This window comes from Miniopterus natalensis, chromosome 11 (assembly GCF_054644295.1).
Source record: "Miniopterus natalensis isolate mMinNat1 chromosome 11, mMinNat1.hap1, whole genome shotgun sequence".
In the NCBI taxonomy this organism is placed as follows: domain Eukaryota; kingdom Metazoa; phylum Chordata; class Mammalia; order Chiroptera; family Miniopteridae; genus Miniopterus; species Miniopterus natalensis.
Genome location: NC_142091.1, coordinates 56665861 through 56954218, shown reverse-complemented (window position 1 = coordinate 56954218; position 288358 = coordinate 56665861). Strand labels below are relative to the sequence as shown.

The 288358-nt window shown below is 36.6% G+C and overlaps 2 protein-coding genes across 7 annotated transcripts; one reads left to right on the top strand and one right to left on the bottom strand.

The window, feature by feature from the left end:
• Positions 1–73899: 73899 nt before the first annotated feature.
• Positions 73900–208781, bottom strand: METTL15 (methyltransferase 15, mitochondrial 12S rRNA N4-cytidine). 3 transcript variants are annotated; one of them, XM_016206163.2, is made up of 6 exons: positions 208628–208781; positions 205418–205704; positions 149219–149355; positions 109254–109445; positions 104576–104754; positions 73900–75685 (listed from the first exon to the last, which is right to left on the bottom strand). In XM_016206163.2, the coding sequence occupies exons 2-6, from the start codon at positions 205685–205687 to the stop codon at positions 75240–75242; spliced, it is 1224 nt and encodes a 407-aa protein (XP_016061649.1). In that variant the 5' UTR covers positions 205688–205704; positions 208628–208781; the 3' UTR covers positions 73900–75239. The 3 variants fall into 3 exon arrangements, with proteins under 3 accessions (XP_016061649.1, XP_016061650.1, XP_016061652.2); XM_016206164.2 differs by lacking the exon at positions 208628–208781 and adding an exon at positions 208094–208182; XM_016206166.2 differs by having other exon boundaries at positions 75490–75685; positions 104576–104710; positions 208628–208711.
• Positions 208782–211050: 2269 nt separating this feature from the next.
• Positions 211051–281536, top strand: KIF18A (kinesin family member 18A). Of its 4 annotated transcripts, XM_016206161.2 has the most exons (18): positions 211051–211179; positions 211485–211777; positions 220263–220635; positions 222964–223121; positions 225969–226073; positions 226512–226622; positions 228065–228262; positions 230570–230746; positions 232118–232192; positions 232403–232515; positions 236220–236382; positions 242927–243091; positions 248775–248896; positions 250539–250771; positions 273406–273847; positions 274503–274610; positions 278639–278748; positions 280892–281536. In XM_016206161.2, the coding sequence occupies exons 3-18, from the start codon at positions 220311–220313 to the stop codon at positions 280972–280974; spliced, it is 2688 nt and encodes an 895-aa protein (XP_016061647.2). In that variant the 5' UTR covers positions 211051–211179; positions 211485–211777; positions 220263–220310; the 3' UTR covers positions 280975–281536. The 4 variants fall into 4 exon arrangements, with proteins under 4 accessions (XP_016061647.2, XP_016061645.2, XP_016061648.2 ...); XM_016206159.2 differs by lacking the exon at positions 211485–211777; XM_087821795.1 differs by lacking the exon at positions 211051–211179 and having other exon boundaries at positions 211286–211777.
• The last annotated feature ends 6822 nt before the right edge of the window (positions 281537–288358 follow it).

The following is a 288358-nucleotide window of genomic DNA, read 5'->3' as shown; positions in this document are numbered from 1 at the left end:
TCCTATGGGGCACTTATGGACTTTAAGTCCCATGCAGGCAGTGGCCATATCTGCCTTATTCACCCTGCTAACCTGATCACCTAGCATAGTCGTGACATATAGTAGCTATCAACAAGTATTTATTTAAATAATCAGTATTAAAACTAAGTGGAAACATGGCCCTTTCTTTTATTCTTAGTTCAAGTGATTATGGCTAAAATTTTGTAAAGATACTAGAAAAGCAAACACACACATACACACATGCACACCCATTCACATGTAAAGAAATAAGCAACATTTTAAAGAGTAGAGCTTACGAAGTACAAGTTTATATTCTTAGAGTAGGTAATAAGAACGCTTGCTAGGCGCAAGGCCTCTGTTTTGTTTTCCTGTCCTGTCTGAGCCTTAACTATGTCGACTCCCTTGGCGACAACCATATCATTTTCTGTCCCCTGGGAACTAATCTGATTTAAGTCTAAGACAAATCAAAACCCAAACTCTATTCTAAGCCAACCATGGCCTCTTGGGGTCTCCCCCAAAATGTGCAGCTCATTGTTAGGTAGCAATGATAACATACTGAATGTTCTTCAAGTTACCAGTTTCACTTAATTCTTCATGGTTTTTAAGTTCCTGGAAAAAAGAGACATGAATGAATGCCAGGTGACTACCACGAGCATCCAGGAGTAGAACATGCCAGAGAATGTCAGAGATCTTCCCAGGCATCCCACACATCAAACATCAAAGGCAGGGAAACCAAATCTGTTGGCAAATTTGGGGCATGAAAAAGTTGGAGACAAATACAAGAGCCTCTGGAGGTAGGAAGAACTAAAAGGCAATGAGCATAGACATAGAGACAGAAGCAAAGCAAGTGAGGCAGGATAGTGCCATGATTGAGGTCATAGACCAACTTAATATTCATTTTTTATTGGCTCTTGTTTGAATGATGTAATAGATTGTCTAATTTAAAGGCACAGTCATGGTTGACACAGACTCCCCCATCGCCATATCTGTGAGTAATCTTTAGATTTGTGTATAACCTTATTAATGATCAGAGTCTAAATTAAAATATATATAGTCAATATTTTTACCATGGCAAGAGGAAGGTAATTTCTTCAAGGATATCTCCTTAGACTTAATCAATGACTAGAGGTTTCAACTTCTTCCAAAAGTTATATTCTTCATCTAGGCAAAGTTTTAACATCATAGGTCCAGGTCTAAAGAATAAAATTATAAGTTTATAGCTGGGATATAGAGAGCTTGGTCAAGGTAATAAACAAAACTAAATAAATAAAATAAAACAACTTAGAAGAGAGAATTTAGGATTAGAAGGTAGAATGCACTCATTAGAGACCACCAGCATATATATAGGAGCCAGGCCTCCTTCATGTGGCTCATCACCTGAGTGCATTCTAAAATGGAAAATAAAGCTGAAGGATGAGAGCAGCTTGAGGTTGATCCTCAACAAATTCTGTAAAGGAAAGTTGAAATTCTTAAAAGCAATAGGAAGAAACTCTGAAGCAGAGCTTAAGGGTAATGGCTTGTTCAAGATGAATGTGGAAAATCACGGAGGGGCTAGGTTCTGAGGCAGTGGTCTTAAGGCCAACTCTCTAAAGTGATTAAAAATGGGATGGGCCTCTTTGTGATGTAGAACCCTCAATATTATAGGTTTTTAAGCAGAAAATGTACACATTTTTGCCAGGGATGCTATAGAAAATATTCTTATTTTGGATGAGGTGAGGAATGAAGGTTGTTATATTATTTTAGTGGCAAGACAGTTCTATGCAGGTGAACTCATGTTTGTTATCAGGATAACTGTGGCAATAAGGTAAAGAAAAAATTTCCAGATGTTAAAGAATAGAAATTGCAATGTGACCATACCTAAAGAAACTGAAACAAAAGGTTATTCTGTATTTGTTGAAGCTCTAGGGGCCTCGGCAGCACAAGTCTGGGGATTTTAGTCTTAGGTAGGTTGTCACTAATGCGGCTTAGCTCGGTTACCCTTTCTGTCTGTTTCTGTCTCTTGCTTCTCTTATTACTACCTGACTTCCTTTTCATTCCATTCTCTGCTTATCCATAGTTTCTGCTGCTTCATAGCTTTAACTTACTCATAACTTGGCTCACTCATGTCTCTCATGGTCCTTCTCTTTGCTCCCACTGCTCACAATATGATTTGTTCCATGGCACAGAAAAGCACAGAGAGGAAATTGATTCTCCCATAAAAGTCATTGTTTGCTGGAGCTTTTAGCACTAGGCTGTATCACTGACCGGCAGTTAGCATAAGATTTGCTTGACATTTGAGTCAGATCCTTACATCTGATCCCAGCCTCCGTGTCCAGAGTGGAATGAGGTCATGTGGTAAAGAACACAGCAGCGCAGAGCTGGCCACTCACCATGCTCCACAGGAACTAAAGCTTCTCCTAGGAAAGAATGGTGGGCATCCTGATGAACCCGCTTAGAGCAGTGGGCAGGAAGAAAATGGAACAAATAAGTCTCTAAGGTCTGCCTCAACTCTCAGTCTCTAATTCTGACAGCTGGGAGTCGGTGTGCAAGGAAAATGAACACAAACAGTCCACAGCCAAGCTCCAAAGGGAAACTTATAGACAACATCAAATAAGAATTCTGGTGGTCTCATTAGAGGCACCACCACTGCCTTACCTGCCATCTGGGTCGTTTTGATGGCAGCTAAACACTAAGAAAGTGAGGTTTTGACCAGAATGATAGAAAGCATTCTCTTTTCCCAGGGACCAAAATAAAAAGGCAATAATCAAAGCCAGCTGCCTGATATTTCTGTCTGGGTAGTATCTCAGACAGTTGAAGAGGGGGACAATGGACTGGTCCTGGCATACGCTCTCATGCCGAGACTGCAAGCCAGGAATACTTTTCCTAGAAAGCAACCCAGTGGGGAGCCTCTGTGAGAGAGCGAGATATAAATTATTCATTTTCTGGTCTTTGTCTCCTACCCCCAGCAAGCCTGGTTCAGCAGAGGCAAACAGAGCACCGAAGAAGGTATCTAAACAAGGCTCCTGAACTAGCCTCAGCTGGAGATCACTACTTGCCAACGACTGCATGCTCCAGAGGACTGCCGGAGCCTGGGTTGTAGCCCGAGGAGAGAACTGTCCCTGGTCTGACTGGCAGACGGACCCACAAATTTGTCATGGCACGGCCAGGTGTTAAATAGAGGCATTCATTCTGAGACCCAGGAAAGCCAATGATCAAATACTACCAATAATGTATAGGAGTTTAAAGTTGTATGGACACAACCAACCATTCACCCTCATGTGACATGTTCATGTAGAGTTCCCCCTTCATTACTTGGCCAAATCCTACATGTGGGGAATTTCTGAGTCAATAGCATTTTCAAACCAAAATGAACTTTTCTGACAAAAATGTGGTGCTTGCCTAAATGTTTGCATCATCTGCTCTTCTCTTGGCACAGTGCCTATTGGGCTACATCAATTCTTTGAATGCCTACAGATCAGACCACGGGCTTTGTTGTAGTTTCATCTTTGGTATCCTGCCGCCTACTTTAATACTGTCAGGCTGTTTGTGAGCATTCTCCCAGGAGAGGTGAGTTTGCTGCTTAGGGCACCTTCTGCTCTCCTTAGGAGCTTACTTTCTCACATACATGCATATACTCAGACTCGGGAATATCTATTTATTTCTACAACATTTTGAGGGGGCTTGGTCACATTTTTCAATTGTGGCCTTAGTGACTTGTTTTACAGAAGCCTTTGCAACATCTAATTCTCTTGCTGTTTTTCCTAGAAGTGCTTCTAACATGTACTTTTAGAAAAGAAATTAACTTCATAAACTTTTTTTTAAAGTCACATAAATTCATTCATTAAAACACCTCCAAATTAGTTGAATCATACTTGCTCTACTACCTAAAAGGAGCATTATAAATATGTCTTGTAAACTACAAAGTGGAATAAAATTTAATCTCTTGATATTTATTAAAGAAAGTAGAATTGTGATTGGAAACCTTAAATTAGCGAGTATCACAAGGGGGTAGGACAAGATGAGGTAAATGGAATTAAATATTTACAAATCTATCCCTAATAATTAGGGAAATACACAAAATTGTTAGTTATTCATTCGATAAAAACTAAATACATATGTGTCTGTGTGTATATATACACATATGTGTGTGCATCTCTGCATGTATGTCACAGTATCTTCCCTGGAGCTCACTTCCATTGGAGAGGACAGGTAAGGAAACAAGTGACTTACTAGAAGGTTCCTAGAATCGTCCATAGAAGTAGAGTGGAGGCATTGGAGAGAAGACTCAGTTCTACCCTGGAGTGTGGGAGTGGAGATAAGGAAAGGCGTGGTATTAAAACCTCAGAGAAGGTCGGGCAGAGAAGTTGAGTCTTGAACAAAACATTGGTTCTCACTAAGGAGACAGAGATGAAAGATATGCACCCTGCCAGGTTATAGTCTGTTCATCAGCATCAGACGAGTGGAAAGGTCACGTCAGGGAACAAGGTAAGCTTGAAGACGAAAAGGTGGAATTTCAAAAAAGTTTTAATGCCTTTTTTTTTTTTTGGTCTGTTGTAAAGCATCTTATATTCCATTCTTGGGAAACACCCTGAGTCACAACTCTGACTGACGCATAGTTTCAACTCCAAATGCCATGGTGAAAGGGACTCTGGGACCTCTGCTGAGTTCCGAGAGGAAAAGAGCTATGATTCCTCATGCCGCAAACACGTCCAAGTCAACCATGCATGCAGAAATGGAGCATATCAGTACATCTTCCAACTATGGGTCACTGCTGCTGAGACGGGTTAGACATGCAGCAAGTATGCCTTGTGACTTCACAGGGATTTCTTGTTCATTCTTCCTCTTTCAACCATGAAAACTTACTTTATTTTGTTGGCATTTGCCATGACTTTTGCTTTCTCTCTTATCTCCACAATACTTTTTTTGCCTTTGACCCTTGTTGTTGCATCTAGTCTCTCCTTGAGATTCTCACTCCAGCTAGTCCTCCAAGGGCCTTTCTCTATGTGATGATGGTGATGATGATGATGATGATGATGATTACAGGCCTGATATGGACAGATGTTAAAAACTTGACCTAAGATAGACACCTGGGAGGTCAAGGAACAGGAGTGGGCAGGATGGGGAATGGTACAATACTTTTAATATTTGGAGCAGCTTACAACATTATAGTCCCATGCCTTACTGAAGATTTTAGAGGTTAAACCCAACGTTCTAAAGAAGAGGAGGCACTACTGTGATAACCACATTTTTTAATTTCTGTATTTAATGCTTTAACAGCTTGGAGTCTTGCTAACTCTGGTGGGATTGCCCCTCCTTGGGTTAGCCAGTTCCTAGAGATAGTAAAAGACTGGTTTACAAGCATAGGTTCCATATGCAAACCAACCAATCCACTTTTATCAAGTTCTCATAATTAGGGCCACCATCCCCTTGCTCTAAACACCCTAGACTCAGGTAACAGACAACTAGACCCAGCTCCTAAAGTCCAGAGCCCACCAAAATTATTCAAACTAGCTAATCCTAAACCTGTTTACCCTGCCTTGCTCATTCCTTCCCACAAAAACCACTCTTAAGGGCTCTCACTCACATTTTCCCCTCATTCCTTCTGACTCCTGACCAACCCTGGTACTTCCCTATATGGTCCCCATGGCCTGGCATGCCCCCTTCTCTTGGGATCTGAATATACAGAATTATCTTTTCAACAGCAACCATCTCCTGAGTTTTGGACTTGCCATATCTGAATTATAATAAAGTCTACATTTTAAAACAAATGGTTCTTGAACTGAGCTGATTTCCTTAGACCTTTGTAATTGGGAATGACCCAGAGGTTGCTACAGTGCTTGGGCTTCTTCTAAAAGAAGGTCGGTCTTGGTTTGCCCTTTAAGAATGGGTTTTGTGGTGGCCGTGAGAATGTGCCTCTCAGATCTCCAAATGTAGGAAGTATGATGGACTGATGATGGTCCAGATGCTATGCTCTGAATCCCATCACTCTATTTGCATTAAGGTCATACTTCACATGAGCTACTTCCAGCAAATGACTCAGGACTGAGCTAGGCAGAGACATGAAGGCAGGCCCATTCCTAGGAGACAAGAGGCTCCCTCTGATGGGTTACTTTGCCTTGAGGACTCCCTGATTGACCTGCCTGACTTTCATCATGACTACATTGCAGTCTAAGATGCTCCCTGTTTTCCTACCTTCCCACTCTCCTGCACCGAGGATCAGATCTGCGTCATACTCTGCCAATTTAATCACCCTACCCATTTTCTCTCAGTTTTTCTTTCAATAAAATTCTTGCTTATTTAATTCTGTGTCTGCTTCTCAAAGGAATTGAAGTATACAAGTGTAGGACCAGTAAGAACTGAAATGATGCCAGAATAGTTCATCTTTGATCATCATGAGAAAATAAACTATGCAAAACAAATAATCAGTACCCCATTTAGAGAGTCAATCATTAGCCTGGTCAATAAAGCATTCAAAATTATTCTTTTTTGGTAGCATAGAAAGACCTCTGTGTCAAAGTCTATTCTCAATGATGAAAACTGTAGGAAAATGAAAAGAGAGAGATAAAGAATGGAGAAAAGAAGAAAGAAATACTAACTCTAACAAGGTAAAAAGGCATCATGCTCTCCAGGTGGTCCAAGGATCTAATTTCCGCTGTCAACACTATGTGATGAGCTCAGAACCTAATGACCCAATGATTAGGCTCTGACCCCATACATTTTTAATAATGGCAAGTGTCCTAGATATACCTTTATTTCCCCCTAGGCCAAATTCTTGTTGCCACCACCAGGACGGAAGCTCCCTGTTTAAGGTTATAGCAGCATGGGATTTATTCCTTGAGCAGGGATAGTGTACACGGGATAAACCAAACCACTAGCTTCCTTCTGGGTTTCCTACCTACTATTCCTACTGAGATCACCATTTTTATTTGTTGTTGTTGCTCTTGTTCCATTATTTTTAAGGCAGGAGGCAATGTGCATTACTATATCCAGCTCCACCTTGGTCACAGCTGATTGGACCAGGTTTTGCCAAGTTCAGCCAATTTGTAGGCCAACTGGAGGGTAATGAGATGGGCTTATTCAAGAGTTCTGCTCATCAGGATGAGCATGTAAAGTGAGATACTTGTCTAAGGCTGCTTGCTCCTTCCTGCCATGCTCGTCCCTCAGTTCAGTCTACAAATGTTTTCATTTTGTTCTTAGCATCATTGGACTAGATAACCTCTGATATCTCTGGGGTCCTGACTTTTGAATTACCCTGTGGAATCTCCTTTATACATACCCCAATTAATCTCCCTAGTCTCTTGATAGTATAATGAGACTAGGGACACCCCTGAAAATCCAACACCAATGTGGCCTGCTTGAGCCCCTGTAAGGTAGAGATTCAAAAACTGGGTAAATTATAGCTTTATTAACAGGTTGATGCCTACTTTATTATGTGCTTTAATAGCTATTAAGCCCCCAAACTGGTAGCAACAATGGCAAGCTCAGGCATGCTAAGGTTCTCTAGCTTCAAATATCTGAGTAAGTAAGAGAGCAAATGCTTATAACAAATCTATTATAAAGTTCTAGTCAATATCTCCACCTATTAATTGTGGGGACCATTTCTTTTATTCATTGTCTCCATTTAAATTGCTTTAATTTCCTTGCAGAACATGTTCTTTGAAAAGGCCATATTTTCTCAAAATCTCTATTGCCAGCCTGTGACTAGCAGGAATCCCAGCTGGACATTCAGTCTATTTCAACATCATAGTCTCTTTCACTGGATTGAATCTGCCTCTTCTGAGCTCAACCTTATGTGATTCAAAAAAAAAAAAAAAATCATTCAAATAGCTTTCCTCTCAGTGTTTCATTGAGAGCTTTTTCCCCCCACAGAGAATGAGGCCTGTTCTGATTAGCATAGAGTCCAGCCAGTTGTTTTTCTATGATCAAGGACAATTTTTTCCACTTGTACCAGGAGGTTTATATCTACCAGCTGGAAACATTTTCTCTAAAAACAATAATGTTAAAGTCTACAGGAATGAGGGTTGTAAAGAAATAGCTAGCACTTTCCTCAAAGAAGCTTATATTGTACCCAGAGCTTGATTCAGAATGTGTTGTGTTCTGTTCCAGAGATGACAAAAGCTTTAGCAGATAGGCAACCTTGCATGACAAGGGAGCTGGAAGGCTGTAACACCCACGTGAAGAGAGGGCTACAATTGGAAGCATGCAAATCACAGAAGTTCTTTCAATCACTTGTACGCCAACCTTGTCTCACAGCTCAAAGTAATGATCAGTTTTTCTATTGATTCAGACCACAAAGAGGAAGTTGACTTTTCCTCTGAGCATAAAAATGAAGAAGAAAAAATCATAGCAGCCAGTCTTTAAAGATGTCCCACAATGAACCACACCTTCCAGTGTTCATGCCCTTGTTCTCTCCCTTTCCCTTGAATTTAGGCTGGGACTCGGATTTTTCTGAAACAAATAAGATATAGTGCAAAGGATGCTGCATGTCTTCTGGGGCTGGGTCAGAAGAAGATTTGCAGGCTCTACTTTGGTCTCTGGCATGCTTACTTTGTAGACGCGAGCCTGGTGTGACAAGCCTGACTTGTGAGTGAAGAGCAGTCCTGGATGTCAGACCCCATTCTATGTGGGCCTTCTGATGCCTCAGCCTAGGAGACATTTGCCTGCCAATATGAGAGGAAACAAGCTCGAACTACCCAGCTGAGCTCATTGGACCCACAGAAACATGAGCAATAATAATGAATTGTTATTTTAAGGCATTAATATTGGGACAGGGGGAGATGTGGTTACACCATAGTAAATAATAAAAAACATTCTGAGAAGTTAAGACTCCAAAGAGTACATGGCATCGGCCTTGCATTATACAGGAATTTTTAGTTGCAGATAAAATTAAAATCCTTTTCTCTCTCTTTCTCTCTAGATGCATCCCACTTTGTGAATTTTGTGCTCACCAGTGCACATTATAATACTTCTCTAATAATATGTGTAATTAAAGAACTTTCCCAAGCTCAACCAACCAATAGTAGTGGAGCCACTATTCAGACCCATGCACACTAACTCCGAATGGAGTACATGCTTTTAAAATCACTGATAAAAAAATAGCCACTATGCCTCAAGAACAATAAGTAGTATTGTTTTGTGCAAGTCCTTTCTTTTATTACAATAAATGTGAACATTTGTAGTACAACAACTCTATGGAGAAATTTGTATATTTATGCTTATTGACATATATAGATCTAGTATATTCATTTTAACTGCTATGCGATATTCTACAATCATAACACAATTGTATATTACCTGGACTATTTTTTAAATGTTTTCAGAAAGTTGCTATCTGAGCCCAGCTGCACGTGGCTCAGCAGTTGACCATTGACCTGGGATCCAGGAGATCACAGTTCAATTCCCGGTCAGGGCACATGCCCGGGTTGCGGGTTCGATCCCCAATCTAGGGTGTGCAGGAGGCAGCCGATCAATGACAACTCTCTCATCATTGATGTTTCTGTCTCTCTCTCTCTCTCTCCCTTCCTCTCTCTGAAATCAATAAAGCTATATTTAAAAAAATAAAAGAATGTTGCTATCTGACAAGGTACTAATAGGTTAAATGAACATTGTTAGGTCTTTTAAAATAGGTTTAGTCTATGTAATATATCATTAAGCCATATGTGTTACTGAAAAATTTATTTCAAAATAAATAGAAGAAAAAGTATTTCCTGCTAGTGTCCAAAAAACCCCAACCATACTGACTGGGAAATATTATTTTTAAATGACTACCTTTCTTGGAATCTGTGACCAATACAAGACAGTGGCTTGTTTGTGGCCAAATCGAAAGTACTGAATCTTTTTTGGACAGTACTTATACACTCAGAATCCTCTTTTTGCACTTTCCTACATACCAGAAGAATATTTTATACGCTAAGAAGTGAACGAGACTACAACTAACTAATAACTATGCTGTTATTTTTATTGTAGTATCAGTATAATTTAGCAAATATTTATTAAGTATATATGCAATATGTTAGACCCTCTCCTAGTGATATTTAATAAACTCTGCTCCTAAAGTTAGTTGGGGGGGATGTCAAGAGCAAAGAAAAATTAATACAGAGAATAAAGGTGTCCCTGGGAATGTGCTTAATTCAAAGCAGTATTTCTCAAGGTATAACTGTAAAGAGCAAAATTTTCCAAAGTACCTTTCATTACATACTAAAAGGTTTTAAGGAAAGAAAAAGGAGGGAACGTGCTTCTTGATCAAATAACTTTGGGGAATCCTGGGACAAGCAAAGTTTAACAGATTTTCTTACTGCACAGATATAATAGTTTAAAATCTGAGAACTACTTTAAAGATTCAAAAGACTAAGGACCCCCTTTGCTCTTACGTAAGAAGGGGATTTAACAATTTTGAATTCAGGAATCTGGTGAGTCAAGGTCAGTAGTGAGACAAATTACCTTAAAAGCTGAAGACTCCGGAGTAAAAGTTAGGTATCAGAAACTGACTCAGCTGAGTGACATCTAAAATACGATTGCCCAAAATGTGTGCCGCATAACACCGGAATGACAAGATATCTCACACACACATACACATCCATGACTAAATAAATGACTAAACCCATGAACTGAATACATTTGGAAAATGATGTTTGCACTATCATTCTCTTAAAACCTTTAAAATTGCCCTGGAGCTTTCAAAAAGGTTACAGTATGTTTACACATTGGCAGAAAGTAAAATCAATTCTCGACCTGATTATCTATCTACACCCACCTCCCAATTGGCCTTGCCTGGGCCACGTAAAAAGAGCTCCAACCATGAGTGCCAGCTGGGATTCAATCTTTCATTCAACCAGGAAACACTCACCGATCAAACGACACCGATACATCACGATGGGTAAGTGAGGTGGAGCCCTGGAATGGCACGGAAATTGTGTACTAAGACTGCAGCCCACACGAATGCCCCTGTCCCAAAGCTCCCTTTGCTGACTGTGGGACTCAAGGACTTATCTGCAGAAGTCCACGGTGATCCTCTCTCACCCTCCAGGAAACCTACAATAGGGGCACTTAGAGGAATTTTTGCCTTCATATATTATTAAATAATACTATTTTGCACAGAAATAGAATTTCTTCACAGATTTTTAGACAACCCCTTGGTTTCTTAAAATGACATGCACTAGGCTAAAACAATAATATTATATCAATATTTACTTGATAAACCAGCCAAATTCGATGACCTGACATGCTTTGATGTCCCAAATTTGGCGTGCTTGTAGCTACTCTGAGGAACAAAACGTTTTGGTGGATGCACGGCAATGGCTTCATCTCACCTCTTCATTTCTCCTCTCATTGCATTTTATCCTGACTCCCTGATGCACATTCCCAGGAGTTTCCTTCAGTCCCATGATGGAATATCCCAATGATAGAATTTGTGACTGGGGGAAAAAATCAATAAAACAGGTAACTTAATCTCCTTATTTTATGGGCTAAGAAATTAAGATAAAGAAAGGTTTTTCTCCATTTCCAGAGCCAATTAAAGTCAGGGGTAGGCCTGGAAAGTAAGCCACTCAGGGTGTATCAGTATTTTTACACATGGGGACATTAGCAGCATTGGAATGAAAAGGCTAGGGAGTCATTTCGGTTTTACGCCGAGATTTTTAAGTTCCAGTATTTAAGGGGCTGTTCACGTACAATCTGCAAACTAGGAAATGCAAAAGCAACCGCTTCCTGGGGCTTGTTTTATTCAGAACATGAAGTGCAACAAGCAAGCATATATATTTTGAGAGAAAGGCTTGTATATCCAGTTCTTCTCCTTCAAGTCACAGTTACAATGTCACCCCTTCAGAGGACCCCCTCGCTACTCAACGACTCCCCATGGCTCTATATCATTTCACCCTCTCTGTTTCCTTCACAGTACCTGCTGCACCCAGAAAATTAATTAATTCACTCGCTTATTGTCTCCCCTGCACCCCTCATCGGAACATTCCATTCTTCCAGTCTCTCTTCTCCATGTGCGCCTGGTACCTAATATCGAATCTGGACCAGAGAAGACACTCGGACCCTGAGTGGCTGAAGCCCAGTTCAAGCAGGAAGGGAGGGGACAAGACAGCCACGGCCCCTCGGGGTGTGATTTATGCAGGTGAGTGATGCAAGAAGAGCACTGAGGAGGACTCCTGGACAACGGGGCCAAGACCTCGGAGAGCGAGAGCAGTTGGGAGAAGGTCAGACAGCAGGCGGCTGGGCTGCGCTCCAGGAGGATTAGACACTTGCAGGGTGAAGTGGGGGAGCCGGGAGCCTCTTGGTGGAGGCCTGGGAGCTGAGCGCTCCCTGAGTCAGCTGGGTAGGAGTTGCCTATGGAGGTGTTATGCAGCTCGATCTTTGTTTAGGCTGAGAATAGAAATGTTTCTGAGACACCAACGCCCTTTTCTGAAGTCTTTATATCACTACTACCCAGGCTGCCTCACCCCGCAACCTCCTACCGCCTGCCATTACCACACGAGCCCCCCACGTTCAGAGAAAGGAGTCTGGAGAGTTAACACGAGTCCAGCCATATTTCGACTTCTGCACAGTGCCTCCGCCATCAGATGCCCTCTCCATTAAACGGAGTGACCAAATGGTGCTGATGATCACCTAGAAGCGTTATCCAGGGAGATCCTGGAGGCAGCACGCCAGAGCCTGTGAGAGGGAAATTTCAGGTCAGGCCACCCGGGAAGAAATTCACATATACTTTCCCCAAAAAGGACTTAAATTTTTAAAAACCTTCCTAGGGCTGAAAGCACATCTGCTGCCCTAGCTTTCTGCACCCTGTCCTCCCCAGCAGGTTAAAGGCTCCCTGTGACTTGCCGAGACACAAGGCTATGCTCTGTCGGTATCCAGACCACTGAGCTCAGAAACTTCTGTCTTACACCTCCAACTGCAGGCAGCCTTCACACCAGCTCCTAAAAGGATGAACCAAACAGGTAGCAGAAGAGAGAGGCAACAATTTACAGGTAGCCAAAGGCAAGTGAGGCTTTGGAATTGTTACAAATATGTAGAAAAATCAGCACTGTACGAATGTATAGAGAGAACCACAGCACCTTAGCCAGATGGCAAGAGTGAGTGTGGGACTGAGACTGGCTTAGGAACACAAAATAACCTAGTTACTGGAAAGAGGGAGACAACCACCCTTTAAGGCTTTCTTTCCTATTCTGGGAATTGCATTAATATACCCCACACATTTTGAAGAAACATGCTAGGTAAAGTCAGGGCATAAAACAACCCCCAAATCATAGTGGTTTATGGCTGGAGCTCTGCTCCAAGTCTCCTCTGTCAGGGTCCCAGGCTAACGGAGCCTCTGACCACCCGGAGTTCGACAGTTGCCTTGAGAGATAGAAAGGGTGTGGCAAATCACACAATGGCTCTTAAGGGTTTCTGCCTAGATGTGGCCCAATACTCTGCTTGTTTCATGGGTCAAAACAAGTCACATGATCACAACATAGTTCACGATGCTGAGAAGGTGCAAACCAGCAACGACGTTTGCGAATGAAGGAGAAGGGAAGCATTTGCAAATGGCCTTAATAATACCCAGGGCCACCTCATGTAGCACTACAGGAACTTCTTTTACGAAGCAAAACTCTAGCCTAAAGCTCTGCATAAGATAGGAATTAACCAGGTACAGGATGGGACGGGGCGATTCTAGGCACTGCATGGAGAAAACTGGCGAGTCAGAGTCCAAAAGGGAGGTGGCAGGGGGAGTAGGCTGAGAGGCTGTCGGACCAGATGTGCAAGATCTGGCCCATCAATGCCATGAATATATTGACTCGATTTGCCTTTTAGAAGATGACCTGGTTGGGATATGTAGGATGGGTTAAGATGACGAGGCAGGAGATGGGAGACCAGTTAGGAGAATCTCGCTGTGACACAGGAGGAACCACAGGAGACTGGTGTGAGAAGAGAGAGGCTCTCGGACGGAAGGAGCATCTCAGTGGGGGCAGGGGTAACAGGGGCGCTCGCCAGGCTTTTCCAATCTGGAAACCAGTAGAAGGCACTACCACTCACTAAAGGGAAAACACGGGACAGAAGAAAAGACGAAGGGCTTTCGCCTTAGCGAGATTAAGCATGGGAGATTTCTAAGCTATCCATGTGGAGATGTCTCACAAGCAGTTAATTTAGAGCTGTGGAGCTCAGAAGAGAGGCCTGAGTAAGAAACATAGGTGTGGAGTCATCAGGCTGGGGAAGTTAACCAAAGGGACAGAGGTAATGATATGATTCTGGACGTAGGTGCAACACAGAAAGAGAAGGTACAGGAGCCCTTAAACAACATTGATGTTTAAAGGCCAAGAAAGAGAAGAGGGTCTCAGCAAGGAGACTGAGAAAGATGGCTGGGATGGGGGGGCAGGGACCACAGGAAAGCGTGGCCCCAAGGACGTGAAAGGAAGAGAATGTATCAGAAGGGAATCACCATCCATGTCAATGCTGCTGGAAGATCTTGATAAGAAACTACAGCAAATGGACAATTTTTGATAAGGAAATGCCATCTGGAAATTGGCAAGAAAGAGCTCCTTGGCAACGCTGTCAAGAGCAGCATAAGTGTAACAGTGAAGGAGGAGAGCGCCCGTGGGGCCAGATCTTCCCAGAAGCTTGGCTATGATTAGAAAGAAGATTGAAAGGTATCTATTTTGTGTAAGGTCATGAAATAAAATCCAGAACATTGTTCTTGCCTCTGAGGAACTTAAAATTCCAGCAGGAAATAGAGGAGATATCTACAGAGAAGGACAAGCAGGAGAAGAGACACTGAGCCCGACAGATTAGAGTTCAGCGAAGTTCTCGCTGGTGATCAAATCCTGAAGCAGAACTTGGTCTGGTCCCCAAAGAAGGAGTTACACTTAGAAGGAGAGGACATTCCTCAGAAGGGGTGGAATGTAGATTAAAAACGTGGGCGATAGCTTTTGAGGAATATAAAGTAGTCCAAGCTGGCTGGAGCATACTGATAAATTTAGAAAGGACCCATACTTCATCATTTCCAAGGGTGCCCTGGGGAGCCCTACCGTTTCCACAGAGAGGTCCACGTCCACAAGTAAATTTTCTAGACCACAGGATGGTAAACTATGGCTCGTGGGTCAAATCCAGCCTGCCAGTTACTTTTGTCAATTGCATTTTATTGGAACACACCCATTTGTTTACATATTATCTACAACTGCTCTCATGGGGCAAGGGCAGGAGGAAGTAGCTGAGACGGAGACTGTACAGTGTCCCACAAAGCTAAAAATATCTACTATCTGGCCCTTTTGAGAAAAAAACATTTGCTAACTCCTGTTCTAGGTAGAGAACATCTTTCCTTTTCATCACGATTGGTAGAAACCTTTGCAAAATACTTTAGATGATCTTGCACAGACAAATGATGATAGCATTACACGAACTGAGTCTCTCTACTCCTTTGCAGAAATGAAATGAAATGGTGACTTATATTCTCTTTTCTTCTAAAGAAAAATATAATCAAACATGATTGCACTTTGCTCAGATGACTCCAGCACTGTTGTAACTTCAATGATCACGTAGGTTATAGCACAGGAATGACTGCAGGAAATCTCTCTAGGCTCATTCAGATCTAGCTTTACTCTTCTCCTGGCACAAGGGAGGGAGGAATACACTCACCTGCCCCCTTTGCCTTTAGACAGGGTTATGTGTTTAGTTCTACCCAGTGGGAGATGTGTGCGTCTGTCACTTTCAGGCAAAGCAGTGTATGGCCAGGAGGGAGTCCCATCAAGGACAATGTTCCCCTGCCATGGCATTCAGGGATGAGTGTGTTCCGGGGGGGGGGGGGGGGGGGGAGCAGTGTGCAGTAGCCTAAATTAATGAGACACCACATGGACATTAGTAGCCTGGGAGAGCCACCCAGACCAGAAGTAGTCTTTCATCTACATCAAAAGAAGGAATCATCTTTTGTGGTGTTCAGCCCCCAAGTTTTCATAGTGTTTGTTACTAAAGTAGAACCTATCCTATAGTGACTAATATAATGGCTCATGGGTTGTTTCCCAGCATAGGAATGCTTTCTCCACGCTCTATAGTCTTAAATTCATATACCCCAGAGCATTTCAATATTTAAAACTTTGTATTTTCTCTTTTTTCAATATCAGGCTATCTATCAGTATGGCGCACATTCACATTCACTTATAATTTGCTATTCCTAATCTTTTAGAGACTAAGAAAGCAGATACTTATAATCATTATAATCATTTCTAATGTAAAATTAATTGTCTCTGAGAGACATCCTTATGGGAATTTCTTATGATTAAAATGTTTTAGTAGCATTGGCCCTATAACATTATTTTGACCGTTTAGAATTCTTTTATTATTATTATTATTATTATTTCCTTGTTTTGGATGGTTTTCTAGATCAGGAGAATCCAATTCATCCTTCATGTGTTAGCCTAAATGTGGAAGGAAATATTTCTACATCAAACCCTTCCCCAGCCCTAATAGGCAAATTTAAGTGTCCTTGTCTTTGTATCCATAGCAATTTATACATCATCCTTACAACAGAGTATCATAGCAAGTGATTCACATGCCCAACCCTCCCTGGAGATGCTGAAATCCTCAAGGACACAGGCGAAGTTCAACAAATATTTGTTGAATTGAATGGACTGACTCACATCTAAAGAGTTGGGTTTTTTTTGTTATTTTTTTTCAAAGGATGGCTCTCACTTTATTAATTTGTTTTTTGTTTATATTTTAAAATTTCTGATCCTGTTCTCTTTTGAAAATTGTCTTTGAAAAAATCCCATTAACACTTTATAGAGTTTCGTATTAATAACTGGTGAGATGTAGAAAGCAAAAATAGTTGTCCCACTTCTCTTCCCTCTGAGATTCTCTGCCTCTCTCTTTTCCACTGACACATCACATTTCAATGCCATTTTTTTGTTTTCTTCCAAGTTCCCTTGGCCTCTGTCTTTGCAGAGATATGCAACGACCCATTATGCAATGACTTACATTGTATAACAAACAGGATTTCCCTCTTTTCCTGAGACCATATGGGAGAAGGAGAGAAACACACACCATGAAATCCTTAATAAGGCTGCTAATGTGAGTGAAGGCCAAGGATGAGATCCCTTAGGGAATTCTGGAGATGGATACTGCTGGGCACCTCCTGCTGAATTATTTAATAAAAACAAAACCTAAAGAAAATGCCAGGGGTTCCTGTCTGCCTTGCCAAAAAGATTGATCCAAAGCTCCACTTTATAATTGTTCAGATGAATTAACTTCAATCAGAGAAGCTAAATGCTGATCAAACTGGGGTGGTGGGAGGGGGATAAATGGCATTGCTTTTCCCTTTGTATTATTTAATGGTGCCAGTACTATCTCACCCACTGCCCCTCCTGATTGACCAGAGTGTTAGTAAATATTTCTTTGGTATCCTATGTCCCCCTTCCTGAAAGAGAAAAGAAAATGATTTTTTCCCCTTGACCTCTCGAGCCTCTTCATTGAAATCCCTTTGCCTACAAAAAGAATTCTAAATTCCCGACCTTCGCACACAACGCTCTCAACCTACCCCCTCTTCCATTATCTCTACCATTCTACCCCAAAAGCCAGGGACTCCGAACTTTTCCAGGTTGTCTAAATATTCTTTTGGTATTGGTACTTTCAAGCCTGTGCACCCTTAAACTGGGAAACCTATTCCCCTTTATCTAGCAGGGAAACCTTCTCCGCCCTTGTTTCCTCATTTCACAGACTGAGCCCCGCCCTTCGAGTCCACACACTGCTGTAAACACTCTCCAGGTTCTGTGTAATTCGCATTCTGATCTATCTCTCCCTACCAGGCTCTGAGAGCTGGGAGACTACACCAGTCACAGTTCTTAATATATATCAGATACTCCACTATTTGTTGAATAAGTTAATGAGTACTCACATCCAAAATAAATCCATGGAAAGTTGTCGCTGAGAGAGAAGTAAATGTCCAGTTAATTATACACATACTAGCAAGGAGTTTAAACTGTGCTTATGTAAACCTTTCTTATCATGGGAAAATAAATTTGCCATTTCCAAGGCCTACTGAAAAATACTTCATGGCACATATAAAAGGGCTTCACAGAGCCAGAGAGAATTTCATTGGCCTTTGCTGTATCCGCTAGCAATCACGGTGTCTGGAAATTAACATCAACGGAAACCAAAGGAAATTTCTCTATACACACACAAGGGCATAAAGCAGCTAATCTGTAAAACCGTTAAGAACACCAACAATAAACAACAGGGCATAAGCATGTACTTATCTCCGACTGGCTCTGTTTAGGGGAAGGAAAAAAAATGAGGTCAATGACTTCACTCAAAAAGCTATTCCAGGTTAAGCCTTTCTAACATGAGCATAGATAGAAATTGGTTATTTCAGTCCAGATTTAAAGAGCTTTTCTCTTTAGAGGGTAACATTCATTTATGGGATCTCTCAATCTATACAATTTCTCCAAATCTGAAAATTGATCATAGGAGCAACTTGATTCCGAAAGAAGATAGAACTTCCATAATGGTGGTAGGGTAAGAAAAAAGGAATTACTACAAACTAGTTCACCGGCCCTGAACTCCAAAGCAATACGGCACTGTGGGAAACGCATAAGCTTTAGAGAGATGTGGGCTCTGGCCTTGGCTGTGTCTCTTCCTGGCTGTCACTTTCTACTTTTGGGGACTTGAGTAAGATTTTTAACTCCAAATGGACCGATGGTTACCAGATGAGAAGGGGTGGTTGTGAGGCTGGGTGAAAAGGTGAAGGAATCAAAAAGTACAAATTGGCAGTTACAAAATAGTCGTGGGAATGTAAAGTACAGCACAGGGAGTATTGCCAATAACATCGTAATAATCATGTACGGTGCCAAATGCGACTTATCAGGGGATCACTTTGTAAATTATATAAATATCTAACCACTGTGCTGTACACCGGAAACCAATATAATATTGAATGGCAACTGTAAATGAAGCATAAAAAATAAACACTTATTTGACCACGGGGGGGAAATATAGACTAATTACTTAATTAAAATTAATGTAATTCCCACTTTGGACTCCAAAAACCAAAGTTATGGCAGACATTTCCACTTTTAATAATGGTTAGTAAGGACAGAGTAGAAGAAAAAGTTAAGGCTGATGAGCCAAGATAAAGAACAAGACAGAAAGGAAACAGGTTGAGAATAAAAGTGGGAACATCTCTATTGCACTGAATCATGGGAAGGGGGGTTATAAACATGTCAGGTTGGCTACAGAAGAAAAGTTTTTTAATTTTGTATTTTTTCATTGTAAATAAGCCTCATGAGTACATAGACCATATTGTTTTAGTCACCATTGTTTCGTTGACACTTTATACAGTGCCTGAAACATGGTAGGTACTCAGTGTGTTAGAAATAAATGAATGAAAAGTATAAAACGTGGACTGTTTTCTGAATGAGGCAACTCAATAACTTGAGTCTAAATCAGCACAAAGCTAAAACTCTATTTGAACTTCCTCGTGGACTTGGCCCAGAGCCATCAGAGATATAATGAACTCTTGGTAAATGTTAGTGGAGGGACAGGTGGATAAATAGATGAATGAATAAACCTTCATTTCTAAAAAGTGAAACCCTTGGCCCGGCCGGGCGTGGCTCAGCGGTTGAGCGTCGACCTAGGATCCAGGCGATCGGGGTTCGATTCCCAGTCAGGGCACATGCCTGGGTTGCAGGCTGCAGTTGATCAATGACTCTCATCATTGATGTTTCTATCTCTCTCTCTCCCTCTCCTTTCCTCTCTCTGAAATCAATAAAGATATATAAAAAGTGAAACCCTGAATTTCAATAAAAAGTTTATTTTTTCCCTTATCTATTACTGCCCCAAACTTAGCAGCTGAAAACAACTGTTTTGTTTTTGTGGATCAGGAATTTGGGAAGGGCTCAGCTGGATGGTTAACTTCTAAGCCTCACGGCATCAGCTGGGGTGAACTGGGATGGAAGATCCATTTCCAAGCTGACTTCTTCACTCACTTGCTTGAGCCTTGGCAGGAACAGCTGACGACGGTCTCAGCTGGGATTCTCTCCCTCTCTGCTCAGTGTCAGAACCGCTCCACTTTGCCTCCCTAACAGGTGTCAGACTCCTTACACAGCAGCACAGGGCTCCAAGGTGAGGAAGCAAAGACTGCAGGCCACTTAAGCCTGGTGGCTAGAACCAAAGCAGCAGCATCTCCACTGTATTCTGTTGGTCAAAACAGTCACAGGCCTGTGGTTCAAGGGGTGGGGACAGAGATCTCAAAGAATGTGAAGCTACTGTTTATTTGCTACAGTTTCCTTAACCAAGACTGAGGCTCACAAACCTTAAACTATGCGCTTGCTCCTGTTGCCACCTTGATCAGACATTCCTCATGAAATGACTTTCATTTTCCCAAATATCGGTAAATAATTGTATAAAACCTCAGATTACAATTCAACGAAGCTTGGATGCATATCTGAATTAATTTCCATGCTTCAGTGAGCCTGTCTCAGGGGTAACGTAGAAATGTCTGTGTTCTAGTTATTTAAGGTAATTCAAACTTTCCCAAATCTGATGGGATCAAGCAGCCCAAAATATCATTACAGCTAAAAATTTACTCTACAGTAAAGTGTCATTACAAATCAACCCTGGGCTATCACCTCCTGGGCATGCAAAAATTCAGCGCTGCCACTTTCAGGATATTTTAGCATCTCAACAGGGAGTATGGCTAAGTGAGAGCTAAAATAGCACAACAAACCAGAAACCACATAGAAGAAAGGAAATACAAATAGCACAAACAAGCACAGGGCATCTTGGACAATCCCAAAGAGAATTCAAGTTTATTCTCAACACCAATTTCTAGAGGCTCCATATTTTCCAGAGGTTTACTTCTGATAGTTTTAGCCACCCCCACTCCCACAAATTCAAATTATTTCCACAGGCACAAAAATTATTTTTCTCATTGTGTCACGATCTTCATCTCTACCTGTCCTAAACATTTATATCACATTTATTTTCAATGACCCAGGGCTTCTTTGGTCTGTTAACTGATCAAAAAGGAACTGGTTGGTTTTATCAAATGCAAATGTGCACTTGGCTCATTTTGGCTCATAGGAACTCTCGATATAAGGGCTGAGTATATTGAGGAAGAACACATTTTATAAATACAAGACCTGACATAACTAAGGTAATTTTAGACCCAAATGTGGAAACCTTAAAATATAAGAGCAAAAGAGACCATAAAGGTGGGATTGGTGGAAGCTACAGGTGTTAGCCGAGTAGAACTGCTTGGGCTCTGATGAGGCACAGTCTTCCCAGCCCCAGCATCACAATCTCACTCTTAAAGCACCCACTATAATGCAAGGTTTCTGAGAAGCAAGATTTTGGTCTTTTTGCTCACTAATGTATCCTAGACATCTAGAACAACACCTGGCACATAATGAATGCTCAGTTTCAGTATTTGTTCATTTTTAACAAATGAGCTCATGAGGATTGGTGGAAAGGAATCCCGGAGGTGAGCTGAGTGTAGTTACTGGAGATCCGTTTGTGCCCCAGGAACTCTGTTTGCAGCCTAATAGAACAGAGCCAAGATAGTGGCCAACACTAGGGCAAGTCTTAGGGCTTTTGCCCAATGGACAGTGTATAAGGAAGGGCTCTTAAGTGTTCAAGAGCAACCAGCCAGAGCTAAGAAGAGGAAACCCAAACAGAAACCCTATTCTGTGATGAAAATGAAGAAACTGAGCAAAGGGGACAATTATGCGGTTGCTGCAATCTTACCATCACTTGGGCACTCAGCTGGTGATCAGAACTGGGCATGGGGCAGAGGGGAGTAGACACCACATGATCTAAGGTGTGATATGTGATATAATTCCAACATCCACCCTACCCAAAGGACAGAGTAATGTGAAGAACATCACTATTCACCCTCCATTTCTTTTGATTGACTCAGGAACTGGAGGCCAGGCCGGAGTCAACTTTAAGGGGTGGGCTGCATAGATACGGGAAAAAGCAGAGACCACACAACCCATTTTAACTCCTAAAGCAAAACATTCCACAGTCTCTCTCTCTTCCTGAGATATTCTGAATCTGAAGACTTTTTCAACAAGAAAGCACATACTATCCAGTCTCTAAACATTTTAGTACATCAAGAAGAACTAATTTGAAAACTATGCATGGAAAGTTTTGCATCAGAAGATTCACAATATAAAACTAGAAAAGAAAAAATTCCAAGTAAGCCACAAGTTAATGAGATATAGCCATTGGTTTCTGTGGCACAAAAATGAAAACTAAACTATGCAAAAAAAAAAGTCAAGGCCCATGCTCATCTCATTCAAAGCTTTATTACCAGAATGAGTCTGGCTTTGAGCATGCAAGACACTGTCTTAATGCTCTCAGAAGCCCTCTCACCACATGGGTTATGGGTAACAGATGCTCTATTCCCTTCTAAGAGATCTGCCACTCCCTGGAAATATCTCTGTTGGCCTGATCACTGGACACCTTGCCCACCTGCTGTCCTTTCCATGGTGCAACCTTGTCCCACTGCCTTTTGTAACCTAACCCCACATCCAGTTGGGCCCAAAATTAAGAAGAAAAACATTCAACAGCCTAAGATAGTGAAAGCTGGTGAAAGAAACTAACAACCTTAAAAAGGTGCATATATGTTAACACACATGCATAGAAAATAAAACTGACAAAATATCCAAATAATGAGAGAGACAAGTAGTGCAATTACAGGTGATTTAAAACTTTTTCTCCTTTAGGCTCTTTTTATATTTTCCATGAACAACACATTATTTTTTTATTAAGAAAATATCATCAAATTGAAATATATATGATCCCATTTTTATTTTTATAAAAAAGTGTGTGCGTGTACTTATAAATGTATAGAAAAAATCTGGAGCTCCAGACATCAAAACTATAAATAGTGGCTAAGTTTTGGGAATGTGATTGAAGGTAAGGAGGAAAAAAGGAGAGAAATTTTACCTCTTTTAAAAAATTCTTTTGTAATGTCTGAACTTGTATTTCATAATAAATGTATTATTTTATAATAAAAATAGAAAAATAGGTGGTTAGAAAACACACTTTAAAGTGTCCCCTTGATACTCAGGTCCTTGAAAAATAAATCCAAGGATAAAATTAAATGTGTTATTGCTATGATAAAAAAACTTAACCCATACAAATGTAAAGTGCAATACTTTTGAGTTAGACTAAAGAAAAGAAACCTGAGGGGCAGGTGATAAAATACAGCTCTCTAAACATAACGAAGGACTTATGACTTACCCATGAGTCCTTCCTGAAAACAGGATGAGAGGAAAAAGCTGCAGACCTGCTCCTGGAGGAGGTTAGCTGAGTTACAGGGAAGGCTTCACACAGCGAGTGTAAGTGGCCCCGTTGCGGGTTAGCAAGAAGGACGCACAGAATCACTTTCCCTGGACGACTGTAAAGATAGGCTGCGTGTCTGAGTGAGTGGAAATGTGTTTCTGCTGAAGGGCAAGCAGATGGGCCTAGTGACTCCTCAAGGTCCTGCTGGTCCTATGACTTGGGCTTACAACCCTTGGTCCTATGACTCAGGCACCAAGAGCTCCACCCCACCCCAACAGCCTCACCTGAGTTCATTGGCCGCTTCTCCTCCATGGGCTACAGCTGCCCCCCAGGACCTGCTACACCTAGAATCCGTAAGCCCAGCTCCCACTCGAATAGGGAGCCTAAGAGCCATCTCCAGCAAGAAGAGCATTGTCCAGGAGCAAATTCGAAACATGAAGTCTACAAAACCCAAACTGAAACACATGCTATAAAATAACTGGCTTGGAATCTTGAAAAATGCCAATGTCATGTAAAACAAAGTAAGGCCAAGACACAGTCCAGATTAAAGGATACTAAAGAGACATAGAAACAGAATGCAGTACATGAGCCTGGACTGGATCATATAATGGAAGAAAATACTAAAGAGGACATTATGGTGTGAATATATGAAGTTGGAATACATTGTATCAATGTTCATTTTCCTGAGTTTGATAACTATACTGTGGTTATGAAAGAGAAAATCTTTGGTCTTAGGAAATATACACTAAAGTATTAAGGAGTAAAGAGATTAGATAGATACACACAAATGATAAAGCTAATATGACAACATGTTCAAAATTGATGAGTCTGAAAAGGGGTCTACAGAAGTACTTTGTGCTAATCTAACAACTTTTCTATAAATAACAATTTTTTTTTCTCACAAAAATGTTTTTAAAAGCAGCCTTTAATGTTGGTACCATGACCAGGGGTTTCACTTCCAGTATTCCTGATTTCTCATCCGTTTTTAACCTCTAGGAACCACATCCATCTTGGCCAGCCTGGGATACCTACTTCCCACTTGCTCCTATTCTATGGGACAAACACTGTTCTGCCCCACAGCTTGTCTCCCCCATTCACCCCTTCACATCTCTAACCCCATCCCTTCAGGATCAGGACTCAGGCCAGTTCCTCAGTCCCTGGCCCCATATGGCAATCCCCACCTGAAACTGCTCACATCCTGATGTGACAGCTGCCTACCTTGCCCTGAGCAAAGTTCCAGCATTCCTGGCTTGTCCATTCCTGCAAATATATATACATGATAAACTCCCTTATAGTCATAGGAGTTTAGCATGCCACAGGAGAAATGCCTGGCTCACAGTTGAGTTCCATGTATGTATGCTAGGGCGGGAATCTTAACTTAGAAAAGATGATAGCTTTGGAAGGTAGGATAGGATAGGATATGAGTGTCACCCTCATGCTAAGTGATTTATGTCTATTATCTCATTTAAACTTTACAAGGCAGATTTTATTATACCTATTTTACAGATGAGAACATTGAGGCTCAAAGATGTTAAGCAACTTGTCCAAATGCATGGTTACTAAGTGATTAAGCCATTAATCAAACCCATGTGTTTATGTTTCCAAGGCTATCATCTGAATGATTTCACTACATGGCATCCCAATTCTGTGGGCGTATAGTTGAGCAGTACTATCTGCACTGGCTCATAATTAGTAATAGCAGATAAGCTCTGAACTGACTTACATAAGCTATTTTGTTAAACTCCAATAAATATAACTCACTTTATATTGATCTTTCATTTTATATCTCTTATAAAGTTGGTGATAAAATTCAACCTATGTAGAGAAAAAATCTTTAATACTACTGGTGGGAGTATACACTGGTTCATTATTTTTGAAAAGCAACCTGACAATATGTGGCTATAGCCTCAAAATATTTATGCCCTTTAACCTCACAATTCCTGGATATCTATTCAGTATTATAACTGGGGGGAATGGGTGACTTTATGTACCAGGATGTTCCTTGCTGTGTTGTTAACAATAGTTAAAATAACAGTCTAACTGTCCAATGATGAGGGGATAGGTAAGTAAATCATCATATATATCCCCATATAATAACAATGTAGTCATTGAAAATTGTGTTTATAAAGTGTTAATAACATGAAAAAAATCTGTATCATGCTATGGAGTGAAAAAAAGGCAAACCAAAATTAAATATGAAGAATGATTGCAGCTTGAGAGAAACTTTTTATATTTTAGAAGATTGTGTATATCTGCTATGTGAAGAATGGATTACAGGGCGATAGGTCAACCGCTTATGAAATTACTGCATTAGTAATTTCAATGATGGAGGTGCATGGGATTCAGGTGTTAGTGTGGGAAGTGGGAAGGATGGATCAGATTCTCTCATAGACTCTGAAGTAGAGTTGGCAGGGTTTCTTAAAGGATTTGCCATAAGGTATGAAAGAAAGACTAGAGTTAAGAATGCCCTCCAGCCTTTTGGCTCGAGCAACTGGAGTTGCCATTTTCTGAGGTGAAGACATTAAGGAGATTGGAAAGTGCTAATGAAAACTTAGATTTGGGGTATGTTACCTTCGAGAGGCTCATTAGAAATTCATGTTTGAGAATGTTTTAGGCTGTTGGATATAGGACTCAAGTTCGAGGGAAAGGTCAGAGTTGTGGAAATTTGGGGACTATCCACTTAGAAACAGCACTGAAAGCCATGAGATTTGATGAGACCATTAGGAAGAGTGTGCAGGTGAGGAACAGAAGAGAGCCAAGTGCTGATCCTGCTCAATCAGAGGTTAGGAAGGTGAGAACTGAGCAAAGGAGACACGCAAGTAGCAACCAGTTGGATGAGAGAAATAATACTCAAAATTCAAGCCAAGGTGGGGTATTACAAAGGAAATGATCAACAGTGTCAGAAGCTGCTGATGGGTTAAGAAGTGATTGTCAGTGAGCGGTGGGACTTGAGTTTTGTTTTGTTTTTAATTTTGCCTTCCTGATGGAAATCAGAACAGATGCCTGGGGTGGGGAAGGGAGTTCATGCAGATATAGATAGGAAAGCGATATCAGGGAGCTTCCTGGGTGATGTGTTTTACAGTTAGATTAGGGTGTGGGTCACACAAGTGTGACCACTTCAAAACTCATCAAACTGTACACTTAAGATGTGTGCATTTAACTATGTGCAAATGATACTTCAATAAAAAATAAAAATAAATTCTACTTTTCAGATTTCTGCATTTTCCAATATTACTATAATGAACATTCATTACTTTATAATAAAAAATAAACATTTAGAAATGAAGGTTGGATTACTGCATATGTCAAACTTCTTTGAATTGTAAAGGTAAGAATTAGCAGGATATTATTTTTCCCTCAACCAAAAACCAATGTAAATAATAATTGAATAGTGTACATAATGAAAACTTTGCCATGGATTTCCCAGAGGAAATATACCTCCTGCAAGTAAAAAAAAAAAAAAACACCAAAAAACCCCCCACTAATTCTTAGAGATAAACCAGGAAACAACTACTGTTTTACAAGTCAAGACTGGACAGTTCAGGTGATGGGTGATTTTTGCTTTTTACAAATGCAAAGGAATGGAAATTAATATAAAAATGTAGTTTTGTGTCCTTGAGTAAGCCAGCTAAATTCTGTGTCTAGGTTTTCTTCAAAATAGCAATAACCTTGTCTGCCATATATCAATCTCATAGTGTGGAGACCATTCCATGAGCTGATGATCATGAGAGCTATTTGGAAATGATAAAGAAGTCCACATACTCAAGGCCTAGGAAATTTAATCCTATCTGAGGCCATGGTTAGTCCCATTTATCTCAGTAACTTACAGGGAATGTGCCCTTTAGAGGTAGACCTCAAAACCTCTTTCTTTTCTGCAAAAATAGCCCATAACAAATGCCCAAATAACTGTGAACCTGAAGAGTCATCTTCCTGTAGTCAGTGCATTTTCACAGAACAATGAGAAGCTCATACCTTGAGAAACTGACAAATGGCACCCCCATTCTCTTCTAGACCTTCTCCCCTACCCCAATTCCCATTAGAATGAGAGGCTCTTCTTTTCTCATAAGTTAGTTGAAAAGGCAAGTTTAATTTATTTAAAGGGCATATCAACTTCTAATATCCAAAAATGAAATCTCTTCCTCCCCTCTCCCCACCAACCTGCAAAACCTACACCTTTTCCTGTGCACAAAGCACCTTCATGCATTTCTGCCATTCCTGGGAGCTGTGTTTGAAGGATAGAGAATAGTTAGGATTTTCTAGAATAGAAAGCTGGGACCACGAAATTAGAGCGAAGACCAAAATAATGCCAAACTAAATAGTACGGGTCATATAGGCAAATGGGTGCCAATGAAAGTTTTTAAAAAGAAACATAATTCTCAAAAAATAAATGATGTTTTAGCACATGAATCTGGATTTGGTAAGCAGAGTGAAAGGCGTCGAGTCCTGGAAACATCTCCAGGTGAGAGTCTATTGACGGGGTTCAGGCACGTGGAGGCGGAGTCCTGAGGGCGGTGAGGCTAGAACGAAGCAAAGTCCAAAACTGGATAAGGTCACAAGGAACGGGAAAACGTGGCTTAGGGCATGGTGAGTTTAAGGGGACAGTGGGACCCAGGCGGGAACGTCAGCCACATGTAACTGGAAGTCCAGGACCACGAAGCAGAAGAGCGGCTACAAACGCAAAGGGAGGAGTGTTCCATTCATTGCTGTCACAGGTCTGTATAGTCGCCTCTGCCAAAGAGTCCAAGGAGCTCATTTATTCAATAACATATGTAGCCTAATGTGTCATATTTTTTCAGCATGTAAACGGTATGAAAAATTCCTGAGATTTTTATGTTTTTTTATTCCATGCTCTTCAAAATCTATTTTCCATAGTCTTCAAAATGCAGTGTGGATTTTACACGGAGAGAACGCCTCAGGTTGGGTTAGCCATATCAAGTGTTCAAGGGCCTCCTGAGCCTGGGCAGTGACTGCCACACCAGGGAGGGCAACTCTAGAAGGGGCCTTCCTGCTCCTCACAGCTTAGCATTGATAGCAAAAGGCTGTAGGGGAAGAAGGAGCTCATTGCCAAGGCAGAAACTGTGAGAAAGTATATAAGAGTGTGCTTGCTTGTGTGCATACGTGAGTTTGTATTTGTCTGTGTACTTATAGTGACATTTATCGAGCTTTTATTATATACTAGGCAACGAATGTAGCATTTGAGATACATTAGTATTTTAAATACATGATACAACTCTGTGGAGTAAGTACTATGAATATTATTCCAATTTATAAATTAAAAAATAGTCTTCATAGGATTAAGTAAGTTTTTTTCAAAACTATGTAACACTTAAGAGACTTTGAAAAGGTTACCTAACTTCAAGCCAGACCAGTTTCATCCCAGATTCTGTGCTCTTAAATTATATTAAGATTTGTGGAAATTATTTTTATTGACTTTCTCCTCTGGCAAGAAATTAAATGGCAGATATATTATTACCTAATAATCCATTGTGAGTAATTTTTCATATTATAAAATAATATTCAAGATCATGATTGTAATGATTGTGCACTAGATGTCATATGCATATACAATTTACTTAATCATTTCTCCTTCTCTGGACCTTAGTTTTCTCCTCACAAGTGGGGTTTTGTATTTAGCAACACAAATAACTGGCTCAGGGGCTTGACTGGGTATGTAAAAAGATACAACGAAATAAATGTTGAGAACTAGAGTGATTATAATTCAACTACGGAATTAAAAAGCCAGGCCTGCTTTCCATGGGCAGGAGCAATAACACTCCATCGCATCCCACTCTAATTGCCACAGTCAGGGTCTTAGCCTGGCTATCTAAGAGGCTTGGCAAAGCCTCCACTTCTGCCCGAGAGGCTCAGTCGACAAATACAGAGCCCCAGGAGCAGCCCTGAAGACAGTTATGCCAACTATATGCCAAAAATGATGCCAAGTCAGAACGTTCTCTTGTATCTGTCAACTCCACAGGTGGGCAATGAACTGACATGCTCTGCTAACACGTGGCAGGTTTCCAAACCCAAGGCTTCTCTTCCAATTGAGAACCAATTAGGCTGAAAGTACTTAACGATTAAATCCCTCCCCTCGGTATGTCCACAGTCCTATAAAATTCCAACAGATAATTGCAGAGGAGTAAAAGAGATCAAACTTAACAGTGCTTATAAAGCATACGTCCAACAACCCAAGGCTATGGGATGTCAGTAGGATTATTAAGGACTCAACTGAGCGTGTTTTCTCCTCTCCCTCCCACCAGTCCCACCCACAGGGAGAATGAGGAAGACAGCTATGGAGCTCTCAGTGAAGCACTGCACCATCAAGTTCAAGTTGAGGCACATGAGTAGCTAGAATATCCTCATAGACAAAATCCAGTTATTCTAAATGCATTAACTGCTTGGCTTGGGAATGAGATGCCCTGAGATTTCATGGAGCAGATCAGTCCCACGTAACCCCATCATCTCCACCTCTCTGTCCACATTCTGGGTACGTGCCCAGCATAGTAAGCTTTTATTATTATTATTGTTTTCTTCCTAGAGGCAAGGTTACTGGGAGGATTCTCAGAAATACATAATGCTTGATGGGCACTCTCTTGGGATTTTCTAGGAAAGAAGCAGTTTTAACAAAAATGCCAAACTCCATGCATACCTTAGTGCTTTTAGGACTTCAATTGTTCCTTCCGTGGATCCTAAGAGTGTTACCCGTTATTGCAAGAGAGAAAATGCTCACCCAACCAGGACTCCGAATAAGGCAAGGGTCTAGACACTTCTAGTAAAGGCGACAACTTCCTCTTTTCTGCCTCTACTGGATCCTACGCAGACACCATCACAGCACCTAAGGCACTTTTTTTTTTCTATCTGCACACACATACACACACACACATTTCTACCCACACAATTAGTGTTTCTAAAAGTGTGGTCTACAGAGCACCAAGATCAGAATCATGGGAGTGGGGTGATTAATAAAATAGTTTTCTGGGACCAACTACAGACTAACTATATTAGAATGATTGGAAAGTAAAAAGTGAAGTTCAGTCAGACAAAGTCTGACATCCACTGCCTTGAACTCTAAGTCTCTCAAGTGTAAGGCTATGTTTCAGCAGGAGGAAAGGTTTGGGGGCCACAGGAAGGAGTTTGAGATCTGCCAGGTTACCCAGCCCAGGATTCAGGCACTGGTCCTGTCTGCCGGGAAGGACAAGATCAGTCCCACTTGGCCTGAAAAAGACTCCAACATCCTATGTGTCTTGTTAGAAATTCTGAAATATTTCACTTTGAACACGAAGCTCCTGGTGAGCACAGTGCCCGATTTCTCATTCTCACTGTCTGGAAAAAGGTATCTGAGCAAGAATGAAAACTGGGGTAATAATAGAATTTCAGCTCCTGGGCTGTTTTAAGGAATTACTATTAAAACCAGTCACAAAATAATTCCCTAATATAAGGTAGAGTGGAACTTCTTAAAACAGGAATAACAAATCTGGATTTTCTTATTTTCAAATCATTCATCAATTCATTAACTTATTCATCTTTCATTCAATAGAAATTTATGGAGTATCTACCATGTGATATAATGGCTGAAGGTAAGTAAGAATAGACACAGTTTTGGTCTTTGTGTGGTATAAATGTGGTTCATTCATTTGTTCATAAAAGTTACTGACCATGTTCTTTGGAAGAAACTAGGATGGATACTGCCAGGAATATTTACACAAATTTTGCACAGGCCATGTTTTTCAGTAACTTTCCTCTCGCTGGGGTGTCAGAGATCTAAATGGTTCATTCTACTGCTGGGAGAAATGAAGACTTAGTACATAGTAAAAGGAATGCTAGGTGCAAGAATGACACGACTTCTGACTAAAGCTGACCAAGGAGGAGGGTTTGAGGAAACCCGTAAATGGAAGCAAATTCTATCATGCAAATATGAGAACATTCATGTTTTGCAATAACAGGGTGAAAGGCAAATCTGCCTAGCTAGTGGCTGAGAAAAGGTGTAATAAGATGAGGGTTTTACAGGGTGGATTTTAAAAACTGAAAAGAAAAACACCTGAACAGGTTGAAGCATTCCTACCTAAAGATTCAGCCTATGCTGCATCCCCATATGAGCATCTTCTTTCCATTTATGTACTCAACTACTCTTTCGAAATATTCACTGACACCGAATATGCATCAGATGTCAGAGTAGGTGAATACGTGTAAATGAAATTTTATCTACACCCCTGAAGACCTCAGGGCCCACGACAGAATTGCGAGTACAGGGCACATGTGCCACCCCTATTCCTCCCCCACCACTGGAGTTATGGCTTAACACAGCACCCTTCCCTGATGACCCTATGTATAGCCCTTGGGTGCTCTGAAACATAATACTTCGTGCAGGCATTTCAAAAAAATCGAATTCAGTGTATGAGACATACAGAGAAGGGCTGAGATTTCCCAACTAAGGCCAGTCTGGATCACAGATATAAGTGCACAGATGCTTTCAGCTTAGCCCAGATCTGCAAACAGTTCATAAACTTGTGAAACATAATACATGATTGTTGTCTTTTTTATTGATTTATTGGGGTGACATTGGTTAATAAAAGTATAGATTTCAGGGGTACGATTCTATAATACATTATCTGTATGTTGTATTGTGTGTTCACCGCCCAAAGTCAAGTCTCCTTCCATCAGCATTTATCCCCCTGTACCCTCTCCTACCTCCCCGCACCCCCTTTCCCTCTGGTAGTTATCTCTGGCCACTAAGTTTTGGAGTGGTTTATGACACACAATAGCAAACTGACAAAGAATTTGGTACTGCACTTATGTTCTGTCATAACTGAAACATATTGTATGTGACTGGCTTTAAGTATATGATTGTCTATCCACTATGCTGTACACCTGAAACTAATATAGAATAATATTGAATCTAAACTGTAATTGGGGGAAAAAGTAAAAAAAAAGGAAGCAGCAGATGTTCTAAAGAAAAAACTCCAGCTAGATTATTAGCAGAACACAGGAAATATAGAGGGTTCATGATTTTCTGACAGGGAACATAAAACTGTTTTTCATCTCTAGCCTGTCTGGGGAGCAGAAAACCTCTCAAAATAAAATACAGCTTGAGGAACAAAAGATCAAATCACAGGTGTGGCTACAAGGCCTTTTGTAAATACCTGTGAAAGAATTGAGGTGAGGCTGGTAGAACTTCTCTGCTACACAAAAAGGTTTACACGGGTATTAAAGTGGTGGCTTTCAGCTCACAGGGTTCCTTCACATCATAGTCAAAGGAAATCCACAATATTTTAAATTCAGCCGGATTGGCAATGTTTTGTCAGAATGGACTAAAAGAAAGTGAGGTTAGAAAAAAATGTCTCTAAATTGTAGAAAGAGCTTTGTGGCCCCAATTCTCTATAGGCAGGAGGCAGGAATTTTTTTCCCAATACCCTCTTCAGAAGTGGCCAAGGAAGGTGGAAAAGAAAGGACAAGCCAGAGGGCTGAGCCAAGAGCCATGGAGAACAGTGGACTGGGAGCCATTCTCAGGGAGCAAAACTCAAGTCTAATCAAAGAACAGCCTCATCTCCAGAGTAGAGGAAACTGACAGCATCTGCCAAGAGGAGGTTCAGCATTGCTTATGGAACAGTGACTGCTATGTAGTTCCTATTCTGCTGCTTTCCAAATGGAAATATTTATACAGGCTATCCTATTCTCATTTCATCACCATACGGTAGGTATGTATAGGGCCAATGACTTTTTTTCTTAGTATATAACTTTCTGAATCAAGAGGAGCCTTATACAGACCTGATGTCGATCACAGCACACTAGGCTTCAAGCATGATTCCATGACTTGAGATTTGGGAGGGTCCTGGGATGAGAGTGAACATGTTTTGCATATGAAAGCATATTAATAATTGTGGCCAGAAAGCTTGAATCGTAGCCCTAGGTTTTCATGCCTCCCTCTATCCATGTTTTTTGGTCATGTTTTCTCACTCTAAGTCTGGGCTTAGTCATGTGACTTGTTTTGGCCAATGGGAAAAATATGACACCAGCAGAGACTTGAAAAAGTTCTTGTGCATTTCTGCCTTCTCTTTGTCGATCCCAGACACTCGCATTGGAGCACACCCGGCATAGCCTCCTGGAGGGAATGAGAGGCATGTAGAAGAGAACCAAGTTGTTCTGTAGATAGAACCATCCCGGTCAACATGCCAGCTGACCACATACCTGAGAGAACCCAGCCAAAATGAGCTGAACCTGGCACAGACCAGCAGGGTCACTTGGCCAACTTGTAGACTCATGAAAAATCATGGCCACTAAATTTAGGAGTATATTACACAGCAAGAACTAACTGATTCAGACAGTATGTGAGATGGAAGCTATTTGCCAGGTCAGTATTAAAAGTTCTCTTTGAAGAAGTTTAATTAAGGCAAATTTGAGTAATATTCCCTGGTTAACAGATTAATCATTTAATGATGTCCATAAAGTCTTTAAATTTACAAACAGATAAAAAGAATAGCAGAAAGACTTCTACCAACAGAAGAATTCTGCAAGTCCACGTCTAAGTCACTGAAAACAGCCACGGTCAGAGATGCGATTACTCCAGCACAGCACAGCTCAGCCTCCTCACTGTGGGGTGGTGCCAAGGAGACCATCCATTCCTTAGAAATCAGTCTAGTTTAATTATATTTGGCAATTAGAGAATATTTCAATAAAAACTTCACTTAGGATGGATTCTTAGTGGGATTAGAGAAGGAAGGAATAATTCATGAAGCATAATCAAAGGAGAAACTCACTAATTTCATGGTCTCGCTGTGGATGGGGAAGTGTGAGAAATAAAGCATCAGAGATCACACACAACCTAGTCACTAATCTGCTGAAAAATCTTGAGTGGCTCCTTGGGAACTTAAGCGATACTCCTACTGAAGTCTAACCTCCATGAAGAACTAGGTCACTAAAAATCCTCATCATCACCCTCACAAAGCTAACACCTATTGAGTGCTGATGCTTGTCATATGTCAGGCAGTGTACTAAGAACTCTACCTTCATTCATTGTCTTGTTTACTCTTTACAATAGCCCTGAAAAATAAGAACTGATATTGCCCCCATTTTATAGATGAGGAACTGAGGTCTAGAGAGCTTGAAGTGACCTGCCTAGTGTCAGCCAGCTAGGACACAGGTGGAGTTTGGGTTCAAATGCAGGTCTGTCTCTGACTTCAAAGCACTTCCTCTTAAACACTACCTTATTCTGTCTCTCTTATTGGGACACTTAGTAACTCTCTAATGACAACTCAGGTTTGGCACATGTAGTATATGATACATATTTAATGAGTGAATGAATGAGAAAAACAAATAAATAAAAGGATAAATGAATGAACAAAAGAGTAAGAGAATGACAGTACCAATGACAAAAAACTGAGAGGACCATAAGGAGGGGGAAGAACACTTTGGAGTTTATTGTGCTAGTAAGAAAATGACAATTCCTCCACGTGTTCAGGAAGAAATTAGCAGGATGGAATTTGAGAAAGAAATTTTTAAAAACTGAACATCGGTGTTAAGCATTGTCGGTATAGAGGCAACTTGGTTATTTACTCAGACATGAATGACCTTTGCATATCTGGAGGCAGAAGGCACAAAACAGAGGAGGAAAAAGAAGTTACCAAAATGAGCCAGGGGACAAGCTCTGGGAGCTGCTGCTGAGAAAGAATATTTCACCAACTCATGGTCAAGGATGGCCAGGCTGTAAGCATTCATCCGGAAAAGATGCACCTGCTTCCATGAGCACTGACCCTAATCAGCAAGAACAGCTTCGACTTCATTGCTTATGTCCCTACAAGTCCTATTCCCTGGCCTGAACCTTCATGGGCATCCCACAAGTTAATCCTCACGGCAGCACTCTGAGGTCAGTCTCATTCCTTCTACTTTATGGATGTGGTTCAGCGCGAGAAAGATCAACAAGTCAGAAAATGGGAGAGGAATTCAAACTTAGATTTAACACGAAAAACCTTTCCTGTTCTCTTCCATCATGAAAACAGAACTGCTAGACCACTTCCTAAGAGCGCATTTCCCCTTTGCCTTCAAGGGACAATGTTGAAGAAGAAACACTTTCTCCCCTCCAATGCTTTTCCAAGAAAAGAAAAGAATAATAAACATAAATGGTCATTAATTGTTGGCCCTCGTACTTCATTTCTTAAAAGAGATTTACTCGACTTTGATTAAACCACTAAGACATCGTGAAGATTATGTAACAGAGAAATAAAATGACAGCGAGTGCTCTTTTCTAGCTCGGTGTCTTTCTTCTTTTCCATCTTCAGTGGCTGCCCAAACCTCTTACTTTGTCCATGTCAGACTGCAGGGTTTGCCTAAGAATTTGGTCATCCCAATTATAATCCATTGGATGGCACAAAAGGACATTCTCCATAAAATGGGCGCCAAGTTTTGGAGTGGAAAGTTGGAATCTTTCCTGCACCCATAGCTACATGGTGTTAATGGAAGAATTTCTCCATCCCTAATAAGGGCTGGGAGAGAGTCAAGAATCCTACAATGGGCACCCTCTGGAGACACAGTTTGTCTGTTGTCCAATAAGTTGTTAGTCTGATTGTTTCCTGGAGTGTCGGTATAGAGACATAAATGTTCCCCGTTCCCCTGTTTGCTTTAAAGTATTTCTTATAAGCAGACAACTTGCACCAATGTTCCAAGGCACCTCTGGCTTTCAACCTTCTTCAACTGCCATTGAAGGACATGCATTATGTTCCCTAAGACACTCTAGTTTTTTGAGGGCAGGACTCTAAATGGGAGTTTGGTGGTGGCAAGAATTGAGAAGAGAGTTTCAGACAGAGGGACTTATTAGATAAAATAGGATAAGGTAAGCAACTGGAGGCAGACCCATCTATATTCCTGACGGGCCAGAAAAGGCAGGAATCATGCACACCAAGGGGGAAGGCAGTGTCAGAGGAGCTAAAAAGTCAGGCAGGTAGGCTGTGATATTGAGCATTCCAGACAAAGGTAATATGAATAGGTGGTCAGCATCAGAGAGATAGCATGGCCCAACAGGGCCTGGGCTTCAGAAATAGGACTCTAGTTATCAGGACAGGAGAAGGGGCCTGTTGGTGACAAAGGCAGGCCCCATTCTCAGAAGCATGAGTCCTGCAAAAAAGAAATAAAGACACAAGGGAACAAGACAGGAACACTAACAGTGACTTGACCTCAGGAATGGAAAGGAGCTGGGCTTGTTAAAAAGATCATGCAAAGCAGCATGGAGAATGCAGTCCTGAGCCTCTAGGCCAGATTTCTGTCAGATGTTTCTGCCAGACATCCCAGGATACCTCCCAGAATCTGTGTTGGTACTCAGCTTTGCCTTGTAGAGCATCTATAAGGTTTAGAGAAATTAAGCCAGTCCTTGTAGTGATTTTAGATTATACAACCTTGTATTCCACCACAGGATCAAGTCCAGAGCCTTAGTATGTAGAAGATACTAATTATAATCATATATAACTAAGTGTAATCTATGTGCTAGACACTAGTCTACATGTATGACATGTGGTACCTCATTTAACCACATCCTAAGAACTATATACTATTATTCCCATTTAACAATAAGAGACCCAAGGCACAGACCAATGGAGTAAATTGTCTGAAATCATACATTTCATAAATCATGATGCTGGAATACATATGCAAATAGCTTGACCCAAAAACCCAAGTCTTTAAACTATATTGTGAAATTTGGTCATACATTTTTATGCAACTATTTGCTAAATTCTTATTGTCAGATTCTATGCTAGGTATTATAGGACCATCTATGCCCTTAAGGAGCTTAGAATATAGTGGAAAGATAGATGCAATAAAGATAGTAACACTGCTGGGCTCTGGTGGGAGATTAGAGGGTGCTAGGAGAAAACTCAGTGCTGGGACCCAATAGTTGTCATGGATGCAAAGACTGGATAGAAAAAGAAAAGAAAAAAAAAAAAAAAAAAACTTGTTCAAAGAGCCAGTGGCAATAAAAAGCATGATTTCTTTCAAGTTACCGGAAGCTTGCGCAACAGGAGTGTACAGTCTGTAAAGAGATGGGAGGGGGGAAATGAGATATCACCAGAGAAGAATGCAGAGCCCCATTATGCAGGACCAGGGAGGCCACATTCAGGAGTCTGGACTTCACCCTGATGAAAAAGCCAGAAAAGGATTTAAGAGGAAAGACACATGACCGGAGGAGTCGACGGGTAACAGGATAGATGAATGGATGGACGGATGAATTGGTGGATGCAAAACCAACTTTTGCTCCCCCTACTCCATGAGACAGACCCAGTGGGTTTAACTGCTCCTGTAGCCCATCTGCTCCTCAGTCTTCCATTAGGGCCTAGAGCCCAGACAACAGCCCCAGAGGCCAAGTCTACCAGCAGGAATGCTGTCATGTGGAAATGCTGACTGGTTTTCATTTAATGGTGGTTTCTTTTCATGCTCCGCATGGCTGCTCATGCTCACGTCCCAGCCAGGCAGCCCTCACTGGTTTCTGAAACTCCATGCCCAGCTTTTATAGCTCTGACAAGTTGTCTATAACCCTCCACCGCTACTACGGAAAATGTAAACATATGTTTCTGCTCTCCCACATCCCTGCAGGGGAGCCACAGGTTGTTGCTCAATACAGAGAAGACATGGAAGAGGCCTGGAATGTCTGGGGTGATCCCAGCCACACAGAAGGTCTTGGCCTCATGTGATAAATCATACCTTCCACATCTGTCAGTGGAAGACTTGAAAGGGGCCCATCTCCTCTTCTGTATGTGGCCAAATCATTTTCTCCCAGCACTAAACAAGCCCGTTGGAGGCACAGGTTGGCAGGGGTCAATTCCTTCCCCATCACACACCTTTTAACAATCCAGGTGCTCATAGAATAAAAAGTTCTTTAACTGACAAGAAAGATGCAGTTTTCAAGAGCCTTTGCTAATGCTTTTCAGAGGGAATTGTGTCTAAAATGTTCTGACTGTTGCGTTGCTTTATGCCCCTTTGAATTCCTACTACTTTTCTGTCCTATGTATGTATCTTCCAGGTACTTTTACCCCATCTTGCCCTCCACGCAGAGAACCTCATGGGAGAGAGGGGCTATAAGACTGCCCACCTTTGGGTGCCTGTGGACAAAGCAAGAGGTGATGGTTTTAGGTCTTTTTCGCAAGGCCATGCAGCCTAGAACAAGGGAGTGCAAATGTTTAAAAAGAATAAACCAAGAAACAGGCTAGACATTTTTTACTTCTCTGTCAGATTAAGGCTAAGTTATTAGCAAGGTTAGTTTAAGACAACTTTATAGCCGCTATCACTACTAAACAATAAGGTACTGTCTTTATACCAAAATGACAGATGCAAATGCCGGTGAGGAGCACCTTCTGAACAGTATAGAGGGCTCTTAGAAATGAAAAGCATTATGGCTAGGTTTTCATTAACCCCACAGAGCCGTGACGTCCAACCTCTAGTCAATATTCTATTATCCATGTTCAAAGTGGACCTGATAGAAAGAAACACTTCACGTACATGAAACTCAGTAATGAAGGAGGGAGAGAAGGAGGGACGGAGGAAGGAAGAGAGGGAGGGAGGAAGGGAGGGAGGGAGGGAGGGAGGGAGGGAGGGAGGGAGGGAGGAAGGAAGGAAGGAAGGAAGGAAGGAAGGAAGGAAGGAAGGAAGGAAGGAAGGAAGGGCCACTGATCAGGCAAAGGTGATATCATAAAGCACACACACTTTATTCGAATATTCCTGGGGCTCACATTTTGAATCAATTTACTTATATTATTTTAGGCACAACTTTAATGAGCATGATTGTCTAGTGTACCCATTCAAGGGAGAAGGTCACGAGGGAGGCACACCAGCAGCATCAAAAAGAGACAGCTGGCAGCCTGAAAGTTGATGCAGACAGAAAACTCTGAAAAGTTGATACCAGAACTCCTACCTGGATCCCCCAGAGGTTCAAACACAGAGCCCTGCACTCAACAGGCTTCATTACAGCCCTTCAGAATAATTTATGATTGAGTCATCAGGACAAGATCAAATTAGAATGTTCTATTTAATAAAGCAGGGAAGTATATATACATCTTCAAAGATGTTCACCCAAAATAGTTTAAATGAACCTATTTTTATACATATGAACTTTGTAACCAGAACAGCACATTTCCTTAATGTTCTAGATAGATAGTTGACATTTTACTGTGCATTGGTTATGTCCCAGTTTTAACTCCAGCCGCCGGCCCCTCCTACCATCACTGACCAGGAAGTCACACTCAGGAAACACAAAGTCATTACAGTAATACCGCCCTAAGCTTAACAAAATTAGATAGAGAAATTTGCTTCTACCCCCCAAAATAAAATCACACAATCCTACCCCAGCCTCAAATATATGACTCCAGAGTTATCTATTCTCTGCCTGCTGCCAATCATATTAATATATGGTAGTGTATGTGCTGACCAAGTTCAAACATGATTTTAGCAGACCACTCAAGGAGACATCCTTCTAACAGTCTGAGTTCCTGTGATTTATCTTTGAATCCCTTGAACCAAATTCTCAAGAAAACAAATGACTGTGACCCAATACAACAGGACTCTTGAACCTAGAAGAGAAAAACAACAGATTGACTGGGACCTAGAAAATGGAGCAAGAACCTACCTGAGTGCTATTTTGCACGGTTATTTTCACAAATGTTAGCAATGGAAAAGATTGGGGTTGCCCAAAACAGAGCAAACTTGAGATAATAATTCTGCTGGTCAAGGTTTCTAGACCCTTTCAGCACTTGAAGTAAGAATAAAAAGGAATGAAAGAAGGCAAAGGGTAAGTGTTATAACGCCAGGAACCACCATTCACTTGGCGGTAGGATGCCAACACTTTTAGCAAAATGCCAAGGAGGAAATAACCCCTGGAAATAAGCTTTGCAAAGCCACTCATAAAAAGTCATGGTCAGAGCTAAAGGATGGATGAAAGGAGAATTATCAGCCAGGATAATGCTATACTGATGTCAAAGCTTAAAGCAGCGAAGGCCTCCTTCTCTCCTGCTGCAGGCCCGTTGCCGGCCAGCGGGGGCTCTGCTCCGTGTTGCTGGCTCTTCTCACGCCGAGGCCTAGGCTGGCAGGGCAGCTGCTGGCTGGTCACTGCGGGTCACAGAGACCGAAGGAAAGCGGAGTCAGCAAAGCCTGAGAGCCTGATTTTCCCACTGTTATCACGGCCTGCACTTGGCCACCGTCATTTCTGCTCACGTGGCATTGGCCAAAGTCCGTCACATGGTGAAGCCTGGCTTTCAAGGGGGTAGGAAGTATCACCCTCCTTCCGGGAGGGGCCTCAACGCCGGTCTGCGGCAAGGCAGTCACTGCGGGCCCGAAGACAGGAATGACGAGGCCCGGCCTTCTCAAAGGAGCACACAGAATCCTGCCGAGGGCTCACTTGAGCCCAGCTTTCTGGGCCCCACCTCAGTGGTCCTAAGTCAGTAGCCCCGGGCGGGACCCAAGGATATGCATTTCTAACAGGTGCCCAGGGAATGCTGATGGTCCCAGTCCACGGGCCACACTTTGAGTAGAGCTGATCTAGAGCTGTCGCAAGGAAGCAGCTGCCCAGACAGATATTCTATGTCTCACCCCTGCCCTCGCATCCAGGCGGGGCCAGGAGACTAGTTCTCACCAAGGAACATGAGCAGAAATGACGTGTGTCACTTGAATTCAAGCGATTACAAAGCAAGGGCCTTTCCTCCCACTTCCTTCTCCTGTAGGCTTTCTACACGTTGGTGCCCAGGGCAACACCGCAGCTCATGTCTGAAGTTCAAGTCTTCATGGGTCTGAGCCACCTTCCCTCACAGACAAGAAGCACCTGCATCAGGTAACTATGGGAAAGAGAACAAATTCTTACCACATTAAGCCACCGAAATTTGGGGGTTTGTTTGTTACAGCAGGTAGTATTACCTTAACTAACGTGGGAGAAAGTGGGAGAAGGTCAAGAGAGTCTTAACCCTCCGTTCAACATTTTATCATTCTTCTTTCCCTCAGTTAAATGAGAAACCTCAAAAAAAAATAAAAAATGAGAAACCTCTTTCATTTCTACCAATGTCACCTTTTTAATCCATCTTTATCATACCTATTTTCTTCCCTAACTCACAGTGGTAACAGGTAAAGTTAAATGGATTAGAATTACAAGGTAGAATAATTTTAATTACTGCCTAAGGTTGCAGCTATACTTCACCTATTTATAGTGTATTCATTCATTTAACAAAACTTTACTCAGTGACTACTTACATGTGTCTAAAATGCAGTCCTGCTTCCAAAAATGACATGGGCCTCATGACCCAGGTCCCTCCCATAACCATGGTATATATTGGAAATCAGGAAAAGTGCTTTTTTATCACCGAGTTCAGAATCCTTATAGCAGAGTGCCCCAAATAGTCATCACCAATAAATCCATAATGGTGGTTTTACCATTAAAAAGCAATATGCATTCAAGTTGCTTCTGTTTGTATCTCAATAAAAGGGTTTTTCCAGACACTGCATAGAGGTTTGGTCTCCAGTGGTCACTATTTCAATCTACTTCTAACATGTTTTCCTGAGTAATAAATGCTGTCAAGACTGCAGCTAAGTTTCCACACTGATTTTGGTTCCACTAGGCATATATACGTCCTCAAAACTTGGAATGCAGAAATCAGCATGTGAGATGGTAGCCTTATGTGTGGAGATGAGAACTCCAGGCAAGCAGGATTGCAGAAATGTTTGGTTCTCCTGAGGCAGCTATGAGGAAGGTGACAGGCCAGTACTTGGCATTAAAGGTACAGTAGAGGAGATGTCTGTGGCAGTCGGGTTTCCCTTAACAAGTCCCTTGGTGTGGTTGTGCAATTCATTGGCTGTGTTGTTCCCAGGCAACAGGGGCTCCTGTTCTGGGTCCAGCATTTTAGAGGCTCTTGCTTTGGCTTTCCTCAGTCCACGGAGTATGTGGGGCCAATGGAACATACTTAACTGGACCTCTAGTGCCAGACTGCACCTTAGGAACCATGGACCCAGACCCTTTACCCAAATAACCCTGAGCTTGCTTCCAGGGTCTATGGGGTTGTGCTCCTGGGGCATTCTCTTGATGGCTATGCCATCAGTGTGGATACCTTAGGTCTAAGGGTGACTACAGGGCAGATCCTTGCCAGGGGTCATGGATAGAGCTTGGATATGTGGGCTCTACTGTCCACACACATGCAGATGAGGGTAACAGGAGGCACAGAATGGAGCCAAAGAGGGGAAGAAAAGGGCTGGGAACCTGGGTTGGAGGTTGGGGTCAGGCTTTCCCCATGCCACTATGCTTTGGTGAGGAACCCAAAGGAGTCTGAGAATTTGAAAGATAATCTTGACCTTCCAGGTCATTTTGCTTGTACATTTCTCAAGGTGTGAACATAGTACATTTTTCACTTAACAGTTTGAAACTGCTTAACTTATTTAGACATATTATGTAGGTCTCTACTTGTACTCTTGTCCTAGACCTCACAAATTTTAGTAGCAGGACTACTGAGTCCTCTAGCCTCTGATACATTCTGTAAGCTAACTCAGGCTCTATAATAAACCCCTTTCTTCTCAGAGTGCATTTTTGTTCTCTCTAAAACCATGAACTCTGGCAGCTACAGTTTCCTAATGTTTAGTAAGGGATGGTATTTTCCCATTTTTGTAGATAAGTCTACACCAATTCCAAGAACATGGAACTCCTCCAGTATCAACCATAGCTTCTATTTGCTGTGGGTGACTCTTCCTGACCCCAAGGCTCTGTACTGTGGTGGAAAGAGTATTAAAGGTTGAATGAGAGCCTGGGTTGGAGATTCAGCTCTAACAATTAGAACAAGCAAATTTTTTTTTTTAATTCTCACCCAAGGATATTTTTTCCATTGTTTTTCAGAGAGAGTGGAAGGGAAAGAGAGAGACACAGAGAAACACTGATGTGAGAGAAACACACCAATTGGCTAGCTCCTGCACATGCCCCAACAGGGGCCGGGGATCTAGCTTGCAACCAAGGAATGTGCCCTTGGCTGGAATCGAACCCAGGACCCTTCAGTCCGAGGGACGACACTCTAACCACTGAGCCAAAGCAGTCAGGGCAGAACAAGCAATTTTTAGCCTCTCTGAATCCTGGTTTCTCACCTGAGGCGTTAATAAGATAATATGTGTACATATACTTCATTGACTAGCACTGTGCAGATGTAACATTGCCATTTTTAATGCTGGAACTAGAGAAGAGAGTTAAGAATAGCTGACTCCTTAGGCGTATTCCCTACAGCGTATTCTCAGATGCCTTTTCTTTCCTTTTCTTTGAAAACCTCTGCTCCAATCACTTCCCTCTGGAAAACCAATTCCACTGTCCTAATGTGTGACTCCATCAGGAAATATTTCTAGAAAGTCATTCAAATGTTTCCATTTGCCAATTCCATTCTGGCACTTCAAGCTCGAACTCCTAGTGCTGCAGGAAACCATTTTCTTCCCTGCTTGCTATTTAAACTCTTCAAGCACTTGTCTGGCATTATTATGTCATACTCACCCCACTCAGGGATTTAATCGCACACTCCATCCACTTCAGCACACATTCATTTTCTGGAGTAGTCAATGACATGATCCACAGCAGCAGAGGTAAGGATTCAAGCATGCAAGTTCCACTTGGGTTTTCTTGATTTTCTGAATCCTAAGGAATCTTTGAGACTTAGTCCTGTAGCGATGCAAGTTTCAAATAGCTTTCACGGCGTGATGTATTTTCTTTTCATTTTGTTTTTCAGATTAAGAACCTGCCACAGAAGTTCCCAGTTCTAGCAGGAAGACAAGCTTTCTGTAGCTCATAAACTTGGAAAAGGGAACATTTCCAAAGTCATATTATTGGCATATTTCCATCAAATGCCTAAAAAGCCACGATGATATGAGCAAGGGCTGCATTAGGTAATTTCTATTTTTAAAAGATTGTTCTAGTTTCCAGTGGTCTCTACCAGATGGCTCTATGAAGTTCACAAGAATAAAAAAGCAAATGATTAGGACTGTGGAACCATTAAGACATGGCATCAAATAGTTAAAACTACACAGAACCTTTGAGAAAATGCTTTAAATTTGGGAAACAATATACCTATCAGTGCTGGAAGCTTGGGCATGTTGGCTCCATTCCTTGTCCCTTGTGTTTCCCAAGTTTCTGCATCAACTGTCTTCTAGCTGAGTTTTCACAAAGTAAGACACTGGCAGGAGATTTAACAGGGTGGGAGAGAGAAGCCAGGGATTTCTCCCCCTGACTTTTTACCTTAGGCAGCTTCTCAGTGGTTGCTTCTCAACTGTAGCTCCAGATCCTTGGTTTCATTGTTTGACAGGGTTGTCTTAGTGCCAACGTCCTTCTGGTGATGTCCTGGGCAGTAACTCCACTGCATATTTCATCTTTCCAGCCTACAGATGGTAGTGTGTTTCCTGCTGTTTAATTTTGGATTACCTTACCACACCCTCTACAGGTCTCCGAAACTCCATAATAATTTCCTTGAATTAAATTCACTCTGTTGAAAAGCCATGAAGTGGTTTCTGCTTTCCTGGTGAGACTCTGGTCGATAACATACTGTACTGAGTTTTAAAACAATAAACATAACTATTGGTGCACCGATAGGAATGTTAAAGATCTGGGATACGTCACCTTATAAACGTCTCAGGACACTACATAAAATGAAACATAAATCATGGAAAAATTGTCCTAGCGAGAAAACTAAATTAGAGGGACGAATAGAATCTAGGGACTTGATTGCCCTTTTCTTTCTTTTTTCCAGGTGAAACTATATCTAGGTGAGCAATGAATGCAACAACAGTCGCCAACCCCTTTAAAATTCTGACCTTGGTCTGGCAGGGTTATTATCTAACACCGGCTGCATTGAGATGCTCATTAGAGCAGCTCAGGGAAACACCTAAAAACATTATGTCTGGCTTGTTAACAACAACAACAACAAATACCAAATATAGTACAAACCAACACATGGAAACATCTGCCTGCATTTGTTCATTCTTTTGTGTGCTTTCATTTACTCATTGGGTACCTACTCTGTGCCAGTACCTACTCGTCCTATAAATATGTCCCTTAAAAAGGAAGAAAAACTATCCCTTTCTTGCGTGGAGATTCTGGTCTGGAGGGGGTAGAGGTAGTATTTGGATCAGTATCAACCAAAGGTTGAAAACTCTCATAGGAAAAATAGTCAATTCACATTTAGGTTTTTTTTCTAAGTAACTTCTCTCACCTTAAGTGCTAAAAAAAATATCTTCTTACTTTCTAAAATGTCGTGGTATATAAGGGTGCTGGATTTGAAGTTTGGCAAGTTTCTATTTGAGTTCAGGTTTTATTACTCTTCTTATTGCTTAGATGATCACGTTTATCAAGAATCATTCATACAGGCTCCCTGAAGTGATTTTAAAAATAGAGAATTGTTTTGAGAACAGAGACAGGTAAGTTAGGAAAACTAAAATTAGTGAATCGCTCTGCCTCGTTTTCATTTTATTTTTGGTTTTCAGCAATTGACCATGATGTGCTTATGGATTTGTTGTTGTTGTTTTTACCAAGTTTGGGAAAGTTTAGGTCATTAATTTTTCAGATTTATTTTTCCGCCTTTTTCAATCTCTCTACTTCTGTGATTCTAATTACACTTTTATTAGACCAGTTGGTATGGTCCCATGGGTCACTAAGAATATATTATTTTTTAAAAAAATAGTTCTTCCTTCTCTTCTTCAGATTAATTTCTACTTTTTTATCTTGAAGTTCACTAACCTTTTTTCAGTTTCCAATCCAATATTAATACAACCTAATCAATTATTAAATTTCACAGCGTTAGTTCTAGAATTCCACTTGGCTCTTTTTATAGTTTCTATTTTTTCTGATGTGATTTCCCACTGTACATTTCCTATTTACATCTTTTCTTTTAACTTCTTTATTTTTTTTAAAGATAATTTCTTTTTTTTTTAATATATCTTTATTGATTTCAGAAAGAGGAAAGGAGAGGGAGAGAGAGAGAGAAACATCAATGATGAGAGAGTCATTGATCAAGCCCTGAACCTGGGCATGTGCCCTGACAGGGAATCGAACCCCGATCGCCTGGATCCTAGGTCGACGCTCAACCGCTGGGTCCAGCAATCCAGCAGTCATGAGTATTGGAATTTGAGATCCATTTATCCTTTTATTTCAAAGGTGCTTCGACGTGGAGGACCCACTGTACAGATTTGCATATATATTATTTTGTATTACCTATAAAATAATATCTTGCAACAACCTAGTATAAATTATTTTTAAGTATAGTCTTTCCAAAATCAGTTTATAGAAACATCTTAGATTAAAAGCTTAGTTTGCTGCACAGCAAAGGAAACCATCAACAAAATGAAAAGACAATTTACTGAATGGGAGAAGATATTTGCTGCTGATAAAGGATTAATATTCAAAATATATAATGAACTCATTCAGCTCGACACACAAAAACCCCCAAAACTATCCAATTATAAAAATGGGTAGGGAACATAAATCGACATTTCTCCAAGGACACACAGATGGCCAACAGGCTTGTGAAAAAATGCTCAACATCACTAACCATCAGGGAAACACAAATCAAAACCACAATGAGATATCACCTCACACCCATCAGAACGGCTGTCATAAAAAATCAACAAACATACCACTGACAGGACTGCAAATTGGTGCGGCCACTATGGAAAACAGTATTGAGATTCCTCAAAAAACTAAAACTGCTATACAACTCAGCAACTCCACTTTTGGCTATTTATCTGGAGAAAACAAAAACACTAATTTAAAAGAATTCATGCATCCCTATGTTGATGGCAGCGTTATTCACAGCAGCCAAGACATGGAGGCGACCCAGGAGCCCATCGATTGGTGACTGGACAAAGGAGATGCGGTGCATACATACAGTGGACGATTAATCTGCAATAAAAAGGAATGAAATCTTGCCATTTGTGGTAATATGGATGGGCCTAGAGGGTGCTATGCTAAGTGAAGGAAGTCAAGGAGGGAAAGACAAACACTGTACGATTTCACTTGTGTGTGGACTCTGATGAACAAAATAAACAAAGGAACGAGAAACACAAAACAGAATCAGACTCATGGGGACAGAGAATGAGCTGATGGTTGCCAAAGGGAATGGGGTAGGGAGATGGTGAAAAAATAAGTAAAAAGCTTAGCTTGAAAGAAGGCATTTTACCCAGTTTAGAGAAGGGGTAGTGTTGCTTTTATAGAGGATGAGATTAGAGGGATTGAGAACAGAATCTGAAAGTAAAGAAAACAAAGCTACTTGGTAACCGGCTTGGATGAGACAAATATGAATGGACTAAGAGAGCCCATATTTAAACAGGTGTCTTTTTCCTCCGTAGAGAAGGCACCATTTAAATGGATTCTTGAGCCATGAGTTGGAGGTAGCCAGGTGATGGGCAAGAAGAACGTTTTTAGGCAGAAGCAGCAGCAGGGTGCAAAGACCCAGAGGCAAGAGGCATATTTGGGAACTGCAAGTAACCCTCACCAGGTTTCCAGGTGGGGGTGGTAGCGGGAGAGGTGAGTGGAGGGGGGTACTTAGGGTGTAGACCCGGGAAGGTCACGAATGACATTTAAAGATTTAGACTTGATGCTGAAATCACAGGACCACTGGGGACTATAAATTGGGGAGAAGTGTGTGCATAATAGTATTTATATTTGAGTAGTATCTCTCTGGCTGCAGAGAAAAGAAGGAAGGAGAAGGAGCTGAGGCAGAATGACAGCGAGGGACCAGTTAAGGGGTTGATTCAGGCACCTATGCTGAGAAAAGGAAACGCACTGAAGAGCCAGTGAGGAGGCAGAATCCATGGATTGAACTGATCCGTTGCTGCTAATGAGGGAAAGGAAGGAGGCAGAATGAATGGTATTCCAGTTCTTGCTTAGGTAGCTATTAGGGAATGGTGGCATTCCCTAGAGTAGTGACCAGAGGAGTGGGGACAAGTCTGTCCACAGTTTTGTTGACCTAGAATCTAGCATACTCTGTAGAAGTTCTGGAGACTACCAAAGCAGTCTTGGGGAGGTTTTGGAAGGCTTCATGCAAACAAGTGGATGCCTGCCTTAGGTGACAGTCAGGCATCTTTGTTTCACATTCACTAACAAGGAAACAAATGAGTCAATAAACACAGCAATATGGAGCTTTACCTTATTTCCTTGCTTAAAATTATAATTTTTTTCAGAGACGCTGAATCATGCTGAAAGATAAGGTTGTTAGAACCGTGACGTCTCTGAGCTATCCTGGAAGTATCTTACAACAAGCGTTTATGAATTACAAGGGAGCAGGGTTTTTTAAATCTCTTTTAGCCAGCCAAGATGAGGATTGGGATCTTCATCAAAGCCACACAAGAGCCTCCCTTTAGGGTTTAGGAGGGTCAAGTGCAGGTCTGCGGACACTCGGAAAGCATTGAGCTATTTATACCCAACCGCGGCACTGGCTGCCTTGTGTGAGTTTCGCTGCTAATGCTGTTTACAATCCTCACTGCAGAGACAAAGACGAGAAAATGATGTTAAACACATGAGAAGGCCATCATCAGGACGATCACTTAATGAAAGAGCAGAGGCAAAAACAGTATGGTCAGCAAAAGGGGAAAAAACATATAAATGAGACAAAGCATGAGAGAAGGCCAGGCAGTTTTTTTCTCTAAATCTGGAAAAGTGAAAATGATAAAAAAAATTCTGAATGGTAGGTAATGAACTAAAAATATAGGTGAAGGTATTACCTTTTAAGGGAGGTCTATAGGCAAAGGCCTTCAAAAGGATCGCCCCAGGCAGATATTCTTGGGCAGAAAGCCACAGTCAGCTGCTGCTTCTTCCAGGCAAGAAATAATAATACCAATGAAAATAACTGATTCCCTGACTTAGGCTCTTCATTAAATTGAAACCACAAATATGGCAGCCTTACATCCACCTGAAGTCAGTAGACTTTTGTCAAAATTAAAATGACAGCACACACCACTGGGCATTGGTGGATGGGGTGGGGTTGGGAATTACATCAAATAAGAACCTATTGTTTGCTGTAATGAAAACGTGTTGGCTATTTTTTAAACAGAGATTGGGAATGACTTCCTCTTGACAGCTGTTCACACACACTAATTATTGCGCCCCCCCCACCCCCCGGCCCATCCAGTGGAAATCCTGCAGTTAAAAAGATTTCAAATAATTCACTGCTCTCCAGTGTTTTCAATTCTGTCCATTTCAATGGTGAGTGAAGCTGGTTAGGGGGGAAATACTTGTCTTTCCAAATTTAGCATCCCGAAAACACGTTGTTGTGGTTAGCGAGCATTACATGATCCATCCATATTTAGCAAACATTTTCCTTCCCTTGCCCAAGCCCACCCACAACAGTGGATGGGACTTAGACTTCATCCCCTCTCATCTGGGTAATGTAAACCCCCCGGGTTCTGCGGAGCCTGCTGAGCAAGAAGGCTGAATGCAGAAATGTCAGAAAAATATGTAACCTTTGGACCTCAAGGGGGGTGGGGGGGGGGGGGACTCAGATGCCACTGCCGATTTCATGGTGGTTTTTACACGGCTTCTCACCTTATCCGCATCAGATCTCCTTTGTTTGCCCAGAGAGCACCTGGAAAGATGCCTAATTAGGGGAAGGCAGCTTGCTGTTTATCTGAGGAGCTGGACCTCAGCACTCACCATGGCTCACCTCTGAGCTGAAGGGCAGCCTGAACCGTCGCAGCTCCCCCCCCCCCCTTGCTGATGACTTGAGTGCAGTCAGGCCTCCTTAAAGACTGAAAAACTGTAGGCCTAGAGCGGAGATTGGATTACTGAGGTGGGAGGAAAGCTGCCTTATATGGAATAGGACTGCTGCAGAGAAGAGGAGACCTGCTTCATACAAAGCTACACATAGTAGGTTAGCAATAAATAGTGGTTGAATAAATAAACTGTAGCCAACTCTAAACCAAAGGCCAAATCCTGAATCAAATCAGCACAGCAATTTTTCTCAAACTTTACCGCTGGCCTGCAGCGAAGAATGTGAGAAGGAAGGGAAAAAGTAATAATCTAAGATTAGGAAAACTAGCTCCTTGTAGGGATTTCTTTGAAGTCTCGTGTCCTATCGTAAAAGTTCATGCAAAGTTTACACTCTATAGTGCACTGTATAAATATTCACCTAATGGCTTCAGGTATCGCCTTGCCAAACCGTTTAAAAAACATGGCCTCTGTCGTTCTTTCTGATCATGCTCACCAAAAACAAGTTTAGAAAAAGCCTTTGGGAAAGACTTATACCTTCCTTGAGTTTATATACCCCAATGTTTGTACAAATCACATGTAAATTTTTTTAAATTTTGTTTTTGGCATTTCATTATCAATCAGTATATGAGTTTTGATGTTTCAAATGATTAGAAAGATTTTATGGCTTAATATATTGAATTCTGTAATAGGGAAGTAAAGTAAGCAACAAATAAAGTAGGTAACCTTGTATTAGCCCCTTGGTGTATATTTGTCACTATACAGTACAGAGTTAGATATTACAAAAAATAGCTAATATTTCCATATATGTGCTATTAAGATAAATGATTTTTAAAAACCTCTTGAAATATATACACACTGCTTTATTTAAAAGTTTTCTTCAGAGAGATGAAAATAGAGTTTCATTTTCCCTTTCTTATTGTAGCTGCTGCCGGTAAAAGATGATGACATTCTCTGAGTTCTAACGCATCGGAAACAATCCACACTTACACCCCAAGTACTGAGCTCTGAAAGAGTGCACCTTCAGTCAGACGCTTTACTTCTGAGTTTTAGGCAAGTGTGAGAAACACTAGAACAAGCGAACTTGACTTCTATCGTTCAGTTAGGTAATGCTTGTGCTACCCCAAATTCCTGACTTAAAGCGAGTTTCCTCCTGTATAATATATAAACTTTGAAATGAAGCATAGTATTGATACAATTTCCATGGGTTATCCCATAATAATACTCTAAGTACAGAGGTTTTTATAGGCCATGTTCACCAGGAAGCAGACAGTGACGTTTATTGGGGAGTGCTCTCAAGGTCAACACATATGAGGGAGTGAAGGAAGGAGAATGGGGCAGAGGGAGAAGTCAAACTGCAAAGCAGTCACAACAGAGGCCCAGCTGACCCTACTGTGAGCTCTGCAGCAGGCATGGCCTGAAGAGCTGTCTCAAATCAGGGCCAGGGGCAGACTTTTATACCTCTGCATTGACCAGGGGATATAACCTTAGGTGAGGTCTCTCTCTTCAAGATGAGGCCAGTTTCCTAAGGGGCCTCAACCATGAGCTATCAGTCACCAGCATGTAGCACACAGGGAATTAGTGCCTCAGTCCTAAAACAGGTGGCATGGGGAGTCAGGCCAACACGTGCAGTGGCCACTACAATGACCTCTGCTCAGTCTCCAAGCTTTCCCGAGGAATTCAGCTACTTTCTCTTAGAAGACAGGCACAGTTAATTAATGTGCTATCCCTGTGCCTTGACACAGTGTTTGACACCTAGGAAATGCTCAGTGAAAGTTTGCTGACTGTCATTTCCCTGAAGATCAAAGTCAGACTTGAGCTTCACCTGACGCTAACCTGAAAAGACAAGAAATCTTGGGCCCCCCGATTCTGAAGGCAGAATCAGGTCTCTTCTGAAACAGAAGGGAACTGTGGGCATGGGATAAATGCCAGATGATGCCCGAGAATGATACATATGCAATATACAAGTGGAAGACTGTTTTAAATTGATTTCTTTATATTTTATTGTAACTATGGCTATGAGTAAGGATCAGCTCACTATTTCTAGAGATTTCAATTAAGAGGTAGGGAGGAACCTGCCAAGGTGGAATCTTAAATAGGATTGTTTTGAATAAATGATTTAACTCACTCAGCCTATACTTAGGGTGTATATATTCTGCAGCACACAGCATGCTGTGTACATAAAGATAAATAACACAAGGCTCCTTTATAGCTCTGGGGAGAGACCAGCACAGGCTAATGATTATAGGGAATCAAGGTAAGAATTTTGTTGGGAAAGCCAAAGAAGCCACTTCCAGTACAGAGCAGCAATGGTGCCATTAAAAAGAGGAAGCAGCAGCCCGGCCAGCGTGGCTCAGCGGTTGGGCATCCACCTACGCTCCAGGAGATGGCGGTTCGATTCCCGGTCAGAGCACATGCCCGGGGTGTGGCTCAATCCCCAGCACGGGGCACACAGGACGCAGCCGATCAAGGACTCTCTCATCACTGATATCTCTCTCTCCCTCTCCCTTCCTCTCTCTGAAATCAGTAAAACCGTATTTTAAAAGAAGATGAAGCATCACTAATATCTTCATGTTTACAACTCTCTTTCAGTGGAGAATCTTGTTATAAGAAAAAACCTAATATCTCCAGTCCATGTGGACCTCCCAGCATTGGAATATTGGAACTGAAAGAACCCCTGAAACATTCTAGGAATTTTATTGTATTCAGAACTTTTGCCCTCTGCCATCTCCAAGACCACACGCCTTTTTATCATTTCCTCTCCCCAGTTTGTGAGCCAGAGTATGTCAGCGAAATATCAAAAAGAGGACAGAAGAGAAAATTAGAGCCAAATACGACGGAACATGATTGTCAGAGCTGTGCAAATAGGATAATGCCAGAGTTCACACACATTCCTTAACGTGCGTGTTGTGGTGGATGGAAGCTCTCCTAACTCTCCCTGCTCTTTCCCAGCTGCCCCTAAGAAGATATTTTTCTTTGTTAACCGTCTGCCAATTAACAGAAATGGAACTCTGATGTGTCACAGAGCCTTGTGAGAAGCAAATCTAATTGCTCACAATTTCTACTTCCTTCCTTTACCTCTGTCTTCTCCCCGCCCCCACTCGTTCATTAATCTCTGAGCAAAACAGGAGCTACGATGAATAAGGCAGATCCCTGTCCACAAAGCGCTCAGCCCAGTGGAAGGCAGGCACATAAACAGGTAATTATAACACAATGCATACATTTGAAAATGCGCACGTGTGCATTGTGTGTGTGCGTGCATACATATGCACACATATATTATGTATACATACATGATATATGCCAATATAGGTATATAATGTATATGTAGGCATATAATGCACATATGACACATGTACACACACACACAGGAGTAGAAGGAGCAGTTATATAATTTAGGAAAGAAATCGAAGGAAGTCTTCCCAGAGGAATGACAAAAGCGAGAATGATGTGGTGGCAGCCTCGCTTCAAGGTAGATCCCACGACGTCACCCTCTTTGTTACATCTCCCCCGCAGGGAACCAGGGCGGACCTGCATGGCCAAGAGCGTCCCGCAGGCATAATGGCCTGCGACTTCCCAGGCTAGGTCACAAAAGGCCTCACTGTCTCAGCCTGGGTCTCTTGGGTTACTTGGTCTGAGGGAACTCAGGCCTGTGCTGATGAAAGCAGCCGATCTGATCTCTGAACTGGCTTTGGGGTCCTTCCTCCACGGTCTTCGAGAATAGCCCCTGGCTTCTGTGGAGAGGGCTGGTCAATACATATTTCATTAAACTGCTGCTCGGTCACGCCTTTAGTGTTTCATTTTTGGCAATATGGATGGGCTGAGGATTTTCTAAATCTTTAAGTTGACTTCCTCTTTGCTTAACAACTCTGTCTTCTCATATTTTACTCTAAGCAGTCAGGAGGTGCCAAGCCACACCTCCAAAACTTTGCTTAAAAATAGCCTTAGCGCCCGGCCGGGCATGGCTCAGCGGTTGAGCGTCGACCTGGGATCCAGGCGATCAGGGTTCGATTCCCGGTCAGGGCACATGCCCCGGTTTCGGGCTTGATCAATGACTCTCTCATCATTGATGTTTCTATCTCTCTCTCTCTCTCCCTCGCCTTCCCTCTCTCTGAAATGAATAAAGGTACATTAAAAAAAAAATAGCCTTAGCTAAATATTCTAATTCATTGCTTAAATTAAGTTCTGCCTTCCACAAAGCACTAGTACAGGAACACAATCCAGCCAAGTGTTTGCCACTTTATAATAAGGATGACCTTTCCTCCAGTTCCAATAACATGTTCTTCACTTCCCTCTGAGACCTCATCAGAATGGCTATTACTGCCCATATTTCTACACACATCCTGTTCAGGCTAACTTAGGTATTCTCTAAAAAGACAAGGTTTCTGTAGAGCTCTCCCTTTTTCTTTCTGGGCTCTCACCAGAATCACCCTCACTGGTCTGTAGGCTTTTTCCAGCATGTACTTCCAAACTCTCCCAGCCTTTTCCCATCGCGCAGTTCCAAAGCTACTTCCACAGTTTCAGGTATTTGTTACAGCAGCATCCCACTGCTCTGCACCAATGTGTCAGTCTATCTGGGCTACCGTAACAGAATAGCATAGACTGCGTGGTTTATAAACAACAAAGGTTTCTTTCTCATCTTTCTGGAGGCTGGAAAGTCTAAGATCAAGGTGCCAGCAGGTTCAGGGTCTGGTGAAGGCCAGCTCCCTGGCTCGCGGACGGCTGTCTTCTCACTGTGTCCGCATAGGATGGAAGGGGAAAGGAAGCTCTCTAGGGTTTCTTCCGTAAGGGCATTAATCTTATGCAAAGGACTTCATCCTCATGACCTACGCATCTCCCCAAAGCCCCACCTCCAAATATCATCACATTGGGGACTGGGTTCAATATATGAATTTTTTTTTGTGGGGGGCACAAACATTCAATCTACAACAAGGCGTTTAATCCATTTTGAGTTAATTTTTATATATGGTATAAGGGTCCAACTTTATTATTTTGCATGTGCATATTTAGTATTCCCAACACCGTTTGTTGAAGAGACCATCCCCATTGTGGAGGCTTAGCACCCTTGCCGAAGATGACTTAACCATATACATTAGGGTATATTTCTGGGTTCTCTATTCCATTCCATTGGCCAGTATGTCTGTTTTTATGTCAGTAGCATACTGTTTTGGTTACTATAACTTTGTTATTTGTTTTGAAATCAGAAAGTATATGGCCTATGCCTTTGTTCTTTCTCAAGATTGCTTTGGCTATTTTGGGTCCTTAGAGATTCTGTATGAATTGTAGAACACATTTTTCTAATTCTGCAAAAAAAATAAATAATGCCATTAGTATTTTAAAAGGGATTGCACTGAATCTGTAGATCATTTGGGTGATATCCAAACAGTAGGTTCCCTGAGAGAACCAGTCCCTCAGGCAGCCTCTCTGGAAGCCACAACATTGGACAGACATTCCACATTTCTCTTTCCCTCCTTAGCGAGAAGGGGTGAGTTAGGCATTTTCCGCCAACTGCATTGGGCTGTGCCAGCTCGGGGAAAGGCCTCCATGGGTGAGATGCAATGGCTTTTCTTACCCATTTCAATGCTCGTGTTCTTGGCTTTGTACTTGCCTGGGGTACTGTGACTTCTTAATTGGAAGATCGATTTCTCATAAAGCCTTTGAACTGTATACTTTTGTTGAATCTAACTCAGCATCTCTGTGGATGAACTTGTCCAGGGCTTCCTCCTTCACCATTGTGCTCTGGCATAGTGGTTTTGGAAAATTTGTATTTGAATATAGATTGGCAGAACATGTAGCTCCAATTTAGCTCTACCCTCACTCCTCCTCCTATCTTACATAAACCCTGAATGATACAGAATTATTTTACAGGCTCCTCTAGATACTTTATATCCATATATTTTCCAATCTTTGAAACCCACTATCAAAATATCACTTGCAGGAAAACTCCCTACATGGGCTCCACTTTCTTCAGGCATAGAAGACTCACTGCCTCATGAATGAGCTCATACTGATGGGTAGTTCTAGGTTTCAGGAATTAAATTTTTCTTTCTTTTTTAACTAGTGTTTAAAAATCTATAATCTACTTCTACTCCTATAATCTACTTCTGTATTATTTCTATGCATTGTTCCTATTTCTACCCTCAGGAGAAAATAGAACCAATTGATCTGAGGTTTTGTTTTTTGCTTTTTCGTGTGTTTTTTTTAATCACATAGGACAGTCCTTTATTTAAAGATGGATATAATGACTCACTTGAGTCTGGTTCTGAATAAAAATCTCCAGACAATTTTGTCACATGGATCCAAGGCCTTCTCTCTATCCACAGAGTCCAATTTGCTTTGCCCTTTTACAAATTTTTCTTTAAAAGACACTAGAATTAAACACAAGATTCAGGATGGTGTCTGACCAGGGTAAAGCAAAGGAGAGCAATTACTGCCCACCCTGGACTCATTTTGCTCCTGACAATGAGGTCATTCTTGAAGTGTTGTTTTAAAGCACCTAGCTCAAATTAAATTTCTGCTTTTTAAAAAAAATTCTCCATATATATTTTTTACATAAAATGATGCCAATTCAAGTCTTCCATATTCTGCACTTGTAAAAGGAATCCCACAATGTCCAGACTCAGAGTCCTAAATGAGGAATATAATTAACTTAGAAAGCAAGAGGTTTCTTTGCCTCACCGAGACACAACATACTCTGATATTTAATCCTCCCAATCTGGCTTTTACTCAACTTTTTCCTTGTATTTTTCTTAATATCACAATTGTGATTCTTTTCTCAATTATTATTTGGTGGGCCCAATGCTTTGTGTAATTTATTTGTTTAATGCCATTTCTATTAGCCTCTGGTGAAGCTCCAGGAGAAAAGGTACTTTATCTTGTTCTCTGACATACCTGGTGTTTAGCATATTGCTTGACCACTGTTGACTGTCCAGACATTTATTGAATAGATGAAAATGCTCCATTTCTCTTTAAAGGCCATCATGTGGATCGGGTCTTCTGGGAAGCTGACATTGAGATAACATTAAGAGTGTAAGCAACTTGTTGGAGCACACCTATGAAAGATAACAGCAAGAGGAAAGAGTTGGGCAGAGAGAGCCTACAGCAGTCTTGTCCAAGCCAGTGAGGAACTCTAGAGCAAAGATGGTTCATTAGAGGAGTCCTGTGTTGGGAAGAAACAGCAAGGTGTTGGTATCCCAACCTCTTGGAAGCCAAGATTGTGGTATGGTCATCTTTTCTGGCATATAATAAGCATTAGGTCAATATATATTAGGCCTAGGATCCTCTTCCAAGCTCACCAGTTGTTGGCAAAATCCAGTTGCATTTGGTTGTAGGACTGATGTCCTCATTTCCCTGACACAGGGTCCCCTTTATCTTCAAGCCAACAACAGTACATAGAATCCTTCTCTAATGCTTTGAATATCTCAGATTTCCCCTTATGCTTTAAAGGGACCATGTAATCTCCCTATCTTAAGGTCCACTGGTTAGTAATCTTAATTATATCTGCGAAGTCCCTTTTGCCATGAAACATGATAAATCTCGTGTACCAGAGAGAGAGAAAAAGTCATGGGGCCAAAATGATGCCTACTAAACCTAACAAATGTACATTATTCCTCTCTCTTTGCTTGTTGATTTTTTAAGTTTTATTAAATTTATTGGGGGTGACATTGGTTAATAAAATTATATAGGTTTTAAGTGCACAATTCGATGATACATCATCTGTATATTGCATGTGTGTTGACCACCAAAGTCAAGTCTCCATCCATCACCATATATTTTACCCCCTTCACCCTCTTCTATCTCTCACTCCACCCCTCTTTTCCTCTGGCAACAACCATACTTCTGTCTGTGTCTATGAGTTTTTGTTTGTCTTGTCTGTTTGTTGCTTTCAGTTTTATATTTCACATATGAGTGAAATCACATGGTTCTTGACTTTTTATCTGACTTATTTTACTTAGCATGATAGCCTCAAGATTCATCCATGTTGTCACAAATGGCAGTATTTCATCTTGTCTTATGGCTGAGTAACTCCATTTCATTCATATACACACACACACACAAACACACCACCACCACCACCACCACCACCACCACCACCATCTTCTTTATCCAATCATCCAAAATGTGACTAGTGCCTTGGAGAGAGAATGTACTAAACTCAAAGGCAATGCTTAAAGAAGCGAAGATTTCTGTGCATTAGGTCAGATAGTCAAAGTCACTTAATCCTAATTTGTGGTTTGCTTCCATCCAAACTTCCCAGAACATTTAGGGTAGTCAGTAAAGGTAGAGGCTGATAACGGAACTGGTTGATATTTATTGAGTACTTACCATAAATCAAGCACATAAATTAATGTAATCTTCACAATGCTCCTATGAAGTAGGATTATTTGACAGATTAAAGCAACTGAAGAACAATTGGGCTTGCTCAATCTATAGAGCTAGGACAGGGAATCCTGGGGTGTGAACTCAAGATTATGTGGCTTGAGAGCCAAAGCTTCTGACCACCAATGCTATTTCTACTGGTAACGAGAGAAAGACTTTCCTTTATGTGTAAACTGAGTGGAAAAGAAAGAAGAGATGAAGGGAAGGGAATATTTATGTGTCAAACAGATTCACACACACGCTATCTGACAGAATTTTCATAATATTCTCTTTTCTTATGCCATCCCTATTTATTGAGGAGGAAACTGAAACTTGGTCAGGTTAAGTGATTTTGCCAAGACCTTAGAATCCGTAAGTGGTAAAGGCAGTGAACTACTGTGGTCCTTCAGTCTACCCTACCAAGGTTAAAATGAAAGTTCTTCCTACCGGGAGCAGGAAGTACAAAAGGAAGAAGTGTTTTGTGTACAGTAAGCTGGGATGTTATCAGCAACCATGAGGTTCTGGACATGTCCCTGGAACCAGGTCCACATGTGAAATTAAATGTGCCCAGTCTCCTTAAGAAATGAGCCCTGAGACAAGCACACCTGGGCCTGTGCCAGCCAAGAGCATGCCAGGTAATGCCTTTTTACCCAGGAGCACATCCTGGTTCATCCAGGATGCCACCTGGGTCTCTGGGTAATTTGAAGATGAATAATTATGGCTTGAAGGTGGGCTAGGTCTACAAACCAATGCTGGTATTAACCTGTGAAATCATTCCAGATTGCTCTACAAAATGGCATTTCTCACGTGAGGCTTTTGTTTCTAGGCCTTTCTTTGGTTTGGCATGGTTTACTTGGGCTGAAAAATGCTTTGTCAGATGAGAATTCATGCCACTGTTTTGACAGGAGCCATCGCCTTTAGGGTGGGATAATGGCAGGCCATTGTCTGTACTAGCCAGAGCTCTTGGCCTGACTTTCTTTCTAAACAAACCCTGGCATTTGGAACCATTCCTGTAGAGAAAACATTCCCTTGTCTCCTCTTTATGCCTATATATATACATATATATATATCCAAAAGAGTGGAACCTTTACCTTTTTTAAACTTTTTAATTATTTCAAAATGTTCACTCTAATCTTCCATAGACTGTCATATGCAAAGAACTCATATCATTCATGCAACAAAAACTTATTGAGTCTCTATTGCATGCCAGGCACTGGAGCTACCTTGGGCACTGCAGTAAACAAAATTGACAAGGTTTTTCTCAAAGATCTTGAAATACAGTGGGAAGGGACAGAAAATAATGAAGCAAATACATAAACAGACAAAATAATTACAGATTATAAAAAATGTTATGAGAGATATAAGCAAGGTTATAAGATACCAAATATCTTGCAAAGGTCACTTTAAATAGAAGGCAAGAAAAGACCTTACTGAGAACATGACATTTGAACTGGGATCTGAAAGGTGGGAGGGAGCAAAGAGCTGGAGGTATAAAATTACATGTAGTGAGAAGAACATGTGCAAAGGCCCTGAGTTGGGAAACAGCTTGGTGTTTGGAGGAAGGGAAAGACAGCTAATGTTCCACGAGGGTAGTGAGCAAAGGAAAAAGTGGTGTTAGGTAAAACTGAAAAGGTAAGAGAATCCAAATCATGGGGTGCCTGCAAGCCATGGTGTACCATCTTTCATTTGACCCTCTCACAAACCTATTACATGTTAATGTTTTTTAGCAATGAAGAAACTGAGGCTCAGGGAATTTAACCAGTTCAATGGTGGTTTTCCAACAAAGGCCAAGAAGGCCAGGTCTTGCAGAACAACTATTAACCTACAAAATAGTCCCAAATTGTTACATAAATGAAAGTCTTCAAACAGAATTTTTGTTTCCAGCCCCTGGATTACCAGGGCCTCCCAAATTCCAAAAATCTATCGAAAGGTAAGAATATTTGCAAAGTCTTTCAAGAGAACCACATTTAAAACAGTGAGCTATGGATGAAATTTTATGATTACTTTTATCTCACATTGATCACGGAAAACAGGTTCAGGGACGAGCAGACAAGGTCATCTCGACCATCTCTGTGCCCAGCCCCAGTATCCCAGCCCACTCCAGTTCCGTGTGTCCTGTTCCCTTACACAGTGGCTGTCAACACCTTTGTGTTGGGAGCATACTCTGACATGCTCAAAACCTACATGCAGGGATTATAAATTCAACAGTGACTGTAAAATAAGATTTGTAAAATTAAAAAAAAGATCCACCCAACAATAGCATCACTCACCAAGTTCCCTTAAGCTCTGTGTCACTGCGTGAGTAGCGATGTTTACTGCCCTGACCTTTCTTGCTTCTGCTAGCAGAAGGAGCTGAATGAAAGACACAGTAAAGTCAGTTTTACTTTTTATTTTCACTGCTGCCCTCAAACGGTTCTACCACATCTTTCTTCTCTGTCCTCTCAGGCCAATTCTATAGCTTTTCTGGCCATTTCTCGATAATAATAGAACAGTGCCATTTTCAAATATTAAAAATCAACCCAAAACAACATGCAATCTCTCATCCAACTTTAGGCTCCTCTAGTCCCTAGTACGGCACGACTCAGGCATTCTACAGATTAGCAGCGGGGCAAGGGGCATAGCGGCTTCTCCAAGACTCTAATCAATACCCCACTCTCCACCTACCCTCCCCGGCCCGCCCATGATGTTCCTATGGGAGCCCCAAAGTGAGAGGGCCATGTTGACTGATTCATGGGCCAACCCCTGAAATCTGGCCTGGACATATCCTCCTCCCAGCAGAAAGGCCAGGCAACGTTTCCCGCCTGTGAAGGTGTGCAGGCTAGGTCCTGGGACATCTCTAAACGAGTTCAGATTCTCAAGCTCAACCAGCAAAGAAAGGAAGCAGAGTTCATGGAGCCAGAATAACAAATTATATCACAGAGAATCACAATATCTGTAATTCTGCCTTACCCACTGCCTTGTAATTTTCATCTAAAGAGCCAGTTTCATCTTTCTACCCATGACAACCTTGTGAAGGGAATCAGGGTAAAGAGAGTAAGTGACTTGCTTCATGGCTCCAGGCAAAGGGAGCCTTCCAGCAGGGCTTTTAAAACGCAGCCCCTTTCAAGCCTTAGCTTCTGAGTCTCCCTAGCCATGAGCTTTCTTCCGTTAGGACCTCTCCATCCTGCCTGTGATGATTTTGCTCAGTTGTAAATTTCCTGTCAGGCCTCATTCGACCGTTATATATGACTGGTTAACATTAAACTGCCTCAAGTTTATACTTAACGATACTCAAGTGCAGGGAGGGACACGTGTGTTATACAACGGCTGAGGCAGCTAACTGTACAGACTTGTGAGGCGTGTGCTCCCTTACCCTTGGAGAGTACGCGACGCTTTACAAAACACTGTCCCACGTTATCTCCGTGACTCCCCAGTGAGGCAGATACGGCTGCAGATAAGTAGGGCGAAGAGCTAGAAAGAAGATTCTAGGGAGTCACATTGTTTATTGATTTGTGTTGGTGAGTGATTGCTTCTGAATTCATAGCTTTAAATAGTGTGTCTTGAATTTCATTAGGTTTTGCTAGTAAAGTAGGTCCTGCTGCTATTGCCCTGCTCTCTGTGACAGAGCTCACCCCGCCTTGCAGACTGGCTGAATTTCTCACACTCGGGTGGCGTATGAGGGTCAGTGATCTTTGTTAATACTAAAAGTTGTTTGGTAAGTAATGACCTAGTGTGAGTATATTTTAATAGTTACGGTTGAGAACGTTTATGTTGGAGTTAAGAATTACCACCTCTCAAAATCAAAAATTGAAGTGTAATTTATTTCCTAAATAGAGCACAAAATGCCTGGGGACAGTGTCCAGACGGTCAGGGAATAACCGTTGACTGGCTGCGAGCATCACCCTGTGTTCCATCTCGGTGCCTCTGTACAAAGCGCGAACTGCAGTACACACTGAATTCCCCACTTTTTGGTCAGTTGCTGGACAATAAAAAAGATATAAAGGCAAAAAAACAGTTCAGCCAAAGAAGGAATGTATTACTGTTTAGCTCAGCCCCAAATTTTCAACCCAAAGTAATTGTCTTCCTAGTGGATTTTACCGTGAGAGGAACAACTGTTTCCACACACTTGCATCGACACAGTGTTTAATATGTTTAAATTGTAGAGCGTGGGTGGCCCTTTTATATTGCTGATGCCAGATGTAATTTGGTAACAAAACAATTTTTATTTATTAAAAACCATATGCAAATTCTGAAAAAGGATGCCTACCCCCTTTGCTCTCCCTTTTTTCTCATGTGTTTCAAGTGCCTCTAAAATTGTCCTCTTGCAACTTAGATTTGTGAACATTGACCTTCATCCATAGGTAGCAACAAGACTTTGTGGTCAGGTTTGTAAACAATCCATCAGTGAGGTTAAGGCAATCACATCTGTTTTGGATACAGGCATTATTTCTTATTTTTCTACAGCCCCTGGAGCACACAGCACATACTAGGTATATACTAGATGCTTCGAAGGCGAGTGCCTATGGTAGGAGTCGAGAGGGAAAGCTGCAGCCTGTATCAATGGTTTGACGAATGTTAGTGGCCATCTCCATTGCAGCAACAGCAACGTTTCTCAGGGCAGGAGAGCAACTCTGCAAGATGTGCATGAAACAAACCACTGTGTCCAAACTCCCACCAGTTAGGCAACAACTTCAGCGCTAGTCTATACTCCTTACCTTCTCTTTACCATTTTTAATCTTATTTAATTTCTGATTAAGAATTTTCCCATAAAAATATTAACAAAGGAAGCAAAACCAATTCTGATATAAATCAGAAGGCTGGATTCCTATATGGGGTAGAGACTGACTGGGATTCTCTAGGAAGATGAAATGTTTCTATATCTCCATGTGGTACATATAGTTGTGAAAACTCATTGAATTGTATGCTAAACAACTGTGCTGGTTAAAGTATGTAACTTTTTCCTCCATAAAAATATATTTAAAGAAAAAATAGATCAGGTAACTTTAAACATATTCACAATTAAAGAGAGCGGTGTTATTAAATTCTAGATAGATATTTATCCCTATAGAAGGCTGGAAGCCTAAAGCCTACTCTTTTTTTAAAAACAAAGATTAATAAGTGTTTTAAAAATAGTATAAAGAATACTAGTAGCTATGTCTCTTTCTCTCCCCATTCTCCTTGTCTCTTTCCTTTCAGGAGTATTTATTAGCATCCTTTCTTCCACTGTCAAATAGCCATGAGCCAGACCTGACAGATGCTGCAGGCCTGTGCAGAGGAAGGGCCTCAGCCCAGGGCAGGTCCATTTGCAAAGAGGGTGGTGGCCCAACAATATCAGGAGATTGGTTACATCCAGGGAGATTGAGCAAATAAGTAAATATATCAATAACAATAAGAGTCGGGTTTCTCACTATCGGAAAGGGAGTTACAAACATGGAAAAAGATAAAGCTAGAATAAACCCAGCTGGCACCGGATTAGAATTGGATGTACCAGGATGAGTTAACGGTTTTGATTATAGATGCAAACAGATGTAAGTGTGTGTGTAGTTCCTAGCTCTCTAAGGGCCTGGAGCAGTAGCATCCCAGTAGTAATGAGCACTGAGTGCTCATATCTTGATTTCAAATCTAAAATGAACCAGCGCCCCTTGAAGAAATGACTGAATTCAGGGCTGGGGCTGGGAAAGAACATGATGAGCCTGGAACATCATGGGTAACAGAAAGGAACATAAGGAAATGCTCAGAGAAGGCTGAGGGTGTATCAGAAGAACATAGAAGTAAGCCGGAGGGGGTTCCAACTGGCCAAAGAAGGGGCAATTGAAGCATTAGAATAAATGATGTAACAAATTATAACTTCCTGAATAAACTAGTATTCCATTTATATAAATTAATAGGTGACTAAATAGATGGGGGAGAGAGAAAATTCTTCCTTATGATAGAAGGCCACCAATTAAATATAGAAGGAATAACTGTTACAGAAAAACACCATTTGGCAATAAGCATAGTAATAATTCTGGTGAGAAATCTCAATGGACACTAAAACTAGCAGGTGAAAGTGGGGTAAGGAAAGAGATTTTTACATAGTTTCAAATTACCTCCCCATAAGATATTTAATTACAAAGGGCACAAAAAGTAGAGAAACCTAGTAGACACCATGTTGATCAAGGGACCCAAATGAACAACTCTAGTAATGGGACAAACAGACAGTATGCACAAATGACAGGATTTAATAAAAAGAATATAGTGTGGTAGTCTGACCAAAAATACATAACCTAGGTATAATCATGAGGAAACATTAGACAAATCTAAATTAAAAGATATTCTAGAAAACAACTGGCTGATCTTCAAAAGTGCCAATGTCATAAAAGCTAAGTAAAGTATGAGTGCAAGAGGAGGACTCTAAATTCTACTTAGAGATGTCAGGGAAGACTTATGGAAAGGGATGATTAACATGTAGTCTCGTAAAATGAAGAACTCGTCTTATAACTAGAAGTCATTTTAGGGATAAAAGAAGGCATGTTCAAAGGTGTAGTCTCGGACGCTGTAGTGAGTCGGGTATACCTGGAGCATAGAGAGATGGTAGGTGCAGCCAGGGAGATGAGATGGTGCCTAATTATGAAGGGCCATTTCCTCTGCCTTCTTTTGCATTTGGAGGAATTGAAAAAGGGGTATGAATTGATGCATTAGTTCGTGCACTCAGAAGCAGATGCCAGGACAGGATTAAATGTGCCAGGAGTTTAAGAGAACTGCATCCATGAAATGAAGGAAGGAAGCTTAAGAAGTCTGGGAGAGCCATCAGGTTGTAATGTAAGTCTGACTCTGAGTGAAGGACAGAGGTAGGAAGGCTGGATAGAAGGTTCAACAGAGCCATCTATGAGCCCTTGAGCCAAAGGTGGCTGTCAAAGTACCCCTGTGTCTCCCAGAGACGGGTCCCAGTTAGTATTCGTACCTCACTCAATTATTGGTGGAAGCAGCTCATGGCAGGGATGCCTCGGTGCAAACACGGGAGGGGCGCCTTCAGAGCCCAGCAGCGGGGGCCCTTAGTCAATTTTGCTCCCTGTAGTAGGGCAGCATTCTCGTGGCCACCGCATTTGAGCTTTGGACCATGAGAAGGGTTTACATGGCAGGAGAGGTGAAGGACACCCAGGGAGAGATGTGAAGGGCCTTAAACTCAAGCATTTAGTACCTCTCCTTTTTTCTTCTTCTTTCATTTACAAAGGACTCAAGCATTTTTGAGCTGAGCTATGAGATTTATCAATCTGCAATCAATAAACATGGACACTTAATCCTGGAGAGCCCACCTTGCTTTGGCTTCTTAATGTGTTTAAGTTTTGTTTTCTGTCTTTGGTCCCTCTGTGGAGGCTAACTTCAATTTAACATAGCTGTCTTTTCTCTGAAATTTTATTGCTCCATGGTGGTAATACAAGTTGTTTTATGTTAACAAGAAGCTGGTTATTGTATATGTCTTTCACTAATAAAAGAGGAAAATAAATTTTCTTTATATTTGGTAGAAAAATACAGATTTTTAAAAATACTATGTTCATGTTGTGGGGTAAAGCTGGTAATGAGGCAATAAAATAATAGCAAAAGGGATCCTAGATTTTGAAAAGTCTGGAGACAACTGAGATCAACTGATCCTGTTGAGGTCCTGTTGAGTCGAAAGACTATGTATGAATCCATAGCACAATTTCAGGTTGCTTTAGCCTGTTCTTAGCTGCAAATTTCCTAAACTCTATTAAAGAAAGGAAATGGGCTTTTTCATTTTATCAGGTTTGGATTCCCCCTCACTCTTCATCAAGTGCCTGGAAAGTTCTCCAAACTGCGTGAGTACCAACTATAAAGTATGACTCATTGTGGAATGCAATTAACACTGTAATACTGTAGCCACAATTTTTAAAAATTCTTATTCACATTTGTTAACTGCTAGCATGGAGATTTTTTGACTCAGAAAAGATTCAAGATGCCCATAAAGAGTTTTTAACAAACTCCCTCAAAGAATGAGGTTCTGGCCCATCAAATGCTGCCATTTAAACACAACAGAGCACTTTCCTGGGTGAAAAAAAATCTGCCTAGGAGAATCTGGGGGGACTTTTTTCATAAATGGCAAGAAAATTGTTATTCCAAAAGTGAAATGCATGTAAGAAATAGCGTAACTGAAGAATCATGCTAAAGATGTGTCTGCAAAATAGCTGCTGCATATGAGTTATAGTTTTGGCTTTTGGTCAAGACTCTTCAGGTAAATGTTCTACAATACCCGCATAAGGCAGCACTAATTTTTTGTGTGCTGATGTGATGCAGAGGGAAGACTCCCCCCACCCATTACCATTTAAAAAATAATCACTTGCTTAAAATATCTTCCATTGTGTAATTCCTGGCTTCATACATGCTATGGTGACTTGTTCCTGGCTGGGAACCCACTGATGTGCCCAGAGTATACTCTCATTTTTAATGCTGACCTGAGGGGTCACCCTGCTATTGTGAACCTGAAGCAATTTTGAGAGAGGATGTTAGTGTGGGTTTGCATGATTTTGGATATGGGTGCAAAGATCTGTTTTGGTTATTTTATTTTTAAGGCTGTTCACAGCTGCACCAAAACCACTGGCCTTCAGAGAAGAGGAAAGAAAAGGTGCAGCCCCTTCGTGGTCAGGGTTGCTGCCCTGCTCCACTTCAGGGGAGCACGGCGTGGCTCTTCTTCCAAGTCCAGTGCAGCGCGATAGAAGATAAAAACTATTCATTTCTTCCCAGGGGCAGTTATTATGGGGGAGAGGATTTGAAAAGTGAAAAGCTGATCTTTGCTAAAACAGAGCCAGATATACAGAAAGATTCGTACCTATTCTGGGTTTAAAACTGTGCTGTCCAATATGATAACCAGAATATACCTGTAGCTATTGAGTTCTTGAAATGTCACTCGTCCAAATCGAAATGTGCTATAAGTATAAAATACACACCAGATTTCAAAGGGTACAAAAAAGAAATGTAAAATATCTGGTTATTTTTGGTATTGATTACATGTTGAAATACATTGGGTATTAGTTTTAATATACGTATTAAAATTAATTTCACCTGTTTTATTTTACCTTTCTCAATGTGGCTTCTCAAAATTGAAAATTATAGTGTGACTCAAACTGGTGGCTTGCCTTGTATTTCTATTGGACGGCCCTGGTCTGAAATATGTGATCTACTCAGGTCCTTAGAAACCATTTCCCCCCATCTGTTCTTTGTGCCTAAAACAAATGGCTATGGGGCCCAGGTTAGCCTTGTTGGGACAGTGACCAGGTTGGCTGATGCCAAGATTAGGATGCTCTAAAACAGTGTGTGAAGCTTGAACCACCCAGGAGTAAAGGAACTAGATGAGGTCAACAGGTAGAAATTGTCAGCCTGTGTCCTTGGGCATATCACAGGATCAAATTCGGGAATGGTGGCTTGAACTAAAATGTTTCTCTAGTGCAGAAGTCATTGAACTGGAGCCCATGTATGCTGATATTATACAAAATTAGTGTGTATGGGCTTTTTCCTTTAGAGAGGCTCTAATTTTAATTAGGTTCCCAAAGGAGATCATGGCTTCAAAAATATTAAGAATCCTAATTCTAGGATCAAATGGCTCATTCAGACAGGTTATCTCGCAATTACTGTTAGGTGGCCATCCATGTCTATGAACTTTAGTCTTAATGTGGACATGTGCCTATATACATCATGGAAATCAAAGTGTACGGAGCTCAGAGAACAAGAAAAAGTGTAAGAAAGGAAGACTATCGATGGCTTTACAAGGAAAGGTGTTGATTATATCCCAGGATATTAACCTGTTGATAATTCAGCACAAAATTCCTGTAGCTTTCACACTAAATGGCTAAGTTGTAAATCCAGTTCTGCTTGGAAGATCATTAATCTATTCATTCCTTTGTGCTTTTACAGTATTTACCCTCTATTATAAAACTTAACCTGCTGGAGTCTAACTTTTCAGAATTTACACGGCTGTCTCAGTTTATATTATAACACAGCTCTTCAAGAACAAGCTCTGGTAGCCCCAGAGCCCAGCAAATAGACACTCAATGGATGTTGTTGAGCAAAACAATGAATTCATGGCTGCCTGACTTCTACACAACTCGGAATAAGCAATAATCTATAAACAAATACAGCTTTAAAGATTCAAATTTAATGGAGGGCTAAATAATGTGTCATTTTAGCCAAATCGACCAGATTGAGCAAGTGACCCCGTTCAGTGTTCAAAGCGGTGGAACCTGCAGGAAGATTGTACACAGGCTACAGCTGCGATTCACTCCCAGGCCCGAGTGGTGCTGATTCATTCCCCACAGTTCCTCTGGAAACAAACTTCTGAGTTAGAGAAATATAAGCAGTCTTAGATCTGGGAGTCATCAGGAAATGTTTGATACTTTAAAGAACTGACTGCGAGCTAAACAGGTTAATGTGACATTTCAAAGGGATTTTGAAATTCAATAGCTCTCTCTCGCAGCTGATGTTTATTCTCTGGTTGTAAGGCGAATGTTGAAATTCTTCAAAGGCACAACAGTGGATTGTAGAAGAACGAGATGGGTTCAACATTCACGACAGGTTTTTTCCCTTCTCCCTGACCCCTCGCCACCCCATGAAAAAGCTATGCACGCAATAGGAAACGGGAAAGGCATCTGGCCGGCGCTTAAACGTGGTTTTCTTCATCATCAAAGGGGGTTCTGCGTGAAAACAACAGTTCTGTAGATTCAGAAGTATCATGGTCCACTAAAAAGAGGAAAGCGCAGTCATAAAGAATCCGTGTAAAGGAAGAAGATATAACTCTTTTCTCTTACCACATCAGCGCTGCGCAGGAATGCAAGATGTTTGCCATCACTCAAGTGAGTTGTGTTGAGCCGGACAGTCTCTTTCACATGCACGTTTTCAAACCCGGCGAGAAAAACTAATGACCAAGATGTGTCACACATGAGATAAGACAGAGGAGCCTATTTTATTGCTTCATAACTCAGATGTGAATTGTACAATTGTGCATGCAAAACAATTTCATAAAGGTTTATTAAGAGCACGAAAATCACGTTTAGGTGAATCAGTAAGTGAGGAAAGTTAGAGAACACACCTGAAGGAATGAACAAACATTCAGGTGAGAGAATTCTTAAAAGTTGTCTACTCTAAACCTGTGTTGGTTTAGTTGTAAGTAAAAGAAATCCAACCGGAAGTGATTTCATTTAAAAAAAGAAAAAGGGGAAACGGGAGGGAGGGAGGAAAGGAATTTAGCAGCTTATAGGGTCCAAGAAGGGGTTTCACACCCGCACCATGGAAAGGGGTGGACACAGCTGGGCCTCCAGACAGCTGGGGGCAGGAATGTGAATGCTCCCAGGAATGGTCTCCACCTCCCGTCTTTATTTTCTCTCTCCAAGATACGGTCACTCTTTTTTTAAATGGTGGGAATGAGCGCTCCTGAGTTCTTAAGGTTTACATCTTTTAGACAGTGAAGAGGGACCGAGAGTGTTCCTTTTTACATTAAGTCAAAAAATTTTAGAAAAGGAATGCATTGGTGTAGGTTGGATGAGTCACCAGTAGCCAGGATTAGCTGTTTGCATGAGAGTTCTCCCCTGGATTTATCAACTGTACCAGGAGTGGAGCAAGATGTTTGGAGAGGGGAGGCAGCCCTGGAATAACATGACATTTCAAAGTGGACATGTAGATGGGCTCTGGGAGGAGAGGAGGGGACACCAGAATGTCCAATAAAAACTCCATCACTTTACAGGTAAGTAAGCAAAGAGATGAGGTGATTTGTTTTAGCTTCTATGAACTAGTAAAACAGCCAGAACTCAATAAATAAAAACTCAGAAGAAGATACTGATTGCTTTCAGCATGAACTGTATTGTTTTATATACCTATTTATATACAACCACCCTGTAAAATAGTTACTAACATCCTCACTTCTCAGATGAACAGAGGTTCAGAGATGAAGTAAATTCTCTAAAGCTACATTGCTACTTAGTGTCAGAGCCAGGATTTATACATAGTTCTGTCCAATTCCAAGCCTGTGCTCCTTAAAAACAATAATACCAATAATAACTGGATTGTTTTTGGGAAATGAATATATGGTCATTATAAAGATTCACGTAACACAGAAAAACACTTCTGTTATGTTTAGCACAGAATGACTGAACACCCCAGATTACTCCAACTAGAATTAAACATCATGAACAAAGAATATCTTTTACATATCACTAAGAACAGAAGAATAAATAAGCACTTATTTTAATAAAAAGGGCACATCAGATAATGTATCTTATTTTAAAATAAAATCATATTTTATTTTACTTGATTTAACTGAAAAGAAATTAGAGTGAAGAACTGCTGAACCTAGATTTTTTATTTTACTACAAAAAGCTCCTTGATGTTACAAACTATTATGAAATGTAGAAAGACAATGGAATCATTTTTAAAAGAAACTATATGTTTCAAATGTTTGCAGCACTCCCCCTGCTCTAAAAAGAAAATGGCCCACTTATACTTTCCTACCTCCCGGCCTCTTAGCCTTGTCATTTTGGTGAGTTCTATTAATATTACATTTTCAAGACATGTTTGTATTCTGTCTGTAGCCGTAATCCACATGGTATACTCTCTATTTACGTGGATCCCATGCTTATCACAGTATCTTTTACCAAACTTTTCCCTTACTGATTTCCTTCTGGTTTTCATATCTTTGTTTGCTGGGTTTCATTCTCAAATAGTCCCTCTTTCCCCAAGGAAGATGTGATCCACATGCCTTGAGAACGCTCACTGCCCTTTGATTTTGGTTTCCAGGTTGTAAGAGCCGTTCCAAGGAAGTTTGGGGACTTCTTGAATCTGTAGCTTAATGTCTTTCATCAGTTTTTGAAAATTTTCAGCCATCTCTCTCCAAATGTAACTTCTCCATTTTTTAAATTTTCTCTAATTGGGATTCTAATTACACATGAATTAGACTTATTGTAACTCCTATGTCTCTTATATTTTTTTTTTTTGTGTGGTGTTTTCCATCTTTTTGTCTCTCCATGCTTTGTTCAGAATATTTCCTTCTAAAATGTCTTCTAATATACTATCTTTAGCTGTGTATAATCTGCTCTTAAATCAGTTCACGGAGTTCTTAAGCTTGGGCACTACATTTTTCAGTTCCAGAATTTTTGTTTTATTCTTTAGTTTTCAGGTTTTGTGCTTTTTTTTGTTTTTTAAATTTCCTTGACCACGTTTATAGCATTTGTCTAAATATTCCGTATTATTTTATTTTGTGTATTTTTTTTCATCTTTAAAAAGTTATGCTTAATCTTTTCATGACTGGTTATTTTCCGATTTATTTGAGTATATAGCAACCAGATGAGGAAAGTACCAATACTATCCCATTTTAAAGTGAAATAAAAAAAAATCCAGGAAATTAAAGAGCATGCCCAAGTTCTTATATTCAGTGCCTATACACAGACCTGGAATCCAAACTCCTTTTTTTCTGAGCCCCAAGCCAGCGGTGTTCCTCGCGTTCCTGTACAGCCGTCCTGTTCAACACCTGCGCGAGGGGAACGACCCCCCTCTGCTGCGGCAGGATGGGGGCCCCGCGCACCCTCGGGTCCTGCCGCAGCGGGAGGACGGTGCTCAGCGCACACCGGCACTGCTCACTGTCAAAGCAGGGCCCCTGCCCTCCCGTTTCACTTCGGTTCTGTACTCCAGGGTCTGGGCAGTGCCAGTTAATAGAGTACATGCTAACAGCAGAATTCGTTTTCAATATTTAAAGATACAGAATAACCTAAGGAGATGTGACATTATAAAAAAGACAACTTCCTACTTTGCATATTAGAACCCTAAATTTTATGTTTTTACTTTGCTGTCTCACAATTTTGATAGATTATGAGAAAAGAATGAGGTATCCAAAAATTCAGTGAAGAATTTTAAGGCCCACCTCAATGAGAGGCATAAAGAATTATCACCATTGCATCTTGCATAATTAGTTCAACTGAACTTTTAATGTTTTTGTAACCAAAATTTAAAAACGTAATTTATATTTAAACTTTCTCTTAGTATTCCTAAGAGATTGTGTTATGTGTTACCAAACATTAGTTGGAAATAGTAGGTATAAACAGATGAAATTTGAGAAAAATAATATAAAAATAGTTACACTTATTATACAATCTAGCCTCTTTAGAATATGAAGCTGATTTTTACAAACCATGCTTCATTCAACGTGGAACATATGGCATTGTGGTTCTGAGAAAAATATATCTCTGAGCAGGACTTCTATCATTAAATTTATATTCATCTAGCACCTTACAAATTCCTTTTACATTTTAATGCTAATGCATTTCTATTATAGAATGTTGCTTACAGAAGAATATGTATTAGAATACCGCAGCAATCACAAAAAAATCAATAGAAAAATATGTTAAAATAAATATTACAGAATTTTATCCAGAAGCAAGTTTTATTCCTCTCCACTACAAAGATTCTACCAGGTAGGGTGTAGTTTGCAAGAGAACTAATATTGCCTAATATTTCTTTGTCCAGAGTAAATCTGAAACATAAAGGAAGGTTACTTCAGTTGGCATAAGAAATTCACATACCAATGTGAACAGAGTAAGGGACAGTGAGGAGTAAAAAAAGGCGAGATAATATTTTTCATTTCTCCTAAATGGTCAGCTTTAATATATGCTTATTGAGTGAATAAATACATATATTTTACCAAATCAAAGTGTTGATACAAATTCTGTATTTGTTCTATATTTTGAATTTTAACATTAAGAACTGTATCATAATTTTTGGCCGAGTAATTTCAAATGAAATTAAAATTACTTGTTAGAAGTCCGCAGTATAGATTCATCATTATCTCTGCTTATTTTTAAAAACATAGAAAAAAGAATTTCATACACTTTTACTCTGCAAATACTAAAAAATATGATTTTCAAATAATATTTGCAATAAGTGACTTTTAAGAGGTAGCAGTTAACTTCAAAAACTAATTAGGCATACTATATTCTCTTACAAACTACTGGTTGTAACATAAATAGTTCAACATAAATGAATTTAAGCACAAATTATATGTTATATGTAATAGAAAAGATATGCAGATGTGATTAGTGTATCAAAAAGAAAACCCTAGAAACTTCAAAGAGATTATATAGTAACACATACAATTTTTAAAACAGAATGAATATACAAAATAAGGATATCAACTAAAAATTGTATGCAATTAAATTTCATTTCTTAATAAGCAACAAACTAAAACCTGTCGAGAATTGATGTGCTACACAATGACATGGATGCTATACTAACATGACTGGTAGAAGGCAGTTGATACAGAGATTCAGAAATGTAAAACAATAGCTTGTTTTATAGTTTTAATATTTTATTAGAAAAGGAATGCACATTCATATTTATAATCTGTTTTTATTTTCCATATGTATTGTTTGAATTTCCCAAAAACATTCTCCAGAGTTAGCCATTTAAAACTTATTCATGTTAAAAAATGGGCCGAGGACTTGAAGACATTTCTCCAGAGAAGATACGCAGATGGCCAAGAGACATGAGAAAAGAGGCTCAACACCACTAATCATCAGGGAAATGCAAATTAAAATCACAATGAGATATAACCTCACTCGTATCAGAAAGGCTATCATCAAAAAACCAACAAATAACAAGTGCTGTGAAGAAAAGGGAACCCTCACGTACTGTTGGTGGGATTACAAATTGGTGCAGCCACTACGGAAAACAGTATGGAGATTCCACACAAAAATAAAAATAGAGCTGCCATATGGTCCAGCAACAGTATTTCGGGTGTTTATCTGAAGAAAACAAAAACATTAATTTGAAAGATGTATGCTCCCTTAAGTCACTACAGCATGATTTAAAATAACAAAGATATGGAAGCAACTTAGGCGTGTCCATCAGTAAGTGAATAAAGAGGCAATCATATATTCAATGGGCTATTAATCAGCAAAACAAACCAAAAACCAACAAATAAAATCTGCTATTTGGGACAAAATGGATGGACCTAGAGGGCATTCTGCTATGTGAAATAAGTCAAACCACCCTTGGCTTGTAGATGCATCACTCCAATCTCTGTGTCCACCCTCATGTGGTGTTCTTCCCTGTGTCTCTGTCTCTCCCCTTCTTACAAGGACACCAGACATAGTGGATTGAGGGCCTGCCCTGACCCAGCATCACATCATCCTAAGGAATGACATCTGCAAATGGCCAAATTTCCAAATAAGACTACATTCTGAGGTTCTGTGAAGGACAAGAATTTTCGAAGGACACTATTTAACCCAGTGCAGTCAGTTTCATTAACATTAAAGAAAAATAATTCCCATATTATACACGTCTAAAAATAATTGATGAAATAGATGAAACACTGGTCAATATAAGAGTGTGATCTTTTATTTGTTAATCAGATACTTGGATGGGAACGTACCTTTGGAAATCTCTCTCATTCATAAATACAACTTCATGCAAAGAGAAACTTACAACATTCTTTAACAAAGGTCCAGGGGATTGATCTAGGTGCATTCATTTGTTTCTAATTTGAGCACATTGTTCCCCAGAATATTTTCTAACTCTGATTTCAATGAAGAATTGTTCAGATTTGAATAAAGCCTATAAAGTAAAAGCAGTAAACAAGCTTTAAAACTAAAGTTACATATTATAGAGGTACATAAAGTCAGTCTAAGGTAAACTCAAGTACTTAATCTTCTGTCCATATAGTTCTATTGATATTTTATTCACTTGGAATTGCCGATTTAGAATCTATCATCATAACTGATAAGATGAATCTTTCCTGTATAGTGCTAAAATAAACCCATTAATCCAGTTTTGAGATGCTGTTTCTTCTTGAGTTGAACTTTCTGTGTCATATTAATATTTCCTACATTTTCTTAGTGAGAAAAAATGCTAAATATCCTCAATCTCCACACTTATGTACTATCTATCTATATATTCCATAATTTCTGGTGTTAAGCCATTCAGGTGCGAAACTGTGAGGAAAAACTTGAAGGGTCAGACGATTCTGACTTTCTCATAATTTGATAGCTGCTCTAAGCTTGGCTGAGCGTCCTCTGGGGTTATCCTGCACATCCTGATCTTCCGGGGTAAGTACCTTCTTGTGTATCAATTCCCACATTAATGGGGCCCTTCCTATTGACACCCCTTCCTTGTGTTCATGACCTGAACCCAGTTGTGACGCTTGTGTCACCTTCTGTCTTACACTTAGGTTAAATCTTTCTGTCATGCTTATCCCAAGCAGGAATCGTTTGACAATGCGATCCTCTAGGGAATGGAAGGAGAGAGCAACAAGACGACCGCCAGGTCTCAGGAACTTCTGCGCTGTCTTCAGGCCTGTGTAAAGTTCATTCAGTTCATTGTTTACAAATATGCGAAAAGCTTGGAAAGTCTTGGTGGCAATATGGGTCGATCGTTGTAGCAAGTCTTTTCGTGCATAAATAGCAGAGGGAGGAAATGCACCTATAAACAGATTTTGTGAAAAATAGGAAAAGAGGACAGGTAACGTTAATATTTTCCACGGTAAATGTTCTGGGTTGTGTATATATTTAAAGAACTACATTTCCTTTGAAAATTGTAGCATTTCATCAGTCCTTCCCCATTTTATTTCCCAGCATTTTAACAAGGCTTAAAACTAATGTGTCAGAAACATCTTTCATAACTCATAAAAGAAACTGGAGTCAAATAGGAGCAGAAACGGAGAACTCGCAACTACAAGATGTTCAGTGTCACTCCCAAATAGTATAAATAAAGAAAATTGTGCCTAGCACATTATAATCAAACCCTTCTACAAGCAAAAGATGAGAAAATCTTCACTACAACACAGAAAAACAATACATCACAGAAAGGAGAACAAAAATATGATTAACAGCTAGTTTCTCATTAGGACAACAGAAGCTACAAGATACTGGAACTATATTTAAATTGTTGAGGAAAAAAACTGTCTTTTAATAAAAGACTATTCTAAAATTATTCTTCAAAATTAAAGCTTCAAAGACATTTTCAAATAAATTAAAAATGAGGGAATTCATTGCTAATTGGTCTGCATTCAATAAATGCTACAGAAATACTTCAAGCTGAAATAAAATGATACCAAGTGATAACTTGGATATACAGAAAGTAAAATATATACATATTCTCTTAATTTCTTTAAAAGACAGAACACTTTAAGTAAAATTATAACAATACTTTTGGGTTTATAATATAGATATAAATAAGTAATGTATATGGTAGCAATAGCACAAAGGATGAGAGTAGGTAAATGGAACAATGTTGCTGCGCGCTTCCTCTATTTTACTTAAAATTAAATTTGTATTATGGTCCCTGGAGCAGTCAATGAAAATAATGCAAAGAAAGCTAATAAGCCAATAGAGAATAAAAATAATCTACAAAAGTATTGTTTAACACAAAAAAAGGCAAAAGAGAAGAACAGGAAAACAAAAATGAGACAAAGGGAAGACAATTAGCAAAATGGTAGATGATAATTCCAAATACAAAAATATTTACATTCCATATAAATGCACTAAATAGTCCAATAAAAATGCAGAGATTGTCTGGCTGAAAGACAGTAAGACCTAACCATACATTGTCTACAGAAATGTACTTTAAATATAAAAACATAAATAAAAGTAAAAATACATAAAAGGCTGTGAAAAGATATACCATGTAGACAGTAAACATGAAAAACCTGGAGACACTGTATTAACACTAGACAAAATAAACTTTTAAAAGATAATTACTAGACCCATATAGGAACATTTCCTATCAAGAAAATGGTCAAGACAGCAGGAAATACATTATAGATCTTCATGGACCAAATAACAGTTCCAAAAATTTAGTCATCCCAGAAAAAGGCCTACATTTATAAAGGCAATTGGGTTGTGACCAAGCTGTCAAGTTAATTCAATGGAGAACAGATTTTCAATAAAAGTGAGTATCTTTAAGAATATGAACTTCAACCCCTACTGTAGTACACTAAACACAAAAATTAATTCTAAATAGATCATAAACACGAGAGTAAACACTAAAACCATAAAACATATATCTGACAAAACTCTCTTAGCTGAAATATATAGGAACTCTTACAACTTAATAAGTCAAATTACTCATTTGAAAAAAGGGCAAAATTTGAAAAGACATATTGCAAAAGATATAAAGTAGAAAATAAACATATATAAAGACATTCAAAATAATTATTAGTCATAGAAATGGAAATTTAAACCACAGTGAAATTCTACTACACACCCACTAGAATTGCTAAATCTTAGGAAGATACAAACTACTGAAACAGACTCAAGAAGAAATAGATAATATAAATAGACTTATTATGAGTGAAGGAATTTTGTCAGTAATCAAAGTCAACTTATAGAGAAGTCCAGGCCCAGATGGTTTCATTGCTGAATTCTGTGAAACACTCAAAGAATTAATAATAATACTTCACAAACTCTTCCAAAAAATTGAAGAGGAGAAAGCACTTCCCAGATTATTCCATGAGGCCAATTTGACCCTGAAACTAAAACCAAAGACATCATAAGAAAATGACAGACCAGTATTTCCTGTGAATATAGACATAACAATCCTCAACAAAATACTGGCAAACCGAATTTAGCAGCATATTAAAAGAATTATAGACCATGACCAAGTGGGAATTATTCTTGAGATGCAAGGATGGTTCAACACATAAAAACTGATTTATGTAATACATCACACTAACAGAATGAAGGGAAAATAACCACATAAGCATACAACTGATTCAATAAACACACTTGAAAAAATTCAACATCCCTTCATGATAAAAGCACCCAAAAACCTAGGAAGAGAAGAAAAGCACTCTACCATAGTAAGGGCCACATCACACTCTATGATGAATGGCAGAAAGCTTTTTCTCAGAGATCATGAATAACACAAGGATGTTCACTTTCACCATTTCTATTCAACATACAAAAACCACTTGTGTTTCTATACACTAACAATAAGCAATCCAAAAATAAAATTAAGAAAACAATTCCATTCAAAAATAGCTTCAATAAGAATTCAGTTAAAGTTAGCAAAAGTACAAAGCTTATGCTATGAAACCTATAAAAATTTTTGAAAGAAAATGTTTAAGATAGAAATATGCCCAAATATATCTAAGTTTCAATGCAATCTCTATCAGATCACAGCTGACTTTTTGGTACAAATTGACAAGCTAATTCTAAAATGCATATGGAATTATAAGACAGAAGAGCCAAAATTACCCTGAAATATATATAAATATATATTTTAGGAGGACTCACACAGATTTCAAAGCTTACTACAAATTAATAGTAATTGATATAGCTTGATACTGGCACAGCAATAGACATAGAAATCAATGGAAAAAGAATAGTCTTCTGAACAAATGGTACTGGGACAACCAGATGGTTCATAAAAAGGATGGAGTTGGACCCTTAAATCATACTCAGAAATTAACAAAACAAAGACCTAAATGTGAGAGTAATAACTACAAAAATCTTATAAGAAAGCACAGAGATAAATTTTCATGACTTAGAATTTGGTAAAAGTTCTTAATAAAAAACACCAAAATCACAAGCAACAAAGAAAAAATAGATCAATTAGACTTCATCAAAATTAAAAACATTTGTCCTTCAAAGGACACCATCAAGAAAGTAAAAAGACAACCCAAAGAAATTTGCAGTCACATATCTGATAATGGATTTGTATCTAGAATACGTAAAGGAAGAAAATTACAAAGTAAAGATGTATGATACTATTTATATAATATTTTAAGACATGCAGATCAAAAACAGTTACACTGCATCTAGTTTTCAAGATAAACACAGAAATGTTTATTTTTAAATGTCAATAAATATAATTTTTCTTAGACTTACCCCCATTGGCATACAAGTATGACACTAACACATAATGTTCAATGAATTTGTACAGGATTTTCTATTTGATTCAGGGGCCCATTCCTAGAGACTACTATCCCATAGAGAAATCTTTCCAGTCCAGCTTTCCTATGAATGAAGATCTAAAAGCACGACTGCAATCCTGGTACTTGAGTCTCTTTAATACGCTTCTTATAGCAAAGTAAATTATACAAGCTGGTAGCTTAGTTCACATTTTAGTGCTCCATAGTAAACCCAGTAGTAAAGTACATTAACACACAAGTGATTAATCTTCTTGGGGAACTGGATCAGAGAAGGGAAGAAATCATGGACCCAGGAGTTGAGAGCCTGGCTGTCTAAATTAAACCACATCAGGGTTATGGGTTCACTCTTTTCTCTACAAAAATGACTTTGCTGAAAGGCTAGAACATGTTAGACACTGGGGAAATGATCGTCCAACAACCAGGTCTCTCAGAAACAAAATGTCAAAGAGCTGAAGAGAGAAGTCAGCTTCTTGCCATTTGCTATTCATTTTCTCCATTTTCCAGAGAAAGATTTTGGTCACTGAGGAATATGTTTCAAAACATTCTAAGGAGTTGAACAAACATGCAACTCTTCACATTTTAGAGACTGAATTTAGAGGACACTTGAGGAAGGTTGCATTCCTGAAGACCTTGTATGATTCAATCCTTGCATAATTCAACACACATTTTCTCAAAGGAGAAATGTAATGTAAAATACATTTTAATGTGCATGGATCAAGTAAAATAGGAGGTAAACATTCATGAAGCACAAGGATCAACAAACACTGTAGGATATTTTTGCTTTAATTCTTTGTAAAAACTTTTTCTTAACACTATCTAGCATTTTGTAGAAATTAAAAGTATGGCTCATCATGGTAATTGCTTAGCTTCCTTTGCATTTTTTCGTATTTCAAACATATATAGGGGCAGGCAAAAGTAGGTTTGCCTTTGTGAGTACATGAAACACAGAGTGTATTCTTATATTATTATTTCTTAATTATTGTATTATTTTCCATGTGAACCTATGAACCTACTTTTGCGTACACCTGTGGTTTTTAACAGAGCACTGAATTAGCTATGCCTGGCTATGTGTTAACTAAATTGATGAAATAAAAGAAAGGCAGAGAGCTTAATAAATACTTCTCTGATATTATCATTAAATATATTTTTGAAAACTAATGAAAATAGGAAATGTTAAAAGAACAACATAATGTCTGAAATTACCAGAGAAGTTCTAATATAAACAACAGTGGTTCATTTGACATGACACAGTATGGTAGGCATTTCTGTTTACCAGCTAAAATGGCACCTTCCTGAGGCAGTATAAAATTATAGTTTATAATTCATTTAGCCAGCTAACAGTGAAACTATAAGACTCCCGATTAATTATTTTAATTGAGGGAATCTGTTTTTATTTCAAAGTATTCACATAAAGAGAGACTTTATTAATATTTTATTTAATGTAACTTCAAGCTTACATAATTCATATTCACACGTACATTCACACTATATATGAATCTAGAGCTGACAGATTACTACCACTGTGATCAGACAAGCTTTTCTTTATAAGGTCTAATTAGGTCTTGCCAATGCTATATCACCAAGAAAGAAAAGAAAAGCTTTCATTCACACTGAGAAATGGATGGCCCTGAAGATAATAGGATAGCTCCAAGCCAAGAAACTTCTTCTGGGCTTTCTTGCCTTTGTTCAGGGAATTCTAATCTAGACTACGTCCACTGGGTTTCCTGAAAAGAATTTCTAGGTGTGGAGCTGTCAACTTCCTCCAATCCCACCTTTAGGGACCAGGAGGTGACAAGGAACTGCAATGGGCAACATGCTTTGTTGACCTTTTTGTGCTGCTTTGGGGATCAAAGGCACAGATAGGTTTAATTTCCAGGGCTCCTGTTCCTTTATACTGGCACTTCTGTATCTGTAATTTATAGGAAGAAAGGTTCACAATGCAGATTTTGTAAAATGAAATAAAAAAGAAAGTGCCCATCAGTAGCTGAGTGAATAAAAAGCTGTGGGACATTTACACCATGGAATATTACACAGCTGTAAAGAAGAAGGACCTCATATCCTTTGGGACAGTATGGAAGGACCTGGAGAATATTATGCTAAGTGAAATAAGTCAGGCAGAGAAAGACAAACATCACATGATATCACTTATATGTGGAATCTAAAGAACTTAATAAACTGATGAACAGAACAGATTCAATGTCACGGAAGCATAGATGAGACTGACGAACGTCAGAGGGATGGAGGAGGGTGGGTGGGTGGAGGGGGAGACAGTAACCAAAGAATTTATATGTGTATATGCACAACCCAAGGACACGGACAATGGTGGGGAGAGGGACTAGGGATGGGATGGGACAGGGCGGAACAGGTCATTGGGACAAAACAGGGACATCTATAATATTTTAAACAAAAATAAAATTTAAAAATTAAAAAAAAAGAAACAAAAGAATAGAAAATAGTATATGATAATGGAAATTAAAGTAGTAAAAACAAAACTCCAACTGGCAAATGTACATTCAGGAAGACAAAAAAAACAGCCTACTATTACATATTAAGTAAGGTTCTTTGTTTAAATTAGAAAGTTTAAAGACAATCAGCAAATGACCTGCGTCTCTCAGGTAGCAAAATGGGTTTCCTGTGAAAGTCACTGGTCAGAGAGTAAGGGACAGAGTCTTCTCAGGTATACACAGAGTAGGTAGGGACATATGCCTACATGTAATCAGGAAAAAATAAATACTCCAGATCCAGTGCCTACCCATGTGCTGGACTCTGAATCAGGCCCTTGAAAGAAAATATGAATAAGGCCTGGCCCCAGCCCTTGAGGAGCTCACTGCTTTGCAATCCTTCGTCACCTCTTCCTCATCTCCCATATCCTGTTATCAAAAATAGAAACTGGTCTCTGCTTTTCAATTTCCTGAGTTTAATCACAGAATCTTGTATGGCTAATTCATCTGATTAAGGCATCGAGCTAGACAGAAAATATGGACTCACTCACCATTTAGGCCATTTGGCTTGGTCCGGAGACAAAGCCTTTTTGTGCTTTATAGCCTGTCAGTGGACTTAGTTACCATCGGGCCCATGTACATTAGTTCGAAGTGGGTGGAGGTGTGCCTACCCCTAGTCCAGCACTTACAACACTTTACCATAATTACTAGTCTGCTTGTCTGTCTCACTCACTTGACTCTGATCTCCTTGTGAACAGGAACTATGTCCTATTCAATCTTATATCCCTTGCGCTTAACAGAGAAGCTTATGATTCTTAACACTGACTGCACAACAGGGTCACCCATGGAGCTTTAAAAAAAATAAAGAAGCCTGGCCCTGGTCCAGACCTACTGAATTAATTTCAGGGGTTTATCACACAGGAATCACTGCTTTTAAAAAGCTTCACAGAGGATTTTGATTTGCAGCCAAGATTAAACTACTATAGTAAACACTTGGTAAAAGATTGTTGAAAAGATAATGAATAGATAATGAATGGGAAAAAAACACCTAAATGGATAAATGATTAACAATCCAGAACCATTACTACAAAGAGTTTCATTCACATCATTGGATAGATAGATATATGAAAAGTACAATATTTAGTCACATCAATGAGTGACTAAATGAAGGCATAATATTTTAGCCACAGAAAACATTATGAACAGATTGTAAAATTAATATCATAAAATAGGCCCCATCCTATATCCTACATTTTGGCCAAATGTGATTGTGGGTACAAAATTATAATTTTAATGGGGCAATTGAACTCCCAAATTTGCTAGTAATTTCATTGTCGCAATACAACTGTTTGCATGTATTTAATGATACTGATAGGGAATTTCCTCAATGAGTAAATCATTTGACATGCAATGGAGAACATGCAAATAATTTTAACCTGAGGAAATGCAAGCTTGCAAGTCCTTATTATCTGAAATGAGCAAATGGGCAAGGTGATCTTTATTTTTGCATATATCTTTTAAAGAATAAAATAAGACGTAAGAATATAATGGTAAAATTTAGAAAGCTATGTTTTTAAAAATTTCATAAATATCTTCAGTAACTTAAGTACATTTCCCCCCAAGATTAATGCACAGTATTGTTGAGATTTTATTATTATTTCACTTAATGCCTATAATATCCTAAACCACAATTTTTCTCAGTTCTTCAAAGTACCAGAATTGTTCTCCTACTGCTACTTTAAAATCGCAGGATTATGTCAGTAAAACTGATGACAAAAGGAAATTAAAAGCTAATATACATTTAATAGCAAGATGTTTTCAAGTTAAGTACAGTTTTTAAAAACGAACATTGAAAAGTAAATGTGCATTAAATCCACTATGGGGTACGTTCTCGTTTCAATACCATTTTGAGACATTACCTGGCACTTCACTCACACTAATGCTGGGAAAATTAATGACGTAAGAGACCCTAGCTATTCAAGAAAATTGTAAAACTGTTCTACCTCATTAGAGGTGCTCAATTCTCACATTCCAGATCAGCTTTACTGTTGTTGGTACTTTTTTAAGTTCTTGACAGTTTCATGCCCTTACTCTTTCTCTCATGCCCGAAAACCTGACAGCTCTGTATCTGGGACGTGTCCAGAATTTCACCACCTCTCACCAACTCTACTGCTATCACCATAGTCTGAGCCATTGCCATCTTTTCTACACAGACTCCAGAATGATACTCTTCAGACAAAAATTAGATCATGCCATTGCATTGTTTAACACCCCTAGTGCCTTCCTATCACACAACATAGAAACCCAAGTTCTTACCTTGGCCAAATGTCCCTATGTCCCATGGCCATATGCAGCCTGTGCTTACTACTGCCTCCATTTCTCTGACCTCATCTCCTGACCTTGAGCTCTGAGAGAGAAAGAAATATCCATGCAAGAGAGAAACACTGATCAGCCGCCTCCCATATGCCTCCTGACTGGGGATCGAACCTGCAACCTAGGTATGAGCCCTGACCAGGAATCGAGCCTGACACCTTTTGGTGTATGGGACGATGCTCCAGCCAACTGAGCCACCTGGCCAGGGCAAGATGTTTTTTCTTTTTTCCTATCACAAAAAACACTGTAGTAAACATGAGAATAGCACATTTTAAATTTCTGAATGGCAGAAAAACTTGACAAAGTAAAAAGTCACAATCTGTGAAAAATATCTGTTTAACTATACTTGAACATGTGATAGTAGAATTAGAGTTAGTTCAAGGGCCACTTATGCCCATTTAAATTTGGATCAATATTTCTAAATTGAATCTCTTTTTAAAGAGATTATACAATTTACTTCCATCAGTATATGAGAGAGTCCATTTCCCCATATCCTTGCTAGTACTAGAAACTATCACTTTTTAACCTGACTAGTCTAATAGTAGGCAAATGACAGCATTCAGAATCTGAGTTTCTTTGGCAATTAGCAGAATTGGGCATCTTTTGAAATCTAATGGCCACCTGATTTCAGCTATGAATTGTTTTAAAAAACCCTCTGTTCATATTCTTAATGTGATGTGGATTTTTCTTTATTGATTTGAAGGAGCTATTTATAAAATAAATATATTAACCCTGTCTCTCTCATATATAGATGCAAATATTTTTCCTGGATTGTGACTGTTCACTTTGTGTAGTTTTTCTGCCATATAGAAATTAAAATTTTCTATATAGATTTTTTTCAAGTTTTTTAGATTTTATCAAGTTTAGGAAGGCTTTCCCTACTCCAAGACTATAGATAATCAATTCTATGTTTTTCTGGTATATTTCTGGTTTCATTCCTTACATTTAAATATTTAATCAACAGGAAATTTACTTTTAGTGTGGTATGAGGTAGGGACCTAACTTCATTTTTTTTTTTAAACTACATAGCCAACTGTCCTATTTATTAAATAGTATGTTCTTTCCCTACTGATTTGAAGTGCCACTTTAATTACATACTATACACTTTTATATGCAAACAGATTTGCTTCTGAACTCTCAGTTGTGTTTCATTGATATATTTCTCAATTCTCCTGCCAATACCAGATGATTCTTTCTTTTGATTTTCCCAGGATATTTGGCTAAAAGGTAGGATAAATCCCTCTCCCGCCATTATCTTTCTTTTCAACTTTCCTTGGGTATCTCATATATTTATTATTCCAAATTAAAATTAGAAACAATAACATATATAATTGTAAACCTTTTGACTGGAATTGCAGTAAGTTTCTAAACTGATTTGGGTAGTTGACTTCACCTAAGTCATGGTCAGGCTTTTCTAAGTACTGTTTATAACATACAGATTTTAATATCCCTATGGAAAAGTGTAAGAAATGGCAATATTTATAGTAAGACAACATGGTGTAAAAGAAATGGCACTAAACTTTAGAAACACAAAACTAGGTTCATTGATCAGGTCTTTTACATTTTTATGGCTGTTTAATGTGGGGCAGTAACACTTTTGAGTTTGTTTCCCCACTGGAAGATAAAAAATTCTTCTCATAGGATGATCATGAAGATCAAATAAAGAAAATATATAGGAACACCTGGCATATACTTGACATAAAGTAGTCACTTTAAGAATGCCCTTCACGCCCAGCCGGGCATGGCTCAGAGGTTGAGCGTTGACCTAGGATCTAGGAGATTGAGGTTCGATTCCCGGTCAGGGCTCATGCCCGGGCTGCGGGCTCGATCCCCAACGACTCTCTCATCATGGGTGTTTCTGTCTGTCTCTACCTCTCCTTTCCTCTCTCTGAAATCAATAAAGATATATTTAAAAAAAAAAAAAAAATGCCTTTCACGCATTTATTTACTTACCATTTGCAGTTGTCAAATGGTACATGATGAGGGGATTGGATATGTTAATTTGACGGAAGGCCAAACTCATTATACTTTCATCCTGGACTAACCGAGTAGGAGGGATAGAGGGCCTCTGAAATCCCTGAGGCATCTGAGTCATTGATGCTTATGGAATGTAGGCATCAGACTAAAATACCTCAGCATCTAAAATGAAGCGCAACATTTTCCTTATGTACAAATTAGTGGTGAACTTCTAAGTTTACACCATAGTATTTAGGCCTTAGAAGTATGAAGATCTAGCATGGCATAGAAATGAGATTTTTTAGTTTGCCCTTGACTATTTAATAACTGATGGTAAAAATTGTAAGAACCATGATTTCATTAACCTAAATCTTCCAGATTGCATTCGCCCAGCCAGGCGATTATCTTCTACAATTAAACTTCCAGATTTCTGTTGCGCCTAGCTATACAACTTGTATTCTGGCGTTTTAATCACACATTTTTCTCTATTCAATATGGAGCACCTTTCTGCAGTTTTCTTTCATAAACAAAGTTCCACAAGGGTAAGTTGCATTTGTGAGTCATTTTAAACCATGCACTTTGTTTTCACAGCTCCAAAAACCCAGTATATTTAGTCCACTTATTACATAAAAGGATCTGAGGCTACTAGAAGTTGTTTAGATAAAAACTGACACCAACAATATTTGGTAAAATTTGGTAATTGCATCCTGAATACACAATTCCTTCATTTAGCCAGTACTTATTATACACAATGTACTAAACACTGGGGATTAAAACTTTTATGGAGATGTAGTGCTTGCCCAAGGAATTCAAACCCAATAAGAATGATAGGTAAATATCGAGGAAAGGGCTATAAAGAAGGATTGTACGCACTATTTAGGAAGCTAAAAGGAAAAAAGAGAGAGAACTTTGACCCCGTAAAGACAACATTTCCCAAACTCCTGTCTGGGGAACACTGGCCCTGTGAACTACAGCACCTTCCGCCACCACCGCAATGCGCCTGCTGTCGGGTGAGTTTGGGGAACGCAGCAGGCCCCACGCACCTTCCTGAGAGCTACAAGGCCCACGGCGGGGACACTCACTCCCGAGACAGCTGCTTAGGTTTGTTCACCTAGAAATCCTACACTTTTTGAAACAGAAGCTTTTCATTTTTAATAACCATTCCACAGAATTTGTTTTCTGGTTTAAATACTTGGAAAAATACTGAAAGTAGGTTTTGTGTTCGTTTTCCAGGCATCTTAATTACGTCATTAAATCCCTATAGCGGTTCTGAGAGGTAAGAAGTAAATATCCTCATTTCCATTTAAAGATGAAAAACTGAGGGGTTAAATGTCTCTTCACAACTTCTCAGGCGTCAAATGGAAACTCAGCTCTTTTTAACAAGAAGTCCACCCCTGTACCCCCTTTTTTTGTACTACAGAGTGAATCTACTTTCCCAGAAGAAAGGCATAACATTTCTGACTAGTTCATCCAGGATACACACCCTGGGAGCCCAGTTCTTTTAAAAACAAACAGACTTATTTTATCAGTTTGTAATTTTCCAGTTTCCTGAGGATGTTCTTGACTTTTCTTGTCTTTAAGTGTGCCCAAAACAAGGCACCAATTTTAAAATGGTATGTTCACCAAACCATATCGTCTCCTTTTTCCTGATTAGAATTTAAGGAAGTTAAGATGAAATCACATGGTTTAGAGTGATCTCCAGAAGCTCTGGTTCCATGTCTGGTGTTTTATGTAACAATCTCATTTTCTGGGAGAAAATGAGTGTGGAATCTTTACTCGAAGCCTGAATAGCCTTTTACTGAGAGATGCTGTAATGGAACCCAAATCACTTTGCATCAAGTTGCAGGAGTTTGGCTTTCTCTCCACGTTTCCCTTGGGGAGATGGGCATTGTCAGGCCTGGAGACTGCACATCTGGTGAAGGCGGCAGCTGCCCTGGTCTCTTACCCTGGGAACGGTAATGAATACCTGTGCCTTTTGTTCTTTTCATTCTATTGAAAATAACGTACTGTTAGCTTGGGTTATTAGACTGTGCATTTGTCTCTCTTTTTCATCAGTTTTCTTGATAGTGGATTTAAAAAAGAAACAGTTGCTTCTGGTGCCATTATCAAAAGACTTTTGGGCAAGTACTGATTACCATTTTTTGATTAAGACTTTAGACTCATCCAGTGAAGTATGTACTGGGCTTTTCCTGATGCACTTGCTAGGAAGGGGGCCCTTTACATATGCTTTTATGTTCTAAAAAAAATGAGTGCTTAATATTCTACAGCTAAACAAAATGAGGGACAAACTTGTGTACAATGAGGAATACGGGGCTCAGGGGGCTAAAATCTTGGGAAATTAAACCCAGCTCCTTTTATTTTCTTTGAAGCTTCTTGAGAAAAGTTGAGAGAAGACTAAAAGATTTTCCATACATTTGTTATTACACATTTCTTGTAAACACACAATTTTAGCAATGCCAGAGCAGTGCTCCCTGCTCTCATCCCCAGTCTAGAATGCTCTTCTCTCTCTACTTACGGTTTATGTACACTCTTCCCTAATACTCACTATGGTGCCATCTTCTCCACGAAGCTTTTGCAAAGAACTTTTTGTACATATTCCACTGAACTATTTACCACTCTACACTATTTGTCTATGAACCTCTACTAGGCTGTAAAAGTCCAAAAACCTTTTCTTATTTTTCCTTTATCCCTATTCCCAGGTCCAGGGCCTGGTGCACAGTAGCTGGCAAAGGAGAAAAATCTACTAAATAAGAGGTACTCTTCTAGTTTCAGACAAAGATCAAGATGTACCATAAACAGTATTGTGAAAGTGGAAATTCCCAAACTCCCTGAAAACTTTGTAAGATGCTGTGTGTATGTGCAGTCTTATGTGGAGATACTCAAAGGCTTCTATCAAATTCTCAAATACACCAGGGGATCTAGAGTAGGTGAACTCCTGGGGAAAACATCAAGTTCAGTGAGTTTTCAGCTTACAACATATGACCTTTAATGATACCACTGCATAAGCCTCTATTTCATTTGGTTATGTTATGTCTTGCAATCCTCACCTGCGGATATTTTTTCCATTGCTTTTCAGAGAAGAGTGGAAGGGAGGAAGAGAGAGAGGGAGGGGGGAGAGGGGGAGAGAGGGAGGGGGAGAGAGGGAGGGAGAGAGAGGGGGGAGAGAGAGAAAGAGAGAGAGAGAGAGACATCGATGTGAGAGAGACACATTGACTGGGGCCAGGGATCGAGCCTGCAACTGAGTTACAAGCCCTTGGCCAGAATTGAACCTGGGGCCCTTCAGTCTGCAGGCCGAAACTCTGACCACTGAGCAAAACCAGCCAGGGTCATTTAGCTATGTCTTGTCGTCCTTTTCTTTAACTCCAGGAGCACCATCACCACTCAGCACCATCAGAATATAGGCTGAGAACCCCCTTCATGCATGACAGCAGAAGTTGGAAACTATATCAGAGAGCACTGTTTTCCTCTGACTCACCAGGGATTTCATATTAAAAGTAAGAGAAAACCTTGCTTAGTAACAGTCTGCACAACATATAATAATAGAACACAATTTGTATGTGGAAATGGTAAGATAGATTTCATTCATAAAAAAACCACCATGCTTCTGGCTAGACGAATGACTGGAAGTCCCAGAGAGAAATTATCATTTTTAGTGCTGGGACACCCTTATGCTACTTACACTTTTTAAAATTTAATACATTCACATGTTCAAATGTATTGAGGTTTTTAAGCTTGTGAATGAAATTAGCAACGTGCTGTGGCTGTCAACGTGATGCACTGCAATTCCCCCCGAGTGGTAAGGTTTAAAAATTAATTCAGCTCTCACACCTGTTTGCCAGCATTCGTCTGCTGAATTTCCATCACATTTAATAAGTCTCTGTGACGCAACTTGTGTCCTTTGCCTGGGCTCCTTTAATATAGTGTTAAATTCTCACCTATCTGAAATTGAAGTAATATTACAAATTTCAAACTGTTAATTAAAACCTGTGAGCTTGAATCGTTCTGGATAAAATTGGCTTTACTCTGTGAGGTTCTTTTTAAACTTCTTCGGAGTCTCATCTAATCCCTAACTCCCACCAGGTTAAGTCTGATGACAACATGATCTCACTATGGGTGGTTGAGGCTTACAAATCCTCCTACATCAGGGAAAAAAATCAAGTTGTAGGCTTGAGCAGAAAAGGTAACAAGGAGCATTACCTGCTGAGATAAGAAACATGGCCCAGAATTAAAGGAAATAATTGATATTTTTCATACATTATTTTTCAATAAAATTAACTCTATACTACCTATCTGTTAAAATGCTAAGCACAGATGAGACAGCCTAAACTGAATCATGATTCCTGTTACCTGTTTAGTGGTCAATATTAAATTTAATTATGGAATCTTTAAGAAGGGATTGAGGCTTATTTGCTAGATTCTATGAACACAAAGCAGAATTATAAGTAAAAGTTCCAGCATATTTGTGACCCATAATAAAATGCTTTACTTGAACCGTTAAGAATAGTGTACAGGGAATGCAGGACTGCTCCCAGAGCTGGGCCATTTACACTTCCCAGAACTGGGAGATGGCAAAAGAAAAAGGTATTTAACAATGCTTCTCTTTTTTTTGTGAGGTCAGCAGACACTCATAATTAATCTTCATGTTCCAAAGTTGCCCACCTTTTTGTAGCAAAGTTAACCTATAGTGTTACACTCCTCAATTGTATTACAATGATTTAAAATACACACACACACACACACACACACACACACACACACACACACACATATATAAATAGAAGCTTCCAGAAGGCAGGGGATGGTGTATTACTTCCAGAAGGCAAAGACTGTATGTTACCATTTTTCTCATAACAGGCTTGTTGAAAGACTAATAGATTATCTAATTGAATTAAAGAATAAATGATCAGTTTCTCCAAGGGTCAACAGTATATAGATTTTAATTAAACTATAGATTATAAATATCTCCCTTTTTTCTACCGTATCCAGTTCTAATACTGAACTGGTAATTTGTGTTATTATTAATAATAACCCTCATTCTCTTTTTAAAGTCCAAGCCTACAGTTTATTGTGTGAGGGCTAACTTGTCACCAGCTAATGCTGATGCACCTTGAATGAGTTGGCTACCAGCCCATAGGATTCCTTAATGTGATGAAGAAAAACTATATTTTGTAAATATAACTATGGTAGAGTTTGGGCTGGAGGGAACTGGGAGAAACAGAAGGTATACAGTCCAGTTAGAAGACTGTAGTAATGATGGCAAAGATGATAAAGCACTGACAGCAAGACCAAATTATAAAAAATCCAGAGGGATTTAAGAGACAATTTGGAGTCAGATTTGAAAAGTCTTAGTGACGTACCTTTTCACTTCAACTCAAGGTTGACTTGAAGGTTTTGATTTGGGCTTTGTGTAAATGTGGTGAGGTGCATTGAAAACAAAATGAGGAAGGGTCAGCAACGCTAGGCAAGGTGAGATTTGGATTTGAAATACTGAACTTTATATGCTTGTGGGATAAACAGACTGGTATGTTCAAAAAGTTGTGGCAAATATTGGTCTAGAGTTCAGAAAAAAGACTTGAGCTGAAGATGGGCATAGAGATGATGTAAGATCTCTGGAGATATAGATGCCAACATATGTATAGTGAAAAAATAACCAAGGACTAAACCCCTAGGGGGGAAAAAAGGCACAAGCAGAGAAGAAAAAAAATAGTACTGAAAAAAGTACAATCAGAGAGGCCAGAATGAGAAAAAGGGAAATACATCATCATATATAATGGGAAAGGCAAAATACTCTGCCTCATTTTAGAATTACTGGCTTAGACGTCCAATATCCCACTAGAGGTTAGGCTTCTTAGGAACAGCTAACAGGAATATACAGTATATATCATATATAAATTTGTTACAGACATATACACACACACATACACATACACATATATATCTTTAAAAAATTTGATAAAAGACAAGAGAAGTAGAAAAAGGGAAGTCATCAAAAGTAAAGAATCAAAAAAATTTTAGAATCAAAAGAGCAGTGCTTGTCCTGGTTTATTAATATTTCAATGTTTTAGCCAAAAGGTTAGTCAACTACTAGAGTGGTATAGCTTAACAGACATACTACACTGATGCTAGCAACTCGCACAATTATGCTATAATACGTCACAGCAGAAATAGGGCAATGAGAAATAAACTTACTAATAGGGCACAAATCAGGACATGAAACATGAAATTATTTTTTTAAAGTGAGAATGAGTGAAATAATACCTAAGAGGTGAGAAGAAAATAAAATGTTGGTGATGAAATAAGATACTGAAGGGCCCCAGGGCCTATGTTTATTCTTTGTCTTGAAAACTCTTCTCCTAGACTTGTCACCTGGCTTCTTATCCTTAGTCTTTGCTTACACTTCTCCAGGGAGGCCTCCCCAAAATGCCAAACCAGGCTAGGTCCCCTACCATACTCTCATTTACCCTGTACTTTCTTCATAATGTTTATACAATTTATAATTATCTATTTATTTGAATGATTATTTGTTTAATGCCTCTTGCTCCCACAGAGGCACGAAGAGATTAACCAGCTTGCTAAAGTCATACAACCATTAAATAGCAAAAACAGGATTTGCATGCAGCTCTGCCTGACTCTAAAGCCTGTACTCTTCCTGCCATGCCTCACCACCATGGGGGAGATAAAAGATGGAAAAACTACTGTGGAGTTTAAATCAGAGATAATACCCTACTTGGAAGGTCAGGGAGGAAATCATAAAAGGTGTAAGTGGCATTTATGCTGGACCTGGAGGGTGGGGATGTTTCCAACTAGTGGCGATGAAAGGTGAGTCTTCATTTCCCAGGTAGGAGAGAGAGCACAGGCAAAGACACGAGCAGGGAGAGTGCGGGGTGTGCTTTGGGCAAAAGGATGGAAGAGCCAGGCAAGGGTACAGGAGAATGATGGCAGAGAAGGGTGACAAGGGTTCAGGCAGAGAATGGGCCCAAGAATACGGAGCCTGGGAGCCTGGACCATCCACATCAGTAACGGAGCCATCGCACACTTCTGAACAAGTAAATGATGTGCTTAGTAAGGCTGTGATGTCTTACAGGATTGGATGGATATTAAGAAACACAGCAGAAACCACTCAAAGTAACTTAAGATAACAGTTTACTTAAAGAGACATGAATTATAGGGCACATTATGTTTCCATAGACAGATGAATTTTTTAAAGAAAAAATAAACTTACCACTAGTTACTGCTAATTTCAAGAATTACTTCTTCTTTGAAGCATTAAATAATTGCAACCCTAAGGAGGCTCTTTCAAACAAGTGGGACTGTCCTAGACAGTTCCTTAAGCTTTGGTCACCATGCTGTCACCATGTAAATCTCTATGAGCCAACGGCAGTCATTTAAAATGGAGCAAGTGTGAAACTCTGCCAAACAAGGAAAACCGAAGGATAACTATAGCACTAATTAGGTCCTTCATCTTAGGAAGCTTGAAACCCAGGCTGAGAGAGAAAGAGAGACAGAGAGAGATAGATAGGGGGGTGGTGAGAAAGGAGGGAGTGAGACAGAAGCAATTGACAAAAAAAAAAAGCAGAAACTAAAAAAGTAAAAGCATATAGAAGTAGATGCCATGAGACAGTAAAAACAATAAATACGAGATCTGAGTAAGCAGTAACTAGTAACCCTAGAAAAAAGTTAATTGTAGAAGCTAGAGACAGAGAGTAGCCAGACCAAAATAATGGTAATTTACTAAAGCAGAGAGCCAGCCATGCTTCCTGCAACATGATAGTTTATTGGGGAAGTTCCTGAGGAACCCGAGTTGCCTTCCAGTCTCTCAGTGACCTGGCTGTGCAGCTTAAGTAACCGTCTTTCTATTAACATGAATAGCTTTATAATAATTCCTTCTTATTATCATGTATAGCTAATAATAACCTTTTATTACTTAAGTTTACCTAAATGGGTCTTTGACTTCTGCAACCTACAAGTGCCTAACATGACACCTTTCGCTGGGCTGGCAGATGGTTAGGTAGGAAAGAGGAAGGGACGAAAGGCAGGAGCAAGCATTAAACGGCATGGAGGTTTTCAAAAGGGGATGTGTGTGCAAAACCCCCTGAAGATGGGCTCGCTACATACATTTGTGCGTGTGTGCTTGTATAAAATCAGCAGATGAAACAAACAGGAAGAACTGGAGATAACAGAATAAATGAGCACAAATACAAAACTATATTTGCTACATTTAAAATAAATGTAAAATAATTAGTAGAGATATAATAAAAGAGTAAGAAAAAGTGTATTTAAAAAACAATAGAATTTTTAGGAATGACTGGTGAATTTAGAAACTCAACAAATGGATTAAACAGATTAGATATATCTTAAGAGAGGCTTAGTGAACGAGCCAAGGGTCGTACCTGGATTGTAACAGACATACAAAGACACAGGAAATGAGAACACGGTGAATATAAGACTCGAGAATGGGGGAAAGGGGAAAGTAAATATAGAAAGAACTAACTTCTGGTGTTTCCAGGAATGAAGAAATACTAAACATGTTCATTCTGTTTCATTATTGACCAATGAAAGAGTCACAACCAGGCACATCACAATTAAGCACCAATGATAGAAAAATCTTAACAATACTAGAGAAAGAAAAAGACCAACTATGAAACAATGATCTTTAGACTTTGCATCAACCAAGAGACAATGAAATAATATTTTCAAACGTCTGAGTGAAAATAATCGAAACCTCTTGACTCTATATCCGACTAAATTACCATTCAAAAGTTAGGTCAAAATAAAGAATGTATCACTTATGGAGCCTTGTTGAAAATATCTCAAAATATGTACTTGGGTAAGAAGGAGAATGATCCAAGAAAGAAGTGGGAATTTTAAGTTAAGAAAGGAAAAAAAAGTAAACATGCTGATATATGCAAAAAAGCACCAACTGTTGAAGACTACTAACTAGTAAAGAACTCTTTTTTGATAATTCTGAGATGATGAAAGCTTTGTCTTAATCACTTATGTGCTTCATTAGTGCCTGGCACAAAGTGGACTTGGTAAATACTTGATGACTAAATGAATATGTAATATGTAGATGAAATAGGTGTGAAACAGGTGTCTCATCTCATTGGTGGGTCAAATTCCCTGCTTTGCTAATGAGGAAACTGAAAATTCAGAAGATTGATCTAGTATTGTATGACATAGTAAACCTGATTTACCCTCTAGAGAACAGGAAAGATATTCAAGTGACAGGAAAATTAGTTTCCCTTATTATTGTAGGTCTGAGGCTACCTAACAATAGGAAGTGCCTGTACGTTGAAGAAATTAGTTGGTTACGAGACTTCTCTATTAGTTATCTCTAGCCTCCAGCATTTTCTAAACATCACAAAGTTATGAAGAAGTAGACATTCACTTATTCATTCAAGAAATAACTAACTGAACATCTTTTATAAGACACATTCTGTATCGGGTCTTAAGGATGTAGCAATGAAAAAGATATATCTAATCCTTGCTTTCAGAGAGTTTATAGTCTAGCAGATAAGAAAGTAACTAAATAAGTAATTATACATTAGCAAAATGCAGAAAGTCAGCAAATATATCCTATTGCTTAATGTGTCCTATATGCTACTACATGAAACACATGTAAGGGAAGATTACTGTCCACTTTATAGTATGGTAGAAGTGATACCAGGTGATTAAAAATATGTGAGGCAATATATAGTGACATAAAAATTACAGGGATAAAAGAAATTAAAACGGTTGGGAAATAGTAAAACTGCTAATACTCTTGACAAAAATAGAGAAGGGAAAGATAAGGCATATAAAAAGTTAATACAGATGCCTCTATTTTAAATTCTGAGGACTTTATTTTCCAGATATTCTATCATTTTAAACTCAGAGCAAAGCAAATGATGATAGAAAATAATTTGGAAATATTATTCTTAATTTTTAGTTATGATTAAAGTTTGGACATCAAAACTACTCTTTCATTCATTATTCCCCCTCCCAGCCCTAGAAATATAATATTTAATCTTTGACAACCTAGTAACATTTGTGGTTCTCTTTCTTTGACATTCTTTTGGCATGATTTGAACATTTTATACTTTGAAAATGAAAACAGATGCTTTTTTCAAAGAACATTCCCAACATACAAAAATAATAGTCAGTGTCTGAAACGACTCCTTTTAGGAATAGTGCTGCACACTGTTGATCCTCTCAGTACTTTTTTGGGTGAAGCAAACCCATGTCATTATACCTACCATTCAGACAAGATCTGAATCACGTCAATCTAAAAAACAAGATGGCAGTACAATTAATATGTAAGACCACTTGATCTTGATTCTCAAATGAGCTCATGCAAATATCTACCACCAAATCCTTAAAACTTCTGAATAACTAGTTACAGGAACAAATAATCTTTCTTCTTCTTTTTCAAATCAATACAGAGAACAAACTGACCAGGCTATTTAGACACATCTTTACAAAATTAATACCATGTGAAAACTGCTAATGTGCAGAACATGCAATGCCAGATGACTTTAATTTTCACTTGCAGATGCACACAAAGTATAAAGTAATAAGAAGTGGAGTAAAGAGGTAAAGGGATGCATTTCCCTTCTTTTATTCCACAGGTGAGTTTGAAATGCAGCTGGAGTTAGGAAGACCTAGAGGACAGGCTTATGCTGAACTACTAACTATATTAGGAATCTGATCCAACTAAAGGTCACATTTAGGACAGAGGATCCCAAGATAATGGAGTTCCAGGCACTGAGAAATGTATTGGTCCTGGGATTGGACCCTGAGTTGTCTGTCTTCTATTCTCCTCAGCTCACTGATATCCTATCTGCTTATATATTTTTGCTTATTCATCTTTTCATTTCTGCATTCACTTCTCCCCCTAAAAGGCCCTGCTCGAAAGGTCTCCATGTCTGTAACTTCTACCCAATCTCTCTTTTGCCACAGCAAAATCCACTGTTCCCTCCTTTGGGTTCTCATACTTTTTTGTTCATGACTCTGTTATAGATAGCACTTATCACAGGACAATGGAGTGATGGAGTGAATTGCTTGTACGGCTGTCTCCCACATGAGTATGTGAGATCCTGGAAGACAGAGCTGTCAGCATTTTCCAGCAACAGTTCATGCTATATCTTAATCCTAAGAAAGGGATCTAGAGACGGGTCGCAAATAGGAGCACAGGGTCTAGAGTGAGGCTACTAGCTGTCGATTCCAGCTCCACTTGACAGGAGACAAGGTACCCAGCCTCTCTGTGCTTGTTTCCTCATCTGTAAAATAGGGATAAAAACAGTACCTGCCTCATGGGCTGTTGTGCTTATTAAGTGAGTTAGTACATGAAAATAATTTAGGAGAGTGCCTAGGATTCACTCAGTAAGTATAAGCTAACATTACTTGTTATTATATTACTATTACGATTATTAAATTAGGCTTGAGCCAGAGTCATTTGGGATTGAAACACTCCCAGATCCCCACTTGGTACTTCGAACTAAGAATAGTCAGATTTTGTTTAGGAAGCAGAAAGGTTTTCTTGTGGTTTTTTTTTTCCACATTTCATTTCTCTTCTGAGTTGGACTTCTTATACAGAATGTCTCTTGGAAAGATTACTTATTAAAGAAATACGCTTACTGATGAAACATCATTTGATAATTTAGTTGGAATGAAGTTGCCATGCTAGCACACACTGAGTATAACAGACTGAACTCAAGAGAGTTCAAATGGCAGAAGAGTAAGGGCATTATCACGGGCAGTGGCCATGGCAAACGTGAAGCACTGGCCAGCCATCTGAACTCAACAGCAGGTGTGACCATACCATTTCCACCAGGGTGATAATCTTCACCTCTTTCTTAATCATGGCAATGTTAATATAAAGAGTGCTTTATGGAGGAGACGGAGGCAATATCGAGTAGATTACTGAAACAATAAAGGGATGGCAACCTAGTCTGATTAACTTCATCAGGAAAGAGTTCATGCCTCACTAAAATGGGATAGCAATGACCATTGATGAATGTTTCATTTTATTTTTTATTTTGAAGGTTGCTCTCCAGATTAAGGAAACTTTGCTGGAAAAAAGGCAGTGGTTTCAGCCCCACGTTGAGGCGCGAGCCTCCAGTGCTGTGAAAAGGCAGGCCTCACATGTACCGATGCAGGAAAGGATTCCTGCTCCCCTTCCTGAAAGTCACTAACTCCTAAGGAAGGACAGCTTGGAACGAGGTGTCAGCCTATCACAGGTCACCCAGGCCGCGGACAGGGACCCCTGGGCAGAGCACCACACTAGAGCTGACTGCCGCACCTGTTTGCTCTCGGAAGCCCCAGTCCTGGAGGGAGAGAACAGAATGTGTACAAGTGTATTTGCACTTTAAAATTCACAAGGAACTTTCCCATACATGGTCGTAGCTAGAATTAGCTAGTCCTATTTTCCAAATGAGTAAAGGAGGATCAGAGAAGATAAGTGATTTACTCAAGTTCACAGAGAAAATGAACGGTGGAACCAGAAATAGAATGTGAAGATTTTTAATTCCATGCCTTGGGGAATCTCACTTATTCCTCAAGCAATTTTAGTTTATCCTGAGGACTTTGGTGCTTAGGTTTCCACCCCTCTTCAGAGTGAAGGGCAGAGTACAACTGATTCTCAGTAACACGTAACAACTTATACATTTCCCCCCATTTCTTTCATTTTAGTTTGGCTGGGAATGTAGACATCTTTTTATTGATTTATTTGTTCAACAAGCATTCATTAAGCTCTAGCCATGTATCCAGTTCATGAGTCAGAATAAAGGTTACAGAAAAGTTTCAGTCAGGGAATAATAAGTCTATACATTTAATCAACAAGAATCAAATATATCTAAGAGGCTTCCCCCATCTCCTTTCTCCCCCATTCAGAAACTGATATTATAAGCCTGCCATTTTTTTATTATCAATGGATTGATTATCTATTTTGTGAATTTGAATCTAAATCCCAATGATTCAAAAAGTGAATGGCATACTTCTTTGATTTTGGCATGAGGTTGGAAACTGCAAGTGAATTTCAATATTAGTTTAAGCAAAAAAATAATTAGTAGCATTATGTTTGCTAAATAAAAATAACAATGACCATAATCATAAATATTATTTATTCCATTTCAAGATGAGAAAGATGAGGGTCTGTTCAAGTTTACACAGAATATAAGTTGTAGAACCAAGACTTAAACTAATGTCTTTTTATTAAACTAGATTTAATTTAACAATGAAAATTAAATGGTGATTTCCTTGATGTATTGACAGAATGGAAAGAGCAATTGAATATAGATTAGTTCTTACATAGAATATGGACAGCTTGTTGAGAAAAATAAATCAGACTTCTTACTCAAAGAGATATTTAGAAACAATCCTGATTTTAAGGCTACACAAATCAAATGTACATTAATTTCCCAGAGTCTAGACCACAGCCATTTTTTTCAAAATTAAGTGCATAAATCTTTTCATGAAGAGCGTGAGAGTTTTTATATATATTGTTTCCCATTGCTAAAGGTTTTTAATTAATAAAAATATTTTATCAGAGTTTTAGTTTTCTTCACAGCATCCCTAAAGAATAAGGGAGGAATAGATATAATTTCACCTTAAAGATAAATAAACTAAAGTACTGGGAGGACATTGTATTTTTCTAATTTACTTTAGTGTTAGTATTAGGCCATACTGGTATGGGAGAGTCATGGTTTATGAGACTGAACATCAATTTTTTACTGACATTGATGTTATTTCACTGAAGCAAACTTTATAAAAGCAGAAGCTTGCTGATCTATGTGCATTTTATTTATTTCATGCATTAACCTTGAAAAAGTAGTTACCAAATGCATTCCCAGGGAGGAAACTATGATGAGCACCGTGGTTACAGTCGTGAGTAAGAAAGTGACAGCAGTGACCTCACAGTGCTTATCATCTGGAGCAGTGCATCCAGTAAAACTATGATCCACATGCTATTTTCTATAGCAACATTGAAAAAGCAAAAAGAAATAGGTATAGTTAATTTTAATACTGTATTTAACTCAAAAATATTGAAAATATTACCATTTCAACATGTAATGCATATGCAAATTTTTTAGATATATTCAATTCTTTTCTCAAACTAAGTCTCAAAATCTGATGTGTATTATACATATATGGGATTTTTCCATTTGGAGCAGGCACATTTTAAGAGCTCCACAGATAGATGTGGCTAATGACAACTGTATCAGGCAGTAAGTCTCGGGGAAAGTTAAATAGTAAGCAAGCAATAAAAACAGCATAAGTTCTACAACAGGAGAAGGCAGTGCTATGGAGAACACAGAAGAGTATCTCAACTCACCTGTGTAGGGCTGAAAAAAATTTCCTGGAGGAAGCAATGTTAAACCAAGCTCAAAAGGATGGGCTGGCATTAGCCCCAGGAAAGGGCAGGGGTAGGGCACTTTATGTTAATGTTGCTGTTGAAGGCTTGTGAGGGAGAGTGACTACTGTGAGCTGGAAAGACTACAAAACTTTAGTGTGGCTGGAACAGATTATTCTGGGGGCCAAGAGATAAGAAAATGAAAAGGCAGGTAGAAGCCAGTTCATGATGAGCTTTGCAGACCTTATAAAGATATTTGGACTTTATTCTAAGGAATTCATCCTTCCTAAAGTCTTTAGGCCTGTATTTATGGAACTAGCAATTTCAGGCAAAAATGTGCTCCTCTTCACTGCAATACAATGGGGAGTAAGAGAGATGGTGATGAACAGGCTAAGGCTAGATGACCATTTATTAGAGGCAATGAAGAGTCTAGTTCTGGATTAAATGAGTCCCTCAGGCCACTGTCAACTCAGATTCCATGAATCTAACTCTTCAGCTGTTAGCAATATTAGAAATAGTTGCTAACAACTGTATTAGAATATAAATTATGGTTACGAAAATGTAATGTTATTTATAAATTACTTTTGTAGGGAACACGATAAGTAACACTATATATGTGTTAGATATTTATATTAAAGTTTCTGGCTAGTAGTTCTGAATAGTGTGTATAAACAGTGAAGTCATAGATTGTTTTGAAATTATTTTATAAATTATTGATTTGGCAATTGACAAAATGATTCATGGTAGTTTTAAGTGTCTGTTCTAACTTGGGCCCTCAAACCTGTCTTCTAGAGTTGTCATGACATGGAACAGTAGTTATTTATACAAGCAAAAGGCACCAGGTTTTAGGTTTTACAAATTACAGCTTAATCACCAGAATTACTATATAATTCCATTAAGTATATTGTGATTACAAGTATGGTGGTCTTCCTTGTCTTAATGGATTATTAGCTTTTTAAAAGCAAAGGAAGTGACTTCTGTTTTCATCAGTATACAGGTACACTATGTGTCAGGAACTGTGGCACATTTCCCAGAGTGCTTGATAATCTTGAGCATATTTAGTATGAGAAAAGTCATTCAAATATAGTCACTGCATATTATAGCCTGCCAAAATACATGTTTGTTAAATAAAGGTACTGCTTATGAACTGCACTGGGCTGAATAGTATCCTCTGAAGTTCATGTCTATTAGGAACCTGTGAATGTTTACTTTATTTAAAAATAGGGTCTTTGCAGATATACTCAAATTAGGTTCAGGATATACTGGATTTTGGTGGGTTCCAAAGCCAGTATGACTGGTGTCCTTATAGTAAGAGGGAAATTTGGACACAACGACTGATACACAGGGAGAACGGCCATATGACAAAGGAGGCAGAGACTTAGTGATGCATCTACAAGCCAAGAAACATCAAGAATTGTTGGCAACCACCAATACCAGAAATAATCAAGAAAGCATTCTTTCCTAGAGCCCTGCCGACACCGTGATCTTGGATATCTTAGCCTTCAGAACTCTGTTGTTTTAAGCCATCATGTGTGTAGTTCTTAGTTATGGCAGAACTAGGAAACTAACACAGGAACTTTCTTGGGTTTTCCGTTGCTTCCCTTATTTCCTTTGTGAAGTAGCTCTCTCATGAGACTTCTATTTAATGGACTTGACAGATTAACCCCTTTCTCTGTTAAACAAAATACCTCTGGATAGTATTCTACTCTCTAGCATTCTATACAGTTCTGTTCCCACCACAAGGCTGTACACTTAGAGCCCAGAACACTTACTATTGCCATTACATGATTTAATCAAATATTATATAACCGGTGAAATATGCGTACAAAAGGAAAGACAGCCACTGTTTCCATGAAAACTAGGTTGGAGATTTTGAAAATCTTGATAATGGTGAGTCACATAAAAAACACAATCAAATTGGATGTTGGTGAGGTAATTATAAAAGGCTGCAAAATAATAAAAATCTAGAAAATATGCTCATTCAGATTGCTTTGTAAGTACCTTTAAATTCTTACTTCATTTGAATAAAAATAAAAATCAGAGCTCGTAAAAAATATACCATGGGTGTGGTTTATGTAAGAATGGAATTTGTGGAACTACAATTAGGACCCAAGCACGTTCACACACACACACACACACACACACACACACTCTCTATATATGTGTGTATATATATATATAGATTCTATAATTCTACACTTGCATCAACTTTTTCTATTAGCCACACAGTCATAACTACAGACTATAATAAATAAGGTTTCCACTACAAATACAGGCTATTACCCCATGTTGTTACTCAGTCATCTATTAGTCTACAAGCTTCGTGATCACAGAGGCTCTATCTGATTCACTGCCCATTCTATCCTTAGCATTCAGTATAATGCCTGGCATACAGCAGCCTCTCCTGAATTATTTTTTTAAATAACGAGAACAAAACGTAATTCCATTGCTTCTATTTTCCCTTTTCCAAAGAATTATATCATCATCAATAAAGTGTAATTATTATAGGCTGATATGAGCCATAAAAATGGACTCATTATAGAGAATTCAATCTTTTAGTGACATTTACTAAAATGGGATTTTACATACACACATTTGAATATTATCACTTTTACTATATCATTTGTCATAATAGCCCCAATACGTTTTTCACATCATATCTTTCTGAAGACACTTAAATTGTTCCTATTCTACATCTTTATGTAATTTCTACCTAATGCGATAGTGTTATTTCCCTAAGCTTGCAGATTAGGAAAAGTTAATTTCTTAAAGGCAGATTCCCAATTATGCCTCAAATTCATGAGCTTCCAAATTCTAGAATAGTACTGATGTTGCCATTCATTAGGCTGTACCATTGATGAAACTGTTGACATTCTGAGTCTCAGTTTCTTCAGTTACCAGATGAGGTTTTTTGTTTTTTTGTTTTTTACTGATGATCTCTAGAGTACCCTCTCGGCCCAAGTCCTCATTTTCAGCAGCAGAAAATTCTGGACTTTCTTGTGAATAAAAAAATGTGACTTCTCACTGCTCTTCTTTCCAATATGGGAGACAGAGAACAATGCACAGGGCTAGTTAAAGAATGACAGGAAGGGTAAGATGCAAACGTGTGAGTGAGTATGAAGTGGGAAGGAAAAAGGGACACAAGGCAGAGGGTGGATTTAATGTTAGCCCACTAGTATAAACTCTTTTGGGGGGAAAAATACCGTGAACTATTTTATGCTCACATAACTCATGAGAATTTTGCAATTACTCGCCTGAAGTAAGTTGCTCAAGGGCCTTGAGGTATGCCGCTTAAAAGATTGAAGACTTAGTCAACTTTCTACATTTTATTACCCTAACTAAGTAGAATATATTTTTATGAAGCTGTCATACAACAACTGCTATATGATCTCTAAACCTTGATCTGAATAAATTTGTAATTAAGTTTTATTCCTTAAACTATGGATAATATGAAGATAGAGGCAAACAATATTAGGTTCTTTCTACCAGCTTTTTCCTTTATCTTTGGCTACTTAACTAACTTAACAGGAACCATTGAAAAGAAATCTTAATACATTTGGTAAATAAAAATGATGTAGGGCTTCAGAGGGTCCAACAACAAGACATAGGATTTACCACTGGAACTCTGTTAAGTAACTGCAGAAACTGTATTTTTGTCTGGAAAACTTTCAGCATGGAATACAGCTGTGCAACAACTTGGGCTTCAAACAGGAAGGCTATAATAAAGCACCTCCTAGCTAGACTTGGGTTCAAGAGGCTTATGGTGGCAAATAGCAGAAAAGATGAAACGTCTCAATAAGCCCCTCGGGCTGATCTAGTTAGCATTCACAAAGTGGAATAGCCTATACATCACATACCCTTTGTTAGCTGGTTGTTTAGAATAGATGCATGAGTCACTGGATTTTATTTTAGCAGTTGGGCAATGCAATTCTCCTTTTGCCCAAAATATTAAAATGCAGAAATGTGAAACTGAAAGGTAATGTCAGATCTTATACAGGAAGCTTATCAAGCACTGTGACGAATCAAGAAATTCTTCTGTTCTTGTCATTCCACGTTTCACCTTGGTAGGCACAAATGATAAATTACCTCATGTAAAAAAAAAAAATCTATTATTAAACTAATCAGCAAACTACAGTATATTTTGAAATTGTGTGTGGGGGAAAGGTGTTGGGAAGGGGGAAGCTTGCACAACCAAAGAGAAGTAGCATAAGAGAAGGATAGGCAAGATTCTGTCCTATATGATTTTAAGTACAAATGAATCCCTCTGGGAGTTTGGGGGATTAATATATATATTTTCTTTTTTCCCCCTCTCAGACATTGTTCAGAATTAACAAGGGTACCTGCAACGATGCTGGCAAGCTGCTGGGTTCTGGTGATGGGGTAGATGCTGCGTGCCTGAACGATGGCCGAAGCGATTTTCCTGGCATGCCTCTCCTCCCCGTATGTTCTCAGGATGGATGCAAGTGCCTGTTGATCTAAAGCGTTCACAACATCAGCTGCAGTGGGCATGTCAGGGTACCTACGCACAAGGAGAACCAATTAGTTCACTGACGTCAGTTTCATTGACAAGAGGTGAAACTTCAGAACACCGAGACACAAAGTCAGGCATACACATTGTCTAAGAGAGCTTCTGAGGTTTTTAAAGTCAGAGGCTAAAATCTTATAGGAATGAAATAGGTTTTCCATTTCAAATACCCTTCCTTATGGCAAGTGGGGGCTGTGTGTGTAACATTCATCAAGGTCAAGGGCAGCAGGAAGTTAAAATATTTTACTGACCTCTAATTCACAAAGAAAGTTATTGCTCATGCAGCTTGCCCCTAAATTACAATAATGGAAATGTTTGGATTAAGTTTGTTCAAAACTTACACTGCTGCTAGAATTTTTTTTCTGTATAGAAGATAAAAGGCTTACTGACTGATATTTAAATGAGCCTAAATCTCAGGAACTTATATAAATCTGAGACTGTCCAGTAACCAACTACTTATATTACTGGAGCACAAACTAAAGTTAGAAAATCATCACAGGAGTCCTGCCTTATTCCAGGACTACACTCTAAGATGACTCCTAGCAGACACTTGACACCGTGACAGTACCGAGCCCTATATGTATTATGTTTTTCCTATGCATACATGCATTCACTCTATGGCTCCTCTTTGGACTACAGGAATTACCAATATCACTACCTTCAGCTTGGCCACTATTAAGTCAAATAAAGATTACTTAAACACAAGCACTACGATACCTCTACGGTTGATCTGATAACCCACACGGCTGTTAAGCAACTAATGAGAGGGTACCAACACAGCATCGATACGCTGGACAAAGGGATGATTCACATCCCAGGCAGTACAGAGTGGGACACCATGAGATTTCGTCTTGACACTCAGTATGGCACACAATTTAAAGCTTATGAATTGTTTATTCCTGGAATTTCCCATTTAATAGTTTCAGGCCAGGGTTGACCCCAGGTAACTGCAACTGTACAAAATGAAAGCAGGGATAAGGGGTACTACTTACAAGAAGATAATGCTGATCAGTTTCCTCACAAAAACTAGAACAATCTGAATGATAATAATGTATATTATTTCAAATGTTTCATACTGGTTTCTACCTCCATGACAAAAGACACCATGGGCTAAAACCTGGCAATCAACGAACAGTAGTAAACAAGCCTAGATGGTAATTTCAGGTGAAGAAGACAAAGAAATACCAAGCTCTGACCAAATAAAGTAAATCACAGTAGCAGGAAATGGCATTCACTCTGAGAGGCCATGCTAGTTCACCTTACTTTAGAGAAATGGGTCAAGGAATTCTAAGTGCTGAGTTAACTTAGACCTTCCTTATTAGAAAGATAGCTTTGCTAATAGTACAGATACTACTCTTGTAGTTATTATGTTGGGTTGATTGTTGGTACCACATTGTGAGAACTTGGTAGCTTTAAGACCTGAGGATCAAATCAGAGTGAGGTTGCCAAGAAACACCCAAATCATTCCTTAAATATACTACACCGCACCTTGTTAGCATGTCTAGGTCCTCCAGGAGAAAATTGTATTTTGTCCTTGGCTTGTGCCCTATTTTGCTATAACCTCCATCTCTCCTTCTCCCTCTCTCTCTCTCAAACCTTGTTTTCCAGATCATGGGATTCTTGGTTTTTTTTCTGGCTGCCATGGCACCCGCAGACCAATGAACATCCTATAAGGTAGCCTGGCTTCTATATCAAGAGGCGTTGTTCCTTCAATAACAGCTTTAAGTATAAAGATTTGGTCTTTAGAGTCAAATTGACCTAGATTAGCATCCTGGCTTTGCTACTTACATTGGGTAAGCTTGTTCATATTGTGGAGCCTCAATTTCTAACCAGTGAATGAAAATAACAAAGCCTACCTCACAGAATTGTTGAGAGAATGAAGGGTGCATATAACCATAAAACAAATGGTATAATACCTAGCCCACAGGGAAGCTCAATTCATGTCAACATCCTTTAGATTTTCCTATTCCTAGATTTGTCAATTGTCATTTTTGGCCTAATCGACAAAATCCCTGATAGATCTTACCTAGCTGTGAATTCAACTGCCCAAACCACTGAGAGTTAGAATGAACCTCGTGAACGATGATAAATTCAGACTCCATAGGACAGCGTTCAGCTCAAACAGGACAATTCTAAAATTAGTATGGATGTACTTAGCAATTTTTTATAATACCTTTCTACTTTTAAGAAAGAAAATTAAAACAGCATTTTGCTCAAATATAGTTCAGTGGATAATCAGCATAATTTGATTTTACTCTAATTTTAACACTGAACAGCAGCATAGAAGTTTCCATAGTGCTACAAGGCAAAAGGGGGACATTCTGAAAGTCAACAGGAGTTGACGGCTAGGAGGCTTCAGAATAGTCATTCATACAGTAAAGAAGTCAAGATACAAAATCTGACCCCTCACCATAAGGTTAACAGGTTAAGGGATCTTGGTCCTCCAGAGAGCACAGATTTACAATGACTACACTCACGAGAGAAAGAAACTATTAACCTAAGTGGGAATTTGTTTATTGCCTTCTAGTGAAGAATCCAACTGACAACAGGGATATACCCACTCTCAAGTCCTTGAAGCTGTGAACTTCTTTCTGCTACATGAGAACATTATTGTGATCTTAAAGTTGTTGTTGAAATTGGGAGAGCACAAATTACGCTATAAGATTCCAGTGTTAAATGGCAAGAGGTTAAGAAAGCCTGTTGCACCCACATTCAAGATGGATGTATCAGCCTCCATGAGGTGACTGGCCACATTTCGTCTCCCGTAAAATACCACTTGGATTAGCATCGCTCTTATTTACATCTGACTCTCCTTTCTCTATAAATTCATGTGAACCAACTCCCCCTTTCTGAATGCCACACACTGTTTCCAGATCTGTTAATATCTGTGGCTAAGTAACAGTCTAAGTTAACTCAATGGAAGCCAACCTGCTTTTTAAGATATATTTTCTCAACTCTAATCTCAACCATCATGTCTTGATTATGAGTTTAATTTTCAAGGGCAATCTTATTTTCAAGTTCTTAGAGAAGAGTCTCAGGAACCCTGATTCTTAAACTAAAATTTGCTGATAGACTTTTACATTAATATGAGGATTTACTATTATTAACTAGAAGCTTTGTTCATTGTATTTGGGAAGGCATCCTCCTTAGCAAGACATCAGGACAGCAGAAATTTGCTTGCCATTTTATTACCTCTGCACAACAACCTCAATCTCCAAACATAAGAAGATATTTGACCTTTACTATTAGTCACTGTTTTTTAAAAGATTTTTATTATTTTCTTTTATAATCATATTCTTCATTCTATGAATGCCGACTTGTGCAAAAGAAGGTGTAAGGCTTAGAACAAAATGATTCCGACAAGTATGGGTCACAATCTTGGCTCAAAGGTCACAGTTAAGCACAGGGAAAAGACTATATGAGAATATTTACCATGGAATAGAGCAGTTTGTGGGAAACAAGCTAAAGTCAACTCAATATTAATTTGTTGACAAACTGAACATTAAATTTCTTATATCCAGGTCCTCCTAAATTGGAAGAAATTTTGGAAAACCTGTTTGTTCCAGTAGAAATATTTAGGCAGGTCTAGAAGTGCAGATTAGCAACAGTAACTGAAGAGCTTGCTTACTTAGCAATAGGAAAGCCCAATGTTATTCCCAGGTGAGCTTCACAAGGCAGGGGCCATGATAGATAATTTGTTGGCAGTGGTGGCGGGGACATGGAATGAGGGAGGAAGGCCTGGGTAAGCTGTGACAGCACAGGCTGGCCAGTTCCTGAGCAAGTGTTGGGCATACAGACATGTGCAAATATAAGCTTTCAAAACTAATTTAGATTTGAAAGAAATTATCCTATACTTTCCTGAAATGTGACCTTCTTTGTGTTATTTAATACACATGTATCTGTTTGACTAATGAATGAATGCTAGTCCTCCCGGGGTGGTAAGGAATGAAGAGTATAAACTCTCCTATGCACAGTACTGTGTTTGACATAGTGCCATACATTATAGTTTCTCTGAAGAAGGTGGAACCAAAGTGACTGTGTAAGATACGACAAACATACATTTGCTGACCTCTAGAATCTTGGCTTTAATGAGATATTTAAAACAACATACATTAAATAGAGTTCCTTTTACCTCTCACAAGAGACATGGTTGGGCCAGTGTAAACGTGGAACCCTTGTTTTGGTACCACATTTATCAACATTGTGAGTAGTCTAAAAGCTCACAGTGTATCCATAAGAAAGATAGCCAGTATAAAAGTTCTCCTCCTCACTAGTTTGTGTAAAGACAGTGATGGTTTTTCTTTCAGAATCCCAAATCTAGAGAAACACTAAAAGCTATAATGAGTAGCAAACAAAACTGATTTATAATATATGGATAGTGTTGGGTGTGGGCGTGTAATGGGAATTCGGCAGTCTTAAAAGGAAATTAAATTCAGAGTGCTTTTGAGAAATTGATTTCTTGCTGTGTGGAGAAATGCTTTATCGATACTCACCTGCCACCATCCATTCTCATGTCCAAAGGGCCGTCCTTCCGAAGGGAAAAACCTCTTTCAGGAGCATCAAGTTGCATGGAGGAACATCCAAGATCCAAAAGAACTCCATCCAAAGTCCCTGGCTGCACTCCAGCTTTCATTAATAAGCCTTCGGCCTGGCTAAACTGGCCTAGCATAGCTCGCATCTGTTTGCTGTGAACACATGCAGAAGATGGAGAAAACGCTGCTGTTACATGAAAGTCTTTCTTAAGGTCTATGATCAATGGAAGGAGCACATCCTATTATTAAATGACTTAACCAATACATATTTACTGTCAACCACAAGCTCAGTACTATAAAAAGACATATGGATATGGAAACTCTACATCTTTGATTTCAACACTAGAGGTGATTTAATGTAATTTTATTATTGCTAATGAACACAGTTTATTTTATACTTTTGTGAAGGTATAAAATAAGCTGATGGATTTAAAGAATTCCTTTATCAGACCAGGTATTTCACGTTTTCTTTTAAAAAATATTAAATCTATACATTGGGAAAAGAACCATATACAAATCTATAAAAAAAATAAATTTAGAGAGAACAAATGCTGGCAAGATGTGGAAAAAAGAGAACGAACCCCTGTGCACTGTTGGTAGGAGTGTAAATTAATATAGCCAGTAGGGAAAAGAGTATAGAAGTTCCTCAAAAAATTAAAAATAGAACTACCATGTGATCCAGCAATTCCACGTCTAAGAATATATCCAAAGGAAATGAAAAAATACTGTGAAGAGTCACCTGCACACCCATGTTCATCAAAGCATTGTTTACAATAGCACGACATGAAACCAACTAAGTGTCCATTAAGTGAATGAATGGATAAAGAAGTTGTGAATTAGTATTCTGCCATAAATACTAAGAAAATCGTGCCATTTGCGACAATGTGGGTGAGATAATAATGCTAAGTAGAATAATTTTAAAAAAAGACAAATTCTGTATGATCGCCCTTATATGTGGAACCTAGAAAAAAAATGAAACAGAGAAACTCAAATACATAGAAGAAGAGATCAGATTCATGGTTACCAGAGGCGAGGGATGGGAAAAGGGGAATTGGATGAAGGCAGTCAAAAGGTACAAACTTCCAGATAAATAAGTACTAGGGATGTAATGTATAACTGGTTACTAGTTAACAATGATGTATGGTATGTATGAAAGTTGTCAGGAAGTAATTCCTGCCCTGGCCGGTGTGGCTCAGTTGGTTGGAGCGTCATCCTGTGCACCTAAAGGTCTCAGGCTCAGTTTCTGGTCAGGGTATATACCTAGGTTGTGGGTTCAATTCCCACCCCAGTTGGGGCACAAGCAGGAAGCAGCCAATGGATGTTGTTTCTCTCTCTCCCTTCCCCTCTCCCTAGAAATAAAAAATAAAAAATCAATGAATGTGTCCTTGGGTGAGGATTAAAAAAAAAAAAGGAAGGGACTCCTAAGATTTTCAGCACAAGGAACAATATATAAGGGTCACATCATCATGCCGTACACCTTACACACTGCTGTCTGTCAATTATCATCTCAAAAATTTAATGAGTTAGACAATTTAAATATAATATGTAAAAAAAACAGAAATCAGCAAAAAAGATACATCAAACATCTTCAAGGCAACCATGTTAGCTTTCTCCATATTCTCCCCATAATTTACAATTGCGGAGCTGTGAAACTGCACATCTGAAGAATGAAACTATACATAAAATAAATGCCTCCTTGCAGAAGCAATGTTTCAGCTCTCAGCGGGGATTCTGAAGTGAATGGAGCATTCAAAATCAACAGAACGGCAAGAAGTTGGGATCTCCTTGCAGCTATACTAATTCTCCTTCCTACACAAAGTGAGATGCTGCCTTCAGGGCTCTTCAGAAGCCTTAGGGCAACTGGCATGCATTTTGGAAAGGGAAAGAAAAAAGAAAAATTGGGCAACATTCCCAAGACCTCTTTCCCTCCATCTACAGGTGGGTGGGGTGAGTGTGGATTTCAACAGTGCTGGGAAATTCATGTTTATGATTATGATTTTTTACTTATTTATGTTGTTGTTTAAGGAGAAATTCACAAATCATTGGTAATCTTTTCTCACATTTTGATGAAGACAGTCATTTTCAGATTCACTCACCAAATATTCATCGAATATCTGCTATATGTCCAGCATATGCTACATAAAGGTTAATACAATGATTAATAAAGCATGGCTTTCTAAGCTTTGAGCTGATAGGAAGAAATGTATAAATAAATAGTTTGCATAACAAACTCATAGGTGCTAACACTGGACAGATAAACAGATTGCCATGTCTGTATAGAAATCCTCATTTTATTGCATCTTGCTTTATTGCACTTTGCAGATACTGTGGGGTTTTTTTTACAAGTTGAAGTTTTCTGGGAACCCTACGTCCGGCAAGCCTATCCGGTGCCATTTTTCCAACATCATTTGCTGACTTCGTGTCTCTGTGTCACATTTTGATAATTCTTGTAATGAACTTTTTCATTATTATATTGTATTTGTTACAGTAACCTGTGATCGTAATGTTTGATGTTACTATTGTAATTGTTTTGGGGTGCCACAAAGCACACCAATATAAGATGGTGAACTTTATTGACAAATGTTGTGTGTGTTCTGACTGCTCCACTGACCAGCCATTCTCCCATCTCACACTCTCTCCTTGGACCTCCCTATTCCCTGCGACACAACAATATTGAAGTTAGAAAGCCAATTAATAACCCTACAATGGCCTCTGACTGTTCAAATGAAAGGAAGAATTTTACATCTCTCACTTTAAATCAAAAGCTAGAAATGATTAAGCTTAGTGGGGAAGGAATGCCAATAGCTGAAACAGTCTGAAAGGTATATCTCTTGCACCAAACAGTTAGCCAAGTTGTGAATTCAAAGGAAAAGTTCTTGAAAAAACTGAGAGTGCTACTCCAGGAGAACACACAAATGGTAAGAAAGTACAATAGCCTTATTGCTAATATGGAGAAAGTTTTAGTGGTCTAGATAGATCAAACCAGCCACAACATTCCCTTATGCCAAAGCCTAATCCAGAGCAAGGCCCTAACTTAATTCAATTCTGTGAAGGCTGAGAGAGGTGAGGAAGTTGCAAAAGAAAATTTTGAGGCTACCAGAGGTTGATTCATGAAGTTTATGGAAAGAAGCCATCTCCATAACACAAAAGTACAAGATGAAGCAGCAAATTATCCAGAAGATCTTGCCAAGATATTAATGAAGGTGGCTACACTAACAACAGATTTGCAAGGTAGAGGATGGTACCTTGGACTTGAACAGCTAGAGGAGAGAAGACAATGCCTGGCTTCAAAGCTTCAAAGGACAGGCTGACTCTCTTGCTAGGGGCTAATGCAGCTGGTGACTTGGAGATGAAGCCAATATTCACTTACCATTCCCTAACTACTATGGCCCTTAAGAATTATGATAAGTCTATTCTGCTGCGCTCTAGAAATAAAACAAAGCCTGGATAACAGCACATCTGTTTACAACATGGTTCACTGAATATTTTAAACTCACTGTGAGACGAACTGCTCAGAAAAAAGATTCCTTTGAAAATATTAGTGCTCACTGAAAATTCACCCGGTCACCCAAGAGCTCTGATGGAAATGTACAAGGAGATTAATGATGTTTTCATGCCTGCTAATACAACATCCATTCTACAGTCCATGGATCAAGGAGTAATTCTGAATTTCAAGTTTTATTAAGAAATATATTTTGTAAAGCTATAGCTGCCATAGATAGTGATTCCTCTGATGATCTGTGCAAAGTAAATTGAAAACATTCTGGAAAGTATTCACCATTCTAGATGTCATTGAAAACACTTGTGATTCACAGGAAAAGGTCAAAATATCATTAACAGGAGTTTGGAAAAAGTTGATTCCAACCTTCATGGATGACTTTCAGGGGTTTAAGACTTCAGCTGAGGAAGTAACTGCAGATGTTATGGAAAAGCAAGAGAACCAGAATGAGAAGTAGAGCCTGAAAATGGGACTGAATTGCTGCAATGTCATCATAAAACTTTAACAGATGAGGAGCTGCTTCTCTTAGATGAGCAAACAAAGTGGTTTGTTGAGATGGAATCTACTCCTGGTGAAGATGTTGTGAATACTGTTGAAATGACTGTTGTGAAGACTGTTAAAATGACAATACAGGATTTAAAATATTACATAAACTTAGTTGATAAAACAGCAGCAGGGTTTGGTAGGATTGACTCCAATTTTGAAAGTTCTATTGTGGGTAAAATGCTACCAACAGCATTGCATACTACAAATAATTGTTTGTGAAAGGAAGAATCTATCGATGTATCAAAGTCCACTGTAGTCTTATTTTAAGAAAATGCCAAAGCCACCCCAACCTTTATCAAACATCACCCTGATCACACCAGTTAGCAGACATCAATAATGATACAATACCTTCCACCAGTAAAAAGATCACGATTCACTGAAGACTCATATGATAGTTAGCTTTTTTATTTTTTTAGCAAAAACGTATATTTAAATTACGGTACGTAGATTATTTTAGACATAATACTGTTGCACACTTAATAGACTACAGTATAAGCAGAACATTAGGTACTGGGGAACCAAAAAATTAATGACTCACTTGAAATATCTGCTTTATTGCAGTGGTCTGGAAGTGAACCTGCAATATTTCCAAGGTATGCCTGCATTTGGAAAATACAGAATGAATGCTAATTCTAGCACTAGAAATAGAAACAACAGAATTTTGGGATTAGAGGGCAATTCACAAATCATTCATTTAACTGATGTTGAATCTTTTCCCTCGCCACCTTTGCTGCTGGTTGAGGAGGAGAACAGCAATTGTTTTAATCACCTCCCACTCACCTCATTGGTGAAGAAGGGATTCCCATTCTAGGATTACGGAAATGGCCAAACACACGACACCTGACACTGCACAGATGAGATGGGCAGGAGTCTATTAATCTCATATACTCTCTGTCCAGGGGAGGAAGATATCGCATGCTATACATGGCTAAATGGGGGTTGCATTCAGGAACAGAGTGGACAGCCAGAGGCTGTGGGAAACAGGATTTTTAGAATCAAGAGGGTGGGGTCCCCTTGGTTCCCATGAGAGAATGTGATTGGCTTGATTGAATAATTCCCTGGCTGACAAGCTACTGAAATGTGCCGCTCAGAGATAAGTAGATACTCTGCCTGATCCCTTTGATAAGGAGGGTTATTTGGCTAAGAAACTTTGTCCGTGGGAGCAGAGTGGGAAGCAGAACTTATGACTAGGCTATTTGAGGGTCTCTCAGTTTCCCCCAGATCAAGAATACATAATATTGGGCTTTAATTTTAGGCCTTATACCACAGTAATCTAGCTCATGTTTGAACACCCAGTAATAGGAATTCACTTTTTTTTTTTTTAAAAAGCCAGTTCTCAGTTAAGTTGATAGCTGTTTCCTGACTATTTTTCGTCTCTGGTATCAGCCCATGTAAAACAACGGAAAGTCTGTAACTTAAGGCAGCCTTTCACATATCTACTGTTAGCTTTTGTAAGGGATATTTGTTACATGCCTCTTAGGTGCCAATCTTTCTGTTCCACCTGGACCTCAAAACTTCAGCCATGTATTTTGGGAGAGGCTAATCATATCTATGATTATTTATGTCCACTTGGATAGGCTATAGTACCCAATAACTTAATCAAACACTCATCTAAATGATCCTGTCAGGTATTTTGTAGATATGGTTAATATTACAATCAGTTCACTCTAACTGAAAGACATTCTCTTCCATGATGTGGGTGTGCCTCATCCAATTAGCTGAAAGAACTTGGAGCAAAAGCTGAGGTTTCTGAGAAGAGGGCATTCTCCCTCACCACTGCAGTATCAGACGTGTCAGTTTCCAGCCTGCTGCCTGCCCTACCAACTTCAGACTTGCCAGTCCCCACAACTGTGTGAGCCAAATCCTTGAAATAAATCTCGTTATGTATGTATATATATGCACACACACATGTCTGTGTGTATATGTATATATGTATATCTTACTGATTCTGTTTCTCTTGAGAATCCTGATGATATAGTATCTCAGGTCAAGAGGTAAATTTCTGATAAGCTAAGCTAATTTGCACACACTGTCCCCAGGGCCTCTGTAATTTGTTCAGAGACTGGTATGTGTCACAACTCTGGCTGATGAGATACAAGAGATATTTCCTAGGAAATGAAGGGAAAAGTTCTTTTTTCCAATGAGTTAATGGAAGAAAAAGGTTTTTCAGAATCTCACTTGCTATGAAAGTAGCACATAGTTTTGATTATTACTAGCAGATAGCTTGACCCAAAGAAGAGAAAGGATGGCAGAAGTTTTAGCCAAACTAGAAGACAAAGTAGAAAGAAAGTCCAGGCCATGAGACTGAGCCCCACCTAAAATCCAATTTGTCTCTGAACCTGAGAGTTATCTGAGCCCATAAATTACCGTGGTTATCAAACCAGCTTGAGTTTTTTCTTTTACTCACAATGAAAAACATCATAGTATAGCTTTATGGTCCTCAAGTCTTCTTTTCTCTAAATAAAACAACTAGTTTCTTCTGCTGTTCTCCATACTAGTTCCCCTTTTCTGAATGTGTTCCCATTTGCTGATGTCCCTAGATCTAAATTCCATAATGATCAGCATAGAATAAAGTAAATTCTTGTCTCTCTTGTTCTAGCTATTGTATTAATACAGGTCAAAATCAAAATAGTTTTAGAATTGACTTCACAACGTTTACTTACACTGTCTAACACCCTTGATTCTTTCCCATGTATACTGCGGCTAAGCCTGTTTCCTCCATAACTGTACTAGTGCAGTTTTGTTTTGTTAATTATTTCAGATCTAAGTACAATTTCTGCCCTACACATTTTCTACAGTCCTTTTAGAATCCAGGTATTACCTTAACTATAGAAATCTTTACACTTCACCAAAAGCCTCAAACGAATCACTATGGCCCAGTCTTTATTCTTCAGCCATCACAGCTGATATACTTGTAAAACAAAAATAATCTCTTATAGGAGATGTTTGCATTCTTGAGTGCCCTCAAACGTAACTGTTTAATACACAATATTCATAGCTTTTTGCCTCACTGTGAGTAAAAGAAAAAATGTAATCCTTGTGGTACAAAACTCAACATAATGATATACAAGTATGAGACTATCATATGGGGAAAAAGTAACATGAGGCAACACCATAAAGTAAACCATGTGTTTAAGGCAGAGCTTTCTGATGCTACATCAGTTATATGTTTCTAGAATTACTAGACTGTTCTCAGAGTAAAGAAACCATCCACAAAGTTTACTGACCAAGCTGTTAAAAACTTAGCTTTAACTTCAGACCTTGGGGCATTATTTCATACATGTAATTCTGTTGTGGCTAATTTTCCTCAACAGGCAGATTCTGCCTCTCTTCCTTCTCTCCTTTCTCTCCTTTCCTGTCTCAGGTCCTCTCTCTTCATTCCTTTCTTCCCACCCTCCCTCCTTCTTTCTTTCAAATTCTAATTTTCAATATTCTTGCATATGCATTTTACAAGCGTTATAAAACAAGTAACAGAAAAGTGTGAATTGGTCAGGAAGGATCATGGTGGTCACAAAAATAGAGTGAAACCAGGACATTTAGCCATAACTACAAAGGCACAATTTGTTCAAATCACTGTCATCATTTGTCACTACCCTAGCCTCCCGAGACTATAAGCAGAATGCTGCTTGTGGCTCAGAGCACATGCTACAAGAAAATGGTTCTGCAACCCAATCTGAAGAAAAGTCAAGGGGCCTAGCAGTAGACTGCCAATAACACCTTAGTTGTTATAAGCCATTTTTGAGGTTCTCTGACTATGGTAAGTATTGTTAATCTTGACTCTGACAAGTCATTTGCACTTGGAGTACCAGTTAGAGGTCTAGTTTATCATAAAAGATTAAGGTGCTCTAGTATATACTGAGGCTAGTGATGTAAGAGCAGCTACTGCTCACTGTGCATCTGAACACGGAACTTCATCATTCTTCTAGCTGCACACGGTCTAATGATAGGGGTTAGGGATTAATTACCCCACAGATTATAGAAGTGGATCCAACTCACAGGGCTGAACATCTTGTAGTTAATGAGAGTACTTATCCATCTTAGCCTCAGGAACGCCAAATTCCCATGGCTTACAAAATGCCTGAAATAAAAAGGCACTTTTTGCTGCCCAGGGATAAATAATTTTCAGTTTCATGGAGAGGAGAGTTATTTGTGTAGAATCAGATTTAAAAAAAAACTGGGATGTTGAATAAATCAATTTTTTAAATGTAAAGTATGAACAGAAATTTTCACAAAAAACTTTGCATTTGGAGACTCTTTCTAAGACAAACTAGGAGAGAAAAACATCACAATTATTTTTATTATCCTAAGATTTAGCACTCTTCTATCTTAACCCCAAATATTAAATAAATGCTTTAAGTGATGATATACCTCTAATCCCAAGTACAGTAATTTACCTGACCATGACACACAACAGATAAAAACATAAAAATGATCCACAGAATGACTAATAATGATGGTCTTGACTCTCTCTGAATCATTTGACTTCTTCTGTGTAACAAACCACCCCAACTCTTAATAGCTTAAAACAATAGCTTATTAGCTCATATCCTGTCGGTTGGCAGTTTTGGTTGATTCCTTTGACAGCTGGTGATTCCTTAACAGTGAGTTGATTAACGCTCACTCACATACTGGAAAGCTGGCGAAGGGAAAGATGGTAACTGGGCCACGTGTCTCTAGCAATAAGTCAGCTAGCCCAGGTTTCCCCAGAGTGGTCTGGAGTACAAAGTAGCAACGCAGGACACCCCCAACACACAAGCACTTTTTAAGTTTCTGAGTATGCCCCATTTTCTAATATCCCATTAGCCAAGCAAGTCCATATCTCAGTTCATACTCCAAGACCATAAAAACAGTTTGGCACATGATAGAAAGAGGACAGAGGACGAGAGGGCACATACAGAGGAGAGAGAAACTGTAGTGGCCAGTTTTGCACATAATATACCACACTCTTTGTATTTAGGAGTGACATTAAAAGTAGCAAGGAGAGCCGGTGTGGGGCAGCGGTTGAACATCAACCTATCATCCAGGAGATCAAGGTTCGATTTCCGGTCAGGGCACATGCCCGGGTTGAGGGCTCGATTCCCAGTTGGGGGCGTGCAGGAGGCGGCCGATCAATGACTCTCTCATCCTTGATGTTTCTCTCTCTCCCCCTCTCTTTTCCTTTCTCTGAAATCAATAAAGATCTATTTTTTTTTAAAAAAATTAGCTGCCAGGAACAGTAGCCAGATCCTTAGTTTGTTTCATTGAACTTAACTGAATCCAGGGTTCACTTCATCATAAAACAAGTCATTCATTTTGTGTGTGCATTTGGGGAATGCCTAGGTGATAGCATTCCATGAGAGGATATAAGAAGAGCAAAATCCAAATCATTTTGGGGGGAAAGTTCTGCTTACTGTGTGGATCCAAATGTTCCTCACATCAGTATCAGCATGAATCCATGAAAATCCGTGTGCTACCTATTTTCCAGTCATTAAGTTTTATTGGTCTGTAGGCACAAATCAGGGGCCACTGCTGCTTTCACCGCTTCATTAGGCCTCCTGAGCAAGCAATTCAGAGGGAGCCAAAACAGTGGATGAAGCGTGACACTCATATTTAAGCAACAGTAAGAGCAAATGCTTGGAGAGTTCTTTCTGTGTGCCAGACCCTAAGGTAAGTGCTTTATACTTAGTTTCATCCTCATGATAACCCTATGAGGTAGGTGACATGGTAACCCACATTCTACAGATGAAGAAACAAGTAGAGAGGAAAGTCACTTACCCAAGTCAACTACTAAGACTTAGAATGCAAACTCAGTCCAGTCTGGCCCCATAGTTCATGTTCTTAACCACTACACTGTAATACCTCGCAAGTTTCTATTTATTTAGCACCATTTCAGAACTCTAACTCTTCACTGTTATGACCTTGTCGTGATCCACAAATCTGTCTGGTTTGTCTGATTTTTTTATTAAAATGCTTTAATTGTTTCCAATGTCTGCCATCTCTTCATACCTATAGGTCTGCAGATTCAGAGCTCAGCAAATTTTTGCTAAATAAAGATTATCTACCAGGTGCTGGGCACAGGAATATGAAAATGAACAAGAGCACACAATATAAAAAGGTATATGTACAAATGCATATAAATCACGGAGCAAATGTTTCATTTCTTCCTAAAATAACAGTGGTAGAGTGGAAAGGGGAAATGGCATCATAAGGCTTACCTTTAAATCTTGACTCTGCTACTTATTACCCCCGTGGATTTGGACAAGTTATTTAATTTCCCTCAGTTTCAGTTCCCTATATCTCGTGGTGTTTAACTTTTTCCCCTCTGAGGCAGCCTGGTATGGAAGAAATATCTCAACAAGTTCTGGAGTCAGACTGAATCAGACTATTAACTTTCTAATTATTTATTCCCCAAAGACTCAGAATCCTCATTTGTACTATGCAGAAAACAGAGCAATTTCAACCTCACAGAGCTTTTGTGAAGAGAATATTAATTAGTGTACATGAGAATGAATACCTACTAAGATGCCTAGGCATAGGAAGGTCCTCAATGAATGTTACCCTTCTCCCTTTGCTCCAAGCTATTTTTCTTCCCTTAGGTGGGTGGTTATAATTTGGTCATAGCCAATTGGGAGCTGGAAGCAACGGCAAGGATTTGTTCGAGAACATCAAATGCAGGGCATACTGGTTGTGACCTTTTGACGACAAGGGATTTTTCTCCAACCTCTTATGTGCCCCTAATGGGCTGTATTTCTCCTTCCGCTTCATCATGCCTCTGTGGTAGTTTGAGAACTGTTCACTTTTTGATATGCTAATGTTTACCATACACATGGAGCTCTTTGAAGACATACTTACATATATCCATGATATTTAAATTTTCATACTAATTTTGATCACTTTTAAATATCACTAAAAGACATCTTTGCTCAGAAACTTTAATAGAATTATCTTTACTGACCATTTTCTTTCCCTTCAGGAAATACTTTTTAAAAATTGATTTAGCCATTCATTCACAACTCTCATACATCGAATTGAATAAAGTACATTTCAGAAATGATAAAATGCAATTATATTTCTATCTCTCAGTAACCCTTTCAAAATTTATTCAGTGATGTAACCTTCCCTTGTTCTGGAATAACAGTTTAGCAAGCCCCATAACTTTTCCACTCACTAATATGTAATAGATGGTCCTATGGCTACTGTGAGTTGTAAAAATAGCTCAGAAATTAGTGTCTAGTGCTCAGCTACAAAGACAAACAACAGATGAATACTTACTGAGCAACTACTAAATGCCAGGCACTGTTCTAGACACCTGTGATATAAATAAATAAAACAGATAAAATCCCAATGTTTACAGAACTGACATTCCAGGGGATAATCAAAATCAATATATTCCAAGACTTCCAATTCTGTCTACAGTAGTTTGGCTTGGTCAGACCAACCCTCCTACTGAAAAACCTAGAAAAGCTGGGTAAGATCATAAAAATCATTCCTATTTGAAGGAATCAGAGAGCTATAAAAGCAGTGTCCATCCCTCTGGGGCAGTACTTTCTAAAACTTACATCTTCTGAAAGTAGTTTAGATGAATTCTATCACAACTTCAACATTCATTGTTTTGAATGCTTGGCACTGTAGATGCAGAGTACTTGGATGACTGCCTTCATCCAGATTTAATCTAGAGGTATCTAATTGAGAGTGACTATCACAATCATCTGGAATTATGGGTGTTTAATTACTGACTTAAAAAAAGTCAACATTAAGAGAATTATGCTTTATTTTGGGGATTCTCTCCGAGGGGTTCTCATTCATAGTCCTTTCTAAGGAGCAATGGTTAGATACAGAAAAAAAGAAAAGAGGTTGAGTCATATCTATCCAGACCATGAGGAATGATACATTCTCGAGACTGATGACAGTTTTTATAAACTAAGTATGCACAGCAAGCATGAAGTAAATGAGTAAGAAAAATTAAACGCTTACTATTATGGTAAAGGGTAACGGTTGCACATAAGTCTAAGGCGAGGATGACAGCTACTAGGAACACTGAGGCTTGGGAAGTAGGTGTGTGTGTCACTCCCTCCCAGAGGGAAGGAAGAAATTCCAGGAGTCAGGTCACCAGCACAAAGGAAGTGGTCTGGGGGCACTAACCTGTCGTCACACAGGAACTGGCCTAGTGTGTACGTCTACAATTACCAATTCACCCTAGTATCTTTGACAGATAAAATTGGCAATTTAAATTCAGTTTTAAATAGAGAAATAAAAACCACTAAACACAACCAAGTATTTAAAAATAAAGAGAAAATGTATAATGGAAGTCTGTGGTGTTTTTAAATAAAGAGAACAATCATTAGCTCAAAATTCATAAGTCTGATGTTTGAATTTTTAAATTAATGTGCATTTATTTTATCTATGATACATCTGTATTTATCTTAATACAAAATAAGATGTTTAATTTTAAAACAATGTTCACTTTAACCAGTCAAACCAGTGCCCTGAGAAGACATACCACATTTTCCAGCAGTACTGAGTGCTCACTGGTAACGCTGCCGACTATGAGCATATTAAAGTGGTGCAACCAGAGAGGAAAAGGCATGTGGACCTTTCTCCTGTGGGTGGTTCTCATTAGCTTCAAAACTCAGTGTGGTTATTATATAATACGACAAGGAGATTATGGCAAACAGCTAATGGTTTTAGTCAAAGGAAAAGAAAATATGGCCTTTCTGACCTCTTGAAAAATGTTCATTAAAACTTAAAATTGATAGTGTGAGATTTTAGTGGATTTTCATTGCTTTTTTTTTAAAGTTCAGCAGGAGTAAGAAAAATTCATTCCTTCTGTAAATTGCAAATTAGCTGGATGTGTGTCAGAAGGAAATTTCTTTCAGCCGTGCTATTTTCCAGTCTCTGAAAGGGTTCTTCTGTCCTTCTCAGTTGCTGAGCTGTGTGCCTTTGACCACTGTGTATCAATTCTCATTGTAAAGAAAGTTGGGAGATAATCTCCCAAACCAAGCATGAATTTAGTTTATGTGTATCTTGAGTGCTGTTATTTTTCAAAAGGGTGATTAGGTTCAAAGCTGGAAATACAATGTAAAAATAATCTCTAGGATCTGATTTTTTTTTCTGGGTCAGGTTAATGTTGCTTAATACTGATACTTTCTGGTCCACAAGATTTCACTTCTTACATTATTAACTTAAAATACACTACATGAAAGATTTTTAGATGTGGTCACGTGCTGAAGTTTGCATTTCTAATCCATTTAATAACATTAAAAAATATAAGCCATCTTTATTACAACATCAATTTTTAAGCTTTTAAAACTTCAGTGTCTACAACTATAAAATGTATCTTTCTCTTACAGTCCTCACCAATGCCCCCCAATCTTCTGGGTTTTGGCGGAAGCAAATTATTCAGTTTCTTTGACTCATATATAAAATAAGAGCAACTAGGATCTGCGTAAGGGCTCTAGGGCTTCACCTATGATTTATCTATGATTAACTCCCACACATTTTACTACTTGACATTTGTGATACACTGGCTGACCTCAGATCAGTTCCACATTCTTCAGAATTTTACCCGTCCCTCTGGAAAACTGAACTTGCAAGATAAATTCATTTTGTATTAAATAAGATGTTACTCTCTGAAAAAACAACCACCATACACTGTCCAAATAATTAGAAAGATTTTAAGGAGTTAAGTACTATCCCAGTTCGATTTTGTTATTCGAAGATTATTATTAAGTTCAGGTAAAAAATATATATTCAGCTCCTAAATATATTTATATATGACATTAAATTAAATTATTTTAAAACCCAGAGGCTAACTGTGGCCCTAGCTCCATAAAAAGAATACCAGTTCTTGGCCATAATAGATTTAATCAATTTTATAATTTCTCTTAATTTAAATCCTACATTACACTGCAGAAAGCAGGGCCTCCTGATAACACTGCAAATATAAATATGACTTTGTCTAAGATCACATTTTTCCCCCCAGGTAATTTCATAGGAATGTTCCACATAATTCTGAGTATATGTGGACTCCAGTTAGAAATTAAAAACAATAAATCACCTATATTTTTAAGTTTAAATTTTGAAATGTTAATATTCTATGCATAGATAGATGCTTCTGAAATTTTTAAGAAAATGAGTCTGTTATAGCCCTTTTCTGAACACTTCTGTGTGTCAGGTACTATGTTAAATACTAGGGCAAGGAAAGTAACACGTGGCCCCTGCTCTCAAAGAGCTCACAGTAAATAATAGTGCACAACTTTACGATTCACAGAATGTTTTACCTTAAGTGATCATAGTCTGACCTTCATCAGAGTCCTATAAATTATATAATGTAAACACTTTTATCCTCAGTATATAATTATTGAAACTTGGAGAGTATTTTTCTCATACATCTTTCTATATGATTATCTAGCACATTAACAGAGGATAGAATGGGTGCTCAATAAATATTTGATAATGAGTCAATTGCTCAAGGTCACACAGCTACTGGTGGTAAAGCTAAGAATTAAACTCAGGTCAACTCCAAGACCAAGATGTCAAAGTATTACTATAGATAGCTTCGAGAGGTTGAGTCAGGGCATCTGTTTGCACATCTCTCTGATGAAACTGATTCAACAACTTCTTAATATAGTAATCCTTGAGCTATGTATACACTTTTTAAAAAAGTAGAATGGCATGCCAGGAAAAAAAGACTATTCAATGCTCTGGTTTTAGCATCCACCCTTGAGGGGGAGGAGGCAGTAAAGAAATGGAATTAGAAAGATCTATGTCACCAATGTGAATGGTTAGGTCACTGCTGGTATCATGAGACTGAGAGTATCTGCCTGATAAAAAACTTACTGTATGCCTGAGAACAGGAACAATCCAAATATTAATTTTGAATCTTAATTACCTCAAACCAGGACAACTCGGTTTCACAGAGGGATTATATACCTCCACTTAAAAAAAAAGAAATCCAACAACAAAATCTGAAATATTTTTTTGCAATAAGTACTAAAATGAATTCATTCAGATTTTGGTGTCAATTGTTTGGGTTAAATGAGCTTTACAATAAATATTTAGTGAAAAGCTACTGGCAGGATCACTGGGCTAGGTACCAAAATGTCCAGAAATGCTGTGTATCTTCAGGCAAGTCATTTCTAGCTGGGCCTGTTTAATCATTATAAAATGTCAGGGCTGGACTTAAAATACCTCTAAAATACTAGGAAGCTCAGATTCAGCAATTTTTGCATAATACTAACTAACATTTATTGAACCCATACTATGTGTCCGGCACTATTCTGAGCACTCTCCTTATATTAAAGTATATAAACAAACACACCTGAGATAGGCACTATTATATTCCCTCACTTTACACATGGGGAAACTGAGGCAGTACAGCTAAGATTAAAGGTCACCTAGCTCACAAGTAGTAGAGCTGGGACTCTAGCCCAGGTCCAACGTGCAGGTTCTGGAGCCTGCGCTCTTAGGCACTAGGCCATACTGCCCATGTAGACAAGGGCCACCAAGTCCAAGGGAGCAAATGAGAGTCACTATTTATGTAGTTACACTATGTGCCAGACACTGATTATGGGCTTTAGGGTTGTTACTTCATTAATCTTTACAAAACAATAAACTCTGAGGAAGTTATTACTGTATCTATTTTATAGGTCAGTAAACTGACTGAGAATTTTGAAAAAAATCTATTCATTGTCAGACATAATGGCAATCTGAGATTCTAACCCTGTTTGCTTTGTTTCCACCTCAGCTTTAACCAATGTGTAATATTATAATACTCTGTAAGAAATACAGTAATTTTAGAATTGGAACTCATCCTATACATTTTGCATCTCCAAAGAGTCTGTGTGTATATATAATATAAATATGCTTTATATTCCTAAGATGTGTAATAGATATTTAAATATGAATTTCGTATATGTATATACTAACATTATCCATATAAGCCTTTTAAAGTTTCAAAAGCCAAATATTACGATTTTATTTTTCTTAATTTCAGGGAAAAAGAGTTACCAATATGGAGCTCTCCTATTAGATTTACATATAAGTGTTTGAATTTACAAGGGAAAACAATCATATGTGAGGATTAATATGTGAGGATTAATAAGTAGATAATACATTAAAATAATTGTAATAATTATTGTTGAATTTAAGATCTCACACTGAAGTTCAAGAGAATTAACTTTCCTCAGACTAAATGCAGGCATATCCTTAACTGGCACAAGTGAGTTATTTCACAAACACATCTGGCATTGTTTTATAAAGGGTTTCAAGAACACGTAGGTCACTACATAAAAAATATTTTCCTCTTCTTAAGTCCAAATGATGGTCCCATCAGATCCCATTTGAAACACACTGGAAGAGCTCAGCATGTGAGCTGGCGCCTGGCTGGCTCAAGAGCCAAGGGACTTGAACTCCATGCACTGATGGACAGTGCATATTTTAGTACCTTCAGAAAAAAAGTCAAAGTTGAGAATGAGAAAAATCTGACTGCAACTGATTATATTACATTTGTACAAAATGATATTGCCCCATCACTCCCAAAGAATCTACTGTTGGTAGAAAGCAACTGAAATGCTAAGGAGTCCTCTTAAAATAAGAGGGACAGCAATAATGCCAACAAGCATGGTAGAACTATGCAGCCAATCAGTATCCACAGCTAGAGTAATAAACAACAGTAGTAATATGCAGCTAAGCCCCTTCCATAAGATAGCAGCAAGGCTTGAAATTAAGGAAAATAAAACCATAATACTTGGCTTTTGATTAGAAACTTTAAAAGGCTTTATATGGATTATGTTAGTATAAACATATATAAGAAATCATATTTAAATATGTATTACACATCTTAGGAATATAAAGCATATTTATATTATATATACACACGCATATATATTTGTGTATTATATATAATTTCTTAGTTCTAAGAGGGAAAGAAATCTAATTGGTCAAAATCAGTCATAAAATTTTAACCATGTTTCTGCAAAAAACAGCAGTGCCAAAGGGTAATGCATCGCTAATGGCTTCCAGTGGAATAAATAGCTACTCTGACGTCAAAACTTTGTTACACTCCAATAACTGGCTCACTTGGGGTTTCAGGTACAGCAAGTTACATGTCAGTTTTAAATAAAGTTATAAAAATAGAATGCCTGGTGAACCATATTGTCGCTATGCAACCTGATACGTTATGATTTATATCCAATAAGATGTTAACAAAGGTGATAGATTATACCAAAATAGTATCTGGTGGTTAGGATGCCCTGCTCCTTAAATTTCAGATTTTAAAATGCTATATTTTACTTGGTCTTGTCCTACAGTGGTAGACAAATGAGTTATCCACTGTTTGCACAAGTGTCAGATTAGAAATAGTTATATATCTCAAAGACAAAGTGATTTATACACTATCAAGATGTATCTCCCTTGATAGATATAATAATATTCTAACTAATAAGGAATAGTATGTTTTCAGAATACAAAAAATGCACTATTATGTTAGGAATATTAGTCATTTTTCAGAAAGGATATTTCTCAAAAAACATAGGAATTTACAATCAAAATAGAGTAATTGTATTGCCTCACCCTAGAACTAGACTTGAAACTGTAAGGTAAAAAACCCTGAAAGATGCTCCAATTGTGTATTACAGTAAATAAGGAAAAGATGCTAATTGCCAGAGTCAATTTCATTTTAAAGTGAATGCAAATAAAACCTTATAAGGCTTGAAAAGTCCATCAAACAAATGTATATCACGATGACAATGATTTTCTATACTAGTGCCTTGCTATACATAGACTGCATAAAGGACATATCTGTGATGAGGAGAGAGGAAAACAAAATTCCTGTTTCAGCGACAATATTTACTGAAGACAAATTTATGTGTAAGAAAATATCTAAATTCTAATATTATATAATTATTATTTCTATATTAAAATAGAAATGTTCTATTCTTATATTTAGACATTTATATAAAAGTGTTTTAACCATGAAATATAGAAATCTATCCATATATACGTATTTATTCTATTCCCTTGTTTTGCCTACTTTGCTGTAAGAAGCAGGAGATTTAGACGGACAAATCTCAGCTCCACTATTTACCAGATACTGACTTCAGCTAAGTTACGAAAGCTCTATGAGTCTTCCTTCTTCATCTGTAGATGCAGAAGTGATAAGTAAATGAAATAATGTACGTAATGTCTCTAGAACAGTGCCCCTCACACATCATGTTCTGGGTATTGTTTTAGGCTACAGAGAATGATCAGCACAAAGAATTCTGTCCCATGGAGCTGATATTCTAGTAGGCGTGGGGGATTATAAATGTTTTAAATAAGTAAATTATATAGTTTAATAGGTGATCTGTGATATCAAAAATACAAAATAAAGTGGAGAAGAGTAAGGTCAGAAGTGCTGGGGTTGTGATTTTAATAAAGTGGTTAGGTAGACGTCATCGAAAAGGTGATGTTTGAGCGAATGCTTAAAAAAATTCAAAAGGAGAGGGAAGAACATTCCTGGCAGAGAAAATAGCTAGTGCAATGGCCTGAATGCAAGGCATGCCTCAGATTTTTGAGGAACAGCAAGGAAGCCAGAGTGACCAGAGCAAAGTGATGGGGGGACAGAGAGGTAATGAGGAGGGCCAGACACTGCAGGGCTTTGAAAGCTACTGTTAGTTCTTCATTTTCTGTAAAATAGTTACCCTGCAGAGTTTTCAGCAAAGGGATGGCAAAACCTGACTTATGCTTTAAGGGAAGATTAATGGCTGCTGTATTGAGACTACATTGAGGAGGCAGGAAGGTTGGGTAAGAGATTATTACCAGTGAACCAAGTAAAAGATGGTAGTTAGAAGTAGGGTATTAGCAGGGGACATGGTGCAATCTAGGTATTCATAATGTATTTTAAAGTTATGGCAATAGGATTTCTGATAGACTGGATGTAGGGTGAGAGAGGGAGAGAGAAGTCAGGGATGGCTATGAGGATTTGGGCCAGAGCAACTGGAAGGATGGGGAAAGCTATAAGTAAAGCGTATTTTGGGTAAAGATCAGGTGTTCAACTTTAGTTACACGAAACTTGAGATCTCTTTATATATCCAAGTGGAGATGTCAATAAGGTATTTTGGTATACAAGTTTAGAGTTCCAGACAGATTAGCACGAAGCTAGTATTTTAAAGCATTAAACTTGATGAAGTTACCGAGAGTGTGAATCTAGACAGAAGAGAACCAAGGAACCAGATTAATACTGAGGAAAGAATGCTGAGGAAATTATGATTTACATTAAAAATACATATTTTAAGTATTTATTAATTGCAATAATAATAATATTCATTAAGATGCTTACCTGGTCCTATATTTGGGGCCTTCACACATGTGTGTTTAAATTCCAGGTAGAAGAGAGTAAAGAGAAAGCCTACGGAAATGACAGTTTCATTTACTCACCAACTCTTTCATGTTTGTCTCAAAAAAGTTCTTTCTCTCCAGCCTTCCTATGATGGTACAGTGCGCTTCTGCCCTAGCAGGGGACAGCCTGCACCGTCACATTCCACAAGCTACTCCACTGGCGAGATAACTCAGACCGTGTAAATTTAGGGGAGGGCAGGGGGGTATGAAGGCAATGAGCACCACACCTGTCTATGACTCATTAAATAGGGCTTGAGCCAAGCTTACATTTATAAACCTTAAAATGTCTGTTTTGTTTTGCCACTGTTTTCTGTTGCATCAGCCATCTTTGGAAATCTGCATTTATCACCCATCACACCACAGAAGCCACTTCATAAAGTTGCTGATTGACTCATTCCATATTTTACAATTGCCTTGATTACCATCAATCACAGAGGCTTGCACATTAGGTGATTAATATAGTATAGCTGTTATTATTGACATAAAGCAATGCTACAGGTAAATTCTCAGATGAGTAAGAAAGATTCTTTTCCTCCACATACAGCCCTGACACATGGTCATATCGTTCTGTAGTCAGTATCTACAACTTCAATGTTACACAAAATCTTTGACATCAGATAGCCTAAGCCTAACAGAGCCCTCAATGTGCAGAAAAGGAAATTCAGAGGAGGACAGGAATTTGTCCAAGTCCAAATGGTTAACTGGTGGAAGAACCAAGTGTACTCAGAATTGAGGTCCACTGCAGGAGACTGTGAATAGTGTACAAAAATGAACATGTTAAGGAAACTCTATTCGAGGGCACTCAAATTTTTTTTCACCTTTATCCCTTAATATCCAGAGCAAAATCTTGGTACACACGATTTTTCTTGGTTCCTACATCACAGGATTGTTGTATCATAACTGATCCTCAAACTGATTGATAACTAGGTGACATGTAAGCACAGGATATGGAAAGACAGCAGAACGAGGTTCTTCACAGGGTAACATATTCTAAAGCAGGGTCCTCAGTCTACACTGATTTCTGAGTAGTTGTGAGGGGGAAAAAGCAACACAAAAACCAACAGATGACCACTAATTGTATCTCATGCTGAAGTGATATATATAAGTTTAATAATGGTAACCTATGTGATAAGTTTGTTGTGAAGATTAAATAATAACTGTAAAGTGTTAAGAACATTGACTAACACAGAGTACAGTCGGTAAACAGCCATCGTCATCATCACCATCCTAAGCATCATTGTTATTACTATTATTCTGATGTCAGTGTCTCCAGTGCAGAGGAGAAATAAGAGTACACTCTTGCCCAACGATGCAGGGGGTGGCTACCTGAATGTCTAATCAGTGACTTGTGAAGGTCTTTCGGAAGAGTCATAATTGATCTATTTTCCAGTGCATGTTTTACACATACACAAACACAGATAGAAAACATATCTATCTCTATACCTATCTATATATCTATCTATCTATCTATATCTATCTATCTATCTATCTATCTATCATCTATCTATCATCTATCTATCATCTATCTATCTATCTATCTATCTCTATCTATCTATCATCTATCATCTATCTATCATCTATCTATCAATCTATCTATCTATCTATCTATCTATCTATCTATCTATCTATCTATCTATCTATCTATCTATCTATCATCTATCTATCATCTATCTATCTAGTCTCTATCCACCCAGCCAGCCATCCTGCCGTCTGTACACCCATCCATCCTCATAAGGCCACATTCTCTGGATAGAAAAGGGAGTAACAAGTTTCGAAACAATCTAGTAAAAGATCACTGTACTCGTTTCTGATGGCTTTACAAATGTAATACTTCTAGAAAGTTCAATTGAAAGTTATGAAAGATTTAGAATTTGGGTATATTAATTGTTGGTCTGGTATTTATTTCTGTAGACTAAGTTGGTATCTACTACTATTCCCAAAGATGAGACTTATACTCACGGGAGGTTCTAGGAAGTAACAGATAAAATAATATAGAGATAGGGTCTAAGGCTTTTAGTTAAGGTAGGACACAATTCTTGAAGCCGAATAACTAGAATATTTCTGGTGAAAGGTGGTGGCATTCTTAAATTGGCCAGGTTTGGGAAGAAATAATCAAATTATAGTGATCAAACATTTTTTACTCCTTCCTCTAGAAGACCTATAAGAAATATTAAGATATTCAGGCAATGCTCTCTCTTTAAAAGTGGAGTAGTTCTTTTAGTTAGATGTAGGGCCCAGTTAAGGCAGACAGAAAAGTGAGAAGTCCTTCTCAGTAGGCCAGGCTAGCGATGGTGAGAAGTGGCTGAATTAAGGATATATTTTGGAGTAGCCAAGAAGTATTAGAGAGGGATAGAAATCACAGATGACTTCTTGGTGTGTGTGTGTGTGTGGGGGGGGGTCCCCCAGAGCAACTGGGTGCCAATTACTGAGACAAGAAACAGAGAAAAATTTTGGTGGGAAGGAAAACATATTTCATTTTTGGCCATGTTAACTGGCAATTTTAAGTGGCTAATTAGACTAAACATTAGTTGAGTTTAGGGGATAGGTCAGGGCTGGACATAGAAATTATAGAGCCACCAGTGTAGAGATGGCCTTCAGAAGCTACTGGATCAATCTCTGAAAGAATGTAGATAGAAAAGAAGGCCAAGACAAAGGCCAGAGGCACTCAAAAAATTAAAAGTCTGTTAGAGGAAAACGAGACGAAGAAGTGAACCTGATGAGAAAAACCAGTGACTTTGTGGTCATGGAAACCTAGAAAAAAGCCATTATATCAAGAAGGAAGAAGTGGTTATTTCAGTAAAGCAGTGAGGGTGAGAGCTCAGTTGGAGTGGTTTAAAGAATGAATATGGACGACTTTTCAAGGAGTTTGTCATAAGGGGAAGAGAAAAGTGAAGCAAAGCCATAAGGAATTTGGAGTTGAGATATGATTTTTAAAACTGTAATATTAAAAATGTTTATTTGCTGACAAGGATGCTCCCATGGAGAGGGAAAAATTGATCTTGCAGGAAAGGGAAAATTTCCAGAGCAAATTCCTTGAGAAAGAAAAGAATGGGGTTCAGTGATTAAGTGGGGATGCTTACTTTAGAAAAGAAGTACTTCTCCACTATAACTAAAGGGAATACACAGATGCAGGCAAGATGGTGAAGCTGATGGAAGAAATATGACATTATTCATATTTTATTGTGCCTCTTTTATCTATAGGTGGCAAAGTCACTGGCTGAGAGAGGAAGAGGGGAACTACGGATTAAAGAAGAGTGGAGCTTTGAATAGTTTCTGGGAGAAGGGGAATTTACTGGCAGTGATAAATGTCTGAACTTGTGATGCCTTCTTTGTTGGCTAACATTGCAACCCTTCCCCTTTCCTCTCATCAGCACTCCCTATCCCATTTCCCTCCTATATATTCTTCTTAGCACCTGTTGATAATTCAACATATATTTTACCAGAATGTATGCTCTATGAAGGATGGGTTTTTGTGTATTTTGTGAGCGAATAGACCCCCAGCACTTGGACCATGCCTCACACAGAGTTGGTGTCCGATTAGTATCAGTTGATTAAATGAATTTGTGGTAATAAATTTGAAATTAGTCCAGTGAGTATAATTATATACTTTTTTCCTAGCAACGTCCAGCTACAGGTGTGGAATAAGCAATTAGTTGGGTTTAAAAAATTTGAGAGGTTACATGACGGAGGAGGTAAGGGGGAAAGTGAGTTACATAACAGAGGTGCTGGATATAAAAAATAATTATTGTCCCTGGACATGGACTAGAGGTTGGAGGACACCAAAGGGCTGAAGGACAGACAGAGTATTTGTGTAGGGGATCTAGAAGGACAGGAAGTCATTATTAGAGAATGGAATGTTTGAAACGGGAATTTTAGAGATCTAGGGAATGATCACATGAGTGAATGGCAGAGATGGTAAAGAAGAAAAATTCATGAGAGTTAAGGAAGCAAGGAACTGAGAGATCAGGTTGTTGAATGGAATTGAGATGTGAAGACTGGTTAGCAGCATATTTCTAATGTTGATTTCTGGAGCACCAGGTGCCTAGTATCTATGATGCATCTAAGGCTTTGTGAGTTATTACAAGGAAAGTCCATTATACCATTATATTACTTCTAGACAGCATGGGAAATCTCAGAGCCCTGGAGTAATGACTCATTCATACAAAAAAAAATGATGACCTAGTAAGAATAAAACTGATAAACAATTTCTTGAGAGAGACATTTATGACTCTGGAGTTAGTTAAAAGGCTTGTTCTCCGTAAAACTAGAAGTCTTATTAGTTATAAAATTTACTGTTGAAGGTTATATATGAAGAACAAAGCAAAATTCTGACCAAAACATGAAGTTTCTAATTTAGCAACAGTGGGCTGGGCCAAAGAATGACCTTTTTTTCCCCACCCCTTTGGTAGAGAATAGTAAATCCAGTGTGGTGGGAACATAGCAAGAGAAGTAAAGGGAGTAATTTTGCCATCTCTTTGAATTTGCTTCAAATATTTCTCTCGTTAGTAGAGCCACTCTCCCGAGAAGCCAATGGAAGGTTAGAAAGTCGCAGAGCATTTGAGAACAAGATATACTTCAGATGTGTCTGAGGGAAGGCTTTATTCAAAAGGATGAAAGAAAATTCCAGATCTGCTAGTTTTCACTCAAGAATCACCCTTTCCCCAAAATATCTGCAGAAATCCCTGAAACTCCTCTCTTATACCCCAACCACAAACAATGCAAGTGGAATAGGAAAGTGAAGAGCTAAAGTTGACAAGGTGGTTGACCTGATATATTTTATTAGTGATGCAGAAATAACAATGTTTTGAATGCTACTGGCAAGTCAAAGGTCACTGATAACAAGAGAGACGGTGCTTTTTCTGGCAGGTGAGAAATAGAATTGAAGGTGATTTCCTAGACAAGGAACCAACTAAGAGAAGGTTGCTTTGGCCTTTGAATCCATAATTAATTTTGCTGAATCAGCCATGCATACTGCCCAGAGTCACAGTTAGGCTCCTGTGCCCCGACATTTACGCACAAGAAGCAAATGATGTGCCAGCAGCAAATTATGTATGAGAAACATCATTTTTTAAAGAAAACAAGTTATAAAATGTCTCCTTAGTGTACTACCAAATTAGCAAAACATCACATAATAGCATCATTTGTTTAATAGGGCAAGGAAGCTAAATTATACAACATAATAACGTGCATAACGGATGAGCATTACCTGTTTAATGATGTAAAGAAATGACCTGCCCGTTCATGAACACCTACTGAACCCCTCACAAAACGAAAGGCAACAACACCAAGGTTTAAGAAGCATAAATTCTCCCCTTACCGAAAAATAAAACCTACTTTGGAAAATGATATATTTACATGTTATAATATAGCATTAGGTGAAGTACCAGAGGGGTATTTCAATTTTTAGCTAAGTACCTAATGACACGAGGTAGAAATAGCAATTCTAATTTTTATTCACCTAATAACAGACTTTCAAAATACATGAAGCAAAAACTGATAGAACTGAAAAAAGAAAAAGACAAATTCACAATTATAATCAGAGATCTTAACATCCAACAAACAAAAAAACAAACAACTACTGGCAGGAAAGAATATCCACAAACCTATAGACTTTATATTACGGTGACTGTGAGTGAATTTTTTTATACTTTTTTACTTCAAATGTTTTCTATAGAGCTTATAGTACTTTTTACGATAGAAAAAAATAAACCTTAATTAGAAAGTTATATATGCCCGGCCGGGCATGGCTCAGCCGTTGAGCATCAACCTAGGATCCAGGCGATCGGGGTTCGATTCCCGGTCAGGGCACATGCCCGGGTTGCAGGTTCGATCAATGACTCTCTCATCATTGATGTTTCTATCTGTCTCTCCCTCCCCTTTCCTCTCTCTGAAATCAATAAAGATATTTAAAAAAAAAAAAAAAAAAAGAAAGAAAGTTATATAATGTTAGCTAGTTTCTCTGGGTAAAAAGTATCATGCTTTGAATTTAAAACCATGTGCAGTTATTCCATTCCAAAGTGAAATGTCTTATCCCCAATTTATTCACTGTCACACATCTATTAGATCCTTTTACACCACTGTTTTAAACAAAGAAGATTTTTTTAAAAATCTTATGTCAAGATATTCACATGTAGTAGAAGAGAAACAGGTAAGGGCTCTATGATACAATAAATTCTCTGATAGAGATAAGGCGTAGATGTTAAGGAACACAGAGAAGATCCCTGCCCGGGACTTGGGAAGGCAAGAAAAGCTTGCTAGAGCAGTAGGAGTATGCTAGGTGAAGGAGCAGGGAAGGTGGTGTAGACTCAATGCACAGAAGGGACTGCAGATTGGAATCAAAGGATAGGCGACAGGGGCGGGGTGGTAGACAGGGACCATTGCATAAAAGGCTTTCAACCTCTAACAAAAGGACTGTGAACTTCATCCTTAAAAGGTGAGAAACCACTGAAGGTTTTTAAACCAGTGAGTACACTGATGAGATCTATAAAATAAACCAATAGTGTTCTCTTTCAAATACTCATTGCTATCTTCAACTAAATATAAATTACCAAGAATGTGATAGAAGCTATTGTCAAACTCAAAAATACTATTCTGAATAAGTTTAAAAATTTTGAAATTAATATTATAATTACCCTATTTTAATTTATTTTAACTAGCCATTTTTGGTTAAAATAAGCTGCTTAACAGCTTTCCTTTGATTATTTTTCTGGTTGCTTTCAACCCCTTGGATGACTTGTTAGTAAATGATGTAAAAATAAAAAGTGACGCAAAAGCCTTATTAACTGTTAACTCACTTTACCTTTAAGCCACCTTGCTGTACCTCTAAAAGTTGATTATGGGACAAAGACGTCAGCAACACAATAAGGAAAGAATAAGTTTTTGGTTCTGGATTTATAGCAAAGTATTTTCTTTCCCCCCAGGAAGCTCTGCTCCAATTACCAATCAATCTGAAAATGTTCTCAGGTTCTGCCTTACATAAGCCTTGATTTGTGGGTCAAATTATAAAAGATACTAACACTGATGTTTATAGCATAAAAGTATGAGCCAATTCACTTCATAAAACAGTGAAAGGGGTACATAAATAAACACTTTTTTTTTTGAAAAGTTCCTTTTCTTGAACAAATTTAATGTCCTATGAAATTAAGAAAGCCAGTCACAGAACAAAATTAAAAACTGTATTAGAAATTACACAATTGTGGCAATATTTACCACAATTCAAATATGTATTTTTAATTCACATATTACATTTTCAATAGTTTTCTCTCCTGAGAAATTACAGGCATGTATAAAGTTATATGGATAAATATGTCCACCATGGACCTCTTAATAAATATAAAAATCAATAATGAGATCTTTTATATTCTCTTTTTCTATACTTTGAAATCCAGCACATTTATAGAACATCTCAATTTAAATGCCAAGATTTCTTCAGAAATACTGATCTGTCCAATATGGTAGCCACAAGCCACATGTGACAGCTCACTGAGCACTTACGATGTGACTCATATGACTGAGGAACTGATCTTTTTTTTTTTTTAAATATATCTTTATTGATTTCAGAGAGAGGAAGGGAGAGGGAGAGAGAGATAGAAACATCAGTGATGACAGAGTCATTGATCGGCCGCCTCCTACACGCCCCCGACCGGGGATCGAACCCACAACCTGGGCATGTGCCCTGACCGGGAATCCAACCCCGATCGCCTGGATCCTAGGTCGACGCTCAACCGCTGAGCCACGCCCAGCCAGGCTCAAAGTTTTAGTCTTCATCTAATTATTACTATCTATATTATTTAATGTAAGGCAATTACTTTTTGTCCTAATCTAAAATAGTCAAACACAGAAGCAGAAAACAGAATGGTGGTTGCCAGGTGCTAGGGGGTGAGGGGTATTATTCAAAGGGTACAAAGTTTCAGTTACACAAGATGAGTAAGTCCTAGAGATTCCCTGTACAACATGGAGCCTACAGCTAACAATACTGTATACTTTAAAATTTGCTAAGAGGACAGACTTTACATTGTGTTCTTACCACACACACAAAAATAATAAATAAAGAGGGTAGGAGTAAGCTTTTGGAGGTACTATATATGGCATAGACTGTGGTGATGGTTCATGGATGCATAGTCATCTCCAAATTCGCCAAGTTTTATACATTAAATATGTATAGCTCTTTGTATGTCAATCATCCTCAACAAAGTGGTTTATAAAAAACAATACCTTATGTCCTCAAAATGAGGTACAAAGAAGTATTCTTGATTTATAATATGCTCCGTTTTTGGTATTTACATTCACTACATTTGATGACACAAATATAAAATTTACGCCACTCAAGATAAAATTATATTTACAATATCAGATATGATTTCCCTTATGTGAGAAATTTAGATTATTATTAGGGGTAGGATAAAAACTAAAGATTAATTTTGGTCCCCACTTCAGCTCCCTGCATACAGGTAGATAACTTCTGGATTCCGAGCTTAGGCCAGCTCTTGTTCTATTTTTCCTCATGATGCATATGCTGCTACCTTAATAAGGGAAAAATGGGTCAAGCCCTGTTAGATATTCAGAGTGTGGGTGGAAGTCCTTTGACGAGCTTTCTGGGGATGCCTCTAACATGGGAATTGCTGTTGAGATTCCAGGAGAAAAAGATAAAATTCTGTCAGTAGCAATCTCTCTTACAAATAAACCCTTTCACACCCACTAAAAAGAAGGTTAGAAAGGTGCCTGAAATCTAGCAATTAACCAACATCATTGCGAAGTTTTAGTGCAGAAAACCCTACGCTAAGCCTACACAGTGCACACAATGTTTCCTTTTAATACACTTGCTGATATGAAAAACAATTCTTCAAGATACAAAACAAGATGCTAATATAAAAAGTACTTTCTAAATTATGCTATGTATCCTGATATCTTTCATTATTACATGATAATTTAATGTAATACAGAATTGACATTTTTTTCTTTAAAAGAAATTATTCATTTTACCTGTAGGAGCTGATATGCTAAACATGCACTTTTCAGTTTCAGTGAAAGAAAACAGAGGAGCATTATTGGAGAATGGAATGTAGTTTCTTATAATATATGGTATCTATATACCTTTTTGTAATGAGAATAGTATATTCCCATATAGGTTCCCTCGATGTGCAGGACCTCAAGGGGAAACAAGTGCTAACTGGTCTCTCTATAGTAAAAGCTAGTTATTAGGATGTAGTGCTTATTGGAAGGCATAGTATTTTCTAATCAGAGTTTGTCTCCTAATTTCTTTAAAATAAATATTTAGTGAGGAGTTAAATCTGAAGTTAGTCCTTTAATTCTCTTTAGAACTCAGATCTAGACAAATGACATTATTTCAAACTGTGGTTTAGAGATTTTGAAGGGTTTACTTACATTGTGAAATGAAAAGCAAAGTAAACTTAGCAAATTACATCTCATTTCTTCTCCTTCTATATATTTGATGCAGAAAATGGAAGGTCATCATCCATTCATTTATCTATCTATTCATATGACATTAATCAAGTTTCTACTGTAGAATTTTGAGCATATAAAGTTAGGTAAGACACAGTCATACTTTAAGGAGCATATACTATATGGAAATAAAGCAACAGAATGGTGTGTTAGGAGCTTGGATAAGGTTGGGCAGGGTGCACAAGGGAGCACAGAAGGGATATTAAATCAGACTGGGAATCCTGGAAGGTATAGGGGTGAGTAACATTCCAGGTAACTTAACAACATGGAGGCACTGAGTGGCATGACACTACATGATGCGATCATGTAAAAGTAGTTTAGTATTTAATCGGGGGTACGAGGAGGCTGGTGTGGAGTCACAGGGAATGAATCTAGAGAAAAAGACAGGGGTGAAACCCTCAACAGTCTCCTGTGGTAAGCTGAAAATTTCACTTTATCTGGAAATCCATGCTTCATCAATGAAAAAGTGTAAGAATTTTATCATGGCATAAAGCTTGCTGTAAGAAGCATTACTTGAACAGCTTACTTAACATGATCAGTTATATCCTGTTATTATATTTCACTTGTCCTATGAAATGTCCATAAAGTGTCCTATGTAACGAGTACTCTTCCTTTCCATAAATATTTATAGCAATGGTATTTTTATTTAAATAACATACAGTTAGCTCCTCCATGCTATAAAAACTTATTTCCATAATATCCAATGCTTTTGGGTCCTGACACTCATATTGTCTATTGTAAATACCTGCTTAATACATGTCTTTCCTCATGAAGTAGGAAGGAATTATAGTGCTCTTTTTATCCAGCTATATTCCAAAATTGTGGTTTAATATCTGCAACAAAATAGAGCTCCTTGAATTGAATTAAATGACTAATGAACAACACTAACAGGGAAAATACAAATAAATGTTCCAAAAATAATTTATTTGGGGTTTAGAATACATTCAGTATTTTCCCTTCCAGGAGATTTACCTACCTGGTGTCCTTAGTGGTTTACTTGTCTATGTATTAGATAATGAGCTCTCTGTTGTGGTACAGAGACCTTACCTTGAGCTTCTGAGCACTCCCCATGCCAAACCTAATTCCCTATACACAACAGGCAGTAAAACAAATGCTGAATTGTGCATTAAATTTAGCTTGTATTCTCTCAGGAAACCAGAATAAAACACTAAAGTAGATAATCCAATACAGCAGCTGTTTATCTCAGTTTTACTTTAAATATCCGACAAAAGTGAGGGTGTAGAGAACAGGAGGATTATACATGTAATTATAGCACTTACTTTGACTTAGTTTATGATGTTAGAGAAAATACAACTATTGTTTTCATTCTTTTAATAACTCAGAAGCCCAAACATAAAGGGTTTTACTAAAATTTTCTCTTATATAATAAAATATGTCTCTAAATATACATTGTTTACCTAAGATAAAATAAAAGGAAATCTTTCTAGGAATGGTCATTCTTGTGCTGAATAAGCTGCTATCCTAGTACTATGTGGATATGTTCAGACGTTGTAGGCAATAAACATGGATTCTCTTAAGTTCATGAAGAGGAAATTCATTTTCTCATAGTTATCATGAGATATCATTTGAATTCCAAATATACATGTTGACTTCCATGAATCAGTTTTTTTAAACTTTTAAGAAATAAATCTATAACACCACTTGGGAATAGGTGTAGAGGTGTTAATTATATAGGTCTATAGTTAAACTTGTATTGTCAGAAAATAAAAACCGAAGTTTATTTTAAATAATCACTAGAGGACTCTGTCTCCTCACGTCAGTAACGAGATAATTAATAAGAACTTGAATCCATAGATAATGAACAAAACTCAGGAGTCAGCCTCCCAGAATTTTCAGGTTTCAGAACAAGAAGGGGCTAAAAATTAAACCTTGGAAAACTTTCAACCTTCTTTGATGAGGAAAACGTAGCTTCCGGAAAGCAGAATATAAATTTAAAGGAGAGAGCCAAAGAACAGGAGACACATAGGAAAGCTCTTCTGTTTGGTTTCTGACATTCAAAAAAAATATATCATTTTGGATTGCAGCCAAGAACTGATGGAGAAATCACAACAGTGAAAAAGTCACTCTGGAGGCAAAAGGACTTGGGATCATGGCAGGATTGGATTTATTTACTGACTCCTTGTCTCCTTCCCTATATTGGCCACGTCAGAAAAGTGGAAATTCTTGAAGGGTCTCAATTTTAAATTCTTTAATGTCACAATATTAATTTCAATTTTACCTGTAAACACGCAACATACTTTTACCTTGAAATGAACTATTTTATTCTTTTTGAATCTCATTAAAATTGGAAGCCAGGGACAATTAAAGCAAAGTATAACTTCTAATATGATGATCGGGAAAGAAAAATCTTCGAGGTCTAACCGCCACGAGCTTTCACATAGGGTGGCAATTTCTAGCCTTCTACTGATCTAACCGAATCCTTTCCAATTTTAGCTTCCTAATTTGTTAGAAATGTAAAAGATCATGTCAGTTTCCTATTTCCAACAGTTTGGTGCCTTCTCACTCTCCTTAAGATGAAATCCAAAATCCTGAGCAAGGTCCTACCCGCCTGCCCTAGCTTGCCCCTTCGCCGTTCCTCTTCTCTCCCATCCCCTCGCACTGCTCACTGTGCGGGTCTTCAGTACGACATCTCCTTCCTGCTGAAGATCTCGGTCCCCACTGCTACAGAGCTCTCCCTCATGCTCCGTCGGCTCCTCCTCTTCACCTACCTAACAGTCAGCAGTACTTCAGGCCCTGGTTTGAATTCACATACTCGGGTAGTTGTTCCAGTTGTTCTAGACTAGATTGGAACATACTGTACTCATACTGCTTTTAAGACATATTGTGCTCATTCTTAGCCATAATCACAATCGCAATTAAATAATTAACTGAAATTATCTGATTCCTCTCCACTTTCCGCTTACATCACAAGCTCTATGAAGGCATGGACTGTATGTCCTAATCCCCTTGGAACCTCTAGACCTGTGAGACTGCCTGAAAACTACTTAGGTCAATGAATGTTTTCTCATGCCTTGGAACTAAATGTTTAATAAACCAGAGAGTACTTTTACCTCCTGAAATACTTTTATCTTGCAAAACTGATATCCCTTGGGCAAAGGTTATATATAATAGTATGTTGAAGCAAAAATACAACATCCCGTTTTAGTTATATTTGTGTTACCAAAAATAGTGAAAAGGTGATAGACCATCATCAACAGTTCAAAATGGTCTGGTTAGTTTTTCCAAGTTGCCTTTTTTCATGCTTGTTTATATTTATAAAAATTCTTTCACTTTGACGGTGCATAGCAGAACTGACATCCTATGGTAAGATTAGTAACAGCTGTGTCTCATATCTTATCCTGGCAGCCTAAGTTTTACGTAGATAGGGCTGTTTAAGATAGTGTATTCCTATACGTGATTTTTACACTGGCCCTGGAGATAAAATGCCTGGGTTTAAGTCCTGGCTCAGTTAGGGAATGTAACTAAATTGCTTCTACTCTAATATTGTAGTGTGTTAGGAAGAACACAAGCAGCAAGCCTGAAGCCATGAGATCTAGGCTTGCCTTTGCCCTGGTTTTCTGCATGAATTTCACCAAAAATTTAAAAATGGTGGCTTAAAAGGAAGAGAAGTTAAATGGTAACCTTCAGGTGCTAGAGAAGAGACTACACAACTTAGAATAGATCATATGGGTAATTTTAAAGAGATATACCATAGAGGTAAATATGCTTGTCTCTCTCCAATGTAATGACCACAGAACAAATTTTAATACAAAAGATGGAGGCCAGCTACTGATACCTATTTAATCTTCCCTGAAAACAAACAAAACAATGGAAATTCAAATAGTTTCAATAACTAAAAATGCTCCTCAAGGATGTGGCGGGATACTGGAAAAATATATATTTTACCAAAGGTAAGACTCAAGTTGGTGCGCATGTAGGAACGCACGAGAAACACAGTTTCAGGTAGACAAAGGCAGACATATTTCCCTTTGGTATATTTATACCAAAACTTATTAAAGATGTAATCAATCTACTGAAACATGAGCCCACATAAAAAACTCAAAATGGGACTTACAGTATTATAAAAAGGCTAGTAGGGTGCATTGAAATTCATTACATGGATTTAAGTATAAGTAATTATATTAGATATAACTGCCAAACAATGCAACTGTTAACTAAAAATTATAATAGCAGATATTAATTTATAAAATCAAAAATATTCTAAAAGCCAAGAAGTGGGATGAAAAAAAAGGTAAATAAAAATGAGTGTTAATCTCTTACCTTACATGCGGTGATTAATGAAAAATACTATTTTATTCTACATACTTAACAATAAATGTTTAAATACTTTCATCTTTAAAAATGCTAACATTAGCCAGTATTTATTAAAAAATAAAAGGTAGATTATCAAAAGTGTTAGAGAAAAGGGAAAACCAAATAGAGATACATGTGTAATAGACAACATTTTTTAAAGCCAAAGAAAATTTCAATAAAACACTAAAATAGAAAATACGAAACAAGGTGACATAGACAGAGCAAGCATATCCAGATTTACAGAAAACACTCAGACTTGTTTATCCAAGGTACATCTGGAATTTGTTGTTTACAGGAAGTACATCTAAAATAATACAGCATAGAAAAATTTAAAACAGAGTAATATGAACACAGATAAAACTGTATTAGAATTAGAATTCTAATAGGTTTGTAATTACATAATGGAAATACTCTACAACCAATAAAATTATTCTTTAATGTAATTTAATATGAATGTGCTGATAATGTATATGTAGAATTAACTTTTGAAAAATATATATGTTTGCATATATGAATGCATACACATATATAACTAAAATGATTAGAATAAAATATATACCAAACTGTTAATATTGGTGGTGTGATAATGAATTATTTTAATTTTTTTCTCAGAACTTTTCTGTATTTTATCATTTCAATTAAAAAATATTGATAAAAAACACACAACACTGTAATAAATGAAAAGACATACATGCTTCTGGATTGGGATGCAGAATAAAGATGTCATTTCTTTCTAAATTAATTATGTGTTTAATACAATTGATCAAAATGGTTTCTTAGAGCTGGTCCAATATGTTCTAACATTTTAGAAATATAAAAAGCAAAACTAGCCGAGAAAGTTGAAACAAGAAATAATACATACAATATAATAAAATATTAACAATTAAGAAGACAGAATGAAATACACAAAATCATTACTACTGATTAAAGTGATGGAATTATGTGTTCAATTTTTTTCTTTATATTTTTCTATATATTATAAATTTACCCCAATGAGCACATCTACTTTTATAAACTACTGAAAATAATAGCTCATCACATTTTTATAATCTGCTTAAAATTAGCCAAATGATGGAGCCAATTATGACTTTTTTTTTCTTTATAGGTGGCTATAGTCTCTAAACTCAGTCTATGGAGCACATATTTCTCAATTTCAGGGAAAAACTGTTGTCTTAAAATTGTCTTCTAACATCTGTCTTCCACAGTGGTAAAAGTCAGACAACACCCCACTGCTCCAATTTAAACGTGTGTCCTCTTGTACAGTCTTCAGAGGCAGTGGGGAAAAGTTTCAGTTTTTAAACAACAGGTGATCTGACATGTCATCTTTTCTGAAAGAGCTAAAATGGGTTAGCCTAAAATTCAGCCTTCCTATGAATTGCTTAGTTTTCTGTGAAAATGTTAGTTTCTATTTTTGACTTAGTTTTGACAGAGTAAAGAACATAAGGTTTTCCAGGAGAAGAATAAGTTCCTCTTTGACAACAGCAAAATAAAGGAAAGAAAGAAAGAAATTACTATATTTCCTCAAAAGTTGTTCACACTGAAATGACACAATATTTCCTTCATTGTGAACTTTACTACAAGTTGTAATTACATGTGTATCTTTAAGAAGACAGTCAATCTATCTATATCTAATCTACCATCCTTCCAACCAACAGACCACCTATCCATCCATTATCCCCAGAAATTATCCCTGTCCCAAATTTGTGTTTTTCTTTCTCATGCATAGTTTTATATCATAACTACAGATATAGGTATTCATCAATAATATATAGCATTGCTTGGCATTTTCTACATACATATCAAAGATTTGATCATACAATATCTGAGTTGATTTTTTTAACCATTGTTTTCCTCTTCACGCTTCACCCACCAGCAATTCCTTCTTTCTTAACTTCTCCATGATTATATACACAAACAGTGCATATACAAAGTCTGTAATATTGATACTTTTATTTAGATGGAATAGATTCTAAGCAGGTTATGTATTTTTTTAATTTTAAAATGTCCATGAAAAATGGATAAGCACCCTTTCCCCATATCCTCACTTTCGAAATTATGTCCTTCCAGTCAGAGAAGTATATTTATACCATTATTTTTTATTTCATTTCCCTCATCATTGCTACTGATGTGAAGAATCTTTTATACCTCATCTTCTTTGAATGACCATTCTATATCTTTTGTCCATTTTTCAAATTGAATTTTGTTGTCTTACCAATTTCGAAAGAATCCTTCTTATATAGTATCAATGGGGTTCAGGACACACTTCCTCAAAATATTGCACTTTGGCATATTAAATATATTAAACTGAAGGAATTTGGAAACAGCACATGCAGGAAGAATTTCTGACCTTTCCCTGAAATATTTCAGTTAACACCCGCTAGGCCCTCCATGTTGCAAACGGTAAGATTTCATTCTTTTTTATCAGTGAGTAATATTCAATTGTATATATATTACAGCTTTTTCATCCACTCGCCTACTGATGGGCATTTAGTTATTGTAAATAATGCTACACTTAACATAGAGGTGCATATATCTTTTTGAGTTAGTGTACTGTGTTTCTTCCATTATACACCCAGAAGTGGAATTGCTGGGTCATAAGGCAGTTCTATTTTTAAATTTTTGAGGAACCTCCATACTGTTTTCCATAGTAACTGTACCAATTTGCATTCCCACCAACAGTGCATGAGAGCTCCCTTTTCTCCACACCCTCGCCAACACTTCCTGTTTGTTGATAAATTGATAATAGCCATTCTGACAGGTGTGAGGTGATACCTCATTGTGGTTTTAATTTGCATTTCTCTGATGATTAGTGACTTTCCTCTCCTTTTCATGTTTATTGACCATCTGTATATCCTCTTTGGAGAAGTGTTTTTCAGGGCCCCTGCCCAATTTTTAATTAGTTTTCTGTTTTGTTTTGTTTTGATTTTGGGGTTTTTTGTTTTGTTTTTTTTGGTGTTGAGTTGTATGAGTTCTTTATAAATTGTGGATATTAACCCCTTATCAGATATATCATCAGCCACTACCTTGTCCCATTTAGTAGACTGTCTTCATTTTGTTGATGGTTTCCTTTCCTGTGCAAAAACTTTTAGTTTGATGTAGTCCCATTTGTTTACTTTTTCTTTTGTTTCTCTTGTGAGGAGACATATCGAAAAAATATTGCTACAAGAAATATCCGAGATTTTCCTGCCTATGTATTCTTCTAGGATTTTTATGGTTTAAAGTCTTACATTTAAGTTGGAAATTACTTTTTATTTTGATTTAAAACAGGAATCCATTTTATTTTGTTCAAGTATGATAGGCATTGTACCAACACATTTACTTAATAATGCACTATCTTCTCAATGAATTAAAATATACTTGTCTACTTTTAAATTATTTTATATAGTGGAATCTATACCTGGATTCTCTCCTCTACTAATCTATTTGCCTATTCTTATGCCAATATCATACTGATTTCATCACAGTGATTTTATAGTATGATCTGACATCTGATAAGGCAAGTTCCCTCTTAATCTTTTTCCCCCTGAAAGATCTTGTCACTCCCTTCTCCGCTCCATACATGCTTAAGATAATATCATCCAAATTAAAAAAAACAACAACATACATCAGTTAGGTAAAATCAATTAAGAGACTTCCTGGAAGTACATTAAATGCATACATGAATTTTGGGAGAACTTACTTTTTTAAATATTAATTTGTCCTTCAGTAAAATTATACAGTTGTTTTTTAATTTGGAATTGTACCTTTCTGCCTAAATTTATTACTAAATATTACATAGAGTTATAGGTACTTTTTAAAAATATATATATATATATATATATTATTGATTTCAGAGAGAAGAAGGGAGAGGGAGAGAGAGAAAGATTGATGAGACAGAAACATTGATCGGCTGCCTTCTACATGACCCTTACTGGGAATTGAGCCAGCAACCCGGGCATGTGCCCTGACCAGGAATTGAACCTGAGACCTTTTGGTGCATGGGAGGCCACTCAACCAACTGAGCCACACTGGCTGGGTAGGTATCGGTGCTTTTGAGAATGAAATAGTTTTCCCCTATTTCCCTTTCTAAGTATTTACTACTTTAGTAGATTTTAAATTTTTTATCTAGCCATCTTATTAATTTTACAAGTCTTGAGTTTTTAAGTATTCAGTCAAATGGTTATGAGTATTTTAACCTTTCTTAAGTTTCTTAGTTATATCAGCCAGACCTTCCAAAAATACTGATTAAAATATTTATACAAGTTAATCCATATTTAGAACCTGATTTGACTTAAATTGTTACAGTATTTCATCTTTTGAAAAAATAGTTTGTCTTTTGTTAATAGGATATTTTATATTTAAGTAGTTTACTTACATTCCCGTTTAACTTAGAAACTTTAATAAGAATAGCTAGTTGATCACTGTCACATTTATCAATCCTTCATGGATTGACTGTCTGATATGGACCCATGTCTATATTCCTGAAATACACCCTATTAGGCCATAGGTATAATTCTTTTAATTAAATGATGTGTGAATTAAATACACTAGTATTTCCTTTTGAATTTTGCATTTATATACTTCAGTGATGTTGGATCTTTTTTTTCTTTTTGTTTTCTCTTTTTTCTTTTATTCTACCTCTAGCAGGATTAGGCATTAAAACTATGCTGGATTCAAGGTAAGGAGTTTTACATATTTATGGTCAGGAGTAGTGCAAAAGGCAATGATCTTTCCTATTTTTTAACAGCTAGGTAACAATTACAAATCTGGTCATGGAGCACTTTTCTATGTACCTTAGTTACCTTTCTAATTGCTTTTACGGCAATGACCTATTCAAAGTTTTGTAATCACTGAGTAAATTTGAATCATTTGTATTTTGCTAGGACATCATTCGTTTCCTCTAGATTTCCCATTTCCACAGGACTGCAGGTGAATTAGCCTGTGACCGAACGGCCTGTGCCTGCGGCTGATCTCTCTCTAACCCTGCACCTTTGCTCCTCTCTCCCTCAACAATGAAGCTGTAGAGGGCTTCGCTATTTTCAGAGAATCACTACCGGGTGATGCGTCCTTTTTCTGTTTGTTTGTTTGCTTGTTCGTTTTCAGTTCTTTGATTCTGGCTTTTATCTGTATCAATTCCTTCTTCTTGATTTATTTTATTATTCTTTAATTTATTATGTTTGAAAAAGGAGTTATTTTGTTGATGAAATAAAAAAAGTCTCAACAAGATTTGAGCCAAAGTAGTATAATCTAATAAAATGAAATTATTAGGTGGCAGGTCTAGCTCTATTAAGTCACATATGGCCTTTAGTAAACCATTTAATCTGTCTAGCTAATAGTTTCCACACCTGTAAAATGAAGAGAGACTACAGAACCTCAAGATTCCTGCTGGGTAAAATATTACACCTGATAAAACTGATAAACATGATGGAAGGGATAAGAGACACTAGATTGACTGGACTAGGGATCACTGCCTTTAGAAACAAGAAAACCTAAGAAAATTCAGTTTATCTACAATAGGGAATACAATGGAGAGCTACACTCAGCCTATGAATGTTCAGGTCATAATCAAGTGAACTCCCAAGATATTCCACAAACATGAACGCTCTACTACAAGATGTTATTAGAGAAAGTACATCTAAGTTACACTGAAGAAGGACAATGAAAGATTTTTAAAAAATAAAAGTACTGTGTTAGCAAACCATATCCTCATATATTTCTTAGAAGGAAATAACCTGGGATTAAAATAACCTGATACTCCATAAACTTTGTGATCTTGCAAACAAAAATTTATATATATATATTTTACATACTTATTGGGAAAATAAATCACACTTACAGATTTGCAAAGAGTTTGAGACCTAAAAGAGGTTGAAAAGACCATTCTAAAATAGTAATCCAATTTTTTACCCTTGGTCTGTGATTAAGCTTTTCCATGGTCTTACTTTTGCTCTTTCACCAAAGAGACCTTTTCTTTGTCAGAGAGCTACAACTAGTAAAAACTCTAGTTTACATAAAGTCAAAACTTACCTTTGATATTCTCATCAATTTTCTTGATTTCAGTCTCCGGATCATGAGAAAATAGGACAATTCCCCATTCCTGAAAATATGCCTTTACATAGTATTTGGGGATAGTTATCTTAACTCCAAGATAGTTGTGTTTTTGAGGTTGACGGCCTTTAAAGAACATAGCATATGGACATAACACTAATTCTAAATTTTCTTCTAAAGGAAGATGGTTTCATCATTTATGAAGACAACATTTTATATTTTTAAAAATTTCTATAATGAAAACACTAATTCTGACAGAGGAACAGAGAGCTCTAAATTGAATTTCAAAATGCACTCAGAGAAAACAACTGCATTAAGTTAATGTATGTAAACTCATGCATTCTGCAGAATTCTTACACACATATTTACTCCACTAAATTCTTGGATATTGTAACACATAAAATTATTTTTTAAATTATTTTTTAAACTATGGATTATGTGTCAAAATATTATTCATGGGTGGATTTTAACATATCTTCAAATTTAGCCAAAAGTCAGTTTTGTATTCTTATTAATTCAGAAATAATAAATGCACAATATCATCACTTTAAGTGGTACTAAAAACACCATTTAGATTAATTCTTTGGGGAAATAAAGGGCAGGGAATACTTAGTGGAATGAAGTATAACATCATAACAGGGAGAACAAATTCCAAGATGGTAAACCAAGCTCTGTAAAACTCAGCACTCAAATTTAATAATTATACAAGAGTAATACTTACGGATACAATTCTGAAAGTCTTTCAGCTATTGCATAAGCTACCGGGTCTCTGTCCAAAGCATACAGAGTAATATCTGACTCTTTCTGCAGGATGGCTCTTGTGTGTCCTCCTGAACCAAATGTCATATCTAGAAAAATCTAGCCAACACAGAAAAAGAAAATTATCACTTAGTTTGAACAAAACTTATTCTTGCTAACTACCTTAATTTCTAGAAGCACATAATGATTTAATGATTTTCAGAGCTGATAGCAAATAAAAAAACAATTCTAATTTTTTGCCCAGAGTTCAATTTGTTATACAAGAGATCTGAATCAATTACGAGTGATCAATCCAAAAGAACTGGTCAGAGGATCAGTAAAATGATAATCTCTGGCAGAGGCTGGCCAATTCATGGCAAATTTACACTTCACTCCATAAGGTCAAACTGGCCACAGTGTTGCATGCTGCCAGCTTTATAATGCATCCCAACACCTGGCTGGTAATGATATTTCCAACAATTTCTCATCATTTGGAGATTCCCAGAATTAGTGTCACTCACTTCATCTCAATTTCCCTAAATGCCTTATACTAAGCATAAAGATATTCAAGAATACAGTAAGAGTGAGAGAATATGGCTAATAATAAATGGTCACAGGACAAATGTTTAAAAATCTAACCTGTAAAATTGACAAATTAACAAATCTGACTTGGATTAAATCCAAACACCTGGGGTAAATTCTAGCTTTGCCACTAAGCAGCTATATATCTTCGGGCAGTCACTTAAAATTCCAGTGCCTTATATTTCTCCAGGACTTAGAAAGAAAAAGAAGGTCTAGACAAAAGATATCACCAGTATCTACCTAACTGGTAAGGTGACATATAATTTCTCTTCTAAACCAAGACACTTTTGAGAGTGAAAGACATGCCAGTAATAATTTTCCCAGGACAACAGGACACAATGTATGGAGTGCATACCTTTAAATGCTAGGATCATTCTAGTTACACAATGAAGTTAATCGGATCTGAATCTACTCCTTGGCTATTTTACTTGGCCACACTATAAAGAAAATAGGTCACAGGTGGGCAAAAAACAAACCTGGGCCATAAGAAACACAAGAATGAACTAGTTGATTGTGGCTGCTCTGGAAGTAAAGACGTGCTCTGCACATCCCCCCAAAGTTATGCTCTTAGTTTAATGTGCCTTTTCAATAAGCTTTACTGATACCGTGAAAATAAAAACAATTATGCCAATAATAATATTGAATACCATGACAAATACAGACGCTATAAATCAGACCATAAAAATGTTTTAAAACATTTTAAAAGCCCAAAGAGGAATGCCTGTAATGGATCTGAATATTTCCCTGCCCTGAGGCCATGACTTATTTCAGGGAGAGTGGTCAGAAGCAAGGAACAATTATGCTTTGATTTTTGTTTTCTACCAGCTACCATGCTGAGTCGCAGCCTCTGATGAAATCCTCAGGAAAGTTAGCCCACTATTTGAAGAATAATATGGATGAAATCTTCTGATCAAAATTGAGAAGAGGAGGGATGTAAAATATAAGAGATTAATGTGGTAAAAATGTACAAGCACTGCCTTTTAACATAAACGTGTTAGTATAACAACTGGGCCCTTCTATCACTGTCAGAAGGCAAGGGGACACACATTTTCAGCATTTCAAACAGTAACTTTAAAACAATACTTAGAATCTTATTATTTGTATGGTTGTTAGAATTACACACTTAAATCTCAGGATCAAATAATTTCCCTTCCTATTCTGTAAACTTATTTTATGCATCTACCTGTAGGTAAAAATCTTCCACCACTACCCTACCTGTAAAATTGCTAGTGGTTTAGCATAATTTCAACAAATAACTTTTCCCAGGCAAAACCATAAACCACTTTCTTGCTATGGCCCAATATCAAGCCTTGCTACAACTCTGGATTTAAACTAAGAGTATATCAAATAAAATAATTTGCATATGATTACTTTATCTCAAGCCAGGAAAGTCCCAATCAATATTTAAAAGGAAAAATCCTCGTCATTAAAAATATTCTGGAAAATGTAAGATGATGATTATAATTTACATGATTATTTTTTAATATATCATGATTATGCCCTTGGAGATGTACTGACAATCAAGAACGTTTCCATAGGAAAAAAATAATCCATTATTACCAGTCAAGTGTAACACAAAACAAAAAGTGGGAGACAAATGGGGATTTATGAAACTACAAGTGAACCCCACCACATGCCTTGGGTTAATAGGTGAATGGAGCCATCAACTTTCATTTTTAAAATTATAATATACATTGCTCATCAAATATAATAGTGAATCATCCAGCACCACAACTGAAAATGGAGGCAATTAGTTTTTCCCCTCTCTTGGGTCATTAACTTGACATAAGACCACTTTTTAATTTGTACAAGTTGATAATAAAATAAGAAGACTGGTCAAAATTTGTGCATAACAAATGTACAAGAACAAATAAATCTGAATGTTTTAAAATAATCCTCTCTGTGTCTCATCTATACATATATTCAAATGTATATCTTATGCTCCAAACATATATGAAACACTTTCTTTGAAATTACCTGATACAGTTTATCTAAAAGACAAACCCATATTTGATAACAAGAGTTTCCTCTGGTAATTTCACTTATCACTTTATAACCCTGGACAAATCACTTTAACTCTCTGAGGTTCAACGGCTTCATATAAGAAATGGGAATAAAATGTGCCCGTTTAAGCAGCTAGCTGGATGATGAACTGAGGAAGGATGGGCCCTCAACCACAGCGCTCCCAGTACTCCCAGAGACTTCCATGACCCTCTTTGGTGCCAGAGGATCTGCACAGGCATCTTAGGGAAAACTAAGCATGGTAATCGGGGAGTGATAAGGGACAGGAAGGCCTCTGCACAGCTCTGGATGGTGGGTGGGTGGGTGGGTGGGTGCGTGGGTGCGTGTGTGTGTGTGTGTGTGTGTGTGTGTGTGTGTGTGTGTGTGGTGTGTGTGTGTGTGTCTGGGAGGGGGAAAATAAATGAGATTGAGATTGACAGCTTCTCAAGACAGGTAGTTGGGGCTCAAAATCAAAATGGTGATTTAAAGAAAAAACAGACTAGCACTTCAGAGAGGATTCATAACTAAAATTCCCTAACTTTGCCACCAATTTAATACAGTAGCTTCAGTGTACAATAGTAGGTGCTTAGTATATATTTAGTGATGTTATATGAAAAACAAGACCAGCCTTCACAGTAATTATAACAAAGATAGCAACACTGATTTGTGCTTATGAATTCAGAAATATTCTTCAAGACCTAAGACTCATTACCACAGAACCATGTCAAACAGTCGCAATATGTCCAACTTTTGAGTCATTTAACATCAATGTATTCCTAATATTACAAATTAATTCAATAACAGAACTTTTCCAGAACACTAATACTGATCTATAATTAACAGTACCATGTAACTCACTAGCACCATGTTTTTATTTGCTGATCAGCTCTCCTTTACATTTGAAATAAGAAAATGAACATTTATTTTAGGTTAGCTCTTTTGATCAAATACAAATAAAAGATATTTTATCCCCCATGGTCTTCTAAATATTATAGAAATGATTGGGTTCTACCTTTCACCAGGATGAGTCACCCTTGAACAGCTGAGCTATAGCTGTGGATTTGATATGGACAAGGTGCAGATGGAGAATTCCTGAGCTCAGGAAGATACAGCAGACTATTCATTCCACCCCCTCATTATACTTAAGAGGAGACAAGGCCCAAAGAGGGCAGCCGATAGCTGGCTGAGAGCAAAGCTAATACTAAAGCCCAGCTCCCATGCTCCTCCCACTTCATCTCATAATACTCTCCCACTGAAATTATATAATTGCACTGAAGTCAAAACAACTGTTCTCTGAAAGGTATTTTTTCTTAGTATGAAGACAGATAGATAGATGTGGGAAATGTGTGTCTCTTCTTAAACTTATTTTTCAATTATAGTTGACAAACATTGTATTAGTTTCAGGTGTACAACACAGTGATCAGACATTTATATACCTTAAGAACTGATGACCCCATAGAAAAAAATCCTAGTTTAATTCCATTATTATATATCACTCTTTCTACAATGTACCTAGTGCTACACTTTCGTACCTTTCAAGTGTGACAGACTAAGACTTAGCTAAGGATGTTCACCATAAGGGAAAACTGACAGAAATCAAGTGATTTGTCCAAGATCATCCTGCACAGACTAGATAATTAGATGATTATTTTTCCCAATCCAACAGTTCTGATCATTGATATTTTCACACTGGAACAACACTGTTAAAATTGGACATGAAAACATTTTTAGCCATGAACAGCATGAGGGCAGGTCTTCAAATTTCATTTTCCTAATGTTGATTAGTCATTTCCAATCTGTGCAAGATTTTTAATAGTAAGTTCTCATCTGAATTTGGAAACAATATGGCCTGATTTCACTTTAAAATTTCTTCCTATGAATATTTTCTTTTCTGGCAATCACTAATTTTGAATTATTTAGAATTAAAGTACTTTTGAAAATTTAAAACCACCTATTTGCAAATACTAGTCTCAGCTAAAATGTCTCCACTATACACTTAACTTCTTGGTCTTTCTATGGATGTGATTAAATTAAAACATATGCATTAATTAATAATCTATATATTTACTGACCATTCATTATACACTAGGCCATGGAGGTAATACAAAGATATTACATTATGGGCCTTCCAGTTTGATGAGGAAATTTAGACATACACACAAATAACTACTAGTAAAAAGTCAGCAATATAAGAAAGGCATATATGACATTTTAAAAGGAGTAAAAAATATATATATTTATTTTAATGGGTAGAGGGATGAATGAAATTGAAACAGGTTATAATTCAGCTGGGCCTTGAAGGCTGGGCAGAACTCAGGGCTCAATCTTTCTTTTCACTCTCCCATATGCTCCAAATCCAATTAGTTACCAAGTGCTGCTGGTTTTACCATATAAATATGTCTTAAATCTTTCCAATCCCATTTTAATTCAGGTCCCCACATTCTTTGCTTTACTGCTGCAATAGGCTCATAGCTCATGTCCATGCCTGTAATCTCACTTCTAATTCTTGCTACACTGCTAACAGGCTATCCTTTTGAAAATAAAATCATAGCATGTAACCATCCTGTTTAATCCCCCCTCACAGGTTCTTCAAAGCTATGCTATAATCCAAACTTCTAGGCATAATGGATAATATTCCTCATATTCCGGCAGCTTCATTTCTTTCCAAACATCCCCTCTCACAACTCTCAGACATGAATTTTACAATATTTTCTCTAGCCACACAGAAATAAGTGCAATTATCAAACATGTCAAATTGCCTGGTGCCTCTCTCTCTGTTTGCCTCATTCCATCTTCCTCAAACTTTATTCTCAAGCAATTAGGAGACTCCTACTATGTCCATAGCTCTATTCTAAAAGTTGGAAGTAAGTCAATAGTAAGTCAAAATAGACATGACCCCTACTTTCATTTCAGCCTGGAGGTCTTAGTATCTTTAATACACAGTTCTTTCTACAATACGCCTCTAGAAGATGCCCTAAACATCTGCCAAATAATACATGACACATAAATATAATCAACAAATATCTGCTGAATAAATAAAAACAATTAAATCTCAGCAAAGACATAGGCACAGGAAAGGATATATCACAAATATGGAGAGCCAGTTGGACTGAAATGCAGGATTTATTTTTAAAAAGACAGTGGAAAGGCGAAATGAGAAACAGGGAGAAATTAGCAACTTTCTATGTGCCAGATATTGTGTCATTTCTTGCGATATGTTCCCCATTTTTATCCTCATAGTAGCCCTGCGAAAGACAAAGTAGGAAATAATGCTGGAACGATAGTGTAGTCAAATTTTAGCAGCCCTAAAAGGCCAGGTAAGTAATTTGAATCATGTTTGCTAGGTAATAAACAGTTCTAGAACTTCTTAAGTACAAAAGCATAATGTAACTGCCCCAGTATCAGAGAGATGGTAGGGTGTGAGAACACGGTGGTGACCTGCTGTAGAGCACTCAGGTAAGAGGACACAAAGGCCTGAACTGGCAACCTGAATAGACAGTAACATCAACAATAACAGTATATGGTGCATTTACTGAATGCTTATTTCATGTCAAACATAATGCTAAACATTTTATCTGCACTGGTCGTTCATTTTATACATAGCCATAAGCACACACATATGCACATACAGTTAACTGAATGTGATTCTCAAAATCACACTTTGAGGCAAGTCAAAAGGAGGAAGGGAGGAAGAAGAAATGCTTATTTTATTACTACATCACAGAGGAGAAAGGGCAGGTTTAGAGAGGGTTAGGTAAATGATCTGAAGTACAGCTCATAAATGGTCGAGGCAGATTTTAAAAACAATTCTGTTTCCTGAAACTGTACTACTTTGCTTTTTTTTATAGAGGTAGAATAGACTACTTAGATGTGATGAGTGGAGAAGTGAGAGAAATAAAAAATAATCACAAAGCATGCTATCTGGGTGACTAAGAAGACACTATTAATTGTGCAATTATTATGTGCCAGCATATATACTTCTTATAATAGCCTGTATGATAGATAAAATAATCCCATTTTACAGATGAGTATATTAAAGCCATTGGCTTAGGAAAATGTGAATTGGTGGTATGATTAGAGGTAATAAAATAAGCATTTCTTCTTCCTCCCTTCCACTCTGCCCCGCCATCCTCCACGACCTCCAAATTAGTGTTAGAAAGGATAAGAAACAACTTCTTACTTCAGAAGGAAGAAAAACAGAAGTATGAGAAGATACAGGCAGTGTGATAGGGAGAACAAAGAGGTTTAAATGTTCACTCGGGACTAGAATAACTCTTTGTAATAAACTTGAAACAGTGAAGTGAGGGACACTACTGAAGAAAAAAATGAAATCCACAAATGTGATAGCATTAATCCCTAGTGGGAGCAATAAGTCTGGTTTCCAAAAATGCTTAAAGAACATTAAATTCTAATTTTATGTTTAAAATCTCATCCTAATAAAAAACAATGATATATAAAAAACACTAAGATAAACAATATTCATTACATATGCACATTATATTATGCAGCGTTTGGGAATATTGTCCCCCAAATACTGTGTACCAGGTACACATTTACCAACGGAGGGGCAGGGTGGCTTTGACGTAATTACTGAGACAAATGTTAACAGAAATGAGCTAGTTACTCAAATATGATATATGATATGCTATGATTATGATATAATGGATATTTGGACAATAAACTTACTAGAGTTGTCTGTTTTATAATCACTGAAATGTTTACAATGCTAAGGCAAGCTGTTGTTCTTCCATTGTGTACGGAATCACTCAAGACTATATCACTGACTTATCTTAAGCTTTACTTATCTTTTCTGTCTAATCTACTGACAAGCAGACATTTGTCACACTGATGCATTTGTAGACCTGAAATAAATTAGAACATATAACTGAACATAGAAGGCCATCAACCTTATAGTCAGCTAACATCCTGAACAAATATTTTTCCTACCAAACCCCTTGATTTATTACTGCCTTGTCAAGTTCTGCTGAGTATCTGTCTGCTATGTGCTTATTTTGTTTAATTTGTAACTATTACATGGGCTTGTGTAAAAGGAAAAAAATCTCAAAAGAGCATAAAAGTTATTTCACAAACAAAACAATCAATGCACTGCAATAGATTTATCTTTTCCCATTTTATCAAGAGTATGATGTTACTGTGACTCATTCTGCCTGAATTCTGCAAACATTTCATCTTGTAGCTTAAATTCTATCCTATTTACAAAAGAAATCTTTACTTGTCATAACAAAACTCATTTTTAATCTTCTTTATAAAATATGTCCTTCAATTACATTGAATTAAATGATTGAAATATTCATCCTTGCCGATGATTAGCCTTTACTTTTATCTCTACCACAGGATGAATTTCAATCACAGGTGGACTGACACTTGATCAGCTTACAGATGCAATGGACGAATTAACACAAATAGCTAAAAATTATATGGCATGGCTGGTCTCAACAAGCTTAATTTCACAGAGATCTCTTGTGAGACAATGCCAATCTGTCAACATCTTTTTAAATAAGAAAATTAGTTTTATCTACACCATCAAGAAATGCATACAACATATTCTGGACACACTTTCCCATAAACACATTATATAACTACTGAGAATACTAAACATGTATTTTCTTTTAAGAATTATTAAATATATAGTTTATAGTAGTTGGAAAAATAATGTGAAAATAATGCAATACTGAGCTCTTTAATCAATGTGTTCAGCAAATGTTCTTTTCAATTTTTCTTTTTTTGGGGGAGTGCAGCACAAATCATTTTACTGATGTCAGTTTCAACAAGGTTCTAATACTAAATTCTTATCAGCATTAAAATAAAACCAATGATGGCAAATTTTTCTATTACTTGGCCTTCAAATAATATCATTTTTATACAAATCACAGCAGACCAATATATACATAAGCATTAGTGTCCAATCCATTATGTGTATATGTGTGTATGTGTGCACATATGCGGGCACATGTGTATGTACATGAATACTGTGTGTATAAGGGCAGGTGAGTAAGAACTTCCATATTCTTTACCTTGTTTGAACATGTAATTCAAGTTTGGACAAGTTTCAGGCTCAGAATAGGAAAACACTACTCCACCATAAAACTTTTGTGTAGAAATGTTAGAAAGTAAAATTTAAGAAGTGAGAAAGGGTTCCATAGGCAAGTAAGAGGGAAAATAACCAAGAAAATATCTTTCAAATACTTCAAAATAATTAGAAGAGGCAGGTTCAATGAAATAACTAAATACTTTTAGAACAAACTGGTTTTTGACTTTCAAGTACTATGTAGAGTAAAAGACAAGATATAAATGGGGCAGCAGGGTGTAAAAGAAAGAGACTGGGGGTCCCAATCTCTGGCTTCCAGTCCAGAATTTATTATTTAATTGCCATAAAAGTTGAGTGCGTAGTACCTAAGTTCTCTGAACCTCAATTTCCTCATGTGTAAATCGAGATTAAATACACCAGTCTAGTCCAAATCACCAGGTTACTGGGACATGCAAAATAAGACACTATGCATTAAGAAATGTGAAAATGGTACAGTGCTATAGAAATATTACCAACAAAACACATTTAAAATAAGAAATTAATTATTCACAAAAGGCCAACATTTCATAATAATCTATACTAAACAAAAGTATTAATCATATATAAAAATTTCATAACTTATGAACTTGAAGAAACACTAACAAAACCTTCAGTTGGTTTTTAAAAAGAGCCTCTCAATAATGTAACACTTCTAGAGGGAGAAATTTCACAGGATTTTAAATGCAATAAAGATCTCCAATGCTACATTTGAAATAAGATAATTCCAAATTAGTCTGACTTTGCTATGTCTTAAAACTATAAAAAAAAAAATCTTTGGATTATCTTTTAATTAAGCCCAAATTGAAAAAATAACAACTTATGACATGCTCTTTTAAATACTCTTTAAAGACATATTTTAGAAATGTAAATAGTATTACTTTTCTTTTTCCAATAGTAATAGCTTTAAAGATTTTGATTAGTGCCCTTTAAAATTTTATCACACTGCTAATCATGTTTTGAAGTATGTAAACAACTCCGTGTAGGAGCAATGACATGGACAGTGGGACTAACTTAACTACATTGGTATTCTGACATATTACTAGGAACAAAGCATCCGTAATTTCACAATTTTTAACTGAGTAGGAAGACTTAATACAAAACTTTCAAAGTGGCTAGATGACTCAAAGGAAGAAATATTCATACTAAAATCAATTAGCTAGTTATCTTGATAGTAACGTAAAAATTAGGCACTTATTGTATAAATTCTGTACGGAGAACACAGAATTTTGGAATATAAATTTTGTATAAAAGTACAAGTAAAAAAATATACTTAGTTTCCTATTGGAAACTTGGAAAGTCTACTGGGACAGGCCAAACATACATCTACAAAATAATTAAATAACAAAAAAGAAAATTCCAGACACGCCAAATGGCAGTGTTAACAATGAGTAAACTATGTTTTATGGAAGGAAATAATATTGGATGCGGCTATAGTATGAAAAGTCTCCTTTATCAAAGAAGACAGTGCCAAGTCAAATCTGGATTATAACTAGCTAAGTACAACAGAGGAAAAAAATCTAAAACAAAGGCAAAGAAAGGTTATTCTGAAATCATTAACTGATTTAATTGTATGCAATACAAGATTTGTAATAAGAAGTAAACCAGGTTGAATATTAGGTTGTTTGACCTTTCTGAGTCTGCTCTTAGTTATAAAAATATTGACCTTCTAGGGTTATAATCAGGATTAAATGAATTTGTGGTACAAAGTGCTTAGAACACTTTCTGGCATGTAATGAGTATAAGACATAAACCTCTTAATATAAATGTATATAACCTATGGATTATGTGTTTCTGGAGAACCCTGACTGTTACAAATACTGCCTAAATGACTGAAACAATTAGTAGTGCAAAACAGAAACTCCAGATGGAGACTTCTAGCAATGCTATGCCCATAAGAGGTGATAAACATTTGTTAAGTATGCTGAACAAAGATATGGCTTATTTACAGAAAAGGAAGAGAGGAAATCTATAAAATCCTTAAAAAAAAAAAAAAAAAAGTCAGGAAAAGCTGTTTCAATAAACTTTAGATCGGTATTAAATGAGGATCTTATTTATTTTGTATAGTGTTATCAAATTCATTGAAAATAACTGAATCAGTGTTAATAATTTTACTTGATTTGGATCTTATATTCAATACTGGCTGATTTTAGGTGTTCTTTACAATGGGAATTGGCATGAGGTACAAATTCCCACACAACTAATTCAGTGTTGTTAAAGCACATGGGTACACTCAAGAACACTGAAAATGGAGTTGTCAGCAAAGGGGTTCATATAAAAAAGGATCTCTACATGACCTTGGAAAGTCATTTAAAAGGTGAGTCAATACTGTTGTGTGGAATAAAGAGATAATTCATATGAAAATAGCTTGTACACTGTAGATAACTACACAAATATTATTTTGCCATTAAATATTTATGGTGATAATAATGGCATGACCTCTAATTTTATCTCAAATGTGTTGAGAAATATTGTCTTTCTAAACACCAGAGATAAAAAACCAGAAAATTAAGTCAGTCAAAAGTATTTATTACCTATGAAAATAATTTAAAACCTTCAAAGTCTCATAATAACAGATCTAATACCTGTTGAGTTTGACTGCACTGAGAATCTCAAAAGTCTAGATCATGGTCCTGGGTCTTGAACAGTTCATGAAACCTATGTTGTGTGTCTCCTGTTCTTACCCTAATTATAACACCCTACCCCTGACTTCAAAAAGTATGGCTGGAGCACTTGAAGCAATAACTGAAAGTAACATGAGTATTTCAGAGTGGCAATGGTATTTAAACACCAAATAGGTGCATTATTGCAGAAACCATTTCAGTTTCTAAACAGTAAGTGTAACATGTAAACTACTATAAATATATTTTTAAGCACCAGGACTATATTATATTAGGATACAAAGGGAATGACTTCTTAAAACAAAGCCAAAAAGTATAAATTGCTATAACAAAGAGAAGCTAGTCTTCCCTATAAACCTGCTTTCTTCTTTTGAAGTAGTTCTTCTGAGTTATTTCTATTTATTAAAAAAAAAAAACAAAAAAGCCCAATATTTTCAATTCATTCTAAATTAAATCATCTTAAATCATTCCTTCTGGATTTAAGGAGGAAACATTATTAGTCAAATTTTCCTAATCATTCTTTCAACCCTCACCTAAAATTAAACTCCTACCCTCAATTTTCTATCTCCATTTCTAGATGTATGTGTTAATAAACATGACTCCAATTAAGTTGATAATCACTTAAATCCTAAAAATCTTTTAATTAGGCCAAGTTGTATATTCCAGAAGGTGCTGCCACTTATTGTCAGTCAGTATCATTTCTGTGTTTATAGTGTAAAGTGCCAAGCCTATTTACTTGATCTAGTGTAAGAGAAGATAACACAAGATAGATAAGATATAATCTTTGAATAAATACCTGACCTTGAAAAGACAGATAAGCAAACTTTAGTTGCCTTATCTACGTTTTAAGTAAAACATAATACCCGAAATAACTTCAGATGATCTGGTTAATCATTATGAAAAAGGCCTTAAATATATAAACACTGACATACCAAACAGGTCAGGAGCAGGCTAATGAAAAATAATAAATATCGAAATATTAGCCCAGCTCAAGAAAACTCTCACTCTTGCTGGAACAATCAGCACTTTCTGTCAATTAGTAAAGATATTTTACTGTCAGAACACAATGCTAAGCTTTATTTCTGACTCTTAGTTTTCACAATAGGCTTAAAAATAAATCAACCTTGACTTTCAGGAGTTTATCTAATTTCAGACATGCAATTGTTGTTACTTCTTAAAATATGTCCGTGTCAAAAGAACTCTTCTATAATGCATCACCACTTACTTCTTTATACTTGGAGTTCATAATTAAACAGTAGAATACTACCCACAAAACCTGAAATACAGCACAGATTTAAAAGGTTTTTTAAGTTCTAAAAAAGACTACTATTGACTAATTGTTCTAGTAAAAGTACTTTTTTTATAAAAAGATACAGTACTTGAAAGATAAAATTTATGTTAATATAAAGCATAAATAAAATTTAATCTTTTTACCTCTTTAAACCTCTACTGCAGGTTTTTTCTGTCTCCCAATTTTAGCTCATTATTGAATTCTCAAGAATATCCCACAAAGTACAAAAAAAAAAAACTAACAAAAAGGTTAAAAAAAGCAATATGAATTACCCTGATACTCAAACCAGACAAAGACATTATAAGAAAACACCCAAATTTTATCAACTTATGTAAGACTAAATGTTTGCTTTAAAATTTCAGATGAAACTTTAAAAGCACTATCACCAATTTTAAATTCTTCAAGCAAGTGTGACAACATTCATGCTGGTTCAGCTCCACAAAACAATTTATAACTTCAGGGATAACTTCAAAACATAAACTTTATTATGATAATAATATAAAAGAAGCATCAGTTGCCTTCTGGGAGATATACAGCATCTGTCTGCTGTCGAGCAAAGTTATTCTTAGCAAGACCAATATTATAATTTCATTATATAGTATAAAATAAATAAAACCTAGGATAACGCTCATTAGAGCCAATTTACATCAATTACTTTGGTTGAACAAGTTGTAACTAAAGCAAATGAGCTAAGTATAGCAAATATTGCCTTAGTCCATCATTACAAATGTTAAAAGTTCACTTAATTTTGTTAATAAATGTTTTTATTTGTATTGATTCACACTGTAAGACTGCCTAATGTAAACACTAATTCTGCCTCTTCTGTCATGATCTTTATCCAGATATCAAAACACATGTTATTCAATAGATAATTACTAAACACTTCCTGTCTAAGCATCAAGCTAAACTATTTACATAAAAATGTAGCTACATGATGACTCCAGGCAAGTCACGTTACCTCTCCAGGCCTTAATTTTCTCAAGGATAAAACAAGGAAATTAAAAAAAATCTCTTCAAGCTCAAATATTCTGTAATTCTAAAATAAATAGGATCTAAAAATAATTGACTATAAATTAAAAGAAATCTTTGAATTTTTAATAAGGTGAATAGACTAGAAATAATTCTATTATAACAACATCATGTGACGTGAGCTTAAAATTTAAATCCAAAGAGTAAGTAATCAAAAGATTGACAGGTGTTTGAAATGATGATTTTCCTACAATTTCAGAAAATAGCTGATCTTTCATCATCGTTTATGAAAATATAAATTATCTTGGTTACTGTTAGCCATGGGGAAAGAAAAAGGTTCATGTGAGAAAGGAATTTTATCCCTGTTCTGCGATAAATGCAAAAAGAGGCTATCAACTTTCCTTCTCTAAATAAACGGTTACTGTCACAGGTAAGAGGAGAACTATTAAGGGAAATTAGAAGCCAGAGGTTTCTCTTTATGAGAAGTAATCTTAAAATCATCAGTAATAAACAACACTCAATCAATTTTTGAATAACTATTGATCAAAAAAATTAAAGCAGTCAATAAAGTATAATCAACATTTAAGAGCAGATCAATTGCATTAACTCAAAATACAGAGCACGATCGTGGGCTCCAGTAGGAGCCTTGAAAAGAAAAATTATAAATCAATAGCATTGCAAATACATATAAAATCTGTTTCAAAGAACTCTGTAGTAATGGCTATGTAACTAAGTGCTATTGCAATGAAAACAGCTGCTTGCGATCAATTTGGGAGTCTTTCATTTTATTGAAATTTCTATTACAATGTTATTTGAACAAAGCATAAAATACTCTTATATGGCATCCTAGTGATAATTTATAAAATGTGAGCTTTATTGTACTGGCCAGCTAATCGCCACAGGGCATCACCAAATGAAAATGATTCACAGATGGAAGTTTTCTTCTATACATGTTCACCAGTTGTATACTTTAACTGGTCTCTTTCACTTACTACCACTTGCTCTATGGTGTATTGAGACTTTAATAAATGGATCCATATTTGTTTTTCAAAATAAGGAATCAAGGAAGAACATAAGGAGTTTATAAACAATACTAAAGAATTCAAACTAGAGCTTTATGAAAAATCCTTGGAGTTATTTCATAGTATTTTTCTCCATAAATAATATTTGATATTGACTTTAGACATAATCCTATTTTTCTCTATTATGAAATTCTCTTGGCTTTGTTTCTTGCTTTGGAACTTATAAAATGAAAAGACACAGGATATAATGCTATTAAATTAAACACAAAAATCTCATTTGGTAGTTCAAGTTATTAGTGACTTTGCAACAAGGTTTTTATATCCCCATATTTCAAAATAGTATGTTAAAGAAAGAAATTAAACGTGGAATTAATGAATTGATACTAAATTATTTAACAATTTTTGTGGGCTTCTGAGGGAAATAAAAATTCAACAATATATTTACTAGCACATTATTTCAGACAGTTTATATCATCACCTATGTGCTACATTTTATTACAAGTTCAAATGTGCTCTAGGAAGTAAAACAATAAAATAAGCTATGCACCTAAATTACACATTGAACAGAATATGGTAAATAATATTTCATGAATGTAAACATTAAAAATAAACTAAGACAGCCTGGCCAAGTGTGGCTTAGCGGTTGAGCGTCGACCTAGGATCCAGGCGATCGGGGTTTGATTCCCGGTCAGGGCACATGCCCGGGTTGCAGGCTTGATCCCCAGTCAGAGGTGTGCAGGAGGCAGCTGATCAATGACTCTCTCATCATTGATGTTTCTATTGCTCTCTCCATCTCCCTTCCTCTCTCTGAAATCAATAAAGATATATTTAAAAAATAAAAATTAAAAAATAGATAAATGAGTTACTAAGAAACAAGTTTACATATTTTTATACTATCATTTTTGTGAACAGTTTCCACTTTAGCAAATAAACAATATTATTTTAAAACAAAATAAGTTAGTGATGACATTTCCCAATATAAAAAGAGAAAGTAACAGAGAATAGGTATCTATAATTATATTATTTATATTCAGGGAAATTACAATAATAACCATGCTTCTAAAGGCATTCTAAAAGGTATGGGGGGGTAGTGAGGGGTGGAGGGAAGTCACTAGGGATAAAGGGGTACATCTCTAATACTTTCAACAATAAAGATAAATTTAAAAATAAAATAAAAATAAAAGTTATGGCTCAGCCAAAAAAGTATATAAGCAGCAGCATTACTCTGAAACTAGGCAGCTGAATATAATATGGCAGGTAAGCCCTACCATCAACTTTGTCACTGATTATTATGTATCACCCTTAGAAAAACACTTCATAGCTTTCTGTTTCTTCTGTACTTCCATTCAACAATTATTTATTGTTATAAATATCATAAACTAAGAAGTTAACATATAGGCATGAATCAATTTTTTTAAACAGTTGCTTAATATCATTACACCATTAACTTTTAATTCATAGTAAATAAATTCCAGTAAATGAACATGACTTGATTTTTTCATCCCTAAATAGAATAAAATATCAAATTTATTTAATAAATTTTATTGTTAAAAAATCACAATAAATTAAATATCCCTTGGTTTAAGACTTTGTCAGAATATTAAAATATCTTTCCAATGATATGTTTGAACTTATGTTCAAATAACTTATGTGATTCATTTATTGTCTGGTGAAACATATGCCAGAAATAGGCTGAGTCAACTATGACATGTCCCAAAATGTCTTCCCATTTAAAAAGTTAATTGGATAAAATTTTGTGATATGGTACTATTATTTTCAAATGCCATGATAGTGAAACAAATGAAGATACGTGATTGATAAAGTGGTTTATTTCCAAAAATACAGAATTAAAGATTAATCAACATGCTTTGTCTCCACAGGTTCCAGCGCTCTAACGTATCTGAGGAATCTCCTGGCTTTTGATAAGTGTGTGTGTGTGTGTGTGTGTGTGTGTGCGCGTGTGTGTGTGTGTCTGTGTGTCCTTTTCCAAAAATAATTTTTAAATGATATATTACTGTGGTGATGGGTAAAATTAGGACACTAAAGGCAATTATTAAAGATAAATATGTACACTATATTTTTAAAAAATTATATGTAGAATTATTATCCAACTAAACATTGCCAAGCTTAAAAGATTAATAATTTTTCACATTGTAGCCCATGCCATTTTCACCCACTGTACAGGTATCACCGCACATAAAGAAAAATGAGACGATCATGGTTATTTATAATGAAGAAGGCTTCTTAAACAACATGCTTTCATCTCATAAAATCCAAATTGATAAAATTACCCTTCCCAAAAATCAATCAGTAATAACACTGAAAAGATTAAGATGTATATAAAGAAAAATAAATCTTAAACAAATAAACATTAACAAATCATTTATTTTTTGTTGACTGTAATATATTTTACAATTGTTGAGAGTAATACAGAATTTTGTGATAAAGGTTACCTACACTTGCTGTCCCTATAGCAATCTTTCTTCAACCCACTCCAATCAGGTTTTTAATCCCAACCACTTCACTGAAGCATCTCCTCACAAAATTGCCAATGACCCTCCATCTACACAAAACTCAGTTCTTACTTGACCACAGCATTTCACATGGTAGATGATTAATTCCTTGAGCTACTGTCTTCCCTGGTCATGGCTTTAAGTACCTACTATGGACTTTTTATTCATTGATAGACCCAAAAGCCCAAATGCCATATTTGTCATTTCTACTTGGATTTCTACTATGCATCTAAAATTTAATGTGGCTAAATAAAAACTCTTGATTCTACTATATTTTTAAATATATATATGTGTATACATAGATATATTATATGTTACATGCAAATACGTATATATTACACATAAATGTGCATATATTTATATATTTCTTTAATAATGTACTAATTATGTCTCCCCTAGTAGGTCATAAACTCCATGAAAACTAGGATGTGTTCTGTTAACTGTTATATACTCAGGGTTGTGAACAGTATCTGAAATACAGCTAGAACTCTATAAATATTTATTAAGTGAATGAATAAATAACATACAAAATTAGAATAAATGATTCTTCACTTTGCTTTTGCCTTAGGCTTTAAAATAACATGTAAAACAGTTTTAAACCAAAAACTATTAGAGGGTAATAACTGATAAGTTATTTTATTTCTAAGTGCACTGAAGAACAATGGACTTTTTTTATTTCACAGGAGAGCCAAGTTGATCCTGAACTATCAAAAATAGAAATGATGATGTTGATGATAGCTATGTCAATGGCTATTATGTGCTACTCACATTTCAAGATGCTTTGTATATATTTAATCCTAATAACAATTCTAAAAGATAGGTGCCATGTCCTCTCCCAACCATGTTGTCTGACAAAATCCAGGCGCGGAGAGGAAGTTTCAAGGAAGGCGTCTTCTGAGGAGAGGACGTGGCATGTGGGTGGGAGTAACTGGCTTAATGGGAATATCCCCTCTCCTCCTTGGAGGGGGATTTTGGGTCGTAAAATCAATAACTAACCTGGGAATGGTAAACAATGTTCTCACTTCTGAAGAAATCCTGATTTCCCCAAGTCCAGTCACTATCACATGTGCCGGATGCTTTAACAAATTGCTATTAGAAGAAGCTAGGAAAACTCCCCCTGGCGCCCCCAGTAAGGAATTTACGGAGGAACTAGGGAAAGCTGAGCTCACGCAGCCACCTATCCTCAAGTGCCTCCGCCTATGAATGCAAGATTAGTCGAGGACAGGAAAAAGGCCATCGCCCCTTGCCTACTGCACAAGGACCACCCTGGGTAGCATACAGAATAAATGGCAGATTGTGGCATCCCCTGAAGGGGCTAACAGTATGGAAAGGCTACCAGACCCTCCTCAGCCTCATGCAGGTGCTTACAATGAAAACAGTATCAAAATAGTTAATGTAAATGGAAGGCATGTTCAGTATGAAAACTTGCCCTTCATGAAACGCTTGGCAAGGCAGCGGCCACGCTGGTGCTCGTTCCCAAAGAAACAAAAGAAAAGCATTCTTAAGCAGTTAATCAATAGCTATGGCAAAAGGCACTCTTTTCTTAGAAGAAAATGGCAAGAAGAATATAATAGCTTATGAATAGGTCCATAGTTAAAATATAACCATAAGAAGTAGTAACCACAGGCAAATACTATATAAAATTTCTGTCTCACAAACTAATATATTACTGCTGCAAACAAAGCCAAATCTATCACTCTATAGGTCACTGATTTTTCCTTTCTCCTCTATTCTAAAAAATAAGTCAAAATTGTTCCGTTCTGATGAAATCGAAACTTGTATTGTTTAACCTGTGAATAATATTTCTTGCTTGCTAACCGAAAAAATGTAATCATAGCCAAAAAAGAAAGTATAAAAGATTATGTTGATTCTCAATAAAGTGGAACAGTGTCACACCACCTCCGAGTCGTGTAGTCTGCTGTCTCCCAGCGCCAACGCCTTGCCCACCTCCGGCACCCCTGACTCCCGCTGCGGCTGGACTGTGGCAGAGAGGTATTATCAGCCTCGCATATGCAAATAATAAGGACAGATAGAAACTAAGGCTCAGGATTAAGCAATCTGCCCAGGCTTCTGAAAGATGGAGTTGGGATTTGAGACCAAATCAGTCTGAATCAAAACTCAGTGCTTTTAAAAGAAATCTGTACTCTAGCTGCTTTAAAAAAATTTTTCTAGTGTTTACCTATTTCAAATAGGACTCAATTTAATCAAAAGAAATATCAGTCAATGGCAACAATGTCTAACACACTGCAGGACAGTAAACAAATATAGAAAAATATAATCTCTGCTCCTATGGAGCTTATTATATATAATTTAAGGAACCACTATAGATAGATTTCAAATTGAAAAATAATATATAAAAATCAGTTATTTTATGTTTTCAAAAACGCAATCTTCTCTTTTATTATAACACCTACTTTAACTTTAAACACATTAAATAAAATGTGGATTAAGTAGGACCGATCATTAAAAATAAACTTGCAATATATCTCCTTTACCCAGGGACTATCTATCAGAGCACTCACAACACTTTTTCTCTGGGTCACATTAAATAAAAGATGGTCTTCACAGGTTACTCAGACTCCTAGTTGCCTACTCTGTAGGAAAGATAGAATAGACTATTAGTTTGATTCCCAACTAGTACGATTATTAACCCTTTCTCCCCTTATAAGAACAGATATGGGCATATTTGTAAATTATTAAGTGACATATTACCCAACATTGATTTCAATCAGCTATAATATTAAAAACTTAAAAGTAAAATATTGCAAAAGTTTGTTAGCAATGAGACAGTGCTAATTGAGAATCAGAGGCCAACCAATGTCCTACGTACTTAAACATATTATTTTTAAATATTATTAGTAACAAATTACTTACAACTAATTATGACTCATCAGTGTCTCTCTATACATATGTTTGAGACCATATCTTTATATAACTGATTAGTCATTGATGCTTCTGGACATGAATATTTCTGTATCACTTATCTTGTCTTTTGGCCATTTTCTAACTCCACAAGACAAACAGGAAAAAAGGGAAAATAAAGTTACATCAATCATATTACCTCCAGTAGCTATTGTCAGACCTGAGAGGAAGGAAACTAAACCTAGTAAAAAATATGAAAGATTTATTGTATGTGTGTAAATTTCAATTATTCATGCTTTTACTTTTTTACCAACAATAACTAAGGAAAAACTGGTAACAAACGCTTAATAGCAATTATTAGAATTCATTTTTCTTCTTCCTTCAGTCTTACAAACCACCAGTAGAAGAACTAAAATTTTTAAATAAAGTACCAAGGAACTGGAGAAAGTGATATTCAAAATATGTTGTTCTTTTCATTTGTATTGCTTATAAAAATCATCTTGTTCCTACCTTGCTTTTTAAAAAAAAAATATTACTGAATGTATTGGGATGACAATGGTTAATAAAACCAAATAGGTTTAAAGTGTGCAATTCTACAGTACCTCATCCATATATTGTACTGTGTGCTCACCACTCAAAATCAAGTCTCCTCCCATCACCATTTATCCACCTTTACTCTCTTCTACCTCCTCCCACCCCACTTTCCTTCTGGTAATCACCACACTGTTGTATCTATGAGTTTTCCTCGGTGTTTTTTTGCTTAATTCCTTCACTTTTTCACGCAGCCCCCCAACCCTCCTCCCCTCACAGCTGTCAGTCTGTTCTCTGTATCTGAGTCTGTTTCTATTTTGTTCATTAGATTCCACATATAAGTGAAATCATATGGTGTTGTCTTTCTCTGCTGGCTTATTTCACTTAGCATAATACTCTCCAGGTCCATCCATGCTGCCACAAAGGGTAAGATTTCCTTCTTTTACTACCTTGCTTTCTGTCAGCCTCAGAAGACTGTTAGAAAATTGCATGCTAATTCTCTAGTAGGAAGGGGACATACAAAGAGAGGATTGCCATACTCATGTTACTATGTCTTTAATAAACACTAGCATCCTTAAATGGCAGAGGTCCCAGGCCCTTCTTAGTCTTAAAAAACACCCCCACTGATTGGGCCAAACTAGTAAAAAAGAAAACAGAAAGCAGAAAACTAATTATAGTTTCAGATTACTTTTTATTAGACTATTTTTTAGAGCAGTTTTAGGTTTACAAAAAAATTTGCCAGGTTACTTTTAAGTTAGTTTTGCTAAGTTCAGGATCATGGAAAGATTAATGCAACAGCAGTGATATCAGAAAAGAAACAAGATGCCAAAAAAAAAAAAAAAAGTTTGATATACAATTGTCAATACACATCAGGGATTCAAGGAGTCAAGGATTCATTTGCTCATTTACTTATTGAACAATAAAGATATAATTTGTACCCTCATAGCATTATAATCTACCATAGTACAAGACATCACAAGCTCCTAGTTTAAACAATGGAGTAAGGATTATGTTCCTGGTAGCTAAAAAATGGAAGGCAATACAAAGATATGAGGTAATGAGATAAAGACTTGATTTTGGACTATTTGAGTTTGTCCAGAATGCCTAAGTTCATTATTCATCAAAGAAATACAAAATGAGATCAATGAGATACCATTACACACATATCCAAAAAAGCTAAAATTAAAAACACTGACAATACCACGTAGCACTGAGTATGCCGAAGCAACTGAAACTCTCATACACTGCTCACAGAAGTGTAAAGAGATTAAACAACTTCCTAACACTGTTTAGCTATACCTACTAAATATTAAATATATGCTTATCCTATGACACTGTTAGTTATATACTCCAGGAAAAATGAATGCCTATGACTACGCAAAGTTATGTGCAAAAATGATCACATCTGCTTAATTCATAACAGGCAAATCTGGTAACAAACCAAAAACCCATTAATAGGAGAATGGACAAATACATTGCTATATAGTCATAGAATAGAATATTATACTGCAATTTAAAAAAAGAATGAACTACTAATCCTATCAAAATATACAGTACTATCACTAACATGTTGAATACAAAATTACAGCCATAAATTAGTATATACTATATAGTATAATTTAAATGAAATTCAAAATCCAGAAAGAGGAGATGATAAAATGAGAATATTGGTTACCTTTGAGGTAGACTTCTAGGGTGCAGAAATGTTCTATATCTTCATCTACATAGTAACTATAAGTGTATATTCATTTATAAAAATTCATAAAACTTACACTTAAAATGTCTGTATTTTCATGCATGCTTACTGGACTTCGCTTAATAAAAAGTATTATAGGAAAAAAATCATCAGAAAAGTAACAAGAAAAAATGAAATAATATATATTTAAGCCACCCAAACCAAAAAAAACTAAGATTATAGATTTATACCACATCTATCAGTGATCATAAATATAAATGCAAATAAACTAAATATTCCAGTTAAAATATTTCTAGATTGGATTTTAAATACATATATACAAATCTGTACAAAAGGGTTTTCTTTTATCATACACTGGGTAAAAATAAATTGCAGTTACTTTGTAAAATTAGTATTAACAAATGAAACATTTAAGGAACAAGAAGAAAATTTGAGTATCATTGTAGACCTAGAATGCGGAAGGTCTATCCTAGCGTTAAAAAAAAATGGGCCCAGCTGGGCATGGCTCCGCAGTTGAGCATTGACCTAGGATCCAGAAGATCCCGGTTCGATTCCTAGTCAGGGTACATGCCCCAGTTCCGGGCTCGATCCCCAGTTGGGGGCGTGCAGGAGGCAGTCGATCAATGACTCTCTCATCACTGATGTTTCTATGTCTCTCTCCCTCTCCCTTCCTCCCTCTGAAATCAATAAAGATATATTTTTAAAAAATGGCACAAAATATTGTCAAATGAATAAAAAACATTGTTTCATAAAAATAAAAATTTCTGAGACACACACACAAGAAACCTATAAAAATAATTTACATATAAATTTTAATGGGGTAAATATTTACAATGAATATGATTTGAAAGTATTAATGTCAATAATACTGGTTTTTGACTGAAACAATAAAAAAATAACATGCAAATTGTTTTTAAATGAGCACATTAAAAGTAGAGCATATAGATAGATGATTAAGCGCTCAACTTCACATTTAATATTTACATCAAAATAGATATAAAATTCTCTTGACAAACCCCCCTCCCCCACAAAAATAGTAATATTTGGTTTTGTAGAAAAGGGGCACCAATAATCATGCTGGTAGAATTTCAATTGGTAGATATTTTCTGGAGGGTATTTTGGAAATATGTATCAAACACCATAAAATGTATATGACCTTTGGTCTATGTCAAGTAATTAACACCAATAATAACAAAACTGGAAACAAACTGAATTTCCAGCAGCAGTGAATTGTTTAAATATTTGTGGAATATTTTACAGCAGAATAGTATACAGTAAATATACTGTATTTATGTTTGCTAGTATGAAAAATGTTAATGATAAATTGGGCCAGGTAAAAATGCTGAGCTAAGAGCAGTGAATATGTACATGTCTATGGGTTTTCACAATGGCATAGTCCTAAATAAGCAACCATGCTGCCAGCAAAGGCTTCTCGTAGTAGAATGTCTGGGCAGGCAAATGACAGAAGCAAATCAGGCGGTCAAGCATCAAATCACCTCCACCTTTATGGAAAGTGAAAAGCAAGTAACTTGGTTAAGTATTTTATCTCCTAAAATCAAAAGGCTGAAGTCCCAAATCAATGTAATAATATAGTAAAAGTTATAGTCTTAAATTGTAGTAATGTCTTGAATTTTGTCCCATATGCGTAAAATAAACCCATGAAGGATTGTTCAACGTCTTAAAAAAATTGATCTATCCATTCACCCATCCAAGCAATTGAAGCTAAAACCTCTCTTCAGTCTTTCATGTTCCTTCTTGGGACATAAAGGAGTTCTAGGAGATCTAAATTCCAATAGACTCCATCACTTTTTCTCACACCAAACAAGGAAACCTATGCCAAGAAAAATCATGAAAATTAATAAATCAAAGAAAGCTTTCAACTTCAAATGCTCTCCTAATTGATCTCATCATGTGATTAATATAATTTTGCAGTTCCCAGGGTTCTGATTTTCACTTTTTCATGCCTAATCAATACAACCCAAATGTTGTGCCTACGTTGCCATATTTCATATACCATTTTCTAAATGCATAGAAAACATTTTAGTTTGGAGTCTTCACACAACCGAAAACACTTGTCTCAAATAAAACATCTGCTTTGCCAGCAAATGTTTCAAATTTGAAAACATTTGTTTCAAACATCTTTCTAGAAATCAGCATTTTTCTTGATTTGAGGCCAAGTGACTTAAAAAAAAATTAACTGAACTGTGTATTTTCAATGGAGAACCCTATTCAATGGTAGAAATCTGCACAATAAAATGTTAGGTGTTAATCTATTGCAAAAAATACATTTTATTTTACTATTTCAGCAAAAGTTTATATAAATTATTTTTAAAGTTTTATACATTTTTTTAGATATTATCAAAATGTTTTATTTCTAAAATAAGATACCAAATATCTTAAATTAACAATGCAGGAGTTTAAGAAATAACTACAATGTGAATCAGCTTTTACTTAGAGAATTTTTCTCCTACTATGTCCAGCTAAGAATTATATTTATGAATAAAAAGAAAATAAATTTATCAAACTCATGACTCCTAAATTTAAAAAAAACATTATTTAAAAACGTAAAACTTTTGATGCCTTTTATGCAGCTATTCTACTTTAACATTTATTAAGTATATATCTGTGCCCGGCAGTTTTCTGTGTTGGTGTTTTATACGAATGCTTTGGTTTATTTCTAACAAAAATCCTACACAGTAGTATCATAACCAGGTAACAAATCAGGTAACAGTCTCACAGAGATAAGGTCAATGGTTCAAGGTCACACAGATAGTAATAACTGGCAGCACTAGCCAGGCCCACTTGGCTACAAAGGCTACACACTAATACTATCTCCTAAGATTCGACAGCATGATGCAATACTATAAGAGTCAATATAAATTAATAGTGTAGAAGAAGACTAGATGATAATAATAATAGCAAACATTTGTTTAGAACTTACTAGGTACAAGGCAGTAGTCTAAACATTTTCCGTTATTAGCTGATTTAACCCTTATTATATATCCCTATACTAATTTTATAGATGAGGAAACTGATGCACAGAGGAGGGGAATAACCTACCCAAGGACACAGCTAGTAAAATGTATGGCCAGGATTCTGACCCAGATAACTAGGGCTTTCATAATGACTACATTATAGAAAAAGATATTTAAATCTTTAGCTAAGCATGAAAAGTATAAATAGTGTGATTCCAATTCTATAAGAAAAGAAAAATCATGTAAACACAGCAAGTTGGGAAAGATATATGCAAATAGTATTGACAGCAATTATCCTCAATTACAAGGGCTATTTTTGGTTGCATTCAAAGTTATACGTATTTTTTAATTTTTCTATAATTAATATATATTTCTTTGGAAATATCAAAGTACAACAAACTTTTTTTTTAATTTTTAAAAATCTGTGACTCCCTTTCATCACTATCATTATTCTGACCTTCATTGCCTTTTATCTATTAACTAATTTCCTCATGTCCAGTCTTCTTTCCTCTCTTAGTTCAAGGGTCAACTGCACATATTTTCAGTTTCAAGCAGTTAATTGTTTGAAATATGAAGTCCCAACCTAGGATTTTATAGCCAATTAAAATTAAATTTTTTAAAAAATCAAAGTTGAATCCTGAACTAGAACCTTAAGTCGCCAGAGTTGAAGACTTAAGCGATACAACATAGCTCATAATATCAGAAATGGGGGTGCTAATCAAGAAGCTATAAAGAAAAGAAATAGGGTTAGGAATGTATATTCTGTACTTCTTCCCACTTTTACTTAGGTATTTCCTGTGTACTTACATTGTTTTCCACACTAACCAATTTAAATTACAAACTCACATTATCATTGAGAATACAGAAACTAACCTTACATCATTATCCAAGATCACTCCCGGCAGAGAATGAGACAATAAGCATGTATCAATGGGGGGGAAAAAGAGGACATCTGTAATACTTTCAATAATAAAGATAAATTTTTTAAAAATAGTAGTATTTGCACAATGGGGGATAAAGGAAATACAAGTTAGTTATGTATACCACTAGACTTAAAAAACACTAAGTTATAAACTAGTTTTTCAAAGTGAAAGAAAATCGTATGTTTCCCTTTGGGCAGGGGGACAACTATAAACTATGGTACAATGTCTGTTTATGCTCTTTTAAACAGAGCACACATTTTCTTTCTAGATAAAGACATCCTAGAGTACCAATACTAGAATTAAAATGGTGGTCACCAGGCAATCACAGACAATGGGAATGAGGACAATGGTGCAGTCTTTCTTGTTTTATGAGTCCAGGAGAGTGATCAATCATGATAACATCACCATCCAATATGCCTTTTAGTTCAAGTAATCATTCTGTTCCACAGGTAAGTTTGTAAAATGCTTGTTTTGTTTTAGACCAGTAAAAGCAGATACAATAGTGAGGCAGTGTGTGTGAAATAAATATCAAAATAAATAACCAAGGAAATCGTGACTTCCTTTTTCCAATGATTAATACCCAAGGGTAATTACTGTGGTTTTTTTAAATTTTTTAATTAAATTTATTAGGGTGGCATTAGTCAGTAAAATTACTTAAGTTTCAAGTGTACAATTCTATAATACATCATCTTTTTATTACACTGTGTTCACCACCCAAAGTCAAATCTCCTTCCATCACCATATATTTGAGCCCCTTTAAACTTTCCTACCTCCTTCACCTTCAGACCCTTTCCCTCTGGCCTACAAAGGGTTTTGTTTGTTTGTTTGCTTGTTTTTAATAAGAGAAAGTTTTTTTAGAACTAACCAGGTGAGCCAGCTGGGCTGTGTGGGCTCAGGAAATAAGTTACAGAGGCAAAAGAAGGCCCCTTGGCACATAGGAGAGAGAAAGGAAAGGTAATGCACCTGGGGGGAAGAGGAAGGCCTAGGCATGCTCCAAAGAGAGGGACCATGCTGGGAAAGAAGGGGTGAAGGCGTGGGCGTGCTCCAGAGAGGAAGAGTGTACCATGTCTAGGAGTGTTTGTTTGTCTTGTTTGTTCATTTGTTGCTTTCAGTCTTATATCCCACATGAGTAAAATCATATGGTGGTTGACTTTCTCCACCTGACTTATTTTGCTTAGCATATTCTCAAAATCAATCCATATTGTCACAAATGGCAGCATTTCACCTCTGCTAACGGCTGAGTAGTAGTCCACTGTATATCTGTACCACATCTTCTTTATCCAATTACCTATCAAAGGACACATCAGTTGTTTCTATGTCTTGGCCATGGTGAATAATGCTGCAGTGAACATAGGGTACATATATCTTTATGAATGAACGCTTTCAAATTTTTCAGGTAGATACCCAGGTAAGGGACTTGCAGGGTCACATGGTAACTCTATTAACATACTGAGGAACCTCCAGACTGCTTTCCATAGTGGCTGTACCAGTTTACATTCCAGGAGCAGAGAATGAGGGTCTTTTTTCTTCACAACCTCTCCAATACCTGTTATTACCTGTCTTGTTGATAACAGCCATTCTAACAGCTGCGAGGTGGCATCTCATTGTAGTTTTCATTTGCATTTCCCTAATAGCCAGTGAAGTTAAGCATCTTTTCATATACCTGTTGGCCATTTGTATGTCTTCTTAGGAAAAGTACCTATTCATATCCTCTGCCCATTTTTTATTTTTTATTGATTTTTGTTGTTGAGTTGTATGAGTTCTTCATATATTTTAGACATTAACCATTTATAGGAGATGTTTGTAAACATCTTTTCCCATTCAGTTAGTTGCCTTTTTGTTTTGTTGATGGTTTCTTTTGCTGTGCAAACTTTTTAGTTTAATAGAGTCCCATTCATTTGTATTTGCTTTTACTTCCTTTGCTTTTGAGGTCAAATTTATAAAATCCTAAGACCAAGGTACATAAATTTAGTACCTATGTTTAATTCTATGTAATTTACTGTTTCAGGTCTTATAATTTAGGTATTTGATCTATTTTTAGTTAATTTTTGTGTAGTTGACAACCAGTCATTTCATTCTCTTGCATGTGGCTTTCCAATTTTCCCAGCACCATTTATTGAAGAGGTTTTTTTTCTCTCCATTGTATGTTTTTGGTTCCTTTGTCAAAAATCATTTGCCCATATACTTTTGAGTTTATTTCTGGGCATTCAATTCTGTTCCATTGGTCTATGTGTCTGTTTTTCTGTTTGTATTTTATTCAGACTTTACAATTATCTGTAAAATTCATACTTAATTTTTAAAATAAGTTTAAGCCCACAAGAAAAAATTTGTCTTGGTTCTTTAAAACAAACAAAAAGAGCCTCTCCTAAAGAGATAGGTTATAATTTGGAAAATGTAATAAGTTTATTCTTTCTAATAAAATAAAGGATAAAGGATATATGTCAGTTATGGCAAGTTTTCAAATTGAGGTTCCTACTTGAATTGAAAAGGAAAAGGCTTCTTAGACAACAGAAAGAAATAAACAGTGAATAATTAACAACAGCACACTAAGTTTTAAATGTAACTAAATTCCCAGGGAATAAACCATTTTGGGTCAGATGACTCTGAGAAAAAATTACATAAACAAAAATTATTTTATCTAAGTCATGAACGGTGAGGAAATGTATTTGATTGTGTATGATATGTATGTACTTTATGTATAGTTTTGTCCATAGTTATATAAGAAAGAACATCCTATTAAAAGTAGATAACCACATGCAGAGAGAGTTATGAGAAGAAAATTCTGGAACAGGTTTCAAAAGAAAGCAAAAGAAGTGCTGCTGTGGAAAGAAAGAAGTTCTGGCAACAGGTGCAGAAAGATAGGCACATGGGAAGGCAGCCATGAAGCCTGACAGAATTCTGGGAATAAAGTAATATTTAGAATTTATGCCATACTTTTTCTTCAAGCATTTTACACACATCAACTAATTAATCATCAAAACACCCACATGAATATTTCCCTCCTTATCATCACACCCAAGAATAATGAGCTGCTTCTTCTTGACTACATAGTACAAACCAAACTTAGAATTCTTCACTTTTCACACTAAACTGTCCTACAATATTTGCCTTTTCATCTAGAACTAATTTAATCATTGCTTTTGGTATTTTCAACAGATTCTATTGCCCCCAACAAATCCAAAATTAGATTGCTTATTTCTGATACATTTCCTTTGAGAATGACATTGGGATTTATTAAAAGAATGGCTACACCACAGATACCAAGGCTCAAATTCAATCTGGACCAAGTTCAGAATAAGTACTGGATAAATAAATAGAATATTAAAAATTTCCAGAAAGTCTGAAGAAAACATGTTTGGGTAATTTTCTTGGGCTTTATAACATTACTGAATGAGTACTTCCCAAGTACTTAATAATCACCAAATCCAGTGGCCTTTCCTAAAATGCTCTGAATCCTGTGATATTCGTTACCATACTTCTGTCCTTGGCTTTCCATGACAATGTACACTTTAATTCATGCACTTCACTAACTGCTATTTCTTTCTTGTTACTGTTTCCTCTGAAATGAATGAGCTCCTTAAGCATCTTTCATTGGAAGTGGTTCTACAGCCAGACTGCCTGAGTTTATATTCAAACTCTGCCACTTACTAGCTATGTGAACTAAGGCAACCTCTCTGTGTGTTAGTCATTTAATCTGCACAAAGGAGATACTGGTATTAACAGTTTCTTATAAGGTTTTAATGAAAAATATGTGAGAAAATATGTGTCAAATAGATGTACAGTGCATGGCACATAAAGACATGAATATATGTTAGCAGTGATGATGATGGCGTTAATTTCTATTATAACTATTATCCTCTTTATTTGTAGTATAATCTGATTTTATGGCTTCAATAATACCTGCTTTGTAAATGAAATTCAAAACTAATTCTTGTTGATGCAACCTTTTCCTAGAAGCAACCTTCTGGAACTCTAACTCTCATTTTCAACTACTTGCTGAATATCTCCATTATAGAGCACTGAGAACAGCACAAATTCAGTAAACCCCAAACTGAACTCATCACCACTCCAAAATTACTGCTTCTCTTGTGCTCTTTTTTTCTAGATGTAGTAGAATTTCAAAATACAAGTCATATTTTCTATTTCATTACTATACCACCTTATGTCACAGCCTAGATAATTATTTTAATATTACATTTAAAATAAGGCCCAACTCATTTTCTCCTATTTAATAGTCTATAATTTGTCTAACATTTTGGTGAAAGTTATTACCCTTTTGGTTAAATCAACTAGTAAATGTGGTGTGTATTACTTATCCCAACATCACACTTTTGATTCAAGTGTCTATCTGTACATCAGCCCTATCAATTCCCTATATATTTATACGGAATGATGTGTGATCTCCTACATCTCGTAACTCGAAACATTCACTGTATTATTGTTTTCTAGCATTTACATATTGTAATACTTAATATTTACTATGATTTACTTCACTTTAATTTCTTTAAATTACAGTTAGTACATTACATTCATTTTTTAATTGTGTATATTTGGCTATATGTTCAGGATAAGGGATGCTACAAAATATTTATAATAAAAAGGAGATGGGAGATGTTAGTTCTGATAGGATTGAAAATCAGTGTACTAAATGAAGCGCTCTATCACGAAGTTCTTTTGCCTTGCTAGGCTTATCAAAGGGAAGAATATGTTGCTATTGGTTTAACTTAATATTACGGACATTTAGTACAATTTATATACAAGGAACAGGACAATGATAATCATTACCATTATCATACCATTTTACAAAGGCCTATAGTATATAATGATTTAAAAATCTCACTCATCATATTGATTTCATATACACAAATTCTATGTCAGAATTAAGTATATCAACTCCAACATTTTAAAAAGTTTTTTAAAATAACAAGGGCTACCTTTAAGAAACCAGGGTCACACTAAGAATAAACTCAGCAGTATATAACCATATATTTGTATTTATAAAAGACGTCAAGGAAACCACTTGAACAGATTAAATTATACACAAATCCTAAATCTAAAAATTAAGCCAGGTCATTAATTGTAGACTCCTATTGTCTAACACATGCAATTTTGAAAGCAGTATAACAACCTGATATTAGAGAAAGATGTCATCACTTCCTCCTGATCACTTCCCAACAGCATACACCTGTAGGTAAGAATCATTAGACCTTCCATGAAATGAGAAAACGAGCGTTTATAATTCCAGGAACAAGTGCTAAATATCATTTTTTATATCTACCATAGATTAAATGATCGTGTTTTCAGAAACAATTTAAAATGTCAGCTTTTGAAAAGTTTTGATGTCAAGAATATTTTGTGTTTGGAGGCCACCGTCTTCTGTATGGAGCCATCTAATTTGCTGGTTAAAATTACCAGAGAATAAAACGACTGTCTATACTATCATTTGTAAGTTTTTCTGTGAATATACATAACTTTATAATACAGGAAGGGAAACAAATTTGTCTACAAACAAGTTTGACAACTCATAAAAATTATTTTTTTGGAATGTTATTTTTAAAAGTGGCCTTGTACAAATGTTTGTTGGTTGTATTATCCCCTTCCCCCTCACTGGGATTCAAGTACTGGCAAATGTTAGCACTTCAGAAGAAAAATAAGAGTGACTTAAAACATCTACAAAGTGATGACATAAATGTTTATGAGCCAAGATGTTTATCTTTGAAAAGGTCACTTTTAAAGGCTTCAAAGATTCTGTAGTAATGAATACACAAGGCTAGGAAGAATTACAGCATTTTAAACTGAAGATTCATTTTTCTAACATATTGAGATCTGTTAATGTTAAATCTCAAAAACATGAAATCCACTGATGACATGAAGAGAAAGATGAATTTCTAACAATTCTCGCTATTTTAAAGATAATGTTTCTAAGAAATATCAATAGAAGTTCCAGATCTTCACCTCCTCCTTTTTCACCTGGGTACCTTTTCAGGATCATGTCTTCTGTTAAGTACATGGGATGACTGAGATTTTTTCTCTGTGTCCTTTCCAAATCTAATTTCCTATCCTAGGGAACACTTTAAACCCCAGAGAGTATGAGTAATAACACATTCAACACACATGGGAACATACCAAATTTTCCAAGCAAAATTAACATTCTTAAAAAGGACACGTTTACATATACCTGCACACAGTCTTCAGCTTCAGGCATACCAGTTTCTAGTAATTCACATTTATCGCAAAAATGAATTCCATGCTATTAATTACTACACTTATTCTCAAATGGCATACAAATGAACTGACATAGATTAGTCAATCTGCATCCTGATATAATCCTGATAATATTCTTAATAAAACCTTTAAAATAATAATTGTTAATAGTAGCAAGCATTTATTTAATGCTTATCAAGCATTGTCTTAAGATCATTACCAAACATATAATCTAATTAATACAGTCCTATGAGTGTTATACTCCTCATTAAACTAGAGAAAATTGGGGCACAGAAAGAAGACAGGATTTGAATTCAGAGTGTCTTTGTCAAAGTCCCACCTTCTTAACCTCTTCTCCGTTTTGCCCTTCCTTCCTTGGCCTTTCCTAAAATCTCTAGCGCCTAGATTTAATATGGTCTCCTTACCCCTCCATCTCACTCATTGCTGCTAAGAGGATCTATAGGCTATTAATTCAAGCAGAGTCACTCCAGAAACCTGGCAGAGGAGGAATGGAAAAGACAGAGTGAAGGTAAATAATAAAGTTAAAAGATAGGAGAGGATGGATCCATTACTCACACTGTAAAGTAGTAAGACCAGTGTTTTTGATAGATCGTGAATTGGCTCTAAAGGCAATTTTGTTGGAAAAAAGGTAGCACTCCCTAAAACTGGTTACTTTGCACTGCACAGGACGATAGATTTAGGTTAAAATCAGGAACCATAACATTTTAGAGTTAGAAGACATTTAAATCATCTAGTCCAATCTCCTTCTCTGTCCCCTTCTCTCCATTCCCAAAAAGAGGCTGAAGCTTAGAAAAGTTAGGTGGTTTTTTTTCAAGGCTTAAAAGCTAGAAGCAAAACCCACTAAAGAACCAATGTCGTATTCTTATTGGAAAGCAATATATTCTACAAGTTCTTATTATTGTGAAATTACTGAATACAGTATAGGACGAGGCAAGGAAAGACTTCAACAAAATGGAATTAGAAAGGGAGGAGACGGGACTGATTTTTCCTATAAAATACTTCATTAATACTGCAGACAACTAGAGATCGACTTTTCCCCATTCTGCTTTCTCAGTTCTCTTTCCCCTGTGTTTTCAATTCTGATTCTGCCAGAATAAAGGGCACTAGGAGGTGCTTATTTATTTTGCAGCTTCTTAATTTTCAACTACCTTAATATGGCTCTCCCTTCCACAAAGAACTAGATGAAACTTGCCTAGCCTTGACTCACAAATTCACTGGCAACCCACAAATTCACGTAAGTCATATGCTAAAATCAACCCATATTGAGACTGACACAAATTCAAATACACAAATTAAAATGAGCTTCCTTTCAGAGAGAGAACTGAGAGTAGAGACCGTATATATAAGAGGGAGTTAAAGGCAGTGGCATTTTTTAATATTTACTACATATCAGGCATTATAATTGGCATTTTACACATTATTTCATAAAATGAGCATACCACCACTATGAGATAGCTCTTACTAACCTCTTTTATACATACTACTGAAGCTTAAAGAAACTAACTTGTCCAAAGTAACAAAACTAAGTCACAGACCACTGAGATCAGAAACCTGTTTTATTCAAATAATTAATATCAATATCTATATACTTTTCATATACTCATCCAATAAACTGTTAATTCCTATTTCATTCTATTAAAATTAATTTTAGAGCCAAAAGGGAACCTGGATTTTATTTAGCTCCTCATACAAAATAAAATAAAGCCCAAGGATATATAAAGTAACTTACCTAAGATTACATAATAAGTTAATGGCAGGACAAAACCTGCAAAGTGTTAATATTTATAGTGAACTTACCACCCTCTTATGTAGGCATTATTACCATTCAAATTTTAGAAATGAGAAAACTGAAGCAAAGGGAAGGTAAGTGGCTTGTCCAAGATCATAAAGCAAGTAACAAGCAAGAGGAGGAATAGAGATCTGTCTTCAAACAGGTTGGCTCCACAGCCTGTGTTCTTAACCACTATGCTCAAATCTGCCTTTCAAGTTGGATCTCTTCATTCCCTTTCCAGCTCCCTTCACTGGAGATGCAATAAATAAAAATGCCTGCCTGAAAATAAGATAAACTTTGCACTTATGAGTTGCACATAAAAGAATCAACAGACACATCAGATAAAAACCCTACTTTAAAAATTCAAAGTTCCATTATTTCAATTGATATTAGATATTTACATTTTTATACAATGTGTCAATTTGTGAAGATTAACAGAGGCTCAAATTTTAAACCAGAACTTTCCCCAGCACTACTAATTTCTGCACTTAGCTCATGCTTCCAACTCTACCACATGGATGTTTGTTAAATGAGCTGAACGATTAGAGCCTCTGTCCAGAATCATTCTAAATTGGAACCTTAATTGTTTCTGTTTCATGAGTCAGTGGGTGTAATATTTTATCTGTTGGTTTTTCTAAATGCCAGTTCCATCATGTTCTGAGCACACTCTTTTGCCCACTCAATAGACTAGGTCACCAAGACAAAACTTTGGGATAACAGAAAAATGAAGTTTCCTAATTCTTTAATTCTTCTATGAGCAACCAACAGGCAGATATTTTCAGGGGCTCATCTCTCTCTCCCTCTCTCTTTCTCTTTCTCTCTTCTCCAAACCCCATTTAACCAAACCCAGCTGTATAAATCACACATTTGAATATTTCTTTTTTTTAATTATTTTCAAAAATATAAAGTCCCCCAGAGTTGTGAATTTAAATAAAAAGTTGACAAAGTTTTTCCCCTTTTGCTCTCTATGAACTGTCAAATTATGAAAAGAACATGGTATTTGTCTTTCTCTGCCTGGCTTATGATCTCACTTTTATGTAGAAACTAATGAACAAAATAAACTGACAAACAAAACAGACCCAGAGACATTGAAGCATGCAACAGGCTGACGTGTAGCAGAGGGAAAGGGGGTGAGGGGGCGGGAAGAGATTAACCAAAGAATTTATATGCATATGCATACACCATAAACATAGAGGACAGTATGGTGAAAGCCCAGGGAGGCAGGCGAAGGGCGGAGGGGGTCAATGGGGGGAGAAAAGGGGACGTCTGTAAAACTTTCAACAATAAAGATAAATTTTAAAAAATAGAAAATAAAAATTAAAAAATAAAGAGCCGGGCCGGGCGTGGCTCTGCGGTTGAGCGTCGACCTAGGATCCAGGCGATCGGGGTTCGATTCCTGGTCAGGGCACATGCCCGGGTTGTGGGCTCGATCAATGACTCTCTCATCATTGATGTTTCTATCTCTCTCTCTTTCCTTTCCTCTCTCTGAAATCAATAAAGATATATTTTAAATAAATAAAGAGAATGTGGTGATCACCATATGGCTATCACTAAATATACAAACAAATCTCTTTCTCTAAAATTGACTGAAAAGAAAAATGTTTATCCAAACCCCACTTTCCTCCTGCAATGCAGTTGGAAATGAGAAATGAATTCAAGAGAAGTAAGATTACAAGACGGTTTTAGAGGACAGCTTAGCTTAGGAATAGAGCTTATGAACCAGAATACAACCAGTAGGGTGGTGCAGCAAAAAAACAAAACACACAGAAAAAAACACACACATAGGCTTTGAGGCCACATACCACTAATTCTATCACTTCTTTGCTCTGTGATGTTGGGCAACTCCCTTCTCTAAATCTAACTTCAGTTGTCTAGAATATGCACAAAGTAGTTTGTGTGGCCAGGGCAATAGAAGGAAAGTCTGAAAGTCTTGGGAAATAAAAGCAGAAATACAGTCACACTAAACAATGTTATATAGTATGAATAAGGCAGACATGTATGCCAGGGGCTTACCCTCTCTATTTCAGAGACAAATAATTATGCCCGTTATTGAAATCTGAAGGAAGAAGGTGGAACCAATAATAGCATGGGTAAAAATTCAAAATTAAAGATTTATTTCAGGGGAAATCTCAAGAAATATGAGTCTTAAAAAACAACCATAAGCTTACTTGAGATTCTAAACTTTATTTAGTAGAGACACAGAAATTCATAAGATGCAGAAGGAAGGGTAATAATTCAACAAACAGTTATTGAATGAGGCACTGAGCTAAATGTTGAGAAAATATAGAGTAGGCATGATCCCTTCACAGCTTAAAGAGGAAACAGGTAAATTAACAGACAATTACAAACAGTGTAATAAACGCCATCCAAATAGTTCATTAAATGTCATCACAGAAAAAAGAACAGAAGCATATGCACAATAACAGAGACCTGAACGAACATCATAGGTCTGAGGTGGGTGGCAAGTAGGGCATGTGGCAGAAGAGAAGGTTGAAGAGATAGAATGAAGCTGGTGGTAAAGGGACTTTTACATTTGCCAGGAATTTATAGACCATTAAATTGAAAAGTGACATGATCAGATATAAAGTGAGATCCCTTTAATAGCAAAGAGGAAGATCTATTGAAAGTAAGTGACCAATTCAGAGGCTCTTGCAGTCATGCTGGTAAGAGGTGAGTAGGTGGCGATATGATGTTTTAAAGTACAAGAGAGGTGAGATATTAAGCAATCAAGAATATCTACTGGGTTCTGAATTCAAGTACCAATCAAGACAAGTAAGTAATATAGTATAATATTTAGAGTTTGCTATAATTTTGCTTTTAATTCAGGTCCAAATACTTGTTTTGAACATAAGGCCCAAATACTTGCCATGTAAAAGCAAACAACCCCTTCCAATGAAAAGCTTATATCCACAAAAAGCACATCTCAAACAGGGAAATCTTTTCTTATTACCTATTTTCTGATCACTGTTCTTTTGTGTGAACAGATGGGAAATTCTTCCTCTTTATCCAAGTGAGGGCAGAAACTTCAAATGGTAAGAACTTTCTGGCATGGATTTACAAACAGTGCTGAAATCTATTCCAACAACACAATGTGGGAGTATTTCAGCACAGGTTGGAACAGTTTCAGGTTCATCATTACCTCCTGAGAATACCTTTGATAAATAAAATCTTATAAGTAAGTAAGGCTAAAGTCTCAATTCTCTTGAATAAACAGCAATTATTCTGTTTTGTTTTTAACAGCCTAATCCTTATGGGCACGATTCCCACACTGCTGATAACTATAAGTGATAGCAACATATCCCATTCTTTAGAATAAAATTATATAAATATTACGGCTTTTTGTTTAGTTTTACCCTCCCTCGGGGGGGGGGGGGTATGTATGTGTAGGGAGAGAAGCTTTCATTTTTTAAAATCATCTCCACCTAGTTCAGCTATTCCTAAATCCCTTTCCCAATTCAATACCTACTTTCTCTCCTTTTATTATTCTTCTTGCTGCTTCCTCCTTTACATCCAAAGTATTATATATTAGTTTGTGTGTCTGCTTGGAAGACGTTAGTGAGAACATAGTGGTCCAATTCCTTGTCTCACACAAATCCACCCCAATGCCATGACCTAAAGAGAAGTTTAAAAAAAAAAAAAAAGGCAATAACAGGAAAGGAAGGGAAGGCAAAAGAACCAACAATAAAACCCGGATCAATATAAATAAAGATCAGTCCTATACTGCTGCAGTATAGTTACCAAACTGGAAGGTATCTTAAAATCTTCTGGTCCAACTATTTTGTTAACAATTTCACACAGAGAGCACTGTAGGAGATGGGAGGGTGTGGGGAGAAGAGGGACTGTTTAAGCCTTTCCAACCTAATCTGGTTAGGAATTTAGGACTGCTTGCCCAAGAGATTTAGATTTTTTGTAATACTGACAGGCCTGTAGTCTGTATACCTAAAATTTGAAGAGGCAACACTGGCCCTAGGTGTAGAAGAAGTGTAGAAGTATCAGATAGTACCTAACTTCTTTTTCTAAATTCCTCAGTTGTCTCACAGAGTGGTTTCCAATGGCAAGGATATCTTCTTGCCTCAGAATGTTATTTATTGACCCTCAATCTGAAAAATGCAAATGTATTTTAAATGCACTTTAAGCACTATTTTGCTATAGTGCCTTTTTGCATAGGGCCTTTTTGCAGTAAAAATAAGTTTTCTATTGGAAGCAGATGAATCCTGAATAATCAGTCATTTACCAGTTTGCTTTGGGTAATCCATCAAAAATAGTGCAATGAAATAAAAGAGATGGCCCTACTCTCATATTCTCCTTGAGCCATCCTCAATCACTATTTGTCTTACCATCCTCCCTCCCCAAAAAAGAGAAATCATGTATTTAAATAAGGAATCATGCCTTTTAATAATTACCTAATCCAAATAAATTATCTATAAAGGTACAGTGGCCTAGAAGGGAAGGTGATCTGCAGAGTCACAGAGTTAGGGTCAGAAGCCAGGCCTCCACATTTCCAGTCTAGAAAAAGCAAGCTACAACAATGGCCATGGAGTGGTAAGTCTGCTACCTGGCTAGGCTTGCTGGACTAGAACAGGCTGGGTAGTTTCACTGCCCTCTCCCACTCTCACCTCCCACATACATCTCAGCTACATCCATATTTCAGTACTTTTTGTCATCAGATTATTGTCATCTCCATATGTAGCAAGCAAGCACTGTTTGTTAAAAGCTTTATGAACAACATCTAATTTAATCATCAGAAGCTCCTATGACATAGGTTCTTCAAAGTAGAAAAGGCTAAAAAAATCAGGAAAGAGACCAGAGCCAAGAAGATGTGCTGGTAATAAAGCATCAAGCTACTTGAAACAAATTCAAGATTTTAGGCTAAATACATAGAATAGGAAAAATGAAGCACATTATTGCCTTGCTCAAGAGCTGTCTTAGCCTAGCAATGTCTTAGCCTGGCAATCAAATCTCAAAACAATTAAGCACCAATTCACATTTCTAATCTCATTTCCTTTAATGCTGTATTACATTTCTTTGGGTTTCCTTTTATATGCTGTGAATGTAGTAAATTATGAATTAATGGTCTTTTCCTCACTCGAGAGTACAGGGTGCTTAAAAGCATAGAATACGTAAACTTCCTGATGACCACTACAGTTCTAGAAACATAACACAAACTCAAGAATACATGCTGACAAGAATGACAACCACAAGCATAACTATAAGTACCATAGATAAGAAAGGGAAAATTGGAAAAGTCTGCAATAAAGTCAGTATTCCTGAATGTCTTGGTGACTAAAGAAACTTGATGACCCATTGGCCAAGAGCAAGGCTGACAAGAAGAATCTAGTTTATAGCTCAGGTATAAAAAGCCAAAGCTCTTTTGTACAGAACTGGTAAGAGAAGGGATCCAAAGCAACATTATTAAAATGAAGAATATAATTGAGAATAAGAGTCACCAAATATTACATGATTTCAGTCAGATACTAGAGAGAGGGTGAAGGGAAGCTGTCAGGGGAAAGGGGGGAGGGGTAGGAAGTAAAGAGATAAACAAGAAAAATAGCAGGGAACAGAGATTTACTCAAATGGAAAAATGTCATAGCTTTGAAGAGATCAGCATAAGATATGGTAATGAAGCTCAAATAACCTACTGACCTTTAGACCAAATGGATTTTTTTTCCTGTTAAATTTATACATTTCTCAGAATTCTATGGCTGTTTAGAATCCTCAATAAAACTCCAAATACCCAGCTAATAAGTTTCAAATTAAAACACACGCACACACACACACACAAGGAAATGGTAATGTGGTGTGGCCAATCCATGAACAAAAATAAAAACAAAATGGGGTTGAGTAAGAAGGCTGAAAAAGAACAATCTGTTGATCCTGAGAAAGGTTCTGGTGATACTCCTAGACAAGAGAGTATGTAATCCAGCATTTCCCAAAGCATTAAATTCTTCAAGCACATTCACAAGGTTCTTGGCAAAACACAAAAGGGGGGGGGAAGCAGGATGGGAGTGGGGGGAATTCTTCGGTCAAATAAGTTTGTGCAACAATGAGTTAAACAAAGTTAAAAACATTTTGCTTTTTTGCTAGAATTCTTACATCTCGGTGTTCAATGAGACTCTCCAAGAGGATAGGCTATGCTGTTTCTAAAACTTAAGTTGGCATAGGATTTTTTAAAACACCATTAAGCAGACTTAAGGAAAAATGAGTGAAAACCAAAAGATCAGATGATTGCCTCTGTATTTTAAACTTTTGTAAGGAATGAGAAGAACAAAGACTACCTACTGTATTCCAACAAATCTAAAACCATACTCAGTATAAGCATAAATCTTATGTTCCCTGAAAAAAAGATCCTACCAATTAAGTTTTGACATGTCATCATTTGTAAAAGGTGTCCCAATTTCAATCAAATAACTTCAAAAGGAATATTTAAGAGGAATGATTAAAAGCTGTAGCATCCATTAATTGTCATCTAGCTCATCTATCGTAGAACTAGATCAAATACTTTTCCTACATTTTTCTTTGGCATAATGCCTAAATCTGGCACACTAAAGTGCTGCCATAGATTGCCTAATATGTTTGGTATACAGATAGTGTTGAGGGTTTTGAATGTTATTAACTTGCTGGGCTTCATATTCCACTTTTGATTATGGGTAAATAATTCCCATCTCACAGAGATGCTGAGTGGATTTAGAGAAATGATACATGTAAACTGCCTGGAAACAAGGAGGTGCTTAATATGTAAATTCTCTCCTCTTTCTTTCTTTCCTCAGTAATTCACCCTGACATTTTATGTCCTTGCCAGATATTTGATCTCTTCAGCCAAAATATCTTCCTTGTCTTGATTTCTCCTTTAATCTTCTGGAACGTGAAGAACACCCAATCAATCCCCCCTTGCAAAATCCTTCATACAAACGAAAGTGCTTCAAACAAATATGAGCAAAATGAAGAAACAGAATCTTTCAAAAACTCTTCATTTTTAATGAATAAATTAAGGTGAAATTAATGCAATGTAAAGGAATCTAAGCATGACAATTTGTTTTTATTAAATAAAATACAGAGTATTTAGCTGGAGAATGGCTCTTACTTGAAAAATCAATATACTATTATTATATGAACTAGTTTCTGTGGAGCATAAGAGACTTCTCTCATGCACTGCTAAATTAGCAAGCTAAAAAGAAAATTGTGTTAAATAATTTTTAAGAGGAAAAAAGGCATCGAGAAAGAGAGAAATTAAACACAAATGACACAGGGTTCATGAAAGGGCTTTTAAAAAATCAACATGGTAACTATAGGTCTATTCAACAGATTTAAAAAAACCTTAAAGCAAAACAAAAACCTAAATACCAAAGAACAATTAAGCAAGTTGCCAAAGACAAAATACTTTGGTGGGATGTCAATCAGTAACACTGAGCTGACAACTGTGCCTTAATTAATTTTAAAACTGTTTCCAATTAATTAGTATAGAACACTAGAGGCTTCATGCTGCCTGTGACTCAGTGCACTGACTCATCCACCAAAACTTTTCTTACAGAAGAAATATCCAAGCACCCGCCAGGATGCAAGATCAAAAGGAAAGAAGGTTCACCAACCTTCTTAGTTAAAGGCCTGTGATAAATTTAGATGACCGGAAGGATATGGAACAACTTTTCAGAAAGGCTTAATAGTCAGAAATAGCTTGAAAAGTTTGATTTGTTAACAATGAAAATGTATTACTTTAAAATCAGTTTTGCAAGTATATCTATGGAGAATGTTAGTTTTTTAAAACTATATATGATACAAATAATATAACCAATATTAGTGTTGAATTAAATTCACCTATTCATCATATGTAAATATCCCATATTTCCTAACTCCTTAAAATAGCAGTTAAACAAAATTTAGACATAAACAAAAACCTAAAATCATGATATACATTTAGCCCATAGAAAATTTCTTATATTTTTTTCAGATTTAGTTTATCCTTAGTGTGACCCAAGTTGACCTTTCTAGAATATAAATGCCTTAAATGGTTCTTAAAAAAACAAAACTATAAAATATGATATAAAAAAGAAGGTAATTAGCTTTCTTTGCTTTTATTATAAAATTGAATTCTACCTAACTAAACATTTTATTAAATCATAGAGTTGTAATATAGGCAACTATTTTTTTAATAGTTTAGAAATGCTTTTGGGTTGGGAGAGTGGGCAAAGGACCGGAGAAAAGAAAAATGAAAAAGTACTCCCTGCAGGGAAAACAAAGACCCTTTATTCAGGAAATAGAATCTAGAAAAGGGGGTGCTTCATAGGCCACAGCCAGCCTCAATATCCTGAAGAGCCTACCAGGATCTGATGATAAAAGATAAATTTAATACCAAGTCAGTTCCCAAACAAATTGCCAATAAGGGATCCATTATGATGTAGCTATCTACATGTAAATTTTTAATACCCTATGATTCAAAGAAAATTGAGATGACTTACAAAGATAATTTAGAAAGTAAAAAAGCAAAAAAAATGGAGACAAACAATTTAAAAAGTATAATTAAAGTAAATAGTAAGACTATTACTCAAAACATAGGATATAAAATGTTTATGTCCTTTAATAAGGGCAGGCCACAATATCTATCTGAGTTTCCTAGAAGCCACTGCAAAGAGAGAAACATGCAGTTATATCATTTTCCATATCCACAAAAATATTAAACACAAACACACACAACCTAGTCCTTCAAAAGTACCTTGAAAAAATAATTTCCTATCAGTCCTCATGAAGAAATCACAGTAAACTACCTCCTCCTCCATCCTAGAGTGAACACATGTTTCAAAGTTGTTACTTTTAATATTCCTCAACAGAAGCTATGAAATAAAAGGGAAGCATGATTCAGTAAATCCAATTCTAAGAATGTGAAAATGATGTGGTCCAAGTACACTGCAATCCCTCATAAAATTTTCTTCCTCAAATTTTTTACAGGTAAGCTGTGACAGAGAGTTCAAAGTCATAATCTAAGACGACAACCTAAAGTATGGCTATTTTATGTTGTTTGCTAAAGAGTAGGTCTACATATTCTGACAGTAAGCCAAACAGGAAATGTGATAAACATATATGAAATCTAATGAGTCTAATGAGAATACCTGCCTGAATTAAAGAAGGACTTCATGAGTCTCATTCCATAAAAGATAGGTGGTACTTATTGGGGATACGATGGTGAACTTGTCCCATCCTCCCAATGGTTATAGTACTGAGGACCACATGTAATTAAATAAATAACTACAGGAATGGTAAGAATAATAGGATTGAGTGCCCACGGAGAAGAACCTACCCTGAAAATGAAATCAGTAAAGGCTTTCCAAAGAAACCACTATCTACACCCAGACCTGAAGCAGGAGTTAGCTCAGAGGTTCCAGTTCACAGTGATCATAGGTCCCAATCAGTCCTCCTGTAAGCTTATCTTCCCTACTCCAACCACTAAATGATGGAGCTAGTTAAAGATTAGGACACTCTTTCAGTTTTTACTAACATGCTGAAAACTCGATGACATGACAAAAATCACTAACATGTAACTATTCGGAAGTGTTTCCTGACTTTCCTCTCCCTAAGCCATTAAAAAAAACATCTGGCTTTGTGCTCCCAGTTCCATTCATAGTTTTGAGAAATGCATAACGAACTTGCACTATTTTGAAATAATTGTTGTTTTAATGGACTGTGTTCTTTTGACCACAATAGTCTTCAAGGACTGTATCACACGGGTTATGACTTCATAAAAAATAAATATGACAAATTTTTGTCTCATGCTCAGACCTCTCCTCAAAGCTCCAGAACAATATATCTAACTAACTCTTGAAATTCTATTTTGGCCATCTTAAAAGCATCTAAAAACATGTCTATAACAAAATATAAGATCTTCTTCTCCAAAAAAAATGAGTTTTTATCTATCCAATGACAAGATCAAACACCTACCTTAATAGCTCCCTCTCTCTTCACCTCATATCTAACTCCTCAGCCCATTCTGTCTATTTTAAATAAAAACCTCTCAAATCTGCCCAGCCCTCTCCATCTAAACTGCCACCACTCTAGTCCAAACTATCAACACCTCTTTAGATAAATTCAATTGCTTTCTCACTGGTCTCCTTCCATGCACCATGTACAACCCATTCCCAGCCTACCATCTGTAATCTAGTCTCCACAAGACAATCTAAATGTTCTTTATAAAATATTTATGTAATCTCGTTACCCCTCCCCATCCCCTGCTGAAAACTTCTCAATGGATTCCCATTGCTATTAAGCTAAAAAACAAAATCCTTAGTATGGACTCAGGCCCAGCATTTTCTGATCTCTCTACCTTAATCTCTTTCCATCTCTTCGTTGCTTTCTACACTTATCCACACTAGTCTTCTTTAGGTTTCTCAAAAGTACCCTGTTTTCTTACACAACAGCATTTCATATGCTGTTTCCTGTCAGAAATGTTCTTACCCATTCTTTAGATCTAAGCTGATAAGCCTTTCCCAAACCCCTACACTAAATCAGAAGTCTGTTAACCATTCTCAGCAGTGAAAACCTCTCCTTTATGGCAGTTATCACAATTGAAACTCTGTTTTTATTTGTGTATATTACCTCTCTGCACTACATAATAAATAATCCTAAATTTAGAGGCTTAAAACAATACACATTTATTAATGTCACAGTTTCTACAGGTCAGAAATACAAAAGCAGTTTAAGCAGGTGGTTCTGGTTTGGGGTGTCTCATAAGGGTGTAGTCAGTGTCAGCCAGGGCTGCATTCATCTGAGGCTTGTTTAAGCTAGAAGATCTGCTTCCAAGATGGCTCACTCACCTGGTGCTGGGTTTTGGCAGCAGGATTCAGTTCCACCCTATGTAGGTAGATCTTTTCATGCACTGATTAAGCATCCTAATGCCATAGCAATGGCCTTCTAGAGCAAGCAATCTAAGAGATAGCAAGAAAGAAGCCACAGTTTCTTTCCTGACCTAGCCTCAGAACTCATACACCATCATTTCTGCAACATCTTATTGGTTACACTGGTTAACCCAATTGTTGTGGAAGGAACTACAAAAGATAAAGAATACAGGAAGCCATCCTGTAGATTATCATAGGTGTTAACTGATCTTTTTAAAATCTTCCCTAATGCATTAAACTCCAGGACCTAGACTGAAATGACTATAGTAAGCCTGACACTACCTTGAAGTCTTATGATTAATCTTAGTCACAACTCCCATACCCAAGACACCCTATTTCCTGCCGTACACCAAAAAAATCCTCCTTAAAGCACTTACACCTTCCTCCTACCCTTCAACCAGTATTTCTAGCCCAATTACTCCAAAAGACATTTTAAAGGTGATTTTTCTAAAGAAAAACTTACAAAACCCTCAAAATTTACATACCCTAAGATCCACCTTTGTCTTTTCCTTACATCATATTACTCTCAAATAATACTCCCAGAACAAAAAGGATTTTGTTCTTTATGACTTATTTTAACAGGTATCACATAAAATTTTCTATTTTGTAAGATTTAGAAGCTGCAATTAATTCCTTATGCATCATTATTCCAGTAGGTCTATGGACTTCCAAATCTGAGGAGATGAAAATGTAAAGTTTTAAAATACACCTTCCCTTTAATCATATCAAACTTGAATTGATTTTTGGAATAAAAATTAGGCCAATACTTTATTCAAATAAAACAGTAAAATTATAATATAATGCAGTGGGGAAATAAGAGAAGTTTTTGAAATTTGATTTTCACAAAACTTTTCAGGAACCTGCCTGTGGTGACAAAGACAAACAAGTAAAAAAATAAAATTAAAAAATACATTGTATTGTGTATCAAAGATGAAGATATAATTCTCAAATAATGTACCACATGCCACACCAAAGTGTTTTTTCAAAGGACAGATAACTGAAAAACTCACATTAGGGTAAATATAAACTCAATTATAGTTTATGAAAATCTCATGGGGGAACCCCCACAGCGTGAACTTAAAAGCAGCTGAAATTAATTTGTTAATTGATTTAATGAATTCATTTTTAAGATTATTAAAGGCTCACGATAAAATAAGAAAAAGAGATTGAGAACAAGTTATTTTCTACCAGTTTAAAACATAATCTAAGTAACACATTAATAAGAAATTGGATTTTATGAAATATCTAATTTTTTCTCATATGAAAGTGATATATATTTTAATATAGAAGAAATGTAACTTAATAGGAGATACCACCCATGCATACAGTTGTGATATATCACACAGTGCCACTTAAGTCAGCTGTGACCATTACAATGCACCATACCAAGACCACATCTGTTACTATGAGGCAAACAAAAAGATACCATTTTTTACAACTCAGACTTCTCTACAGAGATACCCAAGAAATATAATAATTAATACTAATCACAATGACTTCAATGGAATGGGCATTTCTCCCAGGAAAGACTGAAAGTAAAAATATATTTCACAAAGCACATATACTTCAGGAACCACTTCTAATGTTTACTATCAAGGATGGGGTTTTACTTTATAAATAAAGCTGAAAGCCTCATCAAATCTCATGTAATTCCTTGGATAACCATTTTTTTATCATTCTAAATTTCTATTTAAAATTAAAAATACTGTTCCATATTACAAATGTCACCTAGTTTAAAATAAACAGAGTATCAAAACAGCACTTCACTAGGCTTTAAGTTAATGTTTTAAAAGCAATACTTCTGATTGATTAGGATCACCAGAAATAAACTGCTGCAAATATGATGATTCTTCCAAATAACAAAAACTGTTAACATTAAACAATGCTGACTCCATGAAAACTTTACTTTGAACAAAAGATGAAACCGCAATGATTCCACTATATTTAGTGCATTTGGATATGTTTTAAGAAAATATATAGGACCAATTATTACATTTGTATTCAACACACTCACTGATGGCAAGAAAAAACAGAGAGAAATAAACATTTTAATGGGAAGGGTTAGGCTTTTGTACTGATCTTTATATGGAAAAGGAATGCTAGGAAGTACAGTAGAAAAGAAGGAAAATGCTTATGTAGCTAAAAGAGAAACTGTGCTGAAATTATACTCTTCACCAAATCCAGTCAAGAATTATTACTGTGCCAGGCCACCAAGTGTTAACATAACCTGGCTACCAGCTACATCAGCGTTAGGGGTAGAATGGGAGAAGAGTTAATAGGAACAGGAGCTGAGATGGTAAAAATAAACACACAAACAAAAACTTCACTATCCTGCACCAGGATTCTACCTGAAATTTTGTTGCCAGGTAATTGCCTTCCTAATATCTCCAGGGTTTTAGGTCACTGTGTGGGTCTAATTAATCCACACCCCGCCCTGTGACTTCTCCCCCTAACCCAGTGGCGCTCAGTGGGGGCATCTGAAACCATGTTTAGGCTCTCACAAAGAACTGGAAGGCTGCTAGCAATTAATGGATGAGGTACAAGAATGCTGGACGACCTTCCACAATGCACAGCAGAGTGCTGCGAAATAACCCAAATGCACACGGCATCCAGTTCATCAAGGGGAAAGGAGAGGAGGACAGTCACCTAAGCCTGGAACCAAACTTTATGTTACACATCACACAGTACTCTACACAAGGACTGAATTTTATACTGAATTTTCTAGGAACACAACTACTGTGTACACTGAGAAAAACCTCACCAAGAACAGCTTTGCATTTCAGAAAATCAAATCACATTAACAATGCCATTTGTCGTATACAAGTGGTCAGTCCAACACCCCTTTGTCAGTCTGCATGTGCAGATGTTGCATTCAGTCACTACGTTTATAAGTGCAAACCTCTGATCCGCTGACAACATATCCATCTCAAATCCAGTGACCTTCATCTCTCAGTCAGTTGCTGGACCTTTTATCAGCTCAACATATTCTAACTGAAATTTTAAACTCAAATACTCTAACCACCACTACTCTAGTTCTTGCATGTGCACATATACTTAATGTTCTTTTTCTCTCTCACTCCTCCAAATAAACTACTTGTTCACTGTTTTATCCCTCATGTTCCAATATAAAAATAATAACCCAAACTATAATTGATAAAGTGTTTACTATGTGCCAGATTCACCTTACATGTAAACATTTATTAACGCTCACAATATTCCAATGAGGTAGGACTATATATGTCCCCATTTTTAGATAAAAATTTAGGCACGGGAAAAGAGTGTAACTTGCCTGTGATCACACAGCTGATCAGCAGCAGAGTTCCAGAGCCCAAGCTCTAAACTACTACACCACACTGACTCATTTTCCCATGACTGTTCCCCAACGTTAAACCATCTGAGTAGCCTACATAAAAAACAGAAATTTAGCCAGGTTACTCCTTATCTTAAGATTCCCCACTGCCCCGAGAAAAAACTCCATGCGTATTGGTCCAATTAGCCTAATGGCATTCTCTGCCTGGAAGATGGCTTAAATAAAATTGTTGAGCTCTGACTAATTACTGAGGAAAGGGGGGCATATACACATGCATACATACACACATCTCTAAAAATAAGCTAACAATCCAATTGTAACTGCTGACAATTCACATTAGCCAGAGAACTTAACATGTGGTCCCTTCCAGAATGTTTTTCATTTTATAGGGACTCTTGATGACACTTAATATAACCCCAAAGCAATATATATATATATATATATATATATATATATATATATACACTATATCTTTATAATAGAACTTTTTATTTCTGAGATCTCTTCTACAGCAGGTTGTTTCTTTTTTGTATCTCCAGTACCTAGCCCAGTGTCTGACATAGGATGTTTAATAAATGTCTGCTCTGTCTTGTGCTTTTTACCTCCAAAATAGCTTTCAAATCTGTCAATTCCTCTCCAACTGCCCAACTATCACCACTCATTGTCTGGACAAGGGCCTCATGATTGTTGGACCAATCCATGCTCAATAGTGTAGCCAAAACCCCTTTTCTAAAGGCAAACCTAATCATCTCTGACCTGCACCTCCCTCTCCAGCTTCATCTTTCACCACCTTCCCTTTTCATTTTCAGCTCACTCAGTAGCTTGCTTCCAATCCTTCATTCTTATCATGTTCCAGACCAATATCAAAACTTTACACATGTTCTCTTCTCTCTGAAGTGTTCTTTGCTCTACCTATTAATTCTTGAGATTCTTGGTTCATGGCTACTTCCCCCACAGGCAAGCCTCACCAGCCTGCCTCAACCAGCTTAAATACTCCTGTTTAGTGATCTCATAGCACCATACATTCTCTTTAACAGCCGTGAAATTTTACTTCGGTGATTATTTGATAAATGCCTGTTGCCCCCACTAAACTGTAAGATAATCATACATTCAGCATAATGGAACCAGAATGGTGTAAACCTACATATAGAAGACGTTACAGGAAATGGAGAATTTGACACTAACACCTCTTCTCAGCCCTGGCTTTCAGAAGGCCTATTCACATTAAGCAAAAATGATTGACTGTCTTTGATATGAGTTTCTCAAATAATTTATAATACTTACTTTGAATAAATCCTGAAATAATTTGTTTTCATTTTGTATGTTATCAATCATGCTTTTAAGCTAATGACTCTTCAAGGGGAAACTTAGCTGTAGAAAAATCTGGGCAGTTTCTATTACCAACATGATGTTACAAAAATAAATATTAAAACAAGAAAACATTATAAAGCATTTCTCTCTCATAGTCATCTCCATTCTCTCTTCTGAAAAAAAATCTCACTTTGTATTTAAATTATAAAATAGTCCCTAGGAAGAGAAGTTGGTTTCATGTTCGTTCATTCATTAAGGTAGTTCGCTATTTTGATAATTTTAAATGGAGCAAAATCAAGGCTTTCTATTTAAAAATGTTGGTTTCACATATTTTGCTCAAAGAAGAAATCATCCGGGTGACAATACCCCGTACTAGTGGAAAAGTTAGTCTTCACAGGACCATTACGAAGGTCATTTGAAAAGGAGGAGGGTGATTATATTTGTTTTGATTCCTTCATGATTTCTGCTACAAAGGAAAAGTAACAAAGTCATAGAGAACAGACATGTGGTAGCGAGGGCTGGAGAAAGACAGGAAACAGACAAAGATGGAAATTCATGAAGTTTGTTTCCCTTTATAGTATTAACATTGTTCCTTCAAAGCATCATCTTACAGTTTCCTTCCCTTGACACCACCCTTTCCCTTTATCTTCATTTCTAAGCCTCGGTCACTTAATGGCTCTCCTCAATTTATCCTATACTTTACTTTGAGCAATTTATCTCCCTCTCCTGCCATCATAACTATGAGATCTTCTTGCCAGAGTGAAAGATCAATCTGGGAACAAACTGAAAAACCCAGTGAGCTGACCGAGATGGGTCAGGACTCCCCTGCAGTGCTGTGAGGGCCCAAGCAGCGTAATGTGCTCGGAATGACCGAGCACTGAAACAGTCCCTAGTGAGCTGTGCAGGCCAGTGATCTGTTCTCTAAGGACAAAGCCAAACTGGCTAACCTATGGAATTAAGGGGCCTCATACAGGTTCTGAAGATCTTGTGGGCCAACCACTAGACACATAAGAACTAATACTAATAATCTAGCACACTGAGTAATCTGATTATTAGCTAGAAGCAGTCAATTCCAACCAATATCACTTATTGCTACATGGTTCCATTAGAACAGAAGCACTGGAAATATTTACTCTCCTTTCTATAGGTAACATAACATCAGTACTAATGAAAAGCATAGACAATGATATATGAAAGTGCTTTGCAAACAGTAAACTCTTATACAACTCTATATTATTATGGATAATATTCTTTCCAGCATACACTATGGAAAATCCTCCATCTTTATGAATATATTCAATATCCAGAGTTAATTTCTTTCGCTTTCCAGAAAGAAAAAAAATTAGACAACAAAAGAAAAAGTTAGGTTCTATATGGAAATTTAACTGTAAATACAGAAAAATATACTATATACCACAAAGAGAAAATAAATATAAGGAAAAATATGTTTAAATTAGGATATATAGTGATATAACATCTCATATATCAAAGACTCAAACCAACCAAGTAAAAAAGTTAGTAATTAACAAGAAAGAGGAAATGTTGCTACAAAAAATGGACATACTTTCTAAGACAACATTCACCAAAGTAAATAAAATCTTTAAATGTGCATAACCTCCTGGTAAATGGTATTTGTTTCACCCAAAGGAGACAAAAAGGAGCACACACAAAGGAAAAATAAGAGAAAGGGAGAGTTCACAGAACATTACAAGATGAGTCACCATAAGCTTTGCAACTTGGTTTATTGTAAAGTAACATTTTAAGCATGCTACTTACAGCTCAGCAGTTTGTTATATGAGGAGAAGGTAGGGGAAGAAGAATAAAATAAAACACTATGAGAACTCACAGGGTCAAGGTACCCTTACTACCTCTCTTAACAAAAATAGTGAGGGACTTAGAAAAACACAAGGAAAATCCAGAACGACTAGACCTCTCCTCCTGCAGTAACTACGATGAGACTATTGATCAGGGACTAGTGCGGACCTAAATAAAGAGTAACCAGTACCCAGGATGACTCATACGAATGTGCTTTGTGAACAAAGAGCCTCACTTGTATGAGCTTCCCTGGAAAAATGGACCTGCTTTCTTCCTGGGTCTCTATTTACTGAACAAAAAAAACAAAAAAATGGTTCTTAAATAAATTTAAAATTCAATATTTTTATTGAATATGCCTGACTCTTAGATATAGAAGAACATCATTTTTCACAACCAAGGAACCACATTTATTTGAGGTTTTATTTAGGCCAGTGATTTTTAAAACTATAATTTCTAATTTAAGTTAAATTTTAAACAAAACTAAAAAGAAAATTAAAAAATCCTTATATTTTCACAGCAAAAATGAAGTAAAGATTCAGCTTCAGGATGACAAAATTACCAAGCAATAAGACAATTTAAAGACACTGGACAGTCAAAAGAATCGAGTAAGTTATTCATCTTATTTATCCATGTCCTCTGGTTATAATTTGCTTCTAAACTCTGATGAAGAGAATTATATACAGTTTTAAAAACACATTCATTTCCTGGCAGAAAGGCAAGGATATTCTCATGGATGCTAAACTCACTGGAAGTGGTGGGTATACATTCAAGAAATACACTATAATTATTTAAAAATTCAATATAATAATATAAGCATACATATTTCTTTACATGAGTGTGTACAAATATATATATGTAAAATAAATACTTTAATTGTACTATATCATTATGAAAAAATAAGTATGCACATGTTATTTTACTTTTAGTTATAAACAATGCATCTACTTCTAAAACTTCAAACAACTGTTAAAGAAACTAAATAACATTTAAGGCATGATTGAGTAGTTTAGCTAATAAAGACCTTATTTCTTTATAAATACCAAGTAAAATTAGAAAAAAATACTCAAAAAACTCATTTCTGCATGAATTTTTCACATTTCTTATAACATGATATGAACAAACACTTTATAAATCACATTAACTATATACACTCCCATTACAGAAAAGATGCTAAACTTACCAGGGGCATCCGTCCTCCTACATGCTCCATCCCAAAACTCTATGAGGCATTTCTAAATTTCATTCTTTGAGTGAATAAGATAAACTATAAGTCTTATAACAAAAACCTTTGATAAGAATACTTAATAACAACAGCAAATGTTTATTGAGCACATATTACTTGGAAGACATTCTAAGCAGTTTATATACAAACTCATCTAATCCTCACTGTGGCCATACTGACACAGGTGCTATTTCCCCATTTTATAGATGAGGAATCTGAAGCACAACCATGAAAAGTAACTTGTCTAAAATTACACAGCTACTGGTACTAGTCCTTGCATGTCCCCTATCTCCCTCATAACTTATCACTCTTATAGATACCCCAAGCCACCAAGCTAAATAAGCAGTATTAGTGGAAAAGAACACCAAGTCTCCTATAACCTTCAAACTGCCACCATCTTCAGTTAGGCTGGATCATACTCTAGTTTTCAGAAACTAGGAATAAAAAATTGACCAAGATAGCCTACATTAAAACATTTCCAGGAGCAAGAAAAATGTTCTTAGAAAAAGTAATACATTCATACGAAGTTATTGACCCAGAAAATGAAATAATAAAAACTGGGAAAGGAGAAAGAATTATAATTTATTTAATTCCCTCTGTACCTCCCAAGGGAGAGGAAAATAAGAGGAATTATTTTCTCTTTTAAATCTTTTGCATGTATTTGCAAAACTAAATTAATATGTAGTAAATTGACTATGATGCAGAAGAAATTCCTAAAATCAATTATTTTCTTTAGGTAAGCATCTTTTAGGTATTAAAAAAAGAACGAACGAACGATTGGGTGACCAAGGCCTCATTCAAAACTACATTTATTTTTTTAAGTTCCCACTATGATCAAAAGTTTAATTTATAATTCACCATTGAAGGTGATGTGAGAAACAGTAATTAAGTGGGTGATTGATACAAGTGAGTGTGTGACTCATTGTCTGCAAAGGAAAATGATTTTGCGGAAAAGGCTGAGGAAGAAAAAAGCAAATAATGGATTCTGCAAGAAATGCAGACCTTTCCTGTCCAAGGACTGTCAACAGTTCTTTATTACTTGAAGATTAAGGGAACAGTGAATAAAGCTATCTGCCAGACAACAGAAAAGCTAAGGAGTAACACTGTGTCTAAGTGTACCTTACATTAAAGTTTTCAGAAGTACTTCATAAAACTAAACTTTCTATACAAAGTTACTAGAAAACCCAACTCAGACCAGAACAATGGAAATGTCAAAATAAAGCAACATAACATTTGTCAGGAACCTAAACAGAATGAAACAGCAAGGTAGGTCAAGTTGTAGACGGTCTAATTTTATTCTACTTTGTCTTAGGAAAAAACACAGATCCAATACTGATTTAGCAGACTTAGTGGCATTTGTTTTCATTTGGTTGCTTTTCTACATCATGGGTCAGCACAAAATAAATATTTTTTACTACTAGGTTTCACCAAATTTATGAAATGAGCTTTGGTTTCTCATTCCAGAGGTCAAATACAAGCCATTGAGTTGAGTTTTACTTTTTTACTAACTGCCCCTCCCTTCTTATATATATCTCAAATATATTATATATATTTATACTTTTAAAAGCCATGTTTAGGTAAGAATATTAATTGTTATCCTTGCATTATCAATCTTTAAAGACTGTGAAAAGAATCTCATTTTGATGAAGTCATATTTAACAGAAAGTTTTATCCAACTTAACTTTTTAATTTACACTTTCATGTATGTTGTAGAGTCCCTACTATGTGACAGCATTGATTTAGGTGTTTAATACATATAATTTCATTTAAGAATACTAGGTTTATTTTGTTATATACTGCCTGAAGATAAGGAAAACAGGGTATTTTTATGATAGAGCAACCTAAGTCATATCACTGATAGCTTCTATATGAGCAACACCCAGCCATTCTAGCATATTTTATGCATATAGCTCAAAACTTAGTTCATGAAAACTGAGTGATCTAACTTGAAGAAGTCTCAAAAAAAAAAATTAAGAGCTGTAGTGTGTAGGTGCACACATGTGTATTAGACAACAGAGTCAAACCGGGGCAGTCCAATTACAGAATCTTTGCTCCTAATCACTAAGTCATTATATGCTAGAAAAGGTATGACTTTAAAAATGAAAATGATTTAGGTAATAACAGTGGTTTCTAGGATAGGAGATCATATTTCTGAAGTCAGCAAGGTGAAAACTATCAGCTTTAATTATAAATACACATTTAAAGAAAATTTACTATAATAAAGGCTTTTTTTCCTTTTGTAAATGTGGTGAATTTTCACAAAGTTTCAACTTTCTGTTTTTGGCTCTCATATCACCTAACATTTTTGTAATCTCTTTATAGATATTAAAACATTTTCATATCTCAGATTTTATATAATGCAGCCAGCAACATTATAAATACTGCAGGTGTGATGATTTAATATTATGTGTAAACTTGGTGGCCACAGTGCCCAGATAGTGAAACATTATTCTAGATGTTTCTGTGAAATTTTTTTTTAAAAATAAGATTAACATTTAAATTCTTGGGTTGGGTAAAGCAGATTACCCTCCATAATGTGGGTGGGCCTTCTCTAATCAAATGAAAAGCCAATAGAACAAAGACTGACCTCCTGGAACAAAAAGGAATTCTGCCAGCAAGCTGCCTTTGGACTCACACTGCAACTCTTACCTGGATCTCCAGCCTGCCGGCCTACTGTGCAGATTTTGGAGTGATTAATCCTCTATAATCATGTGAATCAATTCCTGAAAAATAAGTATCTCTTTCCCTCCACACACACACACACACACACACGCGCACACACACGTCTAAGAAAACAGAGAAGAATTCAGATCTTCACTTCTGTCTCCAGTGATTCCTGAAAAGATACTAAAATTCTCAAAAAGATAAACTAGAATTCAGTTTCCATACCCTACCACTTAGCCAGTCTACTGTTCTTTTTCTTTTAAAACAGTTATCTGACAAAACTAATCAGCTCTGGAAAACAGTTTGGCAGATTCTCAAAAAGTTAAGCATAGAGTTACCTACCATCTATTTCACTCCTAGATATATACTCAAGAAAACTGAAAACACTGTCCACACAAAAATTTGTACGTGAATGTTCATAGCAGCATTGTTCACAGTAGCCAAAACAATGGAAACATAAATGTCATCAACTGAAGAACAGATTTTTTTAAAAGTGGCATATCCATACAACAAAATGATTCAGGGATAAAATGAAATAAATTAGAGATACATGCTACAAAATGGATGAACCTTGAAAAACATGCTAAGTAAAAGAAGGTAGATGCAAAAGGCCATATATTGTGTAAATCCATTTATATAAAATGTTCATATTAGGCAAATCCATAAAGTCAAAAAATAGATTAGTGGTTGCCAGGAACAAAAAGAAGGGAGACAATAGAGAGTGAATGCTAATGGGTATGGGGTTTTCTGATAGAGTGATGAAAATGTTCCTCAATTAGGCAGTGGTAAGGACTGAAAAATCTTGTGATTATACTAAAATCCACTGAGTCATACACTTTAAAATTGTGACTATTAAGATAAGTAAGTTATATCTCAATTTAAGCGATGAAAAATAAAAAACAAATCAACTTACCTGCCCTTTTTGTGGTGCCAAACAACGAACAACTTCATCCACCATTACTGGAGTATGCAATTTAGTCATAGCTTCAGAATCTCTGTCTTGAGATGGGTGAAACTCTCGAGCTCCAGTTTGATCTGTTAGCTCCTGGGCTTCATAGTCATCATATCTTTCTGCTGTAGCATGTATCTTTTTTGGCCAGACACCTAAATTAAATATGCCAGCTTCCAACCAGCATGAAAGAAATTCTTTATAGGTTCTACAAAAGTATGGGGATCGAAGCATTCTGTAGGTCAACAAATCTAGAAAAAAAATTTAAATAGCATGATTGTTGGATTTTTAAAAAGAATGTTATAATAGTTAGGGGAAAGCAAATTAATAAGTAATATTTAACACAAAAAAATGTAAGTCTCATCATCACAAACCAGTGAAGGTGACTAATCTCCTTATGCAAGGCAAGGAATTCAAAACAACCCAAGAAACAATTTGAAAATGTAATTTTTAATATGACCTAATTAGCTCAAAGACCTTTAATGTTTTAACCATCAAAAATGTAAAAACTGATTATTTGTCATTTCTCTGAAATATACTTTTTTGAATTTTAATACAGTCTAAAGAATGGGTTTAATGCATTTGAACTGTTTATTTGAGAAAGATATCTGGATGACTGAAGGGATTATAAATATCCTACGTTAGGTGTAGGTGGTCTTTCAAGATCTTCTATTTGTTTTTCTCATAATACCAAATCTTCACCTTCAATTTAACTTTGAGAAAGTGTCCCTGGAAAAAGACTATGTGTGTACACCCAAAAATAAAAGGAGGTGCTCAGTGTCCCTGTAAGGTAAAAATCTTACAAACTTGACATGAATAATCTCTGAGATCATTTTTACCATGACCTATTTCAGGATGTATTTTTCAATCTAAACTAAAACTTTATAAACACTCCGCTGAGCACACTTTGTCATTTCATACCCACCTTTAACTATCTGTCCTTTGCCCCCTGAAAACAAACAAATAAAAAGTTGATACAGCCTCTATTTGTTCATACTAGCTCCATTTTATTCTGCAGTATGTAACTCTTTAAAACGCAGAAGGAATGTAAATACACTAACAGGAGATCTTTTGAAAGCATTATGCTTTTTACCAATTGGTTGGAAACACAACATTTTTGATACAACATACTACAGTAACACTACTCCTCCTTCCTCAGGTATTACGAATAATTTAAGAGTAAAGCCCACACCTTTATATCCACAAAATCAGATGTGCCCTAGGTGCTTAATAAATGTATTTTAGAAGATAAATGGATGGATAAATTCCAGATTCTACAGAATTAACCTTTTTATCAAAGTTTGCTTTAGGAAATTTCACCTGACTGGCCCTACAAAAAACCACTTTCTCAAAATCCTTCAAGAAACATAAATCCTGCGTAAATATGCCTTCCCTCATTTTTGCAATAGAAAATGAAGAACAACGTAGAAAAGTTAATCACATATAATGATCAGAGAAAAATTACAAATATATCTCTATATATCTAATATCATATAAATATAATATCAACAAGATGTTACCTTGAGGATAACATGTAAACTTTACCAAACACATAATACACAGAATTATGTGGCAAACGCAGAACAGAAAATATATGACAAAAAAAAATAGACTGGAAATGAGTGTTTTAAATAAAATTTGATTGTTCAGCAGTGACAAATTAGCCAAATAAATAATTGTGCTTTATGTTTGCCAGAAAATGTATACAAAGAAAACTCAGCTACCCTTTAGTTTAGTATTTCTAACATTTTTCAAAATAAAGCTAGCATTTACTGGGCACTTACTAAGTACCACTTATATTTCAAAGCCCACCACATGTACTAACTCATTCAATCCTTACAACTTAGAAGTAGGAACTATTCTTTCCATTTTAAAGATGAGGAAAACAAACACTGTGCCAAAAGCTTAAGAGCCATGAAGTTAGAAGTGTAACTCCACATTCTATTCCCAGAGCCTATAATTTTAACCTGTATGCTACATAGAATGCACGGGCTCTATTTCATACACTTATGTAACTGAATGGTACTTTGTATTGCTTACGTAGTGTAGAACCTCACGAATTACACTCTTTTGTGTGTGTTTTAAGGAGCCAATATCCTATTGCTTGGTCCTACTCCACACGGGAATACAGTATACTGTGGGGTACCCAACAGAGGATATACAATGTACAGGTCTAAATAGTGCAATGTGGAGTATTGAAACAATCTAAATTGTATGTCCAGATTTTGATGACTTTAAAAAAAAAAATCAAACAAACATCAATTCCAACATAGGAATCAGAACCACATGGGAAAAAGCAAATAGGATGGACAAAAATGCTGCCTGTGACAAAAATTAATGCCAGCAATTAATTCTTTTCTTCTGTATTCAGCTTCCACCTATTTACTCAACTATGCCCAAGGTACAAAGCCTGAAGATTGTATTATGCACTAATCGGCTACTAACATGGGTTAACATGGAGTAAGGCCCTCAATAACTTTCCTCCTTGGTTGTTTCCTTGAACACCTTGCAAGGAGGCAAGATCCAAAGAGAGCTCCTTCCCTGTCCTCTGCAGCCCAGTCTCCTACCAGACAACCCAAAGGAGCTCCAGCCCTGGGCTAAGAACCCGCCACCCTGAATGCCTGGAGGCAATTCACCTACCCTCGGGTCACAGCGGGGAAGGAGGCCGTCGGAAACCTGGCCCGTAGGGCCAAACCTGTGGTTTCCTAAGTCATTTCAACTTTTCCCTGCCAGCAAAGTAGGGTTCTGCTGTGGAGACCACGACGTTGGGCAGGTTACTGCCTCAGCTGTGGGACCACAAAGGGAGAGCGCTGCCTTAGAAAGCGGCTCTCTCCAGGGAACGACCGAGAACCGTCCCGGCAGCCAGCTTTCCCGCAGGGAAAACTTTGAGAACTTAATTCCTGAGGCCAAAATCCGGCCTGGCGGCTGGCCCCGGCCCGCCGCGACAGTGAAAGTTCCAGCGGAAAGGGGAAAAGACACCCTTTGGCCTAAGAATTGCCCTCGGCCGAGGAAAACCTGCTCAGAACTTGGGACTCGGGCCGGCGAGGTGCGGGCGGAGGAAGTGGGCGGGGCGGGAGCGCGCACGTGTTCCCTTTGTCCCGGCGAGTGCGGCTCCCCCGAAGGCCTGGGGCGAGCGCCCCGCGCGCTCGCGGGGCTCGGCCGCCTTCTCCTCACCTGGCGCTCGAAGACTTCTCAGTGGGCCTCCAGCTCGACCACTGCGGGGCCGGAGAACCTGCGCTTGCCGCCCGCCTCGGTCCCAGCCCGGGGGGGAAGTTCGGCGGACGGACAGAGCGGGTGTAGGTCCGGCCCAGCAACCCGGCAACCTGCGCCTTCCGTTCCGCCGCTTCCAGCCCCCGGCTGCCGGAGGGTCTTGCAGGCGCTGCAGTTTCCAATCGGGGTTCCGTTCCTTCGCGGGGCGGGGGTGGAAAATAAAACCCTGCCATTGCCAGGTTTAAATTCGCTTTCGCTTTTTCTTTTTTCTTTTTAATGTCCGATGCAACTTTAAATCGAACTTTCCCTTTTATCCTGGTCTGCACTCTTTTCATTGTACTATGAACCTATGTGAAATGTTTGTGTCCAAATAACACGGAAATTAGTTACGCAGCAGCTTCTTTAAATGTGGGGATTTCTGTCTCCTTAGCGCTGTGTGTTTCTAAAGTTTGGGTTCTTTTTCCTTCATTTCGATACAAAATGAGCCCGTTTCTTATCCTGTTATAATTCCTAATGTTTTGCCAAACTAAAGAGAGCTGGCACAGTAATAGCATTTATTATAACGTTAAAATGTATCTGCTTTAACTAAATATACATTCCTTAAAAATACGGAACTCATCTGAACACTGCTTACTGGCAAGTGTAAGGCAGAATTTAAAATTAAATGTAAAATAAGTACTTACATTAGGTGTAGAAACACCTGTTAGACGGGTAAGCCTGCAGTGTGTCAAAAATGACGAAATTTAAGACTCCTACTTTCTAAGTCACCAACGATCAATGCAGTTTTACAAGATATTGGTAAAACATGCCTTTTTTCACGCTCGATTAAAATAGCATCTTAATATCCCTTAATCTGAAAAGTACTTCAGAGACAAATTACTCAATTCTGAATTAGCTGGTTTGTACAGTTCAAGAAAAATCCCTTTAGGGATTTTCTGAAAACTTCAGTTTTCACTTCAATAAAATAAATAGTACCCACACACATCTCATGGGTTGTTTTGAAAATTAAATGACATAACAAATGTAAAGTTAATAAAAATGCCTGGGACATCAAAGGTAAAGTACTATAGAGTGAGTGCATATATGAAATACAATAAAAAGGCTTCTCAGTTTTATTATTAAACTCAGCATCACACACACAAAAACTTGCATTTGATAAGATATATGTAATAGAGCCAGCAATTAAGAGCTTTATTGATCCCCTACCCTGTGTTCAGAAACAGTCATGTAGCATGTATCATATACAATACATGGTGCTTTTGATTTTCTTCCATAGGAAATAAATGTGCACCTTATGGGGGTTTTCCAGACATTGTTTAAGTTATAATACTCTGCACTGGTGTTCTGCCATCCTATTTACATGGTGATACTGAATCACCAGAATATAAGCTCCAAGAGGGCAGGAATATGGTCACAATTGTGTGCTATAATGGTCCCTAAAATCTATAATCAATAATTGCGGAGTAAATGGGTACAATAATGGGAATACTATAAAGAACAACAATCAAATTCAAATCATACTTTTAAAAATGTCCTGACAAATTTATCTTAGCAAACATATTTCCCATTTTTCCAGGTTTTTTTCTTTTTAAAGCGTACATTCTGAAATAATACCTTAAACCTAGTACTTAAAAAAACCACTGCATCCAATAATGAACTAGGCCAATACATTTAAATGAATTTATTTTGTAATGCCATCATTAGAAAGAAACGTAAAAAACTGCCAAACACCAAATAGTTACACAGTCTGCACTAAAAGGGAGTAGGCCTGGGAGTCCTGCGAGATGAAGCCTAGGGCCTCAAACTAATAGCCATGAACTTTCAATTAATTGAAGCTTATTGATCTGGGTTAGGTCCAAGTGAAAGTGGCTGGAAGGAACAGGTTCCTATACCTTCCAGAGCTTGGGACCTGTCCCTTGGAGGCCTCACCAGTCAATTTCGAAAATAAACACCCAGAACCCATTAATCCACACCCAACAGGCTCCGCCTCTCCCTCTAGCAGAGGGCACACGCCAACCCCTACCCATACCCGTCTGACTCACACCCTGAACCCTGGGACCTGGCCCCGCGCCCGCGGGTCTGAAGGCGACCTGAGAATCCCAGGTGGCTCACTCCCACCTGCAGCTCCGGCCCAGCCCCGCCCACCTCGGCCACCGCCTCCGGAAGCAGCCTAGCGCGTTGCCACGGAGACGCGGACCCGGGCCGCTTCCGCTGAGCAGCGCGGCTACGGCTCCGGGAGCCAAGCGGCCGCGCGCCGCGGCGACGTCCGGCGTGATGGCGTCACGAAGGCGACAGCCAATGAGAAGAGGCGCTGAGGAAGCTGGCTTGGGTTTGAATCTTTTGGTTGAGTTTGAGTCGCGGGGAGGCTGATAGCGAAATGGAGAGTCCCGGTGCCCTGCCTTGGGTCTGAGGTGAGGGAGAGGTGCTCGCCGAGAAAACTGTTCTCGGGACGCTCTTTCTGATGACCTGTCTTCTGGAAGCAGAGGGGTCCGGCTGTCTCACGCGTGGAAGACCAGGTGGGCTTGTTAACGTCCCGGAAGCTTCGAGCCGGGGGTGAGGGTGGGGATGGGGGTGGTTAGGGTCCTCGGGGTGAAAACTAAAGGACGAAGCGGCTGGAGAGGCCCCGGCGCGTGGCTCCCCGATCGGTAGCCTAGGACTGCTCGGCAGGAAGGGCAGGGATCTCCCGCCTTAAATTCTGAGGAAGTCGGACTTTTAAAGGGCGTCCTGGCCCTTTTCCCAGACTTTGGCAGAGCACTTTCTGTCCAGCACTTTCCAGTGTAAAGTTACCTCCAGACCCCAGGTTCAGAGCGTTTTCTTTCAGACACAGATGTAAATGTAGCCGGGCTTAACTTTCCAACGAGGAACCGTGGTGCACCAATTTGTAAACTTTCTGTCCGTGGAGATTCTGCTGTTAGCCTGGCAGGCGTCTGTCGGGACCTTGGCCTGAGGCCTGAGCGTCAAGGTTAGACCCGCAGCACCGCCGACGGGACTGCTGAGGACCGGAGCGGGTGTGGCGGAGACGGTGCTGCCTGGCACCGAGGGGACCTGCGGCGCTGGGAATCGGCCCTCCTAACGTCTGCTCTTAGTTTCTGCAGGACGCCTTTAGGCACTCAGGTAAAGAGAGGTCAAGGCCGACTGCCGTTGATGGGAAGAGATTTGACCAGAAGGGAATAAATGTTGCTGTGTACTATGCAATGTAGGTTAACGATTCACAATCAGGTAGGATGTGTCAGGCGTCCTACAGGTTTTTTAGTTCTTAATGTTTTTCCACCACCTTGAATTTTGGGAGGTGTATATGAACGTTGTGGGCTAGAAAATATAAGATTCAAAGAGTAGCTCGGGCTTGTTCTTAAGTTGCTATATTTTATAAAAACGGCCGCTTCAGTGTAAAGATTATCTGCCTTAAACTATAGTGATTGATGCCTCTTCTGTTATGGAACAAGTATTTAGAAGTACATAAAATTTTCATTTTAAAAGTGCCTCTCGTCCTAAATATATCCTGAATCAATTAAGGTGCACATAAAATGACTTACATGCTATCAACTCTATAAAAACTAGGAGGAAAAAATAGCCCAGAAGTCAGTGCTGCCCTTCCCTGCATGTGAAATTCGTTCCCTGATGCTTGCAAGTTAGTAGAAGCAGTGGCTCTGACACTAAACTTATTTCCAAAACGAGATTTAAGTTGCCTAGAGACAATAAATGATAGTGTGGAGGATAGTTCCTGGTCCTGAAAACTGTTGGTTGAATCTGAATCTAATTCAGGTTTGAGTTGTATTGAAGAAATAATTTATAACTGTGTCACTCCACACTCAAGATGATTTGTGCAGCATTTCTGCTTCATTGTTTGAAAGCATTTTGTTCTGATTCCAAAAGAACATAGTTGTTAAGAACATTGACTTTGGATTTGGACCTGGATCCACATTCTGACTCCTCACTTACTAGCTATGTCATCTTTGCAAAATTACGTATTCTAAAGCTAGGTCTCTGTTTTTGAAAATGGAGACAGTTATAGAATCTACCTTATATATGATTTATTTTTTAAGGTTCGAATGAGATGATGAATGTCAAATGTGTACCATAATGCCTGGCATATAAAGTGTCTTCAAATGACAGTCATTGTTGTTAATGATTACTGATTATCTCTGTATAGACCTATAATCCAAGAGCTCCCAATTAATAGTATATTTTGGTGAGAGTAGAAACTATGATAATCCCAACAAGCACAGAGAAATCATAAACTTTGTTTTATTTCAACATTTATTGAAGAGCTCCTGTACTAGGCCCTGAGGTTTCTGTCAAAAGTAGGCAAATATATACTTTTTAACTCCTATAAAAAATTTCTGAGGATCATGTATTGATATCAGGAAGAATGGCAATTCAATACTTGAGTTTTAGATTTAGTTAATCTATGTTCAAATCCCACGGCTTTCTCTTCCACTAGTGTGACTTCAGCCAGTTAACTTAATCTCTCTGTACTAGTACTAGTTTCTTCCTCTCTAAAATTGGAATGGTAATAATATAGCTGTATCATAGGGTTGTTGTGGGGGTTAAATGAGGAGCGTGTAAATGGCTGCTTAGCATGTCTGTTTGTAGACTAGGAGCTCAAGAGAAAGTATTCCAAAAATAGAACTTACTGTTATTGAATGATAATTGTGTTTAAGGTAAATTTAATAGTTTTTCTATTTTGTTTTGTTTTTGAGATAAAAATACCAAGACTTGTTTAAAATTCAAACAGCACAAAAGAATATAAAGTAGAAAGTAAGCCTGCCTGTCACCCAGACCTTTATATGTCCCCACCATGGGGAAACTGGCATTATCAATTTCTGTGTTCGCTCCCTCAGAGAGCCCATGCATAGGTAAATATGTATGTATCTTTTAAAAATACAAATTGTTGTGGTCCAAGTCCACTATTCTGCACTTGTGTTTTTGCACATATATCTTGAAAAATCTGCATTAGTTTATTTATTCATTTATTCAAAGAGTATATATTAAATCCTAAATATTTGACTAGCCCCATGCTAGGTTCTGGGGTACAGATGAAGACCATCCTCTCATAGTGCTGAGGGGAAACAATCAATATGTAACCAAACAGTACATATATTTTCCAGTTAGTCTATAGGCTAAGAAGAAAAATAAATCAGGTAAGGGATTGGAGAGGCAAGGGCAGAGTGATACTATATTGAAGGGGATCTTTAGGGAAAGCTTCTGTAAAGTGACATTTGAAGAGATCTAAATGATGAACTGAGGGATTCAGATTTGCAAATATCTGAAGGTAGAGCCTTCCAGGCAAAGAGAAGAGAGTGTGAAGGCAGTGAGGCCAGAACAAGACTGAAGTTTTTTTAGGAACACTAAGGACAGTGTGACAGAAGCAGAATAATAAAGGGGGAGGATAACATTTGAAGAAATGTTCGTAGAAGTAGACTGGCCAGATGTAGAACCTACAGGACATGCTAAAGAGTGCATTTTATTCTTATGTTGGGAAGTCATTGAAGAGTTTAGAGCAGGGAGAATGACAGAAGGTATCAGTACATACAATTAGTGAATTAAATAAAATTTATTATTGTATTAACATATAATTGGGGGGGGTGAATCTTTAACTTTAATTGGCTTATATTTTATCTAGGTTGAATGGTAGGTGAAGTTAAGGATTTGCCCGTTCAACCCAATTTATGTTATCTCTCAATTATCTAAGAGAATTAGGTTTTCACACCTCTTCATTAAACATAGCAGAGCAATGAGCTGTTCCATGTAAGTGGAACTCCCAGAAAATTGAATGTTACCCTTGTTAAGTGATAATTTAAGCACCCTCAATGATTAGCATAAAACTATCTCGTTTTCCTCATTGTGTATATAAAGAAATTGGGCACTTTTTTTTTAAACTTGTGCCTCAGCGTCCTCAGTGTAATTGCCTGTTATTGCCAGTCACTGTACTCTACTGTAATGTGTTCATTCTGTTAGAGAAATATATTGTGTTTGTCTCTATTCTAAATGGGTAAACTGCTTTCTTAAATGTTGTGTCTATTTTATAATTAAGTTTTTATTCATTAATCAAATATTTGAGAACTTACTATATACCAGGTACATTACAAGAACTTAGGGATATAAAGGTTAATATGTATATATATATAGCTTCATTAGCTGTTATTCCTTGTCATGTGCAATAATTATAAAAGTTTAGAGCTAGAAAAGGGCCTTAGATATCATGTAGTGCAACTTTATCATTTTATAGATTGGCAACAAAAAGCCCCTTCATTAGCGCCTCTGTTACTCTTTTATGTTCTACTCTCTCTAGACTAGACAAATACCTTTCTTCTATATGAACAAGGGTGTGGGAAGCGATTATCTTTAATGTTTTAGTCCTAACAACAAAATCCCACCAGCCTGTGCTTTTGATTCTATTCAATAAATACCACTTAGGAGATGTGACAAAATTGAACTGTCGTCTGAAAAGCATTTTTGAATCAACACATTATTGCACAGATAACAACATTTAGGCCTTTCTTTGCCCCTTCTTATTAAACATGGTTAAGGAATTTGCTTTCCCTGTGCCTTATTCAGAATCAGTTCGATATCCGTCTCTTTTACTGGGCGGTGATAAAAAAGAAAGCACGTATTGCATGTTAGTATAAGAACAGCCTCATCAGTCCCTGAACCCATCAGTATATTTGAACATAGACAAATTTGTACATTTTGGTAATTCTGTTGACCTTAGGTATTTTTATTAAGAAAATCATATTCACTCATTTGTTTTGAAAAAACAGGGGAAATGTGATACCTTAAAAAGTAAGATTGGTGTCTTTCTTAAAATCTATAATAAGTTGTAAAACAAATTTGTATTTGCCATACTTCTTAAACTGTCTTTTAGGTAATTGTCAATATTTCTCCATGAAATGTTACTTGAATAAGATCTGTTACCTTCTAAAATACCTTCAATAATTTCTAATTAACTTCTAAATCAAATCTAAACTATAACCTTGCATTTTACATCTTCTAAATCTAGCCCCACCCTTATCCAGTTTTATCTTTGAATGCAACATTCTTCCTTCTCTTTTGCTATATCAGGACTGAGCAAAGCTATATTTAAACATTTCTTTAGATGCTGTAGATAAAGTTACAATCACCTAAAACTAAACTACAAGAAACAAGATTTAAGCAAAATGACCATGAAGCCAGTTATATCCACTGCACAAATTGTTTTTTACCACAGGCTCTTGGACTTGCTGCCTGAAATATTTTTGCCATAGCCGCTTGCTTTCTCACTCCCTCACTTCAGTTTCTGTGAAGTCACCCCACTAGATAAGCTTTTTTCAACTGCCCTCTCTAAAACAGGAGCCCACACATACACTCCTGACCCTCTCTATCCTAGCGCCCAGAGAAATGCGTAGCACATGGCAGGCACTCAATAAATGTTTACTGAATGCATAATTAATTTTTCTCCTTGAAATGCTCTTTTACCTGGTTAATAATTACCCATCACTCAGCTCTCAACTCATCACTTCCTCTAGGAAGCTTTCTAACTGTATCAATTCCCCAATATAGTCTTACATAGCACTGTTCACCTTTACTTATAACACTTGTCACAGTTACACTTTTACATTTTTGTGTCACTATTTTGTTATTATCTGTTTCCCTCACTGCACTGTATATTATAATAATAATGTTAGTAGCAAACATCTGTAGTGCACACTCTGTGTCAGGCATTGTTCTGAGTGCTTAATCCTCAAAACAACTCTATGAAGTAGGTATGTGGAAACTAAGTCACAAGGAGGTTAAATAATTTGCCCACTGTTACAGCCAGTCAGTAGTAGAGCTGAGATTTTAACTTAGGCTGTCTGGCTCTAACACCTAATAATTAACTTGCTGAATTGATTGGTAAATTAATTAGCAAGATATAACTTCCAACCTTGAGATTCTAAAGTCTATTTTGAAATAATTACCTACTATTTTATTTATGCTTAATTAACCATTTCATTTGTGTATATTTTATCTGTTATTTTAAAAAAGTATATTAGTTGAAGCCAAAGCATTGTTGAATATTTCTAAAAGATTTAGAAATGTGAATGGAGGTTAGTTTTGGTATCACAAGAAGTGTGGGATTCTACTAGCCCATGGACAGGCTTCAGAAATGATAAACATCCTCTAATGGGTGGGTCAGTTCCAAACAAGGAAGAGTTGTCCTACCAAAGTGCCAATCATAAGCCTATCTGGAAACAAAATGATGGATCAGTATCTTTGGGAGTAGGAGGCATGAGTGAGGACAGATAGTGAAGAAAATTGACATTTATTGAATGCCTTAATACTCTTAATACCTGTTATGTCCTTTAGCCTTTACAACAGTATTATGAGGTATTATCTCTTTTATACAAATGAGAAACCTGAGACTCAATGAGATTAAGTAACTTGACCAAGGTCATAGAAGTGAACTATAGGTGCTTTGTGGGACTTGGCTAGACAGAAAGAGCAGAGTAGTAATTCACTTGGGACCTGACTGTTAGAATCCAAATGACCATCTTTCGTCTTCAGCATTCTATTTTTGGGGAAGGACAGAGTCCTAAAAAGGGAGTGCTGTGTCCACTGTCATCTGCTTTTAGATTGCTTTTGGCCTTATTTGAATTCTTTCCAAAAGTATATGGTTTTATGACATATTTTAGCTATGTCATTGCTGTTATTTTTTCAATTTTAAAAAACAAATGAACTTTCTTCTTTTAACCCCTCTTTCCCTCCACCTACACCGTTTCTTTGCTCATTTTTGCAGTAGTAGTTTTTTAATTCACTCTTTGAATCTTCTCCCTTTCAGGCTTTTGTCCTACCATTCCCCCAAAATTGCTCTTCCCATTGGCCTAAATCTCATAGTTACTTCTTAGGTATTGAACATATTAGCAGTACTTAACTCAATTGATCATTCCCTCCTCCTTGATTTAAAGGTGTCCCCATATCTTAATTCCATTTGAAACTTTTACTTTTAAAAGTTTTAAATGGCATTAACACTCTGAAGACAGCCTTTGCTTTCTTAACTTGGCTTCCAACTGCCTCAACATTTCCACTTGGATGCCTATTAACCTTTTCAAATTTAAGATATCCAGAACTGAACTCCTGTTCTACCCTCTGTTATTATCACCTTAGTTAATGGCTATTCCATTTTTCCAACACTCAGGCCAAGAACTTTGGAGTTAATTCTTAAATCCTGTCTTCCTCTCGTACCCTACATCTGTCTATCAGGAAATTCTGCTGAGTATTTAGAGTATACTCAGAATCTGATCACCACCCTATTCTGAGTTGACAACATCATCTCTTATCTATATTGCTTCAATGACCTAACTAATCTCTATTCCCTATAGTATGTTATCTACACGGCAGTGAGAGTGATCGGATTATGTCACAGTACAAAAAATTAAATGGTACACATGTACAAAACCATGATACATCTCTTTCCCTGAAATATTAAATCCTGGTCTTACACTTAAACACTTAAGCTAAACCATATACAATGACAGGTAGGCTACCCAGAAATTCTAGCTTTGATTTTTTTTTTTAAATATATTTTTATTGATGTTAGAGAGAGAGGAAAGGGGAAAGAGAGAAACAAAGTGAGAGGGAAACATTGATAGATTGCCTCCTGTACATGTCCTGACTGGTGACTGAACTGGCAACCTAGGTATGTGTCCTCAGGAGGAATCAAACCTGCAACCTTTTGGTGTATGGGACAACACTCCAACCAACTTACCCACGCTGGCCAGGGCTAGCTTTGATATTTTTACAACAGCCCCAGCACTATTTTAGTTTGGGTCATGGGAATGAACAGAAAAGGATCTCTCAGAATTATATCAAGGTAATGAAGGGCCTTGGGTTGTGAACTATTTTTAGTAAAAGTAATCTTGGCTGTAAGCTTCTGGGCAGTGGAAATTGATACAACTAGGCTTGTCTCTACCTGTGTCTCAGAGACCCATTGTGTTAAAAATAATTTCAAGGATTCATCGATTAGCCCAGATATGAAGGTGATAGAGATGGTATATACCCATGGTTTATTCAGGGACCCTAGTCTCTGAATATAAATCCTAGTTGCTGCTCTATAATGATGCAAGTTTAGGGTACATCAATGCTGGCAGGTTTAAAAATTACGGTCTGACTCCATGACTGCCTCACAATAGCAAGAAAAGTAAAGGGAAACTAACAAAACTCAATAATGTGGGACCCTCTACAATCTAGAAAATAATCTAAAATCTAAAAGTTATGACCAAAAAAAAACACCTTTTAGTATTCACTAATTTATTCATCAAATATTTATAGAGTATCTACCATGTGACAGGCACTGTTTAATGGTCTTGGAACACATAATAAGCAAAACAAATTTAAAAAATACACACTGTTGAAGAGTTTCTAGTTTAACTGGAAGAGAGAAAAATAAGCTCAAAAATAAGTGAAAAACTATATATATATATATATATATATATATATATATATATGCACATACATACATTCTGAGACAGTAAATGCTTTGGGGGAAAAATAGAGCAGTATAAGAGTGATTAGGAATTGGTTTGGCAATTTTAATGAGGGTAGACAGGAGGACAACAGTAGAGAAAGGCCTCGAAAGGAGTGAAGGAATTGACTATGTAGTTGGCAATAGAGAGAATGGCTAACAGACCCTACTGGGGCGCTTGGTGTATTTGCTGGAATGGAGTGAGCAAAGGGGTGAACAATAAAACTTGAAGTGAAAAGTGTTGGCCATTAAAGAACTTCAACTTGTACTCTGAATAAAATGAAGAACCACTGGAAGCTTTTGAACCAAGGAGTAAAATATATAAATAAACAAACAAATGTGTGTATATACACACACACTTGACCCTTGAACAAAACAGAGGTTAGGGGCACTTCTCCACCCCCAAGGCCGTTCAGAATTTAGGTATAACTTTTTTTAAAAAATTAAATTTATTGGGTGACATTGGTTAATAAGATTATATAGGTTTCAAGTGTACAGTTCTATGATACTTCATCTGTATATTGCATTATGTGCCCACCTCCCAAAGTCAAATCTTCCATCACCATATATTTGACTGCCTTTACCCTTTACCCTCCCCCTTTCCTCTGGTAATCACCATACTGTTGTCTGTCTGTGAGTTTTTGTTTGTTTTTCTTGTTTTTTCATTTGTTGCTTTCAGTTTTATATCCCACATATGAGTGAAATCATACGGTTTCTAACTTCTGTCTGACTTATTTCACATATAACCTTTGACTCTCCCAAAACTTTACTAATAGCCTACTGTTGACTAGAAGCCTTATTAATAATATAAACAGTCAATACATATTTTGTATGTATCATGTACTATATTCTTAAAGTAAGATAAAGAAAAAATGTTACTAAGAAAATCATAAGGAAGAGAAAATACATTTACAGTATTTATTTTCAAAAACCCGCGTGTAAGTGGACCCATACGGTACAAACCCATGTTGTTCAACAGTCAACTGTATGTATATTGCCCATAACACTTACCAGGTGAGTGGAACAGAATTAACACCTTTTTAAAATGAATACTACATGCCAGTCATTTTGCATACATGAGGACTAATATTAATACTTTGGTTTTTGTTTGCATTTTAGAGAAGTATTTAGGTTTTCATATAAACAAAGGTATCAAGATAATCCACAATGTCTGTAACTGAGGAAGACCTGTGTCACCACATGAAAGTAGTTGTTCGAGTGCGTCCTGAGAACACAAAGGAAAAGGCAGCTGGATTTCATAAAGTGGCCCATGTTGTGGATAAGCATATTCTAGTTTTTGATCCCAAACAGCAAGAAATCAGTTTTTTCCGTGGAAAGAAAACTGGAAATCGAGATATTACAAAGAGACAAAATAAGGATCTTAAATTTGTATTTGATGCTGTTTTTGATGAAACTTCAACTCAATTGGAAGTTTTCGAACACACTACGAAGCCAATTCTTCGGAGTTTTTTGAATGGATATAATTGCACAGGTAATTATTTCAGTTGGGGTTTAATTTTCCTGTCTGATTTTAGCTTTACATTAGAAGACATCTACTTGGCCCTTTGCTCTAAATATAATCAATTTTAAGGTCCATGTTTGCTAAAAATTATTGAATTCAGTAGACTTTCACTGTAAATGTAAACTTTATTTGAAACTTAGTTATCCTATATAACATATATCATTTGTGAAATTTTCTCTTTCATGGTCGTACTATGTTCCCTAGAGACAATCATCCAATTTGTTATGACACCACATGCTTCTTATAATTGATGCCAGATTTCTCACAATCTCTGTAGGTAGTTCCACTGCTTACCCGTACAACTGTCTATCCCAGTGGAGTAGTCAGACATTTTTGAACACTTGGCATTTTCTTTACGGCACTATTTTTTTTTTTTTTTTACACTGTCTTGAAATAAAAATGTTAAAAGTCCAAGTTAATTGGGTTTCAAGTGCTCTGTTAGCATATCTTCAGCCAAAAAAGCATGTCTAGTGCCCTTGATAGACCTATAATAATTTGCCTTTCAAAACAACCATCTTGATTTCCTGGAGATATATCCAAAAGACCAGTTATTTCCATACTTAGGAGGCGCTTGACATCATTATTCATATCTTAGTTTTAGAATTACCACAATTTATGACATTTTCTTTAAGACTCCCCAAAACTGCCTGGCCAGGCGTGGCTCAGCGGTTGAGCATCGACCTAGGATCCAGGAGATCGGGGTTCGATTCCCGGTCAGGGCACATGCCCGGGTTGTGGGCTAGGCAGCCGATCAATGACTCATCATTGATGTTTCTCTCTCTCTCTCTCCCTCTCCTTTCCTCTCTCTGAAATCAATAAAGATACATTTAAAAAAAAAAAAAGACTCCCCAAAACTATAGCATGTTTCACTGACTTTCACTGACTCACTCAGTTTTATTATGGAAGACTTACCCTCTTGGTCAAGCAAGAATGGAATGTGGTTTATTGATTATAACTGTGATGATTCTGATTTTTAGCATATATTCTTTCCCTCATTCGTAAAAATCTCTAGAGATTTTTAAATTTTTTTGACACCAAATAAAAAATATGCCAAACTAATATTGAATCTTTTGTTTCTTCTTACCTTTACTTTATATTCTTATCCAGCTGTCTTAATACTTCTTGATGTACTGTGGGCTTACATAAAATAGAACAAAATGAAACATACATCAGTTAATTCATTCTACTGAAAAGTAATTTTGTAGTTTGTTACATTTAGCTTAGCAGAGAGATTTAACTTATAAAAATATTCTCACCAGTAATAATATGAGGAATTACTGCCTTAACTGAATATTGTGATGGGTATTTGCTATACGTGGACTTTTTTTTTGCATTTGAAAACAGAACACATCGCTTTTATGTGTTACTGGATAGAATCTTGAAAACGAAATAATTTGCCTAAAACAAACATTTTTGTTTGTTTTAAATTTAAAAAAGAGTTTTATAAATGGTTTCTATCTAGAACCCATTGATTCAGCAAACTTGTATTGAGTGCCTGCTTTGTGCCAGGTGGTTTGCTAGGTGCGAAGGACACCTGGCCTCTGCCTTGGTGGAGCTCACAGTTGGAAATATAGTGTGATATGTGCCAAAATAGAAGGATGTGTGGCATATACTGAGGGCTCAAATGAGGGAGTAGACGTTTCTGCCTAAGACTGTCAGGGAAGGCATGGGAAAGTGACATCTGTGCTGAATATTTAGAATAGATGAAGTTTTCTAGTTGGATTAAATAGAGGAACTTTCCAGGACAAAGGCAGTAGAGTAGAAAGGGAACAGCACTTGCAGAGAACTTCAAATAACCTAGTGTATCTAGAGAGAAATAGGCTAGAGCGATAACAGGCCCTCTCTCTTAGAATGCCTAATAATATTCCAAGACCAGGAATTCTAATTTTCTCATGTAGGACTGTGGAACTATTAAAAAGGTTTAACATATTCAGACTTTACTTTTCGTAAAAATAACTGTACAGATTCCATGGGATGGATTAAGGAAGATCAAGACTACTAGGGAGACTAATAATTGATTACTTAAAATTTGTAAAGAGTGGGAGCAGGCATTGGGGTGAGGGAGGGGTCTGGACAGTGGATGATGGTTCCATTAATCAGAACAGAGAATATAGGAGTAAGAGTTAATTTGTGCTAACATTGAAGGTTTTCAAGGTAAGACTATAAATTAATTTTGGATCTCTCCGTTGGGTTTAAAGTTACTGTTCAGCATATCCAGACGGAACTACCTACTAGACAGTGGATATAGTAACTATATGTCATAACAAAGAGTTTTGATCTCTTTCCATAAAAATCCAGTACTTGCATATGGTGCCACCGGAGCTGGGAAGACCCACACGATGCTAGGATCAGCCACTGAACCTGGAGTGATGTACCTAACCTTGTTAGACCTTTACAAATCCATGGATGAGATTAAAGAAGAGAAAATATGTAGTACCGCAGTATCTTATCTGGAGGTAAGTTGGCAATATCATTCTTTAGATTAATCAGTAGTATTGAGAAGTCTTTCTTAAAGTTCCATGGTCTAGCCACATTATCATACAGGAATTTTCTCGTGAATATATAATATTTAAAATTTTGGTCTTAAGTTCCTGTGATACATCTTACTTTTTCTGTTAAGTATTTTATCTTGCATAATTTCTATCTTACAGAAAAGTAGCAAGATTAGCACGAAGAACTTCCAGATACCTTTTACCCAGATTCCCCATATGTTAACATTTTACTACCTTTGCTTTCTCTCTCTGTATGTGTGTGTAGCTATTTCTTTTTTCTAAACCGCTGAAGTTCTGGACTTCTAGAAACAGGAAATTTCCTTAAATAACCACTGAATAGTTATAAATATCAGGAAATTAACAATAATACATAGTTATCTAATCTATAGATCTTAATGAGAGTTTGCTAGTGATTCTAATATCCCCTTTATTGGAAAAGAAAATCTGAGATCTTTAGTTGCATTCAGTTGTCATATCTCTTTAGCCTCTTTAATCTAGATTTCTTTGTCTTTATAGACAGGGTTTTGTCTTAAAACCCTTAGTTTGGGTTCCTCACAATTAGATTTGGGTTATGCACTGGCAGAAATACCACAGAAGTGACTTTGTGTTCCTATGATGTCATATTAAGAGACTTATGTGGTTAGTCTCATTACTAGCTATGTTAACTTTGATCAATGTCATTCTGCTGGTGCCTGCGAAGTTTCTGCACTGTCAAGATACTACTTTACCTTTTATAATTAAAAAGTACCTTGTAGGGAGAAAATATAAATATCCTCTTACTCAAACTTTCATGCGTTAGTATTATCATCCACTGATGATTCACGTTTGAATCAATTATCATGATGGTAGATCATGATTTTTAAATTCCTTCATTTATTCTACATTTATTTATTGGCTGTCTACGGTAAGGAAGAGCTTCTCTTTATTGTATCAGTGTGGACTCATGGAATTCTTAACATTATTCAATAGATTATAATCCCTTTCTGTAATTATTTATTTATATGCTGAAATTGTGCCAGATTTGGCCAGACAAGGCTCTTTCATGCTGTCTCTTGGGTCCTTTTGATATACCCCATTGTTCCTGGAGGCCTCCTACCCTCTTACCAATAGCTGACATTCAACAAATCATAACTAAGTCCAGGCATTCTAACTTTGCATTCATACCGTGTTTCAGAAACCAGTGCAGAAACATAAATTCCTGATTTTACTGCCCATTCACTTGTGGTGTCAGAGAGAAAATTCTACTAATCATAGCTCTTTTATTGATATCTTGTAGTTAAGTTCCTACATTTCAAAAATTCATTAAGACTATGTATGTTGCTAAAAAATTTTCTTCTTAGTCTATGGGACTTGAAGATAAAAGAGAAGTAAAACTCATTTCCTATAGTTAAGCACTGAAAAGAAATGTTCTGAACATAATTAGAAAAGAGCATGGCAGTATTCATTGTTTCTTCCTTAGGTCCCTTCATAACTGGGAGAAATTTGAAGTTTGGTTATTTTTATAATGTTTTTAATTGTTTTTCCTTTCTTTTAATCTACTTTCATTTTATTATTGGTAAGGCGATGTCTAATCTAATGGTTTTCCACTTGGGTTGTGCACCAGAATTGGCAATGGAGCTTTTTAAAAATAGACATGCCTGAGCCTCAACCCCTGGACATTTTAATTTAATAGGTCTGGATTGTGGCCGAGGCATCTATGTTTTTAAAAAGCTCCCAGGTGGTTCTGAAGCATAAACTAGCTTGAGAGTGATTGTTCTAATTGTATTTTTTGTATGATTTAAGTGGGTAAGGGGAAACATTGGAAAAGTGACTACTGCTTCAGAAAAATGAGAACCAAAAAAGTATCTCTTGACATTTTACCTCTTTAAAGAGTTTATTATGTTTAAAAATGGTTATCATTCATTGTAAAAATTTTTACTAGCAGTGAATTGTCACTATGGGCTATTTATTAGAACATGAAAATGTCAGTTGCAGTTGTCATTTGGTTAGAAACTAAAAAATTTAGTATCTTCAGTTAATTCATAAAATTAGATCAGTAATACTATTTCTATACATTACTTACAGAAATCACTATAAAAAATGTCAGAGACATAAATACAGATATGTATTCAATACCATGCGGTAGAGTGAGGATATTTGGGCTTCAATCCCTGCTCTGCTCTGGCCATGGACAAATCGCTTAATCTTTTAGAGCCTTAGTTCCCTCATCATTTAAATGGAGGGAGGGAGTTCCTTTGTGGAATTTATCATTAAGAACTACATATTAAAATTAATATAATTGAAGGATAAATGAAGTACTGTACATTCTTAAGTATAGGTTTTCTTTACCTTTAGAGCTGTAAAATTTCAAAAGATTGGGCTACTTGGGCATCATGAAATAATATGTCTTCTCTGGTGTGAATCGTGCCACCTCCATATAACTTACATTTCAGGTCCACTAGAATTTCCCAATACCATGTGTACTGTCTATTTCCAGGAAATAGGGAAAGGTAATTCCAACTACCTTATTTCTGTTTCACTGAAGTCATCAAGTTAGGAATTATGGGGTGAGGGTATCATGACTCCGCCTTTAAATTTCAATTTCAAACCTAGGTAATTAAATGCTCTGTTCTCTCAGATGGTAGAAAATTAATGGCTACATGAAATAGAAGGAATGAGAAGAACTAAATGAGCTGCTATTTGTCTTTAAGATGAAACTCTAGTATAAACTTAAATCAGCAATGTATGCTTGCATGTGCTGTTATCACTGTTGTTTTAACATAAATCCTAAAGGAGTTTTTGTTTGTTTGTTTGTTTGTTTTTAATTTAAAGGTATATAATGAACAGATTCGTGACCTCCTCGTAAATTCAGGGCCCCTTGCTGTCCGGGAAGATGCCCAAAAAGGGGTAGTTGTTCAGGGCTTAACTTTACATCAGGTATGTTTATAAACTTTTCCCTTGTTCAAATAGCAAGTGTGGTTGTTTAGCCATTTACTTATTTTTTATTTTGCTTGAGAAGGAAGAAAAATAATGAAGTGCTAAATTTAAATAATCAGGGTATATCTTCAGTCTTATTTTATTTTCCTTGAAATAATTAAATGAGCTTTTCTTTTAAAAATACACATGAACATTTAAATATCATGTATTATTCTGTTTAATACATTTATATTTTCACTCTTCAGAGGACAAGATTTTATCTTTTATTCCTCATGTAACACCAAAGAACAAAGCAAATGATATACAGTCAATATTTAATGGGATTTAAATTATAGAAAGCATTTTCTTACCTTTAAAAGTTTTCTTGGTTGTTGAAAGTGTGTTAAAAAATTTAAAGACAGGTGGTTAATTTGCATATATTTTTTTAAACTTCTCTAGCCCAAGTCCTCAGAGGAAATTTTACAGTTATTGGATAGTGGAAACAAAAACAGGACACAACATCCTACTGATATGAATGCTACATCTTCTCGTTCTCATGCTGTTTTCCAGGTAACAGGCCACTAGACTATCACCCTTAAAGTTGAATTTAAAATAAACAAGCCAAGTTCATGGATGGTAATTTTCACACATACAGAAAAATTTTTTCATCTATGGCCTTCTGTATTTCTCTGCTCTTTCTTTACTTTGCAGCTTTGAGAAGATTCTATCAAGAATATTTCGAATTGAGATGATGTAAATCAGAAATGTAAATTTTACCTGTTTAAAGATATAAGATTAAAAAAATGTAGAAGTGTTGGAGGTGTTTCTTTCCTGATTTTTTTTCCTTTAAGTTGGTGAAAATATTTAGTATTTCTAAAACATAATCTTACATGCAGAGCAGACTTTCTCTTTATAGATCTACATTTACAGAACCAATGAATTGTGGAGATACTGATTCACTTTTCAAAATATTTCATCATAGTGACCATATAAAGTAGTTACATTCCTTAAGGAAGTGCAATTCTGTTGATACAGTACTTTTAGGAATATAATTCTAGAAAAAGCTAAAGCATAGGTTAGATATTATTTTTTATAGTTACTAGTCCTATTAAACCAAATGATTATGTAGCTTTATTCTGGATTATGCTGTGTAGAACTCATTTTATAGAAATTGTTACAGTTGAAGGAATTCATATCTGAGGCAATCAAGTCATTCAGAAAGTTTCCAGCCCACAAATTTTATTAATTTCTTCTCTTCTTACCACTGACTCTTCTTTTATCAGTATTCTTGAGAGAAATGTTAATCTGTGACACGGAGTTTTCCAAAATGTCTTAGACCCTGCTTTGTAAGACAATTTAGCGAAAGGGTTTCATAATGGAGTAATAGCTAACCTTCTCAGTATCTTTTTAGTTTGCCACCAAATTTATTTCAGTTAAAGAACAAAGTAGCTTAAAATAGTTGAATAAGTTATGCTTTATTCTAATGGACCGTTGAACATGGCTAGTATTCTTTATGATATATTTCATTTTTTAAATTATAATTACACACAACAGTTGGGGAAATGGAGTAAATTTACTCCTTGGTTTGGGTCAACATTCAAATTCAGCTTTCCTCTAGGAGTTGTCCCTTCAGATATGCAAAGCATTCTGACCACTGCCTTTGGTTTTCTCTTCGGAACATTATTTCTAGAGGACCTGTGCGCCACCACCTTCTCTGATAATTCCATGTTCTAATTCAAGGGTTACCAGAACACAAATGGTAACCTTTTTGACCTTCTTTCTGGCCCAGACTTATTTGTCCTCTGGTACACATTTTATTTTCCAGTTTTTCTCAACTTTGGTAATTACTTCTGGTACCGTTGGATATCAGCCAAGTCAGATTATACCTTGTCTGGTTTGCTTTTTAAATGAAAATAATTTTGATTTCATGCTCTTTTAAAAATAAACTGTACATTTCCCTTTTAATTTTGTTAAATCCTCTCATCATTTTCTCTATTCTGTAATTTCAAAAGATTTATTTGCGACAACAAGACAAAACAGCAAGTATTGATCAAAATGTCCGAATTGCCAAGATGTCACTCATTGACCTGGCAGGGTCTGAAAGAGCCAGTACTACCAGTGCAAAAGGGACCCGGTTTATAGAAGGCACAAATATTAATCGATCACTTCTAGCTCTTGGGAATGTCATCAATGCTTTGGCAGATACAAAGGTAGGTACTGTGTATTTATTTGAATATGTTGAAATATTATAGTATGTATAATTTCTAGAAAGATACTATTTAATGTAATTTTATTTTGAAGGTCTATTAATCAAATTTCAAGAGTATGTCAATGATTTTTATATGCAGAACAAGGACTTTAGAGAGCCTAATATATCAAATAAAGCTATGGTTCTGTATTTTTTTTAATTTTCAAGTTTTATAACCAGAATTTGTTGAATGAAAAGTATTGAATGTAAGATTCATAGTTAATATTTTATGGTACTTTCTCATTACTTATTTTGAACTTGATTTTTAAATGATCACTACACAGCAAGCATGATAATTGAATTGGCATGAAGACACAAAACACATTTTAGAAAAATTAAATCTGTTCTGGTTAGTATTTTTATGTGCTGTAAAATTGGGTTAAATATTAAAGAGTGTTGATTTTCCTTAGAGAGGAAGAGGGACTTAATATATAAAATGTAATTAATTACCTAATAGGATAATGTTGACTAGATGCCTGTGGGGCATTTAAAATATTTTACATCTACTATACGCCAAAAGTGCCTACTAGAACACAGCATATTTGACAATTTCTGTATTTGTAAAAACTGACTTTTTTTAAAACTTAAAATACAGTCATTTAATTTACGTTCAAAGCAGGCTCAAAAGCTGTAAGAAAATTACTGTTAAACTCTTTAAAATGTTGCATTTTGATTTAATATGAAGTATTTTAAAATGATTTGAGGACCCTTTTTAAAATAGGTAACTTACTGAAATCACTTGAAGATTGCAAAAGCAATTTGACTTTTATATTCTAAGTTAAAATTTCAAACATGTAAGCAGATAGCATGGTATAGCGATTGATTTCTAAACTTAAACTATAGCATTTTTTTCATAACTACTTAATTTTTAATAATTGACTCCTGTAGAGTCATTTAGAGTCAGTCTTTAATGCATGTCTTGTACATGTAAAATCATTTCAAGTAGCAGCAATGCACATCCTACAGTTTGGGAAAGACTGCTGCGATGGTGGAGCTGGGAGGCGTAGGGCCCATTTCTAGCTCTGAATTATCAGCCGTGTGACCTGAGGCAAGTCATTTCACTTTTTACTTAGCTCAGTTTTCCTCTTCTGTAATACGAAAGATTTACATTGGATAACATAAGATTGCTTTTAGCTTAACATTATAATGCTCTCTTTTTATATAGCAGTGGTGTGTCTTGGAAAATTTATTAAAGTCAGAACTGTATCTTTTAAGTAAAAGAAAACCTAGAAAAATTAAGTTCTCTTGGAACTGTGTTATGCTTTCCGATGCACTATCTATCAAATTATAATTATAATTTGTTTTGTACCCATCTTAGATGGTAAGAGAGAAGCAGCTCTATGCCATGCAGAATTCTTACTATTCCTCTAGTATATTTGTTTAGAGCAGGGGTGGGGGGCATCCAGCCCTTAGGCTGTATATGGCCCTTGAAATCATTTGGTCTGGCCCTGCCAAGGCAACCACAGGCAGGACTCGAAAGTCAATAAATCTAGAAGCTTTTGTCATAGATAATTGTTAAGTTAATAATTTTGTATGGCCTTCGAATGATGTTATAAATATCCCAGTTGTCCTTGGCAGAAAAAAGGTTCCCCACCCCTAGTTTAGAGCATATATTACTCATGTATTTTAATTTCTTTAAAAAAATGGAGATATTTTATTTTATTTTTTAAATATGTCTTTATTGATTTCAGAGAGAATAAGGGAGAGGGATAGAAACTCTAATGAGAGTCATTGATCCGCTGCCTCCTACACGCCCCCTCCTGGGGATAGAGCCCACAACCTGGGCATGTTCCCTGACTGGGAATCAAACCTCTATCTCCTGGATCCTAGGTCGATGCTCAACCGCTGAGCCATGTAGGCTGGGCGCAGATGGAGATATTTTTAAATAGACATTTTGTTTTTAAATAGTTTTAGATGCAGAAAAGTTGCTAAGAAAATTGAGAAAAATGTTGTTAAATACACCCCACCTCAGTTTCCCATGTTAACATTGCACATTAGTATGGTACACTTATTACAACTAATGAACCAATATGGATATTTTATTATTATCTAAAGTTCATATTCATTCAGAGATATAATCTTTAAATAGGATATTTGTTTTATATGTTCACTGCATAGTCCAATAAGATTCATTATAATCATTTAGATTCCCATTTATATCATAAGTCTGGGCAAGGTTGGGCAGTACTTATGTTCTTAAAGTGAAGTGGTAGCAGGTTTGCATTTAAATGTGAAAAATGACATAAGAATTCTTTTTTTGTTTTTTCAGAGGAAGAATCAGCATATTCCTTACAGAAATAGTAAGCTCACTCGCTTGTTAAAGGATTCCCTTGGAGGCAACTGTCAAACTATAATGATAGCTGCTATTAGTCCTTCCTCTATGAGCTACGATGACACATATAACACTCTTAAGTATGCGAATCGTGCAAAGGACATTAAATCTTCTGTAAGTGTGTTTACTCTGTTTTTGTTGTAAGGACATTAGGTGCATATTATTTTTATAATTCTAACAAAATATTAATATAGAGTTGTATTTCTACTAATGACTTAAGAAACAGTGTTAGAAATATTTTTACAGTTAGGATTAATTGAACATTAACATAGATAATTAAACCATTTAGGATCTTTATTATACATATTTAATAGATAACAATTATTTAGTCTTTTGGGAGCTAGGGCACTTTAGTGCCTTTTTCCCCAACCTTTTCCACGTCATGGCGCATGATATTTTGATGGCGCCCAGGAATAATTGGTCAGGGCTTTAACACATTTGTGGCGGCCAAGGGTGACACTCTGCTTTAGCCTAGCACCAACACTTTCTACCTGACAACCTTGGACATGTTAGTTCATTTCTCTAAGCCTCAGTTACTTCATCTATATAATAGATATACTTTCTGCCACAGTTTATAAAGTAAATAGCCTTTTAAAAATCATTTATTTCTACATTTATGATATTGATGGAACCAGTCTGTAGCTCCAGCAAGATAATGATTTGTTAGGTCAGTATTTTTGCAAATATTTTGGGGTAATTAAAAAAATATGTAAGTCAATCATAATATATGTTTAAAATCACAGGATCTCAGGGTTTGAAAAGACCTGGAGTTGAACTGGTATGATAACTTCTCTTCCCACTTACCCTTCTGCTACTCTCATTGAATGAACATGAGTGCATTATTGGCCCCTTAGAGAAATGTTCATATACTATTTATATAAATAGTTGCTAAAAGTTGTAGAATATGGATATACAAAGGTTTTTTACACTTTTTTCATGTAGTCCTCACACCAACCCATTGTGGAAGGCGTTTTTAGCTCTACTTTACAGTTGAGGGAGCCCATGCTCAGTTATAAGTACTGAATTCTATGTCATTTAAGTGAGAGGTGAGCAGGACCTCAAAACCAAGTATTTGGACTTCTATGTTTAATGTTCTCTCCACTAGTCCATAGCTGCCAAGGGGCCCATACTATATATAAAGGATAAAATGTAATAACTCATTAAACACTAGTTGAACTTACAAATGGATGGATCTCAAAATTACCTCTGGATTTCTCAGAAGTCAAAGGAAAAAGAAAATGAATGCTTTGCTACTTCTTAAAAATATATTTTCTCAGGTGGTAATAATTTACATTATTCATGTGGTCTAGATTTTAAACATGAGTATAATTGATCATGCCTATCTCATGATTGTACTTGCCACAAATTCTGAATTCATAGAACTGAATTAATGAGCATATAATGCCATTTTGCTCATATATATATATATATATATGTGTATGTGTGTGTGGTTATTATATAATCATAATTTCTATCTTTTAACAGTTGAAGAGCAATGTTCTTCACCTTGACAATCATATAACTCAGTATGTGAAGATCTGTAATGATCAGAAGAAAGAGGTATGTCTACTCTACTTTGTTATACTAATACCCCTCAGTTTCTCATTTATGGGACTCTGCAGTCTTTATTGTCAAAAAATTTGGCATGTTTTTCTATTACATTTGAATCCAGCTTGTTCAATTATTTTTCATGGCTAAATTCTTCTGTGGCCATGTATAAAAGAGACAAATAATTTCTTTTGTATTTTAACTAGTGTTTCTCTCTACTAGATTTTAATGTTGAAAGAAAAACTAAAAGTCTATGAAGAACAGAAGGGCTTTATTGATGAAAATAGCAAAGCAAAGTTAATGGTTTCAAACCCTCAAAAAAAAGAAATTGAAAGGTAAAATTGATATTAAGATCTCATTTTGAAGTTTTTATTGTTTTGGAATTTTGTCAAATATTTTGTTATTTGTTATATAAGTATGTTTATATATATATATATATATATATATATATATATTCTCAACTGAATTCAGGAAGTCACTGATATTTTATATTTTACACTTTGGAGATCAATTAATTTTAGTTGTAATTATACAGATAGTGAGAACTAGAACTTAGGTATAATATGGAGAAGGTAACGCCACTTATGCCACCTGTGAAATTAGTTTTTAGTGGGTTCTTATTTTTCTTCTCAGTTGTCTTAGTCCATTCGAGCTACTATAACAAAATGCCACAGATTGGGTGGCTTATAACAAAAATATATATATATTGAAGGCTAGAAGTCCAAGATCAGGGTGCCAGCATGGTTGGGTGCTGGCCTTCTTACAAGTTGTTTACTACTTGAATCTTCACGTGGCCAGAAGAGAGGGAGGGCACTAATCCCATCCACAGGCTCTCTGCCCTCAAGACCTAATCACCTTCCAAAGGCCTCACCTCAAGTGTTAGGTTTCAAAATAAATTTCGGGGGACACATTCAGGTGAAAGGAAGAGTAATCAACAGTCACCTCAACTTAGTTTCAGGTACAACACCTTTTTAAAATTGGATTTGTATATTGAATTTACATAAAATACCCTTGATTAGAAAAAATATATATTTTTTTCTGCCTCAATTGACCCCAGATGTTAATTAAGATAAGTACCTCTAATGATTATAAATAACACTTTATTTTTGTAGATGGCTTTATAGTTTTTAATGAACTTTAGGGCCATATTAATTTCATCTGACCATTACAACTACCCTTTGAAATTTGAAGTGGGGTATTATTTTCTCATTGGCAGATAAGAGTAAGAACTATAAAAATCATCTCTTTCAAATCTTAATCCTTTTGCTCCCTTACTATACTATTTCTCAAATATCATAAGAATTAAACAGTTATTTCTATCAATGACAATGAATCTGTTTTTCATATAGCATAGGTAGTCTATATATTGTTATAGTAGAAGAGCTCTGTTCAAACGAGATTTTCTCAAGTGTTTAAATTATTTTCTGTTAATGCAGATAACAACCCATTGTAAAAATAAAATTGTTATATTAGCCTTATGATATTTTTTGTTATATCACACCAATTTTGTAGTATCTTTTAAAAAATAAGTAAAAGTGATTCCTCATTATTCACTTAGTCTTATCAAAGAAAGCTTTTAACTGATATATTAGTAGTAATTTGGTTATTATTTTATTTGTTAATCAAATGTGGGATTGTTCCTCATGCAACCAGTTATGTTGATGTAAGTTTCTTGAAAATTAAAGAAGTCACCAACTGCTCAGATTTAGTCATTGCTTGCATGGAATTGCTTAGCACTACTTAACCGGATCTGGTTACCACTTAACACCTTACGAATAGTAGAGTTCTAGAGCTGATGGCTTGCGATTGTAGAACCTTTCCTTCTGTTAAAATGACTCAGGAGGGAGATGGCCTGAGCTATGAAATAAGCATTTATTTGGGTATTTTTCACATTTCAACCTGACTTAACCAACAATAAAAATTTTGAATTTTAAATCATGCAACATGTTAAATAATTTACTTGTACTTATAAAGAAGGTAATGATAGAATGATATAGTCTATCGCCTTTGCCATTCTTCCCTCAAAAGTAACTATCACCTGAAAGAAATTTGTGAAGTAACTTTCATCATATCAATCACACTGTTACATAGAACTTTTTCAATGTCATGAATTTGAAAAGTATCTTTTAAAAAAAGTAACATATTGCCCTAGCTGGTTTTTGCTCCGTGGGTAGAGGGTAAGCCTAAAAATTGAAGGGTCCTGGGCTTGATTCCGGCTAAGGGCACGTACCTTGGCTGCAGGCTCAATCCCCAGCCCATTGATACATCTTTCTCACATCGATGTTTCTCTCTCTCTCTCTTTCTCTGTCTCTCTCTTTCTCTCTCTGTCTCTCTCTCCCTTCCACTCTTTCTGCAAAGCAACAGAAAGAAAAAAATAGATCCTTTAGGTGAGGATTAAAAAAAATAAATTAAAAAAGTAACATGTTAATGAAGTTTAGATAGATAAAGGGAAGAATATGCAGTATTTAATGTTCCTCAAAGTTATTTGGAAAGATAATATTCAAAAAGGAAATAGTTGTTCTGTATGCAGAGTAATTATAAAACTTCACCATGACTATACCAAGAAAATTCTGTAAGTTTCATGCTCATCATATATCATCTAAAATTAACAAAGATTTTTGTTTTCTAGTTACTTAAATGTATTAAATAACTTTTAAAATGATAGTTTGTGGGGGGTTAAGGAGCTCTCTAGCAACCTTTGATACTAATTCCCTTCCTTTCATCCTAATCACTAAACACCGCTAATGGAAATAAGTCTGCACCGCAACATTACAAAATTGACAAATATTTAACTATGTCCTTGTATAAAATGTTAAAGAAAAACTAAGAAATTATCTTTGGCTTTAACCTAAAGATAACTTACCAATTCATTTACTGGCATTAGCGTTGTTGTAATATAATACAACGAAATTGCAATGTCTGTATATACTTCCTATGAAATATTTATCAGTTTGACAGAACAGCAGTAAAGTCAATTATTGTGGTTTATATTCATTCCCAACAGAGTTTCATTAAGAGCTACTGACGTAAATTGGCAGTGTTTTTACCACAGATCTTTACAAATATATATAAAATTTGGCCAAAGAACATTTATTTTTAAGTGCACATACTTTGTTACAGTTTTATTTTAAAGGCTTCACAGTTAATTTTTCTTTGAGAGCTTTGCCTGTATGTGATCATTTGTACTGTTTATACTGTTGCTGTAGCTCAGAGCTGATCTACGATGTAACAGTGTGAATATGTTTTTATAAAATTACAGTATTGCTGTGACAAATATCCTGTTGACCCAGAGGATGTGGGACTGCAGGGTCATTGTAGGGCTTTCAGAGGAGTTTTTCAGCTTGAGTTCTTTATGCATTTGGAGGAGGTATGGGTCAAACTCCCCAACTTTGATTCTCTAAATTTACATTGCCCTTTTAAGGAAACACTAGAGTGGCTTTTCTAGGTTTACCACATTGTAAACTTGGATGTGTTGGGTCATGGCCAGTGTCACTGATTCTTAGCCAGGCTGTAGGGGGTCCCTAACCTTATGGTGTGTTTTCACTCTAACAAGTTCTGAAGCGAAAACCTGGCTATCTCACTTTCCCTAGGGGGCAATGGGGGCACCATATGATTATGCCACCCACTGCTTATTTCTTCACAGTAAGCCAAAACCAAAACAACACACAGTACTGTGTTGCTTTTAGGGCCTTATGAATTGGGATAGTACAGGTCCAGATTATCACACTTTTCCTACAAATAAATATTTTATTTTTGTTAAGCAAAATACAGTGTATGACTAATAACAGAGGCCTTATAATACTTATATCTTTAACAACATGAATTTTCTTAAAGGAGAGAAAACCAGGATAGTAAAAATAGTTAATAACCTTTTCCAAACATTTTTGTCATTTAATAGAAAACATTCACTTTAACCAATTTGCCATTTATCATCGCGTCTCATTCTGAGTGTTATATCTTTTGTTCATGAATTTCATTAAGTAAACTCTCATCTAGCACAAAATTAGTGGGATTCTCTAATGTGTTTTATTGTTTGTAGATTTCAAGAAATTCTAAACTGCTTGTTCCAGAATCGAGAAGAGATTAGGCAAGAATATCTGAAGTTGGAAATGTTACTTAAAGAAAATGAACTTAAGTCATTTTATCAACAACAGTGCCATAAACAAATAGAAATGATGTGCTCTGAAGACAAAGTAGAAAAGGTATTTAACAACTTTTAATTTAAATTTTAGACAATGTAAAAACATGGGAACTTCCTATTCTAGAAATTTGATAGGCAGTGTTACTGAATCGCCCATTCTCTACAACCACCTGGAAGTTCTGGAGGAAGTGCAGCAAACATTGTTCTAAAGACATAGTTAAATGTACAGGAAAGAAAATCAGTGGCAGCTTGCTTCTATAAGGGATGATGAAATGCCTAACATGAATGAAGTTAAAACAAGGAGAGTTGAGTACCAAAGGTGGTACAGCAGGTGCAGTCTACCCCAGATGCAGGCAATAGTTTACAACTAGACCAATGGCAGATTTTTTTCCCAGGGAAGAATATTTTATCACTGACATTGTTAGAATTTCCATGGTGTGATGCTAAAAACAGCAGACCAACTTTTAGTTGATTTTATTTAATGCAGTAGTACTCTGCCCTCCCTCCTCACACACAAACCACTTTTACTACTTTGTCTTTGATATACACTACTTAGGTAATGGACACAAGGGAGACAGGGAGTTAGAAATGACAGTCACAACATAGAGCTGGGAACATGAGAGACTTGCACCCTTCGTATTGAAAGTACACCGGGAAAAAAATATCTTACCAACTAGCAGAAGAAGACAAGGAACCAAGCCTGGGATACAGAAAAAAAGTGTCATTGGAAGACTTTCACTATAGATATACTTTTCAGAGAATTTGAGATTTTAATTTTTACAGTCCTTGTGTTTTCTTTAGCAAATTTCTAAGGTGAGAAATTAGCATAGAAAATGGTATCAGACCAGTGATAATCTATGGGAAACTGGGCAGAAGCAATGCAAAATGAGCCTCATGAAACAGACCCTCAACTCAAACTACCAATGAGAACTTACTGTCCAAAATTCCAAACATATGGTGGAACATTCTGTCATAAGCATATCAGCAGACTTAGCAAATATAACAGAATACCCTAAATCAGATAATAGAGCAATCTGACAAAAACTATAAATGAGGTCATCAAAAATAATTAACAATAATTGAACCAAAGATAAAAAACATTCATGTTGGAAGAAGAAAACAAAATGAAATGAAATGCCAAAAAAAATGAAATGCCAAGAAATTAAAGATCTATTTAATGAAATTTTTAAAATTTGCTTTATAGATACAATACAATGTTTTAAGCACTTTATACTAACTCATTTAATTCTCAGAAAATTTTAGGAAATACATTATATTATCCTCACAATTAAGGCACAATTAAGGAAACAAGGCACATAGAATTCATTTTGCCCAAGGTCACAGAGCTCATAGGTGTCAGAGCTATGATATGAACTCAAGAAAGCTGATTCCAGAGCCTGTGCTCTTATCCCTATGCTTTTTGCATGTTAGATATAGCTAAAGAGAGAATTACGGAACTGGGAGATCTGAGGAAATCACAAGATAAAAAGATAGCAAATGTGAACAAAAGGGTAGACAAAAATTTCATGCATTTATCTAATAGATATTCTGAAGTAGATATATTAGTGCAAAAGGAGAAACTAATATGTAAAATTTAAGGCTCAGAATTTTTTAGGACTAGTAAGTTGTAAATTCAAGTAACATAAGTTCTAAGCATGATAAAAATAAAATTGTATACCTGGACGTGTGCAGAGCCAGGTCACCAAAGATCAGAAAAATAAGCATTTTGAAAATACTAGATAATTACTTGCCTCAGTTTTAGTGTTCATTGAGGATCAGGTTAATTTTATTTTTTATGTATGTATGTAATTTAATTACATAGCTATTGTATGAAATACATTCATATATTACTTATTAAAAAACTTCCTCTTATAACTTCCAAGTCCTGTTAGACCACCACCCCAAGTGTGTTTTCTTCTTTTTTTACCTTCCCAGAAATAACAATTTTATATAAAATTTTTTACATTTTTTAATGTCTGAAAGCTGTCAAATTTTAAACAGTGCTTTAAAAAACTAGTATTTCAGTTTTGTCTCAGCCTATATAATAGTAAAGATGTGATATACTAAGAAATTAATCATGAAATATTTATCAGTGTATCCTTAGTACCAGTTTATCACCTGTTAAACTATGTTACCAAAATTAGTAATTTATTTACTGAGTATACATTTATTATTATCTTATTAAAAATGCCTTTTTTTTAAAACCAATTTTTCAGTGTATGACAGACATTCAAAAAAACTCTTGATGGTTTCAAAACCATCAAGTTGTATACAGTATTGAAACCATCACCGCAGTCTGTGCCATAAGACTATACATTGCCTACTAAAGCTTCCTCCCATCCTCTTTATAATTACTAGTATTATTTTAATAACAATTAACATAAGATCTATCCTCTTAGCAATTTTTAAGTATACAACAATAGAATATCATTTAGCTTTAAAAAAAAATAAAAAGAGGAGGAAAATCCTGCCATTTTTAACAACATAGATGAACCTGTAGGACATGCTAAGTGAAATAGGCCAGACACAGAAGGACATAGTCTACCTGATACCATTTATATGAAAAATTTAAAATAGTCCAGCTCAGAAGTAGAGAGTAGAATGGTGGTTGCCAGATGCTGTGGGGAAGGTGAAACCAGAGTACAGAGGGTACAAAGTTTCACTTGTGCAGGACAAGCTTGCCCGAGAGATGGACTACCGTACATAGTGTCTATTTTCCGTAGTCAATAATATACTGAATACAGAAAACTTATTTGTAATTTTGTTTTTCAAAGTGCATTTAAAATGTTGCTCAGGTCCTTTAAAGGCAGAAGAAAACTGAATTTATATCTTTGTTTGAGATTTGTTAGTGTATGTGTACTTTAACTTTCTTGAACTGCAAAATGCTTGCCAGTATTTTTGATAGCCTTATGACTTCCAAATAACAGAATATCTCATATGATTAATATATCAATCTATTGTTATGAACCCCTTTCAGGTGTCTGCTAAGTGGAATTCTCAAATAGTGCTATATTATATAATCTAAAAATTGTATACTTTATCTCAGTTATTTGCACTTATAGATTAATTTTCAGCAGGGATAATAATTCTTTTTGATTTTGTGTAGGTATCCATTAAATGTCAATTATCCAAAAGTGTAATTATCTGATTTATTTCTTGAAAGAAAGAAAAAGGCAAATTCAATCATGGGAATCTGATTCTGACTTAGTGTCTTAACCTTTAACAACAGCTTTTATGAATACTTGTTTAAATGCAAAGCATTATACTAGCCACTGTATGGAAAGAAAAATATGAGACATTGTCTGCCCTTAAATTGCTTATAAGCTAGTTGAAGCAATAAAATAATATAAAAATAAGGCACTGATTGTCATGTAAGTAGTAATTGTGCAATAGTAAAAAAAAAAAAAAAAAAAACTACTGTTATTGAGCACTAGGTGCCAGACACTTTTCAAAGTCCTTTGCATGGGATGATTCCTGTAGTATTTTTTACAAGCCTGTGAGGTAGATCCTATATTATCACCATTTGTGAGCAACTGAAACTGAGTTGTCTGGGTTAAATATACCTAATTGATGTGTCCGAACCAATATTAAACCCCAGCTGTGTGACCTCAGAGTCTGCCCTCTTAATCATTCTGCTATTCGCTAAGTACTATAAATGCTATAGCTACTCAAAGGAGAAAACAGTGGCTTCCAGTTGTGGTTAAGAAAGGCTGCCTGGTGAAGAAAGGAGATTTATACTGGGCCTTGCATGAGAATATCAACGGGAGAAAAAAAGATAGAAATAGTATATTCTAGGTAGGATATCAGTTTGACCAGAGCACACAGTATATTTGTGGGACAGTGTATATGGAAGTACATAACTATACTCAAAACTTCTGTCAATTCCCAATCCCTTATCCAATGTAGATATTATTGATTGATTGCTGTACTCTTCCTCTCTATTTCTGAAGTTGCTAGAGTAGCAGCCATTATGACTGGATTGGGAATGGCACATGATATATTTGCCATATTGGAAATTATTGACAATCAATTGGAAACATAGGCTAGTGGGCCAGATTGTGGAAACTTTGGTTGCCAGGAATTTTACGATCTATTTTTGTAGTTAAAAGCCAGTGTTTGAATCAGAGGAGTAGTGCATTATTAGAGCTTAGAATCAGACTGCCATTTTTAAATCATTTGAATATTATTTAGTACAATTAACAAATTTGGTCTATTTAATTCCAAACTAATTTCAATACTGTTATTTTACTGTTTTACCCCATTGCATATTAATGTGAGTGCTTAAAAAGAGTAAGACTTGGTAGTAGTATGGGTTTGGCCCGCTTCTTTAATTTTTTTCTGTTTTCATGTTTATTCTGCTTAGTAGCCTTTTTTCAACCCACTTATCTTTTATGATTTCCTACATTTGTTCATTTCAATAACATGTTCCAATTCTTAGGAGCCTAGGTAAACCATGGAGATAAAACCTCTTAAGTTTATTGGTTATGAACTATTGAAAAACAGAAAGACATCTTGAAGCTGAGTTTATGTGTGTTTGTGTGTATGTTTTATTTGTTTTCACACACAGCAGTGTCACCGTTTAGTCTTACTAAACTGCTTGCTAAGGTAAGGACTTTTATATCTCTCTTGGACCCTCTCCAAAAGAGATTTATTATCAGCATTGCTAAACGAATCTCATAACATTGATTCAGCTGTAAGTTGTTCTAGAGTGTGGACTCTGAGATTAGTGTTAAAGTGAAGCTCTGGGTAATTTTATGGCCATGTCAAGATAATCTGCATTTTATGTTTAGTGAAATAGTGACTTTACCATGTTGGTCAGTCATCTTTTTGCACAAAGCAGCAGTAACACCTAAATATTAGAATTATAAATTCACGCCCAAGACCTTCTGTGGTAATTCTGGGGATTTTGTTAATAAAATATGTAAAGCTCTTTGAAACCTAACAGGAAATGTTTTACTTTATAATGTCAGGGTTTAACATGTGTATTTTACAATTTATTCCCAAACAGTTGCTCTTTAGGTCAAAACAGTGATTCTATAGGAGGGTCCTGATGGAAATATCCCCACAGAAAACCACCATAGAGGATGAACAAGAGAAATCACAACTCAAAAACATACTTTTTAGGGTGTTTCAGTATTAAATATTGACTGCCATCAGTCCCACAGATCATTTTCTGCCCTGATTTCTAAGAGTACCTACAACATTTATCATTGTTAAAGCAAAATAAAGACAATTTGATTTAACAGCCTTCCTTCAGGCAGGTACAGTACTTTTGTTCATTTTCCAGATGAGGTAACTGAGTACCCACTGAAAGTGACTGGCCTAAGCTTTCAAACCTGCTAATTGGCAGAAGAAAGTCAAGAGCCACATATCCTACTTCTGTTATAGCAGCAGCTCCAAACCTTTTAGCTTTCAGCACCCCTTTCTGCTTTAAAGAAATTGTTTAGGGCCTCAAAGAGCTTTTGTTTATGGGGGTTCCATCTACCAATATTTCCATATTAGAAATTTAAACTCAGATTTACAAAAATACATGATTATTTTTAAATTGTCTTAATTAACTTAAAAGTAGTTGAACCCATTGCATGATAACATAAGTAACACTTTAATGAAAAATAACTGAGTATGTTTTCTAAAACAAACAAAAAGAGACAGTGAGAAGAGGGACATTCTTTTGCATTTTTGCAAATCTCCTTAGTTCCTTGCTTTTCCCAAAAATGTCAATACTTCTTTTATTAAAAGTAAAAAGGAGGAAGAAATTATCCCCTAAAGAGAGTAAGGTCTTTGACCAAGTTCTAAGGCAGTTCCTGCTCTTTTTTTTTTCATTCATGTAGTTCTCTACTTCCAAAATCAGCTGCAGGAACATACTGTAATCCATGGGGATCTATTGTCTAGGGTCCAGCCATCATATTTGATAATTATCGACTTCGGTGTCTTTTTGGCAAATAGCCCAGACAGGTCAAGCTACTCTGGCCCACAGTTCCTATGAAAGTGTACAAGACCCTTGGGGTAAGAAACCGAAGGGCCAGTTTTGCCCTCAATTCAGGCCTAGGTAAAACACCGAAAATACTTGGAATACCCATTATGCATCAGGCAAGATCAGATCTTTATGACCACCCTGATACAAGCCCCAGTTTCTGCACCAGCCAACCTAAAGGCCTTATTGACAAAACCAGACAGTAGAACACTACTTCTTTACATCTTTCAAACTGGAGCAAAGACAAGAACAGGACCTGCATCTATTTTAATTTTGAGTGGGAAAATCATGGGACTTATCAGACCTTGTATGGAATTTTCAAATGAAACATTTGAAAGAATATATTTTAGCACACACACACGTTATTTATAGTCTTCAATTTGGCCATTGTGTTTCTTAAAGCCATAAACTCTCAACATGGAATTTTATGAAATGACTCACAACTCAATTTTTCTTTTCCTGCAAGCAGTAGTATTGTGAGATTTCAAAGAGGGAATAGCTTTAAGTACAAAAGTATAGCCTTACTTAATAGAGTGCAATAGCACACTTATGAGAAAATATACTACTTTACCAATACCACATGCATCTGATATCCTAACAATGAGGTAAACTTAAATGCATTGTTTTTCAGGCTACTTGCAAACGAGATCACAGACTTGCAGTGTTGAAAACTCGTCGCTGCTACCTACAGAAGAAAAGGGAGGAGGAATTGAAGCAATTTGATGAGAATACTAATTGGCTCCATCGTGTGGAAACTGAAATGAGACTCTTAGGTCAAAATGGTGATATTCCAAAGGTACAGACATGTTTTACGGGCATACCTCAGAGATATATTGTGGGTTCATTTTCACACCACTGCAGTTAAGCAAATATCGCAGTGAAGCAAGTCACAAATTTTTCCCAGTGCATATAAAAATTATGTTGACGCTATACGATAGTTTATTGTGTGCAACAGCATTATATATACATATTTTAAAAAAGGTTATACCTTCATTTAAAAGTACTTTATTGCAAAAAAAATGCTAACCATCATCTGAGCCCTCATTGAGTCATAATCTTTTTGCTGGTGGAGAGTATTATCTCAATGTTGATGAAAATTCAGTATCTGCAAAGCACAATAGAATGAAATATTTGGTTTATTTTGTGAGAACTGAGCTCTTTGAACTCATTGTCTTTGTTCTTGAGTAGATACCTGTCATAAGACAACTATTACTCCGTCTCTCTTAGATATAATTGACTAATTTTACTGTTTTTTAACTGAATATACCTCCTGCCTTGCTAATTACCTGCTAGATTTGCCTTTTCTGTATTTTCAGAAAAGTAGAGTCACCTTCAAATGTTGTTATTCTTAAGTGATTGCATCATTTTATGAGGTAGCTCTTGAGTTAGAAAAAAGTAATTTTATTTCAAACTGTACTTGAGGAATAATCATCTAGGTAATTTTAGTTCGTTTTAATACTTGATATTTTGTGCAAAATAATAAATTTTAAATGTGGTCACCATTACTTGTACTATGGCTAAAGAAAGCTAATTTGAAAGCTGTATGCACATGTGTATGTGCTAAACTGAAGATATTCTACCTAGAGAGCAAAAGGTTATATTTATAAAATGTAGTGATGAGTAATGATGATCAATGGCTGAATCAGGTAAAAATTGTGTGCAGCCACAAATCTGACTTTAATGTCTTATACTTAGGGCTACATTTTGCTCCCTTACAATAATAAGTCTTGGGAATATGCAGTTCATTCCTAATACAGTACCTCCAAAATACCATTAGTGTCACCATTATACTCGTCATTTCATAGTTGTGATATCACTATTCCGTCTTTAGTCTCAAGTTCAGACTTAGGCCAGAAGAGGAAAGGAAGAAAGCTTGAGGGATATCTGTATTGGGAGAGCAAGTTTTTTTCAAAAATTCATAATAGACATATCTTAATAGCTCGAATTGTCACATGGCTGGTTATCCCTAGATCCAAGGGTACCTGGAGAGGTGAGTGTTTTTGCTGGATACGTTATCCACATTGTTACCCAGAACAAAATTAGAGTTCTCTTAATAAAAGAAGGGGTAAATAAATGTGGAATAAGCAACTAGCAGAAAACTGCTACAGAGTAATTAATTTTTATTCAGATACCTAATAGTTTAAAAGAACTTCTTTACGTGTTTTTTAATCCTTGCCTGAGGATATGTTTATTGATTTTAGAGAGAGAGGGAAAGGGAGGGGGAGAAAGAGAGAGGGAAACATCAATCAGTTGCCTCTCATATGTTCCCTGACCAGGAATGAAGCCCACAACTTTTTGCTGTATGGGACAATGCTCCAGCCAATTGAGCCATTGGACCAGGACCTTCACACTCTTTTTTTTTTTTAAAGGAGACGCAACTTTACTTTGATGTTGCTCTTCTGAAATTCTATACCATGTATCAGCTAATTGGTATCTAATCCTAGAATCTTCAAATTTCCAGAAGAGCACTAGACTGAAAATGAATACAATGAAATAAAGTTTAAAATATTCAGTAACAAATGGATGCAGCTAGTGATCATTGGTATTCAGATAAATTCAAAGATACTAGCCAATGCACTATGACCAGAAAAATTGATAGCAATAGCTGTAAATGCCTTTTTTTTTAGCATTAAAGCTCAGACTAGAGATAGAGGAGACCAGCAAGGTTAGTCAGTGATGACATTGAAAGGAGCAGCAAGCAGCAGACACCCTGTTTCTTAAGAAAAAAGACAAAAACAAATAGAGACTGAATAGTTCCTTGGTGTAGAGATTCGTTAAAGGCCAGCCAATAACCGAATCTACACTTCAGTAATTTTAGAAGTCTTCAAAATATCTAACTGAAAGCATACCAGCCAGTTAGTTCAGTAGATTAGGAATTAAATTAATGACATTTTATAATATAACTTAATTGATAGAGTGCTTTTGAATATTCCTTCTGGAGAGAATGTAAATGTTGGAAAGAGGATAGGCTTTGGCGTTGGGTGACTTGATGGTTGTGTTGGGTACTGACTCTTAACACTCACTGTGTTTTTGGACAAGTTGTTTTACTTCGTTGTCTTACTTTCTCATCTTTAAAATATATTTAAGGCACTGTGAAATTAAATACTGTACGCAAAGGCCTAGCATTACTTAACACATAATAGATGGTTGATAAATAATAGTGTAATAATATTCTAAGTAATAATCACGTAGACATTAGTAGCCAAATAAAGGTGTATAAAGGAGCACAACAGAGTTAGCTGCTTTATAAAATTCATATTCCACTTTTCCTTCAAAACAGTAATTCTGACTTTTTGGGTCATAGATGCCTGTGAGAACCAGGTCATAGAGCAATAGAGATCTTCTCTCAGATGGGACTTTGGGGAGGTCACATTCATACAGTTTTGCCTTTTTTTAAGTCATTTCATTTGATACAACATTAAGAATATCTTCTCTAGAAGAACACAGCACTTTTTTTTAATGCTATACTCATCTTAAGGTGATACTAACAGAGGTGTTTATATAACTTTAAAAGGGTAATCAAAAAAAGACAATAAAATATAGTATGGATTATGCAACAGTCTCCATCAGAGTACCCAAGCCATGTTCTGGGTAAAGCACTTCAGAGAAAACAGCCGATGTGCCTAGCCAAAGGAATGTTTCTCATTCAGTGTACAAGAGCTGTTTCTCTTGAAAAGTTAACAGATGTTGAATGTTTATAGTAGCTTTTGGTTTGTTTTACTTATTTGTAATTAGTTTCACTTATTTGTTAAAGACCATGTATATCTAAAGCAGTCTTATTCTCAAGACAATCATTGTCTAAATGATATAAAATTATAGGTATTTTGGTTAGAGTTAAATTTTTGACATTATTTTAAAATAACTGCTAGTTTGCCTTTGCTTTCCCATAGTCATCGTAAGCTCCCAATTTAAAAAACGGTATGGTATTTTTTTGAGCATTATTATTCTAATTTGTTTTTGCCTTTTGGTCTACTTAGTAGCATTTTTAAAGTTAATATTGTTTGGGTTTATTTTCGGTAAATTTAATTTTTTTAATACAGTCAAATTTAATTTTTCTAGCAATCTGTCTTTTATAACTCTCTTAAGCAGAACTTTCCACCCCTGAATATGAACCTGGATTTGATTTTTTAAGTCCTTGTGTTTTAATGCATTATTATAAGTTGGAAAAATTAAACTGTTTTCATTCTTGCCACCCTAAATTCCACTCTCAGTTCTTTTTTCTACAGCTATTTTTACAGCTAAAGTCATTACTTATTTATAAGCTATTATTTCCTATGTAAGAAAACTGAGATACAACTTTGTAAAACCACTCATTCACGGTCATACGACTCTGCACAGAGACCTAGGACTGTGACTTTCAAATTGGTGCTCTTTTTTTTCTGTACCCTCCTGCATTACCTACCTCTTAACCTCCCAAATCTATGCACTTCTTTCTGTCTCCCACTTCTACTACCCTAAATCAGACTCCTGCTCCCATTAGTGTGTGGCTACATTTGGTCTTTCTGCCTTCATTCATACTACACTGTAATTAATTCTCTCTACTGAAACTAAAAAGAGCTTTCTAAAATGTAGCTCTGATCATATCACTGTTCAGTGCTTTTCTCTCTAACATAATCTCTCTATTATGATTTCCCAGGCCCAGCATGACATCTGCATACCTCAAATTATTCATATCACCTCTCATTGTGTCTTTCATTTCAGCCATTACTAATCTACTTATAGTTCTCCGAATAGGCGATGCTCTGTTTAATCATTAGTATATCAAGACAAGAAAAGACTCAAATTGTAACTTGGACTTTCAAAGATGACAAACTAGCCAAGGCCCATTGTTGACTAAAATAATCATGCAGTCAAGGCTTGCCTTTTTAAAGAAGGGTGGTCCAGAACCATAAAAGAGTAAGGTTCACAGGGGAAGCATATGAAGAAAGGACTTTTTTGTTAGAGAGAAAAGATGGAGTATTTGGCAAGTATGTTTGCACCATTAGGATGATTGGATTTCCTAACTGGAAAACACTGAAGTATAGCTCTTAATTTTATTCAGATAAATTCATCTCCATAAAGACCTTATTTTTGGCTTAAGGTTGCATTTGTGATATGGCTGAGACCATCTCTAAAGTCACCTGACACAGGCCAGTACTCTAACTATATGACACTGACTCCTAAAGAGAGTTTACTCTAAAATACTTGTTGTAGTTCTTGAAATATAATTATGAGTTATAAGCGCCAACTCTAATCTATCTAGGACACATAGAGTGACATTGTTTTCCTGTCATAGTCTCCCTGCCACAGGCACAGGGAGTATTAAAAAAAGAAAGGAAAGAAAAAACAACCTTAAGCTTTCAGGGAATTAATGGTCAACTGCAGGTTAGGAGGAATATTGAGAAGCTAAAATGGGTTATGGGAATTGTCCCCAGGAGAGCATTTCCAGGCACAGCTCCCTTGCTTTATGGGATTGTTGTCTCAGCCCCTCACTTCCTTTCATTTTATTGACTAAAATTTTCCCAATTAAAGATTTCGAGAATGCTATTGTATTATTACCAGTATTTCACTGTGACCACTTAGCTGACATTTTTCATACTCAAGGTATAGGAAGCTTGAGTAAAGATAAGTAATTTTAGGGGATAGATTGGAGAGCACTTGGGCCTACATACAGGAAGCTTAGGAAAATGGGATCCTACAAAAGGCTTTTTCACATGTTTGCTGTAAGATGAAGCTTATACCAAGATTGAGTTAAAGCAAGAAATTGTTATTACATGCGTCACCAGACACTGGGGGCAATAACACTGAACTAGTTCGACACAGCCCCTGTCCTGGCGGTGAACCTCACAGTTTAGTATAGACAGAAACTGTATAGACAGTTACTGATCAGTGCTGTGACAGAGACTATTGGAGTTGGAGAGAGCCCATCTTTAGATATAATGCTCAAGGAAAGCCCCCATGAAGAAGTGACATTTAAGCAAAAACTTTTCATATTCATGTATTTCCACAGTCTTATGAACAAGTTGGATAGACCAAGAAACTGTCACCATAATAACATTTGTTATGAGTTTCTAACCTGTTTCTGAGGAAACTTGAAACTATCTTACTTGTAAGTTATAGACACTTATACCAGAGTGCTTATTTTCAAACTGTTTTCACAGTTATCATTGCATATGTAAAAAAAATTAAATCTCTTCACCCTGGCCAGTTTGGTTCAGTTGGTTGGAGCATTGTCCAGTACACCAAGGGGTAGTGGGTTTGAGTACCAGTTGGGGCACATACCCAGGTTGTGGGTTCAATCCCTGGCCCAGGAGGCAGCCAATCAATGTTTCTTTCTCTCTCTCTCTCTCTCTCCCCACTCTGCTCTCTCTCAAATCAATTTTTTTTTAAATTAAAAAATTAAATCTGTTGACATTAATATAAAATAAGTTTTATTAAAGTTGATTCAAGTTTTACATTCTTAAAGGAATCTGATGTGTAGTTTACATTGTTTTCCTCAGGAACTCAATCAAGATCTGCATTGTCACCATTTGCACCTCCAGAACAACGATTTGAAAGCACAGATTAAACATATGATGGATCTAGCTTGTCTTCAAGAACAGCAACATAGGCGAACTGAGGCGTGAGTATATGTATTCACTTATTCTACACATTTTAACACTGTATACCTAAGGAACTGGAAGCATAGAAGTTTACTTTTACAAGCCAGAAAACTGAGTTTTATCTGGTACAGGATACATTATTTTTAAGTGTCTGCCAGCATCAGAAAGCATACAGAGTTAGAAAGCATTGAGAAAGTATTAAAGGTGTGGTTCTTCTTCTCAAACTAATTTTTATAGTGCTTTATAGTATTGAAAGCATTTTTAAAATTATTTTCTGTAACATATGTAATACAAAATTTCAAAGATATCTATATTGTGAAAAGGAATCTGTTTCTACCCGTCTTTGAGCTATCCACTTCCCTTCTTAGAAGCACTCACTTTTAATACTAACTAAATATTTAAGTAGGCAGTTTTTAAGCATTTATAATTCCAAATGATATTGTGCTATCATTAAAATGTAGTTACTAAAAATGTATATATTTTACATCAAGTATCCAATTTTTATGTGATGGTGTAGTAGCTCTTTCATGCTCTCTCTACTAGCTCATTAGTAACATCATTTGAGTCTATAGAAACATTATGGTAAAAAAGTACAGCAATCTTTATTTTTGTTACTTTGGATATGTTGGTTACCTCCTTAGGTGTCACTTTCATGCTCTGGAAACATGAGAAATTTGTTTCTCTTAGGGCTTTTCTTTCCAGGTCTGAAAATGATGAGAACCCTGTTAAAATCCAAGGTTCAAGGTGCCAGCAAAGGGCCACCCTTGCTAGCAAGCCTTTCTAATGATAACAGGTGACTCTTCTCTGCACAGTGCCTGATTAGCATAGGCATTCAATAAATAACTGTTTTTATTGACTTTCTGATTAATGGCTTTTTCCTATAATTTCCTACTTGACTTAAATGAAGTACTCCCCATCCTCACCAAAATGAAAAGTGTCACAGACTATTTATACTGCTGTCTAAATATCTAAGACTCCAGAGTAATAAAGTGATTATTTCCTTCTCTGTTAAAATCAGTGCCTCTTCTTTTCCCACTGACCTTTTTATATTTCCAATGATTCTATTCTCCTGGATGCTGTAAGTCAACTCAAACACCAGGACTGAATCATTTCAAGATTACTCATGTTGTTTGACGACATCTTCCTTGATTGAAAAGTTAGGAACCATTGATTGAGTGTATAAATTTATAACTATTTAGCTGTGGCATTTCAGTGAGCACTTACGTGGAGGTCTGATACATAAAAAGATACATTCAGTACTGCTCCGATTAACAGCAATAGGGAAGGTTTTTAATCAGACTATTAACAGCAATAGGGAAGGTTTTTAATCAGAGCCAAGAATCTAGTGTCCCATCTATTTCCCATACCCACCATTCTTGTCCACAACTTTCCTCCTTGAAACCCCTTGGAATAGCTTTGAAAGTGTTCGCTTGAGCTTATGAAGAGCTAACTGAAAGGAAATTGAGTTTCATATTTTTGTTGTTATTTTTTAAATGTTATATACTTAAAATGATTTTCATCATTTGACAGAGTATTAATTGTTCATTTTATACAGGGAGTCATTTAAATGATCTGCTAGTACTTTGGATGTTACATAGAACTTTAATAATGTATTTAAAATTTAGTGTTTATCTCTCCTTTCTTGTCACCTTCTGTGTGTAGAGTATTGAATGCTTTACTTCCAACCCTAAGAAAACAGTACTGTGCATTAAAAGAAGCTGGCCTATCAAGTGTTGCCTTAGAGTCTGACTTCAAGGAGATTGAACATTTGGTCGAGAGGAAAAAAGTGGTTGTTTGGGCTGACCAAACTACTGAACCGACCACGCAGAACGATCCACCAGGGGCTTCTGTGTTTATGACCTTTCCACAACTCGCACCACTTCAGACTACTCCTTGTAAGTACTGCTTTTATTTTTTTATGCAAATAATAACATTTCTGAAATGTGGCTTCCTCCTTTATATATCAATCTACAGAACAGTTAATTTTTTCATAGGTTTGGCTATTTTGTGAGAATTAATGGGGCAGTTAGCTTCAGAATTGTTTCAGTTAACCAGTGTCTTTCACAGATCTAAGAGCAAGTATGCTTGATGTCCTAAGGATCTCTAGCACTAAAACTTTTAAGTTATTTCACCCATTTTTGATGGACTAATTTTACTTCTTTAAAATTTAACATCTGTTAAAGAATGAAAATTATAATTAAAGCTATCATATTTTTTAATACATAATAAACTGTTCTTAAGATCTAAAGGTAGAGAATTTACTGTTTTTCTGTTGGCAGATCACCTGATATCTCACCTCATAAGTGTGCATGGAACATTTTTAAACAAAGCTTTCACTTCATCCACAAGTTTTGATACATAGTATTTTTCGTTATTATTTAGTTAAAAGTATTTTCTGATTTCTGTTATTAATTTCTTCTTCAACCCATGTAGCATTTTTTAATATCAAAAAGCTGTGGCAAATTCCAGCCTAGTTGAGGGTTACTGATTTCTAGCTTAATTGAACTGTATTTAGAGAAAATATTTATATGATTTTAATCCTTTGAAGTTTATGGATACATGCTTTATGCCCAGCATGTAGTTAGCTTGTATAAATGTTTTAAGTATGCTTTTAAGAAATATATATTTTGTAGGTATTAGTTGCAATATTCTATATAAGTCAGTTAGGTCAAACTGGTTGTGTTCTTCAAATCTTATTCTTACTGATTTATGTTCTTAATTTATACTAAGGAGCCTTATTAAAATTCTTTCTATTACTCTGGATTTTTCTATTTTGTATGAGTTTTCTATTGCTGCACTAACAAATTAACATAAACGTATCAACTCTATTATCTCAGTTCTGTAGGCCAGCAGTCCAGCAGGTTCAGTGGGTTAATCTGCTCAGAGCTTCACAAGGCCAGAATCAAGGTGTGAACCCAACCCTCTGAGTCTCTTATTTGGAGGTTCTAGGGGAAGACTTGCTGCTAGGCTTATTCTGATAGTTAGCAGAATTCACTTCTATGTGGCCGTAGGACTGAGATCTGTGTTTTCTTGTTGGCTGTCGGCCTGGGGTCATTCTAAGTTTCTAGGGATCACTCATTTTCCCTCGCACATGGTCCCCTACATCACTTCATCTCCTAGTTAACAAAGGCAGGTCAAATCATTTTCATGCTTTGAATATCTCTGACTTTCCCTTCTGCCTCATGTCTACTGCCTACAGTTAGAGAAAGTTATCTGCTTTAACTGCTCATATAATTAGATTGAGCCCACTGGATAATCTAAGACAGTGATTTTCAACCTTTTTCATCTCATGGCACACACAAACTAATTACTAAAATTCTGAAGTATGCCAAAAAATATATTTTTTGCCTATCTGACCACAAGAAACAAACAAACAAATAAAACATATAGTTTTAATTCATTCACACTGGATGGCTGCTGTCATTTTTTTTATTTGACAGTCTAAGGGAAAAGAGGCCAGTGTCCCTGACTAAATAGTCAAGTATTGCATGCTTTAAAAATTCTTGAGGCACACCAGTTGAAAACCAAAGCTCTAGGGTAATCTCCCTATTTTAAAATTCTGGAAAAGGTGGTAATACAATTTCAGAAAGTGAAATCATGTTTCTAAGGTTAAGAATCCCTTTTATTGCCCCTAAGAATAATACTGTGCACAGAATGGGTGCTTAAATTTGGGGTTAAAAAATGTAACTGTAAACTTTGTGCTTTTCTTCAAAGCTTAAGTATAAAATTGTTTTTTAAAAAGCTTAAAAAAATTAAAGGATATGTTTTATACTAAAAGAAAAAATAAAATTCCACAATGTTAATCACATCTGCAAAAATCCCTTTTGCTATTCAATGTAACATATGTGCAGGTTTCCGGGGCTCAGCCATGGACCTCTTTTAGGGGGAGTGGGTGTCCTGCCTATCATACATTATTACCCTGTTTAGTTCTGTCAATCTTTGCTTTCTTTTATTGAAATTATATTTTTACATCTGTATATTTCAGAATTCTTACATCTTTTTATTATAAGATACCCTTATTCTAATAATATTTTTTAACTTTACTTTGTTTAATATTAATACAGCTATACCACTTTCCTTTTGCCTGGTGTTTTCATGTTTATCTTTTTTCCAATTTTTTCACAGTAAACCTTTCTGTATATTTATTTCAAATGTGTCTCTTATAAACAGCACATAATTGAGTTTTGGTTTTTTGTTCTGTTTATCAGTTTTTATATTTTAGTTAATGTATTTAATGAATTTATTGATAGTTGAATTTAAATCTACCATCTTGTGACTTGCTTTATAATTGTCCTGCTTATTCTAAATTGCTTTCTTTTGAATTTTCCTTTGACATGATGGAGTAATATTTAATATCCCATTTTTTCACCTCTTTGAGTTTGGAAGCTCTGTACACTGTTTATATTCTTTTAGTAGTTATCCTTTGGGTAACATGTATCCTTGCTTTATCCAAGTCTGTTTATCAAAGTAACTATTTGTTACTTCCACACTCAGCCAGTGCTAGAAACTTAAAATTCTTTAACACCTTTAACCCCTCTTTTGACATATATAACATTGTTCAAATATACTTACTTTTCCTTTGTATATTAAACCTATAGGATATTAGTTTTATTGCCTATACAGTCAATGTTCATATTTACTTTTTTTGTTCTACATCTTTTCAGCATCTCTATATTCATCCAAGACAGTTTTTCTTTCATCTAAGAAACCTTTTGCATTTTCTTTATAGTGGGTATGCTGATGATGAATTTTCTTAATTTTTATGCATCTGAAAATGTATTTATTTTACTTTTCTTTCTTGAAGACTGTTTTTCTGGGTATAGAATTCTAGTTTAGCATTCTTTTCTTTTAGCACTTAAAAAAATTATTTTCTGGCTTTTGTTGTTGCTATTGAAGTCAACTTTCATTCTAAGTGTTTCTCCCTTGAATGCAGTCTGACTTCTGGAGCCCTAAAATATTTTCTCTTTGTCTTTGGGTTTTAGTAGTTTTGCCATATTGTGCCTATGTAATTTTATTTCTACTTCTCTTACTTAGGTTCATAGAAGTTTCTGAATTTGTGTCTGGGTTATCTTTCATTAGTTTTCTAAAGCTTTTAACCATTATATCTTCAAATATTATTTCTGCCACTTTTACTCTCTCCTCTACTTCTGGGACTTCAGTTTTATTGTACAGTAACTTCCCATTGTCTTATCTCTGCCTTTTACTCTCTCCTGCTTTTCATTGTTTTTTCTCTCACTGGAAATTTTTTTTTTTTTTACAAATTTTATAGTTTACTTTTCAGCTGTGTCAAATGGTTCTTAAAACCATTACTAATTTCAGTTACAGTCTGTGTCTAAGAAGTCAGAAATCCGAACACTCTGGGTGTGTTTCTGTTGTCTCTTTCTGCTGGTTTTCATGGTTTTATTTCTTTAAATGCATGCTAATTTTTGTTTATCAGACATGTATTTGCAGAATTGTTTATAGAAATACTTTGAATCTTCTGATAATAATGTCTTCCTTCAGGGAGGATTACATTTGCTTCTTCCAGGCTCCTGATGGCATTAGTAATCCAAAATCACTTCAGTTTTAGAGATTGAGATCATTTGAAACTGACCTGCTGCTTCTGCAAGGGCCTGCCTGCCCTTGATTTATTCTATAGAGTTTAGCTGTTAAGGGTACAACTCAAAGCAAGGAGGGTTTACAAACAACAACTCTTTGTGGGCCCTAAATTTCAGTTCCAGCACCCCATACCTACAAAGCTCTCAACAATGTTACTAAGCATTTCTGCCACCTTCTCCCGAATCAGCAAACAACCTCCAGGGGAAAATAGCCTCCAACTCCTCCTAACACTTGCCTATAATTCTTCACAATTCTGTTAGCTCTCCTGTGCCTTAAGCATGTGTTTTTTATATTTGTCCAGATATTTTAGTTACCTTCAGTAGGGAGGTGTTCTCAATTACCTAGGGCTCTATTATTAAGTTCCTCATATTATATTTTTACATTAAGATGACAGAGAAGTTGGATATATGTAATTTTTCTTTTATAAAGCATTAGAACTGACCTAGTTGAGATCTTTGGAAAGAAAACTTTTAAGATTTTTTTCAGATTCTTTTATACCTTTTGGACCTTGATCCTTTCCATATAATGTATTCAAGATGTTGGAGAGGAAATATGGTTTTAACACCAAGATTGAGAAATACTGACCACCTGCTATATAATAGTCATTATCCCCCATTTAAAAGTCCATATTTCATTTACAATGTAATTGCATAGACTATACTTGTCAACAGTACAACAAAACATTTATTTGGCTCTTAATTATTTTTTTTCATTGTATTTTCAAAAGGAAAGACAATTAAAATGTTACGTTGTATAAATATATGTTTCCTTTTGAAAATGTATCAGAAGATCGGTTTTGTTTTATCGTTTCTTCTTAGTTTGTTGTCTTAATATTTTGTTCACATGATTTTACAGACTAACTACTTGCTTACTATGTCTTGTCTATTCCATGAATTATTGTGTTGTAAACATTATAAGTAGAGATAAAGGTGAGTAACAGGGAAGGGGTATAAAGTGAAGCCACTTATAAATATTTGTTTTTTATAGTCTTAGAATATTGAAGTACTTCATTTTAAAAAGTATACGAAGTAACATTTACATTTGCATTTCTGAAAACATGAGGCAATACCCAGATAGCATATATTGTTTGAACTATACTATAAATGATAGTCTCAACAAATTTTAGATGTAAAATTGAAGCGATTTAACAAGCAAAACATGAGTCAGATGTGTCTCATTCATCTTAAGCTTACACATGTATCATTAACTTTTTTCTATCCTCTTATGAACAAGTAATGTCCAGTGGTTTTGTTTCATTTCAAAAATACTAAATGCTATGGGATTTGATTTTTTTTTCTTGGTGCTTTAGGGTCTTTTAGAGAGTATTTACTAGCTCAACTGAATGCTGTGTTTTTAAAACATGAACACATACTGTGTTTTTAAAAGTCTGATGAGATTAACCATAATTAATTTACTCCATACCCTGTTGTTAGGTACTTAGGTTGTTTAATATATTTTTATTTTCGTAAATAATATTGCATTAAGCAAATATGTATATTTATCCTGTTGCTCATGTCTGACTATTCTCATGATAAACTTCTATAAGTGGAATTTCTGGCTCAAAGTTTATAATATATATTGCCAGGTTATACCCCTTTCCACATGTGATTATACCATCTTGAACTCCCATTAGCAGTATAGGAAAATGAGTTTGTTTTTTAGCCTCACAAGTTTTTGATGTTAAAATATTTTCAATTTTTAATTTATAGAAAATAATTTTCAATCACACATAGAAGTCCAAAGAATACTATAATGAGCCCATGTACTCATCATCTAAATATAAGAATTATCTACTGGCTAGTCTTGAGAATACCATCTGCTTTCTCCCACCACATATACAGGTACACTGGAATATTTTGAAAGAAATCCCAGATATCATACCATTTCTTCCATTTATATCTTAGTGTCTCTAAAAGAAAACACAATGCTTTCTTAATACCTAATGTTATCAGATAGCTAATCAGTATTCAGATTTCCCTCAGTGTCTCATAAATGATTTCTTGTTACAGTTTTCTCATATCATTCTTAAAACAAAGCCCAAACATTGGTTGATCTTATCTATTAAATCTTATTAAATCTGAGGTTTCTCTCCCTCTTTTGTCTTTACTAATTACTCATTGATTCTTTGTCAGTTTAATAGTTATAAATATTATATTTTAAAAATTTTTCTTTGTTTACTAATATAGTTCAATATATTTAATTTTTTTTCAGCTGTTTAAAGATCTGTTTTCTGTGAAGGACCTAGCCATCATTTGAACATTTTTCTGGCATAATCATCTTTTGTAAAAATTGACATTTATAAGAGCCTAAGATACAGATATTTATTCATTCATTCACAGGTGTTTGCTTTGCGCGTTCATGGAATGACACGAAAGGCATGTAACTGGTATACAGGAGAAGAGGAAAGTAGGCAGTGATGAGCTCACAGGGGGAAAGCGAAGGAAGGAAGATCACTCAGAGCCTTGTGGGACTTAGGCTTGTACCCTGAATAGAACAGGGACCATGACGTGATCCAAGGAGATCATGTTTTAAAAACACCCTCTGGCTACTGTATTGAGAGCTGATTATAGTATGGCAGGAGGTGAAACAGTCAGGAGGCTACTGTAGTAACCCAGGAAAAAGGTGGTGGTGGCTCAGAGCAGGCTGGCAGCAAAGGGAGTGGCGAGAGGGGGGTCAGATTCTAATATAGTTTAAAGGTAGAGCCCACAGAATTTTCAGGCAAACTGGATTTGAAATGTGAGAAAGAAAGGTCAAGGATGACTTAAGATTTCTTAACAAAGCAACTGAAAGAATCAGGTCACCTTAAGAGAGATGGGAGACTTCAGGTGGAACACACAGGTTGGCAGTGGCAGAAGATGAGTTCATTTTGAGACATTTTAATTTTGTCTAAGATACATTCAGGTGAGGGCATCCCATAAGCAGTTGGATGTAAGAAGTGAGTTCAAGGGAGAAGTCTAAAATGAATATAAGTTTGAGAGTTGTTAACATTTAGATGATATTTAAAGCCATGGGACTGGATGAGATCATCAGGGATATTAACTTTCCTGTAAGACGCATGTTGCAAATGTACTCTTCAAGTTTATCGTTTACTCTTAACTTTGTTTGAGATCCCATTTTTAAACTTCTGTGTAATAAAATTGCTTTTTTTTCCCTTTCTCTGCCTTTGGAATCATTGGCATGGCCTTTTCATCCTTAAGTAATTTAAATTTTTACTTCCTTTTTCTTCTGATTTATTTTAATATAACAGACAAGAATCTAACTTAATTTTTTCCAAAGAGCCTGTCATTCTTGTATAAGATATTGACAGTACATCCTTATGGCACCTTTGTTTTAAATGTAGTAAGTAGTATAAATAATTTTGTTTATTGGATTTCTCTATCCTGATCTTTTGCCTATTTGTCCAAGAGCTAATAGTTTTTATTTAAGTAACTGATCATTTATTTTTTATATATATCAGTACTAATTTCCCTCTGTTGTCCCTTGTTTTTAAAATGTTCTTGGCTGTCTCTGACCAAGAAATGAATCTTACAATAATTTTTTTCCAATTCAAAGGAATGAAATCTTTTCAAAAATGTATAAATTAATTTTGTCTTCACGTTTTTCCATATCAAATCTTCTCACTTTAGTTTGTCTCCATATCATATCTTCTTGTAAGTGCCTCAGCAAAGTTTTAAACTTTCTTCACATGTGTGTTATACATTTGTTATTAAAGATATCCCTAGATATAGTGTTTTATATTTTTGTTATATCGACTATTTTTATTTTTTTATATTAATAATCCTGTATTACTTTAAGCTGAAACTAACTTTTTAAATTTTGTTAATTTTAATACTTTACCAATGTCAGTACTTGATTTTGGGACAGATATTTGACTTGAAATCTTTGCCTACAAAATACGTGTCTGTTGACTTGAGTAAAACATGTACCTATTTCGGGTCTGGAAAACACAAAGTACACTCACTCACTGAGTGCCATGCAGGCTGGGGGTGCTGGCAGCAAGCTTTATTTATAGAACTGATAAGATTTCTGACATTAAATGAAAAGTCAAGATTTCCTCGTTATCCATCTGGAAACTCACATTTAGTAATATTTCTGTCTCTAACCTTTCCTTTTCCTAAATTTTGTACCCCGTGTCAGTGGTTTCATCTTGAAGTACAATAAAAGATACTAGTAGAACTATAGTAAAAATATTCTGATTGAGTGCAGAGTTCCAGCGGAAGTTTAGGTTTCCCCTAAAATTACTTGAGTAGAAGGAAATTTTCTTTAAAAATTAGGAAACCTCTATTCTCATTCCTTATATAATAAATATAAAGAAGCAAAAGTGTTTATATAAAGTAAATCTTCCTTATATTTTCTTGTCAACAAAATTTAATTATTATCAATAACCACTGTAGTCATGCTTGTAGCCCTAAATATATTTCATTTGGACCCTACTTTTGTACACAAGACTATGTTCAGTTATTCATCCGCAACCGCAGATGTTACTGTAAATTAAATGGTTCTTTGCATTTTCTTTTTCTTTTTTCATCTTAAGTAAGCATGATTACTAGGAAACTGAGACTGAGAGAAAGAATGTATCTGCTATTTTCCACAGAGACAGGTATCAGAAACTTATGGTTGATTTATTACTCAGAGTGCTGAATTAATTTAAAGAACTATGACAGTTCTTAATACATGGGAAAATGTATTCTCTCTGTAATATTTGTAAATATCTTATGTTATCTGAATAGACATTAATACTACAGTAACCACAATAGTGTCTTATGAATGCATTATAAAATGTATCAGTTTGGTTAATTCAGTAGTAACTTAAGGCTACATATCTTTTAAATAGTTAAAGTTTATTCACCTGTGTCATTTGCAACTATGAATTCCATGAGTCACAAGGCTGTTAAAAAAAATCCAGATTTATGATTAGTACAATAATTGTATCACTCATTTTGTAGCCTAGAGTGTTTATTGAAATGCATATATTAATATTTGACTTGACTTTAGAACTTTGCCAACTAATTTTAATTTAGCATAGTTTCCCAAAATACCTTCTCAAGCGCATATTAACATGAGTGTTAGCAAAAGAAAAATGCTTGCCGTCGTTTTGTACCAAACCTCAATGAGATCTTATGCCATTCATCAGTGTCTCCCTGTCATGAACCCTGCTTTGCGGCCCATGACTCATGTTTGCTAAATACTGCATTCTGCCTGTTACACTAACATACAGTTCTGTAAATCTTTTAAGGTTTGCAGTCTTAAGCCTTTGATAAATTAGTTCCTCTGGGTAAAATCTTTCAGAACACATGATATGGAACATCAAAAGATGACCCCAGAAGGCCTGCCCATTTTTTTTAAGAGAGGGATTTTTAACTCATTAGTGATAAATTATCTAGTCTCTTTATTTAAAGGAACCATCTGTGGAGTATTTCAAAAAGCTAAAATATAAATATAGACCCAAACTACCTAAGAAACCACATGAAATTGCCAGTTAGTAGTTGTATTTTTAAATGTTTATTTAAAACAGGAAGAGACAGAATAGAATGATGTTTCTTAATTCAATTTACTTTAAACATATTGAGAAAATTTGATGTAAGAAATGAATAATTATGGTGATATCTACACTGGTTTCTGTTTTTCTTGTCTCTCTCCTTTAAAATCTACCCTTCACACTAAAATGATCTCCCTAATAAAGTGCAGACCCTGTACTTAGACGAGCCTTCAAAGACTTTACCAGTCCATTGTCAGGATGCAGACTCACTTCCATATGGGACTTGGTGTCCCCACCTTCCCTTAAACATGCTTTCTCTCTCTTGCCTCTTTAGTTTCCAGGCTTTTCCCTCAATCTTGAGTGTTGTTTCCTCTAGGTCCGTCCCACATACTAGCATACGCCTATTTAAAAACCATTATCTGCGTTGATAGTCCAATTCAGATACCACATTCTTTATGAAACCTGCTCTTTAATAAGTCCTCTCCCCTTTGCCCATACAACTCTTTTGCATTTTCATTGTATTTTTTTATTCCACTATTACAGCAATTGTCATACCTTCCCTCTCCCCAACAAACTAAGTTTATCACTCCTATCACTAATGTTTTAACCTTGTGATTATCTTAACAATAAATTTCATTTATTGTAATTTGAAAAAAAAGTCATGCCAGATAAGTAAGATGTCTTTTATTAATTTCTATTAATATTTCATTTTAATAGTTTATTGAACTTTTTTTGCCTAAGCATGCATATGTAGTTTGATTTTTTTAAACAAAAAAAAAAAATTGAGATGTCACATATACAACTGATAACCAGCTTTTTTTTTTTTTACTGAACCACATTTTATACACATATTTTTATTAAATATTAATTTTTCATTTTAAATAACTGCATATTATCCTTACCTAATGCCCTACTAATGAACATTTAGGATTTGTTTGTTTTTTCACTTTATTGTTGTTATAAGCAACACTCCACTAAGTGTGTATATTTTCAAACTTGTCTATTTCCTTGGGCTAAATCTCTAAAAAGTAGGAGAGCTAGATCAAGGGGTATGTACAGTTTTAAAGCATTGTCAAACTATTCTTCAAAACTGCCATAATTGTACAGTCTACCACCATAAATGGGTAATGATGCTGAACACTTTTTCCTGTGCTTTTGTTCAGTTGTAGTTCATTCTGAATTAATTACCTGTTCATCTCCTTTGCTTTAGTTTTCTGTATTTTTTTCTTATTTATTTTGTAAGAGTTCTTTTCAGATTGATATCTGACCACACACACATGTACATAGACATACATTTAAACACATACAAGAACTCTAAACCTTTGTGATATATGGTACATTTTTGCCATATATGTTGGTTAATTTTATGTAGCCCAGCTTAACTTGTAAGGCTATCCACATTTTATGCACATTTATGTTCTCTTTCTAGTAATAGGAGAGATAGCATCTCAGTTTTGGGGAGATGAAATGGTACATTGCCTTCTATTCATATTTTTGGATCTGTGAAGAAAATTTCATATTTTTAAGTCTTCAACAGAATTATGTATGTTATTACTTCGTATTACTTGGTTTCTTTGTCTGACTTCCCCCTGGTAAATTAACAAGAGACTTCAGTTCTGCCAAGTATGATTGATATTGACTTTGAGCATGTCACTTTCTTGCTGTGAGCAACAAATTATAAAGTAAGAAAGTTTAAATGACCATTGAGATCATCTAGGACGAATTCTAGTTCTGTGACTTTCCTGGTGGTCTGTAATTAATCAGGAATTAGGGCCACCATTTTAAAACGGGAATTCAGTAAAAAGTGTAGATTGCTAAACTGCCTGATGTCTAGGAAACAGGAATGTCATAGCTAAAGTAGGGAAGAGTTTATATGACTTGGGTCTTTCATTTTTTGCTACTCTGAAATGCTGATGTGTAAGTTTTAAGTTATTTTTCCTTTGTAACAGGCATTTGGTTTAAAATTATTTTGGATTTGATTTGTCATTAATAATTTAAGGTGATTTCTTATAATAATTAAAAGAATCATTTAAAAGTAAAAATATATTGACGTTTCTTAAAACTAGCTTTATAAAAATAGACATAAAACCACTTTGTTTTTTCTATTTTCTATTGAGATACATGCTGAATGATTTATAACAACCTCCTAATATTTACCTAATATTTCTTATACTGCTATTTCTTGATTCATCTATGTTTAGACGTTATCAAGGTCTCATTCTAGGAGATGAACATTAAGCTCATTTATACCATTGCTTTAATTCTTCCTGATTTGCTAATGTGCCAGGATATTATGTAATATATATCTTTGCAGGATTGTGTAAGCCACATATATGTAATATAATATTACTTAGATACTTATACTAATCTATGTAACATTCAATCCCAGGGCCTATTTAAGGAAAATTTTTATAATAAAAAATAAAAGGTATTTTTTAAAATCTTTTAAAAGTAAGACTATACTGACATCTTAAAACTACTTGAAACAACTTTTGTTTGTTTGTTTGTTTCCTACTGGAAACATTTCCGAGTCCCTAGCTAAATGTGTGGAGTGGAGTTCTTGGAGAAATGGAATATTTGAAAGATAGAATCAAGTAGACTGTGCCCACAGGTAGACTCAAGTAGCCGAAGGAACAGCACAGCCAATGAATACATTTTTAGTTGTTTCTCTTGAGGTACAGGAAGTCAATTCTAATGTCTCTTCACATACTTCTTCATGAGACTCTGTATTTCACTAACAAAGTCAAAATAGCCAATGTATTACTTTTATCACATTGCTATCAGTTGATCATATTCCTTAAAAATCCCAGAAATTTTGGGGGAAGAGATGGCAAGTGCCACAAACTTTGTTTACTTCATTAACCACTTAACCAATGTCAAAGATTTGGTCATAATTTGTTTTAACCACTTAGCAAATTTAATTTAGTGGACCAGGCAAATTAATTCTAATTTCATTATGATTTTCATTGTTTTGTTTTGATTTTAAGCTTATATTAAAGTTTTATATTGTTAACATAGCATATTTTATTCTATACAATACTACACAAACTACACAAATGTTAATGTACTTACATTACAACCCAGGTAAAATTGTTAGAATTTGGACTTTATTGATGAAAATTGTATTTTTTTTCCTCCATCTAACCCACAACTTTAGTGCTTGCATTTGGAGTTCATTTTAACAGTGGTTTTAATACTTAAAAGTCTTTTGAAAGGCTAAAACTTGGCAATCTCAACAAAATGTTTTTGTCTGACTTCCTTTTTAAGTCTCTATCTGGACTTACAGTAAACAAAACTTTCTGAAGCAGGAACCTCGAGCCATAATGCAGGAACAGGAGTAGAACACTAACCACTTTATTCGGAAATGCACATTTTCAGTTGTATATAAGATGCCTTAAAGCATCCTATAAATATTTTAAGATGTTTCCTAAACTATTAATGGATAAGTATTACAAAGACTAAGATTGGATTCATTAAACAAAACTTACTGTAGTGTTTAGAAGAGAGGCACTTCTGTGTCTTTAGCAGCCCTAACTCAGATCACTTTTAAATCCTGCTTTGAATGTAGCACAAATCATTCTGAAAGTTGTTATTTGTCATATCACCTCAGCTACGCACCTTCTCTAAAGTAGTTTATTCGTAAGTTTCTAGCTTTGTATATGCATTTTTGCTAAATTGTCTTTTTTTTTAAGACAGTTTATTATTTTTAATCCTCACTCAATATTTTTTCCATTGCATTTCAGAGAGAGTGGAAAAGGGGAGAGAGAGAGAGAGAGAGAGAGATGTAAGAGAGGCATACTGATTGGTTGCCTCCTGCACGCACCCTGACCGGGGCCAGGGGTCAAGCCTGCAACCAAGGTACATGCCCTTGGCCGGAATCAAACCTGGGACCCTTCAGTATGCAGGCCGACGCTCTAACCATGGAGCCAAACCAGCTAGGGCTAAATTGTGATTTTTTAAGAGAACAGCTTCATGTCTCTTAAAATAGCAATTAGGTGCATAAAACTGTTACTTCATTAACTTGTGCTTTCAACTGTATGAGGTATTGACAAGCCTAAAAGAGATTATCTTGAATTTTAGGAAAACTGTATTAGACCTTTATAAGTAAAGTAATGCCAGTGTTATTTTTCATAGAACGTTTTCTTTCCAGGTAGATCCCAAACTGTTCTTTAGACTTGTATATATTCTGATTAACATGAAAATAGTAATAGTAATAAAAAAATCTGCTGGTTCCTAAAGTGACATCCTCTCTGATTAATCATCTAAATATTTCTCCACACACCTGTAAAGAAATTAAAGTACAGTATATCTTGTCTTCATATGGAATCTAAATGTGAAGTTAAAGATAAGTGTAAGAAATAAAGCTGGAGATCTTTGGGACACTTAACATATCTGAAAGGAAACTGATTAAATCCATGTCCTTATACTAAATATGTCTTTTATATCTTAGAGGTTTTGCTCTCCTAAAGTGTATTTTTATTTTTACTATTATTCTCTATAAACTTTTCAGCATATCAAAATACACACAAGTGAGTTGCCTGTTTCCTGGAGGAATTTTTCTTTATTTTTGGGACTCATAACCTTAAATCCATTCTTCCCATTTCTCACCATATTGGATAATTTATTTCTGAGGATTAATTGGTTCACATTTTTGTTAGCCCTCTTCAAGTTCTACTATAGTAGGTACTTGTCCTGACATTCTTTTGATTATATGCTAAAGAAAACATGAGTAGGGCAGTGAGGTGGTAAGCCAGTGGAAAGTGGGGCTAAGTAAAGATTTTCCCCACCTTTCCCAGGCATACAATATTCATTTGCTCTTCTGTTGGCTTCCCTATTCCATTTCATGTTACTTGCTTGCATGTTTTAGTTAGACTTTTGAATATAAAGCTTCATAGTTTAGGCTAGTTTATCTAGTTATCCCAGAACAAAGCAAGAAATATATTTTGGTCTGCTTTTTTTCTGTATAGCCCCCAAGTTTGATTAATTTTTTCTCATTTATGTGCATATATGTGTGTGTATCTGTCCTTCCTCACCCTCTGTCTTCTCCCCCCTTTTCTGTCTCCACCTCTACCTCCTTTAAAAATTCAGTTTATATTTTTTTATAAAAGGGATGCCTGTACATAATTTAGAAAGCCGGCAAGCACTGTAATATTTATGGAAGTATTCCTTGACCTATTGTTACTCATTCCCAGCTCTGAGTCTCCTTTTAGCTGCTACTTCTGATTTTTTTTTTCTCTTTCTTTATGATTTTCAAATTTATACTGCTAATTCTTGTGTTTTTTCCCAATTTTAGATATCATCTCCTTATTTTGGAAGATAAAGATTTATTACATTACAGATACATTTCCTCTCTTACCCCATCTTGCTAAAACAGTTTTTCACCTTATTTTAAATAAATCTCTGGAGTGTACATTCACGTAAATATTGTTCCCTTTTGAGCTAAGGAGTGTTAACTTCTCTTTCCAGTACAGCCTTAAAGTTTCTGTGCGTAGTGTTTGCTTTTCCCCATCTTCTTTCTTATTCTCTCTTATTGTCAGAAATACCTCCTCCTGTAGATTCTGGAGAGTTGATACATAGGGAGTAAAATTTTTTGAGACAATGCATGTATGCCAGTGCTTTATTCTCTGATTGTTTGTCCAGGTATAGAATTCTAGACTGGAAATAACTTTTCTAAGTACTGAGAACACATTGCTTCTTTAATTTCTAGATTTGAGTGCTGCTGTTAACTGTTGCTCTGTTTCTGCTCTTCATACAAGAGTGAATATGCTGTGACTTGTGCCCCCAGGAAGATTTGGGGGTCTCTCCTTTATCCTTGGTATTTGGAAATGTCACAAGGGTATGCCTTGGCGTTGGTCTTCTTCAATTCATTACGCTAAGCAGTCTGTGGGCCTTCCTCTCTGGAAACCTTTATCTTTTCACTCTGAGAAACGTTCGTATATGTAGTTATGCACATTACATACACACCGACACTTGCATACATACTTACACCTCCATGCATACTTCCCCCTTCCTTCTGTTCTTTGGAATACTTATTAATATGATGTTGGATCTCTTGGATTGATCCTCTAATCCAGCTGTCTTCTGGTATCTCTTTTTTTGTTGTTCTTTCTGGGAGATGTCCTCAACTTTATCCTACAACCTTTATTTTTTATTTTAAATGTTTAAGAACTTTTTCTTTTAAATCAGTGTTTTCTTCTGTAGCACTTTGTTTTTGTTTCATAGATGTAATAATTTGTCATCTCTTTGAAGATATTAATTATGGTGGTTCTAATGTGCTCTTCTGTGTCTACATTATCTGTTTCTTTTTGTTTTTTCCTGTGTGTAGTTAGTTATATGTTCTGATTGTTGTATAGAAAGATCTACCATCAGATATCTACTGACCTTGGTTGTGTTCTGTATACATAGCTCCAGAAAAATAGTTCTGGGGAAACCTGAAAATGTCAGTATCCAGGTCTTTTTTATTGTTACAGTTTATTTAAAAAGAACCCTTTGATTTCCTATAAGCACAGCTACCTATATTTTAGAAAAGTAGGAGAAAAGTGCGCATACATTTATTATTGAGGAATTATTAATCCCCCTACTGTCAGCTGTGCGTGTTGACCCCAAGTCTGCAACCTTCCAGAGATAAAAACTTGTGTCTTTTAAAAGGGTAACGAAGGAGTAGTCACTTGGAAGTATAGGTGATAGTAATGCTGTCAGGGACCCACCTCCTTCCTTGTACAGTCAGCCAATTCTTCAAATTTAACTCCACCTGTGCTTTCAGAAGCAACCTATGCCTTCGATTCCTAAGAATTTCCTAAGGCTTTAAAAAGCTGGGGGGTGTTATTTGCTTTCTCTCTCCCACTCCAGATATTGCTGTTTTTTAAAAAAGTATTGTTTATAATTTTACAGAGGCAGTATATATTTTAAAAGTAATCAGATGCTTTAAAAAAGGATATAAAATTACTCAGAATTTTTTCCATCCGTAACCATGCTAATGTTTTAATGGGTCATGCCATATTTACTTCTGCTCTGTTTTCTGTGACCCGCCCTCCCATTCCCTGTGTTGTGCTTGCAAGATCTGTATGCTTTGATTTGTCTTAGGTGGCCTTTTTGTTTTTTTGTTTTTTCAGAATTGGCATCAGGCTGTATATAAAATTTGTATACGACTTCATTTAATGAACATATCCCTATATCATCAAATCTGTGTAAAATGTGGCTTTAAGTGACAGTGTAATTGTGAATGTCCCATGTTGTATTTAGCCATTGTCCTAATTGATTTAATTCTCCCTGTGGTAGGGACTTGACATTGTGGAGAGCATGGCATCTAGATTATTAGAAATTCTAGCTTGAGATTGTATGCCAGCTCTGCCATTCTCTTATGTTATCCTTTCATTGATCCGCTGAGTTTCCTCTGCTTATTTTAAGTATGCTTTTGCCCATGACTTGCTGATAACCATGTTGAAATTAAGATTCAGAAATAGGGGGAAATACATTTCTTTTCATGGATCTAACCACCCAGGGAGTGTAGAAAGATAACCAGAGCACCCTGACCAGTGTGGCTCAATTGGCTGGGTGTCATCCCATGCCCCGATACGTTGCCGGTTCGATTCCGGTCAGGGCACGTGCCCAGGTTGCAGGCTCGGTCACCGATGGGGGCGTGCAGGAGGCAGCTGGTCGATGTTTCTCTCTCACATTGATACTTCTCTCTTCTTCCCCTTCTCTCTCTGAAAATCAACTTTAAAAAAAATTTTTTTTTAAAGTTAAGGAACCAGAGCCACAAATAGTCTCAGCTAGAAACTGCCTCTTTGCCCAAGAGATTTTCATCTGTGTGTGGTATCGCCACCAGTGCTGGGAGCAAGCCCCACAGTATTGGGCACTTTCTGTTCAGTGTTCCTTTCTGCACTGAGACAGCTGGGCCGGGAATGAATCTTGGGCCTCTTTGTGCTACTGCTAGTATTCAGATATTGGCATTTTGCTATATCCCATAGCCTCGGCTCACCCTTTGTCCTACCCTACCTACTCCCCTATCCCTGTTCCTAGTTTAAGGGACTTTAGTGACATTCTGCCGGTGTCTTTTACTTAACTCCCAGGGGTAACTGTTGAGGATGAGGCAGGGGATTCTGTAAGTTATTCTCCATGCCTCCCTCTAGTCCAGTTCTAGGTGCACAGCCTCCTGTATAAAGTTGTCAGACGTGCAGATGGTACTCTTCCCTTACTGCCAACACAAGGGCAAGTTTTCTCCTGTGGTCATTTTAAAGGGGATCTGGAAGGGGAGCGAGATGCTTCTACTCAAGTTACCATCTTGGCTAAAATTTGTTGTCGTTTTTCATAGTTTACCTTCACATCCCTTCTGGTACTATGGGTGTTTCTAAAGCAAGACAAATAAGGTGAAGCCATCCAGGCACTAGTTCCTTTAGTGAGAAATCCTTCGCATATTCAGTGCCTTTCTGTCTTTCTCCCCTATCAAAAAGAAAAGGCTCTAATATTACATATGTCATATGTCATTTCATCTAAATATGCATCACAGGACCACATTTTGCATTTTCAGGCTTCACTATATATATTAAAACGTGTTGATTCCTTTTTAAGGAGTTGAATACAATAATTAACAAAGTTTTGGAAGTGGAGCAATCAGTTCTTGTCTGTGACCTCATAGCACGTCTACGTCTGGAATGGGAGATGAGTCTGATTCGTCGATTGAGGACATCTAGGATGAATTTGCGTAGAATGCAGAGTGCTTAACCTAAAAGGAGATGCTCCTGCACATCCCTGTTAACTTAAATCTTCCTCTCACGTCTCCCTTGGCAGGCTTCCTAGGAGCCAAAGTCTGTCTTTATTAACTTTTATCTGCCACCCTTGTTCTAGGACCATTTTCTACTCAGCCCTACTCTTCTTTTTCCTGCCCCAGCATGATAATGACACCCATGGTCTCTAAATAAGAAATCATATTCTCAAACCCTAAAGGGTAACTGCTGCCTCAAACCCATGAGCATCCAAACTAGAGAAGGAAGAAAGCAGATTCCAAGACGCCTGGATTTACTTAGATCAGAGCTCCTCGGTGGAGACAAGCCCTCAAGCCTGTTCAGTGGGCATGGGGTTATGTCAGTAACAAGAGAATGCCAAATTGAAGGGAATGACATTTAGGACCTTTTGAAATTGTCTGTAATTATGCGTGTGGAAATGGCTCATGGCTTCATGGAGAGTGGTCCATTTCTGTTGAGTAAAATTAAAATATACCACTCCTTTGGGTGAACTTCCTTCTTATCTTTGTTCCTGATTGTCAGGCTGCTAATCACATACGTGTATGTCATGGGATGTCTTCTAGATTTACTTTATGTAGTTCTTAGCTGGTTATTTGATTAAAACACCCTTTCCACTAGATCTCTCAGTCACTACTGTTGCAACTCTAGTCCAAGGTCTTGTTATTTTTTGCCCGAGCTATAGCCATAGCCTTGTTCCTGATTTCCCTGTTTTCTCTTTTGCCCATTCACAAGAAGCAGAGCAGTCTTTTTTAAAAACATAAATCAGATCACATCATATTCATGCTTAAAGTCTTCCCAGATAACCCTTTGCACTTGGAATAAATCCAAACCCTCATCTTGTCTACAACCCTAACACAACGTGGTTGCTTCTCGTGTCTACTCTCCCTAACTCACTGCGCCTCAGTCACACTAGCCTTCTCTTTCCCTTCCGTTTATTTTTCACTTTCAGAAAAGGGAGTCACCTGTTGGACTTCCTTGTTCTGAAAGTCGTAACTACATGATTTCTTTTCTCATTTATGGAGCTGTTTTAAAGGAATTATAATCAGCCTTAGGTTCCTTCGTTATTGTTTCCACTCTGTAGACTCAAGAATTACAGAATCTTGTTAGATAGTATTTTCCCAGGCTGAATCGAGGGAAACTACAACTGCCCCACACCTGCTCTTCTGGAAAGTTACTGTATGTCCTCTAATGGAAAAGTACAGCAGATCTCTTTTATACACACGGAGCTAGCATAGTCAATGGTTCTTATAGCCTATGAAATATACAGTAAAATATATAGTGCCTGACCCTCCCCAGTTTGTCGTGCCAGCTTCAAGTACCCCATTACCTAGCTAGCCAGAGAACACTTACTTATTATATTTTTATAGTTCATAAATCATATTCAAAGTGAAATATCAGTTTATTGTGTTCTTTTCATTTTCATGGGTAAGTGGGGTCATTTATTCCTTTATAGTCCCAGTGGATTTACTTATTCAGTTTTTATTTACATCTTTAAACCTTGTTTTTGCTCTGGTTATCTCCTAATTCTTTCTTAGCAGCTAGTCAGCCTAAATAGTCCTGAACTGACCAGCTATTTTCTGTTCTCTTCTTGTTATTTTATCTGTACTAAATAATTGAGAAGATAAGAAAGGAACCATCTGGATTTGTGTTTTATATATGCTATATGTCTAACAGTTTTTCTTCCAGGCCCAGTAAGCAGTGGTATGTGAACCCACGTTCACTACTCCATCTCCATGTTTCTCCAAGTTACCATATCCATCCAGGAAAACAGAACTATAGCTAAGGATATATCACTGCACCATTCCTTTTGCTCTCCTGACGGTTGTTACTCAGTGTAACAACTGAGTAACAAGACAGTTGTTGGGTGTATGTTACATTATCCCACAGAGCAGTGGATAATTCTCCAGTGTCCCATGGCAGACCCCCCCATTTCATGCTCTTTACAAGCAGTAGGGGAAGGGTGGTCTACTACCATGGAAATTTGCCCATTACCACTCCAGAGATTACCCCTCTCTAGACACATGAAAGAAAATAGTGACTTTGGAAGATCCTTATCCCTTGAGATTTCATGTTTCATTGTGTTTTAAGTTAAATAACACTACATGTGCTTCCTTTAACAGTATCTTTGGTTTATATTATAGTATATCATCAGCCTTGATAAACTGGGTATTTAATGAACTGGAAATGAGACATTGTTTTAAATCTGTTCTTTTAGCTGTAACTGTGAGTTAAGTATTGATGGGATACTGGAAAGTCAGTTACAACTTTCCCTGTGAAGCGGTAATGCTAACAGTTGAAGCATATTTATATTTCTAGAGCCTTTCTTTGAACCCTAAGTATTTTATAGATATTAACTAATCCTAGAAAATTCCCTATACATAAAAAGATAGTATCTCCTTTTTTTAGGGGGGTATTAATGCCCACACTGCTTAAGTGAGTTGCCCAAGGTCACTCAGTGAGTTGTTGGTGAAGACAGAAATAGAATCCAAGTCTCCTGACTCCCAATTCAGTTCTCTATCCTCGATATAGTTTTCTATCCTCTATATACCCCTGCTGCCTCTCATGGGAAAAGAAGTTAATCTTCCAGCTATTAATAGCCACCAAATTGGTGGTAGCAGCACAGTGGAGAAAAGTAACTGTCTTTATACTGCAGCATTAGTATAAAAATATCTGGTAATGGAAAATTTGACAAATGTCATGTTAAAGGGAGTGGAAAATTATTTTAAGATCTGGATCTCATTTATCTAGTTCTCAGAAAAGTAAAATTTCTTAGTAGAACAGGGATCATATTTTTCTTCCTGTTTTTAAATTGTATTTCCTAGAGGGTAATTGTCAACCTAGCCATAGCAGAGCCTATTGTCAACTAACTTAAGAATAATGCGTGTACTGTTGGTGATTGTTATATTTTCTAACTTGGTTGAAAGTTTGAATTTGCTTTATTGAAATATATACACTTATTTTATTCAGCTTTCAGTGTTAATATTATACAATAAAGCAAATATAACAGCAGTTGGGAATTTTACTGCATGATTTAAAAATATGGGAAGAAATAGACATTATAGTTTCTTCCCTGGACAACACACTACAAAGTGACTTCATGTGGCACCATGAAGTTCACCAGAATGAAATAGGCAGAGCAGAAAAAATAGTTAATTAAGAAATATAAGCACACTACATCTGATCAATTTTGTTATTATGTATGTAACCAAGTCATTACTTTGTACATTAAAAAAACGGTGCTTGAGAGTGTTTATGTACTTAAATATTAAAGCATTTCTAGTATGGTGGGAATTCACACTTAAGTTCACACAAAACTATTTGCTTTTTAATTTTGGACCAACAAAGAAGAATTCTAAAAATCTCTGGATATTATGTTTCTGTTTAAAGATTACTGTAAGTGTTGAATTAGAAGAATGACATGATCAGAATTATGTTTTAACTGTGTAAGTGTAAGAGAGGCAGGATTGGTGGAAGTTGGAAAATGCAAGGAAAAGGTAAAAATAAATAAATAAATCGCTTGTTATTTGAGACTCAGGTGACTGAGAATGTAGTGGCAAGAGGATAATTAGAAATAAGAGAGTGTAGGATGAGAAAGCTAGAGGGTCAGGTACAGATCCCCGGGGAAATGTATACATTTACTGGATAGAGGAAGCAGAAGGTAGCAGATGCTAGAGAGGTAGAAGGGAAATCGCTTTGAAAAGCTACAGAAGTTGTAGGATTAGGGGCTAAGAAAAGTTTATTTAACAGTGATTTTCTGACATTGGGGGCCTTGCTTTTACAGAGAGATAAGGGTCAAGTAAGAGTACCCTGAACTCTTCAAATTAGGTTTATTTATCTTTGGTATTAATCTAATTTTTGTAAGCCTATGAATTACGTATGATACAGGAAACAACCCAACAGACTGCATAATTAACTACTACAAGGCCAAGTGACAGATGCAGTCCTTTTATTCCCCTTGGATTTTATTGGTTATTGCCATTCTTCTTACTTTGGAATAGACGTGCACTCCATTAGTAATAAGCATGATATTTTACAGAACAGTTACCGATCTCTGTGCCTACAAATGTTGAAAACTTTTGTTATCGTAAACCTAAGTCAAACATGACAGCTGACAATTCCTTGTGAATTTTATTGAAATTAGTTAGAAATCTGTTTTCATGATTACTCAATATCTCAAGAGAGCTATATTTATAAATTAATGTTAGCCATTTATTATTTATTTTCTGTAATAGAATCTCTTTATAGAGTTATTAGCAATAAATGGTTTTTTTCCTTCCAACTTAGTTATTTTACATTTTTATCATTTGACAGAAAATGTACTTTATTATTGGTGTTTTTTGTTTCTTTGTTTTTGTTTGTTGTTAATCCTCACCTGAGAATATTTTTTCCATTGATTTTTAGAGAAAGTGGTGGGGGGGATCAATTGGTTGTCTCCCATACTCACCCTGACCAGGAATCAAGGCCAAAACCTTTTGGTGGACAGGACAACACTCAACCATCAGAGCCACCCAGCCAGAGCTCAGTGTTTTGTTTTGTTTTTTAGCTGATAGGATTATTGGAAAACTATTTACACAATGCAATATACAGATCATGTATCATAGAAATGTGCACTTGAAACTTACATAATCTTATTAACCAATGTCATCCCAATAAATTTAAAGAAAATATTTAGGCAACATTATTGACCTTTTTAATTTTGTCCGAACAGGCACATCTTCAAGTGAATCTAATCTGCTTAATGTTCCTTCACAAAAAAGAACTCGAAGAAAACTAATGTCTTCTCCCTTGAAAACATTACAGACCCAAAAGTCTGCACTTACTGAAAGTGTACAGCTCAATGATTCTTTCAGCAAAGAACTTCAGCCTATTGTGTATACCCCAGAAGACTGTAGAAAAACTTTGCAGAATCTACCTACAGTGACCTTATTAAAACCAGCGTCTTGTATTACGAGTTTTCAGGCCATCGGCTCAAATATAAACAGTGATAATTCTCTGAAAATGTCATGTGAAGGTGATCTCCCTGTCAGCAGGAGGAAAGAGTATAGACAGGAGGATTTGAACTCTACATATACTATGTGTGAAGACACCAGGAGATTGAACTATAAATTACCGGAGCAGCAATCAGTATCAAACAATAACATTGTACAAAGGTACAGAAAAAGAGTACTTGTCAACTTTTGTTCTTTTTTTTTGTAGCCTTTAAACTATTAGCTTTCTTTTTTTTCTTTAGCTATATTTGAAATGTATTTCGTAGATCAGTTTTAAAGTCTTTAATTTGATATCTTAAGTTGATTGACCCTTATTAGACTAGAACAGGCCTTAAGATATATTTAGTTTGTTCTTTATACTGATGTCAGATGCTACAAGCCATCAGTGGAAGGTTACCATGTTGAAGATTATTCATTAATATCTTCAATGAAGGAAGTGTCACAGTTTCTGTTGATGTTTAGCAAACCTCAACTTATTCTGGAATAGTCTTACATTTAAGGTATGGTTGACTACATGTCATCCAAGCAGACATATCCTTCTCATTTCATCTGTATTATCACAACCAATCAAAATATGGGAAGGATGATACCTTCACCTTCCTATGCTGTTCGGAATGCAGAAATCTCTTCATAGCCACTCTGTCTGTGGTGTAAAAATGAGAAAAGAAAATCCCAGGGTAAGCAAGGGAAGTTTAATTGTATGATGTTTTTCTTTATATATTAATAGGTAATGATATTCTAATTATGTGAGTGTATATAGCTCCACTTCCTAGCACAAATCAAAATTGCGCTTTGTTTTTTATTATTTGATAAACAGGCTTGCCCCTTCCTCATTCGCAGCTGAACATCCTCTGCCTGTACGAAGCATGGTGCCATCCTACATGGCGATGACCGCTGCTGCCAAAAGGAAACGGAAATTCACAAGGTACGATTAAACATGGACCAGCTTAGTCTTCATACTTATATAAGCTCATCTTTGTACTTTGTTTCCTGCAGTTCTTTTTTATTTCTTATAATTAAACTGTCCATATTTAAAAATACGTATAATAAATTGCTCTGAATGCAACACTGGGTTTATATTATCAAAGGGAGAGCTTGATAAAGCCCAAGTATTTCACTTGACATTTGCATAAAGTATTCCATGTTTCAGATTATTAAAAATAAATTTAAAAAGTCTTCTGGCCTTCAAAAATGTCATTTAATTTTAACTTTTCTTTTGGTGACAATTTTTATTCATTTGGTATTTTTCCATTTAGACATTACTGAATTTCTTCACTCCTAAAAGTATATAATTTTAATGGATTTTAATATATGACTAAAATGTAATGAGTAAAGAAACTTCTGTTTCTGGCTATGACACTGTAACTTGTATCAGACCAAGCTACCCATCAAAAAAAAATTATGAAAGTTGATAAAATATAACTAGCAGCTGCTTAAAGGCACTGAAGAACCACCAAGGCAGACAGGATTGAAGGGGCTAGTATAAATACATTTACAAATATCCTGTTGATCTGTCCCCCATAAAGTATCATCTCATGGGTACATTTAGGATCTGCCCTTTCTCCTCCAACCAAAGTACAGCACAGCTTTGGAATGTGTACATTAAAAATTCATGGATTGGTTTTTTTCTGAATGTCTCTGACTATCCAAGACATTTAAAGTTTTGTATTTTGCTGTGGCACAAATTCTAATTGTGCAATTTGTCTGGCTCATGTATGGGAATCAGTCACCATCATCTGCGTCATCCATCTCATACTAACTTTCATTGTGTTGATTTTGTTATTTCAGTTAATTAATGTTGGTGACTTCTGGTTCTTCACTGGTCTCATTCTCTGTTATGTGGACTGAGATATGGCAAAAGTTTATAGCTAAGATTAATTTTAAGCTGTAAACGTAGTCATTATCAAAATCAAATGGCCAGGTATATAAATGTGTACTTGGAGTGGTTTTAGGTGGGTTACCAGGCTTCCACATGAGCACCTAATATTGTAAAATAATATTAAAGGACACATAAAGAAAGTAAGATTTCTCATAGCTTATTAATTGCTCTATTACATTCCCTCTGGTACCAATAATTAGATCCTGCCATTAACTATGGTTAAAAGAGATTAATGTTAGAAATGTACATAATTACTTTTTTTAATCTTCCTTTTTCCCAATTAAATCTACATGGGCTTGAAAGTAATAAACTCTGGTATTTTCCACTTAGCAGCTTTACGTACATGTTTAGGTGTGTTTATATTCTAATATGGTTTTAAAAGTGAAGAAGGAGAGGCTTCGTGTATGGAGTTATTTTATTTTTGTATAACTTTTTCCCTCTAAAAAAAGTAAAATGTTACAGTCCAAAAGCACTAGATATTCAAAAAAAATCTACTGACATGGAGTTTTTAGTTACCAGTTAAATTGAGAATATTAGATGTTTAATCATTTCAATTTATTTAATACCATGGTAGCAGACTGTTTTAATTAAATCAGTCTCCCAAAGATAAATACAATATATATATATACATGTAAAATTTTACTTATAAGTTATATTAGAGTTGTGGGGTTTTGTTTATTTGTGTTTATTTGATTGGTTGGTGGTTGTTTTTTTGTTTCACATACTTTCTTAGCATCCAGAAATGGTCTTACACCTTGCCATGCATATTTGGTTTATTTTGAAAGATGTCTAATGATTTCAACTAGAAATTATCTCAACTGAAAGAATGTGAGATGCACTGTGTCAGTTACGCAGTAGCATTCTTCCTACGTGAGGGAACAAAAAGTTAGATCCTTTTTTTTTTAATTTTTCATCCTTCCCTGAGGACATGTGATTGTTTTTTAGAGAGAGGGGAAGGAGGAGAGAGAAAGACATGGATCGGTTGCCTCCCACACGAGCCGTAGTGGGGATTGGGGATCAAACCCACAACCTAGGTCTGCACCCTGACTGGGAATGAGACCTGCCACCTTCCCATGTAGGGATGACACTCTAAGCAGCTGAGCCACACTGGCCGAGAGCCTTAACGTTCTTTAATAGTTGTGGAAATAAATTAGGTGCACAACTAGAAGAGTCTTCAGCTTTCTTCTCAATATAGCCTTTAACATAATTTGAATTTGGAATCATACCAATTTTAGTTTTTTGTGTTTTTTTTCCTTTTTATGATCTAACAAAAGTATAACATAAATGTTAAACATTTCATGAGTGGACTATTTTATCTAAATCTTTAAAATCTTGTAGTGTATTTTACTTATACATAAATATACAACTTACTTTATTTGACTTTGATTTCATTCCTAGAAATCTGAGTTTTATTCAAATACATTTATTCAAAACCTTAACTTTTTAAGTAAAAATCTGTCAGTAAAAACAAAAGTCCTAAAACTAACCAAAGTAAAGAATCATACCATAAAATAATAAAGACAATTTTAAGGAAAAACAACTTATCGAAATTAACCAATGACATTGACTTTTATACTTGAAGAAATCAAATCACAAAATCACCAAAAAAAGAATTTTTGCCTTAGACAACTGATACACATATCAGAAAAGTGTGTTTAACATTTTTACAAAATTATATTAACCTAGTTTTTTTAACACCATTTAAGAATAGAGTATTTCTGCAACTGAATTTGCTTACTTTCGTAACACTAGTACTTCTTTGTAACCATTTTGGGGGGTGTCACTTGCATTCCTGAACAGGGTCGTCTCTTACAGGCCAACCACTGTACCTCACTTGGCCTGTAAGAGACAATTACAGTGTTCCTAACAGAGTCACAGTGTGCTCGTGCCTATTTTATGTTTTTTGCTGTCATATTAAATTGCCAATTCTGACTACTTTAAATGAGCATACAACTAACCTGTCTTCTCCCCATTCCATAAACATATTCCCTCATCAGTTCACCACATGGTTAGGACTGACCAAAGAGCAAGTTGTTGCCATAAAAGGGAAGCCTCCAATTGTTAATCTAACTGACTATCAAATTAGTATCAGTTTTTAAAATACTGTATGTCTTTATTAGGCAGAAATTCCGTAAAATTCGCCTATTTGAATTAGTGTGGAGAGGTTAGGTTTGTTCCCTGCTGGACCCCCAACCAACGCTACCTTTTTGAAACTGGATCCTCCTCGCAGCTTCTAAGATGTGGGCTGCTCTTTTCCCACCCAGATCAAACTCATCTCTTCCACAAAACACTTGGTGTTTCTTTCTTCTTCTAAACTCAGGAATCTATAACTCCTTAGAGCTTGAAATCCTGTGGCACTGTTTTTTACCCTATCTTGTATTATTTTATGTATCTAATTTTTTTCCCCTCCCCACCATATATGCAGAAGTTTTCAGGACAGGAGTTGTTTGTGCCTTACTTGTTTGTATGTCCTGTAACATGAGGCCATAGTAAGTGTTTAATATGTCGATTCAAATCGAGTTAGAAATGTAACCCATTAATAATGTGAGATATAAATTTTTGAAGATTAAACAAATGAAAGTAGCTCATTCTTTCCATTTCAGTTTCTATAATTGCAATAATCAGAGAGACTCAGTCTATTACAGTGTTTTGATTTAAAAACAAGGTTTCCAAACAATCTTGCTTATTTATATTCCCCAGGTTAGGGTTCTTACTCCAGATTTGTAATGTGAGCCTGGTTTTCCACCTCTTGCAGTGTGCTCCTTCCCACTACACTTTGGATAACAGTGCTTCCTTGTATTTCAGCTTTGCACCCTGGAAGTGTTCTGTTCACATAATTGTTGCATGCACCTACAATCAAAATCTCTGATTCGAGTAAATATTATTAAAATCACACAGAACTAAATTTCCCTATGGGGCAAAAATGTATTTAGTACCTTCAGTTACTTCAAAGGGATTTGCAACTTAATAATTTAGTATTTCACTTTTTCTTTAGTCTTTATTGCATGTAGAATATGTATTAAAACTTAGAAATATAAAACATGCTTCACTAAAATGAAAAATTTTCTCTCAAGTTCTGCATCAAGTACTTTGTTAACTGCGGAGGAAAATTCTGGGTTTGCCAAACGTGTTCGACAAGATAATCCAAGCGATAAGCACTTACAAGAAAACAGACCAGCAGTGGGTATGTCTGAGCTCTTACTTTCATATTTAATAACATAATTGCCTAACACATGTATAGTACTTTACATTTTTATAGTGTATTCGTAAGAATCTCCTTTTATCTACCCATCACTGTTATTACATGGTAAGTGTGATTATCCATGTTACAGATAAGAAAACTTAAGACACAAAATAGAAGACACTCCCCTAAGGCCACACAGGTACTCCATGGTGGAGCAGAGCTCAGAACTGGGTCCCTGACACTATATTCAGCACTTGTGTTATCTACACTGCTTTACATGGCAGAAGAATTGGTAAACAATTTAACTAATCAGTGAAAAAATTAGCCAAATGTATTGTTTAATTGGTTAGTGATTAAATATATTTTAGAGATAAACTGTATCTACTTGAAATTTTTCCATTAGCCTATTATTGTTAATAACCTGGCCTCTGACTCATTTGTGCAATTACAGCCATGCTCCAGTGTGTACCTAGTTACAGTCATATTGTGACTCTCATCAGCAAGTTGAAAGAGATGCTGATGGGGATGAATACATCCTCTCAATAACATACCAGGGGCGATGGGAGTCCATGTCAACAAAACCACGTCTTCGGTAAAACTAGAGGTAGAGAGTGCCCGTCAGTTTCTAGTCCTTTTATCCAGACTTCCGTTTCTCTGGCGCTATACTTCCTAAGACTTCATTCAGGAGTATTTATTTACTACACACTATGTGCTAGGTTCTGCGATGAGCACAATAATCATTAAGGCCCAGTTTGGTTTCCTCTCTAAAGGAATTTAACATCCTAGCACATGGAATTTAAAAGGGTTTCATGAGATAACAAGTGTTTCTAAGAAAACATGAAAACCATTGTTACTTTTTTCTGTCAGTGCTCTTTCATCACAGTAATATAAAATTTCTCGGTAGCTTTCCCAAACTGTATTGATAAATCCTTACTTCTTGTGGTAGCCAGTGGCAGTTGTTCATGTTAAGTTCAATGGGAGTACCTTTTATGCCAATTTAAAACTCCATGAAGTCCTGAAAAGTAAAACTTACTATGATTATTAGGTTTGTCCTACCTCATTTAATAATGCTTAACAATGTGTACGTGCAGTTGGGGACTGCCCCACGGGTCTCCTGAAACACCTCTCCAGGAGGTCATAATTCTTTAACAAAATAATACGTTTATGGTAATTGTCAAAGAATAGAGATTTGGGTTTTCTAATGTGCTTATTTTCTAATAGTATAAAATGCATCAAATATCCCATGTGTAAAAAGACATGAATTTAAAAAAAAAAACTCTAGAGAAAAAAGTAGATGATACTAAACTACAGTGCTTGCCAAAGAAGAAAGGAGAGCTAAAGCTGGGTTAAAAGATTGTGTTGTTAAAGGTAATGGTGCACTGAGAAAGAAAGAGGTTAATTTAGGGAAGGTAATAGTTTGGGGTACATTAAGATATCCAAGTGAAACCTGACTACACATCAGGAATTACTGGAAAAGTAAGAGAACTGGGACTGGCTTCCTTAGAATGTATTCAACTGAGTTCTCTAACTAAGAGTGTACAAATAAAAAAACAAAGGAGCATAAGTGGGAAAGCAGGTAACTGCTGTTTACTGAGCAGTTAGAGAAATAAGAGAGAGTGTCAAGAGAGTTTGTGCCCCTAAAATTAAAACTTAATGTGACCAAGAAAATGGGTAAGAAATTAGACTTGTCCCTAAAAAAGTCAGTGGTGCCCTATTGTGACCTTCTGTTGAGCAGAGAATCTTTGAGGAGGCTGATGAGGAACCAGAAGGCTGGGCAGAGACAGAACACATTTGAGAGTTGGCGGGGAAAGGGCTATGGGATCGGGATTAGCACGTCAGGAAGTACTGCATTCAGATGATACTTCTAAACTGGAAAAATGTGGAAGTGTAAAAGCCCTAGGAAAGCAATCCGAACAATGAGAATCAAATTCCTAATGCAAAAAAGGAAAGGAACACACTTGTAGAACTAGTCTTTCATTAGTTCAAGAAGGACAAAGGTTAGCCTGTGTGTGTGTGCATTCCCACATGCACTACAACTTGTTTCCAGTGTGAAGAAAGGATTTCTAAAAGTGGAATGAATGGTGAATTTTCTCTTTGAATGATGCTTTTATCATATGTATAAATTTTCTTATTTCTTCCCTAGAATATAAAAGAAACATCCATAAAGTAAAGCCAAACATGGTCAGAAAGTTTGGAAGAAGCATTTCAAAAGGAAATCTAAGATAAGTCACTTCAGAATCAAGAGACAGTAAATGGACGGCTGCTTTTAAAGGGTTTGTTGCCAGCGCCCTTGCGGAAACTTACTTCAAATTTTTAAAGAAGACCATCTTACACAAGGTTTACCAAAATAGCTTCAACAAACAGAAAGTGAAATTCTTCCACTTTTTTGTATTATAGGCAAATAAAATTTTTAACAGGAAAGGTTATGTTTTAAGTTTCTAAAATATTTGCTAACTTTTAAAATCCCTAAGTCAATGTGGTGGTAGCTCATTTTTGCTATTCTGCAACAGGCTGATTAGAATATTTTAGAAAACAATAGTGAGTTAAATTATCCTTACTGTTTTTTGAAAATAAGGAGAATTCAGAAGTGATAAAATTATGGTCTAGGATGTATTTGGTCTTACATTATTTTAATCATACATGTGACTTTTCTTTGCAAAAATATATTGATGTGTAAATGTACATATATGTTCCCATAAAGTTGTAAATATTATTTAAGTAGTCTTCATGAATAAAATACTAATATTGTTCCATGCTACTTAGTATATTAAAGTCGCAGCTTTTATAACATTTGCTTTTGTGTCTCCTTACTACCCCTTACACACTTTGAACTATTTTATATAAAATGTGAATTTTGTAGATTTGTATTTCAGATTAGATCAAGATATATGGCACTATATAACCAAGTCTGAAAATAATTCATTAATGTCCTTAATGATAATGAGAAAATGTTTTAATTAGTCCTTCTACTATAGGAAGTACACAGAGTTACAGCTTAATTATATATCCCTGTTCACCTGCCTTGCTTGGCCTGTTTATCTTCTGAATACAGCAAATATTTGGTTAAACGCACTTTTAATTTTATGTGGCCTAGGACTGTCCCATCAAAGCAACATTCAGCCCAGCTGCTGGGGCTCAGTGGTTGAGCATCGACCTAGCATCCAGGAGATCAGGGTTTGATTCTGGGTCAGGGCACATGCCAGGGTTGCGGGCTCAATCGGTGACTCTCTTATCATTGATGTTTCTCTCTCTCTTCCTCTCCCTTCTCTGTCTAAAAAAAAAAAATCAATAAAAACTTTTTTAAAAAAGCAACATTCAAAGGTTTTACTCCAAAAATGTTAATGTCTAATTACCAGGCACTGCCCTAGACCCCCACTGTCGGTGATAAATAAGAACAGTGTAGCCCTGGCGGTGGGCATAGTGGTCAGAGCGCCGGCCTGCAGACCGATGGCCCTGGGTCTGATTCCAGCCAAGGGCACGCACCTCAGTTACAGGCTCGATCCCCGGCCCCGGTCGGGGCACATACGGGAGGCGACCAGTCCATGTGCCTCTCTCACACTAATGTCTCTCTCTCCCTCCCTCTCTCAGAAACCAATGGAAAAATATCTTCAGGTGAGGATTCAAAATAAAAAAGCAGCGCATGCACTAGGCTGCCTCTCTGCACCAAGACTCACGAGTCTTTCAGGCGATGGTCCATGGACAACATGTATTATTTTTTACTTAGCAATGAAGACGACTTAGAAAAGTTAAGTAATATGTCGACAGCCTCACAACCAGACAGTGGCAGAGGGGACTCTGTGCTAAGGTTGGTATAAAGAGTTGGTTATTCCTGTGCCACACGTGCTCATGGATAAAGGTACAAAAGCATCCGCCCCCGGTCCCCTGCCATTTGCCAATTTAATGGTGAAAAGATTGATTCCATGCACCTTATAATGGTAAGTAAATTATATTTAGCTCCTACTGATTATCGAAAAGCAGTTTACATTCTTATTAGTAGAGTGTTACTAATAAAAGTATTTAGTATCGCTGAAGGTACTTAGAGTCCTGCGGGTTGCTTTTTCAAGGGCTGTTTTGTGTCTTTTACAATTACACTATCACATTACTTGCTGCACATTCACAACTCGCTTGTAAGTTGTTGGCAACTACTCAAGACATGCTACAGAATCACTGGCTTATATTTTAATCTTTTTGTGTTAACAGTCCATATTCACAACCTAAAGACACAACTTGGACACTAAGACAAATATAATCTTGTGTGTCAGGAATCAGCACAGGACATTTGTTTTTGAAATATATCTGTAGAGTGCTAAGTCCTTTCTCTCCTGTCACTTCCCCTAAAAGGCGGTAGTTGGCAGGTAGTCCATACTTCTCAGAGTGAGCGTCATTTAACAAACCACCGAAGCCTTGCAAATGGCAAGTTCTGCGTAACAGCCACTGTAGGGACCAGTCCATCAAGTTAAGAGCTGTCAGGAAAGGTTGGTTCTGAGATATTTCTGTCACGCGTGTGTGTGTGTACCTAAAGCATATTATGTGAGACAGAATAAGCCAGGAGTCATAATTTTTTTTTAAAAAAGTTCATTCTCATACTCCCAAACAGATGGAAGATGAAAGATGTCTGTTTGGTGTAATTAAGAAGATTAGTAGCATGACAGGAAAACAGTTCTATGATCAGGACTTTGGGCAAAAATACTATGTCCTCAGCCCCATTTCTCACCCCAGCAGAATCTTCTGTCTGCAAACTACTTCTCAAATATGAAATGTTAGGAATACTTTCTAATACTAACAACCTCTGCACACTTTCCCTTTCCCATTCTCTATTCATGCGGCTATTTCAGAATCACAGTATTTTTTAAAATTATTATTTCCTCCTGTTCTTCCCCAAAACAATTATCATTGTAGGTTCTCAACTCCCACCCCAATTATTATTCAGTTGAAAACAGTACTTGAAAATGTTCTTTCATTCCAACTACATTGCTCCCCTGAATTCATTTCAAATCAAAGCAAAAGAAACTATCAACAAAATGAAAAGAGAACATATATGCCAGTGATGCATCTGTAAGGGGTTAATTTCCAAAATATATAAAAAACTTATACAACTCAACACCAGGAAGACAGACAATCCAATTAAAAAATGGGCAAAGGACCTGAATAGACGCTCCTCCAAGAAAGACATACGGATGGCCAATAGACATGAAAAAATGATTAACATCACTAATCAGAGAGATGCAAATTAAAACCACAATGAGATATCACCTCACACCTGCCAAAATGGCTATCAAGTCAACAAACAAGTGCTGGCGAGGGTGTGGAGAAAAAGGAACCCTTGTGCACTGCTGGTGGGAATGCAGACTGGGGCAGCCACTGTGGAAAACAGTGTGGAGTCTCTAAAAATTAAAAATGGAACTGCCCTTTGGACCCAGCCACCCCACTCCTGGAAATATGTCCAAAGGATCCCGAAGCACCAATCAGAAAGAATCTATGCAGCCCTATGTTCATAGCCATGCTATTTACAAGAGCCAAGATCTGGAAACAGCCCAAATTTCATCAGTAGCTGAGTGGGTAAAAAAGCTGTGGCACATTTACACCATGGAATACTACGCAGCTGTAAAGAAGAAGGATCTTGTACCCTTTGGGACAGTATGGAAGGACCTGGAGATTATTTTGGCAAGTGAAATAAGCCAGGCAGAGAAAGACAAATACCATATGATCACTTATATGTGGAATCTAATGACCAAAATAAGCAAAATAGAAAGACTCATAGATACAGAGAACAGACTAATGAACAAAATAAACTGATGGAAAAATAGGAGCAGAGGCATGGATACATGGACAGACTGACAGTCAGCGGGGAGGTGGGAGGGGAGCCTGGGTGAAAGAAGGTGAAGGGATTAGCCAAAAAACATACTTGCATGACCCATAGATGCAGGCAACAGTGTGGTGATGGCATAGAAGTATTAATTGCCTGATTAGTCCTCAGGCCTCAAATTCTTATGGAATCCCCGTGCATCCATACATAATTTGGTTATTTTCTCCTGCTAATCTGTCTTATGTCTCTTAAATTATCAGCCAGCCAGAAGAACTTAGGGGAAAGTGGACTCCCCCACAGTATATACCAAAACTTCAAACACAGTCCTCTGAGTTTCTGAATGAAATCACTCCGCATGCTCAGGTGACCCATAACTATGTTGTCCAGTTCTACTTGACTCCATCTTCTGAGCACCAATCCTCAAGTTTCCCTCCTCAGTTCAAACACACTCACCTCTATTATAGTGATCAGTGCTGCTACTTTTTTTACATTTTTAAATATATTTTACATTACTGAAATGAACAATTTTAGATTACTGTTCTTCACCTGTTTATCTTATAGAATTTCACAAATTTTCCCTCATACGCATTCTTCCATCTTTTCCTAATATGCTTAAAAAAAACAACCAAGAATTAGAATCAACAGAGCTTGCATTTCTCTGCCTGGCCATCACTGGCACAGGTGCCCCAAAGCCAGGAGATAAAAGTTATCAAAAGAGACATGATTGATGGGAAAGGTAGGCCATCCACCAGTAATCACAGCAACAGAGGCCCATGTATCAGCCATCTTTCATGTGGGTTTTTCCAAAAATCAGTGTTTAACTCTAAGCTAATGCTTCTGCCAAATCATTTATTTGGCTGTTGATTTGATAAAGCCACCCTGAGACTTTTCCTCTAGAGTATAAATCATTCAAGCAACTGGGCACCTAACACTACTGAAGGTCTAAGGTCCGAAGTCTTGCCTTCAAAGCCTGCAATGAGAGAGGCTCCCCTCCTGCTTACCTTTTTCGTTTTAAAGCCTAATTAGCTCTTTGTGGCACCCAGCCAAACAAAGAGACTCTCTTAAATAGTTTAAATATTTTGATGATCTTAACTCTGAGAAGATTGCAAAGACCATCCTTGAGAACTAACTGAACTAGATAAACTCTGTGCAGGTGAATTTTAGTGCTTTCTGACCGACACGATACTTAGGATTCCTGTAACAGTGGTTTTCCCTGGGAGACTGCTTCCTCATGACTGTAAGTTTAATTTTGTAGGAGGCAGAGTATAATGAACTTTTGGGTTTATTTAGTAGTCATTATAACTCCCCGGATCGACTCATTCTCCCTCCCAAAAAAAGAAGCGATGGATAACAATTCGTGATATTAAACATCTTTTGTAGGTATTGGGTAGGTTTCATCATCTTTCTTTCCCACTATTGGAAGTTAATTTTTAACCAAGGGTGGTGGGAAGTGATGGCTGTCAGAATTAGTTGGAACTCATTTCAAAACTCTCCATCTGTCAGTAGTTTAGCATCATTGCTCATAGGCCCAAGATGATACAGTTGATTGCAAAGAAATGACATTTCCAGGTGAAATCCATTTACAAAAGCAAACTAATTCCCAGCAATGACCTTAATGACCATTAGAGAAAGTCCCTTACCAACCAAAAGTGAGCTACAAGGGGAAGATGAATGCAATCACTCATTTGGAATATACTAGATACAAAATTTTTTTACTTTTTCCCCAATTCATTTAATGCTCATTTAGAAATACACACCCAAAAGGACTTGATATTTAATTCCTTTATAAACTGTAAACACATCACAGTGGTATTTGGAGATCTTACAGACTTTGTCTGTAAACAGAAGTTGCTTCAAGGCATATTCCAGATAGTTGCTGGTGCAAAATTTTAGCTGCTTAACAAGTTCTTCAAATGGATGCCAATAATTTTGAACATTTGGATAACAAAAGTGTGTTCAGTATAGTGAATGTGATAAATGTTTACCTTTTAGTGACCATCACAAAGGCTATCTATAGAACACATTTGCAATATAAATCCTGAATTATGGACAGTTTCCTGATACCTTGAAGTGTATCTATATCTGAAATATGTCTGAAAATTAAAGACACTGCATCCTATTATATTATCTAACCCCAAAAGGAATGTAACCTAATATTGCACAACTTAGAGTGACTCGGCAATGCAAGGGGCTTAGATTTAGAACATTTTTCAATTAGAACTGTCATTAGAAAGAAAAATGCTGGGGTGAGGGGAGGGGTTCCTAAGTAATCAATTCTCCAGACTTTTACATTGATGAGGTCAGTTGTATCATCAAACGCACTTTATACTCAAACATGTCTATGGGTGAATGGGCCAGTCAGCCTACACGTAGGTGTGCGTTAAGCATTCATAGCAGGTTGAAATGTCAAAATAAATGAAAAGAAATTATTGGTGCAAACATGAAATTACCCGTGCCTTAAATGAAAACAAAAAGCTGAGTACAAAAATACCCACTGTAAATATTTTTGAGGCAATCCCACCTTGAAACTTAGACTTGGCATTATAAAATTACTTTACATACCTAAGGTTCGGAAATGTCATTTATATTTATTTTACTTAAGTAAAATCAGAGTCTATTAGAGGTTTCTAGTCATAAATGTTGGGCAGAACCCACTGGCTTATTTGTAAATAAGCTTGCATTTTTGGCGGGTGAGCTGTATCTATTTAGAGTGTGAAAAACAGGGAAGAAATTATTTCAGTTAAAAAAGAATAAATCAGTATTTCATGTTCCATACATTTTAGTCATGTGATATTCGTGCCAACAAGATTACAAACCCCATGATATCCAAGACCATGCTGCTTTTGCTCACTCCTGCACCCCAGCATCTAACACAGTACCTAGTCCTATGTTTTCCTGTGTTCACGAAATTCAGTGAGAGTTCCTATTATGGCTCATGTTTGGCATTTCCCAGGGGGAAGCAAACTGCTTAATTTAGAGGAACACAATTCCAAAGCTGTACAAATGGCACAGTGAATATTTTTTAAACTGGCAATAAAAACAGTGATTTATTTCTTACAATGATCTTTTAAAATACATTCTGGCTTCTCCAGGGTGGCTTGGGTCATGTGTTCTCTCTCTCAGGTAGTGAGTGAGTCATATACCTGAGAGGTGTGTGCCATTTCCCCCTCTGTGTGGGCAGAGGGATATGCGGCTGTGCCATTCTCGGCAAGGCTCTCATTTTAGCCCTAAACATGGAATTGTTTTAAAAAAATAATAACTTTGGTTGAAATTTTTAAAAGTCACGTCTCAATAGAGTGGGCTTTCCTGTAATGTCAAGATTATTAGATAACCACCTAGAGTTATAACTGTAATTGTTTACAGGGTAGTTTTAGCTAAAAGAATTCATTTATTTTGCTGAATTGAAACTTAGGCTACACATTAGATAATTTATAAATCCTGTGTAAATTTACCCCTTCGGTATTTTTTTTTTTCTTTTCATTTTTTCACAGCTGCTAAATCCAACCTTCGGGTCCTTAATTTTTGTTATTGCATCTTTCAGTTGCAGCACTTCTAGTTGATTCTCTTGCAAATAAGCAATGTCTCAGTTTTTATGGTTTCCAGTTACTTGCTGAGATTTTTATGTTTGTCTTTTATCTCCAGGGTGTTGCAGGTGTTGTCTTGCAGTTATATTTTATGAAAGGACGGGGGGCTTTTTTTGTGGTTGACTGAATGCACTCTTCGGAATAGAAACCATATTGTATGACTTGCAGCTACGTAGAGCATCCTATAAATACACACAACAGATCATAAAAGATCCATAAT

Excerpts from the sequence above, each read along its gene's own strand:
- METTL15 (XM_016206163.2), bottom strand. The coding sequence starts at position 205,687 with ATGCTTCGATCCCCATACTTTTGTAGAACCTATAAAGAATTTCTTTCA. Across the intron at positions 109,446-149,218 it reads AGACTTTCAGAATTGTATCC|CAAACAGATGCGAGCTATGC; the intron begins GTAAGTATTACT and ends ATGTGTTCACAG. Across the intron at positions 104,755-109,253 it reads ATGAGAATGGATGGTGGCAG|GTACCCTGACATGCCCACTG; the intron begins GTGAGTATCGAT and ends CCTTGTGCGTAG.
- KIF18A (XM_016206159.2), top strand. The coding sequence starts at position 220,311 with ATGTCTGTAACTGAGGAAGACCTGTGTCACCACATGAAAGTAGTTGTT. Across the intron at positions 220,636-222,963 it reads GAATGGATATAATTGCACAG|TACTTGCATATGGTGCCACC; the intron begins GTAATTATTTCA and ends ATAAAAATCCAG. Across the intron at positions 236,383-242,926 it reads CTGAAGACAAAGTAGAAAAG|GCTACTTGCAAACGAGATCA; the intron begins GTATTTAACAAC and ends ATTGTTTTTCAG.